This window comes from Megalops cyprinoides, chromosome 16 (assembly GCF_013368585.1).
Source record: "Megalops cyprinoides isolate fMegCyp1 chromosome 16, fMegCyp1.pri, whole genome shotgun sequence".
Taxonomy (NCBI): domain Eukaryota; kingdom Metazoa; phylum Chordata; class Actinopteri; order Elopiformes; family Megalopidae; genus Megalops; species Megalops cyprinoides.
In genome coordinates, this window is record NC_050598.1 from 26,695,007 (window position 1) to 26,919,051 (window position 224,045).

Below are 224,045 nucleotides of genomic sequence, written 5' to 3' on the forward strand. Positions count from 1 at the left end.
TTTTACTGGTGGGTTTGACTTACTGCCTGCATTCCATTTCAGGTTTGGTGACGGACCTGTACCCAAAGAAGCCCCAGTCGGTGGAGCAGAAGGTGCTGCCCCTGCTATGGACGGTCCTGGGCTCTTCCACCAACAGGCACTCCACCGCTGCCCTGTGCCGTGCCCTGTATGCCCAGATGGGTGACAGGCTGAGGGAGTGTGCGGGCTCCAAGTCCGCAGACGTGAACAGGGCTCTGAATGAGATGCTGAGGACTGCCTGATCCTCACGCTTCTCATTCACTCCTGTCACCAGTGGCGGCTGCTGATAAATATTTTTTGGGGGGGCGCAGTTTTCGTGGGGAAAAACAAATTGAAGACGCACGTCATAGCTCAGCGAAAAAAAAAAAAAAAAACTAATAACATAACACACTAATGTTGCCTTAACACTGGCCAGTAGCACTACTTGAACATAAATTTCGCCCTCCTTTCCTTCTGGCCTGCAAATTTCTCACCTAGTTGTTCAGCAGTGCCAAGCCTGCCAAAATAATTTGGCCTCGTACTATTGTCTAGATGGCTGCGGCTACTTTCGTGCTATTTGCATTTTATAGAAAAATGTTTTCGGTCTTCTACCCCCGTCGTCCACAACGCTTCGGTGCCGACACTTTGAAATAGCAAACAGGGAAAGCAATAAAAAGTATTACTTAGTAAGTAGCATTAGATAGAGATGGCTGGATGTGGTGTAAGTTACACCACATCCAGCCTGCCAACTCCGTTTGTCATAACAAGAGCGGGAGAAGCCCCGGGTGCGAGCTCGTCCTCGATCACTTGCCTGCTGCTGAATTTGTAAAGCGGTTCAGTCCGGTCCAAGCTACTTTATGCTTGTTTTTTCTTCCAGTGAACGCCTTGTGAAAGAGTGTTGTTATAAGGAAATGACCAAATTTTCTTCGATTTCCGCGGTTCCACTTGAAGTTGCCATCTCTTGAAAGTACCGGTCATCTAGCGAAGGAGCAGGAGTGACAGTCGCGCATGCGTAGTTATAGTAATGGCGGGTGTGAACATGAAAGACAGCGGCGAGAATTGTCCAATCACATCAGATGAAAAAACAAAAACAATACCAATTCGCTGCCAGTAAAAGTGGGAGTGTCTGGGGCGCAGAGAGCTGCGCCCTGTGGAAAATCTTGAAGCAACCAATTAGAGAGCAGCCTCAGGTCACCTGCTTGCCAAAAGCTGAAGGATTTACATACACTCATTTTGCCGGCGCTCTTCACCCAGGAAGTATATGTATTTACACAGAAATTAACCAAATACAATTTGGAACCAATTTTTAATGAATGCTGATAGGCGCTGACAGACTACCAGGCGCATTGTACGAGAAAATAATAATTATGAAATAAAAATAGTTAATTATTATTATTATTATTATTATATTTATAATTATTATATATTATTTAATTAATTAAATTATGTTTAACGTGTTTAAGTAGACTTTCTTCTTTAGATATTTGGAGGGGGGCAACACCCCAGCGCCCTGCATTAAGGAACCGCCACTGCCTATCACTCAGGGTTTCCTTATTGGCATCCAACGTGTCGTTGTCTGACAGCTGCTAACCAAGCATGTTAACTAGTGAAACGCTTTACAACTGCCTTTTCGGAACTTTTGGCTTTGAATAGAAAATAAATGAATAAAACAACTCCCTTGTTCTTGTGTTTTTTCATATTTCCTTGCAGCACTCTATACTTTTATATCCTGCTTAGGGATCATTTTGAATTAATGTTTGACCTAAGTGAATGTTTTGTAGTATTGCTCTGGTTTTTATTGTGATTCCAACAGGCTGTGGGTGTTCTTGCTGGTATCTACAGGTAGAGTGGGAGTTGCTAATGCACTGAGGGGAGAGACTGGAGGAGATTTTGAAGCAGCTTTGAATGAAAGTCCTACTCTTTTGTATGACACATGATCCTACCCAGAATGCAGGGCGCCTGCACCCCCCACTCCACACCCCTGTACCACCACCCCACCCCCACCCCCCAAAAAACCTACCTTGTTTTCTGGAGCACATTTTGGGGGCAATTCTCACTGTTGCTGCCAGCCAGCAGTGCTGCAGGGAATGAAAAAGGAATATTAGAGGAATGGAAATGGTGAGACCATCATGGTTGAAGCTCTGTTTGTAAGCCTAATTGCTCAATTTTGTTTTTTTTTGGTTTAGACACCCAATATCAATCCCAACTTCCCATTACCAGAACAGGATTACTTCCACTCAGCATTGAAGTAGTGCCAATGTGCCTGTGGCAATGAAGTACTTTTAAAAAACTTCATTTTCAACCTCATTCCCCCACTATCTTCTCCTAAAAATGAAACAATTATGTAAATAAATGCTAAAATAATAGACATTTACATGACGTGACTGGCACAATCTGTTCATTTATATGTAAGAAATTATTCAGGAGGTCAGTCACCCTGAGCAACCAAATCTGAATTTGGTATCAACATCTAGAGTGTTAGGCAATGGTAAACACCAAGATATGCACACCATACAGCTACATACCTGTGATACAGCTGTACATCTGAAACATTGCTCATAGTCTGTATGTGATGCAAAAGTGAATGTGATTCAATTAAGTTGTGCACTGATGCAGATTGAATTCAATAAAATACCTGGATATTGTCTTACTACACTGAATTAGCTTGTACTTTAACAAACATTTTTGTAAATTCACAAAAGGTCTCTGAACTGGTGTATGCATGCAATACAGTGTAGACCTCTAGCACTGCAAGACACAAGTGCTGTGAAACCAGCCTTTACCCAGAGCTACACCTGAAATATTCAAATACCCCACCCTTACTAAGAATGACACATTAAATATACATAAACAGAAAGAGAAAAGGAACACACAGGAGCTTCCGCATCTGTACTACAACAGGTCAGCTGCTTTTCTGCCCTCCATCATAAAGCTTAAATGCCAATGGAGGAAGAATATATAACTCAAAAGAGTTGGACTTGACCTTGGAGACATCATTGTGATAGAGCTGAAATGGATACAGAGAGACAGAAAGGATGTGAAATTACAAATTACAAAAACCCCAAACCGCAATGTTAAGCATGACGATAGCAGCCAAAGCACTACACAGAAGGCATAAAGATATGGGATCAAAATGCCACACACCCCTATTTAAAAAGCCTGTTGATTCGACAGGTGAGGCTTGTTAACCAATGGCTGGTGCTGACAGTTATCACATGCAACTGCAATCAGACAATGACAATTACAATTTACCTGTTGCCAATAAAAATGATGGAATATAGACGTTATTGGAAAATTGGTGAGTTAACACTTTTATGCAAACATTGAAGAGTTTTAAAATTCAATTAACTTTTAATGCCAGCAGTTATGAAGGGCAGGTGAAGGCTCTGCATACCTCCTTCCCAATCCCCTGAAGTGTGAGATGACTAAAGGTATAATCTTCATGACTAAAATGTTTATGTCAACAGAAAACAGGAAATGACAACTCCAATGACATCCCACTGAACACCAGGAAATAAGCCCTCCATTCACACAGCCAGTTCGCTGGTTCATCCTGGGGCAACCACAGTGTTCCCTGTTACTACAATGAACTTCCCCGGGTTTGAAAGCTACCCATCAGTCAGGGCTACAGGTTGGCTTCCTCACTTGACTCTGGGTTTCTCCTTTTCAGCCTGGTTAACTGCTCCCCCTCCGGCTGCATCTGTATCACTTGGCCTCATGGCCACGCCAGATATAGAGGGCCTCCTTCCTCCTCCCTCTCTCTCTCAGGCAACACAGGCCAGCCAAGACACCCTGAACAGCCTCATTCAGGTCCTCCTGTGATCCCCACTGCCCTGCCTTTGAATCTGAAACTCATTTGGTTCTCTTCCTTGATAATTCTGCTTTTGCGATAGCTTTCCCGTTTACAAAACAGGGGTCACTCCTTAGATGCCTGGAGTGTGAATCCCACTCACACCATGTGACAGCACTCGCCTTCAAATTCAGAAAATACAAATTAAAAACTGTGTTGCATCCTTGTTTGCAGATTACTTAAGGAAAAAACACAAGACGACACTCAGTTTCCACAATTTTTTTTATTCAACGCTGATAGTTCCTAAAAAAGAGGCTTCCTATCGTGTTCCGATGGTGACCTGCCACACTCTGATCAGGTTGTCAGTGTAGCCAGCAAACAGGGTCTGGAGAGGAAAAAGAATTCTCTGAATCAGGAGGGGGACTGTAGCATTTTGTAGCAGAACTTTCTTACATGTATGAACACTGCATATCACAAACCATTTGCAAATACATTCCTGGCAGGTTTCTACACGTGACCAAATCGGCAGTGCCATCTACATATTCAGACTCAATTCCCCTCATATTTGCAGGACTTGTCACCAGTGAGAATCAGGGCTTTATTGTGATTGGGCATAATCACAGGGGGGTCTGATGTCACAATGGCCAAAGCAAAATCAGTCATGTGACCCTAGAGAACAGAGGAGGTATGTTCTGTGCAGGAAATGGGCAGGCATACAGTACCTGTCCATCAGCAGACCAGGCCAGAGAGGTGCACTGAGGTGGCTCAGCCTTGCTGTTGGTGCTGATCACTTCCTGTCTCAGCTCATCAACAATGATCTTGCCCTCCAGATCCTAGGTATAGGAGTGGGGGGGGGGCAGCACAGGAGACACAGAGGGGGACATGGGTGAAAGTCAGATGGGTTGCACATGGTTCTCTTCAACAAGCACTCAAAGACAGACATCTCCACCTAAACTCAGCAGAAAGAGTGGTCATTACCCTGGCAATTGCTACAGTTCAAACAGAGCTCTACACCTAAATGATCGGTGAGTGATCTTGGCTCCAAGGGACTGCGCTCAGAAACAGCCTCTTTTGTCATCATAAGAACACAGATGGCATTTTAGGTTTCATCACCGCTTCCCCTCACTCAGAGACATTACATTTCATCTCATTCTGTGCAAATTTTACCGTGTAGGCAGTGTCTCAATTCTGCTTCTGTCCTTCCTATGACCAATCCATTATTCTGCATTGTAGACACTGACTAATCCCATCGCAGTGTCCATAGGGGTGACTTACCCAGATCTTGATGCTGGGGCCGGTGGCTGCACAAAGCCAGTAGCGGTTAGGGCTGAAGCAGAGAGCGTTGATGGTGTCACCACTGTCCAGGGTGTACAGGTGCTTCCCCTCATTCAGATCCCACAGCATGGCCTGCCCGTCCTAGAGAGAGGGGGCAAAGGTTACTCTCCTGTGGGAACACGCTGCCTATACCTGTCCATCCCAAAACTACAGGTGTGGCATTTTTTTTTTATTTATTTTTAAATGGAGATTACAGAAGGGTTCATCTACACCAACATTCACATGCACACCCAGATGACTCTGTGCTACTATATCATAAGCATTTACATTACTTTCACAGCACACTGCTCAGAAACAGCCTCTATCTCATCACAGTGACACAGATGGCATCAAGTTTCATCACTGCTGTCATCATCACTCCCAAAAAGTGATTGGGGGGGGCAAAAAACTAAAAATGCAGTACCGACAATGCTTACTTGTTACTTTCCAGACCCCAGTCACTTACAAAGGACTTTAACAGGACAAATAGGCAGTACTCCGCCTCAGATTTAGAGACACTAACAGAATCTGCAAGAGCCTCAACAGCCTAATTTGTTGACCTCTGACCTCTGCCTCTGCTTTTTGAGCCCCATCTATCCCAGCATACCTTGCCACCAGAGGCACACAGGGAGCCGTCAGGAGACACAGTGACGGTGTTCAGGTATCCGGTGTGGCCGATGTGATTGGTCTTCAGCTTGCAGTTGGCCAGGTTCCACACCTGAAAGCATCGAAGGACCACAAAAAGCACATGAAGATGTCACATACATTACAAGGCCCACTGGAATCAACATTGGCAGGTCCACTAACAATTTACACTGACAAATAAAACTCGGCTGAGACTAAGACCAAGACAACCTGAACTACATTTCATTTCAGCTGCTGATAACCCTGTACCCTCCATCCCATCATAATTGCAGGACTTGTCGTCAAGGCCCGGGGGCTCAGGCGATAGGACCGTGAATTCTGTAATCACAGGGACGGTATGTAAACACTTTCCCACAGGTTACGAAAGTACGCCTTTCGGCCTAGCAGGTTTGTGCTGTCGGGCTCATACCTTGACCATCTTGTCCCAGCCGCAGGAGACAATGATGGGGTTGCTGCTGTTGGGGGAGAAACGCACGCAGGACACCCACTCAGAGTGACTCTCATCCTGTCGGACGGGGAAGGGAGGGGTTAAAGGTCAGATAAATGACATCTTCCAGTAAGATTTCTACATTTCCCTTCAACAGGAACTCATTACAGTACATGCTCTTATACAGAGCGACTTCCAGCACCATAGAACATGAGTTTATCTATTCAAGTAAAATGAGCAAAAGTGTCAGACCAAAGCAAGAATGACGACACGGAAACAAAACAGGCTGTGACATAAAAAAAAATGCAGCTTAATGATGATTTATTTGGGCAAGAACTGTGCTATCATGATTATGTTTATCTGCTGTGATCAGACTATGAATAGTCCTAGTTTCAGCCAAATTTTGTAAACATAATGACAAGTATGCAACCTGGTTTTAGAGAATGGCTGCATACTGAACGTAATCTATATTCTATAATCTATAATCTATATTCAAACTGATTCTGATGTTCCTAAGGTGAAATGTCTGCCTAAGCAAAAAAAGGCAACTCCTGACAAAACCATGGCACAGTTTCACTTGTGTACTGATGACGTCACAGTTCCCCGAATTCCTGTCTTGCACTCCTGCACTCACCTGGATGGTGTACTTGCAGACTCCCAGGGTGTTCCACAGCTTGATGGTCTTGTCCCGGGACCCGGACACAATCTGCCTGTTATCAGCGGAGAAGGCAACGCTCAGGACGTCCTTGGTGTGGCCGACAAAGCGCCGGGTTGTGGTACCACTGTCGGGAAAAGCCAAGAAAAAGGCGAGAGACCGTGTTATTTTTATCCTTTCAGAAATAAGGCAGACTTAATAAACCATGAGATTAGCTAGTGTCACTTTATCCCATGCACATCCTATGGAAAACCACTGTCACAGACAACTTGGAGAACACTGATAAGGGAGCACACTCGTGTTCCAATGATATTTCAAGGCCAAATCAATGATTTAAAGATTATTCTTGCTGCAGCTGTGAAATTCCCAGGGACCTGAGCTTCTCTGAAGATGGAAACTGCAAAGGAGGAGGGCACACTCTGAGATGTCTTTCAAAGTCTTCTGCACTAACCACCGTGTCTTTAGACAAAGTTTTTCAACAACCTAACAATGACAATATTTAAAGACCGTGGAAAACCTGACATTAAATAACTGAAGAGCAGCACAAAGATGAACCTTTGGTTCTCTGGTGCAGCGGGCAGGTTCTGCTGAGTCTAACGTGTCTGAAGTTCGTTACAGGGCGCGTTACGGGACACTCTCCTGTCCCACCCCTTACTCACGTGGTCAGGTCCCACAGGCGCAGAGTCCCGTCCCAGGACCCGGACAGGGCGAACTGCCCGTCCGAGGAGATGACCACGTCACTCACGAAGTGCGAGTGACCCCGCAGCGCCCGCTGGGGGATTCCGTAGTTAGTCTCATCACGAGTCAGTTTCCACATGATGATAGTCTTGTCTGCAAAGGGAAGACACAGGCGTCAAACAACTCCACACACACACACACACTAACTCATGCAGTTTAAGGTGATTAAGCAATTCAAGAGGAAATATAGTCACACCAAATGCAACCAAGGAACTACACAGTTCAAGTGAACTGAGGTTACCAGAGACAAATTATGACGCGATTTTAGATTACCACCATTGGCGCTAGCCGTTTAGTCTGACAACCTCACTAATCGTTCCACCATGTATTAGTATCTCATGCAGTACATCTTGTCAGCAAGCTGCTGTCTATCGCACTAATATTCAGAACTTAACGGAAAAGCCTTTCAGAAAACTACTAGCCACCTAACGTTAGCTACATATATCACTGCAGCAACACTTGAACTAATTATGATCACCCACCCTACTGACCTGAAATTACACATACTACTACGAGCCACACGGCACTGGGAACGCTGCTTCATTTGGAACGAGATTTTGATATATATTAACTTTAGCACGTGTTTTTCAGCATGGTTTTGACTTGCAACACTGAACTATCCAGGATGTACGTGGCTGGGCAGCAGGCAAGCATATTGATTATTTCGACTGTCTACCCTAATGCCAGCACTATCCTTATGAGCTGCGTTAGATTTTTGAACTGTAGTCAAGCAAAGCACCGACTTCAGGGGCAGTTACAACTGCCTGCCGGAGTATCCGGCTCAATGATGGCGGCGGCCAAGATACCTCGGGACGCAGACAGAATCATATCGGGAAACTGCGGCGTAGTTGCTATCTGGGTCACCCAACCATTGTGGCCCTTCAGGGTCCCCCTCACGGTCATCTGCTCGGTCATTTTGGAGAAGGTATATGGTGCCCTCAAAGGAGGATGGAGTTGGATTTAGACGGAGGGCTGCGGGCGCCCTGTTCCTCTCGCATTCAGGCACAGGGAAAGAGGCCGATTTCACCCGGAAACAGAACTAAAAGAGCGACGGGTCGTGCGGCATTCTGGGAAATACGAACCAACCAAACCAGCACAGCTGAAGTGGCTGGGAAGGTTTCACCGAGTAACGCATTAATTTAGGATTAGGAGGTTATTTTTCTGTAAACCCCGTTCTGAAGCTGCGTAGTGTTTTACTATATACAGACACATGGCGACACCATTAATACCGACCAGTGAGTTGTCAACCCGCGGGGCGTCCAACAACCTGTAGCTAACTTGGCAGGGTGAAATTCGTGCTGTGTCCGTGGACACATAATACTTGTCTCACATATACGGAGGTGTAGTTACAACTAAATAGTGTAATGATTGTGGCCCAGTGACATTAAAGCAAAATTCAGACAGCATCTTGCAGAATAGTGATAAGATGACTAAGTTAGCGTTATGTGTAGAGTAAAAAAAAAAAAAGTTGTTCCCGCCCGGTTTCGAACCGGGGACCTTTCGCGTGTGAGGCGAACGTGATAACCACTACACTACGGAAACAGACATGTGTCACTGTCGGTCTGTAGCTATTAGAAAGTGACAATAGTGTGTAATGTGTTTTCAGAACTGACAGATTTAAGGGTAAGATCACAAAAATGTTTTGGTGTTCGTTTTCAATGACAATTTCAAGGCAATTTTTTCACAAAGCATACAACGAATATGTTGCGGAACTTTCATGGACAAATAGACAGGCAACGGACTACAATTCAGTCTAGAGTAAGTGTGTCATGGAGGTGTGTCGGAACTACACTCTTAATCATTCTATTACCTCGTAATTAACTCTTCCAACAACCAAAAGTGTACTGAAGCTAAAACAATGTTTCCGCCCGGTTTCGAACCGAGGACCTTTCGCGTGTTAGGCGAACGTGATAACCACTACACTACGGAAACTCCACATGTTCTAGTGACCTGTGTTAGACCCTTCCACATGCACCAAAACAGTTTAAATGAATTCCAGTATGGTTTTCAAGACGTATGGTCAACTTTGACGGGTTATTGGCAGTATTCCGTAACTCGTTTAGTTCCTTGTTAGCTGATATGAATGTATTATGCAGACACTAAAAGTTAACGAATAATTATTTTGCTTTTACTGATTGGCAGTATGGTTTCATTGTTACTGGTTTAACAAATATTTTCATCCTTTTGCCTTTTTTTCTGAAACTAGCTGCGCTGTAGATTGTTTTCGTCTGATGAGATTTAAGTAAGTACGTAATAATAATAATAATAATAAATAACTTATCCAATTAATATGGTAATGTAGCACAATATTAATTGGAATTCACTGGATCAGTAGGGGACATCCGAGTACAGTCGGCCTGATAATTATTTGCGTTTAGTGCAGGTTTTGGAATAAAGCTTACCAAAAAAGTATGACTTGACAAAAACGCCAACAATTGCATTTCTTTTCTAAAATTGTTTATTTCCGATTATATGTTTAATTTACCTGAACGCACTTCTTTCAAAAACAAAGAGAAAGTAACAAAAATAGCTGAAAACTCTTTTACAACCAAACACACAAAAATACAACAAGCAAATTCACAAAAACAATACTGTGATATTCAAATAATAATTATAATAATATAATAAAAACACTGCAAACAGACCGTATTCAGGAGAAAATATATGTAAAACCAGTAAAAAAAGGCCTGAAATGAGGAGGCAACTTCAGACACTGGTGAGTGTTTTCAAAGAATTTTCAAAAAATCCAAGAACATCCTTCAGTTCAGCCAAAGCGACCAACGACAGACAACTTCAAAATTTTCATTCACACAAAAGCTAAGTACTTGCTGTATTTTCAAAGGGGGGATAGAAAAAAGAAAAGTAAAGAAACCGCTGCCTTCTGAATGAATCCACACCATTGAACAGTAAAAAATACAAAAATACAAATATGAAACATGGCATAAGTGTAAAACACATCAAATTGATCCAAAGGTGCAACAGACCCTGTAAAGACTGCATTGCATAAAAACTGCAGTTATTAAAATGTGGTACAAGAACTGACCAGAAGTAGAGAGCTTATTGACACTGGTTAAGAGTTATGACTCCCCCCCCCCCCCCCCCCACTGTGCCACATGTATGCATATTGAATTGGGAGACAGCTGGACCAGCTATGAATAATTTGTTCATAGCACAGTTACAGCATAAATGAAACTCTATGCAGCAAAAGGTCATTTGCAGACAACAGCTGGTCTGGCACGACTGATTTTTGTTAATAAGTACACTCTCTGCAGAGAAAGCGAGGAGAGAGATACAAAGACGAGAACATCCTCAACACCAGAAGGGTTATGTTCAAACAGGAAACTGACTACACATTAAAACAAGAGAGATCTGCTGCCACCGCTGTGTGCGTCACCTGTACGTCAATCACTGTGTGTGTGTGACACGTGTGTGTGACTTATTTGTGCATGGTAGTGATGGGGGGGAGGGGGGGGGGTCACTGCAGTTTGGGTCACTCCGGAATTGACACCACTGATCAGTAAAAGAGGCAGCGAGGGCCAAGGCACCAGGAAAATAAAAGTACAGCACCCTCAAGAGAAGTATCCTTTTGAGCAGCACCTCAAACATTAAAACAAAGAAATATTAAACACTACGCAGTACAGTTTGCAAATGCATAGACCTGCGTCTCAAGATGTGTCAGTGAATACAAAAATCAATAACAATCAATACTGTTTAAACCAACAGAGGCAGAAAACGCCCTTTTTATGTACATCAATGTTGTACATTAGTGTGCAGGCCGTAGCTCCCATGTCACAGCATAACATAAACTGACAAATCTCCCACTGACAGAGAGACCCACTCTTCGGAATATTTATTATTCAGCAGCAAAAGCAAAGTTGCAGGTTTAGGGAAAAAAAAAATGCATGTGAAATCAAACAGAAAGATAAGTCTGACACACTGGTATCTCAACCTGACATCTGAGCAATAAACATGAGAGATATGTGTCACAAACAACAGTTTAAGTACACCTACTTAAGTTGAAAAATGAGTCTGAAATACTGCAAGTTGCTGTTTATATTTCTCTTCTGTCAAGATTCTAACCTTCAATCAATGACAAACAGACTTCATATTCAATTAAAAAAAAACAGCACAAGCTATTTTCATGATTACTTTGGAAAATTAGTTTTACTGAGTTTAAAATATACACAATTTACTGCATATACCTCCATGTACCATACAAAGACATCCATGCACAGGAATGCAAACGTAACTGAATAACTAGAGTACATCATAGTAATCACTACTACGTTTCAGTAGTATAAGATATAAGAAACTCTACTGCATCAGATTTAAAACATATGGTATGTCAGATGTTTACATGTAAGGACTTCTTTCTTTTAGAACTAGATAATTATGTCATCCTATCGTACAACATCAACAACACTCCAAAAGATTTGTTTGATATTCTGGCAAATTCAGTAAGGAGATTATTTCATCATGAAGTGAAATAAAATGGGTGAAGGTCCAAAATTTATCTGTATGTTTTTTTTTGTTGCAGTATTTATCTGATAGGCTACAACTATAAAAAATACCCATCTAACTCAAACAAAACAATCATAAACAATGCAGGAAATAATATTTTCCATATACCAGTGGGGGGGGGGGGGGTCCTTTACAGACTTCATTTCCGTCGGGAAAGTTGGCCAGAGGAAAACGATCTGGCAATGGATGTGCCTCCATTTCCAAAGCAATTTTGAAGTTCAGTTATTCCTGCAACGCCCCCTGCTGGTTAAACGCAGCACCGCTGAATCCGTGCAGGTCCTGGCTGTGTGTGTCGCCGGACCTGCTCCTCAATCCCTCACGGTGAGTGGCTCCACAGAGCTCCGCGTGTCCGCCGTCTCTCACACCTCCTCTCCTCTTAGGGCTGAGAGAGACGCTTACGTTTGGGCCTCTGCCACCCGGCCTCGTCCTTTCAGAGCAAACAGCGGAGAGAGGAACAGCGGCACTGATTCACAGTCCTCCGCACTGTCTGTGGGGTCAGTCATGCACTCCCATGCAGCAGTCCTCAGGGGAACACACCGGCCAGTCCGTTAGTGAAGTTAGATCTCATTCTCCCTAATGATCGTCACCGTAGCAGCAACTCGTCTTCCTCGTATCGGGGTTGGGTCCATCTGCTCTTCATTTACACCGTTTCCGTTCGACTCTTACACACCCCCAACTACGTTTTTACACGGCAACCATCCTTAACACCATCTAACAGCGTTGAAAGCTGTCCATTTTCACTCTTTATTAATTTTACAAAAATGTCCTTGTTAACAGAGATGTGATGATAGACAATTTATAATGTCCGATATAAAAGCTCAATATATTATATGAAAGTGTTCTTAAAAAGTAAAAAAAGAAAAGTACTCAGTTGCAAAATATACCATATCAATATGTACAGACGCCATGCTTGGGGTTAGTCATCACTGCAAGAGAGTAACAGCCAAGATTAGAAATCCAACACAGACAGATGAGCTGGACAACAATTTTAGATGTTTCCTTGTCACTAATTCACCTGAACCCCCAAAATTTGGGTAATCTCTCAGCTTCTCTCAGCACTTGTTATTATCTGTTACCTAACAAACAGTACCACCTAAAGCAATTTCTTATGTCTTAGACTTTGCTTTCCTTTTAAAAAAAAATCTGATCTAATGGGTTAATGCACTCGTATCTCTACCAGCTAGCTTGTACCTTGTCAGGTCAACTACTGAGACTTGGTCATGCAGTGCTTCTAATATTTTTGACTCTTTATATGGCTTTTTGCTTGTGTTGTACTCTGCCTCACTTGTAAGTCAGTTTGGATAAAAGTATCTGCCAAATGAATAAATGTAAATGTAATGTAAATCCAATGAAATTCAAGCTTTTCAGAAATTTCTGATGTGAACAGTACTGGGAGGTTTAGAGAAATATTCCTTGGTTTCAGGGGGCAATAAAGTTAGGACTCTCAAGCACTCTTCCAGAGAGACCTTCATCAGACAGGTCTCTCAGGTCATTCATCTATCAGTTCATTCAATCATTCATTTATGAACACATGATTAATTTGTATTCATGCTCATACTGACCTTGTGCCAACACCCTGGTATGGGTAGTCCATCTTGTCCCTGGTGATTAGGAAGGAAAAAAACAAATGGCAGTTAGAATCAGAACAAAGATCATGCGCTCAGAATTCCACTGATTTCACTCAGAGAAGAGGCGGGAACTCTGGGCATCACATGACTTACAAACCCATGCCATGATCACGTAACTGTCACATGTGAAGAAAAAAAACAAAAACATGCAATTACACCAGTAACTTCATGGAGAAGTTCAATGATCACAAGCATTGACCGGAGTTTATGCCGAACAAAAACACACACAGTAAATTCTTGACCGGCACTCAGGAGTTAATAGAGGTCTGTTGTGATTGCCATGGGCAAGAACCTCTGTAACTGCTAGAGGGATGCTGTAGGGCACACACCAAGGCATGGTCTTTCATGCAATACAGTACAAAACGCACAGAATAAAATAACAGGCATTCAGGAAACACTTACAGGAGTCTGGTTTTTACTCCCAAACACACACCACCAGTTTGAAAAGCATGCAGTGGCCATGAGTGAAAAGCTTCATCGCTGACTCGTAACAGAATATGTGACAAAAGTTTACTCTGGAAGCCTATTAACTTTATATGATGTTTAGTTATCAGTCGATTTTTTATTTTTGTGGATCTATGCTGTGCACATTCTGCTGAGATTCATAGATCCTCATGTCATCTGGATAGCTCATCCAATTTGCTGAGCCCATAATATCAGCTGGTCAACATACTATGAAGGTCAGTAAATCGGCAAAGAATATGTGTAGCATTGATAAAAATAAATGGATAGATAAACAAAAATTAAGACCCTGCTCTTCTCGTAGTTGGGGTAATGAAGTAAGGCTGGGTAAACTGCTAAACAAAAAAGGAAATCAGACTGTGACCACTTGGGGGCAGTGTACCAATAAGCATGAAACACCAGCATCAGACTGAGACGATGAAGACAACTGCTGATGTTCACAACAGACAAACCATGATAGTGGAGTTCCCGACAATCCAGTTAACCAGTATTTATGTATGTGTGGTAAGTTTTCAACATACTGAAAAACCACAATAGGAAAAAAAACAGCACAATGAAGGGAAAGCATTCAGACAGCAGGCTGGCAAAGCACACTCAAAACAGGGAAGGTTTTGGGGTGAAGGGGGGATATGGACAGACCTTTGTGGAACTTTATAAGGACAGAATGATTTAAGGCCTTGGTTTCCACAGAGCCTGTGAGAATGTTTTCTGGGTAAAGCAAGAGCAGCCCTTAAAACAAACATACTAGGTGGTCATTTTATACTTCTGGCATATTCATCTACATATTTGGACAAGATGTCAATCAATAATGGAGTTTCAAGCGAATGTGTTTATTTAGTTGTTTGCATACGTATATTAATAACATGATGTTATTCAATGGTGAATAGGAATTTAAAGATACTGTAGCATTTAGCAAATGGTGCTTGAAAATGATAAAAAGTCATTCTAAGCACAGATAAACAGGGTTATTTATGTACTAATTGGAAATAATTCACTATGATCCATATCATTTACATGATTTCAATTTGAATAGAGCGCTTCCATTTTATGCCGGAGAAATGCCATTCTGCTCGAGATGAGGTGTGTGGAGACCTGTCACATGTAGGCCTGCTCTTATTGGTTCAAAAAGAATGGTGTGGGATAAAGAGTTTGACCCAGAAAAATTGCCAATGGTCCACACATAGCTGATGCTGGTCTGGCCTCCAACCAGTAGGGGGTGCACACCACACAGATGATCAGGAACAGATAAACCAGAGGCAGTGATGGACAGAGCCCTCATGTTGACCCTTCTTAAAGTCCCAGTAAAGACTACGTGCTGAAAATGAACATTCCAAACTGCTATGAGAAATGTTTTATGTCTTATCTGTAGGTTTGTTGATAGCCATCACTGCCTCGGGCCTGGAGGGAAGTGGGGAGGAGAGGACAGAGACAGAGATACTGTACCAGGGGGCAGGGGGCGTCTTGGGCAGGCTGCCCTGCCTCCCCAGCAGGACCTTTACCCTCATCATTGCCCTGTCAGCGAGAGCCATCCACACCGTTACGCCACTGATGTGCCACCCCACACACACATACACATACTCACTCACACTCACACAACGCATATGAGCTCACATGGACCCACACACGATCATACAGATAGAAAGTTAACCCTGCTGGCCAAAGATGAAAACTACAATTTTATTTGCTTCAGAAACCAATGGATCTCTGCTGGAGGCTGGTGGTTGCTGGACGAAAGAGAAATGATTAGAAATGTAAACAAAAATGTAAAATAAGTCAGGGGATAAGGATGTCTGACTCAGGGGCCAACTGCTACACAACAGACTCATTTTTACCTTTTCTGGAAAAGTTTTTTATTAATTTATTGAGATCACACTTTTTTATTCCATGAACTTCTGTACCGTTGCTTTGTTAAGTTGCTCTGTTGCTCTAAAAATCCTCTGCCTAACCAGTGTGCAGTAGATCTGCAGTGCTCAACGAATGGAGCATGGAACAGGCAGAAGAAAATAGCAATCTTTGCCTGTGGAGAGGAGAATTATGAGGAGGGATCTGAGCAACTCCGGCTTGATGGTGTAAGCAATACACAACATGTTTGATTTCGGGCATATTTCTGTATGAGTGCCAGATTCTCCCCTCAGTGATTTACTTTTCCGTTGAATCTCTGGAAACTGGCCATCCCTTGAGGAAGCTGTAGTGAGTGGTGGTGTGGAGGGGGGGGCTACTCACCACAGGGCAGGGCTGATCCAACCCGGGAGGGCCCTGCTCACCCTTCTGACCCTTCAGTCCTTTCTTTCCCACTGTCCCCCGGTCACCCTGCACAGGGAGAGAGCGGGGCGAGGGTCATTTCACCGCACAACACAAGAAACCCCCCGACAGAAGAAGCCTAAATTATCAAAAGCAGGGTTTTAGGTGGGCCACGTGTGACAATTACATTACATTACTTTCATTCAGCAGACACTCTTATCCAGGGTGTCTTACGTAGGTTACACATTTATACAGCTGGATATTTACTGAGGCAATTGCGGGTTAAGTACCTTGCCCAAGGGTACAGCAGAAGTGCCCCAGCAGGGAACTGAACCTCAGCCTTTTGGTTAAAAGTCCTGCACCTTTCCACTATGCTACACTCCTGACAATGATACTACATTGACTCAATGACCAGTTTTGGAGACAAACAGTTGCGCTCCCCCCACCTTCTCTCCTTTATCTCCCCGGTCGCCCTTCTCTCCCGTCATCCCAGGTAAGCCCTGAAAGAGTCGGAGAGACAGAGGGGTGTCAGTGCAGGGCATTGTGGGAGTGTGGAATCCAGGATGAGCGTGGCATGACTGGCGCGCTCAGAGCAACGCATGTGTGCTGTACTCACATCATATCCAGGCTCCCCTGCCTTTCCCTGTGAAACATTACATGACATTACATTATTGTCATTTAGCAGATGCTATTATCTATAGCAATTTACATGCAGGTTTTTTTTTTTACATGCTCTCCATATATACAGCTGGATATTTACTGAGACAGTTCTGGCGCCTTACCCAAGGGTACAGCAGCAGTGCCCCAGTGGGGTATTGAACCAGCAACCTCCTCTTTACCACTATACTACACTGCCGCCCCAGCACAGTGCACAGATACACAGGTACAGTGCAAGTTCACCCAACAAACGCCTCTTTTTAAAGGAAACCCTGAACATGCAAACATGTGGTCACCTTTTCTCCCTTAGTGCCTGGGAGGCCAACTAGTCCTGTGGAACCGGGAGGGCCCTGAACTCCCTGCGGGTAAAGACAGAAACAGGAAGCTTTAATGACAAGAACAGGCCATTCATTCCATCTATGCATGTCGTTATGGCTACAGACTAGAGCGCATCTTGTGCTGTGTCAGTCCTGGTGTGAAACAATCCAAGGGTGTCGCACACCACAACACTCCTGAGAAGGTATTCCCTGCATTGATAACTGTCTGGAGTTATTAACATTTTCTACTGCCAATGTGAAATTTACCACATGATTTTCAAAACCTAATTTACACCTAAAAAGCAGACTCACCGGTAGCCCAGGAGAGCCAGCAGCCCCCTTCTCTCCCTTAATTCCCTCTCCTGGTTCCCCCTGCAGAGTACCACAGCGTCACCAACAGTGCACAACACACAGGCTAACAGCATCATCACCAACATTACACAACATGGGCTAACAGCATCATCACCAACATTACACAACATGGGCTAACAGCATCATCACCAACATTACACAACACATAGGCTAATAGCATCATCACCAACAGCACACAACACACGGTCTAACAGCATCATCACCAACAACACACAACACACAGGCTCACAACAACATCACCAACAGCACACATTAGCATACTGCAGACACACATCAACACAACATCATTACCATCACATATCACATTATATCAACAATGGCAGCATGAAAGATAAAAACAGCTGTCAAAACAGCAGGCATGATTCCTTCAAGACAATACTTGCAACAGAGAACTGCAAAAGACACTTGATTACGGCTGTAGTGTAGACTCGCCCACTCAGATACTGTGCATTTATGCTTAGACGGCTGTCCAAAGCTGACATTTCAAACCCAACAACCTCATCTTACTCCATAAAACAATAACTCGTGTTTTTCTTTCTCTCTGTTTCACTCTTTCTCTCTCTGTCTCTTGCTTTTCCTTTTTCTCCCTCTAATGCACAAAATTGCATACAGACATGTCATTGAATGTCTCCTTAAGCTCACCTTGGGACCAGGCATTCCATGATGTCCCTGAAACAGAGAAAATCAGGGTTCATTTTAATGCGATGGATTTAGGAGGGGGAAACCAACTATATAAGCATATATTATAAGCAGCTACTACAATGGTTTTGCTTAGCTTTATTTGCATTGTGGCCTTAACAGAATTGTTCTCTTGAAAACTAAACATTCCAGAATTAGACCTCACTCACCGTGAACCCAGGAGGACCAGGGGGTCCGGGGGGACCTGGGGGCCCAGGCTGAGAGATCATCTGTACCTAAAAGGGTGACAACAGTGAAATCAAACATATGTGCTATAGCATACACATTATCATACTGGACGCACTGACACAGTAATTGTTGTAATATATAAAAGGGGGTTGTTTTAATCTCATAACAACAACAATAACATTTGCTACCTAATAATGCGTTACAATACCTGGAAGAGGAAGACAGAAAACAGCTTAGCATTTGTGTTGTGCATTTATTGACTTTGATGTATCATCACCTAAATGCTCTATAACGGGGAAGAACTGTTAGAGACTGATGACAGACTGACCAGATTATCCTCCAAAGAGGAGGCTCCTTTCTCCCCCTTCTGTCCATCAACTCCCTGAGGCATAAACAGAATGCAGAACGCATGTCACTCACACAGAGAAAAATAACACACAGGAAGTGATGCGTCACTCCGTCTGCAGTAACATTCTGTGTGACACAAACAGAACTGCACCATCTCCCAACAGAACTGCAGCTCTTTTTTCTGCTCTCTTTCTTCATTAGGCACGCTGCATGTTAGGGCCTTTTCAGACGTCATCAGTGAAATTTATTCAGAACTTGGCCAAGACAAGCATGAAAGTTAACTGCCACTGTCGAACACTCGTGTTTTCCCAGTCCTCCCAGGAGAGGCCTGATCGGAGCTCATACTCACCGCTGGCCCTGACAGGCCCATCTCGCCCTTTTCTCCCTTCTCTCCTGCTATCCCAGGCTCCCCATTGTCACCCTTTACCCCCTTGGGACCCCAGAGAGAGAAGGGTCAAAGGTGAGAGGTCAAGATCACAGGGTGAACTTAAAACACATACTGATCCCGTTTTGACAATAAATGAATAAATGAGAAACTAAAAACATGAGGTTAGGTACTAAATATTTATTATACCTTTTGTCCATCAACTCCAGATGGCCCAGGCAAGCCCAGCTCCCCCTGTTAAAGAAAAAAAAGCAAAACAAAAACACAAAAATGACTGCATGTCACCAGTCCTCAGAGGCCTGATGTTTCTACGCCATATCCTCCTCTCGGAAGCTATGATTGTAAATTTCCTTTCTCACATTTAGACATGGACAGTTTCCTTCACACACTACAATAGCAGCTTGCGGAATGTGACAGAGGACACAGGAGCAGCTCTCCCAGGCGGGAATCATGCAATATACCTCTGAGAAATAACAGGACGACACGGGCACGGTTCAGTGACGGCGTGTGGCACAGGACCTACCTTTGGCCCTTGCTCTCCAGGGGGCCCTGGCGGACCAGGGGGACCAGGGGGTCCCTGTGAGAGAGAAGACAACAATGTTAAACCACATATTCAGAGGACACGTGAAGATCAAGGCACGCCATGCATTGCATCAATCACCTATGACCACGATGTTATTCTGTTATTCATTCCGCATCGGGCCGGTTACAGATGACCACACTGGCGAGCAGATACGGTAAACCTGTCTGCATTCAGACACAGCAGCACAAGTGGGCACTGCTTTGATCACGGAACTCTACGGAGTGTGGTTTGGAACACTGGGAGAACAATAGCGCGGCTGCGGCTTCCAAAAGGTTCCACAGAGAGTACAAACAGAGGAATTTCTGGCACGCGGCTGCATGTCTACATGTAATCCTTGATCTGAATAGACAGCAATTATTTTCTCTTTGTCTATCAACCGAGTCCAGCTTTGTTATGGATGTCAAAGCTGCAATGACCCTTTTAATCGCCACACTCAGGCCCTGATGTTATTTCCTCACCGGGCCAGACAGCACAAAAAGAGAGGAAGAAGTAAAGAGGCAGAGAGAGAAAGAGAGAGATACAACTGCAGGCTGTCAGTAAACATTCAGCTTGCATTCGATTAAGTTTTAAGTTAATTCCATTTTATTACTAGTGACTTACTGGTAGGAGATGAAATAAAAACCATCATTGTCAACAGAAACTGTACGCTGACAGACAGAATGCTTCAGCAGACCTTCTCAGGACCTTGAGATGCAAACACCCTGGAAGACACACTATACCAGCGTGCTCCAGGAGAAACACATGGCCTCTATACCATGTGCTCAACCACAATCACCGGACTGGCTGCCAATACAGAGCCCATACAGTCTGAAAATGCACCGTGCTCCAGACCTGGCCTTCGCGGAAAAGCCGCATTCTCCCACTCATTCTCAGAGCACAGTTACTAGAACGATGGCCTCAGGATGGAAGAATGTTGGACAAAGACAGAAACTGACCTATCCAACAACCACATAGAAATTACCACATTACATGATACATACTGTTCTAGCTGTCAAGTTATTGTTTGATTCACTCTTGACAGTTATTTTGTATTTTTTTAATGTTTCCCCTGCCAGTGCTATCCCAGTTTATCATGCCAGGATACACATATCGCCGCAATGCTAAATGATTTATTTAATATGTGTATTGCTGTGCCCTCCTGTAATGGTAGGGGATGAATGTTAAAGTGTTAGATCATGCCCCCCAATCCTCACAAAAAACAAAGCAGGCTTTTATTGCTCTTGAATGCTGTGATCTTGAAACGATTAAATATGGAAATCATATTCATCCCAGCGGTGTTTGTTGATTTTCTAATTTCCTTCCCCCTTGCTGTTGTTTCTTTCCCGTTCCTATGACAACAGAAACAGCTTCCAAACATCTGTTCGGCCACGTTTTGACATCCCAAATGATGCCACCCACAAGGATAATTGGAAGTCCATAAAATAAATCAGTAAATTATGTATGTGACACGTGCTTTTTATTGCCATGCCGATATTCCAGCGGGTCGAATAAATATCAAACAAATCCTGGTTTTGCTTGGAGGAGGTGTTCTTCTTATTTTGGCATTTAATATACATGAACTTATTTTTACAACAATTTAACGATGACAGTGGCACAACTGAGAATAGTTCATGGCCAGTTAAACTCGCGTTCATGTTTCATATTTCGTGCACCAGTCTATGTTGGTGCTTCCAGTAGGACCTTGTGCATAGCAATCTTTGCTAAAGCTCTCACTGGAGCTGACAGACCGCGATCTGGCCAGTATCGCGAGGGACAGGAGGCAGCTGGTTGGAATTAATGGGGGATAGTGTGTAAAACAAATGGTTTGCTTCGTGTGCGTGAAACAGGGGCGAGAGCTTCTCACATGCCTTTCTTTGTGTTTCGGCTTGATTGAAAAATATGCAAACAAAATGAAGGAGATTAAGCTCTTTCAAACCAAACATTGTGAGGTCCAAACATATTAAGATAAACATTTCTGTAACTTTTCCCTTCAGGAGGAAAAAGGCAAGGGTTCGGCCAGACAAAACAAAACGTCCACAAAATTGAAATGGTGCAGTAAAAAATGTTTCGATTTATTGATTAAAAGTGTCAGTTTTGGCTAAACAATTTAATAAGTTGTATTACAGCAGATGTAATAAATGTATTACTCCCGCCTCATGTATCTCATATACACATGAGTACAACTAATGGAAGATGTTTTTTTCTTGTGTTCTGGGAAGACTGTTTGATTGCGGGCAATGAAATGACATCCAATCCGTTGGATGCAGTGAGCTTAGCGTGTGATGTCCACACTACGGCACACACTCATGCAAACACACCCACCAAAAAACACAGGCAAACCAGTGCACGCACACACACACACACACACACACACACAAACACAAGCGTGCGTACCCAACCACAAAAACAAACAAATGCACACACATCTACCCACCTGTATACACACACAACCACACTCAAACAAACACACACATGCACGCACGCACATGCGCACGTGTGCACGCACACACACACACACACACACACACACACACACACACACACACACACACACACACACACACACTACCCAAACACACAAATGCACACATGGGGATAAGGGTAATCTATGTGTGTGGGGATGCAGGTTTAGGAGACATATATGAGGGTAGAAACACGACCATAAACACATGCTGATGCTGTAGTTACCGAGACACTGATGGTATGGATGGCCTGGGAGGAGAGAGCAAGGATACATTGATCATGGCTTACAAAGGATTTCAGCCTTGCTGCAGCAAAAAAAGTGCCTGGCACCGGCGGGACCTTCAGCAAGAAAAATCTCTGACAGGGGCAGATACACAGTCCAGAGCAAGAGGTCAGAGAAAGGGGTATGTTTAAACTAGTGCTGTATTTCAGCAGCCAAAAAGAACCTTTACCAAACATCCTGCTGAGCTCGACCTTGGTGTTAAAAGTTAAAAGGGAAGAGTCAGGCTCAGACTGAATTCAGCCTGTGACCTGGGCAGCAGCACTCACCCGAAAGGCCTCCTGGAGCTTGCCACTGAAGTCGATGACCTCACTCGAGCCTTGTGCACCTTTCTGTCCCTGCCAAGAGAAACACAGCCGCACACGGTGTAGTAGTTAGGGAACTGAAGGTTGCAGGTTTCAGTCCAGGGGAGGGAGGGCACTGTTGCGTACTGTTATGTTTCAGGTTCATTATTCTTTTACAAATACCAGCTGTACAAAATGACTAAAATAAACCATAAACCTTATCAGCTGTGCTGAATTGGGGTGTAAGGATTAAACAAATAATATTATGTGTAAACAGAAGACTAAATCTGTGAATGATGATCACAGTTATATTTTGTGTTAATATTTTCATGTATGCATCCATCCAGCTATCCATCGTCTCATCCGATACTCATCCGTTCCTGTATATTATATATTATATATATATATATTATAATATATTATAATATATTATATATATATATATTATATTATATAATATTATATATTATATATTACTTGCATGTCTCAAGAGCTGATCTAAAAGATCTGTGCTGAAAAAATGAGAGACACATAAAAATGACAGTGGTGGCTCATATTCTGTGAGTGTTCCATGGTACAGGACGGCAAACAGATTTCTACCATTTGACTCCCTCAGCCCACTCTAATTCCTGATGGTGACCTCAGCACCTCAGTGGCCAATGAGATTTTGCCAGTGTGATAACAAGATTCCAAAACCCTGGGCAGCACAGAAACCATGAGGTCATCCTCCCCAGCTAATGGATGGATGTGGCTGAGCAGTAACATTTTATGGCCATCTCACGGGGGAATAACTGCTGTCACGGTAACAGCAGTCGCTTGTTCTGTGCTGGTACGGTGCATGCTTGCTGGCACCGCCCACTGGACTTAATGCTTGGTATGAAGACCCTGCTGCAGTTAAGTAGGGCCGTCACTGTCACCTCCTCAGGCCTGTGCTTATGCTGATGAGCTGAAGTATTACATCAGTGCAGAGCCATGGTAACGGTGTCTCCTAGAGGCCAGCTCACCATTTCCCCCTGGGGTCCCCTCTCGCCGGCATCCCCCTTATCTCCCTGATGAAAACAGATACAAGGAGAGAGAGAGAGAGAGAGAGAGAGAGAAAGAGAGAGAGAAAAACGAGTTATCATCCATCCTTTTTCAAGCAATAACCATAACTACTTCTGCCTCAATGCACAGACTGGACATTCCTTTGGAAAGGTTACTGTGTGCTTGTCCGTGCACTGTGATATTCTACAGAAACCCAGGACCTGCAGGGCTACAGTGGCGATGTATTCCAGACATCTGGGAATGATGCACTGAGCTGGCACTTTCCTCACTACAGACGTTAGAATCGCCGTGCCCTCTGCCACCCCCGCCCTGCCCCCACACACATCCCCCGCACTGCACTAGGTCATGTGGTCACCATGTCAGGCCACCTCCTGCTCCACCACTCTTACCTTCAGTCCCGGGAAGCCATCCAGCCCTCTCTCGCCCTGGTCCCCAGGCCGGCCCTGCTCCCCCTGGAGATGACAGAGTAGAGGAGTGTGACAGCCTGTGGCATGATGGGAAGTCAACAGAAACATCTCTAAAGCCAATACAGGACTCTGTGCACAGCTACAGGACTCTGTCCTGACAGAGCAGAGTTATGTGCACTGTGTGTGTGTGTGTGTGTGTGTGTGTGTGTGTGGTTACATTGGCACAGATGCACACAACAAGACAACAATTTCTCCCTAGGAGTTTGGTGTCCCCACTTCTCCACCCCATAGGAACTGGTGCTGCAACCGGGGAGGTCACCACAACTTTTATATTGTTCAAATTCCTTGGTCGTGTTGGGGTTCCTATTGGTGGCCAATGAATATGGACAGGTCAGAGGGCAAATGGGGACCCAGGGGTTGGCCTTGGGGGTGCTATTGATAAGGGGGAGCAGCAGAGCAAGTTTTAACCGGTTGTTAAACAAAGGTCTGAGAGAGTTGGGGGTGGTGAACACAAACTGAGATGGACAAAGGGATATTGCCCTTTTTAACAGGACTACTGACGGACAGAGAGTGGCTACTGGTACTGAAGGAATGCGGCTATAGGGCTTGAAAGAAATCTGCAGACTTTGAGTTCCTCGTTGTGCTGTATTTACAGATTCATTTAGCTCCCTGATTGATTTCCCTTGATTTCTGAGGACCGCGCAATGCACCCTGCTCCAGTTTCACTCCTGCCAGCGACCGCAAACATCGACAGCTCTCACCGCCGGCAGCCAAGGTCCTGTCCGCCGCTGACTGAGATGTCAGATTAATGGCGCTGTTAGCCAGATAAAGTGCTGGCACGGGGCGAACGGCCGCTGTGTCTCAGCTGGAGCTTTCCGACCGTTTCGAACGCGCGGTTGCGTCACCGAGCCGCGGAGCGGCGGGCACCCCTGTCCCCCTGGCACTCCGCCCGTGGCCACCTCACAGCCACACAGAGGCCGTGTGTGTGTGAGCGCGTTTGTGTGAGTGTGTATACCACGTCACCCCTGCAGTGGGCCTGTGTGATAACTCTAACATGGAACACAGTGCCCGTGAAAGAGGGGGCGCCCTGAACAGGAGAGGCCTATGCTAATCTGTGTGAGAGTGCAACGATGAAAGGAGAAAGGGAGATGCTACGTGGAGGGCGGGGGGATCGAGAGGTCGACCGGTGCCGTCCATTCCCAGGGCTGATAGAGAACTGCTGTGCTTTGCTCAGGGTGTGGATGCCGCGCACGGTATAGTTAGCATTAGCATTATCTTCTGACCTTTGACCCTGGGGGTCCCTGTGGTCCTGGAAAACCCTGCTCACCATCTTCACCCTGTTAAAAATAAAAAGTGGGGTCAAGGAGGGGTCATCATCTGGCTCATGGGCACACGCACGCACACATGCACGTACACACACACACACACACACACACACACACACACACACACACACACACACACACACACACACACACACACACACACACACACAGATAGGCACATGGACGTGTGCTACCGAACGCATGCTTCATCTATTATACAGCAATAATCAGTGCCTGTTTCAGATTTATTACACCATTGGGTGGCTATAAGCCCAAAGATGTAGCTATTCCCGTGACAGATAATGGGATGAAATTAATGCCATGTGCACCGCATATGCTGATGTGGAAGGTGCCGAACAGCGCAGCTGTGATTGGTCTCTCAGATCCGCATCTCCTACTCTATACAGTACATGGTCTTCCCAGCAAATGTATGACCTTAAACCTAATTGAAAGCTGGGTTCTGCTGTAACGTGCTGTGTGCGAGGTCAGACGAAACACAGTTAACTTTGCCTTATTTCACTGGGATGAATTCTGAGCAGCACCGTGAAAGATTTACTGATGCCTATTTAGCCTGAATGTGCCGATAACAGACACAGATGATGAGATGAGCTGTCAAGATAATATACAGATCAGTTAATCAGGTCCTGCACTGTATTTATCTTAATGAACATGAGCAATGAGCCTTGAGATCTTTGCCAAAAGACTTATTCAGGGGCTGGAAGGGTAAGAGTGATTAATGGGTGACAGGATGTCAATGTGTGTGTGTGTGTGTGTGTGTGTGTGTGTGTGTGTGTGTGTGTGTGTGTTTGCTTCCAAAGTAAAAGACTGGCAGTCCCACAGCTGCAGTAAATCCAACAGTATTTCCATGTGTTTAAGTGAAAACATTATTTTTAATTTTCAGAAAGGGCAAATAATGCAAAGTTGTTTCAGCCACCTGGACTGTCTTCTGTGCTATTTTTCACAGGTAAATTTAAAGGTGACGTGTACATGCGTAATTCCTTTGCCGTTTCTGAAGCTCCATTATGGGCATATACAGTACACTCCAACAAGCATTAAATTAACCCCTAAGGTTCTGTGGATGCTCTGATTGGCATACATAGCAGGTACTTACATCTTTTCCAGGTGGGCCTCTTGGTCCCTATGTATAAAAACAAAGAAAGTTGTAAGAATGAAGAAACAACTGTGGATTATGATGCTAGTCTGTGCATAATAATAATATACAAGTATTAGCGTATCACACAACTAAGGTGTAACATGCATGTCAGTCACCTCCATGCCATCTCGCCCAGGAGCTCCCTGTGGAGGACAAAGGCATATCAGTACAGTGTAACACATGAACCTTTCAGGTGCATAAAACCTGCATTCTGCAAAGCCACCACTAGGTGTCAGTGTTCCATCAAATGGTAGTGAGAAAGCACCATCAATGCCTGGACAGGAGGTCCTGGCTGGGGTTGGTTATGGTTCATTAGATTAGCAGGAGTGCTTTACCTTCTAATGACATCTGCTCACAAATAAACAGCATGTAACAACAATACTGAGGGATGCTGCCCAGTCTCCCATACTCCCTCTTCCCTGTCTTTTGCAGTATTTTATCCCCCCAAAACCCACACCCATACATCCACACCCACACACACCCTGGACATTACAGCTCCATGGCTGGTCTCTGAATGTTGGTTTAAAGGACTCAGATAAACAGCACAGGGGCTGTGTGTGGTGGTGCCAGGTGGATATCGCTAGTGAGGTCACCAGTGCTGGAGGTGAGCTGCCGGTTTCCTTTGGGCCGGGGTCTGCACTGTCCAGCCTGATTATCCATGACAGATTCTGCTCTGGCATGCCAGTGATAAGGACACAACTGAGTCTCTGTGCCCTGTCCTTTCAAACGGGCACCGCTCTAAAACTCCTCCAAGTGACCCAACCCTGTAGAACCTGCTACCCTCTTCCCCCACATGCTCAGTAATGCCATTTCCCCAGTTTCCACCCCTTGCCCTACTCCTCTCTAACTGCAAATGAAGAAGATTTGGAAAGAAAAAGAAAACAGAATTAAAGAAAAAAAACAAGAGAAAGGGGACTTCTTTGATATTTTGACACTGCAACATCTGCTTACAAGATGGAGCGGGATCTGATGTACTTTTATTTTGTTATGTTTCAGATTTCGCAATACTTATAATCAATTTGAAATGGAACTTTAAAGAAAGAAACAGGAGAACAAACACGTTTGTCCGTTTCCATTGCTGCCCTTTCATGTAAATGCATTTCCTTCTTTTTTTTGGTTCCCATGTTGGGTTTTTATTTCATTTGTCTGTAGGATTTGAACACGTCAGCTGTTTCTCACCCTAAAGAGTCCCAGAATGTCACTCAACCCACCGGTTCATTGTAGTGGCCAACAGCAGTGTGGGAGGCATCAAATTCCTCCATTCGGGGGGGAAATAAATTACCTTACAGACATGCTTCTAACCACAATTTTTTTTTGATGGTGTCTGTGCAAATGCATTGACCTTTGAAGTGATAAACTTAATCTGGAAAAAACACGTTAGCTCGGAGTGAGGGCCATTGTTTCAAGGCGAAGCCAAACTGTTATTGAACCCAAGCTTGTGCCATATCTATTACAGGGAACATGCGACGAGGGGGGGGGGGGCATTGAAAAATCTCTGTGGCTGTCTTCTCTTACACAAACCAGATGAGATGGGGATTAGGCTGCTATTTCTGCACTCTACTCAGGAGCCACTGTGGCTTGGTGTAAGGAGCGGTCGCTGTCTGTGGGGGCTCAGCGTGCGGAGTATGCTTCCCTCTGATCAACAGCCTAACTCAGCAGCTCAACGGCGGACAGGGAGGCTCAAACGTAGAGTCTGACACGGGAGTGGAGCTCATCAGTGCAGCTCACCAGTGGAGACTAATGTGGGAGTTCAGTGGTGGAGTCTGATAAGGAAGATCAACAGAGGAGCCTGACATGGGACCTCAATAGTGGACACCAGGGCCCGATGCACTCCGCTCCCGGTATCACCCCGGTGTAGAAGATGACCGCAGTGACACTGGGATCTTACCGGTTCTCCAGGGGCCCCTCGGGGGCCATCCTTGCCTGTGTTTCCGGGGGGTCCTCTGGGGCCTGGGGACCCCGGTGGCCCCGGGGGACCGGGGGGGCCAGCCTGACCCTGATCACCCTGAGGACAAGAAAGACAAACAAAAAAAGGACAGGGACAAAGATAATTCATTTCATTAGTCTCACACACTCACACACTCACACTCACACACACTCACACACTCACACACTCACACACTCACACACTCACACACTCACACTCACACTCACACACACACGCACACATACACACATACATACACACACACACACACACAGACACACACACACACACACACACACATACACATATACACACAGACACACAGACACACACACACACACATATGCACAAACACTCTACTTGACCAATGGGTGAGAAATTCTTCATGAGAATATGTTACAAACCCAATTTCCTCAATTTATATGTGGGATTACACCATGGCTGTGTAGTCAGTTGGTTCTGATGGTATGTGCTACTTCTTCTCTAGCTTTGCTAGCTATGTATACCATGGACAAAGTGAGGAACAGTCTTATTTGGCCTGTCAGAGACATTTCAACTGAACCACTAAAGGCCTACAAAAATCTGGCTTCTCATGCGAGTCTCTAAGAGATCAGTGTTGGTAGAATTTTAGCCGTCACTCTCACAAATCCAAAGAATTTGGTTCAGACCACAGATTATGCCAGCATGCCAGCAATACCATGCTTCAAAACAGACATCTGGGTAGACTGATGTGTTCAAATGATAATAATAAAAAAACTCTTATTCCAAAGTGATTTCCAGCGATTTTACCACCAAAATACAGAAACTATTTTTGTTCGCTAATTAGCATAGCTTTGGCAGGCATATTCCTCAGCATAAAGCTCTACCAACAAAGCGAATGGATTGGGAGTATAATGAAAAACACGCACATTCCAAAAGAGGCTTGGCATGTTTGCCGCTCTGCTTTCTTTTAGTTTGAAACAGACGCATATTTCAAAACACACGATCCATTAGGCCAGATAAAGCAGAGACACAAAAGAAAGGCCACGGACCAGTCAGAGAGTGAGAGGCAGCGGGAGGAAATGAGAAAGGGGGGAGGAGAAAGACTGACAGGCAGGGAGAGGGAGCGGGTGAGACAGCGAGAGTGAATGACGAGAGAGAGAGAAAGAGCAAAGGAGAGCAAGAGAGAGAGAGAGACAGCAGAGGAGAAGGTAAGACAGCAAAATAGGGAGATGGAGAAACAGACCAAGATGGAAACGGGAGGGAAAAGACTGATAGAAAGAAAGGGGGAGGGAGGGAGAGAGACTGAAAGAGGGTGAGACAGTGAGAGGGAGGAGGAAAGGAGGGTGAGAGAGAGAGACAGTGGAAGAGAAACTGAGAGAAGGAACAGGGAGACAGAGAAAGGAGAAAAAGGGAGAGAGGGAAAGGGAGAGAGAGATGGAAGGAGGGGAGTGAGGTGGACAGAAATGGAGAAATGCAGGGGTGCACACGTGATCTACCTTCAGGATGCGCCTCTGAAAGTTGGGCTGATCGCCAGAGAGAAAGCCGTGGTCGAAGCGAGGAAAGACCATCTGGGTCAGGAGGCGGGAGGGGAGGGGAGAGCGAAAGGCACAGGAAGGACGAGAAAACAGAGAGAGGGAGATTAAAGAGGAGACCACATCTTGTGAGGTGAGGGAAGGAGAGAGCTAGAGTGGTCCAACGAAGGGTGGAGCATCGGGCCAATGGAGACAGAGGAGACAAGTCTGTGAAAGAGGCCACTGTGGAGGCGGGCGGTACGGAGAGAGAGAAGGGACAAACCTTCAGTGTGAGAATCTGATTACTGAGCAGACCTGCGGAGACGCTTTGGGCTGGCAGTCCCTGGTGGGGAGGAGGGGGGGTAGCAGAAACACAGGAAAGGGTGGGAGACTGTGAGTATATCGCATAAGGAAGCGACAGGCAAGAGAGACGCACCTCTACAGGTGAAACGTCCTGACAATGTCACAGGGCCACAGCACAGACAGATCAGCTCTGAATGTCTCACCCTGCCTCTGGTCTAACACATACCCCATTCATCATCCTGACCCGTCCGTCCCTAGATCGCCGTTTATGAAATCTAAGCAGTTATCGGTCTGTCCGTCTGTCTGTGTAACACCACAGGAGGCTGTTTGTGTAACGATAGCGTACGATGGTTTATATCATAACGAATTTCCTTCAGCCTCTTCAGCAGCTCTCCTGCCATGGGTAATTGCAGACGGTGCCCCTTTTATCCCTGATAGATTCCCCTCTTAGGGCACTGTGTGGAGGGAGGGGAGAGGTGCCAACTTGGCCATGTGGTTCCTGTTACAGAGTTGTGGTGAGGTCAGGATAGCTGAGGTTTCTGACACCGCAGCCTCCCTCTCTAGTGTCATATTCACTCTTTATTCAACCCCCCCATCCATTCCCCCCCTCCACCATCCTCTCCCCCCATCTCCCCAGAACCTTCCCCATGCACACATGGGCTTCACAGTAACTGTGGTGATCCCCTGTGTACAGGCAATTACGCTGCCATCTTCCCCACAGGCCTGTGATTGTCTGACTCAAAGACAAACAGCGATTCAGTCCCTAAAAATCCGCTTTCCCCGAGAGAGTCCGTAAAGCGCTTGGAGATCAGAAGAACTCTTATTTTTGGGAATACATTCTGCTTTTAACAGAAGTGCTTTGAAATGCCTCCGTTGCCTGTTTTAAAGGTCTGTTGCGTGCCTATGCGATGTGTGTTTGGTCCTGAACTCATGCTGGCACTGAAGGTGAAAGATGTCTCGGCAGGCATGTTGTGACAATGATACATGGCCACTTCCCTACACTAAGGGTCAGAGGTCAAGTGCAGTCCACAGTTCACTCCATGTGCTTTCAAAGCCCCCTGCCATCCTGAGCTAAGAGCCGCATTAATGGAGCTTAAAGAGCTTTAATTGGTTTGCGTGGGTGGGGGAGGGGTGGTGGTGGGAGGGGACGTAACTGTGGCCCCCACCCTGAGGGAAACTCCATTTCCTGCCATCAGCTGACCCCTGCTGAGGACAGCATAATTCAGAGGTTCACCTTACTCATCAAGGGCAACATGGGGTCAAACCACCAGGTCTAAACTTTCAGCAACTTTTTTCCCCATTTTTTTTTTTTGTCCGGTTGCATTTGTTAAAGAACATCCAGGATTACAGCGGATGTTAAGTGCTCATATCTTAGTGGTGAGCACAGCTTTCAAGAGCAACATTTATTTTTCCACTTAATGTTCTGTGCAGAGAGCTAAGTGGATGATACCCTGACATTTCTGAGAACACACATCATTCTACGCTCAAAATTGCCCTGAAATCTCTCAGGAAACTAACAGGTTATGGTAAGGTTAAAAAAAAAAAACACGTGAATTTTGAGAAATGTTTCTGACCGCACCATAAATTACATCCCATCATGCACCCTTGTGACTGTGACTTTTTTAATTCCCCACACAGGGCCAGAGAGAAGCCCTCAGACCCCACTGGGTGATAGACACAGACAGGCGCTGTCAGGAGCAGTGCACTTCAACTTGAGGGAAGACTCCGTTCACATCTTCAGAGAACAAGGGCACTTAAAAAGAGACCTCCCTGAGGCAGAGCCATCTGTGATCGTTCGGGACGGTGGTTGAGGCCGTTTTTTTGGGAGGTTTAAAGCCCTGCTCGGCACATGTCCCCCCCCTCCCACCCCACACGGGGGTCGAATCTAAATCGATGTCACACAGAGCGGTTCTGTTCCATTGGGTTTGGCTGACCCCGGATCTGTTGACTCTCACAGCAAATTACACAAGCGCCCTTTGATCAAAACAGTCATACCCCATGACCTTGACACTGCTGTTAAACCAGCTCCATTTATAGATTCCTATTAAGAACAGTTGAAGATCAAATTCATAAAAAAAATATTCCCCAGTCCGGAGCATGTGTTTCTAATAGTAACTCCATGACCGAGTCTTCATGTGTTTAAGGTACAGACATGTTTGATACGCATCAGCAGCAGGAGAGACACGCATTCTGTTACATAATCAAGCGTGTGACACCGCTGTTTAATGTATTTCAAATTTGTCTGATCTCAGCACAATGGCAGCTATAGAGACAGGCAGGATGGGAGAAACCCCTGCAAGTTGTCAGTGATGTTCACAGTGCTATTCGTGAAACCATTTGTCATCCAGCGCAGTCTGTCAGTTAGCTACACCTTTGCTGAAGAAATGACCTCAACAGTTCCCGAAAAAGAAAACAAAAACACAAACTGTCTTAACCACGGCTTCACCCTGAATTGCGAAAGGCATGGCTCGTTGGAAACCGGCCCTCCCTCAAAGGTAATTTTTCTGGTTTGGAGTCTAAATTCCTGGGTTTTAATGGAGAGTTTTATTATTACCATTACATTTTTTCTCTCATCATTTCTCTTTTTTACTGGAGAGGTTTTTAAGACCTTTTTCCACAAGGTTTTTGACCACAACAGGGGTGGAGGAGTTTACACTGGGGCCTGTTCTAATCCCAGCCACACTGTAAAAGACACATACCAAATGTCACAATGCCACGAGGGGGGTGCGCTGTACAAAGGACTGGTAATGAATATCAGCCTGTGGTGTAGCCGGAGTATGTGTGTGTGTGTGTGTGTGTGTGTGTGTGGAGGTGCATAAGTGCATAGGTGTGTGTGTGTGTATGTGTGTGTGTGCATGTGGATATGCATAAGTGCTTGGTACATAAGTGCGTGGGTGTGTGTGTGTGTGTGTGTGTGTGTGTGTGTGTGCGCATGTGGATATGCATAAGTGCTTGGTACATAAGTGCGTGGGTGTGTGTGTGTGTGTGTGTGTGTGTGTGTGTGTGTGTGCGCATGTGGATATGCATAAGTGCTTGGTACATAAATGCGTGGGTGTGTGTGTGTGTGTGTGTGCGTGCATGTGTGTATGGGTGTGTGTGTGTGCGTGTGTGTGTGTGTGTGTGTGTGTATGGGTGTGTGTGTGTGTGTGCGTGTGTGTGTGCGCCCATGCACGTGTGGGTTAAGCAGGACATGACTGATCATGGCTCTGGGATGTTTTTAGCTGCTAAAAATAGTACAAAGTGTGCCAATCTTCCCGTCTCTTCCCTTTGCTTCCTGATTTGTGACGGCCCATAATTCTCTCTGCTGTGAGCCATGGGAAGGAGGTGTCAGGTGAGGGGGGTGAGAGGGAGCTCAGGCATGTCTAAAAAAAAAGGGATGCTGCTGCTGATTAGGGCTAAAAATAATACTCTACTTTTAAACACATTTAATATTTTTCATATGCATTACATGGTGGCGGATTTTTCTTGTTTATTCTGTTATCCTGTTTGATATGTAACAGAAAGGATGATGCAGGCAATCATTCCTGATTCTTATGTGTGGAAATAGTTTTATACTCTCTGCTGTTTTAATATTCTGGATTTGTTTACCACTGCCTCCCTTTATTGGTCACTCTCATCCTGTTTGCATTTTGTCCTTTCTGTATCATTCTGATCACCTGACCCTGATGTACAATACCGAGTGCCCATTCTACATGTTATATCAATTTAATCATATTTGCATTTAGTTTAATTTATTTGATTTGATTTGATTTCTCTGTGGTGTTTTGCAGAATGCTCTGTCACAATAAACCCTATGAAAGGAACCGGACTAAATAAATGGTGATTGATTGTTTGACTCAGACCATAACATACCCTCGGTCCGATGTCTCCTTGGTCGCCCTGCAAAAAAAAAAAAACAAACACAAAGAGATTATTCACAAATGTAGGAAACAATGACATTGGATGACAACCAAAACCCAAGGGACTGTGCAGAGTATAAGTAACGTTGAGCAAGGACTTCCCTCTAACAGCCTCAACCATACTAAGACTAAATGGAGGCATGTTTCTATTGTAGGTCATGTAAACACAATGAAACTTGTGTGATTAGGGAACACAAGACTACATAAACACAGTTTGCTCAAGTTTTTTTTGTTTTTAATCAGTGGGGACACTGCAGTCTGGAAGACTGTGTTTACCGCCATTTTGAATTTTCTGCGCCTACGCTAGCCTAGAGAGGTGCAGCTTGCGCAATTTTGGGCTCGTGCCCGTTCTCCTTGCACCACTGCAAAACAACGCCACTACTGTGAAGAGGACAGAGGAGCTTGAGTCTTCTGAAAACATCTGGAAACTTTGAAGTGGGGCGTAGCTCAGAGTTCTCCAACATGGCATAACGTTTTTCACATTTTGACACAAGCGATGTCTACGATATACGGGCCCTCTGCAGGGATATCAAACATTACTTCTTTCACAGGGGGAGAGATGTGATGTCTGAAAGTACCTTATCTCCTTTAGGTCCAGGTGGTCCCTGGGAGACAAAGAAAAGGAGGGAATAATGTGACACAGTTTGTCAGAAGTAACAGACATGATCATAGAAGCAATACGTCCACTTTGCTGGTAAACACTGTTTGAATGGTAGGAAAAATCAACACTGACTGGGCTGTTCAGGAAGCAGGCTCACAGTCCCTTCCTCAACCACTGATGACTGACCACAGGTCAGCAAAACCTCATCATCCCTGTTAAAAGCCAGAGGAAATGTGCCGAGGATTCCAAAAGCATAAACATAACAAAAGGATGCATGTTTTTGTTCTTTTTCATTGCACGGATTTCATATTTAATGAGGTGTAAATCTGCTCTTTACAGATGGAGCTATTAGCCATAACCAAAAACAGTGAGCACTCTCTTGACCACAGGCTGACAGAAGGCAGGGGGAGGAGGGCCGCCTGTTTGATCTACTTCCTGAAGATGCTCGACCCCAGAATTCCCCCAGGCTCTCCCCGATCCCTTGATTACAGTCATCTATCTGATGACAAACGACGCAGGGCTGTTCTGACTGGCTGCACGCAGGGACATCTGCTAATAATGTCTTTCAGGCCGTCTGACCGTGCGCGTGCGTTGGAAATGAGAGGAGCTCCTCTGCTTGGTGAACTCACGAGGGTTCTGGCATTACTGTGACGTTACGCTGGCGTTATGACCACACCGAGCGGTGAACATTCACACGCGAGTGTCTTCTAATGTCCTCCAAAAATTTCAGAGCTTCCCATCATGAGGAAACGGCGGTCAGTCAAGCGAATAATCACGAGGTTAGGCTAATTTCACACCTGATAGAGATTTACGAAAACGAGCTCATGTTGCCATAAAATGTCTGCAGACTAAAAAATAGTTGGACATCTTCTTTTAGAGGAATCAAGTGGTTAGCCATGTTTGGAGAGCGTTACTTTTAAACAACGCCTACTCTGTTATAAATGGTTTATATCCACACCGGTAAATGGGGTTTCCCTTGGCTAAGGCGGTTAAACAGAGGGCTGAATATAATGGCTTTTTAAAGGCCCCCTTTTTTCAGACAAATAAATTCCCTCCTCTCTGCTGCAGAATCCATTATTTCCAGCTCCCCTGTGAGTTCCCAGCCCATCCCTCTTCCCAGCCTCGACAGCAACAGGACCCTCGCTCCGCATCACTGGCTGACGGATGGGACAGGGCTGGAACCGTGGACCGGGGTGGGTCAGAGCGTTGGAACAGTCAGGGTGACGAGGGGGATACCCATGTGTTTTTGGCTCGTGTTCCTCTCTGATAAATTCCTCCCCCGTCACCCTTCCCGGGCAACACACCAGAGATGCGTCCAATGGCTTCGTCTCAGTTTGATCATCATTTCAGTAAGACAGACGAGGTGCGTGAACATACCTGACTTCCTTTAGGACCAGGGGGACCCTGTGAACAGGCAAAGGAGGACATTTACAAAGACAGAAGTGGTTAGAGTGGGTGATTAGTGTCAGAAATGCTGCATGTGTGCGGCGATACTGAAGAAAAGCAGTGCCTTATTCGGGGAAACCGTGACAGAGGGCTTCATGCCTCACTCTCTGTCTGCCATGGTAAACAGCACTGATGAAGAACAGGTGAACAGCTCGTCCTGGTATCAAAGCCATCCTTCCCTCTCATAGCAACCATTGTGCGTGTTTGAGTGCGTTTCTGTATATGGTATGTAAGGGTGTGCCTTTGTGTCCAAGTGTGCCCGTGAATGTGAAAGAGCATGTGTGTGTGCGTGTGTGTGCGTATCAGACTCATGAATCACACTTACAAACTCACAAACCTGTCACTATATCTGTCACCGCTCCCTGATCATATAAATTGAATACTCACTGGTTTTCCATCCAAGCCAAGGGGGCCCTGAAAGATGCAAAGATCAGTAGAAGACATATATTAAAACCTATACTTACGGGTATGAATTACACTCCTGACTCTCATATAAAGGGGGTCATTACGGAGGAACTATAAAGGGATAACCAGGAGTTGTAAATCTCAAGGACTATGCCAATTGTGCAAGGCTGTGGATCTACACTCTAAACTAAGATGATGTCATTACGAGAGTTCTGCTTGATAGAATCTGAATTTACAGTGCTTCTTCTTCCACAAAAAAATCATCAGAACAACTTTAAGAGCTTTATTTATTTTTGTTTATTTATGAAATACATCTGTACAAAGCCTACAGGAAAGGCAAGCAAAGATGAAAAGACTGGAAAAAAGGAGAATGAAAATGTGAAAAATACACAAAGGAGAGAGAAATTGTGGAAAAAAGCAATCGTTTATCATGTGTAATGTTGAAACCGTTTTCCATTCTCTGGCCCATCTAGTGTCTGTTCAACTGATTGCATTGGAAAACCCCAGAAACCCCAGTTTATCATCTATTTCAGGAGAGTCTCCGCCCTGTCCATAGTCTTAGACTGTTTCTGGACAATAACCAGCTGTTGTCTGTTTAGACAGCACAGACCAGCTGCTTTGCAGTGTTAAAGGAAAAGCCTTCCTCCATGACATATATCCACCTCTGACACCACAGCTCACAGTGCACAATCCCAACATGCATCACTCTGCCACTGGGTCAGGACCCATCATGCACTGCTCATTAAAAATACCTCCCATACAAGTGTACTCCTAACCTATCATCTGTGCCGTGGGCCATGTAAGATTTAGGGCTTTCCAAGGGCCCGTTTAAACAGTGATGTCATGGAAGAAAGAATAATAATTACAAGTATAAACAATGAACAAAGAAACAAAAATATATTCTTCCAATATTTTCCATAGCATACAGAGGTCATTTTCTCAACAGCGGAAATGGTTGGTAGGGCCTAAATTGCACTCTGCTCTGTTACTGATCTAATACAGACGTTAGCACATCTGTAGCGCCTTAACCATTTCATTTGGCCTTTGTGTTGGAATACCTCTGTTGAATAGATAATCAACAGAGGTATGTGAAAGGGTGAGTGCATGTGTGTGTAAGAGGGAGTATTGGTGTTAGGAAATCATTTTAGTCATGATGTCTCAGGGCAGAGGAGAAAGTCGCTGTCCACTCTGTCACAGGTGCTGAAATGGCAGCTGCTATCGTCTCTGCAAAGAAAAGGCGAACTTGTGTCTGGCTCAAGGCAAAGTCCATGAAAATGGAACCACACCCCTGAAGAGTTCTGCATGCCATAACAGCATGACAAAATCACATAGCAATGTGCCAAACAAAAAGGACATTCTTATCACTGTGACTTACTAAAACACTAGTACTTTGGTCCCGATTTACAATCATAAAAAGATAAAAAGATCCTCATTTTTCTATTAACGGCAGCAGACACAACAGTAATCATACTGGCTAACTGCTCCTTAATCATACTGGCGAACTGCTCCTTAAACTTCAGGAGTTTAGAGGTAACCAGCTAACTGTCTACTAGAAGTAACAAGCTAACTAACCAGTTAGCAATGGAATATTCTGTTTGACATTTTGTTGTTTTCCCACAAATATTTCTCTTGACACCCAGCTCTATTGTTTCTCACTGTCACACTGAGACAGATGGAAGCTGGCAAACAGAAGCCTGGTGGGGTCTTACTCTCATTGGTGAATAGCTTCTCTCCTTGCAAGTGCCTGGGATTCTCAGTCCCAACATTCTCAACACCCGTGACCCACGATAGCTCAGCGCTTCCAACACGTAGAAGTGAGCTAATAGCTCTGCAATAAACAGCAATTAACTGGCCCTCTTTGATGAGGATACTGGAGAGGCTCTGACGGCTTCTCTTTTGTGAAGGTGACCTGTAAGATTTGCAGGCACACTTAACAGCTATGAAATAAAGTTTACTGGATCTCCCGGGTCAGGTGAAAGATCCAGAGGAGCAATTCCCAAACCGACGCAGGCTTCTGAAGTGTTATTATGCCTTTGAACTCCATGGCTTATAAAGGGATAAATGGGATAGTCCCCCCCAATCTTAGCTATTTACTAGCCCCCTGTGGTTCTCAGTGTTTCATACAGAGCATCTAAATAAAAAAAAAATTGAAAAAACGGCCATTTTTGTATGACTCCCATAATTCCCTCTTAAAACTCTGATGTCTGATGTTGTTTCGCACACTCAGGCAGTCATACATCACCATTCTGCTGAAATGTCAACTCTCAGTCCGTGCTTCTCTCAGCATAACGCATTTTATCACTGTTCTGCAAAATCCTGTACATTAAATTCTACATCTTACACAATACCTGGCTTCCTGCAGCTCGGCCTCCTATAGTGGGAAGAAAAAAAGACTTCAAGGATGGACAACGAGTTCTCTCTCTGGTAAAGCCATTACCAGCAGAATGATGGTTGGGTTGATTTGTGGGCATCTGGCAGAGTTTAAGCTACCTCAACAGCACCATGACTCTCTGGGATCAGTAGATGAAGGGTAGCGAGGTCAGGGGCAACGAGCTCGAACCAGAGCAAAGCAAGTACAGGAAGGGCGAAACACACACCAGCGCTAACCTGGCAGTGATTTATGGTCTCTGACAGGCTACAGCTCCAAAATGCTGTGTGTGTGTGTGTGTGTGTGTGGTGTGTGAATACAGTACATGTTTCACACAACCTCCCCTCTAGTCCTCATTCCTTCTGACCATCATCACTTGCCATGGGGTTGGGGGGGGACCCAAAAGGGGCAGGTGACACCACAAGCACCCAGTCTCATGAGGAGTTGAAATAACGAAGCGGTATTCACATGCTGTGCCCCACACAAAGGTCCTCTCCTCACACTGACCACAGAAGGACGAATAAAGTCCTGGAATTCAAATAAAACAGGCCGAAGAAAGCCGTTAGACTAATGCCAAGATCTCTTCATTCTACACCGCTGAGAAACAGAGAGAGGACGGAGAAAGCATTATACTGCCTGTAAAACCTTGACTGGGTGACCTTTAACCCTCTGTCCATCATCTGTGTGCCTGCTGTCCTCTCTCTGCCCCAAAACCCCAGGCTTCCATAGGTCCCCAAGTCACCATCCAACTCCACTCATTCACAGTAAAAATTTGGAATCTGCACCCAGAGGTCCAGCCCCCCCCCCCCCCCCCCCCCCCCCCACCCCCATTGCCCCAATTAGCAGACTTTTAAAGCATGTTTTTGTAGATTTACTTTACAGCTGGATGGGGAATCGCTTCCCTGTTTAAGTTTCCCTGGGAGAAAATGCAGCGTTTATGACTTTCTCTTTGCTCAGAGGCCTAATTAGCCGTACAGCTTGTTTTAAGCGCTGAACCCCATCTGTGAACGAGGAGGAGACCTTCCTGCCCGCGTGAAGCAGACAACAGCCAGGTGGGACTGCTGATGGTAATTGCCTCATCTAATTAGTTTAATTGACCTAATCTGACACGACGGCGTCCGAGACGAGCACTAATGAGGGCTGATGAGAATGACAGAGCTCGTTTGTTAAACTTTGCAAAGTATTAATTACAGACAGGGGGAGGGGCTGCGGAGTCTACAGAGTCAGAAGAAAACCACAGCGGACTCTATTTATTACTTCAAATAAAAACCCTGACAGCTCTGTGGCTGCACCTGAATATACATGGCTGTCCTTACTCATTCCCAGAGTTCAACACCCGACAGAAAGTGGTTTGGAGAGAGAGAATGGGAGGGACCAGCTGGGGGAGGGGTGGGGGGTCGTGTTTTTGGTGACACCTCTGGCCACGTTGCCTACAAAGTCAGTGGTAGGGGGATCCAGCTATCGACAGTCCTGTCACTGACACGGGAGATTAGAAAAACGCTTTGAATTGGATCATCTCCGTGGGGAGTACATTGTGATCTTTCTTGATGAGGCTGTGATCCTAGTCCCATCAGGGTATGGGGAGAGAGGCAGGATGAGGCACATCTGGATCCAATGCCAGTAGGACCCTCAGAGACTGGATTTTTTTTAAATCTGTTTTTCCATCTCAGAACAATTCTTTTACTGGATGTCTCTGAGCTAGAATACATGTCATGCTCCTCTCTCACAGGCATCCTTTTGATGGCTGACACATCCAGCACAAAGCAGGCAGTTTAAAGCATACCACAGCCATTCAGGCACATCCCAGCTCATTGCAGTGTCAACATCTCCTTTTGGTCTGATCAGTCATACGCAGAACCCCCTCATTTTTAATAACCCTGCATCGGAGAGTCTGAAGTCTAGAGGATTCCTGGTGGCACGAGTAATTCTTTCTTCTGGCCTGATTCTCTCTTGATCGGTTCTCCTCAAAATAAACCCCATCCCACAGCTCCTCCGGTCCTCATTCAGCTGTCTGTCACTGATCCCAGACCAGCCCCACAGGGACTGGTTCTGACGTCCGCCTGCTTTATATGTCAGACTAACCTGTGTGGTGACCCGTTCTTCACACCCGGTTTAGGTCACACGCCTGTAAGATGAAGACATTCCTCCTCACCAGCCAGCCGCACACCACGAGGCCTATAGCTCCAAACTCAGTGATCTTGCCAACCAGTGCAACGGGCTGCTGCCCGGTCAGGCAGACAGCCCTCTGTGGACAGCAGCCACAGATATCAAACAAGCACTGCCTTGCAGCTCCCGGGCACAGGCAACAGATAGGAAGTCCACTGGCAGAAGGCACAGACACACTACTGGCATGACAAATATTCAGTTCGGTTTTCAGTATCAACCTCCCTCTGTGTGTACAGGTTAGAGCAGCGTTTCCCAAACCTCTCCAGGAGGACCCCTTGTCCTGCATGTTTTAGATCTCTCCCTGCTCCAACACAGCTGATTTAAATGATCAGTTTGCTATTAAGCAGCTTCAGAAGTTTGCTATTAAGCAGCTTCAGGAGTTTGCTATTAAGCAGCTTCAGGAGTTTGCTATTAAGCAGCTTCAGGAGTTTGCTATTAAGCAGCTTCAGGAGTTTGCTATTAAGCAGCTTCAGGAGTTTGCTATTAATCAGCTTCAGAAGTTTGCTATTAAGCAGCTTCAGGAGTTTGCTATTAAGCAGCTTCAGGAGTTTGCTATTAAGCAGCTTCAGGAGTTCATAATGAGTTGATCTTTTGAATCAGCTGTGTTGGAGCAGGGAGAGATCTAAAACGTGCAGCACAAGGGGTCCTCCAGGAGAGGTTTGGGAAACGCTGGGGTAGAGGATTCCTTCAGTATTCCCTCTCCGAGCTGAGAATGAGGCCGTTGGAACCTGAGGACCAGGCTGTTGGAACCTGAGGACCAGGCTGTCAGAACCTGAGGACGAGGCTGTGGGAACCTGAGGACGAGGCCGTCAGAACCTGAGGACGAGGCTGTGGGAACCTGAGGACGAGGCTGTGGGAACCTGAGGACGAGGCTGTGGGAACCTGAGGACGAGGCCGTCAGAACCTGAGGACGAGGCCGTCAGAACCTGAGGACGAGGCTGTGGGAACCTGGGAAAGCATGGGAACGATGTGAGCATGTGCTGGCTGTGTTTACACAGCGTGAACGCTCTGTCAAACTCTGGGCTCGATTGTTTAGAGCTCAAAATCGCGCCAGACCGAAAGCCAAACCCACTGACGATGATTAATGGCAGAGGAGGGTGATAGGGATACGTGAGAAAGCATGAGTTGAGTTGGCCTTTATTCTGTGTCTGTCAAGCGGCTGAGGGTTTGGCGCTACGGGCGCAAACTAATGAGTTCATGCACAAACGCCATGCGAATCCCACCTGACCGTCCCACACACCCAACCTGACCCTGCTGGGATGTTAGGGTTAGAATCAGGGGTGGCCATAAGGTCACCTTGCTGGTTTTGTGATTCAGTTTATGCGCCCTCAATATGAGATGTTTTCAGGAACCCCCTATACCATAGTCCCCAAGCTAGAAAAACCGCTGCCTTTTTCACGACTAGTGTAAAAGTGCCACAAGCCCACGCTCTTTCACATCAGCTGTTTCCGAAATCCTCCCCGCCCCCTCCCGCCCCGCCCCCACCCTAACCTCTCCTGTCTACACCTCTCTGTTCTCACAGCCAGGTGCAATCCCTTACACAGTCCAAGCCAAATAAATGTTGCTCAATGCGGAATGTAATAGCCACCCCCTGAGGGTTTGCATTCATTAATAAATACCACAGGGGTCATTCCTTTGGAAATACATTTTTGTCTAGCAGAGGGAGGGACAGAGGGATCTGAGTGGATCTGAGTGCGGTCACATGAAGGAGCAGCGGGGTACAGAGTTTCAGGAAAGAGACGGATGCTGACCCAAACTCCCTTGCATCAGTGAGCGTAACAGCGCTACAGCTGCAACCCCGGCTAGCCACACGTGTATCCTGCTCTGGAGCGAGGCCTTTGCTAAGAGGTCTCAGGATTTGGACCCACTTCACAGGCTCCTGTGTTTGTTCTTATTTACAGTGCAGGTTGCCAGAGAATGGAGCCAGCTCATCTGGACCTGACTGAGACGGAGAGACCTGCTGATGCAACTTAAAAATTAACCATTTGACCACACTGCTGTCCCCATTACTTAGTTTAGATTGATGAATACTTAAGATCAGACATAAACAGTAGAATAAATAAATAGTAGAATAGAAGAGTCAGTTCCTGTAGTGTATCACATTCGCCTCGCACGTGAAAGGTCCCTGGTTTGAAACTGGGTGGGAACAATCACTTTCGGGGCGGCAGTGGAGTGTAGTAGGTAAGGAGCAGGATTTGTAACCGAAAGGTTGCCGGTTTGATTCCCCACTGGGGCAGTGCTACTGTACCCTTGGGCAATGTACTTAACCCACAATTGACTCAGTAAATGTTCAGCTGTACAAATGGATAATGTTGTTGTCCAGGAAAAAAAAACTGTATCCGATGTAAGTCGCTCTAAATAAGAGCGTCAGCTAAATGCCAATAATGTAATATAATGTAACAATGTAGAAACTCAGACTTGTATTGATTTCAATGTGAGGCACTGCTAGACTGTTTATACACAGGCATCTTACACTGCCCTACACAGAAGAACCAATCTGGAGTGGGGGGGGTGAGATGAAACCATCAAAGTATAGGGAAGTGAGGTGAACCAATGAGGAGTGGGGAGGTGGGAGGAACCAGTCAGAAGTGGGTTGGTGATAATGACCATTTAGGTGTAGGATGAGAGACTGCAGCAGTAGTGAAGGTAGATAAAAATGTTCTGGGCCTCACTGAGAGTGTAACAGTAGTAGTGGCAGTTTAGCCCGGCCTCCAGGGCAGCTCTTAGTGGTGCGCACGCCTGCCTGCTGCTCCCATTTCACACTCTAGCAGGGCCACAGCTCGGGACTCCTCGCCAGTCATCGGATTAAGAGCGCTATGATGCCGATCCTCATGGGTGGCTTTTGTTCCGCTACTAACCAGAAAGGGGAGTGTGCATTGTAAATAATAATGACCATGGACCCCCCTACCTACACACACACACACACACACACACACAAAGACACTCTCCACACACACGCACACATGCACACACACAGTCCCCCCCCCCCCCCCCCCCCCCAAACAAAACACACAGACGAATGCAAACACACAGCCCCTCCGCGGACGTATAATTAGGAGCAGGCATTTCCCGTCAGGAACGAGAGCCGGGCGGATCTGGGATCTGGGAATGGAATGGGGTGAAGGTTAGAGTGAGCCCCAACACCGGGAAAAAGACCAGCTCAGTCAGGGGGGGGTCAACACCCCAACAACGCCACAGTGCTCTGCGGCTCACACCAGAACACGTCATCACGAGGCTCCATAGACGATCCTGTGCTTCTGGACCCTGCCTTACGCAAGATCTCTGCATTATATCTGATTTTAATCAGAGTTTTATTTCGCTTTTGCAAGGGCATTATCTGCATGTCAAAAGAATGGGGTCTGAAAAGCCTGCGTGTTGACTTCTGAGTGAATTCTGTGAGCAGTGGGGCTCTCGAATAACTCTGAAGTAAACACCTTTTAACTAAACAATTACAGCACAGCATGGAAGTCACAGCTGCTTATTAGCTTCTGTAACACAATTCAACATTCCGTGGGGGGTATGTGTGTGCGTGTGTGTGTGTGTGTGTGTGTGTGGGGGGGGGGGGTGTTCCAGTTTACACAGATGTCATGTTCTTAATGAGGAACAAGGAAAACCTTGTTCAAACACTGCTTACAGGGACTAACTCTGAGGAATACATGGCAAAAGCTGTTATGACTAAAACACCAATCAGCAACAATAAGACCACAGACTACGCTAACTGAAAAAATATTTGTCAGTGTATGACAAGCAGTAGCTCCTCATTAATCACTGAATAAATCTAAAACTTATTCTCTACACATCCACCAGGGGTCACCATATAATAGATTAATAGAAGACCTCTGCCAAATTTTCACGTAGTATTATAAATTCAGTATGCTGGCATTGGACTGAGAGTAATTACTGGAAACAAACTTATTTATCATTAAGTAAACATTTTGTGATCATACCCCATTGATGTTATTATTAAATTACAGTTGTTGCATACCGTTTGAAATAGTTTCAGGTGAGCTGGACACAGTCCATGAATTTGTGTCAAGCTCTCAGGGTAAAAGAGAAAGCTCCAGTAAAGACAGTCAACAATAAATGAAACCCAGAAAAACATGTTGCGGATGTGAGCTTTGCACTGAGAGTACTGTAGTGACCAGGAGGACTGGCAACAGGGCAGTGAAATCATGACAGAACACTATCCCGACAGCTCTATGGTGGTGACAGAGCAGCGCAGTTGGGGCAGTTGTGCTGTAAAGTGGCAGAACCCTGATGACAACCCCTGGTGACAGCATCACAGGTTTGTGAGAGGAGTAGGTTAAAATATGGCAAGTGGCACTCAGCTCAGCAGAACTGAGTTGTGACAGGACATGTGGAGGCAGTGTGGTATAGTGGTAAGGAGCAGGACTCGTTACCAAAAGGTTGCTGGTTTGATTCTCTGCTGGGGCACTGCTGCTGTACCCTTGACCAAGGTATTTAACCCACAATTTCCTCGGTTAATATCCAGCTGTATAATTGGATAATGTGAAAAATTGTAACCTATGTAAGGCGCTCTGGATAAGAGGGTCTGATAAATGAAAATAATGTAATAATAATACTAATAATAATATTAAAGAGCATCACCGTTATGAACTTCGGAATAGTGTGAGCCCTGAATCGTGAAATGGGCTGGCAGTATCCTAACAGAGCTCAGCTGAGACAGGGTAGCAATAACATGACAGGAATAACAAGGGGCCTTAAAGATGACACAGCAGAACTGTGGCAGTGCTGAGTCATGACAGGAGACCAGTTCTGTGGCGGCGGAACTGCAGTGTTACAAGGCTGCCGGAGCATTCCGAGACGGAGCGCTACTCTGAGCTGCAGTAAGGCAGAGTGGCCCCAAGGGGGCAGTGGTGAGGCGGGTGAGTGGACGCACTTGTGCACTGGCACCACTCCCTGCAGCCGCATCCATCAGGGAGGAGTAAACAGGGAACGAGACTGGCGGCTCCCAGCATGCATTCTGTTTACAGAGACACAAATAGTGTGGAGGAGCTCCACCGCTGACAGAGCACTCCCATCTGTGTTCAACCACTCCCCTGCTGGTGACGACATGCGCACCGCCGTGGGAACAGGGCAGAGAGGGAAACCTGCGTTCAGCACTCACGCGGTTTACCTCATTAATGCCAATGTGTGTGTTTTTTCATGCTTTTTTTTCCCTTTTAAACAATGCTTTTTCCAAATGCCAAGTGCATTAGGCTCGTCTCACCACAACACCCTCTACAGTCATGCAGAAGAGCTGAATGGACACAAACGTAATCCTCTGCTGAACTCGCACGCAGCCAACAGCTATTTTTGTCCCCACTAAAAGTCCCACAATGCACCACATTTGCACCACAGACGCTGCTATTTTTTAAGCCAGGCTATAGAACTCAGCCTGCACTTGAGACAAACACCTTACTAACTGAGCCACTCAGGATCCCGATGCCAATATGTGTCTGATGGAGACAGAGATATGGGGTAAGTGAGGAGGGGTACTGAATAATATTTTAGTATGCACTGTGAGGTTCAGTATAGAACGAGGACAGGTAGAACTGACAGAGGACAGAGTCAGAACTCAGAACATCTTGGAGAAAAGCACAGTGTGGAGCTAAAAGAGACAGGTAAAAACACCTGAGACCTGCTGGACAAAGGGAATGCTCTGTGCTCTGTGCATTAAGGACACAGTTTCTCTGAATATGGGGCGGGTTAGAGGAAGCTGACAGGAAGAGATGGTCAAAAAAGCAAAGCATAGCCAAATAAATGGAAATTTACCGGGTACCCATCCCGTCCAGGAGTGCCCTGTTAGGTTTAGAGAGAGTACACAACAAGGCAACGTTAGGACAACATAGAGACAACATGACATTGAGCACATCCCAACACTATTAGTGTGTGTTAACGACCATAGCGTTATGGGGGCTACTGATGCTGTAACACAGTCATATTACAGGGAAGCACACACATTAATGTTTTCTCACACCCTAGGAACATGCTGGTGAGTCCTCTGTCAGACCTGTGTGTGATTTAAACATGGTTTCCACCAAAACCTCAAAAAACATGAGTGCTCTTTACTGGGATTGTAATAACTGAGCCATACTCTGAACACTGATGTTTTGAGTGTCTAAGGTATCTGTTGTACTGCTATGTACCCAGGGATTTGATACTGCAGTTCAATTGACATGTTGTAAGTTTATATATACATCCTTTCTCAGAGACTTATGCCTTCTTAAAATCTTATTTCACTTTTTATCTAATAACTATTCACTCCATTTAATTGTGTAACAAATAATCAATGGGATGTGGTCCAAACAAACACATTGTATTTATACAATCCATAAAAGCACAACTATGCATTATAAGACTCGTTTTGTTTTCCTCTACAGCCAGAAACTGACCCTGAGGGATCTGCACAGATATGTGACAGTGGTCCGTGAACAGCAAGACGCAGGTCTGAGTAATGACTGTTCTCATTGGACCGAGACTAAACAATCGGGGTCCAGAGTGAGTCAGAGCTCAGCGGAAATCGCAGGGACGAGCCGTTGATAAAAACTGAGTTATCCTTTCCACCACGAGCAGGACTGCATCGTTCTGAAGGATCTCCACGGTGCGCAGTATGACATAGGGGCTTTTATCCGCTGTGCGACAGCGTTAATATTAGCTATAGGAGGGTTTTACCAGAGTCTGTGCTCTTTTGATAAGTGATGCTTGAATATTATATATCATTGAATGAGTGGGCAGCTGTACAAGCTCTCAGTGCTGAGCTCCCTGCAAACAGACATCTGTAATGGCTTTCTGTAATTGTAATTATATCCCCACAGAGGAAAATAACTTGCAATTATTAGACTTCTAGGCTTCTCCCTCGTGCCTTCTTGGACTACTGAATAAACGGAAAGGTGGATATTGTGCTCATGGGGATGAAGTGGGGGGGTGGGGGGTGGGGGGGTGATGCGGTTGGTAAGGGGGATGGAGTTTGGGGCCGTGGGCGTTGCCAGGGGTGACTGAGTCCTCCTTTGTGTTCAGCTTTTTTGTTTTTATTGGTTTTCTGCCAGAGCGTTTAAATACAGTTACTGGGGGAAAAAGAACCTGTAAGGAATGGCGCTGTGAAGCAAAATCGATGAAAGGGTGATGCTCTTACCATCCACAAACATGAACAAGGTACATCGAGACTTACCCATTTTGGGAAGCTGCCTGGATGTGAACTTGAACTGAACCAAACTGGACCAGACCGGTTTGGACAGTTGGGTTTTATACTCACACACTGAACTGTAAACAACCATGATGATGAGATGATGAGAGGTACTTACTGGAGATCCTGGAAAAAAAGAAAAATCAATCAATTACTAGTGTGAAGCTGACACACGATGACCACCACATTCAGTGAAAATATCTATGAAAGAGAGAGACATGATATCTTTGATCTGAACTCTTTAAAAACATTTTACTGGATATTTTGTACCAGAAGGCCTCTTTCACTGTTTACACATTTGACTGGAATTAATGGGTTTCGTTATAACGGATAGTCTTGCTTTCACTGTAGAAAGTATGTATTTTGAATTTTGACACAAGTTGTTTTTAAAAACCTTTTCATAGAACATTGAACACCTTTACTGTCAGTGTAAGTTCAAAGAGCACTTACTGTCTTGAATTTCGAACCAATCATGTTCTGCACTGCCTTAAATTCAAGTAGCTTTCAAGTGATGTCCATACATCAAAAAGGAATGCTAAAAAATAATATTTAAATTCATGTGGTAGCCAATCAAGGTGCTGAAGTTGGAGACAATTAGCCAACTGTTAACATCTGTGCTCTGGGAATGTTTAGGACTTTGAGGCCTTCTGCTCTCAAGACCAGATCAGAAACTCATTCCCAGGATATTCTGTCTGATGTGCCATGCCACCACAATCAAGAGAAACGGGCTGAATTAAAGAAAGATGCAGTTCCTCTCTTCCTGTCTTTTTTCGTTGCCGTTATAATTTTTTAATTTGCTTCGCATAGAGAACCCAGAACATCATACAGAAACATTCCTAATTGACCTGTTTTATCCCCAAGAATGGTTCTGCAATTAAGACACAATTCATCTCTGAACTTCACCAGTGCAGTATGCGTGCTGACAACATGACACAGAGAGGCTTATTTTTCTCGTTGTAATAATTGGGAGTAGCTCAAGTCACAACGAGCCCCCTGAGACAATTCAGTCTGATAATCTGAAAGATTGCATCAGGGCAGGGCTTTGCAATATCGTCAACACAGTGTTGACGATAGAAGCAATAACAACCAACTGACGCATGGTGAGGCTGTGAATCTAATGTGCCCAGCCTCATTGGAAACAGACTGTTATAAAGTTCAATGGTTTTTCGTATCCAGGCTCGGAAAAGAAAGACCTGGCAGCAAAACCGTGACACTTGTTTACCAGCTGTGTAGTTATCTCCCCGAATCGAAACACAGGGATCGGGTTTAACAGACGTCTGGTTTGAAGGAGCTGTGCATCAAGGCTGGGGGGATGAGGGGGTGGGGGCTTGGAAGGGGGGTGCTGTGTTATGGTGGGGCACCAGCTGATCTGCAGTGACTCCATGATCTCCATAATGCAATGGCTCAGCTATGCTTTCATCTCCGTTTTCTCAAATCACACAGAGCTTAAAGTGTCTGATACAGAACCCTGTGCCAGCACAGAGTCAGCTTTTGGCTGTACGGAGCAGCGTTTCGGGTAGGCCCTGCTTTTAGCTCGGCCTCGTAAATGCAGTTCATCAAGTTGTCTGAAGGATCTCTCTCCATTCTTGACCCGCCATGCTCTCTGGGGATTACGCCTGGCCGTGGTGTCGGTTAGACTCCGTGCTCCAACATGCTCAGTAGAAAGAATGAAAGCGCAGCTTTGGGAACGCTGTCAGCCGACCCTGGATACGGCCATCTCTGAGGCTAACGAATCATAAATCTCCCAGACCAAAGGAGAGATGAGCCCGCCTTTTAATGCTGGAATACACGGGCCTGAGCGGAGCCAATCACAGGCAGGCCAGGCCACGGCCTGTCAGCGTTCGGTGAGAAACGTCCAGGGCTTGGACCAGACGCAGATTCTGTCGGGTCAGGAGGTCAGGCCACAGGGTGGACAGAACCCAGGCCCGTGTGTCCGACGACGCCGCTGTGGTCAGAGCGCTTAGCCTCACACAGCTCCAACGCAGCGGCCAAAGTCAGCACGGAAGAATGGACTCAGAGACGCCGGCTGTCCGCTGTCTGTATGAACCACTGAGGAATCCGAACACAGACTCCAGGAAATGACAGACTGGACAGAGACAGTCTGGAGTGAGCCAGAGAATGATAGTCCGTGTCCCACCCTTCAACAGCACCAGTGACGCTGTTGGTTGAAGAGCTTTGTCCAGTAGAACCAAAATGGGCAGGTATCCAGGTATCACCAATCAGAAGCAAGTAATTTGACACTGCTGCTGTCTGATCCAATTAACTGCCCTTGTTTTGGTGTGCATTTGGACCAATCAAGGGCACGACCCATTGTGGGTGTCCTAGGGATTTTCAGGAATATCTAATCTGAGGTCCTGGTCTGAAGAAAAGGACCAGTGTACACTCTCATTCAAATCCACTGATGTATATTGATTGGATTCAGTCCTCTTTCTTTAAAACCTCAACTTGCAGGCAGCCATGCAAACAGGCCAGACCTACATGGGAAGCTGCACAACTTCAATGCAAAATTTAACAGCTTCACAGTCACTGCTCTCACCTCTTGCCATTATGGCATCAACTTAGACAACACAGTGAAACACAGTAAAAGGAGTGAAGGAATTGGTGGTCAGTACTTGCAATGAAAAGTCCTGACAAGCTGCTGAGAGCGGCTGTCAGCACAGTTAGGAGGCCCTGTGGCCCGAGGCACAGACCAGTCCAGAGAGGGGAACAGCCCAAACGCCAAGCCACAGTGAGAGCCGCACCAGTGACTAGCCACACAGATAGCCAGGAAGCGGCTGGAGACTTCATCACATATAAGGGCCTGCCTCCCTGCCACAAACACTTTCCCAGAATGCACTGTGCTGCCGTGCCTGTTCATGTGGTGAACACACTCTTGTGTACCCTCTGTCCCTCTCTCTCCCAGCATGCTTTGCACTGCTGTCTCCGCTCTCATTGGGCACACACACTATTATGCAGCAGCCTCTTTCTCCCAGCATGCACTAGCAACCGTTTACACCAGGAATGGGTTACGCCTGCAGAGAGATGCTTGGGAGGTGACTGGAGAAGAAGGCCAAAGGAAAAGGGCAATGCTAAGAGTCCATTGGAGGCATCTCAGCATGAACCGCATCTTCATTTTTTTTGTTTTGTTTTTGTCTCTCTGAGGATGACAGGAAATCCTAGCAGGACACGGTGCACGGATGAGAGGGTGGTGTCTTCATACAAACCAGCTGAGGCTGCTTCATTACATGGAAAGAACAAAGGGATGGAGCTAAAGTGAAACCATGTCGACTCGACTTGGAGAAAACAGTCAGTGTCTCGGCTTAAAGGGAACATTTTGTCCGCTGTGAGCTTCTCTCCATCAGCTGCATCGACAGCATGCACATCAGTCCGCTAGCCGACACTAGACTTTTAATGCATCAGCCTGACACAACTCAAAGCACTCATACAAAAAAATGTCATCTAGCTGTCCGTCTGCGGGGATGAAGCTAACTGTTCTTCATTAGCTAAAAAGGCTCCTTCAGACCCAATCTGTCTGGACCAAGATCCGGTGGGGCGATTATGTCAGATATGCCTTCAATGTGAAACTGATGAAACCTGTTTTAGTTTTGCCACACGATGGAAGCTGGGGAGCATCAGGTCTGGCTGCCCAGCTGTCTGCTCTGGGTGCATCCGGATCAAAGAAATTCCCCAAAGTCCCCAATCAACCACTGTTCTCGTGGAGGAATATCCACTGAGCAGTGTGGCTGTGTGCTGCTTCAATGTAATTATTCCGATTCTGCCTGTAAATGATTTTTTTTTATCATTCTGAGATCAGGCAAATGGATTCTGAAAGCATCTACAGTGAGAGGTCTGAAAACAAGAAGGAGATAAGAATGCATAGTCTGGGAGCCAAAGAAGGGAGAGAGAGAGAGAGAGAGAGAGAGAGAGAGAGAGAGAGAGAGAGAGAGAGAGAGAGAGAGAGAGAGAGAGAGAGAGAGACGGCTTTCTGCGACTGATCTGGCTGACTGATCAGTGATGACCCATGTCTGAATCAGCATTGACGGACGGGATCTCGTCTGTGAACGGAACGAGAATGACTCTGAGCTGACTCATGACCACGGCGGAGATTTCCCCTTTAGAAGCCTCCTGCCAGGAATCAGTCATAAACTCTCTGTAATAGGGCTTTCTGGTACACCACTTTTTTATGAGACAGACACAACACAAACACAAAAAATACCAAATTTGGAATTAATGAGGCGCTCGCTAATAGTATAAATATGGGCACACAAATACTCCAGAGAACTAAATCAAATCAAAGTACTGTCTGGGCCTCAGCTTTCCCTGACAAATCAGAAAATGTCACAGGATAAATTGCATCATCCTTGCAGGAGCTGTAGCTCTGAAAGGGTTAAAGTGGAGATCTTACTTTAATTGGCAGTGGTTTTGTGTTATTAGCTCCTAAATAAGCATTTAGCCTAATAATTGTTACAAAGGAGGGTAGTCTTGCTGGCACAGTGAAATCCCATTAGAGCAGCACCATACAGCCACTCCCCCCTCCTGCTCCACCGCTACCACAGGGCTGAAGTTACACTAAAGCTAATACTGAGGGACAGGCTGCCTGCTGGATCATTTAAAGTCAGTCCCATGGTTCACTGACTCTCTTCCACATCCTGCCTTATGGGGAGAACACAGGAGGGGATAGAAAGGGAGAAAGGGAGAGAGACAGAAAGTGAGAGGGGGAAAGAGAGAAGGAGAGAGAGAGAGAGAGAGAGAGAGAGAGAGAGCAAAAGAGAAAGAGAACGGTAGAATAGGAGAAAGGGCGAAAGAGCATGAGAGAAAAAAAGAGGGAGAAAGAAAACAGGAGACAGAAGAGAAAGGGCGAAAGAGGGAGGAGAGAGACTCACCAGGATCGCCTCGTCGCCCCATCCTGCCTCGCTTCCCTGGAGGGCCTGTAAAGAGAGGAGAGTCTATTTTATGCCTTTGAATCTTATATGGACCGAACCGATTCTTTCATCTGAGGCTGTGGCCTTAGAAACGCTACGCACAGTGCGTGCATCTCCGAATGTTTCAACATGGTTCCGCAAGACCTGCTCCATGCACATCTGGACCCCGGCGTCCTTCAGAGCAGGAACGTCTGGGGTCCACATGAGGGGCCCTGACTCTCAGGCCTGCGTAGGGGCCGGCGGAGGGTGGCGCTGCGTGTACCCACCGCGTTACGCAGAGCAAAGGGGCGTCACACTCTTTTCCACAGGGGTCTTTAGAGCACTCACTCTGAGTCAGTACCTTTGATCCTCAGTTAGCTGTCTCTTCCCAAAAAACATCACCTTCTGGAACTGTTGCAGGAAAGCAGCCTGCATTCAATATGTCCACTTGAGGGTTCTTCTTTGAACGTAGTGTTTAATGCACATTTTATAGACAAAAACTTGACCACACAGCACAGTACTACCCATACCCTTCCCGTAACCTTAACCCCTCCCTTACCCTTGTTTAAAACATATAAGGCACTGCTGTCTGGAGCACACCTGTGCACATGCTAGCTACAGTGGAGTGCTGCTGAGAAGGTGGAGTGGAGAGAAGCAGTGGCAAGAAACCAGCACACCGATGATCCATGCCATTCACTGTCTCATCCAGCAAAACCTCTCCAGCAGACAGAACCGACACCACCCCTGAAGGCCAAAGCAAAGCAAAACATTCAGCCCTCTTCTCTGTGTCCTGTAAGTACCGTCGAGTAATGAGATCGCGTCAGACAAACACAGGATATACGTTTCACTGTTCTCACGTTGGAGAAAGAATATCTTTTATAGGGTTTTATATACTGTGAACATTCCAAAGCCCAGAATCATTTCTGAGATTTATGAGCTTGCGGTTTCTTGCAGGATCCACGAACCTCCAGGAGTTTCTGCTGCAGACGCTTCAGCGCGCGTCCAAACACCAGTCCCACCCACCTTCAGGGCCTGAAACAATCAGTAGCTGGCTCCTGTCTCTCTTAACAGACACTAATGTGAAACCCCCCCCCCCCCCTCCCCCCCAGCCCACCCCCGGGCCATGCCGCTTCAAACATTACACTGTGAAATGGGAACCATACCTGCGGTGGGCTTCTCGAGCTGAGACACTAACAGGCTCTGGTTTTGGACATGCTTTACTCGTTAGCATTATTGGGAGTTATTGTTTCAGCCTAATCAGCTCCCTGCTGCATGGGCCCCCATTAAAGACTGAGCTGAGGCGGGATTGGGGGTGGGGGGGGGCATCTAGGTTTCTCTCTCAGACGCTGGAAGCTCCCTCATGCTCCATGGAGACACTGAACTCTCACTGGAGGCTGAAGGCCCATAAGCAGCCTTCTCTTCTGGGCCCCGGCTGAAGCACGGGTATTAATAGGCTATGGAGCCCAGTACTTCCTGATCCCTGCCCATAAACACCGCTCTCGTGAGCTGGAAGTGGCACCTCAGAGCTGCGTTCTCGGGGAGGCAGAGGTGGCCGCCAAACGTTTATTTTTTGCCGTGAAATCCCTTTTCGTCTCTCGGTTAATGGCCCTGCCCCCCGAGCACGAAGGCCAGCAAGAGTATCAGAAAAGCCCGCCCAGCTGTGAAACCCGAATGCCTGGTTCATCGTACGCGTCAGTCTCAGGAGGTAAACAACATACAGGGGGCCATCGCCATCTGTGGATGAGGGTATGATTCATGATTTCAAATACTCGCACCAGACAGCACTTACCGCTCCAGGCTTCTCTCCTTGTTCCCGGGCTGCAAAAAGTGTAACAATAATCCTCATATTTGCTGAAATTCATTCCACATTACACTGCGGTGCTAGCATTATTACACCATTATCTTCTGCTCACTCTGTAAGTGATTGTGTCAGAAGCTCACTGTGTGCTGATGTGTCCATATCCCTTGAATAAGGTACACCATACTGTGTACATATTCTCAAGAATACTTAGAAATCACCCATGGGTTCTACATTATGTGAACGTGTGGTATTTGGGACTTGGGCACGTCGGGGTATAGACCCTCCAATCCAAGGCTGTGAAAACAAATGGGATCAATAGATGCGGTTGGGGGTGTTTTTGTGATTCTGTGATCAGTAATAAAAAGCAGGAGTTTCATAATCACGGTTATGATGTATGAGGCAACTCAGTCGCAGCTAATGTGTCCGTGTGTGAGCGATAGCTCCAGGGCACAGAATCTCTGGGCAACATTAAAGATCATGACTTAATGAGAAAAAGTTTCCCTTAGAGCAAGATCCAAGCCACAGAACCGAAAATGAGTGGATGGAACAATTATAGAGCAGGCAGTGGAACAAGACTTCCAACAGCACCTGCCCATACACCCTCAATCCAGCTACCTCACCTGCCCTGGTGCCCTCACTCTACCTGCCTTTCCCATGCCATAACCTGCCGCCAACTACTCCACCTGCCCCCTGGAACCCATCAACACCTGCCCCAATATCCTCAATCAACCTACCGCGCGTGTCCCGGTACCTTCAGTCCAGCTGCCCCATCCATTTCATTAACCTCACTTTAACTACCCCACAATCCCCAGTTACCTCTCCCTACTTACCCCACCTGCCCCAGTTCCCAAATACACCTGCCTCCTGCCTTGGCGCATTCTCTGTATATCAAAGGTTTGCGTCAGGGCTAAATCTCCATCAAAAACAACCTGTGGTTTTTTTCTCACAGTGTTCAGTGAGGTATAGCTGTTAAAATATGGACACAGTGTATTGACAACACTTCGCAAAAATGCACAATTACGCTGTCTCAAACCAAAACCATATCATCATTTAGCTGCCACAAACACATCCAGAAACGAATCCTTACTCTCAACAGGAGAAATGACCCTATTCTGCACTGTACTTTCAGAGGCTGCATTAGCCTCCTATTTTGTTTTAGTTTGCCTGTTTTGCCAATATTATTGACCAGGTCACAGCACACACTGGAGTCCTGTTCACTGTTGCTGAACTGGCATTCATATGCTTCCAATGTTCCCAAGGCCGTTCTGGAACATGCCGGGGTGTGTAATAAACAGGCTGAGCAGCTGTGTGTGTGTCTGTGTCTGTATGTGTGTGTGTGTGTGTGTGTGTGTGTGTGTGTGTGTGTGTGTGAGTGGGTTGAAAGATTCTATCGTTTAGAAGGCCTGGGGGTTCGGGCAGAATGTTCTGCTACACGTAATTGGCGCGTCGGTATTGTTTTTAGGGATTTGGAGATTAGACCGTTATGGGGATGTGACCTCGCCTCTGACAGGTTGTGTCCTCTCGTGACAGGCCAGTGATGGAGACAACAGAGCGGGGAAGCGTGAGGATGTGGCTGGTGGTGTGTGTGTGTGTGTGTGTGTGTGTGTGTGTGTGTGTGTGCGCGCGTGTGTGTGCGTGTGCATTGGAGGGGTGGAGGAGGAAGCAAACAGTCACACTTCCTTTGTTTCCTGTATGAAAGGTTTTACACTGTCGTTATCTATCCGCCATGCTCTGGGAACCTCCGTGGCTGTTTCAGCACTCTGGCAGGAGAGGCATTCTCTCACGCACGGAACCCCCATCAACACCACTCCAACTGGCCCCAGCGCGCGCGCGCACACACACACACACACGCACGCACGCACACATGTACACACACACGCACACAGAGACACACACACACACACACACACACACACGCACACAGAGACACACACACACACACACACACGAATGGCATCATCTCCAGGCAAGGCCCTGGACAGGGTCAGGGTCTATGGTACAGTTTGTTAGGTTTACAGGGACTCATAGAAGGGAAAACTTGGAACATGGACAGCAGTTTCTTCATAGATTCCAGATCCTTCAACTCTACTCCATGTATCTACTGTGGGACAAAAGTGATCTTCATGAAGTTCAAATGAAACAACAGTCCACATAAGCAAGCGGATAAATCCGCAATATGAACACCATGTGGTGTTCAGAAAGTACCTCGTTGGTACAAGTAATTTCAATTGGTCGATTAGGGGAGTGTAATTAATCTTGATGCTGATTGGACACAGTAACCCTGACACTAACAAAGTGCCGGTGGTCCGCACAGACTGTAGGCATGATCTATGCGCTCTGCCTCACTTCTGACAGGTTGATTACCCCCGTCAGCCTGTTAGAGAGCCCCAGGGGGGTGGGGCCTCGTCAGGGAGAGGAGCTGTCTGCGTGAGAAAGCCACTCTTCCCTTCTCCCAGTGAGGAATCCCATCTCCCAGATTAAACTGGGATTACACCTATCAACTCCCGTCACCCCCCCACCCACTCACCCCTTTAGCAGACCTTACTTGCTGATAAGGACCTGGGAAACGGCTGTTTCAGGGGCGCTCTGGAAACCGAAGGGCTCTTGTCTGTCCGGAGAAAGGCCTGCCAAGAACGACACTGCGGAGGCCCAGACAAACAGAGCTATCATCACCCCATGTGTGGGACTGTCATGCTAAAAGCTGAAGGGCTAAAAAAAGGCGGGATTAGCATTTAGCATTAGCAGCGGCACGTTGACCCTCATGTAAACACACACGTCTGCTGGCATAGAGAGGAGAGGATGGTGCACTGCGCCCCACAGTCTCCTGGCAACACCGTGCCCGCGGTCTGGATTCCAGCAAGGGCCGCGTTTTGCAGAGGAAGGCTCCCTTTGGAAGGGGCGGGGACAACCGAGACACTGTCTAAACACTGTCAGCGCCAAGCAGCTGCAACACAACAGCAGTGGATTCTGACATCTGGAAGAGAGGACGGCAATACAGCGAGTGAATAAATGCATAAATATTGCATGGTTACAAATAGCATGGCTGACCGTAGCGCGTCAGATACAATCCCATCAGATGTCGCTCTCATGCACAAATTCGGTACTGTGTGAAGTGGCGAGGCTCGGTAGTCTTACAGGGATATGAAATGTGCATAATACAGTATGGGACAAAAACTGATCTCACAGGAGAGATGGATTCTTTCATGAAGCAAAAGCTGTGACTGAGCGCTGTGCCTCTAAGCTGCAACCTCCAGACAGACACGCTCACCTCAGTCACAGACAGGAAAAGAAAACATTTAAACAAGACCCCAATGACTCCTCAGAGGGGAGTTTCTCCAGGTCTCTGCAAATGCCTCCCGGCAAATAATTAATTTGAATTATAATTATAAAGAGTAAATGAGTACATGAGCAGGGAGGTGAAGTCAACAGGATGTTATGTCTCATTTTAATGCGCTTTTTTTTCTCTGTCCCACAATCCTCTCCCTCAACTTTTACGTAAAGGAATGGGTCAGAATACCATTCCATTCCATATTACAAAGGTTTAAACATAACAGTTTGGTTGTAATGGTTTCGTACTAATGGCTTAACGCACTTGCTAGCTTTACCTGTTAGTTGGTACCTTGCCTTTGTCATGCAGTACTTCTAATATTGTTGACTCTGTACGGTTTTTCGCTTGTGTTGTATTGTACCTCACTTGTAAGTCGCTTTGGATAAAAGCGTCTGCCAAATGAATAAATTTAAATGCAAATATTAAATATTACATACAAGATGAAAGGTGCTGCTCTTTTTTTTACTGTGGGAGTGGATGATAAATGTGTTAAAATCACTGCTGTCTGAAACCCTTAGGGCACAGCACCGTGAGTTCATCTCTGTCACAGGAAACTGGTACGGGATACGACATGTATCTCACCCGCTGCCGGTGTTCGCACTGTAACGCTGAACAGCTCACCCATTTACTGTAATAGAGAGTGATGGATGAAAAGGATAAAACGGAGCTCCTCTCACCCCAGATTACCGTTTATCAGCAGGTCATCGCATCTCCCTGCCCTATCTGCTGGTTCACACACAGGCTTATCGTGTTGACGAGGATAGGATGATGAACAAACCTTGCGTTCCCAGGACAGTGGGATATCGGCAGGCCCCTACACGGCACCACAGGTTTCTAAAAGCTTTTGAACTTTGATAAAGGCTTGAGAGTGGTACATGTCGGCTTCACTGGACCATGTGGAAACACACACTCAAAGATCCACATGCACACGTACGCTATCAGACATGTACACGTGCACACTCGTGTGTGTACATTACATACTGTACATAAACACTGTTTGCTAAATGAATAATTTAATGTAGCAAGTTCCAGCACAAAAGAACAGAAGTGTACACACACACACACACACACACACACACACACACACACACACACACACATAAACTGTAGCTGAACTGTAATAAGTGTACAACATCACTGCCATCACCAGGAGCAGGGGCATTAGAGCTCTGTCACTGTTACCCCCAAAAGCGAGGAGAGCACTGTATGTGGTTGGGCATAAAAACATCTCGGAGTTGCCCGATTCCGACAAGGCACCAAACACCACTGCAAATGAGTGACGGGTCCTGAGATGGTTAATATCACCGGCTCTCTCAGGTAATGGGTGATGTCACAAAGCATAGAGGTGTGATCACTGGCAGGCATACCCCCCCACCCTACACCACGAGCCCCGCTAATCTCCAAACCTTCACTCTCAGTACCCCCCTTCTGTCACACACACACGGGCCCAGCTGACTGATGGATACGGGCCTCTGACAGGGAGCGGAGGTAATTTATCCATCGGGACGTCACTGTGAGAAACTCAAAGCACGGCTGGATGCGCTCCAGCCCAAATCCTCTAATGGGTACCAACGTTTCGGCTACCATCGGCCTTGACTCCGCATGCCGCCACAACCCCAGAGTCCCCTCTGTTTCCCATAGTCACAGTTCTGCTCGATTTAGCTACTGTGACAGTTTTCCTAAACAGAGCACTTTCCCGGGGAACAAAGACGTCCACATCGCTGTAACGAGCGGTAGGCTGAGGCGTCTCTTTGTTTTAGCCGACAACTGTTTGCAATAAGCGGCTCCATGAAAACAATATTACGTGATACTCTATATGCATGCCACGAAATGAATATCTTTCCCTTTCCCCTGCGCTCAAGCGCACATTACACTTAAAACACAGGGAAATTTAATATAGAAGGGGGGCTCTCCGACACTTGCTGTAGGCAGCGATCGAGCTGTGTCCCCTTTGCTTGCTTCTCTTGCATTCGTTAAAGCCCTTCGCCTCTCGGTCCGTTTACACAGAAACAGCTTTCAATCTTTGGCTCGGTTTGTTGGTTTTAAATGGGGAGGGGCGTTTCCCTGACGAGCAAAAATAAACACGAGAGCGTGTAATTCAGCAAATTAATGCGATCCTGTGCTGTGAACGAGCCGCTCGGCGTCTCGGCGGGGTTTCGGGGGAGTGTTTCGGCAATGACGGGTTCTGACAGTAGAGGGCTGCAGGACTGCACGGCCTGACCGTTCCCTCCGGACACGGACGCCTCGCGCTGGCTGGAGAGAGAGAGAGAGGCCATCGGCCTTCCATCGACCCGCGCGCGCTCAGAAAACTCTGACGGGGTTAAACGAGGGGAGAAGCGAAACGACGAGGGCAGCATCAGGCACTTGGTGGTGATGTAAACAGGATTAGGGGGGGAAATGAAAGTGGTTTACACGCTGAACTTGGGCTGGATGTGGGGCAGCATATGCTTTCTGTCCTCAGCCTATACATCATTAGCTGCTTGCACTCATGTGCAATATGTCACTCACCACTGGTGCTGCAATATTAGGGAGAGACGGAGAGGACCACACAATCAGACACACCAGGTAGTACGAGTATGGTAGTTGGGAAAGGGGTTTTGCTGTGCGTTACTTTTTTTGTGTTTTTTAAATTGTCTGTAAAGGAATGAGGGTTTAATATGGGTGAAAATTATGTCAGCTAAATGATAGTGGTGCTTGCACTGAGGGAAATTCGTGAGGTTTCATATGCCGTTGATGAGCCCAAAAATAATGAAAGAAAAAAAGGAAAACGGTTCATGGCTTAAATGGTTTTGCCATGTAATCACTGGTTTTCTTAACCACAAACCTTTAATGAAACGGTGCTAAGAAATCCCCAAGCCAACTTGAGTGATATTATGACTCAGCTATTTGCAAGACTAAGAAAATATACCACTTACTGTTGATTGACATTGGTGAAGCAAAGATTACATTAATCCGCAAAGTATTGTGAAAGCCAAGCCATTTTCATTATGGTTTCTCCACAATGTCTAGTACTACTTAAGCAAGCACTGCAATGCTGCGCATGTTGTGAACTGGAATTACAATGGAACAACCCAATCAATCTGAATGCGATGGATGGATGGATAGATATGGAAGGATGGATGTATGAGATCTAGCAGCCTGATTCTGTATGCATTCTTAAGTTTTTTCCTGATTCAGTGAAATTATTTCACTGCATTACAACTATTCTCCTGCATCTGAAATGAACACTACAGAAAACAGGAGCTAAGGCAATCAACATTAGTCATCACCTAGAAAATATCAAATAAACCAAGGAAAAAAACTAGTCAGGAAAGTCTTGGATTTTACATATGACAGCAGCAGCTTAGCAGGCCAGCTAGCTGGCCTACAGCAGGATAAAATATATGAAAAGTCACCTTCAGTTTTGTGGATATAACCCTTTATCAAATTGCCATATCCTGTCTGATAAGTAGACCCTGGAATTTCCCTGTCTTCTGCAGCCCACTGGCCAGTTAATTTGCCATTCAGAGGAGGGAATTTGACAGTAATGGAGCACGAATGAGTTGGACACATCAGTCGGTGTTTATTTAATTGCTTCTGATGTTTGATGTGCGGTTTGTGTTGACTGGCAGAACACTCCTGACGCAGGTCTCCCGAAATGAACTCCTGGATCGTCTTTTAATGCCGGGGAGGAAGAAAAGGGCACAACCCCTCATAATGAGGCAAACCCTCTGAAAAAATTACAAAAATAGCAAAATTGAGAAAAATAAAGGGGCCATCTGGTGTTGGGGATGGCTGCGCTCGTTAATTGTTTTGAGTTGTGTCTGTGAAGGCGTTTAAAGGAGGGACTTGCGTGATGGGGCCCTGAACGTTTCAGCCTGGGGTAAACAACCCCGCCTGCCAAGGAAACACTTCCAGCTGTTTGTTCATGCTGAAAGTGTTGATATTTACAGGGAGGGCTTGCTTTTGTACACTCCTCCATTAGCACTTGGGTGGCACTGCCATTAAGAGGCCTTTCTGAGGGACAGGGGGCGAGTAGCCAGAGGAGGCTGGACCACACCACACACTTTGTCCTGTGAGTAGCACAGCACAATTCTCCCTCCTTCCCGCTCAGGTCAATTCCACCTCCCTGGCTAACCCCCCCCCCCCCCCCCGAGACACTGTGCTAGTTAGACTGAATCATGAACATGGCTTAGTCTTATCTTGAAACAATAACATTTACGTATCAGGGAGGTAACTGCATTATGGCAAGTCACAGCATAATCAGAGACAGAGTTCCCTTCCAGAATGTGCCGCCACAACATTCTACGTTCAGACCTCGACTCTGACAAAGGCAAAGCCCGTCAGTGATGTAACTTGACATGAGATCAGGCCCCGCCCCCTCTCACTCGGCGGTAGTGGGAGTACATGGGAGTGCCTGGGAATAGAAGCCCTGTGTCGGGTTCATGGCAACGGCTCACACACGGCCGACACGATCGCTGTCTGAAGCACAGCCAAGCCAGGGGGGAAGCACGGGTCTCCCGTGCCCCCGGGCAGGCAAATCGGAAAAAGATGGGGCTGGGACCCGCAGGATAGGGCAGAGGGGAGGGCCGGTGCTGTCAGGCTGGGTGACGGTTATTTATCACCCGACGATGCTAATCGCTTCCACATGGGCCTGAGGAAGACCTTGTTAATGTGTGATTTCTCATGCCCACTTACCTTCTCCCGACAGGATCAGTCAGAGTAGACACACAGACACACACACACACACACTCACACACACTCACACACACGCACACACACGCACACACACGCACACACACGCACACACACTCACACACACTCACACACACTCACACACACTCGCACACACGCGCACACACGCGCACACACGCGCACACACACACACACACACACACACACACACACACACACACTGCCATCCAGATCCCTGGCCCTCTGTCATGAGAGTGAGATGGTGCAGGAATTGGTTGGGGGGGGGGGCTGATCCAGTTGGTCCTGGTTATCTAAAGAATGCTCAGTGGCTCCGTGACCAATCCATACGCACAGATCAGGGGAATGAGAGGAAAAAAATCTGACTACCGTAACTGTTAGTGCACTTCCTCCAGGGGCAATCGGCTTAGGCCTGAAACCAAAGTGGATGTTGAGGCTTTTCTTACTTAGCAGAGGAGCTGATTCACGCTCGGGGCAGTCATCAAAGCAAAAGCCATCCTGTGTGCACTCTGTGGACTGAATCATATGTGGAACTACTCCGCTCTGCAGCGAAAATATCTTTTGAGAATTAATCCTCTTTTCTGCACAGGCAGCCGGGAATACTTAATGCCAGGAAAGGTATGAAATTCACTCGCTAACTAAATTAAGGTGCAAAAATAAATGGTTTAAAGTTGGCGCCACTGCGTGTGAGAATGACTCTGAAGACAAGGTATGGCTGCAAAGACTGGGGCAAAGCAAAGACCCTCTGAACCCAAGCGCACACACAAATGTGGACCTGTTTCAGGAGTCTTGGACAAGCTGTAGAATCACTTAACATCATCGTTATGCAACATCAAATCCTGGGCAACGCGTCTGGACCAAAACTCATAAAACATGGGCAGCATCCCCCTCACAAACTGAAAAATCAATCAAGGCATGCTAATATGGGATAATATATGGCCATGACTCTCTTCCTAAAGCACAAGTTCACGTGCATCTCATGCATGACAAACAGGGGGTCAAAGGTCAGGGGATCAAAGGTCAGAGTTCAGGCTATTGCAGGTGTGAGGGCCACACACCTGGGTCAGAATTCCCCAAAGAATGGGAAGTGGATATTGATTCTGAACTTTCTAGACCATATTTCAGAGAGGTCATACAAGAAAAGAGGCTGTGTGTTTCATGCAAGAGGACTGGGGGTGAACAACGGCAGCGAAGAGCTACAAACCGAGCCGATATTTGTTGGCTCGGGATAAAATTCAGACCAGACGCAGATTAGGGCGATGTTTTTTGAAATTTGAAAAATGAAAACTGCGATGGCTTTAGGTTGGCGAAGACCGTAGCCAAAATAAATAAATGATAAAAAAAATTCCCAATGCAGGCAACTGTTTCTTTTCTTTTTTTTTGGGGGGGGGGGTGAGAATGTGTGGTTAACACCCTCTCCCTGGAAACAACAACAATCAGTAGCGCTTACGTTGCCAGTGTAAGTGTGGTTGGGGCGGATATGCTGTGAGGTTATTTTCTCCTTAAACACAACAAGATTACATGGGAATGTGCCCGGCCAAACTGGGGAGCGGAATTCTTTTCAGATTCCATCAACGGCACGCGAATAGTAAGAATGTTTTTATTTTGTGACTTTTACTGGCTAACAGTCTTGCAAAAAGCAAAAAAAAAAACGCAACTACAAAGTGCTCCCAAGTTACACATGAAAATTGCTCAATGGTCCTTAATATGCTGTGAGTAACGTTGCCTGGTCAATCCCCAGTGAAAGCTTCTGACCGCTTCCTTTCGGCTGGGGCACCGCAGGGCGACCCCACGCCACGCGTAGAAACCCTTCCTAATGCCTCCCAGGCCTCCGCACCGCCTAAGGGAAATGCACATTAATCAGAAGGACGCAGTAAATCTCACTTAAAGGAAGGTTTTGATTTTGTTTCGTCGTCATGCTCACGGTGGCCACATTCGCGCCTTGAGTTTGGCGCGTCTGTTGGCCCTGAGTGATGTGCAGCCATACTCTGCACTTAAACCAATCACCTTTGTCATTGGGGGGGGGTCTCCATATTAGTGGTGTATAACACCAACTGATACACAGACCTTTGTCCTAGAATAGGCTGATCACACCTGAATGTCATCAGAGTTGTGCAGGGTAATAACCACTTCTGATGCCAGTCGCATGACAGCAGAAACAAAATGTCTTATAAGGGACCTCTGTATGAAGTGAGGAAAAGCCCATTTTAAACTGCTGTCCAGTAAGGGAACAGAGCCTCCAAGCTGCCAGGTGAGACCGTTATCCGGCATTCTGGAACATGGCCCAATCCTCCTGCCAGAGAAAACCATGTCAGAGCAATGAGACCTCTCTACATAAGTACCAGATCAGAAAAAAAGAAAAAAAAAAAAAAGCCGAGCTCAGACCCTGAGCTCAGCTCAACTGAAGTGCAGAGAGAGAGAGAGAGAAAGAAAGGGAGAGATTATTTCAGTAAAACCACACTGGCTTTAAGACGCTGGAGCCCGACGCATCTCCTAAAAAACAAAGCATCCTAAGTCTGGCCTTTTTTTCCATGTCTTGTATTTCTTTCTTTTTGTTTTTTTTCTTTCATAAAAATGTGGTTCTTGTTCAGCATTCCAGGAACACATGTTAGACCAGAGGCAGGGGAGCGGATTTAAGTGAGGGGAGAAATAAAGAGGGGAAAAGCTCCAATAATCACCCTGACTCCAAACAGAAACCGATGAAAAAGGGGCGCAAAATTACAGGAGCGTGCCCGTCACAGTAACGACATTACCCCTCCGCTGCGGGACGGGGTCCATCACCCAGATGCCATGTGGTGCCACGCCCGGGGGGCGGGGAGCAGCGGCAGGCCCTTCCAGCGTGGGATGGCAACCCCAGACACCCTAACCAGGTGGGGGCCTGAGAAAACCAAACCACCATGGGGAGTACAAGACCGGCGCAACACACAGGCCCGTGTAACCGGGAGAGACAAGCACGGCGGGCAAAGGGAGAACAGCTCACTTCTTCCCACGTTCCCCCCAGCGCTCCACGCTTTAATGTTCTGAATGAAGATGAAACGTCGAGCCCTAAGCCTCTCGTACCCCTGCCAGCCCTGCCTGAAGCGCTAAAGGCCAGAAACAAATGGTCTGGATTATTCTCATAACCCCCTGCGATCGTCGCTCCCTTTCCCTTTTTTTCAGGCGTTCGCAGAGGATCGCATATGGTACGAGACAAAGCTTTAGAGGAAGCGGCAGTTTGTTCGCTGCCGAGACAGTGCGGGGCCGTGATTGTTCCATTATGGGGAGTTTAACCCTCTTCACAAGGCTCGGAAGGAGGCGTTCAGTTTCCCTCTCCCTGACAGCGCTGATTTGACCTGTCAGTGCGGGAAGAGAGGGGCTGAGGTGGTGGTGGTTAGGGAGGAGGCATCCTTCACAATGTCTGGCCTAGCGCTAACAATCGGGAGGGTGTGTCAGGAAGTGGGACTGATACCAGAGTTTGCTGGTTGACATATTGGTGTTGAGCTGGGGGAGTGAACCATATGCGCGTCGGCTAAGCTCGGCGCTGGTATAGAGGGCTCCTTGTTATGCTAACTAGGGGAAATCTTCAGTTCAGCATTTATTGTCCTGCTTTGGCAATCTGTTCTGCCTCCCATCCCAGTGGTTCCCAGTTGTGGCTGCCTGCTTGCAGAGCTGCAGACACACTCGTGTGCATGCACAATCTTATTCAGTTGCAGGGAACCGTGTGTCTCTATGACGCGGCTCCCTCAGAGCACCTGATCTTTGACCAGATCTTTTCTGCATTTCCACTGACGGACTCAGCTGAAAATGCTCAGGGGTTGTATATTATCTTTACTTCATCCCTGTTAATCTCTGCGCTGTGCGCGGCGAGCTCAGCCCAAAGCCGGGGGTGAGTTTACACACTGTGCCGGGGGCGGACAGCTTGGCCATCTCCCAGGCTGGACGGACTCACGGACGCGCAGCCCGTCTGCGAACGCCGGACATGGATAAGCTGTGCGTGTTGTCCTTGGCAACCCCTCACGGTCCCTTCGGCTCAGATCGGCGAGAAAGTTTTCCATCTCTCTCTGAGAGCCGGGACCGACTCTGGCTCCTTCCCGCACTCCCATCTCTCCCTCATTCTCTCATCCTCTCCGCCTCACAGACTCGGGATCACAGTTTACCGCGCCCGGAGGAATCGAGGGAGCTCCCAGAAGCTCGCTCTCCGAGGGCAGCGGCCCGAGGAATCGCCCGAGCGGAGGGGATTGTGGGTAAGCGGGCCTCCCCCCGTGCGCAGGTGGTCTCGATTCCCTGATTACACAGTCGTGCCCTGCCGCTGTGTGGAGAGAGGCCTCGGCCGTAAAGCATGTCAGGTGCGGCTGGCGCTACCGGGCGGCAGCAGCCGCTGCACGGGTGAACGCGGAGGGGAGCGAGCAGCTCTCCTGCCTTTGGCCTCGGCTAACTCTGAGTTATTGTCGTCAGGAGACCCCCCAACTCTAACCCCCGCTGCCGCTCTCTAACCATCAATTACACTTTGAGTTCAGGTGGAAACATGGCCTTACATCAAAGACACATGGGGGCATTCTGATTCTTTTTTTTTTTTAAACACACCTGATGGTAATGGATCGATTTTTGATGGATTTCTTTTTTTATTTTGTAGTTTTTTTGCTTTTTGACTTTCTGTGTAACTGTCTAAAGTGAAAGATGGTACCAATTATTTTTCTTAATAAAAACAAGCGCCGGCCCAATCAGAGGGCTGATTAATATGAAATTCAGCATACCTGCATTGAAAACCACCCACCCATGGATTCCTTCATTCTTTCCAATTATGTGCATTATGTTTCTGGGCATATTCAATTTAAAATGAATTACATTCATAACCCGAGGCCGAGACTGTTTGGGTAGAATAGCGTGACACTGAAATCGGCAGTAAATTTGACTTTAATGACCACACAATAGACGGCTTGTGAGGATGAAAAGGCCCTTTGCAGAACTTGAAACACTTCCACTCTGACCGCAATCACTGCAACCCAGAACATTTCCGGAGCCAAATGTGAATACTGCAGAACCTGAATATGGCCACTGGAATGACGCTGGTGAACACTGCGAATGCAAAGCCTTAACACTGCCAATGAAAGAAATTAACTCTGCCAGGGCAAGTCCTGAATGTGGCCCAAGCGAGAGCTGAACGCTGCCAGTGCAGGACCCACCCCCTGTACCGCTACCGTACACCCGGGATTACAGGCCCCGAGACACGCAGTCACGGCGGTGAAAATAAACAGCACCCCTCATACCCGTGTCTGAGCGATGCGCAAAACAGCAGAGCGGCACGCCGGTTCCTGTCCGGCGCACACGCATTAACACCTTCCCCCCGTCGTGGTCGCACGGGGGCGAATCTGGGCCAGCGTAACAGAACCCGCTTCCACCCCCGACCGCAGGCACCGCCGCCCGCAGCCAAACGGGAACAACTGCTGGCCATTTACACCTTCCTCCCCCTAATCCCTGTGTGACTGGAGCCACTAAGTCACTCCAGCTGTTCCCCCTCTCGCTGGTCTCTCTCTGTTGGAGCCTTGGACCGGCGCGGCGCTCCGGGTTCCAGCAACACCCCCATTCGTTTCCCGGGCACCCTTCCGGCTGGGACCGATGACAGGTCTGGGTTGGGGGGGCAGAGCAGGGATGGCATGAGGGGATGGGGTAGTATTCTGAGGAAAGGGCCTCATGCGTGGGGGTGTTGGTGCAACTCTGATGCAGCTGTCAGCCCCGCCCTCTGTTCCAGAAATTTCTGACACCCATTATAATATACAACATTAGGGCTCCTCTCCTGAAAGCCTCCATTTCTTCAACAACGAAAAGGAAGCTGAAAGTCATCCCTTTCTCCTCTCATGGTCAGATAGACAATAAAGGCTCTGTTCCTCTGTCTCAGTGTAACACGGCTAATAAGCCTCTGTCTTATCTTTCAGAAGGACAATGACACTGAAACACAAGAGCGGCCCAGCCCCGCGCTGTCCCGACCTGCGGCGTCCCGCCGCGGTGGTGACGTCCCCCTGGCCGTGATCTGAGGGGCGCAGGGGTGGCAAAATGACCTGGGATCCTCTTTCTCAGGCGCTGCCAGGAGCAGGTGCAGACTCGTCCCCCCCGAACTCTAAAGACGGAGGTCACAGGGTCGCGTTACTGTCACCGCCCGGCCGTTCCAGCGCGGGATTATCTGGGGTTTGGGTTTCGGAGGCCTGGCGAAGGCCGAATGGCCGCGAGGTCTAACACCCCTGCTGCCATCCTTGGAGCCGGTGAGCGGGTGCGAGCGGAGGGCAGATTCATGTGTCACGAGCCCATATTTCATCTCTTATATATTCCTGTTAGTCATCATGGATGAGGGCGTTGCCCCAGGAAGTGAGACGTGAAAAAAAAAAAAACAACAACAGATGATCTATCTGACCTTTAGAGGGGAGAGAAAACAGGATTGGGTTATATACAGAGGAGGCTTTCTGAGAATCCTCTCGGATCACACGCAGGCAAAAACACTTCCTCCATGAGTGGGGCTGCTATAAATGTTTGTAAATGAAATACATTCATGGATTATTTTTAACTGACTTCATATGTCTTCCAATGAACCAGTATAAACCACTGCGTGCATGTGTAGGTGGTTGTGTGTGTGCGTGTGTGTGTGCGTGTGTGTGTGTGTGTGTGTGTGTGTGTGTGTGTGTGTGTGTGTGTGTATGGACGTGTGCAAGTCCCTCCTTGTGTGTATGTGTGTGTGAGTATGTGTGAAGGTGTGTGATATGTTTGTATGTGTAGGTGTGTGTTAGCGCAAGTCTGTGCATGTGCATTTTATATATATGTTTGTGTGTGTGTGTGCGTGTGCGTGTGCGTGTGCGTGTGTGTGTGTGTGTGTGTGTGTGCGCGCGCGTGTGTGAGTGTGTGTGTGTGTGTGTATGGACATGTGCAAGTCCCTCCTTGTGTGTATGTGTGTGTGAGTATGTGTGAAGGTGTGTGATATGTTTGTATGTGTAGGTGTGTGTTAGTGCAAGTCTGTGCATGTGCATTTTATATATATGTGTGTGCGTGTGCGTGTGCATGTGCGTGTGTGTGTGTGTGTGTGTGTGAGTGTGTGCGTGTGTGCGTGTGTGTGTGCGTGTGGGAATGGGGGGGGGGGGGGGGGGGGGGTGGGGCAGGCAGCTGGTGAGCATCAGTGTTAGATGGCTGTAGTGTAATGGAATCTGAGCAGAGCAGTACCCATCACAGCAGGAAGCATCCCTGACCCGCTGAATGACCGAGCTCATCTCTGCCGACATCACCGCTGCTCAGCCCGCTTTGATCCTGTCCAAGTGTCCGTGAGGACCTCTCACAGCTTGTGAGAGGTCCTCCCCCCCCCCCCCCCCCAACAGACACACACCCTCCTCATGCTCCTCTCCCCCCTCCCCAGTCACACCCCCGTCCTGGACTCCTCGTTTCCTCCGACTGCAAACATCACTTGACTGTTTCGGGCTGCTCCAGCTGTGCCCGGCTCCTGCCAGCTCCCATAATTAACCAGGTCTGCATTATGACTGTAATCCACCCCAACCCCACCCCTTCCCTGCGCTGCCACCCCAGCCGAATCCAACCCCCCCACACCCCCCCAGCCTCCCGCTGCCTGCTCCAGTTCTCCGGGTCTTATGGAAGCGTGTCCTTAATGATGCAGACAAGCCGGCTGCCAAGTGCCAGAAGAATTTGTAGGTAATTTGAACACTTAATTGGCTTTCACTCTATTGTTCGGAGGCCAGGATCACTCTATTCAAGTCTTTCACTTCCACTGCAGACTGTGAGAAGAGGAAAGCACGAGGTACGATGAGGCAGCTGAATATTATTCTGTTTCTTTTTGGCCGTGAGAGGAAAATATGCCAAAACATTTCATGAAACGCCCTCCACTGTATGTATATGAATGCGTCTAAGTAGCAAGTTTATGAATTATTCATGCCATTAATGCTACTAAGCGCGTAATTTGTTAAGCGTTTGAGCTCGGCTCAGACGTGTAAATGACTGAGGAGAGGGGATGCAGTGGCTCTGTCCTGTACCTGGGGCCGTGCAAACAATCTGTCAGGTAAAAGCAAAGAAGATTAGTGTGTGCAGCTTTTCTGTCCCAATTTGCTTCCACTCTCTGATTTGGCAAACACGGCCAGGTGGTGTGGATTTGGGATGGAGAGTGCATGGAGGGTTTTGGGAGGGGGTGGGGTGGGGTAGGCGTTGAATTGTATCACATCTTGCCTAGGAGAGGGGAGTCGAATTTCACAAGCGTGCTGCCAACTCTTTCAGGCGTACCACATGTGGTCCGAGCACCCCAGACTGACAGATCCTTGGCAACTCACAGTGGTGCCTCAGTGTTGAGGGAGAGAGGGGGAAAAAACATCTACATGTGAAAGAATGAATTCAAACATGAAATAACTTCACTGTTGTCTTTGATATACTATTTGGATGCATCCAGCGTCTGCCTCTTCTTGATTTAGACTTATTCAAGTGCAGATGCAGCGTTTTTTTTCTGAACTGATTTAGCTTTTCCTCCTGCTTCTTCTTTGAAACAAGGCCAGCTCATAAATCTATCAATGGAGGAACACGGTTTGAAGCAAGATAAGCGGCCAAGCTGATAGCAGGGTTTCCTCTTCTGTACGGATGCAACCCTGACTGGCGTGCCTTGGCATTGTGCTTGCTTTCAGCTCAGTCACTGCATTCTTGAAAAGCACGATCTCACGCAAAATCCCACAGTGCAGTTTGGGTCTCCAACTTTGTGACCCGTGGAGCGAAGAGTCTGGGACTACTCAAACAAGATCCAGAATCGGGCAATTCCTCTGATTAAGTTGTACACCCGTGATGACATTTTAGAGGTAGATATTGCATATAAAGATTTCACCAAAGAAGGCCACATGCCAATATTTAAAAAATATTTTAGCCTCATCATTATGAAAATGGTTGAGTGTATATCTTTACAGAAATGTTTTTTTTTTTCAGCAATGCAAAACTACAGCTGGTCCACAGAGACTGATCGTCAACTGTCTGTGTACAGTGAGCCACTCCTTCCCTGGGACGTCACAAGATTCTTGTCATGTCACGAGCGCACGTCTACCAGCTCCATGTGTAACTCCTGAGTCAGTTGTCATAGCTAATACTCAGTCTCTTTCTTCCCCTCCCTGGACTGTCAGCTTTGAACATCGGGGGTCTTTCCAAGGGGAGGTCTGAAGACGTGCTGCCGTGGGGGGGCCGGCGAGGGTTGGGGAGGGAAATGAAAGACATCCAAACTCACCGGGACTTCCAAGAATAAAGCTGCAGGCCGTGCATTTACAGACACGGTTAATCTGTGCCCCCTTGGTGCAGGAAGGAAACAATGCGGTAGTATATCTTACCCTCCACAGCAAAAGTAAACTAACTTCAGTTGTGCAAACATTTGCGTTCATTACGCTGGCGCTGGGCCTGATATCAAGGGGTTCTGCCCCCCGGCCGAATGCATGACCTCACCGCCCCCACATGCAGGGTGCTTTCACTTATCCCTGTCCCGCCATGGATGGCCACCGACTGCTTTATTCCTACGATCTGACGTGTGTGCAACCAAAACCCAACCACAGGGCTACAAATTCTGGAGCTCTTGGCCAACAGGCTCCACGATCAAAACCATGGCTGGTGCAATTTGATACAACTCATGAGCTGGGCATGTGAAACACTCAGGGCCTGCCACTGTAAGTTAAACAGTGATGCGTTTGCTTGTGCAGATAAGAAAGAGTGGTTTGTACTGGAGGTGAAAAAAGAGGAAAAGGTTAAACTGGTATAGTATGCAGGGGACCAACGTCCAGTGACAAGTGGAATACCCAAGAATAACTTCTTAGTGAAAGCTAGTGAATCCTAAAAATCTTTAAAAATGCAGCATATCAGTTATTGTCACTTTCATATAAGTACTGTATTTTTATACGTATACTGTACATTAGAAAAAAAAAAAAACTCCAACGAACAATGTTCTATTTCAAATACGCATGATAGGTGTAAGAGGTGATATATTATGCAGTATCCCACTTATTTTATGTTTTACAAATATATTCTGCTTATTCTGTATTTCATGATCTACATACACTGAATGCATATTGAGGACGGATGATTTGCAGTGTCTGAACAGAGCATGGTCTACTGACCCACATACATTCTCCATACTGTGCAGTGTTGGCCCGCCCTGCCCTGACCACTGAGGTAGAGGAGGCGTGAACTCCAGACGAGTCCAGATGTGGGCACTCTTTGTGAGGAGAGAGTCGTATGTTTTTTTTTTTTTCCTGCAGGATGTCCCGGGCCTGGGTGTAAACACACCACGGGAGGGCACCAGCAGGAAGAGAGAGAGAGAGAGAGAGAGAGAGAGAGAGAGAGAGAGAGAGACGGGCTATGTGCAGAGGGATTATCTCGCCCTTAATGTCAGGGTCGACAGCATGTATCGACAGCCAGGAGATCAGGTGCTCTCCCCAGAGGGGGCCATCTGAGATACTGGGAGGATGGACTGATATTAAACATAAACCTCACCAAAATCCAGAGGAACATCCGCCCAGGGCTTGTACCAGAGCCTCCATAAGCTCAGTTCTAAAAACTGTCCATGGGTGCAATGCAAGCAGCACTTTTAACGGCCTTTTTTTTAGGACGTTCTTCAAACATGTATATGCTGTGTTGTCTTTGATAGGAGCCAGTTAACTAAATATTGTGTTGAATCACTGAGCTGCATAGCTAGCTTGTTCAAATACACAAAGAAGTAGTGAATCAGTTCAACATGATCTTAACAAATGCCACCTCGCTGGGAAATGAGTTTAACCCTGAAATCACTGAGTTTCTCAGCGAGGTGGCATTTAAGATTGTATTGAGCTATGCAGCCAAGTGGTTCAGCTCAGTATATAACCAGCTTGCTTGTATCTAGCTTACACAAATGTACAGAAGAGAGGTGAATTAAATCAATGGAATCTCAATAAATGCTGCTTCACTTGCAAATGTGCTTAAAAAGTAGAGTGTTTCATTGGCTTCATGTGTTCTGAGAAAAGAAGGAATGAATAGGCCATATGACACTCAATCAAATGAGTTCCTTTTCCTCTTTTATATATAACTCATCTAATTATTGCAATAAACAGGAATTTGAAACATCTGAAGTGGCTGCTGGATAAAATCACATTAACTACAGGGATAATTTTCCTGTTTTTTTTTCTCTTTTTTCTATTTTTTCCTATTTATCCAGACAGGCGTCATAACAGTGCAGCACAGAGCCTTCCTGAGTGATGTCTCCTACAATTCAGCTCTCTGCAGCTGCCCTAATCAGCATCGTCTAGGGCTCCCATGTGCTGTCTGCTCTCTGTGGCTCCCCCTCCATCTTAATCACGTCCCAACAGGACTCCGTCGCTCTCCGAGAGGTTCTGCGGCCTGCTGCACGGGCAGCAAACTTAAAACCTGACCTTCAAGGTCAGCCCCATTTACCCCCCTGCTGAGGAACCGGACCGTTCTGTGCACAGATCTGCCCCCCCACCCACCGAAATTATGTCCCCCTAAATAAATCTGCCCAGGGCCCCTGGGGGCAACACTAAAAGATCAGGGGTTTGTCTGCCCTGGTGGTGAGAGAAATGCGAGTTTCTCTTCGTAACCGAGGGCTGCGGATGCTACCTGCAGACCCAGTAACTGTCACTCCAATTTGGGAGTGATTTATCCTTCTCAGGTGGGGGCGGGCGGATCAAAGGAGCCATAAAGTGCATCTCGTCTTTCTGTCGGGCCGCTTGGCGCGGAGCGAGGTGACCTCACCGAGCGCGGGGCGCGCAAAGTCACCACGGGGGGTTAATCTCTGGCACTGGTGCAAAAAGGGATACTTGTGTCAGTGTCACGTACCCCCACCCTCCCCCTCCGCCTCCTCGGTTCTCTCTGTCTCTCTCTCTCTCTCTCTCCAGTTGTCGTGCGGTCTCATCCCTGTAACCTGCCTGCCCTGTGCATAAACAGCACTTGGTGTGGGTGTAACTTTTCAGCTGGATCATAAATACCTTTCACGGTCAGTCACGAAAGCGAGGTCCCACGAGACCTGCGAGGAAGGCCTTTTCATGTCTGTTCTGGAGAGGACACAAGCATGGCGTTGGCTCTCTCTGGAAGATGGAGATTTAAATAGCTCACCCTCGTTTAAAAACGGTTAGGACCTGACCTTAACACAGCTGCCTGTACTTCCTTCTTCCTTTCCGACACACCACACTGCAACATTTTATACTTGAAACAATGTAACATTTCTCTTTTCATCACATTAAGACCAAAAAATATCCACCTCAGAGAGAGAAAGAGAGAGAGGGATATAGAGCTATGAGTTTATGGGAGCAGCACTATGACAGACATGCAAATACCTATACATAGCTCTGGCCTGCTCTGACTGGCTGATCGACTGATCAGCCCCCCTAATCTAATTCAAGACTAACGTCTCACTGTCACCACTCCACACGTGTCTTCCACAGGTGCACTGGTCTGCTCGACAAAATGTCTTTTTATCTGGAAGCGTGTCTCCCAACAGAGGGACATGTATGTCATCAGCACACCCTGTGCTGGTCTGATGGTGTGGACAGAAACTGCCTACAATGGTGTGCTCTCTCTGAAACACAGATGACACATATGCTCTTCTAAAACAATCATCTGAAAACGGCTTTTTCATGGAGTCACGGGCTGCACAAGATGATTAAGCATTTTGACAGCTGTTTTCAAGAGGTGTGCGTGTGTGCATGTAGGGGGGGAGTGTTGGGAAGTTTGGGGTACTGGATACTCTAAACACATGCTGACAGCGGGAACAGGTGTGAGACCTCCAGCTGGACAGATAAGGTCCCTGAACCCTTCCTCAGGCCACAAAGGGAGGGCTTGCCCTCAGGAAACACTGCAGGCATTGGGCCTTATGGTCTGGACACCACAGGAAGCGGGAGGAAACAGGACCGCAGTGAAATATACTGTCTTCACAAGTACTGTGCTGTGTGCAAACAAACACAGGAAAACTGTACTGTACCCATCACTTACAGTATAATGTCTCTTTACTATGTGGCTATACCTAAACCACACTGCATGCATGTTAACAACTTACTTTACATCAGACTTGAGAGTGATGGCTGTAACAGGCATCTGACCTGTACTGTGGAGAGATCTGAAGTTTGGGTTTCAAACACCAGTGACACATGAAGGATTCTGTCTCAAGGTCCACTTCCAACATGCGAGGCAGAACACGCAAATGGCCACCTCACCTCAGCCCTGCTGCATATCCCTGACTGCTACCCTCAGCCTCTAGCTCAGCCAATCAGGGCAGCCCCATGGGATTGTAGAACTCAAGACACACCGATATGATTGGACAGGCCAATGGATAACTGCTGCTGGAAGAAATGAATAACAACATCCATGAATCATAACATTATACTACAATGTTATAGCTTGTTTGTATCAAAATCAGAATTAATATACTAAACCACCTGAACAGTTTTACTGAAAGCAAGCCCACCAGTCTAAAGGTGATTAAGACGGATGCATGCGGAAGGTTTAGCATCTGCACCTCTGCATGCTAACATCTCGTTCCCTCCAAATTCCAAGCTGTGTGCCCATGTGTGCATCAGCAGGCTGTATCTGAGCATCTGCTCTGCTTTTGTTTTCCCTTATCGTGAATTCCCGGGGCGTAATGAGCTTTCTGACAAAACCCTGAAACACGCCCAGACCACTGCGCTCAGTTTCCAGTAAATGAGCCCCAAAACGTGGATCTCCATCTGTTGAGAGAGGAGGCTGATTCCTAACCGGGATATTACACGGAGCTTTGCAGCTCGCACTGAAGTTATTAACAATAACACCCCAGTGGGCATACCAGTCAATATTTGTGTTTAGTGACATATGAAATTGGCATAAACAAGAAAATTAAAATCACAGGCAAATATGCACTGCGCACAGATAGAAGCATTCTGGCCCTCGGCTTTTCTGGTTTTTAAAAGAGAAAAATAAGAAGCTGGAACCAAATATTATTCTGACTTTGATTGCTTTTTAACAGTGTTTGGGCTCTGAGCTTGCGGTCTGAAAGGAGATGCTTTGGGCGTGCTTTGAACAGTTGGCTTCGCTAAAGCCCATGGCTTTGGCGCCTTTCTCCAGCTTTCTTGTGGAGAGCACTGCGGTGCAGTGGTGTGGAATGCTTACAGAACAAAAATTTTTAAAAAGTGTTAAAACGCATAACATTGTGTCAGAACGCATTAGATTGTACTTCTCTTTCACAATCCACGGAGTTCTTCATAAGCCTCCTAGCAAACCAGGCACCTGCTGGTTTCAGCTAGCGGTTGCCTTGACAGCACACTACTGCTTCCAATAACCTGCTGGGCCAGGACTCTCCAGGAGAGGGCCCCGAGTCATCCTGCTCTTTTTGAAACCCCTCACCACCAGAGGAGCTCTGACAGGACAGAAAAGGGGTGTAATGCTAGCCCTCTTCGGAGTTCAGGGGTGATTGGGTCCGGCCACTGTGCCAAACGGATGTCTGCCCCCATTTCTCTCCCCACCCCCGGGGCCCTGCGTGACTCCTTCCCTCTCCCCTGCTGTTTGGTACAGGCTGACCCATGATGGAGGAGAGGAGTGAGCTAACCCAGCAGCTGCCCATCACAGGCGCCCCTGAGCCAGCGCAGCCCGTTTCAACCCCCTCAGGGGGCCCCGTGGAGCGCTCTCACATACACGCTTACAAAAAAAAGATCAAACTCACCAGTCACGCTAAAACACTCTGACAAACACAGCCCTGTCCTACCGGTCACAGAAAGATAGGTCTCCATCCGAGCGCTCGGGCTCTGGAGTGTTTTACAAGCTGGCCAAAAGACTCAGGAGGAGGGCAGGAAGCCTGAGCTTCACAGGAGGAGTACAGTTACAGGCCAGTGACGTCACAGGATATGAGGAGTTCCAGGACAACGACATCATAAGATATGAGCAGTTGTAGGACAGTGACATCATGGGATAAGGGCAGTTAAAGGCAGTGACATCAGTTCCACTCCAGTGGGTCAGCTTAATTCTAAAATAAACCTAAAATATCCCACTGAAATTGAAAATGGTGATCAGCTGTCAGTGGGCCAAGTGGTACCATCAAAAACACTCTCAGTGATGAGGGCCCTGCTCCACAATGCAAATGATAAACTAGAGATGGATAAATACCTGTGTCGATACAACGGAGCATATACATAAATAACAAAATACATGTACGGAAATGCAGTTTCGTCTGGCATCGTAAGGAAATTACTTTAATCGTTAAAGAACTACAGATGGGTATTCACACTGCTTATCATTCAACCTTTTCAGACAGTAAAAAGACTCAAGGAAAGATGAACAGGTAACTTACACCTACACCATGCTCTGCAGGAGAAAATGAAGTGAAAGAGAGCGGTCATTTGAGATCAGCCCTACCTCATAACTTTGGTATTCCCATTTAAAAGCACATCTCAGCGATAGCGGGAGACAGTGAAGGAGAGCACCTAAGTCATCTTTACCACATGTTCAAAATAATTTATTTCTTTGCCAAATGCGCCTTATCAAGTCAGATTAACAAAAGCCACACAGCAGAACCCAGCCTTAGGCCTTCACCTCCCTAGATGCTTCGCCTTACAAAAATCCAGCCAACATGTCATTGTTCCACTTATATCTTGAAAAATCATCTTTATGTATGAATATATGCGTATTTATAACCCTCACGAAAAAAACCCTAAAACAAAATGGAAAACAAAAGGAAAAATGTTGTTTAATTTTCCCAGAAACCCAAAGGACGACTAGAGAGAGGACTGGGAGGAAGTGTGTAACCGCAGGTTTCCATGGTGTCGCAAGCGGGCGGCGGTTCAGGCTTTGGGCTCCTCAGGCACTTCCTGGGCCCGGTTCTCTGGATGGGGGTTTTGGCAGCCGGCCCGGTGGACCCACGCCACTGTAACTGGACTCCAAAAGCTGTGGGTTTGAGACTCTTAAAACCTAGAATGTGTGGGGCGGGGCCTCACAGCTTTGTTGTCGTCATCAGCATAAACATGATAACCTCAGCATCATCTATGGAAGTAAGCTACCACACAGTGCCACCCAAAAGTGCCCTAGGGGACCCCTTACCCCCCGTTTCTCCTACTCAGCTGAGCAGAGAGTAAACAGCGGTGTCCCAACACTCCTGGATCGTGTCCAGGAAAACCAACCAGACGTCGCTTGAGACTGGATACCGCAAAACCCGCCAACGAGCGCTGCGCCTACCGGACCTGTTTGGGGGTAATTCTCTATATGGAGTGGTCCCGTGGAGGAAAATAGTTTCCAGGTGTTTTTTTTTTTCTGTCAAGCTGAGAGGGATGCATAAGGCCCCCCCGTTCATATCAGCTGACTCTCGAACCCCCCCCCCCCCCGCCCCCCCCCAAAAAAACCCGCCGTCCCGCTTGGCGCCCACTGCTTGCCACACGTTTCACACCACTCTGGTTTCCATTGACCTGCTATAACGGTCTTCATTAGACCCCACTCCTCGTCCTGCTCAAAGGTAAATGTAACCTGAGGTGGTGCGGCACTCAGATCGGTGGATTTAAAGTGGGGGGGTGGGGGGTAGGAGGGCGGCACCAAGGTCTGCTTACAGTCAAAGGAGGAACGGAGCTCAGAACTTAAGCAATACCTCAAAGGCAGAGCAGCTACACGCCTGATACCAATCATGACTGATCGATGGTAATGGGACGAGGGAGGGTGTTTATTTGTTTAAGTGGGGGCAGAGCGGTGATGGTTGCTTGACGGCACGTCTGTGTTTGTGATTGGGAGGGCAGTGTATATGAGGGTGGAGGATGGGGGAGATGGAAAGGGGGGTGCGGGGTGTGGAATGGAGCTTTAAAGGGGTGGGAGAGAGAGAGGGAAGGGGAAGCGGGGGGGAGAGAGATGATGATGTGGAGGGCGGGGGACGTGGGGGGGTAGAGCGATAGGCGCCTTAGATCTGATGATATCAGGTGTGACAGGGCGGAGACCACACTCGAGGGGCCACAGAGGAAAAGAGGGAGAGGGGGGCAGAGAACTGGAGCCGAGTTGAAACAGAGTCACCGTTTCACCGAGGCCGGCCGATGACAGAGAGGAACGAGGGCAGCACATGCAATTTAACGCAGGCTGTTTAACGCGCTGTCCGCAGCGGGGGGAGTGTGCGCCGAAGCCCTTCCACAGCCCAAAAGCGGGGCCGAGTGATGTCACACCTGCGGACCCCCTGGGGCTGACCCTCACCACCAGCACCCGCTCAGAGCCCCCCGTCCCACTGAGAGCCAGAGTTGTTTTCACTGTTTTTCCTTGTTCCCTGTGGTCGGAAATGTCTCGTTTCCTTAATGATTTCCAGTAAAATTCCCTGTGTTCTCACGGCGTACAGAACATTTAATCTGGAGAGGCCGCTTTGTATTCTCAATTAGTTTGAGAAGTCACATTTGTGTAATCGCCCCGCTGAAGCCCGGTTGTCTGCTTTAAGCCCCTGATGAATTTCTTTCAGTGTGCTGCAGAGAGACATATTTCACATTAAAGGACTGCAGCCTAACATTCTGAAGGCCTTGGAGTGGAGCCAGTGTATTATGTGGAGATCCACTGTGTGTGTGTGTGCGAGTGTGTGTGTGAGTGTGTGTGTGTGTGTGTGTGTGTGTGTGTGTGTGTGTGTGTGTGTGTATGTGAGAGTGTGCGTGTATGTGTGTGTGTATGCGAGTGTGTGTGTGTGTACGTGTATGCGAGTGTGAGTGTGTGAGTACGTGTACGTGTATGCGAGTGTGAGTGTGTGCGTGTGTATGTGTATGTGTGTATGTGAGAGTGTGCGTGTATGTGTACGTGTATGCGAGTGTGAGTGAGTGTGTGTGTGTGTGTGTGTATATGTGTGTGTGTGTATGTGTATGCGAGTGTGCGTGTGTGCGTGTGTGCGTGTGTGCGCTGCACGCCCTGTCCACAGCAGGCTCTGACACCGCAGACTCTCGGCATCCCTCTGAGAGGAGGAAGCGGAGCGGAGCTAAAACGATGGTTCCACGTGCTGCGGGGCAGGGGTGAGGGGGGCAGCAGCTCATTCAGCACACGCCTGTCTGTTAGCGCTGGGACTCCACTGTCTGTGCTTCACTGGGGTGAACTGGACCAAGGGTTACCAGAACTTAATTGGAAGAGGTGAAGTGGGAAGAGTTACCGAGAGGTAATTGCTAACCGCCGCCTTCGGACCACGGTTCGTACTCCACTCTGGTAATTGTAAGGAAGCTTGCAAACGTACAGTATGTAAGCGTTTAATAAAAGACAGACCGCCCATGTAGGTGACATTAAGTTATGCTGTTATTATCGGGAGCCCATGCTGTCCTTTAACGGTCCAGCTAAACTCTCCCAGCTGTCGGGAAACGACCAGCGTTTTCACAAAAGGCAGCGAAATCGGGGCCCTCTGGGGGGAAGTGCAACAAACACCATTCTGTTCAGTTTCCCTTAAATATAAATCCAAGTCCCCTCTAACACGCTCAGCCGAAGCACTTACTCAGATCTGTTTAATGACCAATATTTACCGGGGGAAACCTTCAGAGACCATAAATCCTGGATTTAAGTACTGCAGATGAGATTTCTCCAAACTATTTTCCTGAAGCAGGGCTTTCTTTTTTCCTCCTTGATGGAGATGCAGTTACATTTGTATTGTTTTAAACACAGGGGAGAAAAGAGCATAAATCAGAGCACTGGATTATGGTGTGGTCTGGCCAGCAGGCTCCATCCATGTTGGTGTTACTTGCTAATTGATTGACGTCTCTGTTTGGGTTCATCCCTACCCCGCCCCTGGTCATCCAGGGAAGCCCGGGTCATCCGTCTCTCCGGGTTCATGCTCTGTCAAACTGAGTGTGCTTCCCATGCACAACACACAGCGCAGTAAGATGGTGCAGGTGCTCAGTCATCTGTTTACGAAATGGGGACCCTCCTCATTTACAACACAAACACACTCACGCACGCACACACCCGTGCACACACGCGCACAGATGTGCGTGCAAAAACACATACACAAACGCATCTGCAAATGTGACAGTGTGGAAGGATTACCTACAACACACGGGCTCAAGCAATCAATCCCAGAGTGCAACTTGATTGATTGTCTCAGATTGCATTTTGGACATGACTGACTACTGCTCACAACTGTCTGGTTGTGATATCTAGTCCCTCCTTCTACACTATCGTGTTGTGTTAGGTTTCCTTCTCCTCTGCCGTAAACAGAGAGGAAACTTCAACAGACTGGATATGTCCATATGACCAACAACAACAAAAAGATTTATTAATGTTTAAATTCTTCAAAGTGTTGCACATCTAAGTGTGTTTAAATGTTCAGCTGTTGGACGTACCACTATGGTTTGTATATCAAGCTTTCAACATCAACAGGGCTTAATGGGAAAAAGAAACGTTTATTTGACAACAAGCTTGACTGCTCTTCATATATTCAGAGAACATCTGCAAACCTTTGCTTCCAGAGAAACAGAGTAAGGGGTCAACCTAATGAGGAAAATGTCTGTTAATAGACCGAATGGTTCATATGGTGCTCAGATACACCACTAGGGCAGAACAGTCTTGTATTCATATTACAACTAGCGTAGAGAACACATCTTTAAGCCTTTAATAAACCCACAGAGAGACAGATCTTATGTCTATCTCATATCAATAATTTGATTATGATGCATTTAATTTATCTTAATTTGCCTCTATTCTGCTTTTCAGATCAGGCTTTGCCAACCCCCTTGAGGAGGATATGGAACAAAATAAAACTGACAGACTGAATAATGACATAGTTTGGGTGTTACTCATTACATTATTGGCATTTAGCAGACGCTCTTATCCAGAGCGACATACATTGGTTACAGTTTTTTGCAATGTTACCCATTTATACAGCTGGATATTTACTGAGACAATTGTGGGTTAAGTACCTTGCCAAAGGGTACAGCAGCAGTGTCCCAACAGGGAACCAAACTGGCAACCTTTTGGTTACGAATCCTGCTCCTTAACCGCTATGCAACACTGCAATCAATGTTAAAGCACTTATAATAATACTGCACTTAATTATGAGAGCAACAGCTTTTTTTTCCATCCTCTGCTGTTTAACTGAAAGGTTGTTGGTTCAATTCTCCGCTGCTGTACCCCTGGGCAACCCACAGTTGCCTCAATAAATATCCAACTGTATATTATTTAGTATTATATCTATTAGTTATATCAATTAAGGTATAATGTTGTAACTTAATAAATAATACTAATAATAATATAAAGTTAAAGTATAAAGTTTCAGAGCACTGATTCACCCATGGAGTAGCAGGACATGTCATGTTTATGAGGTACAGTAAACCATATAAGCGATCAAAGATGCTGTGGCTTTACAGTGGTGAAGGAGCATCCCTCTCCCTACACAGGGACAAGAGACATCCATCACGACAGATCAGAGTAAAACTTAAGATTTATAAATCTAATAAAGAAGAAGCAAATGCAACCCCTTTAGTAAAAGCCGTACCTTACAGTCTGTTTGACTGGAAGAGTGCATGCGTGTTGAGTCATCCAGCCCATGCTTCTTCCAACAGCCACAAACCCAACCCAAACACAATATTTCAGGGTGCCGCTGGAACGAGCCTGCAATATATTCTTGCTTTTCTGTGACTAATTCTCACACCAGCCCCCTCTGGGACCGAAAATTTTCCTCGACGTCTGTTCAATAAATTTAACACAGGGGTTGCTGATGGGTGGCGCAGGTTGCAGGACTTGGCCAGACAGAAAGGTAAATAAGAGACATTTAGCTCTGCACGAGAGGGCCCTGTAGTTAACGCAGAAGCGCAGATAAGGGAAGGATGGTTTAATGCTGTGTACCATAAAACTGACAGCGAGGGCGTACCGGGCCTCAAAGCAGGCCTCTGCCGTGTGCAGAGCCCCTTTGCTTTGCATGCATGTTTACCGAACGGAGGAGAGTCTCCAGGCACCGCACGGAGGGGCCACACGACCGAGCACAAGGCCGCACCCTCAAACGGCCAGGCGCGGAGGTCCCTTACAACACGGTAACATGCACGGAGGTATAAAATCTACATTAGGAACGCACACCTAAATTCAGGGTGTCTGGAAGGCTATCATTTATGTCCACTTTCTCATGGTATCTACACCTTTGATTGACATATTTCTATGCATACTTTGTCGATACCTAAAACAAATTATCTACAATATACGAATAAAATCACATGTAGAAAAGTAAACATAATTGATAGACACTGTCACATATTGCCCATATATTTTGAAAATGCATATCAAAAGATGCCTTTATTTTCACTTGATTTAACAGTCAAACATTCACAGCCAAGCAAAAATTCAGAAATACGATTTTTTTCACAAGTGAGACAGTAGGATCCAGCTGTGGTCAGGAAGAGAGCGTACCTTTCTAAAGTGGGCCTACAACAGGCAGACAGCAGTCACACAAGCCTTGCAGCCTCTTAGATTCCGCCCACTCCTCTCTGCCCCATAACGATTCAGGGGCCCCTCTATTTGCACGCTCAACCAAATAAATACTGAATATCCTTACTGAATACGCAGGCCCAGGGGGGGCCATGTTCAGACAGTTTGTTGCTTCTGACAGTAAACATGCTTCACTTCTGCCTGAGGGGAGGACGTCAGCAGTGACGTCGAGACAGCACTAGGTGATCAGGGTGTCATGTCAGACCTGAGGGCACAAGGACCTGTGAGGAGGGAAGGTTCACGTCGTACTCCACACACGGGCGAGGTCGGGGCCCTGCTGTAGGAGCACCCGCTGTGTCGGGAGAGGACAGGCTCCCTTGCTGAGCAGCTTACCGCCTGTGTTTGTGGTCTTTATTTGGTCTGTGACAGACTACTGTGTTTATGGGAGGTGGTCAACCTGAAGCTCAAGTCAACAACGTACCAGCGACAGACACTAGCAAACATCACACACACAAGACACTTGAGACCAACAAACAACAGCTACTTATCCTGGGGAATTTCAAAAGCCCTTCAGAGAGTGGGCTTTGTTGACATGCCTTTGGCTATAAATGTACTCAATCTTGGTCTTAGACATGAAAATTTGTAAGAGAAGAGGAGTAAAAAATTGTGCTCAACTACATTTATAGAGGCCCGGGGGAATGTGTTACGAAGGTGACAGTGTAAAAAATGTTCACTAATGTTTTAATAGTGAATCATGTTCACACAGTAGGGTGCAGCCAAACTACAGCGCCACGATTAAGACTTCTGCTTGTTTGATGTATCCCCACTGATGCAGCATCTGCTTGCCTCCCTGGTGATTCCTGCAATTTTTCCATCTTTCCAGATTGCACTGAAATTCTGTGCATGCTTGCTGTCGCACATGGTGCAGTGTGGACAGACGTGGGGATAAGGCACAGAGTACATTAGATAGGATGCGCTGATGTTTGTTGATGTTGCGGGAGGCGGTGTGGGACTCACGCAGGACTCTGGGCACGGGTTCAAAGCTGACCCCGTTTCCCCTGTTAACCTAAAGGGTGGAGGAACCCCACGCCGCCCCTCTGCATCGGACCAGCTGGGCTGTCCTCTTCTCACCGGCCGGGGCGTGAAGAATGTTTGCCGGGCGGCTCCCCGGCTGGACGGGCGCGGAGTTAAAAAGGGGGGGATCGCTGTGTTTGATTTGAGTTATTTGCTTTGTATAGGACAAGCAGGATGCTAGCACTGGAGGAAGCCCCCCTGCAGTTCACAAGGTCAGCAGAAAGGGTTTATAGAGCTGGCCTGGTCTGAAGGTCTCACATACCAGGCAGAGTCATTAGAGAATCACCGAGGGGGTGCGGGGGGTGCGGGGGGGGTGGGGGGGGGATCTGGGGGGTACTGGGGGGGGGGGGGTGTGGCAGAGGGGTCCATACCAAAGAGGAGTGAATGAGTAGGGGTGGTTACTGGCCATAGAAACAGATCCATCATTTCTATACACCCTTTTTTTTGGGGGCGGGGGGGGGGGGGGGGGGGGGGTCACGGTCACTGTAAATGGAGATGTAATGGTGTAGCAAGGCCGTGGGTCCAGAGGAAGGGAGAGGTGAATTGTGGGACACGTCTCCATCACTCCTGACTCTGGAAGCGTTTTCAGTAAAGGAGAAACACAATCACTACCAGCTTTAGTGAGAGAGTGTTGGGGGTGGAGGGGTTGGGGCGAGGAGGGAGGCGGGAGGGGGGAATTCTGGGATTATAGAAAATGAAAATGAAAAGTTTCTGATTAACTTCAAAAGACGATCTCTGAATCTGAGATGACAATGGGCCGCAGAGGGAGGCTGGAACGGAAAAGCGTTAACATTCCGGGGCTTGGAGTGTAACCTTGCTCTCACAACGCTAACGTCAGGGACAAAAGGCCTGGTTTCACTGGGATCTACAGGAGATTAGACGAGCCACAGCCATCCTAATTGAACTCATATTGCCCATACCAATGGAATTTACAGTAATACAGAGGGACCAGAGGGTTGTAATGTAGCGCAGTTAAAAGTGCTGCAGTTTTTTTTATGGTTAAGGTCTGTTGCATGTGCTTTCTGTACTGGTTATGAAGTATGGAGAGGGAGCGCTGGTTATTGCTCAGCCATAAATTCCTTGGTAAATTTAATAAAATCAGTGTACTTTTCATTAAACACAAATGAAGAAAGATGACAGGCGACCCGCTCTGCCACTGTAGTAAGTTATGAAAAAGCCTCTCCAGTCTGGCTCCTTCTGTAGACAGGGGCTAGGTCTTTGGACCCCCAGAGATCCCCTCGATGGAACGAACAGGAATTCTAGATCCAGTCCGTTCTGTAAATTCTGTGAATTGCCCGAGGACTCAGTAGTCCAGCCCCTGGTGTACAGTTTCACCTTATTTGTCACAGGTCATCGCACTGGCCCAAGTTAACTATGACCTGCAGGTAACTTCTGAGCTGAAATCTAATCAGATAATAAACAATGCAATCTGTGAGCGGTTAAATAACTGTCATCCAGTAATAATAGTAGAGTTGTTTTTTTCCACGTGTCTGGTATGTTTAGAAGCTCAGAGGGACACAGACGGGTCTGGCTGGGTGAACCCTGGATGGGAAGGTTTGTGGTTAGAGAAGACCCAGTAGGAGTGCTGTGACTGTGGTGTAACTTGTACTGTCATCTGCTCTGAGAACAATGCACTGAAACCCCTTACTGTTCAAACTCCCCAAATAAGTGGACAACGCACAGGCCAAGGTGAGAAGGGTTTGGCAGAAAAACTCAGGCTTTTGATGGGGAAATCTAAAGAGCGGGACTACAGGCTTTTGTTATGTGGCCCTTGCGTGAAAGAGGGCGTTGAATACTGAAGGAGAACTGGCTGGTGGACAGCTGGATGGGGAGCTGATTGAGGCCATTTCATCTCTGGCTGGTATCACTCACTAAGACTGGCACAGCAACGGCAAAGTCCCAAGCCACGAGTGATGTAAGGTTTGGAACCATATGGCATCCTGGTTCTAATAACCCTCTGTCAGCGGCCATAAAGCGACTTTACGCTCCAACACGAGCCACTCAAGGCGAGCGGCGTTTAACAGCTGAAGCGGTTAGGTTCTTCAGCCAGAACCGCGTCATGCTCAATGGAGCGCTGATGCCCGTGATCTTGGGTTGACAACCGCCGCATGCTGCGTGAGGGCGCAGAACTTAACGGATTCTTCCAGAACCCTGTGTTTTTTTCCCCCCCAGCCTAGAATCCTTTCCAAGCACCTTTCACAGGACAGGATGCGAAATGTCTCTGAGAACAAAAACCCAAAAGAAAAATAAATGCAGTCAACAGTGTGCTGTCCAGGTTTATCAACAAATTGGCTCCTAATTGGAAACATCCCTCTGGAGTACTGTCTCCTGGCTCTCTCCCTCCACTCCACCCCAGAGAATCCTTGTTGCTTCTGGACTTTTCCTTCTGCTGTGCTGAAAGGGTTTATTTTGCTTGCGTTGTGGTCCCAGGAGAGAGCGTTTCCAAATGGGAAAGGTTCTAGGTCAGTCTCCAGCATCGTGCAGCGGGAAGCCCTTTTCCCTTCATGGGAGACAGACTGATTGGTTTACATATGTTTATTTGATTTCTCAGTGATGCAGCGAGTCTCTGAAGCCTCTTGTCATGCAACCTAAAGTATCCAGTCTCACTGTGTCTGAATGGGCCATTTCACTGATGCCACAGTGGCCCATGTCCTAAAGGAGTAGCCTATTTTACCTCTTACAGAACGGTTTATCATACACCTAGGGTTCGGCCCCATACAACTGCATTACGTCCTGCTCTAAAATGTGCGTTGGATTACTCGTGAGATTTATCCCCTGACATATTTCCTTTCTCTTTTGATCCACTCCACTTATACATCTAATTTCTTCCAACAGCTCCCTCAGTCAGGAAGCCCTCTGGTTTGACCCTCCCAGGTTCAGATCTCCACGCTTGCTCCTAATTCCTCTGTGACCGATCACTCACCCATCCACTCAAAACGCTTCCAACACACTTCCATCAAAGCTCACACATCTGACACCGGGGAGCAAATTTTTCCTCCCTGCAACTACCCAGGTTAGGAGCTACAATCGAAACGTTGTGGATTCAAAGTCTCGGACAGGACACTGCTGCTGTGCACTCGACCGAGAGGCATAACATGGTATACTTCACTAAATGTCCAGCTTGTAAAATAAAATAAAAAAAAAAAAACATAACATAAGGAATGCTAGTCACCCTCAGCAAGCACGTGCATTAAACCAATGAATAATAACGGATGGGGATGGCAGTGTAGCATAGTGGTTAAGGTGCAGGACTTCTAACAGAAAAGTTGCTGGTTTTCCCCGCTGTGGCACTACTGCTGTACGCTTGGGCAAGGTACTTAACCCACAACTGCCCCGGTAAATATCCAGCTGTATAAATGGATAACACGATGTCCATCACTCTGTATATGAGCATCTGCTAAATGCCAATAATGTAATGTAATGAATAACTGAAAGCAATAAAAATGCTTGTGTGAGACAGGATGAGGAGGTATGAAGACCAGATCCACCGTTTGCTGTGGATTGACCTGTAAAGCGGCCTTCACTGCAGTCTGCGACAGCAGGGGTAGGATGATGCTGGAGAACAGCGCTGCACTATGAGGGACCCATCCCAGCTTCTGCTCCAGGGCCTTCACGGGACAATGCACATGTGATTATTTGCACAGGTCTTGGTCTACAGCCCCCGACGCTGAGCGGGCCAACACAGAACACAAATAAGCAGTCTGCTCTGTGTGTTTGGACTTGCATCGGTCACTGGCCAGGCTATGTGTGTGTGTGTGTGTGTGTGTGTGTGTGTGTGTGTGTGTGTGTGTGTGTGTGTGTGTGTGTGTGTGTGTGTGTATGTGTGTGTGTGTGGTGTGTGTACTAGTTAGTAGCCAGTTTCTGTGTGCAACTGCGTCTGTCAGCAGCACTCCGGTGCCCTGCTGAGCGGTAACTGGATTTGCACACTGGTGTACTGACACTCATGGAAAAAGAGCCATGTTCATGAAGAGGCCCCGTCTGAAGATTAAAGCCAACTGGACCAACGACAAATAAAAGGAACCAGTCTGCGACACATGGTTTCATGTAGGACAGGACAACCAGTACTCCTTACAGTCACATAACAGGGCTGATGACAAGTCAAAGAGCAGAAGCAGTAACCGCAGCAAATTAAATCACAGAGGCTCCAAGGTTATGTACAGGAGTAGCCCAGACCAGCGCAGAGGGGTCCAGATCTTACATGGGAAGAGAGCAAAGCTTCTGAATTCCTAAAAGCACCATACTCAAGGTTTTTTTAAAAAAAAAAAAACCATGAAGATAAGATTCAGAAGCCTCAGAAGGAGAGAGAGGGGACTCCAGCCGAGGATGTCAATAATTGCTACAAGCATAACCTCATCATTTCTCATCACATTTCCTTCACGAGGCCATTAATATCAGGGCAGAGCAGCTGGGGGCTATGGCATACATGGCATCTCCAGCCAAAGAATCAAAGGTACAACATAAAAGCAAACAGGCCAAATTAGTTCCACGTTCAGACAGCTGAAAGCTTATTTGTGCAGACACACAAATACCTTGCAATGACTTCATTACTGTCTGGTTCCAGGAAAGGCCAAGGACCTTAATGGAACCTTGTCCTCTCTCTGTAAACAGATGAGCCTCTTCCCTGCTTCCTCTTCTCGTCTCTCTCAGATTAGAGAGGCTCGTGGATGGAGCGCGGGCCGTGTGTGAATGAGCACAGGGAGCATGACTGATCTGAAACGTCGCTGGGCCTCAAAGATGTTTCTTTGCTTTTGTTGGCCTGAGGGAATGCCCTTTGATCGCAAATATCCCGTCTAATTCGGTCCACAAGAAGAGGCCTACAGCGATGGCAGGGATCTGCCTTCTACGGCTCGTCTCTCGCTCTCGTTCTTCACATCTTACTGTCATTAGAGTATCTTTACAGCCAGTCCGGCTTTGAGCTGCCTCTCCAATGACCTGCGCTTCCTGAGATGGGCCCGATTACGACCGCAGGTTGTTCTCCTGCATTTGAGGACAAAGGCGAGCAGCTGCTTGGGGAAAAACATCTGCATTCAGAAAACATTCAAATCAAACAAAGATAAAAAAGCACAGCATATCTGCATCCCCCTTCCCTGGCTTCTGAGGGAAGCGTGCGCTAAAGGCCAAGATAATCGTCAATGTCACTTTTTTTCCAAAAAGCCATTTGTTCACCCAGCAGCTGTCTCGGAGTTTTGTTGAGCTGGGCCGACTTTGCCGAAGACCACCGTGGCTGAAACCTTGTTTGACATCACCATTCAATAAAACACGAGAGCGGAAGTGTGGCTCAGCGGAAAGGAACAGGACTCCTAACCAAAAGGTTGTTGGTTTGACTCCCCTGCTGGGGCACTGCTGTTGTATCTTTGAACAAGTAGCTTAACCCAGAATTGCCACAGTAAAGACCCAGCTGTATAAATGGATAATATATAAAACGTGTAAGCTCTGGATAAGAGCATCAGCTCAATGACAATAACAGAATGTAATCTAATGCAGTTTTTACTGAGGAGCATTACAACAGCATGCAGGTACATTCATTTTTATAACAGTATTAGGTAGCTGCCTACATATTGAGAAAATGGTTGTAAAGGGTGAAAAAAACGTTTTAATGTCAGCCATACTTGCAGTGCGCAGAATGTGAACATGAGCCAGTCAGATAACTGCACCAAAGGAATGAAGGCTTTCATCTTCACAACCTGTATAAAGCAGGCTGCCCTTCAAGTTAAAACCTTATTCCAGTAATTGCATATGTTTTTTTTACTCTAAGAAGAAAACAAATTACTTAAGTAAAAAAAAAAAAAAAAAAAAAGACTGCCATTTTTTTTTGTTTCTACTGAAGGTGATTACAGAGAGACAGAGCTCTGGAGCCCTGGGTGCCACAGTGCCATCGTGCAGGATTGCTATGGAAACAGAATGAACTGAGAGTGCTATGGGACTCGCTTCGATCTGTATCTGTCAGTAATGCCACCACAGGGCTGTCAGTCATAAACGGGTAAGATCTGAACTCTCAATTTCACAGCAGATTGATGCTCACTGTACACTAGAGCACAATCAACTGTGAGCACAGCGTGTAAGAGAGCAAAACCATGGCTGTATCAGACCTTCCTCTCTCTCTGCTCTGTCTCTTACATCTCCTCACTCTCTACTATGAGGAAGGACAGCTGTCGTCCCCCCTCAGGAAGGAGGAGAATAGTTACGATAATTATAAAGTTAAAATTAAACGCCCTACAATGCATTATAATATTATAATAGGACATTCTATAAGAATATAGGATAGCTCAATTGCATTACAGTTATGGTTGTTTTTTTGTTACATTGTTATGAATATTACCTTTTCACTTCAATACATCAGATTATTTTCTAATCTTACATAAACTGTATCTGTGCAGTTTACGTAAATGTTTGTGTTTATATTGCACTGCAGTTGTAGCAATTCTGTAGCCTGTACCGTATGTGACTGCTTTGGCATTTGTTTTGTCCTGCTAATAAAGTAAAATTCAATTGAACTGAATTGAATTGAGTTAAGGGAGAGAAAGGAGTGAACTGTGCATACCTCTGAGGGACAGAGGATATGCCTCAGGCAGTTAACGGGATAGCTGTTACAGCTTAACCCTCAGAGAGCTCCGTGGACACACCTGCTGTAAGGGACTGTGCTTAGATCAAAGCCGGGGGCCAACAGACGGGCGCATGCTTTCGGTTACCCCTTTCAAAGGAGGAGGAGAGGGCCCGGGTGTCTGTCCCTCAGCGTCCCGCTCACCACGCAGGGGCTCACTGATGTAAAACCACATGCATGATTCCTGAGACAGGGGTCACTCACACTCGCAGAGTGCTGACATTTACCTCAGTGTCTACACCGTTCCCAGAGGCCTGCCCGGACCTGTCAGCCGCACATGGTGCAGAGCAGACTGGAAGTTATGTCATTGTTTATGATTTGGCAGTTCGCGTTTCCAGCACCCTGTCGGGATTATACTTATGTGACATATTAGCACCGCACACAGATGCACACGAATGCACACACACGCACACACAGACACAAACACGCACGCACGCACACACACGCATGCACACACGCACACACACATTAACTCATGCACCACCGCACACACAGTTATGCTCTCACAGGTGTATATTCAGATACGATATTCGGAACATAAATAAACATTTCAAATTTAAGAGGACTGAAAAGCCATAAAAAGAACAATATGAGGTATCCACACATGAGTGTGCATGTACTGAAGACAGCAGAGTTTGTGAATAAATACCACAAATAAAAAAATAGCATGGACCACCCAAAGACAGATATTCATGCTGATAAATATAGATGCATGGCAGCTGGACAGGTAGAGATGCACAAACAGAAAAAGGCAAGAATGTGAGAACAGGAAGTTGGTCTGGACAAATTCAAATACACACAAATAAATTGAATAAAGGAGTTAGACGGAACAGCAAAGGAGTCTTTGTTTAACAAAGGGGAGGAAAAAAAAGAGAAAAGAGCCAAAGCATAATAAAATTAAACACAAATTACTTCTTCCAAAGGATCATTGTGTTTACCACCTGCTTTGATCTGGGAATGCTTTATAAGGTCAGATGCTTTCTCTGCAAACTGGCGCTGTCCTTTGTGGTGCCTTTCAAGAGTGGCGGTGGTCATGTGCTAAGTACAGCAGAGTGCATTTATTTCACAGGGCGAGAATCCTCAGATGTGGGGGTGCAGTGGAGAGGGGGGGGTGGTGTGTGGAGGGCTGCTGGGTATCTGTTTCTCTGTCTCCTTCCCTCCCTCTTCCCTCCCTCTGATGTGTGACAGAGAGCAGGCCGATCCTGCGCGAGACCCTGGTGACCTGCACAATGGGAGCTCCTGCTGCCACAACGGCCTTGACAGCGAAGGAAGGCAAAGGGCGGGGGGGGGTGGGGGGGGGGCGGGGCTGGTTTGATCTCAGCCTCAGAGCCGTTTTCATCCTACGTACCAACAACACACGGTAAACCATATTAACTGGCCGGTGTCAGAGAAAAGGAGTTTGCGTTCCCTTGCGAATCTGGGACGTCTTAGTAAGAGAGACAGTGACAGCAGGGGGGTGAAGATTAGCATCTGGATCTACCGCTTGGAGAGGACTCCCTTTGTAATCCACAACCACTCCGGTCATTTGAACATATCCGCCGAACATGAAGATTACATATTTGTTACATAAAGCCGGTCAGCAGAACTCAGAACCAATCAGAAAGGCCACCCGGCACTTAATGGAAACCACTGGTAAGTGTTTGATCAGTTTAGGCAAATTCCTTTCTGCATCTTCCCAGTAGAGCTACGGGCCATGTATTAAAACAGTATTCATTTCATCTTCCAAAATGGGCATTTGGGCAATCACGCATCCCTGATGGATGTTTCTGTAAACACATTAGAAATGGTCTGATGTGTTCCAGAGTTGGGAGGTGGGAGTGGGGGGGTGCGTGTGTGTCTGGGGGGGGGGGGGCGGTAGATAACAGTCGACTGGGTAAAAAGAAGACGGGGGGGGCGTCTCTTCAGAGTGGTATAGACATGTCGCAATCTGATGCCTGGGCCCACAGAAGCATGCATGAGAGGAGAGTTATAGGCCTGTCACCCAAAAATCTCCTTTCTGCTGCCGGAGTTATCATTCAAGCAAAAGCATTAAAACACACACAAAAGGGACACTCGGGAACCACTTTTCTGCATATATAGTCTTTTTTTTCCCTCCTCTATAATTAAAAAAGTAATATAAATAATAACAATAGCAAGCCATTCGCATTCCTTCCATTGTGTGAGATGTCTGCGTGTCAGGGAGTCTGCGTCTCTGTGCTTTGGTTGTCACGCACATTACCACCCCACTCTCGCCTACTGATTAAAACTCTCTCCCTCGGTCCTGAAGACACAGACTGATGCTAGACAGACGACAGGGCCAGCACTACGTCTGTGTTTAAAGGCTGTGAACACACCACAGCTGACATCATCACTGTCAAACTGACATTAATTAACATCGAGTCCTCTCCGTGCAAAAATGCCACAGTCTCATTACAGCTGACAATAGAGACAAGCCAGAAGAAATCATTCACAGATTGTAAAGATTCAGACTGCAGGAGAGAGGGGTCTACAGAATCAGAAATAATCTGGGTAATAATCTAATAATAATAATCTAATAAGAGTTTTGCCTCTGTCTGTCAGTCATGTTTGCCTGTAATGATACTGATACAGACCAAATTTATCAACTGCAACTGCTGGAATACCAATATTGAACAGAGATTAATCTAAAATGATATCATTTTGATATTTTCGGGCTTGCAACCTTTGTTGAATCGGTTTAATATTTGAAATAGGTGTAATTGGCTGAAATATACAATATACATAATGGGAAAGAGAAATGGAAAGAAGGGAAAATTGGGAGAGAAACAGAGAGGATGAGATACAGAGGTGACAGAGGTAGGAAATTGAGAGGGGGGGGGTTAAAAAAAAGAGGAGTGAGGGGAGTAGTTTGTATCTGAACCAGAGCAAACAGGGAGCACAGGTCAGTACATGCCAGCTCCGGGTTGGGTTTAGATACAGATAGACAAAGCAAACAAGCCCCCAGCCCTGTTCAAACGCACCTTCCTATGAAACACAGAGGAAAACTGACCCAGAGGCGATGAGCACAAAACCAGGTTTAACATGCAAGTGCACAGGTCATGTGACCTCACCTGACCTCTGTTCAGCTCTAGCGACCGGAGCATACCTTTCCCAGCGTCTGTGGCCAAGCGGACGGGAGCGGGGTCAGGGATCAGAGGAAGAGGAGCTGTCAAAGCAAGAGTGTTCCGACCAGAACAAACCACCATTCTGGAACATCGCGTGTCTGTCGCCAGTGTCAGCACTGAGCATTCTAAAGGAAACAGCCTCACTTATTACCCTAAACAGAGCTCACAGAGCATCCCAAATGCATTATTCTGACACTCTAAAGGTGCCTACAGTTGTAAAACCCAGGGAAAGTTTTCGTTTGGACAAACCAGGCACTTCTGCTTTGCACTGTGATACTTATTCAGATTGTCCCTCTAAGCACTTTCCCTGGGGTTCCCTTTCAAATACGTAAAGACTTTCTCTGGAAACTTGTAACGAACCACAGACTCAAATTAGATCCAGCTCCATGACATACATGTACTGGGGGTAATCTACTGATGATATTTTGGAAAAGAGGCTCAGATGCTCTTTAAAGTCCCCCCCCCCCTTTCTCACCTGCATGCAGAACACAGGACAGCGTGCCTGCTTGTGAAGCTGGGTCTCAGAGCGAGAGACACCCTCGTCCCCGTCTGTGATGCGAGGGGCTCTCTTCGGGCTCGAACCCGTGTGCGCTCCAGATGTTCTCCCTCACGGGGCCTGGCTCACATCTGACAGAGGCGCGCACATGACGACACCCCCCCCCCCCCCACGTCCCCCCGTCCCCTGCTCATCCTCAGCTGCACCGCTGAAAGCACACATGCTTTTCATGTGGAAGCGGAGGATAAGTACCATAACAAACAGACGCTCCGGTTACCCAGCCTAAAAAGAGGAGCAGCAGTGGCACAATCAATCTCTTTATTGTTTTTCTGCCTGTTGTTAAAAAACAGAACACTGGCAGAGACACGTAGTCCCGGACTGCCTGGCTCCTCATTGCTGCTCTGGGGTTTACTGACTGTAAACTGCCCATGTGTGTGTTTGTGCACATACACTTCAACAAGCAAATGTGTCTGTATTTGCATGTGTGCGTGTCTTTTGATGTCCCACTGGCATTAACACTTTGACATTTCAGACATCTCGAATCAGCGCCCTCGGGAAATGCCACCTGGTATTCTCTGGTAATTCGGCATCCTGTGCGCAGGCTGAGTGAGTAACCAACACCAGCTACACGGCGTCACCGGGGACCAGGAGAGGAGCTTTCGGGGGAGGTAGCTGAAGTGACGCTGCAGTGAGCCAGCAGACAAGGCAGCTCCCTCCCCTGGGACCACCGGCCCGCTCTCAGACAGAGAGGCACGACGATCTACGGGAAACCATCGAGACTGCGGCCGCTTCGTCATCCCCCACGTCCCCTTCGCCCCCGCGGCGCAGGCTCCCTCCACTCACAGACCGGGAAGCCCCGGGCCGTGTCCCCCGGTTACGGCGAGGTCAGCCGAGAATGGCTGTCTCGGAGTCATCGTAAGATGGAACCGTCTCGTCCCTGGACACACGTGCCTTCATATCAGACACACTACGAGGACGCCTTTTGAACAAGTTTACTTTTGGGAAAATGGGAAATTGCCTTTTTAAACTTTGTGCTACAGTTTTCCCATATTTCATTTACGCTCTTTCTGTCAGTTGGTAAATAAAGAGCTCTTAACAGGAAAAAAAAAGAGAAAAAGAGGGAGAGGTGAAGACCTGAAGGCTTTTTTCATTCTTTGATATATGGGGTGTGAGCATATTTTCCTTACATTTTTGAATCCATTAAGGGACTATTGAAAGCTTGATTTTAAAACAATCTGCATGGAACACATAAATAAATTAAATGAAAACTGCTTAATTCCAGCAAATTTGAAGTATGAAAAGTATAATCGTGTGCTTCAGGACCTGGGTTTGAGTGTTACTTCTGTAATCTTCATTAAAATTCTAACTCTCGTTCACATCCAAGAGTATTTCACTTCTCATCAACACATTCTTCAGAATTCTCTCTTTATACATCATTTCACATAATTTATCTTGTAACTATCAAAGGAGCATTTGATCATTTAAATCACGGTTTTACAGTTTCAGCCTAAATGGTTCCTGCAGGATACCTTGAAGCATTCACCTGCCAAGACACCATCGCTGCCATACACAAATGAATAATTCCTGCATGAAGGCGTGTGCTGAGATGCCAAGAAAGGAAGAAAAACCTCCCTGCTTTTGAACTGCAAAACAGACAATGATCACATCTCCCGCAAGCCTTTCCAATTTTGAGATTTCTCAAAAGATCGTTAATTTTTCGCCATACGGGGAGCAATGTAAAAGGTGCGTAACTGGAACACGTAATCATATCGACTAGAAGCAGTCTGGCCCAGCTGCTGGGAAAGCAGAAAAATAACCAGCATAATTCAGGGTTGAATCTGGGGTGATGTGCAGATGGACTAAGGTACTCCAGCTGTCGAAGTGTGAAATATGCTAAATTTCAGAATGTCCAACATAAAAAAAACATATGCTTGGCAAATACATCAGTCACAAATTACAATAATAACTAGACAACAATTAATCAAAATTATTCTCAAGATTATTTACCTAGGAAATATCCTACTGCTGACATTACAATCACTCTGTGCACTGAGGCAGCTGTTCCTTTTTGCTGAAGCAGATAAACACATGTTATACACATCACTGCTATAAGTGCTGTAGTTCTACAGGAACGCATTATGTCTATGTCTAAGTCTGTGTTTAAGGACCTTTAAATAAAGTTCAACGGTGACTAGAGGGGACAGGAAATCTGTTAAAGGAAGTAACTCAGAGCTGGCAGAGGACATGAGAGGGGGCTTAGCCAGGAAGAGGATGGACTCTCCCCGCAGGGCAATTGAAAGATCGATACAAACTCAAAAGCTTGTATCCAAACTGCTGCCAAACGCCAGCTCATATCCAAACTGCTGCCGATCTGCCAACATCCAGCCTGACTCCTGGAGGGTGCTCCGCATGGACATTAGCACTAGATGATAAACCAGCCCATTGCATCATGGGAAAACAGTCGTTGTTTACTCGCTTTTCATTATGAGTCAGCCATTAGCTGTGTTTTTTCCTCGCATTTCTCTCCAATGACGACTTCTAACTTTGTGAGTGATGAGACAGTGTAGATTTTTTAGGAGACAGGTAACTCTTCCCCCCCCTACAACCCGTGACCCTCCACGCTGCCAACAGTAATTTCACAATTTGTTACAGCCATTCGACCGTTCGTTGGGATCCGGGGGGACAGTTACGCAATTAATCAGGATTCATTGGTGCTCATTAATCTTGTGGTGATCGGGCAAGACAAGAGGAGAAGACGGGAAAATATTTGGCTTTCCCGCTCCTGTTATGAGGTAATTCCCATAGCCAAAGGCTATAAGGAAACAGAGTGTAAAGAAAAAAAAACACATACAGGTAAGTGCATTAAAGGCAGTTTCTCTTAAATTACCCTGCAGCGCACCAAGACAAATGAGTCCCCGGAAATGTTACAGGATCACATTCGTTTTCATGCTTGCATGTCCTTTACAGCAGAGCGTGAGGTAGGTAATTAAACATCTCTGATGGACCCTGCTGTTCTACTTGATTTCACCGCAGTCGTGGCAGAGGGAGAGGGTCCAGCAAGCGCCCTTACAGAGCAGAGATCCGGGGCAGGATGCTGACAGTACCCTCACACCTAAGATCAAGTTGCTGCCCCCCCCAACCCCCCCCCCCCCCCCCTCCATGGATAGCAGGACATGATAAGCAGCCCTGTCATCTGCCGGAGGGTGGGGTCCATGCACCTCACCTGTCTGACAGAGATCTAAAGAAAACACAACTGTAAAACCTAAAAGATGGACTTGAGTCCTCCGCGCAGAGGTCACTGAATTTCAGTTATAGTGTTCACTCTCTCTGATAGGGTAAATGTTTTTGTGTTTGAGGAGTCATTCCTAAGAGAAGAAGGTCAATTGGTCCGGTACAGATCCACACCGTATCACTCAGTATACAGCACAGTGAGTACCAACCCCATATGATGATATGACTGATACGACTGATATGATGATGATATGATATATGATATGACATCATCATGAATTTTCTTTTCAGATAAATTGTGAAATGTGGTTGAATTTCTATTAATTCTCTGAGGAGGAGCTGCCTACGTTATCTCAGCCCACTTTGGCAGCCACCGGATACCTCGCCAAACCCGAAATGCGCCGAGCTGGTCATTTTTGAAGAAATCTCCGTCCGACGTTGGCCCTGCTACGTTGCGTTTGTTTTCAAGTTGCTCATTTCGCAAATCGACAGCTCACTGAGCACTGAGCTCAACTGCAGTGTTGCCCAGTTGACGGGGCTTGTTATGTGGGTTTGGCCTCATTACAAGAGAAAGTGTTTCTGACTCTCCTCACTCCTGACTGCCAGTGGCTAGCGGTGGGTGCCGCTGTTTGCTGGAGAAATGGCTCATTCCTGTGCGCCCTCGCGGCCAGAGAAGTGTCTCCCCTCATTAAAGACCCTCATCAACTAAAACCTGCAGTCATCTCCAGGAACAATAAAAGAAATAAATAGTAACACTAAAACTTAGTGTTTGTAGAAGAACTTGCTGGCAGAGAGAGGCCGGCTCCTGGCTGCAACCAGCTTTTTTTTGCGTTCTCCTTGATCAGTTCCAGCACCTCTCTAAAATCGAACTGCTGTTGTACACGTCAAACCCCACTAAACCAACTTTAATGTAAGGAGTTTCAGTATGGGTCCAAAGAAAACCTACAGGTTCTTTGTATGAAATCATAGGTGTCCACAGATGTCCAATCAGAAAAAGATACCAAAAAAGCAGATGACTTAAAATTTAAGTCATTAATGTACAACTAGCTAGTAAGTATTGGTACCAGTTCAAGCTCCAGAGTATGGACAAAATTTCAAATGAAATTTACAGTTTCTTTCTTGTTTTCTCTTATTTCTCTTTGTTGATGTATCCTATTTTATCCACTGCCTTTATGTCTTTTTTTCCAGTAATTGTTTATTTTGCTGTAGAAACTTCAGTGTATGTAATTGAATTGTACTCATGGGACCCCCTGGAAGACATGATGATATATCTCCAGGGATCATCCCAGCTTTCAATCTCTAAATAAACGTCTAAATAAAGCAACATCTAACACACCACAACAGCAGGGACCCTCACACAGGCAAAACAAATGCTCTCTGTTATTTACATAGAGGCAAAGGCTTACAGAAACATTACGAGCCACGAGTTAGAGAATAAATTGATTAAATGTTTGATTGAATAAATCTACATGTTACTAGCTGCCGGGAAACAGGTCTTCTGGCTCATGGTGCATCCTGCTGCTTTTGTAAAGAGTAGGAGTGAGTGAATCAGCAATCAGTGACATCACCACCCAGAGCACATCTGGAGTCAGCTTGCTAGAGTAATAGACAATTAATGCCGTTTTTCCAGATGTGAGGCTGTTTGTTCGACCTGACAGACAGAAGGACAGACAGACAGAGATAGGTAATTCCCTCATGTGATACAATCCTACCATCAGAGTAACGTATGTCACATGCCAAACAGAAGACTTCCTGCCCTTCAAGTGAGGTAGCTGGTTATTGTATGAAAGGGATCAGTGGTGGTTTTCTTAGGAACTATTTTTCAGAACCAGACACAGCCCATAATGAGACATAATGTCCCGTTTAGCCTTGGTTACATCGGGCTTATGTGTCAGCTCTCCTTTCGCCCCGGTCCTCTAACCGCTGTGGAAATGGCTCAGCATTGACTGAATCAGCTGTGAAATGACCCTCCGGTGGGATTCAGCCGGCTCTTTCACGCCGGCTGGAGTCACACAGCTCCCCTGGGAGGAAGTGTCAGTGCCAGAGAACAGGATGCTCAGCGCTGTCTATTCTGGGTTAGCTGGGCGGTGAGCTCCCCTGGCGCTCGGTGTTAACTGTAACACAGTTGGGCTGGGTGCGCTTGCCATTTAGAGGGCTGTGCCAAGTAGCTCCTGTAAGTGGCAACTCCTGCAATTTTTAAGGGGATCAATACAGGACCCATGCCCCAATTCTTGTGGACAAATTGCGTGATTTTCCTACCTGATGCAGCAAAAGAAAAATCGCTTGACCCCCTTCCCTTTTTTCCTTTTTTTTTGCTGATTAATGGGGTACAGCAGAGACATCACGATGACCCAGAAAGAGGGATTATGATACCCCTGCCATCGGTGTCTTTATGGCAGGTCACGTCCCGTCCCTGAACTGGCGTTCACACGGTTCAGCGCCGGCGCACAATCTCCGCCTAACCCCAACACAAACTTACACGCCGCTGACACGTTTCGATCCGTGTCTAAACCAAACACACAAACGCACACTGCACACACACACAGCCCTGCACGCAACTCCTGATGCGATTCTACACAGGCAGCTGGTCTGTGTTGTATTTAGATATTTATCTGTGAGGTTCCCATGCCTGGATGACCCACAGCACATGTTAATGTGGCGGTGTGTCACATGTAGGGGGCGACGCTGAGGCGCTCCCTCTCAGTCTCCCTCAGGTTCCCCATGGAGTCAGCCACATGCTGGTACCAAATTCCGGCAGTCCCAAAGAAATGTCTCTTTTTTTTTTCCAGCCATAACCATAAATTCTCACATGTCTGCGTCCAGCACAGGTTCAAGATAATAAGCAATAAAATATATTATATCGAACCAGTAAAATATTATATATATAATTTACACGACAATGAGGAAGATGAGGATAAAATATGTGGGGAAAGGTGAGCCGAGTGGCACTTTTGTTCAGGGTTTTTGTGCTGGAATTCCAGACTTTCTGCCACAACAGAAAACACGGTCTTCAGTTGTTCAGGAAACCAATTTGCATTTAAATAATAAAATAAAAGATACAATGGCAGCCCCTCTGCTGGACCCCTGACAAGCACGCTCCTAAACACACTTGCACATGCTTACACACGCTCACATACGCTTACACACACACTTGGCCAGTATCCGGTTTCATGTGAATTAATACGATTTTTGCTCATTTCCATTTTTCTGTGAGCAGAGTGTTCTTGCTGTACCAGACCTGCTGTCTTTCCCCCTGCCCTCTATTTCCTCCCCATAACTGTCCCCCAGAATCTGAAAGCGCTGTTCTTGTGAGCGGTTGCACAGAAAGTTTCAACAAATCTTTTCCTTTCCTTCCTCCCTTTGTATCATATTCAATGTGTGATTTATTGGTTTTAGCTGAGTTATAGCTTGGCCTTCGGCTTTCTGAAACAATCAACACATATACAGTTGATGTACTGTACCGAAGCATTCTCTGAAGTTTTGGTAGCCTGAAACAGAACAATAAATGCGTTTTTATGTACTGCGCAGAACAGCTCTGTGAAGTCTCAAGGATGGCCTGGCTTTGCAGTTCATCCAGGATTTTCTTTTATTTTGTGCTAAACCTTTTCAGGAACGCTTCCACTTTCCTTGCCAGTACAACATCCTGGCTGCCAAGGCTTTCAAAATGCTCTTCACTCAAACGCCTCTGGTTCTGATGAGGCCTTAAACATGTCTGCAGAGCAATTACTCACTGTCTGCTGCCGCTGCTTGTGTTTAGGAGCACCTGAGAAATGGAGAGGTTGAAACTAGGCTGTGCCAGCTGGACCACGGACACCAAGGCCTGTGGGCGGGGCGGGACTGGGCTGATAAAATGGGGTGCCATTTCTCCATAAGCGGCTTACGGTGTCTGCTGGAAAAGTGGCTCATTTTACCCTCCGTAGGGATGGACGGTGCTAACGAGCCGAATCTCCAAGCAAAACACAGTAAGAGCAATAATGAAATAAAGTGTTTTTACTGTAAATGCGGTCAGGGGCAGAAAGTGATACCATAATCCCCTTCCTTGGCTGGAATGGGGAGAGGATCGACAGACTGAAATGAGAAACAGATAAAGAGGGAGGGAGAAAAGAAGCGAGGGTCTTCCGACCTAATGCTGTAACTGCGAGGGAGCTGGCCCGGTCTGTATTACACAGGTTTTCGATCAGAGTTTGGTCCGCACTGAGAATCTACCCACCTCACTGAGTGTCTGGGTGAGGGGGTGCAACATGGCCCTGTTGTTGACTGTGCACGGGAACGGCCACATGGGACTTGGGACATGCAACGTTTAATGGGTTCGAGGTGGGGGGGGGGGGGGGGGGGGGTTGGTCAAAGAGAGAATGAGAGAGAAAATGAGGGGAAGGGGGGTGGGGGTGGCTGTTACTTAAGATTAATTACTGACTGATTAAGTTCAGAAATAAGTCCCTAAGCCTGCTGTTGGATAATCACATCCAGGGCTGGAGACTCAGAGGAAAACAATTAGCAATTCCTGTAACAGAGCTGAACAGCTCACTCACAGAGCTCAAGCCGGCTGTACGCAGTGATATAGGGTCCCTGAAACAGCCACGATGTATGCCTCTATGCTTCCAGGACATCTCCCATCAAAAGGAAAAAGGGACCAGGTGTCTCACATTAACGTCATAAAGCCCTGCACTGGAGGGATTATTAACATCATAAAGAGTGGTAACATCAGCCAGAGCAGTTTTATTGGCTGCAAGAACAATGAGTAAATTACGAACATTAGATTCTCCAATAGCCCCCCCCCCCCACCCCCACCCCCACCCCCGTCTCTGAATTACTCCGTAAACACACAAACATGTCACATGTTACAAATATAAGCACGTTTATGCGAGACAGATCTCTGACAGGGGCCAGGATATCTCTTTCATCCCTTGATTTTTACAGCATAATCTTTAAAGCCTCTTGAAGAGAATGTGATTTCACAGTTCTGACGGTCAGTCATTTTACTGCCTGGCGTAACGAGGGCCGAGCTGAGGGCCATATTAATGTTCATTAAAAAAAAATACATCAAGATGTTTCAGATCAAGCTGGAATGATTGATCATCCTTTCATATCTCTCCTGGATTTCAAACTCAATTTATGAACTCCCCAGAAGAGTCCTTTCTGTTTGCAGAGCCTATAATCGCAAATTCTTTGCATGTGACATTGGAATGAACACAGGTTTGATGCTGGAATACTGCAAAGACATCCAAATGTGTGGGTAAAAAAACACCTGTTCACACTTACAGGGAAGACTTCACTCGTTGATAAAATTAACAGTTTGTCACTGACAGCTCAGATGAAAGAAATGACATAGCACATCCAGACATAAAACAATGTTGTGGAACTGAGAATCATCTTATTTTCCATTCATTTTTTTTTCCAAAAAACTGGGGTCCCTCCTCTTTTGTTGCCTGAGGAACATGAGAAAGTGCAGTGTTGCAATACCCTGTTTTCTTTTCTTAAGAAGCTTTCATAAACACATGCCTTACTGTTTACCCAGAATGGTTCCATTCAACTCAAGTTGAAAGCCAAATAACTACAAAAGCAAAAATAACAATTAAAAAGTGCATATCGGTGGGCTGTGTGGAAACATTCAGACAATCGAGATGGATTTGCAAAAGGTTCAAGGGTCCACACAATCCAACCAATGGAGCTTGCTGAATACCTCATGGGAAAGGATTTTACCCAACCAATGACCAGCACCTCCACTCCACCCACACAGACAAGGCTCTCTCAATACCAGCATTTTGTACAGAAAGCCAGTCAGCACCCCCAGCCTTTAACATGACACACATTAATCCAGCTGCTTTCGGTGACACAACCAAATCGCTAAATGCTCGAATCAATAAATGTGGCTAAAGCAGTGCTCATACCCCTTATATCCATCTCTAACCGATCATAAACATAGCTGGGTTTTCCTCACGGTCAAACACACATTCCCTTCAATTCATGATTGACTTTCTACATGCTGTTTGCCTGACAGGAAAAGTAGAACACAGTTGCTGAATCAGCTCTGACCTGTAAGTGAAAGTGGAGGGAAATGCAAAGCATATTACACCTTACATTCAGCTGGCATTAAACTAATAACTACAACCCAGTGCAGTAACAGGAAAATGCTTACGAAGTGTGTTTTTTTGTTGCCAAAATCTTTCAGAATGATCAGAGCTTCATCATGCTCCCTCTTGCTGTAAAAAATCGTACACTCTGTCTCCCTCATTCGTTTTCCCAGCGAGTGCTCACAACCCCTCGGCCCGTCGGAGGCCCCGTTTGAAGTCCTTTCGGAACCAGGGCTCTGCTCGTTTTCGCTGCCCTGCCCCGCAACCCGTGCGCTCTGCTGCCCCCGCTCAGAACAGGCACCTCCACGCCACCCGGCCCACCCTCCTGTACATCACAGGCCCTCCGCTGTTCGCCGAGAACATTCCGACACCTCGCCGGGCCGCCAGATGAAAGGACCCCTCCGCTCCGGGGCAGGCTGTGTCCCTGTCTGCAGGGTGCTAAAGCATCAGGGCCCCGAGTTATTGCTTTGTTTTAACCTCGAGAAGGTAGCAAATGTGAACCCTGACTTCCAGACCTGAGCTAAAAGCCTGTTATTGTACAGTATAAATCTCCTCTGATTGTGCGTGTTGGATGGGTGCTCTCACTGTAAGGAGCCATCAGTCTTCTGACTTCTGACCGGGCAATGCAATGCAAAGAATGTACTGACCACTTATGTTCGCATGAAACGTGTTTGCTTTATGTAAAGGTGAGAGCTTATGTTTTCTCACATCCAGGTTTAGTGGCTATGCATATTTTGCTCTCAGGACTCAAATAACATACAGCAGTTAAAAAGGGGAAAGTATTTCTTTCACGTCACAATGAATAGATTGAAATAAAAAAATGAAAGGATAATTCAGGTCATAAAATGGACTCTTAAAGCTACACTCTTGTTATGCAGTGACATTTGATTCATCAGCACAAATGGATCAGAATCTACTGAGATGGGACATTCTCTGCATATTTGTCATTCTTGAACCCGTGAACCCTGGGCAGATCACCCCATGGAGTTCTTCCAGGAGGGGGGGGGGGGGGGGGGGCAGGGCCCCCATCCTCTGTTAGCCATTTGGGAAAAAAAAAAACCAGACACACGTACATGAGGAAGTGTTCAACAACGTGTGACTCTCGTGCTGTCAGAATACTACAATATTCCCTCCATTCACTACTGAGGAGCTAGGAGACATAGCGACATGGCCTGTCAAACAGAAAAGCTGCCTTTCAGACTCTGCACGGCTCCGGCTACGTCTTATCTCTCCCCCATGCTGAAGATGGGCTGTAATGATGGCAGCAACTCCTATTGTCCCCCTGTGCTGTTTTTGTTCTTCCAGAGGTTGCCGTTTCCCCCTCACTTTTCAAAAATGCTCTGCTATCTACGCAGTATAGCTGACTTCCTCCACACAATTGTGGGCATGCCAGACTGTGGTTCCTCTGAGGTAATTAACTCTCTGAAATACTGGGATCCCTGTCTCGGGGTGTCTAGTGGGTGGGTTGGTGGTGGTGGTGGTGGGGGGGGGGGGGGGGGGTGGTGGTGCCTGGGGTCCCTGTCTGAGACATTGAATTCTTGACTCCAGCTCAGATAGACAGATTGTCGCTTCATGGAACTGTCACCATCGGTCACTCGGGACCACCAATAAACAGGAGGCCAAAGGCTTCCATGGGACATGCCTCACGCATATTGTGGGCCGTGTCAAGAACAGGGAGACTTGTGTCGGTGGCCCCCACTCTGTCCCTCCGTAAAACTACTCTACCCATCTCTGTGTAGCTGCATATATATGTCCTCGTGCTTGTAACTTCGCATAGCTTTCGCTTTGAGCAATAAAAGACGTTCCGTTATAATAAGAGGCTCATTTCCTGTGAGCGGTGGCGAGATGGTATTTTTAGACGGGGTGAATAACTTGGGAGTCACAAAAAAGCGGGTCTGATGACTGAAAACAGAACGAGACAAAAAGTCAATAAAACTGCTCAGTTGCTGTGGGTTGTTTAGCTACAGAAATTACAAACACATGAGAGATTCTCTGACAATAAGGGACTGAACACAAGGCCTCCTTTAAGGCCAGCTGCTGTCAGAGCTTTTGTTTACAGTTTGTTGTTTACATGGGTTGTCTCATTGTCATAAAGAACAGAATATAGATTCTCTGCTTGATGTAGGATTGAATCTCTTATTTCTGCAGCATGAGGACAAAAGGAAAAGCGAAAAAAAAAAAAAAAATGTGCATACAGTGACCTCGGAGCTTTGAATGTAGGATTCAAAGCTTTATTTTGGGGTCAGTGTGGGCCAGCACGGCTCCATAAGTGACGATAATGTATAACACTATTATATAATTTATATTATTGTTATAACATACGAATAGCACATAACAGAGAGCAGAAACAGGTGAATGAAGGTGACTTACCTGTTTGTGCACAGCAGGTGAGACAGGATTGCACGGGGGGTGACGGCGAGAGGAAGACATGTGGAGAGACAACAGAAGAAAAAAAAAAACAGATTAGTGATGGGAACCCTTATAAATATGCTCAAGACTCGAGCCCAGTCGAAAGGTTTATGCTGCAACAGATTCAGTTCATGTCATAAAGAATACAGAGCGATGCGAGTCTTTGCTTCGACAGATATGACAACGGAACAGCAAAGATGGATTAGCATGTATAGTCATACATGTTCATATCTGTATGCATATGTTCATATGTGTGTGCATTGGTATGCTCATATCTGTATGTATATGAGCATAAGTGAGTGTATGCGTATGCATATGGGCCAATGCTCGTTTCTATATGTGTGTGTTTGTATGTGAGTGTTTTTGTATGCTTATGTACACATAGCTGTATGTGTGTGTTCATATCTGAGTGCATGTGTATATACACACATCTGTGTGTGTATTTTCATATGTGCCTGTATGTGTATATGCGCATATCTGTGTGTGTATGTTCATATAGGTAACTGAGAGGCTCTCTCTGCTACCTTCGCCCTCTTGGACTTTATTAACCCAGCTGTCTGTCAATGTCTCAGCTCTACAGTGCAAACACTCTCACCCCGGCAGAGAGGACTAGGTCACACTCACTCACACTGCCCTCCCACCTGTTCCCAGGGCCTTCATTTTGTCCTGCGAGGGAGGGGCTGCCATTCCAAGCCCGCACCCTTGCCCTTGCCCCCCCCCACCCCCCATGCTGGTTTTTGGGATATTTGGTTTCACCGGCTGCCCGCATACTTGGCCATCAATCACAGGCATTTGCCACTGTTCTCTCCAGCTGGCGAGGTGAGCACTGGGGGCACAGCTGTGGACTGCCGTGTAAAACAATAACCCTCCATTGGCCTGGGGGGGGGTTTGTCAAGTGTGAACACACGTGCCCCACACACTCTGTGACACCCAACATCACAACATACATTCCCCCATTCCCACAGTGGCAATCCTCTCTTCCTCTTGTGCTTTCTCCTTCTCCCTTTGGCTATCTCTCTCTCTCTCTCGCTCTCTTTGGCCTCATTACTCTCTTGCTCTTTCCCCCATCACTCCTTACATCACACCCCATCTCACCACAGCACCGTGACACCAGAGGAGACTGAGTGGGTAAAACAGACCCCCGTCCTCACAGAGGGTCTCACTCAATCTCTCTTGCAGGCTGTCCACCTGTCTCCTCTGTGTCTCTGCACACCTCTCCCCCATCCTTGGGCCACACGCGCAGCTCTGAGCGGTTCTGTGTGTGCGGGCAGGTCCAGGGCCCGACCCCCATCAGCGTTATCAGGAGCGGTGTGCCCTGCTGTGATCATAATGTCATGGAGAGGGTTATCTTCACCTCTTCACTGCCTCCAAAACCTACTCACTCAACCAGAGCCAAAGTGTCAGAATGCAATTAGAGGATGCTGATAAGTGAAGCCTTGGGACTGAGTGGCTGTTCCCACTCAGCAAAGCTTTGCTCAGTCTCAAGACTCACCAGGTCTGCACCCATCTCCTACCCCTGCCTAATTCTAAAAGTGGGGGGGGTCTGGCATTAATGACTGCCAACCCCTGCATCCAAATGTTCCCAATATTGTACCCCCAGGAGAGTAGAACCCTTGCCCAGATTGCTTCAGCAGACAGGCTTGGTTAGTTCCACACATTGGTGATGGATGAGGTGAACTGTACTGAGACGCTAAGATGAAGGGCATAAGGCAAATTGCAAGTGAGCGCTCAGAGAGAGAGGCTGTGGTACAGACAGAGAGACGGACAGACGGACAGAGCGTGCTCTGCGAGTACCTGCACCGAGGCCTGGCCCCCTGAGTGACGGGAGGCTCGGTGTAATAAGCTCACACCTGGTCTCAGGTGAGAGGGGACAGCGACAGATAAAGGTGCCTCTCTCTGCGCTCAGGGCCCCAGGTGACAGGCCGTAATTACCTCCTGATGGGGAGAACCTCCCGATTCCAGCCGGCCTGCTCTGTTATGGAGGGCTCCCTGTCACTCAAACACACAATGGGCTACAGAGTCACAGAGATATGTGCGCATTAACTGCTGAGCTAAAGGTAATTTGCTGCATGCGAATACCATTTTGTTCTCAAGCAATTTTCAGAAACATAGCATGTTTTCTTTTCAGTGCGCATGTTAGACATGCCAATCATTCAGGAAACGACTGTTTTTTCTGTTCTATGTTCCACGGTGTCTGGGAACCATCTTTAAGGGCTCTGAACACAAGAGGGAGCCTTTATGCAGTCACACAGGTAAAGGCACCTACACATTCCCCTGCACACACTTTGTGGTCAATACTCGAAAAGATTACCTCTGTATCATTTCAGGTAAGTCACTGGTCCCTCCTTATAACCTATGCTTTCAAATATACACTGAAGGCCTCAGTCCTACCACCATATGATTTCGGACAATAGATCTCTTTCACTACAAAAAAAAAAAACCTTTCACACATTCCAGGTCTCCTCCATTGCAACACATCTTTGTCAAACAGGAAAAGGCGTGGGTCGAGGTTGCACAATACTATACAGAGGCACTTTAATACCATTAAATATTGCTGTCAGAGTGGTTAATGGGCACAGATGGCTTGCAGTAATTTTGGGAATAGATTATCCACAAAATAATACACAGAGAATAAAGTAAAACATACAAAGCATTACTTTCTCATATCATCTACGGGAAAGAAAAATAGAGCTCTCTGCTCTCGTGGTAGCGGAATATGTCATTATATTTGCCATCCTGCTGCACTTATGGTGATAGATGGCTGTACACTGCCGCAGTCCGCCTCTTCACTGTCCGCATCAAATAACCTGCGGTCAATGGCAGGGAATAGTTTTACCATTTTTAATACAGTTTTACTCCAACAGTAAGTGCTGTCACTGCTATTTTATGAGTGAATCCTAACTAGCAGTGAGGATAATTTATTATTTTTTTTTTTTTACTGTTTTGTTTCTTCTTTGTGTGTTTCAGAGAGAGAGAGAAAAAAGGGACCAGACATGTACACTAAAACTGCATGTTTTAACTGTACATTCCATTGCACACCACCAGAACATTTTAACTGACCATCGGCTATGTTGCATGTTAAAAGTTTTACCTCACATCATACAAGAGATGAATGAGTCAAAGCTGTATATGCTGCTACATTTGTACACACGCACACATACATTCTCACGGACACAGACACACACAAACACACACACACACACTTCAGCTCTCTTCCAGCGCTGGCAGAAATCCACAACACTGGAATTAATCACTCTCTCCAGCCCGAGTGCTCGGGGAATGGCTGTCTCCGAGCGCGGTGCGTTGAGAGTGCCTCACATCTGCGAGCGAGCGCTTTGGTCCGAGGCGTCCTCGCCGCACTTCGCAGAGGGGAAAAAGCCGGCTAATGTGATTAAGGGCCTCTCCACCTGCAAATAATAACTGCCAGCGATAAAAATCAAGTGTGCTTCGTGTGCGCAGTGAGGCTGAAAAGGCTCTCTCACGCTGTCTCTCTTCGGCCTGTTCTGGGACGTTTCCTCCAATCTTCCTTCTTTCCCCACCAGACACCAAAAAAATAAAGATTTCAAGGAGACACGTGCTGTATACGCGAAATATCATATTTTGTCTCTATTTTGGCTATAATTCTAATGAAATCCTCCAGCTTTCCCTCATGTCTGGGTAATTGTCTGTTCTGGGAACGGTTAGTGTTGCCCAGCAGTCTTCTGACACAGGCTTGGGCAACACACAGCTGCAGCAGTTACGACTGTAACAGAACGTCTGCCCGGGACTCCCCGTGCGACGCTGGAAATGGTGGCGTATGTCTTCATCTCTTGCTGCGGCATGAAAGGCCACCTGCTGCTGTTCGCTGAAATAATTAAATCCAGGGGAAAAAAAAAAAAAAAAAAAAAAAAAAAACGCTTTCCCTTGGATGATGCCAAACGTTTATCAATCAGCATTGTGACAGTCACATAATTGTTATGTGCCTTGCGTGTCCAGCCAAACAATGTTCCTGGATTAGAACACCATGTTTTTGAAATCCGAACAGAACAAACGTGGAGCAGAAGATCAAAGCTCAAAAGCTGCATCGATTGTTTCTCCCTCTATGACATAGTGGAGTTTAATATCCCGTACTGTTCCATGGGGTTGTTAATGCATCTCCTTATGGAAGCAAAGACAGTCGATGCGTGTGCCTTTGAGCTATAGCTATGTAAAAAAAAACATCAGTACAGTATCTCCCTCTGCACCCCTCTCCCTTCATCTCATAATCTCACTGGACCCACTGAAGTACAGCAGAGGCCTGAACCAGAGAGATGCTCTGTCATATGAGTGTTGGACTACAGAGATCCACCTGATGAGTGGGGAGATGCACTCTGTCCTCGGACCAGTTTAATCAAACACTAACCCAAATGTTCAGAGCGCTGGTCTGTCTTCCCCCTGTCGACAGATTTAAACACGCTGTGGGACCACACTCTGTGCTCACGCTAGGTGGATCACTCCCCTCCTTTTTGCCCTGTTCACATCAATCATATGCTTCCTTCTCACTTTCCATCACTCTTGCCATCTCTGAGGATATATGTCTTCCACATGGCAAAATATTCTCTGTTAAACTCAGGAGCTCTAAAAATCAACATCCCATCCAATATGTACCTCAATCCTTCAAGGTTCTGCCTGACATCTTTTTTTATGCATAGGAGGACTAAGGAGCACTTACCTCCACTCAGGAGGTCCTTGACTCCACTGAACTCTGGGTCACTTGAGGTCATCTGTGTTATAACACCTTTGCCTGACCTTTGATCATTTTTGGGGTGCTCCATCAGCGTGTCAGGAGACACTGTCATCCTCACCTCATTGACTTGTTCCGGATGCCTGGTTGAGTCTTCCATCACTGTCTGCCAGCAATGGAATCTTTCTGAATTGTTGCCACAAACAATAATAAAATGGCAGACGTCTGAGCAAGTTAAGTTCACACCTTCCTTTCCTTTCTCCCTTGATAAAGACCTAATTACGCCGCTCTGTCTGGTCAAATCTGCCAAAAAATACGCTACAGAATCCAACAACTTAGATTCCTGATGGACCTACAGCCCAGCCTCTCCGAAATATCTGGGGGTGAGATAACCTAGTGATGAATAGCTCATTCAAGCTGTTGTACTGAAACACCTGTAAGTGTGTGGCCCATCAGTCAGCAAAGAGGAGAGGATATAATACAAACATCTCTATGAGAGCAGCAGTGTAGACCCGAGCCCCTCCTCAGAGGACAGCTGTTCTTGCTCTGTCAGGGGGGAAAGATGGCCCTTAATGACCAATCCCAGCACAGGAACCTGCCAAGAGGGACCAATCCCAGCATAGGAACTTGTCAAGAGGGACCAATCCCAACACAGGCACGTGTCAGGAGGGGGTTCCAGATTGCAGAAGGGAAACAGAGGAAGAGGACCCAGCAATAGAAGCGTAGTATGTAACACTGAAGCACTGCGTTATCTCAATCCTTACATGCTTTGCTTTAAGAGAAGGCTTGGTCACTCATGCCAGTTTTATATGCATCTGGAGGTGAATATGGAGTGAAAATCCCTGCCTCAGTGTCTGTCCTAATTCAACAGGTATTTAACCAGGTACTTTGTCTCCAGAAGATCCCTGAAACCTATAAGTAATACGGGTTTTTTAAACCTACCGCACCATGTACCAGATAAAGCAGCTGATCTCCCCAGTAAGTCACTCTTGCATTGTGGGAAACATCAGTGCGTTTTAGTATGTCAGAATAATTACTCATTGCCCAGCTGGGGAACGTTATGGGCCTGCATGACGTCAGTGTCTTGCATTGCACAGGTCAAGTATCAGTGACTTCGGGGCTCGTAGAGGGCAAAGGACTGTCACTGACGCTACACTGACACTGGGACAGTATCATGCAGACCCATAACATTCCCCAGCTGGGCACTGAGTAATATTCTTATGTGAGTTTTAATGCATCAATTTCCCACAGTGCAACAGTGACTTATGGGAAGATCCAGTCCACGGTATGGTAGGTGTCTAAAAAAAACCTAATCACTCATATTGTCGACGGTTTATCAGTTTAGGGGTTGGGTATCTTCTTGAGACAAAGTGCCCAGTTAAATACCTGTTGAGTTGGGACAGACACTGACGCAAGGATTTCAGAGACAAGGATTTCCCCTCCAGATCTCTTGAGCCGTGCAGAAGTGGTATGAACAACCGAGCAGCTCCTCTGTGCTCTTAAAGCACAGCATGTAAGGGTTGAGATAACACAGTGCTTTACCGTTATATATTACCTTTCCAGCAGAGGCTCCTCTATCTCAGTTTCCCATGAAATATCAGCGATATTACGGAAACTATGCCCCCTTCCTTTGATCCCTTCCCTTTCTCTGGTCTCTTCGTTTCACCCACCATTTTTCATTCTCTTTCACGTGCTTAGTTGTAACGATTCCCCTCTTTCCGCTCTTTCGAGGAGCCTGATGTTCCTCAGGCAGCAGTAAAAACCTCGCTCATGTCTTCTGCAGCGCTGTCCTGTATGTCACCAGCAACAAGGATGACAGGGCTACACCTCCCCGGTCCCTGTAAATGTACAGGACGGGCAAAAAACCTGAAACCAGCCCACAAATCTGCCAATAAATCTCCGCGCGTCTCGGGAGTGAAAGCCATAAAACGCGGGGAATAGGCGACGTCGAGTTTTACTGGCTGCTTCGTTTTCGCTTTCATGCGGCCGTCTTCTGTGGTGAACGTGCGTCGGCGCTTCGACAAGGGACCGGGAAGCTTCGCATCACATGACCCAACACATGCGAAGGCAGACAGGCAGAGCCACTCTCACAGGAAGGACTTTCTGGCCATCCACACACGCGTGTGTGCGTGATCTTTGGGCCCATCCTGAAAGGGAGGCGCCACACAGTCGTCTTCGTTTGTGAGCTGTAATTGCTGGGACAGCAGTCAGAAGATCTGGGGAAAGCATTATGCGCCTCCGTCTCACTTGAGACTGTGTTACTGTGCGAGATGGAGTCAGGACAAGGAATAAATCACCAAAGGCTTTGCCGCTATCCATAATAAATTCTGATTACTGTAAACACACAGTGCTCATTTAGAGTGAGGCATTCCTGTGAGTTATTTTTATTTAACCAGGAATGTCAAGTGAGAACTCAATTCTCTTTAACAGCGACAAGCCAGGCCGATAAGGAATGTACTGAAGTGTATAGCCAATCATCTGTAGGGAGATGATAGAGATTAGATATAGAGTTGGTTTGGGAATTAGAGCAGGCCAGTAGGGTTAACAACCCCACTCTTTCAACGAGCACAATAGCATCTTTAATGACCACAGTGCGTCAGAACCTCCTTTTAAAGTCTTATCCAAAGGATGGCACCTTCTCCAGCTTAGTGCTGACATCAGTCTGGGATGTTTGATTTTCTTGATTCAAGGAGAAGAGCATCCCCAGTGGTCCACCAAAAACTACTTCCGGTTGCAACCTGGTCATCCCTGAAGGTCCCCATGCGAGTATTAACTAAGCCCAGCTCCATTTGGGTTGAGCTGTTTGGGTTGGGAAGGCTACACTGTGTGATATGTTCCCACGGTGCATGCAGTACTCATCTGAATGTTGATAAAGGCACTCATATTTCAGCTGGATTCTGTTTATACATATTGCTTAATTTCTCACGAGCAATGCAAATATCTATATATAATGCAGAAGTCTTGCATCGTAGAAATGAGTTATGTATTTGCCCTGAGCAAGCAATCCTGAAATTTCATATTGCTTTTAATGGGGCATTTATCAAATGTATAATTGCGCATTTCCTTGGGTTATTCCTCTGTGCTGGTGACTCTGCAGCCAAACGTGTTAAGAACCTGAATAAACTTCACCTGGGAAAGGTGGGTTCGGCTGCCACCGTACAGGTGTTTGCAGATCAGCCGGGGGGGGCAGTAAGGAGTTGTGTTTGATCTCTGCGTTCTCGGGCAGGGAGCCACTTCCCCTCTGTGGTTGGGGGCCGGCGCGGGCGTTTGCCTCGACCCGTTCGCCGCTCCCGGCGCGGCTCTTGCGTGTCCTGCAGCGAGGGGCGACGGCGGCAAACAACAAGCAATCGACATTCCCACGGGATGGATCAAAACAACCAAACGACCGTTCCTTGAAGATCCTTATCACATCCTGCTCTGCTCCCCAGAGGGCTAAAAACACTTTATGACATATCTGTCCTTGTTTTGCTTCAGTCTTTTGATGATAGTTCTAATGCAATGTGATGTGGTATTGGTGGGGGAGGGGGGGGGGGGCAGTGTAATATTTAGTCTATTGTGTAACAGTAGTTACATGGCTGGGCTCCTGGGTTTATGATGTGTCTTGTTCAGAATGGTGTTTCTTGGCATCTCCGGTATGTCCAGCCCTCATTTTCCCATGACTCATCAGTTTATTTTGAAATAACTACACACAAACACACACACACACACACACACACACACACACACAAACACACACACACACACACTAAATTGGAAAGGTCCACCTCCACCTGTTAGTTTACTGAGAGGACAATTTGAAACAAAACAGTTCTCTGACCCTCAATTGCTGGCTGCCCTTTGAGAAGCTTTGCCCCCGGCCGAAGATAAGCGCAGAATTAGCACAACAAACAAGAGGACAAACTGCCTCAGAGGTTCCTCTCCAACTTTATCTGATCAAATGGTTTTGTTAACTGTGGATGCTCGCAGTGACGCTGCCTCTGATTGGGTATGGGTCAGCGGGGGGGGGCATTTGTCATCTGCGCTGAGGCCAAAGATACTGAAGCAAATTAAAAAAAAACCGGCCTCCAAGGTTCCTGTTTCCTTATCAGACCTCAAGGAGAGATGGCTCTGACAACCAGGGTAAGCAGTAAAACAAATGGTTCACTCGATCACTCAAAAAAATACAGTGGAAAAAAAAAAAGCATTGCACCTGCATTCAATTAAATTCAAATTTGGGGAATAAATTGCTATCGCTTTTTTCTTACTCGCTCTGAGGCTTTTGAAGTTGGTTAATGAGCACGACCTGACCAGGAATTAAACTCTGTCAGAGGACAGTAAATAACTGAAAAGAAAAATGAGATGTCAGTTCCTGGGGAATGCGGGCATGCCCTCTTATGTCATGTGACAAATATGGGGCTGCAGTGGGGTGCTCTGCAGTCCTGCGGGGTTCACACTGCGGTGGAGATGAACGTGGAGGGCTTCACAGGGGAACCCCAACTTCTGGACACCGTTTCTGTGTAGGTTTAGTGTCAGTGTGCTTTAGAGGGACAGGGCGACTGTCGCAGCCTGTCCAGGTGCACAATGGTGTTTGTTTGGAACCAAGTGGACAGGATGATGCACTTTCTCCTATCAAAGGCCCTGTCCAAGCACACAGCTGCAAACCCAGGCAGACATCCCACTTTTTTACTGGTTGCATTGGAAGGAGATCTTTTATTTTCATTTTATGTCTGAGAAATGAAATCGATACACAATCAAAGACATGGGCAGAGGTCCACTTTCATCTCTCCCTAGGCTAATGAAATCCACCTTGGTCCTGTTACACCACCAGTGATAAGGTAATCCCAGAATGGAACCTTCTTGTAATGAGAACTGATGGACACGCACACACGCACGCACGCACACATGCACACACACATATGCACATGCACATACATTTTCCAAGGCTTAAACGATTTCCCTTTCTAAGTTTAATAAGTGAAGGGCTGTACCACAAGACTTTGAAGGATTTTGAAACTGGTGTTGATCACAACAGAGAATGCAGTGGTGTCCCCCTTTCAGGTTGGCATATGGTGCTCAGCTCCATCCAGTAGAAAGTGTGTTTCAGTGTTTGTGACTTCTGAAAGTACTGAAGTGGACTCAAATATTAAAACAGAAAGACATGTTATTTTAATGGGAAATGTTTATACTGGTTGTACCACAAAATTTAAAAAAATGTTTCATGTGGATAATGCTGCAACTTTGATTGTATTTTGGCCCAAAATTTCTTCTAATGAACTCAAATGTTGTGTTTTTTTTTTTGTTTTTTGTTTTTTTTGCTTCTGACTTTCCCCTAATTGCTCCCCTGTAGATATCTGGCAGCAGACATGATCCTGCAGAGGAAGGTTAACTCAAAACCTGCCCATTCAAGCCCATCTTACCTCTGACTTCTCAGTAAGTGGAAAATGCCTGTCTCTCGCTCTCTCACCCTCACCCTCCATATCCCTCTCTGTACACCACGTTTCTCTGACTGGGCTGAGCCGTTCTGACAGCATTGAGACATAAAGCAAACTGCACCTGACAAGAGAAGCTGTTTAATCCACATGAGTTCCTCCCCTCTGTACAAACAGCCTCATTTGTGTGTGTGTGTGTGTGTGTGTGTGTGTGTGTGTGTGTGCTGGGGAGGGAGGTGGTGTCCATTTGCTCGGGACATGGGAGTCAAGGTAGATAACCAGAAACGGGACAAGAGCATTAAAGAGAATAAAAGATAATTGTTCTGGGTTCAGGAGGCGAATGGGGATACCCTTATTCAAGAGATGGCGCGGAAAGCAGACACAGCGAGGTTGTGCGGTCAGCCCGCTCTTTGGATCTTATCCTCCAACATGCAGTACTAGCTAGCTCATGGACGGAAAACGGACAAACAGCCAGGCATTCTGGTCTCAATTTGAGTCCACATACATGCATTAATAATAAAACTAATAAGCATTTGTTAGGAGCAGAAAGATCAGCATTGCCAATTGGATCTACAAGCCTGCCTCTCTTTCATTCACACATGCAAACACACACACGCACATGCGCACGCACACGCGCACACACACGCGCACACACACAAAGGCAAAAATTCAAGAGGAATGCAGTCTTCTTAGAATAGCAAATCTTGTCTTGATTTCTCTAAAATGAAAGCATCCTCACAGCATAAATAAAAACTTTTTTTTTTCCCCCACTGCTTCTTACTCTGCATTACACAAAGGAGAAAAAGAGCAGCCAAAGAGCTGAGAGAGCCCAATAAAGAACACAAATAAGAAACAAATAAATCTTGTGGGAGATCAGTAATAAGAAGCATTCAGTCTCCCCAAGCTCATGCCAGGGGCTAAATAAATAGCGACTGTAGTTTATATGGAGCTCTGTTGCATTTGGGAGTCCGTAATGTGGCAAGACCACAATGCGTGGAGTTTGCCGGCAGATTTTTGGGTCTGTGGGAGAAATACCGAGAGACCTCACTTGGTCCTGAGAGGCCAGCGAATGTCCAGTCGAACGTTTCTGCAGTCTGACCTGTTGCAACACAGACCCTTGTTGTATTTATCTTGGAGAGTCTCTTAAAGTGGGATAAACACAAGCACGCAGAGCTAGGGTAGCAAATAAATATTTTTGTGTTCCTGTAGTAGTGTAACAGTGTAATGTGTTGTTAGCAATTCTTCTTTTATGGGTGTTCGGCATGAAAGGTCAAAAATCTGGACTACGATATTTCGTGAGAGACAAGAGACATCTTGTGCACCCGCTGACCTCTAGGAAAAGGCTGACGCATCGTTGGCTACGAGACAGTGTGACAGCACACACTCGGGGAAAAGGCGTTACCGGGCACGGTGTACAGTAGGAGAAGCGTGTTGAAGCGCGCATCAGAAGAAGAGTGTTACAGTGTATGTGAGGAGAGAGGTGTTACACCAAGAAAATGGCGTTAAAGTGAGTGCTAGGAACATGTTGCTGCAGTATACACTAGAGGAGCAGTGTTGCGTTGTGTGTGTGTGTGTGTGTGTGTGTGTGTGTGTGTGTGTGTGTGTATACAGGGGGAGGCCAATCACAGTGCCACAATGTACACTGGGAGAAACGTGTTACAGCTGTGATGCTGTGCTACGAGCAGCAAGTGTGTCTGGAAGCCTGCAGATAAGATTGGCTACATTCTCCCCCTCCCGGCTGCCTGGGGGGTGGGGGTGGGGGTGGAATCCCAGACTCCAGCTGCACACATGCAGACCCTCTGGATGTGGGTCCCTTTCCAAACCGCCACGGTTTCATTTCCCTTTCCCTGGTCCATACACAGAGGGAGCCCGCTCCCCATTCCAGCGGTGTGAATTAAAGCGCGCTACCCAGCAAAAAAAAGAGCTGGAATACAAAAAAATAAATAATTAAAAATATCATTGGCCTGATTAATGTTCATTTATATCTCATCCCGGGGAATTTTCATTAAGTGGAACACGATGACAAAGTGACCGCCCAAAAGGGCTGAATCAGTCGGGGCCGGTTCCCTCGCCCCATCACTCATCCCCTGACAGGCTGAGCCAGGCGCAGTGTTGGATATCAGTGTTTCCCATCAGAGCGAGTGAGAGTGACCCACAGTGGAGTGTGGTCCCAACACCACAGACACTCTGGAGGAAATTGCAGCGGATTCCTGGGAGTTCAGTGGCTTTTTGCGACTGAGAGCCTGAGGGGAGGGGGGGGGGGGGGGGTTGGAGGAGGAGGGAGGGTGATGTCGGGGGTGCAGAGGTGCCAGCAGAGGGCCCCACAAAGCCGAAAGTGGCCTCCACGCCAGCCCCAGTGTTCCGTACCTGGAACGACGACTTGTACGGTTGTGCGTGCGGGGCAAGACTAAACACCAAACAAACAACATCACAGACGAGAGGAAAGAAAACCGCGCACCAAAATAGCTCTGTTTCCCATAAAGCTGAATGTCAACGGGCCGCGCTTACTCAGGGCACGGTGCCCTCCGAGGAAACACACACTGCACTGGCATCCGCGTAATGCCCTCGTCTCAACACGCCACACTCACGCACACCGGACAGGACTTCAAAGCCACAGACAAACAAACAGGAGTCAAACGCATAGGCAAGGTGTGCTGCAGGTATGCCATGATGAGTCACAGATAAAAACAGACTCCAAACCTTAACGGGCATGTCTGATTGTCCTCTGAAACATCAGCACCAGGTTTCCATACAATAATCAGGCTCCATGTACATTGCAGTCGACCTTTTTATAATTAGTTTTCTAAAAAAAAAAGTATATAATCATTTTAAGATGAGCTCTGGCAAAACATTTAGTTGGGCGTACCACGCAAATGATAAATAACCAGGCCTTACAGGGCTGATATATAAATGCCTGGTCCAAACCACACTTTCCCCTGTCTATTTTTTTCTTCACAGAGCAGCCTACAGTGCCTCCTAAAAGCCATGATGCCTGCTGGCTTTGGCAGATCTCTCTGTGGCAACGCATGCACACCAGCCTTTCTGATACACTCTGAAGCAAACTCCTATGAAAGACTTACAGTTCATATCAGAGCAGCCGTGCAGTTAATAAAGGTAGAATATGTCACAATTGTAACTGTGACATATTCTACCTTTATTAACTGCACGGCTGCTCATGATTTTCGCTGTAGGACTTTTGGTAGAATATTGTAAATCCTGCTCCCAACCCTACACTCGTCCCGGTTATCCCGTCTGACTCCATTTGCAACTTTGGTCTAACCAATGGGAAACATACACAGAGCTCTATAAAGACCAATAAAATCTGTTATGGAGCAGCAGTGAGTTTGTCCCAGAGGTCCTCAGAGAAGTGAACGACCGGGATGGAGAGGCCCACAGCTCCTAGTCAGCAGGAATGGAACAAGGGGCCGGCTGGCTGGGTTCCCCCCAGCTGGACAGCGCTAATCCCGGGCTTTAACCAGCAGCCTGTCCCACACGCAGCCCTGAGCAAGCCATGAAGATCTCGTTAGGAGATAAGGGGCTCCCCACCTCTGTTGCCGCATTCCTGAGGGGAACGCCCCGGCCACGGAGGGGCGCCCCCAGGTGTCCGAACAATCAGATTACAAGATAAAATCCCCCCACCCTCCCCATGAGGGGGGGGGGGGGGGGGTGGTTTCCCCGACCCGTCTTTGCTCACCCCATATGAAACCTTTCATCAGAGCTGTTTAGATATCAAAGCACACGTCTAAATATTTATCCCCTCCCCCCGCAAAAAAAAGATCCCAAAGAGAAACCCGATCCTGTTTATTTGTCTGTCCCTGTAGCCTGTGTATTCATCATCACGGACTGTATTGATTACTAAACTCTGCGGTTCGCAAATAACAAATAATTGTGGACCGACTCACAGGGTCGCCTCACGACGCTTTGATGCCGGACTGGTTTATATTATTCTGTGTAGTAAAAATCCTGATGGGGCCAGTTTGGGTGGCTGGAGATTCTTTTGTTGTGATTAATCTGCCTCCCCCTGTTGCTTTGAGTTCTGCTCTCGTCGCTTACTGAAGCGAGGGTGTTTATTCCTCAATGTGTGAACGCTCCCCTGCCTAATCCCACACATGTCCTTGTAAATCTTTTTATGGGAACTTTGTGGTGGAAAGTGGATTTTTTTAAGAGGGGGATATAATTTTTTGTTTTGATAGTATTGACAGAGGTAATGTGATTTGCATTTGGTAAAATAAGATGCAGGGTGAGGTTTTTGATGTTTGGAGCGCGGTTCGGTTTACTTCGGTTGTGGTTGGGGGTGACTCCTAGCTAGGCTGGGGTATGATTCATTCCTGGTAACAGCACAGAGACTTTTTTGGACAAAATCCCCTCCACCTGTAGGACTGGAACATTCTGTCTGAATGTTCACAACGGCTGAGTCAGTCACCATTGAGCCTGAAGGAGAAATCACAACTGAAAACTAAAGGAAAACGCACAGAATGACCGAACGTTGTGTGGCAATCTGACCCACCTAACATGCCCGCCCACTGTGGCAGGGTGTGTACGCTTGCGTGCGTGTGAATTCACGGACACCACTGTGTGAACTTGGTTGTCGGGGGGGGCTTTGTCAAGCTGTGCTGTGTTGGCCCACATGCTGTCACAGCTCCAGTAAGCCAAATCAAAACCAAACGCCACCCCTGACCTCTAGGAACCTGCCTCTAATCCTATTAATTGAGTCCTCATCTCATGCAAACACCCTCCTGCTCAATGCCTATCCCATCCATCATTGCACAGGGATGCAGTGACCTCTGACCCCACTGGCCTGCGGTTTAAGCCCCCTCTGTGCACCAGCCTATGCCATATAGAGGCAGTTACGCAGGGGCCCCAACTCGCCATGTATGGGGGCCGGGGAGGGTGGGGTGGGGGAGCAGCAGTGAGGTGTGAGAGGCAGGAAATGAGCAGCAACCAGGACAATGAGCTGGATTCCAATCAGACCGGCATGCAGAGCCAGAACAGAGGGGCGTCGGGGACTCCACACGCTCCCCCGAATCACAGCTCAGCACCCCCACCGGGCCCTCACACGTTCCGAGGGGCCCCCGGTCTCGGTGCCTCCCCCCTGCCTGCCCCAGGTGTGCCTGCATCAGGCGGGGGGGGGGGGGGGGGGGGGGGGCACATGGCAGCACGCTGGCACACAGAGAGGGGCTGGGGGAGAACAGCACAAGCTGCGATGGCGTAAATATTTGTGGGAAACGCAACAGAGAAAAATCTGACGCGGCCGCTGCGCCTTGGCGTCCCTGTTTATTATGCATTTTATTGGCATGTGTCCATTTATGTTGCCTCTTCCAATTTTTTGACTGCAAAAAAAAAGAAGTGAAAACAAAAAAAAGAGAGAAAATGATCATACGTTTCCAGAATGAAAATGTTGACCCAAGTTTCCCGCTGACACGTTTTAAAACCCGTTACTTACAGCTCCTCACAAAAACAATAACACGATTAATGAAAATAACCAAACGTATGTAAAACTGCACAAAAAATGCTGAGCGAGAATAGCACATCCCTCCAACTAAAACAAAAACATTCTTTGGCCAGCGAGTACTTTAAGCTGGAAATGCAAACTATTCTTAATTTACATCCCATCCAGAGTTGGTAATGAGACGCAGAGCTGGTCATATCCTTTCTCAGGGGTTCATAAGAAACGTTATCCAGAGACTGTTTGCCCAAGATCATATACCGTCTCCCTAGGGTCCATGTATCAAAAGCAGTAATACAATCATGTGAGGAGAAATGAGCTGGAACGGGACCTCCACAAACAAGCCCCTTGTTTTGTGGCTATTTATGGAAGCACAGTTCTGGGCTGCAGATCTAGCTCTCACCAATTCCATCCAATAATAAGTATCTAGACCAACATGAGAATGCCACAGATTATTGAAATGAATAATTCTTGAGAAATAGATACAAGTCCTGTTCTGTCACCTCTTTTTTTGATCTACCTCTCAAAGTGCATGAAAGCAGAAAGGTATAAGTTCTAAGATGTAGCCAGTTTTTCTTTAGAAGTGATGGTCCACCACAATATAAATCTTTCTATAATGGAAAGTGCCCACTAAAGAGAATGTTGGCTATAAAGAAATCTGTGACAGCAAATGTCACTCACAGTATAATGACTTATGTGGTCTCCTGCAAAGGATCATGGGAGGAGCTAAAGGGCTGCCTCACCTAACCTTTCCTCCTGCCCCTCCCCTCAAACCATTTCCCACGGGGACCACAGAAACAGCCACAGAACTCAATTTGGAGTGCAGCTCATTGAAGAGGGTACATATTACCAAATTTCCATACTCCATTCTCTAAGGAAAAAAGAACAAACAGCCTGACCCAAACAAGAAGCGTATGTTGAAACACAAACTCTCTCTCTCAAAAAAAAAAAAGTATAAAAATAGTAGTGAGAAAAGTGAGGAAGAGGTGGATTTCCCTAGCTGCATATCCAACCCACTGCACTGTCATGATAAATTCTCTTGATTCAGGGCATTGATTACAAAGGTGTTGGCATTTTCTCTTTGTAGCACTTTTGGTGTTGGTTCCCACAACCTCAGCTCCACTAGTTACTTCATTAGCGTTGGCTAACGCCTTCCCTTAGTTTAGGGAGAAGGGAAAAAGGCATGGCACTGGGACAGGGAAACACAGGGTGTCTGTGCCTCTTCTGTATGAATTTAATTGCAGCTCATTTTCCAGTGCTCTCTAGTTTCCATTTGTGGCCTCAATTTGTGGCCTCACATCATTAGTTCTTTTCAGTGGTTATTCTGAATATGAATGCGGATATCAGTCTATAATTAGATGCACTTGATTCCATATGAGATATAATAGTATATGTGAGCAATTTAATACTACAATAGAAAGTCAGCTATATGGGTGTCAGTGCCAATACCTCAGCTGCTTTTCTTTGAAAATAATCCCTGGTCTCTTAGTAGAGCTCTCTTTGCAGGTTCCTAGTTCATGTAGTGTTGAGAGCGAAGGCTAAACCGAGGCAAAGTGTTTAGCTGAACATGTTAGGACTGTCTAATCCCTGGGATCAGAGGAGAATTCAGAGCATCTAAAATTTCAATAAAGATAGCAAATAAAAGGACAGAAATAACAGCTTCCATTTTGTGTCTCCAGCTGAGGTCGTCTCACACACATTCCCTGCTGCTTGGGCCGAATTAGAGATGTGCAACAGGTTTCCCGGTCCATAAGTGGGAGCAGTGAGAGAAAAAAGGGGAGGGATGCTCGTTTATCTCATTATTTATAGATCAGACACGAGGCAGCAGCGGATCCATACGACCTCCCATCTTGTGCATACATCACATTCTTCCCGTGTAAACGACGGGGGACAGACACCTGGGGACAGCGGCGCACTGAGTTTGGAAACGATCCAGAACGGAGTTCCTGTTCTCGGGGGTTACGGCTGACACTCATGCCACATCCTCCGTGTCTGTTTCCGTAAACTGTGACAGGTGTGTCTGGATCAAGCACGCCGGAGGCTCAGGTGGGGTTCAGCATCGGGAGATAAGCTATTTACAAAACAATTACAGAGCCTGTAAAAGTTACACACAGTAAGAGATTGTGCTGTGATTTCAGAGAATGATGGTGTGTTACAAGGACAGTTATGGACTTTTTAAGAGACCACTGGAGGAACTGGCCCTGCACGGAGATGCTCTGCCCTCTCAGGCTACTCTATTCTACTTCTTGAAACTGGGTAATAGAAAACTGTAAATGAGGCCTCAATAAAAACAAATAAATGCAAAAAAACATTGGTTCTTAAAACTTTAAAGATTCTTAATATCTTGACAGAAAAATATATTAATGAAAGCCACACTTATTGGATGAAACAGCTGGCCGTTAAAGATACTGTTGACAGACCATTACAACCTGGCAGTTATTAAAACCTGACGTGCTGTGGACTCAAACACACTGCAATCTCTGAACCCCCAGATGAATGAGCAAGCCACAACTGCTGTATGCACTCTCACATACACTCTAACACACTCCACTACAGATATCCCAGCATGCAAAAGCATATGACCACTATTCTCCAACATCACAGTGTTTCCACACACTAAAATGCACTTGTGCCATATTCCTGTTAATACTCTGACTTTGCTCCACTCACTTCCAATCCACAAATACCTCTGCAAGCCATAACAACCCAGTCCCATGTGCCCATGTGTGAAGTTCAGAATGCTGTAAAAAAAAAAAAAAAAAAAAAAAAAAAATCAAAGCTAGCATTAGAGTTTCCTCTCATACTTGTGGTATTACTTTTTTCTCTGTGGGAACACAACACACAGGTGTGGTATTATAGAGGAAAACAGGAATTCTATTTTTGAAATGCCCACGCTTAGAGCGGCACACCAAAACATGAACGGTGCCAGAATTCCTGACTATAACAAGTTACCTCAAATTACTGAAACATTTTGCTCGATAAGAAACATTATCAATCTCATTTAGATCAAGGCCTTGCTACAGCACTCCTGCCAAAACCCACTTGAATCAGTCCACAGAGTAAACGATTGGAAGCCATGTTTGGGTGGGAATAACATTTTATGGCACAGGCATATTCAGATCACAATGAGGCTGCGTATTCTTGTACAACAATGAAATGAAGAGCAGATTGAGTATAATCATCATGATGCTGGAATAATGAGCTTTGAAAACCCAGGAGTCTTACTGAGAGCTTGGTTATTTCACTGTTGCTGTAATAAAAAATTAATTGGACACATATTTTATATGTTTTCTTTCACTTTTGACCATCATAATTCTTTTTAGTAAACAATGTTTGTATAACGTAATTCAGAGGCTATCAGCACTTTCCAGCCCGAGGGTAGTGTATGCAAGACTGTAGTTCTCACTACTAAATGATCTAAAGCAGACTAAATGCTGCTGTAACAGTAAAGTAAGGACTACAATCATATCATTCTTCAGTTTGAAATATTCTGCTGCATGACATGGAATATCCTGGATCTCACCATGATACCTCCCCAGCTCTAGAAACAAAGCACATCAAATCTTTATCTGACCATACTCATCCGTATCATACAGATGAGATTTAGGCAAGCACGGCATCCTCTTGTCCTGAGATGACCTGTGAATTTATCTTCCAGAATGTGCCACAGCAGAAGGGGTGAAACGGTTACCAGGGTCTAAACTGGGTTTATTAGAATTCTCCAAACACTGGAGTGAATACGTTAGCCAACGACAAATTGTAGTTTGCAAATTCCTCCACTCTCACCTGGACAAAACGTGTTTTTACTTTCTTACTTCAGTAATGCCACAGGGAAAGAAAGCATCTCTTTGTGCCTTTCTCTGGATGAAGAAACGCGACCGGATAGCTCCAGCACTCAGAGGTGCGTGCAGCGTTTGGGGTTTCACAGAGACAAAACCCAGGGAAAGAATTAAGATGCTCAACCTGACACATCAGGTCCCAATAAAAGCATATGAGCCTAAGTGACATACAAGCCCCTCTTCATTAGAGTCTTGCAAATGGGTACCAAATGTCTGTGCTCGCCGTAAGTCTAATCTCCGGAGGATAACGGCGGCCGCTTACCGCCGTATCACAGATAGAGATCTCTAAGGTAACCAAAACAGGACTCCCTTGTAATAAGACCATCGACTCCTTTTCTGTGAAGAGGCCAAATCTCCCTTTGATAATTGCAAATCTTGAAAGATGACCTTTTTCGTAATAACGTCTCTGTGGCCGGTAGCATGTGGTTCTCCATTGCTGTGGTGTGTGTAATATGCAGGTTTTGTAGCACACTGGCGGCCCAGAGGTAGATACAGATAAGAGTCTCTCAAAGGATTGCAGCCATTTCCAATAATGCTGTGAAGGACTCTGGTGGTGCACTGTTCATATTACGCTAATTCCCTAGTTTCATTTGTTCTCAAACAGACCCTCCTATATTACATATGTATCAAAAAATACAGCTGGCAGGAGGATTTTTCACACTCAGGATGTGAATTTATAAATGTCAGATGAAAAATGTAATGAAATTATTTGGCATGGGTACGAGTCATATCATAGTCATGATCATATTGCCACAGGAGATCTTCTCAGATATGTTTATGGTAGTATAATGACATGTCCCTCAGAGAAGCCAATTGAGCAGATATCCTGTCATTTTCTAGTTGTTGTTCAGTCCTTGTTCTTACTTTGGATTGCAGACATGTAACTCTGTCTTTAATTACACTCCCTCCCCGAAGACAGACAGAGACAGACACACACACACACACACACACACACACACACACACACACACACACACACACACCATTTTGCTCAGACATCTTTATGCAAATCGCTCTTATCTCTACAGCAATCGAGCTCTTCCTGGTGCAGAGGAAATGCTTGTCTGGAAAAGAGCCGAGCTGATTTGATTTTTACTACACAAAGAGGGACTGGAGCAGGAAGAGAATCAGGCAATTAAATTATCAGACACACATAAAACAACTGTTTGCATGCAATCTTAGACCTCCAAAAGGTCAGTCTCTAGCCGTAAACGCAAAGTTCCACAGGAGCGCCCCGCTTCTCCGGTGTACTTCTGGCTTCCGATTTCATTTATTTGCGTTAATCTCTTTTACTCCCTTTGTTTCCATAGAGATGAGGGGAGCAGTCAAACGGTAGGCTGTTAACCAGATCCCCTGCTGTGAAATGAGGGACAAATTTCACTGGCTGCCCTGTAGGCCAGAGGGCCAAGGCACCTTCGCTCAAGGTCAGTCCAATCACCCCTCTCTCCAATAACTCCAACCACCCCAAAACACACAGGCACACAGGTAGGTATATACACACACACACACACACACACACACACACACACTCACACATGCGCGGCCTAGGTTAATGAATGTCATCAGTCACGTCACTGGATGGAGCAGCCAACGATAATTAAGACACAAATGGAAATCAGTGATGCTTTTTTTCCCCCCTCTTGGTATTTTTTCTACTCTATATGATATACTTGCATTAGTCAGGTATATTTTCACAGTCCCAATGCTGTAGTCTGAAAGGGGAATTATTAATCAACAAGTTGTCAAACACTTCAAACAGGAGTTCAGTACATAAAGGGCAAGTTCATTAACTTGTTTAATTTAAAACAGTTGCAAAGTACTAGCTCCAGGCTGGATTATTATTAGCAATTCTCGATTTTTCAGCGGCAGTATTTATTTAAAGAGCGTGAGTATCCTTTCTCAGTATACCAACTGCAGGGCATTTTTCTCTCAGACAAAGTGCAGCCCTCACTGTGTGACAATGTGGTGTAATGGGCTCTGAGCTCTCTTCATCTTACTCACTCTTGAACTCTGACATGACCTTTGACCCCTTCGGTACCCACAGCCAGCCCGTGTCGACATAGTAACTCCCTCCCCTCTCTGTGCCCCATTTTTGTTGAGGCCTGACTGTCATGCAGGTCAAAGGATGACCGAACAGCACTGTGCAGGGGGGAAGATATAAATGTGGAGGTGTATGTCTGCTCTGTGCATCTCTCTCCAGACTCCCACTCCCCCCAGAGCTGGACATCTGAAATAGCCTTACAAGATCAGGGGAGGCCCAGGGTCAAAAACATCCAAACGTAATCTGAAGCAGACCTGTCATTTCACCAAAACAGAGATCAATGACTCCTGTCTCCAGGTATGCAGGTATGCAACCAAAGGGAATGAGGTGATGGCGAACAGATTGCAAGCCAAAGCTCAGACACAGAGCTTTGACCGAAAAAGATGAAGCCGTTCCCTGAGGGGTGGACTGGAGCAGCCCAAACAGCAATCCGAAAGCACAGCAGCCTGTCTCTAGCAGAGGGGGTCACTCAAACCAGGGTGTGAGGAGAACCACAGGGCTTCACAGAGGGTCCCCTGGATGTGGGGGGGGGGGGGGGGGATCGGGACGAATTTGTGGGGTCACGTTCGTCCATCACTACTGCGTTTGGGGGGGGGGGAGGTTTCAGTTGAAGGACATGCAAACAAATATCCCCTCAGTTCTGGGAGGGAACACACAAGGAGGCAATTTGTCAGGATCAGTGTGTGGGCTGTCGTGCCTGTCAGGCTTCGGCCTGTGTGATCAGGCAGGACTCTCGCTCGTGCGTTGGGTCCAGTCCCGCGTCCCAGATCCCAGGTCGGGTCTCAGAGATATTTCTGTGGTGGCTATTTTCCCCCATTCCTGGAGCCGGAACACAGAGCCCACTGTCAAAGGTCGCCCGGACCACATTAGCACAGAGTTGTGGCCTGGGAGTAATTTCCCTCGATCAGGGTAATTTTATCACAATAAAATATAAGTGGGCAAACATTCTTTTGGTTGTGGGAGACCAAAGAAGGCGGGGACTGTGTCAGTGCAAATTATTAAATGGAGAGGTGGAGGCCAAAGACACCACAGCGTGTTGCCATCTCTCATGCGCTTCGCAAGGTTAGAGGCGACGGGTTCATTTTCGTTATTCTAATGACGAGAGCTCTTTTAACTTTAGGGCTGGAATTCGCCTGGGCCGTCTGCCCTGACTCCACTGTCCCCCCCACCCCTGTGATCTGCCCCCCCCCCCCCACCTTCTGCCCCCACCCTGGGCCAGATGTGGGGTCAGTCGTTATTACCGTGATGAGAAATGGCAGCCATCTGTCCTCGCGATGCAATAATCCCGTTTCCTCCTCTCCCGAAAAAAAAAAAAAAAAAAAAACGACCAAGTGTCCACCACGCGCTGGACCTTCTGGTGGCGATGGCCAATGGGGTGCGAGAGAGCGAAGGAATTCCTCTGCCCTCCCGAAGTCTGCGAGACTGGGGGGTCAGCGCGGAGCGTGGAGCAGAGGCTGCAGCCCTCCACTGCTGTCAGTCATGGAGGAGGCAGGGCTTTGATCAAGCAGCCTGCCAATCAGAGCTCTGCTGGGGTCGCACCCTTTGGGCCATGCTGAGAGCTGACAGTGTGGGGCAAAGACAGGCAGCGTAGCAAAACATGCCCCAACTTACATGCTTAACCCTGAACATCGGGGGGGGGGGGGATCAGGTCACTGCTAATCTTCTAAGAAAATATGAAACCTTCACCAAAATGCAATAAAACCACAGTGCTGATTTCAAACACTAGCAGCCTCAACAAATAACTAAATAAGACAGTAAAAATGACACATCCCACTCTGTTCCCCAAAAATATGTTGTTAATGTCTTAACTGTTGAGTTTGTACACTTACATAACGACACTGGACAGCGAATAAAGCTTTCTGCAACTTTACTGTGTCTCTGCCCATCCAACACATCAGGGCATCTCCAAGAATCACTGTATCAGTGTGCAGCCTAATGACTGATCAATGCAATAGTGCTCCGCAACATAAAATAGTCCCAACGTACTATAAAAGAAAAGTAGTTCCTATAAACATAACATTTACAGAGAAGCTTAGTTCCCTTCCAGCCCCTATGGGAGGTGGTTGGGTGATCTCCCTTTGGCTCCACCAGGAACTCCTCTAAGTTCCCATAGGGACCCACTCCTGCTCCGCCCAATTTTACCGCCTAAATGCTGTGTCAGATCTTAGAACTGAACAAGGCAGAGGTAATGGACGGCACCTCACTGGAACCGCAATCCGCCAGGAAATTACCCCATTCTTACAACATAACATCATGCCGCTGGTTACTGCAGCACCGTGTGACTGACTGATATGTGTTCGGATGTGGTCTGGCGTCTTCTGTGTGTGCCGTTGTTGTTCATGTGGCCTCATTATATGCTCTTTCGTACCTTTGTTGAGTGACTGTGCGGCTCAAGGCGACTGCTGAATGAAGTGCAAATGCAAATAACACAGTTGGGTATCTGTGTCAACATAAGGGCTGCCCCACCTCTTCCTCCCCATTCACCACATAGCCTCCTTACAGCGTCATTAGCCTTCTAGTATTGTTTTTTAAATATCCAAAACACATGGATACTGTAATGTCATTGGGGAACCATTACTTGCTGTGATTATGTGAGAGGCAAAAAGCTCAGACAATGGTGGTTTATTTCGTCATTCCAGGAACTGGATAAGGGGAATGACAATGCTGACAATGTTCACATTTGTCGAATGTTCTTCATCGCAAGCGCAGTCCTCTTGTTACTCTGGTGGGTGAAGACAGCAAGTATTAAGGGGAACAAGTATCCTCAAAGTGTGTGTGTGAGTGAGAGAGACTTTCTGACCGCGAACTCCCTTTAAATGATACAAGTTGTGGAAAAAATGAAATGCCTACAATGAGAGGCAAAGTAGACAAGACATGCAAACACTGGAAAAACGGTGTAAACATCTCTGGGGCTGGGGGTACGGGGGGTTCTCAAAACAAGCTGTGGTGAAACCAGCAACCCCACTACTAAAACTGAGGAACACTCTGAGCCCTGGGCCCTACATTTCAGATAATATAAATCATCACAAAAGGTTACTTCAGCACGATAAAACGCAAGCAGGCTAAATAAAGGGGTACATGTGTAGGGCGGCGCTCCCCTCGTAATAATTTCACATCCAGCGTTTACTGGAACGGGGCCGTTACTGTACCCAGGCGATGGAACACTTTGAAGCACTGCCACACTGCTAAAGCAGAGTAATGCTCATTTGGCTCCGAAGCAGGGGAGGGTGAGACATCAAATGCGTTTTCACGCGGCATTTGCAGATCGATAAATCAAGCGTGAAAGTGCAAAAGTACATATTTCTCGTCCATTTGGGAGGACTATTCCCTTTGATCCACATCTGGGCTGAAGGAGAGTTTACGCTGGCCCTTTCTGGCCTAGGCAGACACGGTAAACAAAAACACATTTAGATCAATTAATTCACATAAATGTGATTTCCCCTTGCTTCAACGAAGTGATTCAAAATGCCCTTACAACCGCAATTGTCCTGAAGCTTTCTCCTCCTTCAAAACAAATTACGTCCAGGTGGGAATAGCTAGGGTAAGGTACACTTACACACAGACACAGACACACACACACGAAACAGTGGCGTGGGTGGATGGAAACAGCACAACAGACTTCAGGTTATGTTACAGCTGGAACAAGTATAACGAATGATGCCTTAAGCACCTGGTGGTTTGTATACTACACAAACAGAGGAAATATGCTTTTTGCAGACAGCCTTTCTCCGGGAAGCTTACATAGCTTATATGACCTCTGATTCATTTATGCATTGGGATTTTTCCAGAAGCAACTCAACGCAGGCGTCTTACTCATGGGCAGCAGCGCAGTGTAGTGGTAAGAAGCAGGGCTCATAACCGAAAGGTTGCTGGTTTGATTCCCCACCGGGACGCTGCTACTGTGCCCTTGGGTAAGGTACTTAACCCACAATTGCCTCAGTAAATTTCCAGCTGTATAAATGGATAAAACTGTAATCCAGTCTGGGTAAAACCGTCTGGTAAATGGCAATAATGCAACGCAATGTAAGGATACAAAAGGCATCACCCTCTGCACGCCAGTCCAGCTCCACAGCCACTGTGCCATGATGTCATAAAGGAGGATGCCACAGAGCACAGGAATGAAATGAAATGGAAAACATCATGTAATGGCTGGTATTGATGCTCTCGCAACAGTTCTACACCGAAGCAGTGCAATGCGATTAATGCATATCTTTGAATTGTGGTGCTTCCTCCGAAACGCATGTTGGTGGTGGTGAATGTGTGGATTCTACTCAATATCTTTACCTGCGGTCTGTAGCCATGAGGCCTGACTTAGACAATGAGACAATTCATGTCACAAATGTATGGGATGCGCTTGAATCATGTGACCTCTCGTGTCCTTCCTTCCTCCAGAAGTTAGTTGTGTGGACCTCATACCTGTGCAGCTCCTGCAGGTTGTTCCACAGTGCCTCCTAGAGGCCATGTGCTGCAGTGTAAAAAAAAAGTTGACCTATTTTTGGCTAGCCCCACCTTCTTATATTGATGGAGAGAAGTCCAGTCTGGTTTATTAGCCTGTACTGCCATGAGGACCCAGAACCCATTTCTTTTAAGGACTCGCAGTTGGGAGGAGGATTTATGGGTGGGCACATCCTGTTTGGCTGGTGTTAGGGGCAAGGTCTCCCCTGTGGAGCTTCCTGAACCACCACCTCCACCCCCACTGTACAGGCAAATCTACACAGCCAACAACATCTGCATTGACACCCCCCAGCCAAAAAAAAAGTTTACTCCCTTTAACTGTGGTAGCACAGTCAATTAGCACACCGCAAACAGCACACAAAGCTTCACAGACTGAGTATAATGTATTCTTGAAAAAAAAAAAACAAAAATGTATCTATATCTATGCATCTATAAAGTCCACAGGTAAGAAATTTTAAACTCAGAGCAAAAGGCTTTGTCAGCATATCAGAATCAGTGGGAAAAAGCAATTATGCTGCTGTAGGATTTCAGTAACATATGAAAGAGAGGGGATAAATCGCAGGCAGCGTTTGGCTGCTTAAACTTTGACAGGCTGTTTCTAACAGGAACTTCAGTGAGGTGACCTCTCCCCAGCTCAAACTCAATCACTCGTACTCAGAAATGTGCTTCTCCGTCTCGCGCCTCCAGCCCACTTAGCATCACGCTCGCTAAGGCCGCGTTTATGCTTGAGAACACTCAGACAGATGTGCAAACAGCACCACCAGTCACGTCGCGTGCTTTGGCCCCAGATGAAAGGAGCCATACTGCTTTGGTTCATTTCTTCCTGCAGCTGACCAGACCCTCATTCTCCCTGCTTTTTTTGAGCTTATACTTCCTTTTCTTGAAGCAAACCCATCCAAGGATAAAAACAGAGGAACGATTTGCTGAATGAACCGCCAGCTTGGCACGTCACCTTGGGACTGCCGCGAAGAATCTGATGTGTGCTCTGGGTGTGCTTAATTCAGCCTCTTAGGCAAAGTATCTGGTATCAGTTTGTAAGCTTGGTTACTCAATGGGCATAATTAGCATGTGGGTGTACTCTGGTTATGAGAGGCCAATGTATGGTACTGAACAGGCTATTGGTGGGGCCGCTGTGGTTGTGGTAGTGGATGCTGTGTGGATATAGTTAGCCTACGGGATATGGGAAGGTTACAGATTCAGTCAGTGTGTGGTTGTGGTCTTGTTATGGTCATGTGTGGATCTGCTTGCTATGCAGGACGAGCAGGGAGTGAATGTGGTCAGTGTTTGGGTGCAGTGAGAGTACAGTTGTGGTGAGAGTATGGTAACTGTCAATGTGAGACTCAGGTTAGTCTGTGGGTGTCAACAGGGGGCTCATGTTGGCCAGTCTGTGTGCCCTTTGGGCTGAGTCAGGCCAGTTGACTACTTCTGTCTAAGGGAATAGAGGGAGGATGTGAGGGGGGGTGTCATATGAGGACACCCAATCCTTTGCCTTGTCGCAGAAGAAGCATACTGATGATAACCCATTCTGTCTGTCTGTCCGTCTCTGTCTGTCGACAGCCTATTCCTGACCGCTGTAACACGACACCCCTTTTCCCCCCTGGCACAGGCTCCGCCCACTCACCCCCTCATGTCCGGGCACAGGCCACAGGAATGCCGCTCTGCCCAGGCCTCTCCGTGGCATTCGCTGCCCCGTGATCCTCACTGTAAATAGCCCTGTTGTCAGCTGTCCGTCTCCACCCCCCTGTCACTCCCAGTCTTCGTTCTGATCACCCAGCTCCGGCTACTGCAGTCCGTGTCACTATGGAGCAGTCTGAGACTGCGGTTCGCTGCTGTTGCAGAGGATGCAGAAATTTCACCCAAGGAGAGGGCAGGGATGAGACAGGCTATTCTATCGAGTGTCACAGAGACAGTCAGGGAGACTAAATCCTCTGCATCCCTCTAACCCTCAACCACAATTCCTTTCCCCAGTTTCAAAACACTATGATGATTGGAGCGATTTCTCTAAAAACAATAATGGCCTTCAATTGGATCATGCATTGGAAGGGACGGTGGGTTTTCATAGTGGGATTCAAACACCACTGTTGACAAAGTGAATCAAAGGCACAATAGTTTGGAAGGACAAGGCTATAATTGCTGAATATTCAATACTTTGTGGAGAGAAATTGATCTATATACTGTTGACACCACAGCTAAATACACAGTCATGAAAATCTACAAACAGCAGTAAGAACAGTGTGTGTGAATATAACCAAGTATGAGTGTTGATGGTTTCATGCATTCTGTATTGCTGATGCACACGATATGGTGTCGTAAACACTACATTGCTTTTTTTACACAGTGGCGAATCAGAGCACTGAAATCAGAGCACTGAAACACGACACAGACAAAGTGCACAAGTACACGAATAGTGAAAAATAACAGCTTTTTTCATTGGCATCGAGACATTTTAAAAAGTTTGCCGGTTGTATGGAATTAGTCCTGTCGCAAGTTCACCTCAGTGTAATTAAGGCCTAATTTATTGTAAAGCACCACAACTATTCCCAAGGAGAAATGAAAGAAAGTGAGAAAGAGAGGAAGGATGGATGCCTGAGAAAGCAGCCAGACCCCAGAATTCCCTCTGCACCGGGAGACGTGTGGCCTGTACGGGGCCTTTGGGCCAGATGAGAGCTCCCCCGAATCTGGCGGTTAGCACAGACAGGCCGGGGGCTGGGGGCTGGGGGCTGGGGGCTGGGGGCCGGGGGCCAGTGCAACACGGCGCCCTTGGCCTGTCTGACCCTCCTGCACACTGAGAGGGTATCCCATTGCCTTCAAAAACAGCCAAAATTTCTTAGTCTTTTCTTTTTTTAAATACACACTTGCGCTCCTTTATGTTGAACGCCCTTCTCCTGTGACGTAGAAATGCATAAGAAGAACGGATGAAGAGAGAAACCAGTTCCCTAAAACTCTCACTCTCTCACTCACCTTTTCACCCCTTCTTTCCCTCTCTTTTGTTCTCTCTCTCTCTCTAACACCATTTCACTTGTACTCTCTCCTCTCTGCTCATTTCTGTCTGGCACTTGCAGTACCAGAGCACTGCTGGCTGGGTCTGGCATTCCCCTGAGCTCCTCCCTCTGCACAGAGGATAGTGTTGAAGAGGGAAAACGCTTGAAAGGGAGCAGGCCTCTTGGACCACCGCTCCTGTGCTCCTGCCAGATCAGAGTCCAGTGCACAGTAAGGGGTCTTGACTTTCTCCCCCTTCACAAAAAAAAAAAAAGAACAAATCTAAAAACCAGAGTGAAGCAATGATCTGAAACCCAGAGTGGATCTGACCGTTGAGCGGGACCGTTTTTCTTCCTTGTGTTCCTTTCTCAGCGGATGGCATAAATACAGTGCCCTACATATTTTATTCAAACCCTTGTTTGAACATTTACCAAAAACATGATGTAAGAGAAAATAATTCCTGCTTAAAAATGTGAAATGTTAAATGGTACTGTATGTGAAGTAATAAACATTTATAAAAAAAAAAAAAAAAAGGGGGGGGGGGGTTTGAAATGAACCGCAAACAATGCTGGCTTGCGCTCTGTGGTGACTGGGACAATTAAAACCCCATTAAAACCCAGGGCACATTTACAACTGTCCAGCGGCTGCGCGGTTTTGGGGCTGCGGCGGTGGTGCCAACCGAAAGCACCCTGCAAAAACAGCGAGTAAGGAACAGCGTCAAAAAACAATGACAGCAACAACAGCGGCACTGCTTCAGAGCCCCCTGGGGGGCAGGAGGAGCAAGCACACGCAGGCGCTGGCGAGAGTGACCTCACGCTAAAAAACTACTAAAAACACAATCCACATCCATTTATGTCCACTGGGGAGCCCCATTATACCTCTGCGTAGGAAATGATTCAAATTATTTCACTTTCCTGTGCCCTAGCGCCAATGGGCAGTTCCTCTGTAATTAGTGACGCTGAATAACCAGTAATTAGTTTAAGTAACACAACTCCGCAGCTGGTGATGTAGGAAAATCGCGTTGAGCTTATATATAGAAACATACTAATTTGTTTCGATTTAATTAATGCAGCTATTCTTTTATGGAGCTAATATGTATAAATATCGCGTGCAAAGCCTTATAAATGGACTATAAATAAGTCCTCGTGTACTAGAAATAGTGCTGGGTGTTGAGAGCTACTCATACATCGCTCTCACCTTCGCCCTTTAGTAATTTCCCCCGGTAAAAAGCCCCCAGTCTTGGTGCACCTCTGCTCCCTCTTCCCTATGCATGTTTTGGGCCAGTGTTCAAACACAATGGCTGAAGGTGACCTCGACGCCGCTGTCCTCCCCCACCGGTGGCCCGCGTGACAGCGAGGCTGCTCCACAATGCCCAGCTGCTGCGTGCCATCTCGGCCACAGCCGGGCTAATGTTTCACACCGGGGTCCAAGGATGCTGGGAATGCTAACAGGATAGAGGGCCTGGACGCAGGCAGCATGGATACCGTCAGAAGGGACAACAGAGGGCCCCCTACACTCCATTGAGCCTGGACTGTTCCACAGGGAACCCTTATCACTTCCATATAACCTCCTATCGTCCTATAGAACGCTTAACTGTGCTTCAGGAGAAAGGAAAAAAAAAAACAAACTGATCTGTTCTGCAGAACCTCTTCTCCTGTTCTTAAGATCGCTCAACAGAGTAACTCATCCCTTCCAAGAAAACTTTATTATCCTACATAATCCTCGACCGGTCTACAGAGAACCTTCTCAAAGTCTGTGCCCGTCACTCCTCCTTCAGCTTGGGAGCCGCTGGTTGCTAAACTATCAGCTTGGGATTTCCGATGATGGAACTTTCATATCCGAGTGCAGAGAATCAACAAAACTACACTACATCTACAGCGCAAATGTCTCCTGTGCTGTGGTGATAAGTTACGAGTTACAGGGACAGAGGTATGCATATTCATCTGATAGAGTTTGGGCTGGGTGCACATGTTTGAAAGAAATGTAATATTTACAGCCGAAATATAACTTTTACTGCTCGGACACTTCCATATTTACTGCCAAGATATTTCCATGTAACATTTCTGTGATGTTCCCGTGAATGTGTGCAAGTGAAAAGGTTAACGGTATATGAACAGGACAAAAACGGTTCTTTTCCTCAGGTAGAAAGGCATTCCAATTCACCCTGTCTCTTCGAGTGGAAGATGAAGCCTCCTATTGCACTCAACACTCAGCCCGGGGATTCTTTGGAGAGTCCTGGTGTCATACTCCGCTGGGAGAGGGGTGTCAGCGGGCCCGTCAGCAGGTCTCGGAAGAGAAACACGACCCTTTGTTTTGACACTGCTGCTCTAAAGGTGAGAGGGTGATTACGCCTGGCTTTGTTCTGCTGAGAGAGCAGGGCGTGACACCAACGCAGGCCAGATGACTGAACGCTGCAGATGTACTGGTAGTGAGGCCTGACAGGTCAGCGCTCAACGCTTTATTTATTTATCGCTCGAGCCGGGAATAAATTTGTCTCTCTTTTGTTTCCAGTTGTAGCCGCGAGTCGAAAACTGCAAGTCGAGAAAATTACATCTAAATGGACAACAGGTTTCCTGCATCTAAAAACATGTGCAGTTCGGGGAAAAAAAAAAAAAAAACAGCTACGTTTATTTGCAGGAAATGAGAAACAAATAGCTTTGAAAATCACCCTAATAGTGTGCACAACTCTGAAGGAATTTATGAGATTTCGGGCTACAGCAATTCCAGATCTTTACTACCTTGGTTTTGAGTGCGTAATTAAAGCTATTAGCCTTTCCTCTGACTATTCAGAAGAATTCTGGAACACCGGCAGCCTTCTGTCAAAGATGTCAGCGTTCATAAAGAACACGCCGCAGTTGCCATGCTTGACTGTAGCTTGCGGATGGCTTCATTTGGCCTCCTTGACGCCATCCTCAGCCCCTCCGTGCTATCCTGTCTGCGAGGCGTTTTTTTTTTTTTTTCCCCCTCCTTTGTACGCCAGGCAGCGCGAGCCTGACTCCCCTGGCACCCAACATTCCAGGCATTCCCCAGAAGGCGGGTTATCCTGGCATTCGTCAGCAGCGGGAGGCTGAGAGCCCACACATCCATCTTCTTTAGGGCCACAATCAAAGCATCGCCCAGGCGCCCCTCTCATCTCGATAACCTGCCTTCCCATCCCATCCCTCTCCGAACAATCCCCTCCTCGCCTCTCTCACGAACCTGCAGGCTCCATGTGGGTGTTCCTCTCATCACGTTAGAGGGCGTGTGCGTTTGCCTGCCATGCTTTCCCCGTCCTCAGCGGTGCCGTGTTTGCCATTTAAATACAGGTGACGTGTTTATCGTTTTCACATGCCCGAAGCCTTTTACAGCCTGTACCGCCCGACAGGATAAACGCTAACGGTACAAATGGGAAAATCTGTGGAAAGTATTTCGCAACTATCAGGCAACGTTCTGACGAGATTTTGTATGTTATACCATTAACCAAAGGACAAGGGAAATGTGCAACAGAGGGGGAGTTTGGGGTGGCAGAAATGCGAGCGAGCATGGAGGAAAAATGTTGTCTGAAACAGCAAGTCTTTCTCACGACTGGTTATAAAGTTCCAAATTACAACTGTTGCAGGTTTTTACCTTACTGGTCATGTCTTCAAATGTATTGTTTCAATACAATGCAGTTCTGTTAAATGTTCAAATGAGAAAATTGTACATGAAATACTGAAAGTATAATAATCGAGTTTTAGTTTTTTCACCTCAAATGTTTTTTTTTTTTTACTGTGACATAAATTTAGGGGTGACACTGAATCGATTAAATGCAGTGGGTATCACCTACCGCATTGCTGTTCCCTTTTGCTCCCCCCCACCCCTCCCCAAACCCCCCACCCCAAGTCTCTGGATGCAGCAGCTGTGGCTGGCATCCTGTGGCATTTCCATAGAAACGCTGCCCAAGCCACAAAGCTGGAAACAGCCACCGATGTGAGCCGAGGGCCCTGAAATGGTGCCCCATCAACCATCCGCTCTGCAGATCCACTTATACGCTTATTCCTCCATTGAGCTTTTCCAAGGTTTTACTGCTACATCTGCTTGCCAGGACAGACTGCAATGATTCAAGTAAAACACAAGTGAGCCCTGGCCTCCGTTTCGGGCCTCCGCTGTTTTGAGTGACACTGTGATTGACAGCTCCATGCAACTGGACACTGGAGTTATTGTCTGCTCACTGTATTTGCTATAAACACTATCCAGTCCTGCGCCTGATTTGTCGTCATGACACCAGAAGACTGCTGGTTCGATCCCTTTGCCAAGGCATATCAGCTTTTAAACTTAATAACTTTTAACCATTAAATAAATACCCATTCTGTTTTGCGATCAGGATTGAGTAGATGTACATGGGATATGCGTCTGCAATGGCATCCTGTCCAGGGATTCTAATTGTGCATCATGTTTCTCCACACTGCAGTTATGGGCTTAGACCGCATGACCCACCCAGACGAGAATATGCGATACAATGGTGAGTCTAGCACTGTAAGCTCATTCATGAAACTTGGAGAGGCCATACAATCGACATTCAATAGAGAAAAATTAGACTATTAACAAAATCAGATAACATTAACCATAAATAATCAATGATCCTTCTTGTAGATTACTGGAGACTTGTCGATTCAGATACCATTGGTTGAGGGTCCCCACACTGTTTTACCACCTATTCAGAATGACCTTCGCGCCTCCTCATCCGTTCCTAGGGGCCTCCACGTCCGTCATTCTCGCCAGAAACCGACACCTGCCAATCATACGGATGGCCTCCTTACAGCACAGATGGGACCGCTGGTGATTACGTAACCATCTGCTCATCCGCCCGTCTGTCCTCTCAGACAGGTGACAATCCCTCTCGTCTCTCGACCTAATCTTGCTCTCGACTACTTTTACACTATGTGTGAATCCTCGGGCCCTGTCTGAGCACGCTCAGTCTGGAGGGTGGCGGTGACACCATTTGACAACGGAAAGGCGAGAGAGAGATGACAGAGGCTGGATGCAAGGGAGGCTTGACTTAATGAGAGACTAAATTTAAACCATAACTTAAACCTGACTGAGTGGGACTTAATTAAACAATAAAGGGAACACGAGGGGCTGGTTCCAAACCCGCTAATACAATAATGCCCCTCTTCCAGACGACAGGGTAGGAATGCAGTTGGCTGGGTGATGAGAGGGGGTTTGAGGAGACAGTGATCCCGGACGAATTAGACGCACTTGCTTTGTCGGGATTTAGGGATGGGGGCTGGCCATACATTCAGCCTGCAAGCCCTGGGGTAGAAAGAAAACTTGGGTGGAAGGGGGGGAAAAAAAAAAAAGAAACACCCAAAAGAATTACTGGGGTCAGTGAGTAGGGCTCACGGCTAACGGTGCAGAAAGGATCGAGTTCTGCAGAGGCCTGTGCTGTTCCCTCCTCTGACTCGCCCCACATTATCCCACTTAGCCACTTATCCGTCGCCGTGGTGATGGCTTAAACATCTGGGCACCGGTGCCTGAGTCCTACTGTAAGCGCAGGGAGGCTGATACCGGGGACGGGGCTGTGGAGATTTGGGCCTGATGAGAAATGCAGAACGGGCTTTGGGGGTGGGGGGCATGTGGGGAAGGGGGGGGGGGGTGGGTGTAGGGGCTGGAGATCTGCCCGTACGCCCACCTGCTGTCACCAGCGCTCTGCGCGCTCGGCTGTGTAACACACCGCAGACGAGTGTAAGAGGTGCACCAAACACGTCGTCTTCATGCGCAGGCCTGCCTGACTGGACTGGACTGGCCGTACTGACGAAAGTAAAAGTGGGTCACAGAACGCGCTCATCAGTATGTGCGGCGCGAGACCGGAACAAATGGAAGCGTTTAGGCCCTTTCACAAAGAACAGAGTATAATCAAAGGCAGGGTTTTTAACTATATGTATCAGAGTACATTCATGACACAGCACCCCCCCCCCCCTCCACCCCCAGCCCTAACTCCACCTCCATCATCTCTCTTTCCCACCGCTCTGAAAGATACAGACTACATAGCAGATCACCCCAAAACAAACCACAAGTGGCTTTGTGAGCACAGAAAAAAAAAAACACACACTTTTATAACAATGTTGACTTTTCAAATCGACAAACGATTGCTGGGGATTAAAAGGGGAGTTTTCAGAAGGAGGAGTGACAGAGGACAGACAACAATGGCCCCTTTCTCTCGTTCCGCAACGGCTCTGAGATTGGTCCAGACCCCCATCTGTTTCCCATTGGCTTTATTTTTCACTCTATTTCGCTTTTTATTTATTTCCAGTGCGATCTACTGTATGTATAATGTTGTTTTCCTGGGAAGCGAGGTTTATTGCGCACGACAGCACAGCACAGCGTTTGATCTGGGCTCCGAGTCCCTGTCAACGGGGGTCCGCCAGGGCTCTGCTGTTTGTTTTCCTCTCGTCCCCGAAACTATTACACCGCAGGCACAAAGCGGAGACCGCTCTCTCTCGCTCTCTGAATCGCTCCTTTGAGTCTCCGCCGCTGTCCCCGATGCCAGTCTGCAAGTCCCCCCCCCCCTCGGTTTTCGTGTTTGCTTTCACTCGTTCTCCTTGTTTATGCCTTGTGCGTTTCATATTGCCGTTTCCCACATTCTCGCCCCATTTGATTTCTGTGTGCGTTTCCCTGATTTCGCATGTTTGTTTCCATTCGGTACGCGACCGCAGTTCTCCCTGCCGAGTGAAGCAAGGTGACGCCGCAGGTTGTTGTGACTCAGGTCAGACAGAGGCCCGGTGTCAAAGGTCAGACCGGGTGGCTGTGGATAGGGGATGGGAGGGTAATGACTGAGAGGAAGGCTGTGGTGCTGAGGTTTTGATACTGCAGGTAAAAAAAAAAAAAAAATCACACAGGAACACCTTTTCAGAGGCAGCTGTTTCGCAATATCACAGGCCTCTGTGTTCTGTGAAACTTCTGCTACTCCAGAGAGAGAGAGAGAGAGAGAGAGAGAGAGAGAGAGAGAGAGAGAGAGAGAGAGAGAGAGAGAGAGAGAGAGAGAGAGAGAGAGAGCGAGAGAGAGAGAGAGAAAGAAAAGAGAGAGAGAGAGAGAGCAAGAGAGAGAAAGGAGAGAGAGAGAGAGAGAGAGAGAGAGAGAGAGCGCGAGAGTGCGAGCGAGAAAAAAGAGAGAAAGAGAGCGAGAGAGAGAAAGAAGAGAGAGACTGGATCTAATTAAATCTAACTCAAACTCCAAACAGCACCAGTGGGGGGTTTACAATGTGTTAGAACTGAGAACTCTAACAAACCAAACAAAATACCGACACCAACATCTAACTTGCCACTGGTGATTAGTGTGTGGGTTTAACTGATGAAGCTATTCGAGACCAGACTGTAAGCGAGATCCAATTATCCGGTGGAGTTACATTTTCAAAACTCAGCAAAAAGCCTCACGGTTTTGGTTGGGGAAAAAAGAAAAAAATAAAGCCCAACAAAACAGCTCTGGTTCACCATAGTGAATCGTGCCTTCTAAACATGGAACAAAGGCGTGAGTTGCAGCTTGTGGCTAAAGGGTGGTGAAAAAGTGGACAGCTCTCCACATCTCACTGGGCAGTCTGGCAGAATGCTGAACGGCAGCAGCTTCTGGTGCCGTCTTCAGCTACCAGCGCTGTGTACCGCCCCCACAAAGACATTACTCCCTCCGCACCATCCCAGAATGCACTGGTTTACTTCTGCAATAACCTTTCACTCCGTGTTATTTCTGAGAGGAATGGACAATTTGACCCAGCTACGATTCCTTCAGTGTTTGTACCCAAAAGGTGACAAAGAAGATATGCGGGAAGAACGGAACCAACCTCTCTTCCCTACAATCAACTGAGCATCTGAAGACAGACCAGCCCTGCTCTCATGTCTTTTCCTCTGGCCTGACCTGCCAAGGAGGGTCTTTAGAGGCTGTTTTTTTAAATCCTGTGCCAGGATGGCCCAGACCAGCCAGGATGGCAGACCGTTGAATGACAGTTGCCAGGGCTGCCATTAGCCATTAGTGGCGCATAATGAGGTTATTTGATAGGCCACAGCCTTGTGGGTTTCCTCCCTGACAATGACAGCGTGCTGATGGAAGCCTGTGCTCAGATGGGAGGGGCTGGCAGTGATGGGGGGGAGGGGGGGGACATTTGGGTGGGGGGTTAGTGGGGAATGTGTGGACAGGGGTGTTATGGTCACATGTGTTGATCTGGAACAAATACGAGGAATAAGTTGGGAGGTTTTTCGACGCAGGTTGAAGTTGTAAGAGAAACACAGAGGAGACAGACAGAGAGACAGGGGTGTGTCTTCTCCTGACATCATGCAGCTGCTGTGTGTCTCCGGTTACCTGGGGTCTGGAAAAACCTCTGCCACAATACAACCGGCACGGTGGCAAATGTTGCCGTGTTTATTTGCTTTGCGTAATACCAGATGCTCGCCTGAGAGTCAGGCCGTCATCTGAATGACCTTGCGCAGCCCAGCAAGAAATCAGGAATGGTATGGGTGTTAAGGAGGCCACATGTTACCAATACAGCTCCAATCAAGACAGATTTTTAGGGGCATGGTCTAATTATTGTGTCAGGCACGATATTCCATTTTTAGGTAACCGTGTGATTAAATGACGGGATGATTTGAAACAACGCTGACACTTCAACCGCAGATATGGCCGTGTTCCTTACTATACGAACCGTGCCAAATGTGCAGTCACTTCCACTTACAGTTATTGCGTGTGTGCAACTGTTGCTTGGGCTTTAAACATAGCTGTACTTGCCAGTCTGAGATTGTACAAAATTTACAGACCATGCCAGCCTACAACAACAGGTGCCTCGCTCTTGCTGTCTCTCTCTCTCACCGCCAAACACACACTCACATGCACACTCGCCCCTGTCCACCACCTGTGGGCTACAATAATCACCCCATTAACTGCAGATCATCTTCCCTGCTTGCCTTTCCTCTCTCTCGACTCCAGCTGGAATTCGGCGCAGATCTCTCTGGAGATGAAAGGACGCGAACCGCACCACCCGTGCTTGGAGACAGACTGAATCACTCACATTCTCGTGCGGAAATCTCGTGGAGCGCTTCAGCGTGAACACTGTCCTCAGGCAACTCAATCACGCGTGGTGTTGGCTTCAGAGTGGCGGAGGACATGTCATGACGTGGAGGTGCGGTCATAACTGCATGGAGGCTTAGGATCTTAAGATCTGCAGATTGCTGGATCACTGCATCACTGCTGCTACATTTAAGGGATCCTACAAATTCTGTTGTGTTTTTGGTGAATCTGTATTTTTGTTTTATCCAAGTTTATGGCCTCCATTCATAATTCCATAAAGTACAATGGCTTTTCAAGCATTATACTACATATAAAACATTATACTACTGATATATTGTTAAGTATTGTTATGAATGTATTTATTAATTCATTTCTTTTCAACCCCATAACTCCTTAGCTCCTAAACATTAATGAACTCATTAACTCATTATTTAACTAGGACTTCACTAACATGTCATGAAAGCTGGCACATAATGGCCATAAATGGTCATTGTCAACCAACAATGGGTGTGATTGGTGCAATAACTGGTTCAAGACATTAGGGCAGGCACACAGCAGAATACATTCCAAACTGTCTGGGGCAAATAAAGACACAGCTGCCACATATATTTTAGGATGAAAATTCCAAGTATGTATTGAAAACATGATTAAATTAGGGTGGCTTTATCTTCCCGATTAACCCATTGTGAGGCAATCACATCTGAAATTTAAATGAAGTGTTTTTGGAGTCGGCCTGCTGTATTTTTAGCCTGTGTAAATTTCGCTGCTTTCCAGCGCATGCTGGTGCAGACTGTGCATGTCAATAGAGACAGCCTTGGAGAAAGAGCATGTAACAGGATAGCATGTGTGGACTTACAGCATAAATGAAAGTGGGCAAAGAGCAGAGAATGAACATGAGGAAAAATTGTAATTACATGTTCGGGTCAGACACCACTTTACCGGGGTCCTGAGGGAGGAGTGGGGGAAGGGGGTGAGGAATGTTTGGGGGTGGGGGTGGGGAGGCAGTGTGGGGGTCCATTCAGGTGTCTCAGGAAGGCTTCCAGCTGGTTTGCTCTGGTCTGATCTTATCTGATGCGTTTGACTGGGCTGCAGAGGGCTTGAGGCCCAGGGTCACTCCTCTTCCCTACTCCATGCCCCTCGGGGCAGAATCCCAACTCTCACCCAAAAGAGCCCACAGAGTCCAGAGCTTTGTGGCAGCTCTGAGCCCTTGAGCTGTGCCACACTCTTCCCTCTTATCCCACTTAGCTCTCCAGACCTCAGAGAGACTCCCCGAACTCCCCTCGGGACTCACAGGGTTGGAGGAGGGACAAGACGTTGGGAGCTTCTGGAGAAATGGTCCAGAAAGAGAGAGGTTGAGAGGGACCAGGCCGGGTGGTACCCAGGTGAAGTTGCTGTTTTGGGAGCAGTGAGTATCCACTGCGTCTTCGTACTGTATCCTCTTTTGATTTTCATCTACCTGCGCTTCTCTCTCCTTCTGTATCCTCACCTCCTCTACCTCACATACATCTCCCTCCGTCTCACCTCTTCTTCTCTTCCCTGTTTATGCTCTGTTCAAGGCCCAGGTGGTTTATTTCTCCATATATCTTCTAGATAAAGACGGGGAGACAAAGATCAGGAGTATAATTCTCCGTTTACTGCTTTTCCTGCCCAGGCCTGGGGTATAAGGACTGGCTTCTGTGACCCTGGATGACCTGGACCAGTCAGCCAGATGTCCACAAAAATAAGGGAGAGGGAGGGGGGTAGGGGAAGTGAGGGTAAAAGGGGTGAGGTGGGGTTGGGGAGGGGAAAGAGGTGGGATGTGAGATGCCAATAAATAATACTTTTTTAGGTTGGCACTTTTTGGCCTGTTCTGAGAAAAGCAGCCATTGCTGTGTTATGGAAGTGAAGACTCCACTATGTGAATGAAATCAAGGATCGCTGTCATGACCTCACTCATGATCACTCCTATCCTTCGGTCACCGAGGGTGACCAGATGTCCCTGTGAACTGCATCACTCCAGAGCAGCTCGGACTAAGGGTTGCCATATCACAAGCTTAACATAACCAGCATCAATTACAACGTCATAAACAACTGAATATTACACAAACGGCGCATAAACACAACACCATCCTTCATCACCAGAAACCATCCATGAACACACAGCGATATCCTTATCGACACAAGCAGCCCATATCCTTATCTACACACACAGAGACTGCTGCATTTCATTCCCCTTGTTGCTCAGGAATGTCTGAGGCCCGTTTTCCTGTTATTATTGACCTGTCTTTTTTACAAACCCCCCCCAAAATAGCGTGAATCAGTAGATGTGCATCACATGCCTTTGGCTGTACAAGGTAGGCCCCCTTCTTCCAGGAAAACAGTTGCGATCTCCCAGTCAAAACAGGAAAGAATGTGAGAGTGACCTGTGTATCTGCATCTCTCCTCTGCATGGTTTCTTTAAAAAGCACCTTCAGTGGTACTATGAGGAGGGGAAGATAGCACCTAGCATTTACAGCTTTAGCTTGTAGGTCCCATTTACTTGCTGTTTGCTTGGCTTGCCCAGCTAAGCGCACTCCTTAAGTTTCATTATCAAACACCATCTCATTCAACCGCAAGGTCAATCCACACAATGCTGGGAAATTCTGTTGTACCCATGAGAAAAGACCCTGAATGGTTTTAGTCAATGTCCAGATATATATAACAAATAAAACTATATATATAAAATCTTGGATGATCCGCCCTGATTCAGCAAATAATAAGCCATTTTTAATGAACTAATGAACTAGAGACTGTCATCCTCTGCTCCACAGTCTATATCAGTGAAGAGCTCAATGGTATGCATCTTCAGAGGACACAGAGTGGTAGTGAATGAGCCTTGAGCACGCATGGGAGAAAGACAACACCGCTGAGAAGTGCATCTATTAATAAAACTATCAGCAGCCATTCAGGCAGAGGAGGCTAAACCTTAGCACAGATCCTGCTTTAGACTCCATGAGACCGTTTTCCAGGGGTGGAAACTGACACCCATCGTCCAATCAAGAGTTTGCTCATTAGTGGAGGTGTGACCTGTCAAAATGAGGAAGGGCGAGGGCGTGGGGAGACAAAAGACAGCAGGACAGCTGCGGTGCTGACAGTGACAGTGAAGGACGGGGGGCTGTCCCAGTCTGCTACACACACGCACACATACACACACACGCACACAGACACGCAGACACATGAGCACGCACACACGCGCGCACACGCAGACACATGAGCATGCGCACACACACACACACACACGCGCACAGACACACAGACACACGCGCACACACACACAGACACGCAGACACACGCGCACGCACATACACACACACGCGCGCACGCGCACACACACACACACACACACACACACATCCCAAAAAAGAACAAGGACACCATGTTGGGGGTGGGCGTCCCTTCCCTGACCAGCAGCTGTGGCTCCACACTGCTGGGTCATGCTGGCGGGAGTCACACATTTTGGGAACAGCACCAGAGAAAGAGGCCTGAATGAGGAGATGTGGCAGGCTGCCATGAGCCGGGAGAGAGAGAAAAAAAGAACTTTCCAGCTTGATGAAAGTATTTGAGTGATTTGCGATTAAGATTGGAGCGAGCAGTGCTAAACGGAGAGGCTACTTTTACACACGGTACGCTCACGCAAGCCGACACCAGGCCCTCTTCTGTTTACAAAAACACAAATTTATTAGAGTGATAAGACACTTCACCTTAACACCTTGACAGCTAGAAGTCCAGGACAAGGCCGAGCTATGCTTTTAAGTGAAGGGCATATATCAGATGGAGCCAGATCTATTGACCATGCTCAGATTCCGGATCCTTTTTAGGGGAGTTTACAAGGTACCTAAAGCGATCCTTTGAAAGAACAAAACACATTCCAGGGAAACTGTCTGGTTGGATGGACCAAACATTTATAAATGTTTAACACGGTGCGAGCAACAGACTACCTGTGCTGAGATTCATTTTTAAAATTTTATCGCCTTTTTCCAGAAAAGTTAAAAATTTAATTTCAAGCTTTCAACAGCCCAAGGTTGTTCACATCATGGCACCTGCACGCAGTTCCTGAGAAGCAATGACTGTGTAAGTGCAGAGAGTGTCTGCTCTCTCTCTTGTCTCCTGGTATTTCTTTAAATCCAATCTCATGTGAAATAACAAATACGACGGACCAAAACCGCAGGCCTATGGTTCCGTGTAATTTTGCTTTTGAGTCCACCCTCTTTATTTGTGGAGAGGGAGAAGAGTCTTTAAGAGAGAAGAGCGTTCAAGTCTTCTGAGAAGGAAAAAATAGAATACTTAAAAAGATATAACAAAGCAAGTACAGAGACCAACAGAGTCGCTCTGGATAAGAGCACCTGCTAAATGCTAATGATGTAATGTAAACAAAGAAACACCTAACCTGGAATGAGAGGCAATTTATCTGAGAGGGCAGGAGTGTTTGTATGCATGTGTGCGCTGAAATCACAAGCACATTGCTTTTTATAAATTTTTTTTTTTTTTTTTTTTTTACCAGAGACTGAAAACACAAAGTTCTTTAGAAAGAGAGACAGAACGAGAGAGAGAGAGGACCTGAGTTACTGATAGTTTTGCTGTCATAAACTATTGGGCCCCATTTGCATGCACTCCATCAGGTGTTGGCTCTTAGGTGGTAGGCAGTAAACCTGGTGACTTTGTAAGAGTATTGGATCTACAGTACCCTGTGGTATGCCTACACTTTCTGAGCAGCCCAGATAGGTCTGTACCCTCAACAGCACGCCCTCCTGACCCCCACTGAATAGGGAGGGAGGGGCTGCTGGCCAAAGAGAGGGAGACAGCCGATCCTCTACATAAGCTCAAACTTCCCTGCAGAAATCAAACACCTGAGAACAGCTGTCACGTATGTTATGTACACTGCTGTGTGTCATTACCTGCTTCCTATGGGCTTTCATTGAAAGTAAACACGTGAGGATACTAGCTCCATGCAAGACAGATGTCAGTGCTGGAACTGAGCACCACCCGTGCACACACACACACACACACACACACACACACACACACACACATACATATCCAGCCTGGTCTGGAACAGAACAGTTTAATTTACCAGCAGTAACTCACACTACACCACGCTGCCCATTTGGTAAGCCACAGCACTGTCACCAACGCACATGAGCACTAATCCAGCTGGGAAAAATCTGTGATAGTTCTGCCAGCTCATCAGAGTGTACATGCCAAAACCCACCACAGCAGGAACGACTGTTGCATGGATCTGCAAAGTGGGACACCTCTTCCCAATTAAATCACTTGAGGTAAGGCAACATGTCAAACCCATTACGGAGGAGAGGAGTAGCTGGAGACGCATCTTGTGAAGACTGAGGGATTAAGCAGGAGTTAGAATTGGATTGAGCTGTGGTGTAGTGTACCTGCAAGAGAGACATGGCAGGCCTGGCCAATGAGAGTGAAGCCCCACCTCTGTTACCCGGCAACCCCTCATTGCGCTACGCAGTGTTTACATGTAGCATGGCCGACTCGTGCCCCTCACTCCTGGCTGAACTTCGGGGTAAGGTATACATAACGCTGACAGATTACTCTAAATCCGCTAGTCTAAATCCAGGGGCCACAGTCTCTTGCGCCTCATCGCTTCACCGCCCCGCCCCCATCAGACACACTCCCCTGTGCCCCGCTCCACTGCATGCTGAGACCCCTTTATATGGTCTCTTCCACAGCCCCAAGCTCTCTCCATCAGGAGTGCCCAGGGAGGAGGGGAAAGTTACAGGAGAAATGTGGTGGGTGCAGCCCAAATTATTACGGTTTGCGCTACTCCGCAAACGGTGGAAATTAAGGGCTTTTTCAGTCAGAGCTGAGTGTGACAGAAGGGGACCAGACTCACATTGACAAAGAGCTGCCTACAGGCTAGGAGATGCAGCGAAAACAAAACAGAGTCCACACCACAAAACTAGTGTCCATTGAAAGCAGGACATGGAGGACAGTCAGGAAGACACAGACAGGCCGAGAGCTGGAGAGGTCGCCAGCCGAAGTTCTGCCATGCTGAGCCGCTGGTCCGAGCTAGGTCACATGACTCCCTCTCCTCACCAATCAGGAGAAGAGAAGCCCCCTCATTTCAGAATGCACAGTAATGCTTATTGGTCTTCTGTGAGTTAAAACTGACGCCATTCAGGCAGTGAACCCCTGGCAGTTTGCTTCACCCCTCCTGGCCGCCACACGCACACAGCACACCCCAGACCGCTAAACCCCGGGTCTGCTCGTCACTGCCGCCGCCGCTGCTAACCCGCAGTGTTTTCCAGCAGGATAGAGCTACTTGAGGGCCCAAAGGCCTCGTTTCGCCTCACAGCGCCGAGGAGGCCGTGTTTGCGCGCTTTATCGTGCGTTACTTCCACGTTCCGTTTCCAGCCAACGACGGCGGGAGCTCTGAAAAGAGTCAGTCAGTGACGCCGTGCCGCGCCGCCCCGGGCCCTGAACACACGCGGGATTGTGGAAAGCCGCTGGCTTTTCAGGCAGGTGCTGAACGATGTGTGCCCCTGGACACAGCCCGACAGGCTGCTCCTGCTGTCCAAACAGGGAGCAGGGCGGCAGGGTGAAAGCCACCATTGATGCTGGGTGGGATTTCAAAGGCTGGGCTCGAAATTTATTCAAAAAACGACCCCTTCTTGAAAGGGGCTGCGAAGTGCCTGGCCTGATAAGAGGAGAGCTAATGCCTTGTGGAAACAGCGATAAAACTCTGCGTAGAGATTTAGTGTGTCTGGGGCCACCCTCCACCCTGTGGAGTTAACCCTCGCCATTAGCGCAAACCGGGGCCGTCCTAGACGTCATACAATCTCAGCGCGTCTCTGGGAATGACGGGTACGTCCGTGGAAAAAAAGGGGGGGGGGGGGAGGGGGACATGCTGGCCACAGACTGCCTCAGCCACCGGCTCCATGTTCCCCCCAGCCCCTGATTTATTCCCAAACATGCTATCGCATTCGAAATCTTTGGGTGCGCTGCTACGTTCCCACAAGCGGAATCCAGTCTGTGGCATGACATCACATTCCAGCTTTATTAAACACACAATAAATAGCAGAGACGGAGATGACACAGTGCGCTGAGGTCAGTGAGTGGCACAGCGGATAACGCACTGGTGTGCTGGCTTGTGTCACTGTTCACGATCCCAGATTAGTGGCACCGGTTACGTGTCAGTCCCGTAAATAAATTACTGAACACATACCATGTAAAATGGGCATCAAACCCATAATAACCTGTGCGGTAACTTTGGGTCCATTCTCTGTGCCAAAACAATGGTTTCACATTTAAACAAAATTGTTGTTATTTGAAACATTGTTCTCATTTTGCTCAGCTACATTTATTCATTTTGACGCAATGTGTCCTAAATATTTTCATTAAACCTAAATCACTACTGAAGACTCCACTTGCATCCAAAGATGATGAAATGTTTCAAGGTAATACGTAATGACAAATGTGTGGGTGTAAATCAGTGTTTAAATTTAACATTACCTTTAATTTAACTAAATGGACAAATCAAGCCATGGAAATTGGCTCAAACCAAAAACAGCTCATTGCAGCCTGCCAGGACTGAGACTGACACCTTGATGTAACGCACTGATATTCCAAAGCACAGCAGTATGGCGCTGGGGGTTCTGCCATGACTCACTTAAAGGCAGGTGCTATTACGCACAGTGACACAAATGGCACCAGAAATAGACCAAACGCAGTGTATGAAAGATGGCGTTGTGCAGGAGATATGCGATTCAGTGCACCTGTGCCGCCCGCCCTGCAAAGGGCCGAGCTTCTCCAACCTCCCCTGAAACATTAAAGCAACTCAGTTCGTCACCTGCGATCTGTGATAATTAGACTGAGCACGGTGTAATTGCTTCCATATTCCCTCCTTCTTCAGAATTCAGTTTTGCAAGCGCGCAGTGAAATCGTGTCCAATTGCGCAATGAAAAAAAGAAAATTTTCGAAAGGGAAAGTAGAGGCAATGCCGAAAGAAAGCCAAGCGATGGTGGACACATGCTTCCAATAAGTGAACGTTATAATATTATCCCTGTTTTATTATAGTCTTTTTCTGCTCTTCGCGAGGAGTGCAAGATATGCCTATGGTTTTTTGGGTAATTGCTCCCGCTCAAATTTCCATTTCCTCTTTGAAACAGGCCTATATGAGGAGTTCTACAGTGCATATGAACATGTTTTTGTCACTGTTGTTCAGTAAATGAGCCTTTCTTGTGAAACTTTTTTCCATTTTTGGGATTCTGTACTCATTTTTGGAAACAAAAAAGTCGGAATAAACATCTGTTTCAACACAGATTAAACCCAGCCTGCCCTCACATGTAGATACAAATGAAAATTTTTAATTTCCCTGATATTAATATCCCAGCTAACCTTAATACAATTTTATAGCGCCTATCAAAGGGTTTTGTGTTGTAAGTGCACCGCAGACTTCCAAGTAGCTCTGCAAAGCATTAGCATTGTTAATGGTGTTCGTCTGGAGTTGGGCTAACTCCCACTGCCCGGACCTAAACTGCTAAAACCTGGCACCCCGTTTGAGCACTGCGGCCCCACAGCCTTCCTAGAGGGCGTGATAAGCACGGCTTGCCCCTCTCGCCCCCTCTCGCCCCCTCTCGCCCCTCCCACCCCTCGCGGCCCTGCATCCAGGCTGCCCAGAACTGTTTATTTTTCAAAGGGAAGAATGTGTGAGTCGGGCCTGGCGCTAAACAGCGCGGTTTCACAAAGCTAACTTTAATAAGATGCCCGATGAGAGACGAGAGGGGAGGGGAGCGGGGGGCCGTGTGCCACCCAGGGGCCAGACAATGCGATGTCCCCCAACCACCCCGCCAAAGCCACAACCCCCCCTCCCCATCTCCCCCGTGATACTCCCCCCATTCTGGAAGGGGACAGAGTCCCACCCTGCCCCAGCCTCAGCAAAGAGATGTCATGCAGACCAACACAGAGAGACGAGGACAGTTGCCCTAAAGTGGAACACCCAAAGAAAACACTGAGGGAGGCGGCACACTGTACCCAGAGAGTCCTCCCTGGCGTAGAAGGGAGGTTTTAAGGTGGAGGGGGCAGTAGAGAGAAAGCAAAAAGCCGACAGGGGGTTATAAAGAATGGAGGAATACAGGTAACATGGGACTGAGACACAGAGAGAAGAACAGCTTTAGTAATGAGAGCAAGGCTGCATCCTAAATCATTCCCTTGCTCCCTACTGATCCCAGATCAGTGACCAGAAGGTGGCTGCTGATGAGAGTGGGCAGACTAGACACAGATGCCCCACTGACCCAGGGACAAACCAGAAGAACCTCTGGCACTTTGTCTTTGCACTGGACAAAGGTTAAAAAAAAAAAAAAAGAGTAAGTGTGTATGAAAATGAATATGTTTCATGGATTTGTGTTTTTAATCAAACATCTCAAAACTGCAAAACAAAAAGGTGCCTCACAACTTTAAAATCAAGTACTTGGCAAGGCAAGTATTTGAGGCGGGAAAGAGATTAACGAGAATAATAAAATTCTGGATTATTCCCCCAGACTCCGTCTAACCCTCACATAAAGCCTACATGTCAACATGTGAAAATATACAACCTCTCTTTATTGTCTTTGTAACCAGAGGCTTATGGGGGGGGACTTACACTTTAAAATACAGATTAAAAGAAAAGATTTCTCTCTCTGACAGAGAAGGGTAACAGGGCCTTAACACTGGGGCAGTGACACTGGCCAGCTCTCCCACAGTCAGTGGATGGCACAGACCAGACAAACTGCAGAGAGACCCCCACCACCACCACCCTGCTACACTAATCCACAGCACTGTCCCCTTCCCACACACATTAATGCCAGAAGATAAAGTGATGCTGTGAAATATCAAATAAATTCTCTGAGCGCAGAAGCATTAAAAAAAAAATCTCTCCTCCTAGTCTGATGCAATAAAGCATACACAATTACTCTTTTCATGGCATTTGTGAAGGGGAGCCTTTTTCCACATTGAAATAAAGAGGATGGATTTTCAGCAGAAACTCCTTACCCCCAGTATCACTATGATTACCAAATATTAGCAGGGTATTTACGAGAGACCACAGGGGGTAAAGATCTGACTAAACACTGCAGTCAATCACGCATGCCCCCCGCCCCCCCCCCGCTTCTTGTAAACCAATCTTAAAGGCAGAGATAAGAGATAAGCACCACACTTCTCACCCACACAGCAATTTAATCTGGATAAAGTGAATAAACAGACAGCTCCCTGCAAGGATCCGCTTCAGCCCTGCAGTCCAGTTCTGCCCACTCCAAGATATTAAAAATGTGTCAGATTACAAAAATGTGGCATATTTCTCTTCAGAAGCAGATGTTGATGTTATGTTGATATTGAGTATATACAGTGTATGTGTGTGTTTGTGTGTATGCGTCCATGTGAGTTTTTTTATGAACACCTGCATGTCGATCATTATGAATGCACGCATGTGGATTTTTTTTATGATCATTATGAATTCTCTGTGAGCTCCTGTATGCTTCAGGTGGAAATATTAAACTTTACTTCCTCCTTATAGAACTCCTGCTTGTTTTTTTTTTTTTACGTGCTTTTAAATGGAACTGTGCCCTGAGGCTGAGCGATTTCCCCGCTTTGCGAGCTGCTCCAGCTTTGCGGATGTGTTGGGGTCCAGGGTTCGTCCCCGCATGTCCCGCGGCCTGGGTCACAGCCCCCGGAATGCAAGACACGAGGGACCTCTGCCCCCCCCCCCTCTCCCGGGCTCCGTGGGGACGCGTTAACAACAGCAGGGGTCTGCTAAGCCATACGTAATATTTAATATTTCCACCACAAGCTTACTCATTTAATGGATGCTGATGTGGCCTCAGGCACGCTACAGCTAAACCACATGTCGGTGAGCTGGAACAACGGTGCCTTTGCAGTGCATCCTGGGAAATGGGACACACACAAACAAGGGACACTGTCAGACACAAATCCTCACCACGTGCACGCTTTGCGCTTGAGAGCAGAATTTTTTCTGATGGAATTAAAACTGAACCAATGTAACTAGTACGGCCATTCTTAAGCAAAAACGGTCGATGTGCAAAGGCAGTGAGGACTTGCAGGAGACCAAATCTTCCCTACATACAACACGGCACTCTTAGGGACAAGAAGTAAGGGTGTCCCTGTACTGCTCTGGACGATAAACCAAGCACGATGCAGGAACAGAGTGGCACGGTCTACCACTCCCTCTGGGCATCACAAACATTCGGTCGTGCACCCCGCTTAAGGAAAACACACTTTCACATGGGCTGGAATAACATGATAACAAACATGCCAACAAAGACATGCAAGAGCGAATTTCCCCCAGAGAGGAATGAGGGAGAGAGAGGGAGAGAAAAAGAAAGAGAGGCAGAGGGGAGGGAGAAAAGTGCACACCACACACTCCAGGGGGTTTATTTTTACAACAAAAGAAAAATATTGTTGTCTCTGACTTTTTGTCATGGACGTTCAGATGGCCCACACACAAACACTCACGCACCCGCGCGCGCACGCGCAGCAGTAAAAACAAGAAAATAAAGTCGTTAGTTCGCATTGCTGAGGAGATCGCAGCACTTCAGCACAAGCGATGTTTGCAGCGAGGAAACGAGACGGTGAAAGAAAGAGCGGAACACAGCAGACAAAAGCCTCACTTCAGACGAGCCATCGAAACGCCGTTTCTCCCCCGAGAAACAGAAACGTCTGAACAAAAAGCTGGCTTGCTCTGTTCCGGGTGCCCGGCGGAAAGTGAAGAGGCCAGAGCGCCAGGGACCACCTGCGCGGCTTTGTGCAGTTTAGCGGCTTTGTGGCGCTTTAATTACGCTGCGGGCGACATGCGGTCAAAAGCGTGGGGCCGCGGGGACTGCAGGCCATCTAAACCGCTGTATTAAAAACAGCTGCCCCTGAGACATGGGCCCGTGCCGTCGATGAGTGCCAGGCAGGGCTCCACCCAGCGAGATTACACACGGTGCTGGCGAGTTTCAAACTCTAATGACACCGGTAAAAACCTGTTGTGAATGATGGGGAGCCTGAACTGCAGCTGGAACTAGCGCAGACTTGGAGCTAGATCTGCCCTTACAAAGCTGACAAATTAAATGGTAGAAGAGGGCGCATGAAGCTTCTAAGACAACCCTGGACCTAGAGATACTCACAAGATGTTTCTGGTTTTTGGTTCATTGAAACTCCTAATTACATAGTTGAAGCAATTGTTGTGTTAAATTAAAAAATGCGATTCCAAGTCTGATTGGAGAGATGCAGAGAAACTCAAACATATGGTCATATGCTTTAATTTACTGTGATAATTGATTGAATTAAGAGCTAGGACAGAGCAAAACAGAATGTAGAAATACCTCCTGCACTCCAGGACCAGTGCAGATGTAGTGTGAGCGCGCGTGAATGTGCACACTTGTGTGTGTGTGTGTGTGTGTCTTCCAACTAACATCACATGTGTGAGTGTATGGAGGTCTGTGCTCTTGGCCCATTAGATTCAATGTAACATCCTGATTGGCTCATCAGCTAACATTCCTGCGCTCTCTCTTCACATTGTATCACAGATGTAGTGTTCTTATGTCCGTGGTGAAAGGAACCCAATTCACAAAGCAGGGGGGCCGAGCGTAGCCACACCAGAGGGGCCCCCTTTCTGACAACAGCGTCTTAATAAGAACCTCTCCATAATCTCTGCACTGGACCAGACTCTGTTCTTCTCCTGTCTCTGGTTTGTCCCTTAATTAGTAGGGCCGGGGTGCACTGGGGGCAGCAGCAGTGTGTGTGTGTGTGTGTGTGCGCGCGTGTGTGTGTGTGTGTGTGTGTGTGTGTGCGGGGGGGGGGTTATCAAAAGGGGGCCCCTTGAACACCCCCATCACCCCCTGCGTGCCTCTATCAGGGGCCTCCTCCAGCCTGCCACAGGACCACACCAAAAAAAAGTCTCAAAGCCACACTCCTCTTCAGCTTATGAGCTGAGCAGACCTCCCTCATGCTGGCCTACTGGTGCTGTGGCCGTTGACTCCCCCCTTCCCAGCCGCCACCCTTTGGCTCCACCCCTCTTCCCCCCACTTCAGAATTTACCTACTCTGGCTACAAGGGTAGCCCTTCCAGGTCAGGTCTCTGGGAGCAAAAAGCCACCTGGGCTGGGTACCAAACAGGTTTATTAATATGTATCGAAAGGCCCATCCACAGGCTAACCTCCAGGGCAGGATGCTTCAGCACAGCTGTGATGCATTTTCCCCTAAGGCCCCGGGGCGTCAGATCCCGGGGCTGATATGAGACGGTTATCTGATAAAGGCAGAGCTTTGAGCGCAGAGGGGTGTGGCCCCTGGCCACCCACGGCGTGGAGGGGCTGGACGGGGTCGTTGCAGTGTTTCTGCGCGGCCTGGCGGACTAACCGTGGGCATGTGGGCATGCAAGGCATGATGGGAGGTGGGGGTGACCACAGCCACAGCTCCCCACTGACAGGTCTGGAGAAACGTTTCTCCAGGAAACTGTGCGTGTGTGTGTGTGTGAGAGAGGAAGAGTGTTGTGTGGGGGGCAATCCCGAACAGAGGTGCCGAAACAAAAAAAAAAAAACAAAAAAAACAGTAGCGGTAATGCTTTACAGGAGAAGGAACTTGACTAGACTGGCGAGGTCAACGGTTAATGGCGTGTAGCACTTGAGATGTCTTTACTGAAATAAGTGACCCCTGATGCCCATGTGTTCAATCCCAGCAGGGATGCTGGGTTTGCAGAGCGGTTGCATGCGGAAAACCTGGCTGGGGACTGATTAATGGGGGAAGCTTGAGGGAGGTGCTTGTTGTGGTAAGATTTTGGTGGGGTGAGATTGGTGCTCCATGCTCAGGGTTCACCCCTTTAGGTGCCCAGGTGGATGGCTGATTTCCGCGGTGGCCCAAAAGCAGCCTTCCTGACACAGTGGATCCCGCAACATGTGCGGAAAGTGTTGAAGCGGGCTCTCATAACCCCAGAAAGTGACAAAGTTCACAGTTTCCTCTCCTTGCTGTGAGCTGCACCCCCCCCCAGCTGGCTTCAATCACAGGGGGGGTGTTAATTGCTAACACCTGAAGCATTCGCCCTGTAAGCGTGAAGCCTGGAGTCAGCTTGAGCCAATCCACCTCCAAAACAGTAAGCCCTGCACTAGCTAGGATCTCCCACATACACAGACACCATGGTAGGTCCCATCGCTCCTTGGGATGGCAACGATCACCATGGTGACAGTAGGTACTTACATAGAGACATACACGGGAGACAGCGTAACACAACTACAATTGTAATTACATTACAAAGGGAGTCCTTAAATAATCTTTACTATGTATGTACATATGTAAAAGCCAATTTAATGCAGCTGATACATAAATGTAAAAGGGGAATTTGCAATAAATTGCCCTCCGTTATATTCATCTCACCATTAGTAATATTACTTTTAATGTCCAATATAACGCACAGACTTTCTCGCAGCATTCTGCCAATATTTCCCCTCCTCTCTGGAGGAGGAAGTGGTGAGAGGACAGTTTATGACCCGACCCTGACTGGGGTTGCCTGAGGATACAGGCCAGTGTTCCAGAGGCCCCTCAGCACCTCTCTTCACCGAGAGCTGTGCTGTGAAAACTGCGGATGTTTCCCATTGCTGAGCCCAGGAGAGGGGCGCTGAAACGTTAAAATATGCTCTGTCAGTTTACTGCTTGTGGTTTCCAGAGGAAATGAGGGATGGTGTTGTTTTGTTTGGGGGATTGGTTGATGCAGTAAAGAGACAGAAACTTCGAATTTGTGTGTGTGTCTGTTTGTGTGTGTGTATGTATGTGTGTGTATGTGAGGGCCTGGCCCTGTAACAGGAAGTCACAGCTCTGTCTCCTTTCCCTGGAATTGGTCTGCAGCATTAATAAGCAGGTGACCTGTTGGACCGAGCTGAGGCACAACACCAGCGCCCTCCACATCATCAATTAAGACTCAAAAACCAACTGAGGTTTGTTTTAATTGGTGCATTTCTGCAGCTGTGACCATGGCCAGGAGTGACATCTGAGTCACATTTACTGCAAAGCAAAGAGAAGATCTGACAAACGACAAGTTTCTCAAGCATGGACATTTACAGTGGTAGCCACAATGACTCCTCAGCAGCTCCCAAAGGGACGTGTTATGCTTGGACTATTAAACACACAGATGCTGTAACTGCAGAACCTGGGATGAACTCAGCTCCTGGTTCCTTTTATCTAATTTCACTGATCGTAGGGACAATCTCTGCATGTCTTTGCCTGGCCTGCGAATTGAAGGTCCCTCAGACAACAACGCAACTGCCTAAATGGGGATAAAACAGCAGTACGGTCATCCATCAGTGACCTGGTATCTGGTTCAGGAAACCGGATCGCTGCCCGATGACCCCCCGTTAGCAGTGCCGACACTTCAATAACGACCCGCCAACACGTACATCTGTCTAAATCGTTCCCTCAGCCTACAGCAGTTAATAACACTGAGTCCAACCTGTAGCCTGACACTCTAGATTTAAATCCCTTGCTCTAAAGGAATAACTTAAATACTCCACTCTCTACACACACACACACACACACACACACACACACACACACACACACACACACACACACACACAGGTTTTCTGCCCTGTGTGCATGCATGCACAGCATTATGAGACCATTGCAAGGAGTTGGCCACTGTTGGCCATATGATGCAGAGGAAGGGTTGGTAAATATGATAAGGGACTTATGATGATGCTGTTTGTGTGTGGGTCGGTGCCCTAATTCAATCCCTGCACGCATTACCACTCACCTCGAAAAAGCAGGGTAAGATAAGTACAGCCCTGGGGGGCCAAACACAGCTTCAGAATTTCCCAGCAGGCTGCGAGTCCTGACGACCCCGCCCCCCTGCCCCCCGCACACACACTGTCCCCCCTGTCACATGTCAGTCACCAGTGTGTCTCAATCCAAGCATGACTTCCAGTAATATTTCTGAGTTATGCACGTCTGGACCTCAATCCTCACTGTGTTATAAATAGGCCCCACACAGGGGCAAGGCGGCTGGTGTGTTGTGGCTGTGATTTTTAGCACACAGACCACTGATCTTTGTATCCCGGGCACTGCCTGGGAACCACCCCTGCTACCCTCAGCGTTTCAAATGTATATGTCATATCCTGAAGACCCAACCTGCCGTAAACCCATATTAGTCTGGGTAATTTCATAACTGGGGGGGGGGGGGGGGGGGGGGGGGGGATTGACTCTTTCACCTTAAACTTCTGCTTGACAAAATGGCGCTCTCTTACACCACCAGCATTCATGGGAGAAGACCCAGGGGCCAATCCCCTGACAGGAGGGGAGGGGTCTCTGCCACTTCTGCCTGGCCCCTGCAGGAGGCGCCGTTGAGACCTGCTCTGTTGTTGCGACCACTATACCATCTGTTTTGAAAGCAAAAATACCTTCCCCTCTGATCCTGCCTCTGGGTGCCACCGCGAGCCTCAGGTTACAGGTGGCAGCCATGGCAGCTAAATGGAAAAAGTCTCCCCTTACATCCAAGTGCGGAGAGGTGCCTCGTTCGGCACCTCAAAGGGCCGCACTCTCAATAAATATCCTGTCCCTCTTTTTCTCTCTCTTTCACCCCCCCCCCCCCCCCCCCCCCCCCCCCCCACACACACACACACACACACACACACACACACACATATATATATATATTAATGGAGCCCCAAATGGTCCCACGCTAAGATACAGTAAAACTGATCCCATAAAGCCTGTTACACAGAAACTGACAGAGTTCCTGAGTAATAACCCAGCAGGTGTCCCTGATTAAGTACATCTGAGGTAGAGCCCTCACATTGGCCCAATGCAGGAAACATTTTCCAGAAGATCTTGATAATGCAGGGATGGCTAAGTCATGCGAAGCCATGTGAAGGCAAAGTACTTCCTGTGCTCGCCAAGTAAATTCCTTTCACAGCGGCAGCATAGTTATTAAAATAAAGTGCTTAAATATTGATATTAACAATATGAAAAAGCAACTGCTGTTACAGACCTTTGGTAGTGCAGAAATCCTCATCTTAATGAGGATGAAAATGAGTAATAGCATTCTCTGCTGATGCCTGTGACCATTTCTGCCTCCACTGAATATTTCTGGATACCGAGACCACCAAACGACAACACAATATATATTCTGTGGGAAGAAAACATAGCTCACACAAGCAAGGAGACATAATGTGTCCTTCTATGTAGCCAGTGGTATTGTTTCTGTCACAAATGCACAACAGAGACGACTCAAGCCTTCTTAGAGCACATCCGCCTCTCCAAAGCGTCCAACGGTGCTCAAACAGGCAACAGAAGTGACGCGAAGACCAATCAGAGAGGGAGCAGGGCGTGGTCACGCAAGTGGCACAAGCAAAAAAGCAAAAGTCTGCAAAGCGTTAGGAAGAGCAGAGTAGCACTGTCCTAAGCATGGGGCAGACCGTAAGGGGCCTAAAAACTCCTCCACCCAGAATATGAGCACTTTATGGAACACAAAGAGGAGCATAAAGAGGCAGCGATGTTGAGTTAGGATGGGGTGGCGTGCGTGTGTGAGTGTGTGTGTGCACGTGTGCACGTGTGTGTGTGTGTGTGTGTGTGTGTGTGTGTGTGTGTGTGCATGTGTGTATGTGTGTGTGTGTATGTGTGTGTGTGTATGTGTGTGTGTGTATGTGTGTGTGTGTATGTGTGTGTGTGTGTGTGTGTGTGTGTGTGTGTGTGCACACGTGTGTGTGTGTGTGTGTGTGTGTGTGTGTGTGTAGGGGGGTGCTCAGAGGGTGTCCTTTCCTCTGCAGCATAAAAAATGAGTCCAATGTGAAAGGGAACAGAGGGTCTGTTATGAAACAAGGCGGCAGCACCTGCCACGCAGAGTCACGGCCATTGAAATCGATGAATGAGGTCTGAAAAACCAAAGCCTTCTCAACTCAGCCATTCTGGAGCACAGCACCGGAATGAAGGTGAAGTGCTCAGTCGCCAAATCTCTGACTCCGCCCTCCCCTAGCCCTGACCCCCTCCCCCCCCCCCCTTCCCTGCCCCCTATCTGCTGCAGTGGCCCTATCACCTCCCTTTACAGCTGCTGCAATGCAGGGGAGAGGCGACGCGGGGGGGGGGGGGGGGCTGAGGGCACAGCGTCAGCTCCAAAATTGCCAGATTGTATGTGTGTGCGTGTGCGCGTGTGCTCGGGGGTCCACCCCCCACCGCATACCACACATTCACCCTCGCAGCGACAAGCCGCGGGCTGTCGTCCGTCACGGCACATTTGGGAGCGCGCTCGCCGATCGCAGGGTTCAGAGCGAGCGAAAACACCATTACCGCTGCTGAAATGAGTAATAATATCAAGTGAACTGGATCAGGGTCAGGCGGTGTTATGTTCACACTTTGGGGTGAAGCGGCGCATACTGCTGCTTGTGGGCCCTCAGGCCGAAAGCACCAAGGATTCAGCTCCGCAGATGTGGCTCAGGAACGGCTTGCACACACAAGTGAGGGAGAAACGTTCAAACAGACTCTGAAATCCAGAAACACTCCTATATTGCCTCTTTGCTGAACGGCTTAAAGAAACGCACACCGAAGCCAGAAATAGTTAACGAGATCTAAAAAGGGTGTGATGTGCCGGGAATGGCCGTGGAAAATCTCACAGCAGGCAGAAACAAACAAACAGTTAAGGCTGAGGGAACAAAAAAAGTTGGGACGTGGCTCATCTCACATCCAGTCACCTAACAAAACATAAGACAGTCGGACAAAAGACTGAAATGCAATTTTCACAAACACAATCCACAAATTACTTTTAAACAGATGTACAGAGGGAGACCTCTGCAGAGGAACGTATGAGCGTGTTACCACCTCAGCGCTGGATCTCCCCCTCCCCTCCCCCCCCCCAGAGGAAAAGATTAACACGTGCTTTTGCCCTGAACAAACAGGACCTGTTGTCTCCTTTGAAAAAACACAGCAGCAAACGCATTCACTAGCAGAAAGCAACGGAAGTCAGTGTTTCACCACTTTAAGTCCGGTTCAACTGACCATGAACCCGCCGGAGCAAAAAAAAGGGTGCATCTTCACCCAGATCATCGTTACTCACACCGTGTTCAGTGCTATTCTCAGCAACATCATAGTCAACACAGAGCAGGAATATCTGAAGCTCATATTAACATTCCTCTTATTCCAACTCCAGTTTCTCTAGTAATATCAAGATGAGAGGGCAGATAAAAGATGGAGCCTGCTTTACCAGACGGCTGAAATTATGTTATCCACAGTCCAGGAAAAGGTTAGGCATATTGCTTCATGGTGTAATGACAGAATCACAATAGACTTAACTAGACTTGTTATTCTCCACTGGACCTTTAACAATTATATTATGGATCTATAGATAATCTATTAGTGTTAACAATTCCAGTTCACTATAGAAAGAAATTTAACCGCCCATCACTCTGTATGCTATGGCGACATGGCGGTTAGTACAACAGCAAAGCCTTGTTGGATACGTGACACACCTGGTGGACAGGAACATTCTGGGCCCACGTCCCTCGCCGTGCGCAGTTTGGGAATAGCTTCATTGAGTCTCTGTGAGGTGCAAAACAGAACAAAACTGTCAAGAGTAACCTTGCTCTGTTGTCAAACTGGGATCAGAGCTTCTGCATCGCACGTCTCCGTAATTTCCACATCTCCACGGTGCATGCGTGCATGCACACATGCACACACGCATGCATGCACACACACAAATTTAATTACACACTTCACACACGCTATACAAATAGACAGAAAGGAATACAAACACACAGAAACAAAGATACAGACAAACACATGTGCATAAATGCGCACACACACACATCCACACGCACAAACAGCCATCCCTGTACAAGATCTAGCTGTCTAGAGCATTGTGATAATACTGTACAACCCCTTACTGAATTAACAGAATCTCTGTTAAACGTTTTTGTACTTGGCATAATCCTCATCAATGCAAAACATACATTCCTATTATATACAGCATGGAAATTGGGTATAAAAAATCTTCATTGTGTCTGAGGGATTTTCGAATTGAAAATGCACATTTTTAAGGCGAATTACTCCTTTTGATTCTTTTTTCTTCCACGATGCTCTTCTGTTGTAATAAGATAAACTAGTACGAAAATAGTGTCTGAGAAAACAATAAAGATTGAGATGAACATCACGTCGCACCCTCAGAAAGTTGAAGTGAAAAATAATTTAATTACCAATCAGAGATAAAGTTCTTTATTTTCAGTATGACTATTGTAATGAGGCCACTGATTGGCTGCAATTTTGTTTAGCATTGCGCACCTGATGTTTAATTACGCATCCCCAAGTGAAAATAAATATATTAATTAGATAAATGAACAAACACATGAACACCTGAAAGAAATCTCATCTCGGGACTAAAAGATTCGTGTTAAAACAGACTTTGTTTGAGTGGCAAAGTATTCGCCCCTGCAAATTTTCTGCGCTTTAATACGCACTCAGACGGGGCAATGAGAAAATTGATCCGACAGGTTGCACTATCTTGACTATAAGGCACTTCGTTTCAAGGCAACATTTAACTACCCGAATAGTTTATGTGACAGCTGATGATGATCAATCAGTAAACGCATGCATCGGGCACAAAAAAACAAGTGGGCAATTTTTATAGGACCATAGCGTAGGTCTGTAAAACATATACGCTTTGGTACTTAATTGATCTTCGGTTTTACAATTTTGACCATAACGAGATATATATTTATATAATAAAATAAAATAACTAAAATATTTTGTGTGGGTGGTTGTTTATTCCGTTCCAGTATCAAAGGAAACGTCCCAAGAGAGACAAACTTATCCAAATATTAATGTTCCATTCGAGGCGCCCGGACAGCAGCGCACACAGTGCTGCGACGTTCACAGTGATTTCAGCGCAGTTCATTATGCTAAAACAAGCTTTGAACCAGCGTCCGTGCATGATTAGAATGCAGCCTCGACCGAGGCTATATAAAAACCATGTGCCGACCTCCAAGTAAATATTATCTTCCTCTCCTTCACTGGAAATAAACTTTTCGTTCAAACGTTAAAACAAATGTGGCACAAGGTTGAGAATGCGTTGAAATTATGCAATAAAAATAAACGTGCTCGATATGTTGAAAAAGTCGAAATAGTTTTTACAAGTTGTATAACACTGCAAACACCTGTGCTACTTGGCAAAACCTTTAAGATTTTTCAGGAATAATTGTTCATCCTTCTTATGCCAGGGGAACAGACACCCAATATTTTAGGTTTCACAGATAAAAAAAAGCATTATGTTACAGTTAAACCAATGCCCAAGGCTTTCAGCGGCTGAACATCATCACCGACAGAATGCCTTTATTGAATAGGTACAGGTAACGACGTTTCCCTAAAAGAGTGCTTATTCTTTCCATGTTCAGTGAACCTGCTGACAGTTTCTCATCTTAAGTGCAGTTAAGTCTGTTTGAGAGTTTGCAGACAGATGCAGGTTATCCGTCAACAAAGTAGATGGGGGCTTACCTCCTGCAGGAGTTTCTCTATCGTATCCCGAAACACAGGTAGTACAGTCCCGTCTTCACCCAGAAAAGAGGCTTCCGGGGGATGGAACACAGACTTTTTCTCCATCTCCAGCGCGTGTACTCTGTGCTCCAACTGGGATGTTTTAAAACTGACCAAAAAACAAATTGCGATGGAACTCACCGACAGCATGAAACATGCGACTGTCGGCAAAGCCACCAAACAGCGGAAAATCAGAGACCTGGGGGCACTTCGACAAACCAATGCCTTGCCATCTCCCTTCGAGTCTCCAGCAGAATCCATCCTAGACGTTCAAGCGAGAAACAGCTCGTGGTGTGAGTTGTTCAAAATATTGGTAGATAATAATAGCTTGATACGTTTCTTTTTCGCTATTTAAACGCGCTCCTTCACAACTTCAAACGCTGACACGGACCGCCGCAAAGTTTCAGCAAAGAATCCGACTGTCACAAAAAAAGAGTTCTAACCTGCAGAGCTTGCTGCAAACTCAGAAGTTGTGAAAGAAGACGCGACGCGCGTGGCGCACTCCTCGCGCCAGCTGCAGGAAGCCTTAATGCCTGCGAGTGGGGCTGCGTCCGCGCGCTCAGGTTGGGCTATTCCACGAACAGGCAAGTGAATCGCGAGCCAGGACTCAGTCAATTTACCTCTCGTGAATTTTCAAGTTCGACAAGCGCAGATGCGCCCGCCCTGGTGACCACGTGGGAAGCGAAAGAAGGGGGAATATACCTCGAAAATCAGATGCACCACGTAAGGATGCAAATTTGAATATTATATCAGATATTTGTTCAAGACTCGCATTTAACGCAAACGTGCGCACACGGTGAATTTGATCTGAAGTGAGCACTAAAGTACTAATTCGTCCAAAGTGTTAAACCGCAGTGCGTCATTTAACATGTTAAAATGTAGCCTACAACAAACACACGCTTTCTCTTTTTTGACGAAATTGTGTTTCACTATAATTGATCCAATAGAATCTCCCGTAATTAGAAGACTGGGGGCAATCAAACGCAGGGACGTTCTAAAACCTGTCAAATGTTTGTTAAAACGATAGGGGGTTGTACGATTGTCGACCAGCCGTTTCCTCTAAGAGTAAAACCATTCTATTTAAACCTCTGACGCAAAACCATAAATGTTTTTCTTTCGTTCTTTATTTTCGTCGTAGAGCTCCTGCGCTTGAAACTTTAATGGGGAATTACTTTAATTCTTAGTTGTTATGCAATGCTTGATGGTAAAATGTAACATTTTGTAACAATATAGCATTCCCAGTTTTCTGTCTGTTTTTAATTTACTTGATTTTCACTTTTATTATTCCGTTATTGTCCATTCACATGGATTGAAAACCCAACGACCCGTAATTTCCTTGGAAACTACACCCATTATTATTATTACAATGAAATTTCAGTAATATATATAAATTAAAACACTAGAACACATAGTTACAGTAACAATTACTGTCATATTTGATAATATAATGTTTGACTATGGGTAGAACTGATGGCAAAAAGTCCAATCGAATCGAATTTCAAATCCAAGGAAAATGCAATTTCTTCTGGTTGACGGTGTAAGATTTGTCTTCAGTCTTAAGTTATCTGTCCTTGGTGCTGAATCGAAGTGACTATTTTAATTCATTTATTTTTAACAAACGACATTGTTAAAATAGTTTCTCTGTAAAAAATATTACTGGAGGGATTAACAATACAACCACTGAATGGATTTGTCATATCTGGAAACGCCAACAGAGGAATCAAAGAACCAAATTTAGTAAACGAGAGCGCAAATTTAACCACACAAATCTAATTGTTGAAAGCGATTAAGTAGAAATAATATTCCCTGCCTATTAGTAAACCTGGCGTTGTGCCAGGATCGGCTGTTCCGCACTGCGCTTCTCACTGGACTCTACTCAAAGAACGGATGCTTTTGCATTGCATCCTTCAACTATTTTTTTAAACGTGTAGCATTCTGTCCAGAAGAAATTCATTGTCGACAAGGTTTACACCTTTAACGAGGAGTGGGATTTAGTTTTCAGTGAAAGCCACCGGAATGAAAGAGCTCCAGGCAGAGGTTTACGTGGATGCCATTTGTCCGCGGAGGGAACTATAAATGTGTGTACACCCTCATTTTCACTGTGGCCAACTATATACTGGCTGTAATAAACTGTGGACGTTGAGCGGTGACCCAAGAAAACATGCGCAGAGAAACTAATTTATAAAATGTAATCCCCAACTCATCAAATCTGAGTAATTTTACATTCAGTCCAAGCAACTTTGACGCAACTATAAGATTACATTGGACTCAAGGGTTTGACTCTTTATGGTTTTAATAACATAGCAATGCTAGTACCGTATACACATGAATGAATGGCCTGACAGTCAAGTCACACTTTCAATTCCGATCCCCTAGTGTTGTTTTCATTACAACTACATATTCTTAAATACCTTTCAATTTCTGGACATATTTTCCATTCATGCCTTACAAAGATTAAACAGCGGTCCTTGGAATGTACCAAAAACTTGAGCCTGCACATACAGAATTCCATTTCGTCTTCATATGACGACTTTGCAAAGCGCTCTACTGCCATCTGCTGTTTCACTTTGGGAGCTACAGAAGAACACAAGAGGTGTTCAGAGGAACTTGGGCTCTATCAAATCTAGACCATAAAAAGAAAACTATTTAACAAAACATATATCTTACAAAATTTGTTTCTATACTACATCGGTTTTATTGAACAACTCTCATATACATTTTTCAAAAGGTATAAATGGCGGCATATAGTAAAAGACAACAAAACAATTTACAAAGCATAACACTTGGATCTTGTGGAGGCTACATAATAAATTAACATCTGAACACAACAGTAATCGTGGCAGGTTGGACTGATGCAGTCTGTAGGAATCTCCCCTGGAGAGTCAGCTGAGGGCAGTGACAAGAGTTAATAGCTGTTTACTTCTTCCCCTTCCTCAGGGGGTCAAAGAAGGGGTGCTTGATGGCCTCTTCCAGGGTGATTCGTTTGGATGAATCATATTCCAGCATCTTCTGGATCAGGTCAAACAGCTGCTCGTGCTCAGAGCTCTTGGAGGACATGTATTGCTGGGAAGGGAAAAAAAACCAGCATTAAACCTTCTCGTCATGTTACAGACAAAACTGGTCAAGCACTCATACAAATGCATGACGTTAATTAAATGTCTTTCCATTCTCAGCATGGTTTACACTCGTACACAGTACCGGTTTTATCTCTTATATATTAAGAGACAAGGCCATTACTCTGACTATAGAGTTCCCTCAGGAACATGAAAGGCCCTTTGGGTATGTACTATGACAAGGCCCCAGTAAATACCTCTGTCTGGTATGTCCGATTTTACCCATTCTTCAAATTCTGTCTTTCTACGTGACGTTTCAGCTCATTTGCATATATAAAGACCTGACAACACGGTAGAGCTTAGAGGCAACCAAGGAGCTCCTCCACATACGCCCTACCCCGCTATGCTTACCTTGAGCGGTCTGCAGTGCTTCCTCACGTATCTGCCAGAAGAGCCGTGCTCGTCCCAGTCCAGCTTGTCGTGATGGACATACCGGTGCTTCCTGCGAGTCAAAGGAAGCAGTCAGGGGTCAGACAGGCCCACCCTCATTTGGAGGCTTGGAACATGCATTCACCTGATGTTTTTAGCCCTCTGAAGATGGGGTGTCAAAGCAGAGGTGTAGCTAATGTGCTGTGTTTGGGTGTGAACTGTGAACTCACCTGGTTTTCTGCAGCATGTGTGTAGGAATAGGACCCAGCACCCTCTCCATCATGGCCAGGTGTTCCTTACTGTCGTGAGTCTGCAGCAAGACAAGAAAGAGGAGGGTCAACTCACCCAACATCATGGGAAGAAGCTGTATGACGGCACTGTACACAGGAAACTGAACTCGTCCAACATCCGCCAACACGATCAACTCTGAACTCATTTTTTTCCAGGAATGGCCAGCCGCTCCATAAATCCCGCACCCATCCCTCCCTGCCACCACTCACCTGAAAGAGTGTTAATCCGAGGTAGTACTCAATCAGAATGCAGCCCAGACTCCAAACGTCACAGGCGTGGCTCCACCCCAACTCTGCAAACAGACAAGAGACTCACTGTGAGAAACAGCTAATGGCCCATTCAAGGACAAACAGACAGCCATTGAAGAAGTACAAAAGACAGTCACACATCAGCAGTGATGCCGTGCGACAAAAACTCACCCAGGATGACCTCTGGTGCACGGTAGTGCCGGGTGGACACCACAGAGGTATGGTGCTCATGGTCATAGGTGGCATTCCCGAAATCCACCACCTTCACGTCTGGGTTCTTCAAGGTCCTCTCATCCCGTTTCTGAATATGCCAAGAGACAACAGCAATCAGTGCATCTTTTCCAGTTGATGCAAAAGCAAGGCTTTTCTCAGTGCCAATGGGTGTAGACACAGCTTCGGCAATACAGCAGTGGTAATACATGCAGGCTAGTACTCTGACAGTGACAATGGAAACAGACATGCCCTCACCATTTTTGGATTGTACTCCATAGTGTAATCTGAATTTATAAAGAGAATGTTCTCAGGCTTCAAGTCTGTGTGCGTCAACTTATTCCGATGTAGAACTGGAACAAACAAAAACAAGCAATGTGTTAGTTAACAAAATCATAAGGAAAAGCACAATCACCATGAGAACCGAGTCTGGTCAAAAGACTGGTTCATTCTGAAATTATTTGCAGGAAACTTAAATCACACTCAGTACTATAGCAAAGAGAGTTCATAATTGTATGGCAATCCCCTATCACTTTTTTCCCCAAAATAGAATTATTGGTGTCATCTACTGCTGATGTGAATCTAAATATAACCGCAATGATTGGCAGTGGACTATAAAGAACTTCAATGGGCTACATAAGAGTCACTCATAGTTTGTATGAGTGCATTCAAAAAGGTTTCTTGGCTTGGCGTACTCACAGCGCACTGCTCTGAAGATCTGATATGCCATGTGTCTGATCTGGTCCATAGGAAATGGCTGGAAGCTGTTCTCTTTCAGGAAATCATAGGTGCTCAGACCCAGCAACTCAAACACAATGCAAATGTGACCGTGGTGATCGAACCAGTCCAACATCCGCACGCAGGCACTACAGGGGAGACAAACAAATGCCAAACATGGTCAGGCTGCGATCAAGCGGCATCACAGACATCCTTTCAGGGGTGAGAATCTGGATCACTTACTATCGCCTGTCACAGTCGAGCGAATTCATCTGTTCCAACACCTCAACCTCAGACAACGCTGCTTCCCGATAACGGTCAATATTTTTAATGATCTTCAGTGCCACTCGAGCACCACCTCTGCAACAAAGAACATAAGAGTCAGACATGCAGGAAGGCCCCTGTGGCCTAAACCCACCAACAGTTACACAAACATGACAACCAGGCCACCCAATCCAGGCCCTACAAAACTGCTGTGTCTGGTCTACTTTCCCACCCACACATTTGCACATTTAACTGAACTCATAATTTCCTGTCTGAACCCACGCAGCACTGTACCCCAGAAAGAGATACTGTACTTACTTTGAATGATCAATGCATTCCACCACCTTCCCAAAGGCACCCTCGCCTAAAGTGCACACAATCTCATCTACAGGAATAAAGAACACCAGTTAGCACAACAGCAGTGATACACAGCCAACAGTCACACAATTAAAAAGACAAACTGTCGTCTAGTACTGAAATAACATTTAACCCAAAAATGAATTTATCATTACAATACTTTTATGAGTTCCAAAGAAAGAGACAGACTTACAAAAAACAAGTGTCATAATCCAAAAGGCTAGACCTTACTACTATCAATTGACAATACATTACTTTATAGTAAACATTCTGCAATACAAACCACTAACAAGCCCCCTCCCCCCAAACTAGGCTAATGCACTAGTTTTGTGTTTTCGCCAAAAACAAAATTTAAAAAAACACAACAAAAAGAGGTACAGAAAAGGTATATATTCTATACATCTTGCTCTCAGCATGTGTCCACTGTGATAGATCAGGTGACCCTCCTCATCATCCTCAAAACTCCTGGATCTTTTCCTGCGATGATTCCTCTGGGATTGGTCACCAGCATCACCATCATAAACCCGCGCCAATCAGGCCAGAACGCGCCATTCATTCATTCAGCGGGGGGGATATTCGGTGCATTCAGATACCGCGCCAGGCCGCAGCAGCAATTTCAAATTCATCCCCGAGAAATGCACAGGGCCCCACATAGTTTGTGTTACAGAAGAAAAACATGGCAACAAATTTTCAGTTGAGGCTTTCTCAAAGTAAAAAAGTAAATGCAATGTAACAATATGCATCAACATTTTCTTCCCCTTTTTTTCCCTTCTACAGCAAAGTCAGGCTTCTTCTAAGGTGGGTTTCTTCATTTTAAGGCATTAGAAATAATCCCACGCCCAACAGTCCTCCTTCTGTGGTAGCAAAATCCCACATAACCCACTATATCGAGTCTTATTCCATTGTTATGTTTTCTACAAGTATTCATTCCTAAATTACGCATCTTCAAAACATTCCTGCTGTCTTTACGGAGGTTTTCACTACTTTCAGGCGGTATTCTAGTTCTACACTACAGTACATGCACTTCCATTCCTGAATGCCTTCTATTTAGCTGTCATTAGGGGGAGCACTAGGGGTTGGGGGGTTCAGTTCAAAACAGAAGAGAGAGACAGACAAAAAAAAGAGAAAGACAAACAGAAAGAGGGATGGGGCATTTTGTAAACTCCAGTAACGACCGTGCGCGCAGACACACAGGGCTAGCCGGACCGGTTCATACCGAGTGGGAGCGGGGACGGGAGGGGCTCTGTCTGCGCCCGCGGCGGTGCCCGCGACTGCTCCGGCGGCTCCGTCCGCTGTTCCCCGAGGACTTGCTGTAGTGGTGCCAGTCTCTGTCCCTCTCGCGCTCCCGGGAGACCACGCCCCGGTCACCATCTTGGTACCCCTTCTCCAAGCTGGGCTCACGGGCTCTCCGGTCCTTGCACTCCAGCCTCTCATTCAGAGTCCTCGGCTCCAGGCAATGCCTGTGTCGCACAAAGGTCACAACCATGCTGCATTCATCTACACAAGCGGTACTACACTTATACCAGACACCAGCATTAGTTTTCAACATTTCAATAACAATGTAAGATTTTACCAGTGAAAGCTAGCTCTGCTTTCCACAGCCAGCACCACGTAACAGCTAATTTATGGTTAAAACCCATAAATGTTCATCCTAGGACACCATGTGTAACACTTTTTAGGCACAGTTGCCATACTATCTGATGTGTAAACCCTACAGACATGTAAATTTCATGAAATTTCTTCAAGGCTTCACAGGCTTGATAATGCTAGAATTCTATAGTGATAGAACACTGCTCATGAGTTGGACAGGAATGTGCTTTACAAACCTGTTAACAGGCATCCCAGGGGGTTCTATACTGGCAGAATACACTGACCAGGACCCCTTGGGCCATAAACACACCGTCCTTAGAAAGGACACTCATGGCTTTGGGTGTTATTTATAAGCCTTTTCAACAGGCTCATAAGGAATGTCTTGTCTGGACCTGTAAGGCACTGGCGAGGTTTAAGTTGCCTTCCGGGAAAGCCCAGCTCTCTAAGACGATTATAATTAGCCAAGGTCATGGAAACTTCCACTGCTCCCAAGAAGCTACTACGATTCCCCACTTGCAATACAGTACTTCAGTTGGAGGACACAGGTGACTATATGGTAATAACTGCGTCTGTTTATCCCACCACTTGTACTGTCCATGTCTATTTAACTCTGCTTAAGAGGCAATATTTACCCTTCGTAGGTTTTATAGTGGTGGCGTTTCCGAGACTTGTTCTCCCTCTCACTGCTGTGTGAGTCTCGCTTCCGTCGCTTGCGGCTCTCAAATCTCTCCTCCCAGCTGTACTCACTGATCCAGCTGCCCGGAGAACGCATTCGCTTCGAGTGCCGCATCTGCCAAGCAAACATCTTCAGCTGTAACCAACACTCAAACTAGTAATGACAGCCGAACACAGGTGCAACGTCTTGAGACGTTACGTTGCGCAACCAAGTTCCGGCTGACGACATGAAACGACTCCGGAGATACAGACACGTCGAAATTATTACTTAACCCAAAAAATAAAAATAAAAAAGCGCACAACTCTCACTTTATGGGTAACATATTAGGCTGCTCTCTTATTCCTGAAATTTAAATCGTTTTACAGTTCACGCCCACCCCTCGAAACAATAGCTAGCTAATTAGCATATTTCGCGAAATAATGCTAGCTAGCTATTGCTAACGACGCCAGTAAAATGGCGAAACGTTCAGCTGACGTTCTCTCGCTTAACTGCAATTTAGTTTGAAGTAAAATGTCCTAACTGGCTATGTTAAACTCCAGAATTATCGAACTACAACACAGAACGAGAGTATACAATTGGACTGGCCACTTTACTATCCTTTCAACAGAGAAATATTTACCCAGCTGAGTGCTAACGTAACATACATTTCCACACGTTAGCGGCTAGCTAGCCATCCAGTTTGGACTGGTTTTAGCTGCGTCACTCAGCAGAAGTTAGCTCGCTAGCTAATATACGAACAAACTTATATTGTACAAGTAAACACCGAACATGAACATTTTGGTAGAATCGTTCATATCTATTACAAGGTGACTCATACCGAGCACGACCTCGGTTGGCTATCTATCTACATGCAGGTATGCTGATTTCGAGGACACAGTAGCGTCAGTCATCTTTTGTTCTCGGGAAGCGTCTACGGCTGCCACGTAACTTCTGCCTGTTAAAATAAACGCTGTTTCCCCGTTATTCCCGCGGATTGTGTTTTAGAACGGCTAATGTGGTTACCTAGCTACGCTTTCCAACATCGTTACCCAGCCATTCTGACCTACTAACCGACCATTACCGTCAGAATTTAAAGACAGTGCCGAGTTACCGTCGTTGTATAACGGCGACCCACTTCTCAGTAATGTCGGCTTGTGCAGCTGACCAGCATTGGCACTTTTAAAATTAAACGTATATGGACAAACCAGGTCTACATATGACTATTCAACAGACTTTCATCCTCACCTCTCCTAACGAATTAAGCCTTTGGAAATACGACACAGATTTCTCCGAACAATGTGAAAATTAATAGAGACGATCGTCACTCCGTCCGCAGCCAAAACTGGCTCAAGATGTCTACCGTCTTCTCGAACTTTCTGTGGAAAACATTATCAGCGTGTCTACGTCATCGCCCACTTGAACTACGTGTCGACAATTGAGTACAATGGTAGATGGGAAATGTAGTTCAAATTAATGTTGCCTGATAGTGACGTACGTTATCCAGTATATGAGCTTTACATTTTGCACTTTTATTTATATGAAATGATTGAACGTCTCCATATGATAAAAATATTTAGATATAAGTATCCAATAGTACATATCCACTTTGTTAATCAACTTTACAGTCGGTCTTGCGCTAGTCGTATGGTAGTATATAATACAAGTTAATATCACCTTATAAATTACTAGTACGCAATTAGCCGTTGTGTTGTTACTTTTAGTTTATAAACTTATGACTAATTGCATTATTGCTTTTATAAATCAAATCGCTGTTTTGCTCCTGAGACTGAATGCTAATATATTAAAATAAATGATGAACAACGTCTATATATGTATACATATGTACATGTAAATCTATATGTATAGTTATTTCTATATTTATATGCATATATTTACGTTGTCCCTAAATAATAAAACTCATGCTCAGACAATTAAACTGCTTTACAGTCCACACAAATCATGGCTCAATTAAAATTTTATTCCAAGGACAATTTCAATATCATAAGCACTGACTTTACAAAAGGAAGAAGAATAAGAAGAAATTAATATTTAGAAACCAGTGACCTTTCAGGCAAACTGTTAAAACACAGTGTTAAAATTACACATTTTAAAATAAAAAATGAATACACATACAGTACTGTACTGATCTGGAAGCAATGGTGGAGGAGAAGAGACTGGTGTGGTATCACAGGTTAAAGAAGAGCTTGGACCCACAGAGTCCCAGTTACACAGAAGTTAAATACAGCGTCAAGCACAAAGCTGCAAGGACCCTTTCCAACACAACATATTCCCTCAAAAAAAAAGAGAAATGACAACAATAGTGACAGTATGTAATATTTTTTGTCAAAGTCTGTCAGACCAGGGAGTATTGGGAGTATCTTGGCAGGGTTTAGTAAGCTTGTACTCACGAGGCTTTTTACCCTCAGTGTTCTGCAGAATCAAAATCCACATGCAAAATAAATATATATGCATCAATGTATGGCAAATATAAAATCCAAAACACGAGGAACATATTTCAATTCATGCCAGATATATGCCATATCTTACAGCATATATAAATCACTGCCACTTTCATATACACAATTTTATTCACATATTGTAGAATATATTTACAGTGTATTTTACGCTATATGTTTAACATTACATATATAAAAGTGACTGATATATATTTCCATTGCATACAGTGCACTTTGGCCTGTATCAAAAACATTCCTTCAATTTTGGATTTTATGAGTTAACATGTTGAGTGTGGTAAGGTGTTCAATGAATCAATGTTTTATGTCTTTTTTTATTTATTTATTCTCACTAAAAGGCAGACCACATACACACACACACACACACACATACACACACACACAGAACAACACAACAAAACAAAAAGACTAAATGAGGGTATTATGTAAGAAAAAAGTCATTTGTGGCGGGAGGGAGGGAGAGAAGAAGGCCCGACAGATCACTGAGACTAAAACAGCCTACAATGTACAACAATACAGCCTACTCCTTCAGACAGGCATAGGTACTGTACACCACAACCACACAGCAGGAAAGAGAATATAAATACATGTTTTGTGCAAAACAGTTTTCTTCACAGCTGGCTGATTAACAGGAAATGTAGTATCATCCAGCTTGTCGTCAGCATGTTTGTTGGATAAATATGCACAGCAAGCCTCTGTGTGCATATGTGAATACTGAGTGTATTTGGTAAACATGTTTTGGATATGCATATCCACAGTTCCCCTTTTGATTTCTGAGGCAGGCGTCAAATTAAACAGACATTGTTAATAATATACAGTGCATACTATACTTACAGTACCACAATGAGAGAGGCCCTAGTTCTTCACAACGCAAACCATTTTAGTTTGTTTTAGTCAGCAAAGCCAGTATCTGACGCCTGAGAAAGGTTAACCATTAAACAAACATCGCCAATGACTTTCCACCTTGTGGTGTCGCAGTCACATGACTGAAAAATACTGCACTGAATGATTTCATTGGCTGTTTCGACCTCTCTGCTTCAGAGACCATGACCGGTGAAGGAGGAAGTGCCTTGCTGTTAGCCAGGCTAGAGACTCGGGTGTTCAAACAGACAGCAGCAGGGCTGTGTGCGCCAGTATGGTGTCAGAGAAATGCAATATCCAGCAACAGAGAGAAAGAAACAGAACTGTCTCAGGGTTAAGTTCACACATGAAGAAAGGTGCCACACAAGCACACCACTCGCAACATCAACCATTTTAAGCAAGGTACAATTAAAAAAAGTCTTAAATAAATATAGAGCGCCCCCATCACATTACACCCCCCTTCCCTCCCTTTCCCTACCCCCTCCCTCCCATAGCTATAAAACAGCAAAGCAAAGCTCCCCACACAACAACATTATCAGTATCAACAACAATATTTTCAAAGTTAGAAGGACCCTGTTGGCCATAACCAACGTCAACTATTACTCATAATTACGTTGTTCCCAGCACAAAGTAACGGATGGTGTGCGTGAAAAGCTGTTGGCCTCTGGGGAAAAAAAACATCTGATCTTCTCATGATGGTTAGAGCAAAGCTTTCCCCTAGCTTCCATCGCAAGCTCTGATAAAAAAGTCTCATTTCACAGGCCACTGTTCACATGAACCTATTTGTCAAGAAATACACTGCAATGGTACAAATCAGATTCAGATGCCTAAAACCCTAATGGCTTCAGTGTTGTGATATGAAAAGCACAATGCCCATTTTAAAACACTGTCTAAGCATGCCATAATAAGAATAAAACCTTTTGAACAAGAACAAAAAAACCCCATACATCTGTCATTACAGAATTCTCAAAGAAATATCTGACAACTGAATATCAGTCAATGATGAACTTCCTGTGCAACAGGAAGTACTCCAAAGTCCAGGGAGAGGTCTCTCTCTCTCTCTCTCTCTCTGTCTCTCTCTCTCTCTTCCTCTGCACAGGCCATTCTCCCTTCATTAATTGATTGTTCGTTGCTTTGTTTAAATTCATTACCACAGAGAAAAAAAAAACTGAAAATTACTGGCATGTCCTTAGAAGTATGAAAAACACAGATGAGAACGGAAGAATGGAGCTGTAGCAGAGTGCAAAAGGTTTTTTTTTCTCTCTCTGTTGTGAATGAGAGATGCTGGATGTTATTTTTCAGAGAGGGGACAGCATTTGCCCACACTTCGCTTGTGTCCACGTTGTCGTCTGCGTAGTCATTGTAAAACCAGTAGCTTTTGTAAGACCACTACCTGACAAGGCCTCCCCAATGAGTGTTCAATACCGACAGCCTTTTTGGAGCCCAGAGTCAGCATGTCTCACAAACAAATATAGAGATGGCAATGGAGAGGCAGAAAGCCAGGTGTACGAGCAGGAAGTTGACCGTGAAGGACACTGTAAATAGGACACAGAGGAGCTGTTTTGGAGGACCCTGCTCCAGTGGGGCCGGTGCCTCTCTCTGGAGCCTCTGTCCTCAGTTTCCATTAGCTCTGCGCCTAGCTCTCTGGGCTGGTTTCAGTCGGGACCAAATCAGCCTTATGGCTTAGGGGACTTTCCAGCACCCTTCACAACAGAGTCACTACAGCATTCACAAGGTTATGTTACAATATTGACAAACCTACACAAGGCTACAGGGCTTAAAAAAAAAAAAACAAAAAAAAAATGAATCATTTAGTCAGTGAAAAAGAAAAGCACTGGTTTGTCTCCCATGTACTGTAAATCTTCAATCTGTAATGGTGGTTAACACAAACCACACCTAAAATACAATAGGCAGAACACACCTCTCACTCACATACACCACTGTCCACATCCATTCAATCTCACTCCCGCTCTTTATCTACAAATATACAGACACTGCTGCGCCTGGTCTGAGTGCCGTAACAAGAAACAGATTTGTATATTTTTCCAGGGCAGTTTGCTTGAGTCCTCAGTATCGTCAATGTATCTGTACAGCTTTAATGTTCTTCTTGTTATTGATGAATCCTGTTCATCATTCTTTTCTTTTTTTTTTTTTTTTTCTTTTTCTTCAATTGTAGTAAAAACACCTAAGTACCAGCTAGGTTCCTTCAGAGTCTCTTTTAGTGCAAAGAACGTGTTCTGCTGAACTGAGGGCTAGCTGCCGAGGCATCCTCATGTCTTCCCAAGGATGGTTGTTCTGGAATTAAAAAAGGGGGGAGGGGTTAAGTAATGCTCTTTCAATCCTGCTATGCGCCAGCATGACTGCACAATGGTATAGTATGCTGTTTAAATTTTTCCATCAATCTTCATTTTGTGTGAAAGATGAACACCCGTATACTGTACCGTGACTGTGCAAGATGAAGATTGATGGAGACTTTTTATTTACAATAAATATAAATGTAATATAATATATAGAAAGTCTCCATCCATCTTCATCTTCCAGTACAGTATTTGAGTGTTCATCTATCTTTAGCAATTGTTATTATAGTTATTGTTATCGCATCTTAGATTCTGAATATTTAATAAATGGCATAATCTACCTGAGAGATTTCCACCTGTCCTTTTCCACCTGGTTCTCTGGGCTTTCGCTCTCATATGAGGCCAGGTACAGTCCTGTTAAAAGAGAAAGGAAGAAAGACAGAGCGTATCAGTGAGGGAGAGGGGGTGCTCCAGGTATTCTACTCAATCAAATTTCATTTAGCATAACATCCTTGGCAATACAAATTGTTGCAGAACACTTGTTTAAAGTGAAAAAGAGGGTCAGGGCAGAGGGGCGTGGCCTCAGACTCACCGTCCTCAGTGAAGATGGGAGCAGTGTGCAGGTAGTGCAGAATGTTGCGCTCCTGCTCGAACGGGCACTCCACCTGCTTCCAGGTCATGAACTCCCCCACCTGCCGCGCCAGCTCCACGAATTTCTGAAAGCAAAGGGAAACGAGCAGCCCCTCAGTGACTCATCCTGACCGCAGTGATCAGGGTCCCACGCCTGGCAACAGAGGACAGGACAAGGCCGGAGGGGGGAGGATCACCCAGCCGCTCCTCGCCCCTCCTGTCCGGACTGATTCAGACTGCACGTGTCTCTGTGTGGGAGTGGAAGATGTCGATACATCTTGACACATTGTGGGATACTTTGTGACATTGTGAGAAATCAGCAGCCCCTGCTTCACTCATCTTTGGTCCCTCTTTGATCAGGGCACCTCCTCATGCATTGCTTAAAGATAAAAGGCCGCAGCTGGGTCTCACGCAGCGCCAGCGCCGGCTCACCTCAAAGTTCACGTGTCCGTTGGGAAGGCGATTGGCGCAGCCCTCGTTCAGGAAGTAGATGTCTTTGATGAGCAGGCTGAAGAAGGGAATCACGATCTGAAGCAGGAAAAAGGAGAGAGAGAGAGTGAGAGCGAGAGGGAGACAGTGAGTGAGAGAGGGAGGGAGAAAGAGAGGAGAGAGTGAGTGAGAGAGGGAGAGAGAGAGAGGGAAAAAGTGAGTGAGTGAGTGGGTGAGTGATTGAGTAAAAGAGAGAGAGTGAGAGAGAGAGGGAGGAAAAGAGAGAGTGAGTGAGTGAGGGAGAGAGAGAGGGGGAAAGAGTAAGTGAGTGAGTGAGTGAGTGGGTGAGTGATTGAGTAAAAGAGAGTGAGTGAGAGAGAGAGGGAGGCAAAGAGAGAAAGAGAGAGAGAGAGAGAGAGAAAGGGGGGCAAAGTACTAAAGTATAAACTGAGTGAGCACAACTTGGCCATCTAGAGAGACACACACCAGCAGACCTGGCTGTTCAAGACAGGACAGGCTGTGCTCAATCTGTCAGTTTCGAGAGGTGAAGACGAATAAGCATTTCTTGACTTCAATGCGAAAGATGACTGCACTGAGAGAATCTGAGATTAGTTCTGAGGTGTCTGGCACGCACCCAGGGAGGGGAAGTATCTGAGTGGTTGCCAGGAAGGCGGATGGAGAATGCCCTGAGTCAGACTTGCTGTTCAGAGGAGGGATGATTAAGCCTACCTTCTCCCTGTTGCTGTGGGCTGTCTGAGACCGATGGGCTGCCCCTTTCAGGGCCGTCCTGTAGTTGTAGAAGTTTCCGGTCGGGTCCATCTGATGCTGTGTGTGGGTTACAGAGAGTTGATGGTTACACAAAAAGCCTTTTTGCTTTGTCTGTGGTACTACTCTGAGCTCCTGCCCTATATAAAGTCATCCTCTGGCTGACTGGGGCTGAACTGAAAGCAGACTCTGTAACACACACACACACACACTCAGCTCCTGCTGTCACAATTGATTCCTTCTAGTTCAAAAGCCTGAACATGAGATATATGACTTGCACCACAAACTCAGCAGGGAGACATTAAAGTTAATGATCGTGTTTGTGACCAGTGAATACTATTGATCGATGTATTTGTTGATTTCCATAGCATGAATAATGGAGTGAAACATTCCAGGACGCTGCTGTACCTCCAGAATGAAAAACTTCGCTGTCTTCACTTTCCCCCAGGTCTTCTTCAGACGGGACACTGGGCTCATGTTCATGCCAGCTGGAGAGGGGCATTATGGGAAAAAGACAGAGTTCAGAGACTTGTCGGTCCACAGAAACGCAGACTGTGTAAGACTAATGGGAAAAATCTTGATGCACCTCCATGTTTCAGAAGTGACTCATTTAATTGTGTCTCACTATCAGTGGTGATGCACATAGCTCTGACTGATACAGTTCCTCTACTTCATTAAAGCAAGTGGGACATGGATGTTGTACTTGTAAGAACAGTGCTATATCTTTCACGTACAGATACATACGTGTATGTGTGTAAAGTGTAAAACTGCAAGTGTTGTAAGTAAGAAAATAATGACTAAATAAAGACATGGCATACAGATACATTCTGGCCTACCCTGAAACTGTAAAATTTATCATTATTCATGCTGCATAAGCTGACAGAGAGAATTACAGTGTGTGCATTGTTACTTCTACTGAATGTACGATATGCTTATGAAGCCTGGGACTCACAGATTATGGCCATGAGGGAGTTGAAGTTGCCTATGTTGAAGCACTCGCGCGCAACGTCAATGAAGAACTCAATCACCAGGGCACGCTGCTTCTTCTTCGCCGGCTGAGGGAGAAATAAATAACGCATCGGTTTTTCAGATCAAAAACACTCATGCTTTATTTGTTCAGTCACTTCAGAACTTTCCACTGATTGGGGAGAAAAGTGGAAAATTCTTTTTTGGCTGCTTTATTTCTTAATTTCCCTGTACAACTCACCCCCTTTCATTCTTATATCCTCCATGAAGACATTTTAAACTTTTGATTATTACTCAAGAGTGTCCCAGTACTGACACAAAGTGCAGTAACGCCCAGAACCACAAATCACAATTGTGTGATGTTATTCAGGTGAAGGGAGCATGTCAGTTTCCTGTTGAATAAAAAAACAACAACACGCCACTCTATTCGGTCATTTAACATGACATCTGGCAGCGAGACCGATGACGTGGTGGATGGTGGTTATAAAAGAAAATATTTTTTTTCATTTCATTAAAGACTCCAGTAAAGCCTGAATAAACACACTAGCATGGCTATGCTGTGATTGTGAGGTATTCTTTCACAGACACACCCACAGATCTCAGCAGAGAATGTCACATCTATTTCATCAAGAAAGAATGAGTGCTGAGCCAAGACGGAGAAGCTGAGGAATCAGAATTCCACCAGGTGGCGCTAACAGACCATTGCAGTTGATGTTATTATTTTTCATTCCAGAACTGAACCACGACTTCACACACATACTCAGCACTGATAGAGAAACCATTATCAGATGCGACTTGAATCATATTTCTGAAACTCGTTTTCAGATGATTCATGTCTGACGTTTCAGAGATGATGATGTAGCTGAAGGACACATTTTCTGATAGAAATCAAATTTTTGTAAAGGTTATGGAGAATAATGTCTGAAGGAATATAAATGATTCTGGTGTTATGCGCTTTTTGTCAAGGTTATTGAAATGACAGGTGTACTTCGGAAAGGCTACCCTCTCCTTCTGAAAATGAATCACTCACTTTTGCTATCATTTTCCTGGTCATTGAGCATGACTAAAATATGATTCACATATGACTAAAGCTGGAATTAAATCAGAACTTTAAGTAAAACAATTATTATGAACAAAATGGGGTTTTTTTAAAATTCTTCTTAAAAACGGACAAACTACTGTTGGCCCCTTCCACAAGACAACCTACCATGCAAATCTCCGTGGCAACCAAGTAGCACAGTCTGTTGAACCACTTGACGTAGGCTTCTAGGTTACTCGTTTTCTTCTTCTGGTCACTGAAACAGGGCTGCAAAAACACACATAAAAACACATGACAAAAAGATGTCTCAACTATTACTAGAGAGCTAATCCTAGCGCTTAACCACCAGCCATATACAAAAGGCTGTGGTAACAGAGCGGGTGAGCGCAGCGGAGTTTGAGAGGCGTAGCTCACTGGGGCTGTGTCAGGCCAGAGGCGTCACCGACCGCTTCGCTTGAGACAGCGCGGAGGCACTTCCAGACAGGCCCGTGAGTTACTGACAGCCACGGCTGGCTCAGACAGGAGCCATAATTACAGTGCGGTGAGCGCGTTTGAGTCTGGCGGCTTTCCTCCCGTCGGAGGCCCCAGACCCCCCCCCCCCTCCTCCTGACCTCAGCGTGGGCCAGACGAGCTCTGCAGCGCCCTGTCACACTGTTCACCTGCGTCAGCCCGCTGCAGTCCAGACGGACTCGTCCCACACAGAGGACTCCCGAAAATAGACTGAATTCAATGTACGAGTTACCAATTTTTCCCATTTTTCTGCTGTCCCTTTAAGAGCTCAGATGAGACTGTTAACCTGTCTCTGCACTGGGGAGAACTGATGTGCAGCCTGTGTCTTTTTTGTTCTCATTCTGAATAAATGGCAGGGCCAAAAAAAAATCTAAAAATATTTGGTATTGATGAAATTCAGAACCAAGCAAGTAATAATCTCGCTGCTAGTGAATATTCACAAGTGGCTGCCTTCAGCGGACCTTCAGGTTCAACGGCGCGCCTCATTGGCTGGAGCCAGACCTTGTGAAGTGCAGCCAGCGCTGAGAGCAAACAGAATGCCTTCAGTTTCCAGCTCTCAGCCGGTTCCCAGAGCCCACCCTGACCCGGTGATGTCACAGTGTCAATATGCCGGCTGTATGAAGCCGTCTAAAATATCCCCATCATTCCCTGCCAGCATGTCTCTGTTCGAAGCCAGGGACGTTTTTGTTACAACGAAAGTGCTCAGATAGTTTTCTCTGATAATCACAGAGATTAACTGTGTTTATGCATTTTTTCGGTATTAGAATGCAATATTCTGCCTGTGTCACTGGTATATGACACTGGTATAGATTATAAGTATTCTCATCTCTGCGGTTTACCATCAGTATATACGGTAAATTTTTTAATTTGTATTGTCTAGACTATATTGTTATCTGTGTGGTAAACTATCATTACAGACAAAAAGTATTATCTGTGTGGGATACCATCAGTACAGACTACATGTATTCTTATCCGTGTCATATACAATGGACTATATACAATAGACTATATGCTTTCTCATCTGTATGGTATACCTGTGAGCTGTCCAGTGGGTCTTTCTGAGCAAAGGCTTGAACAAACTCCTCAGGACCAATGTGACTCAAGCGCTCCTACAAATACAAAGAGACAGAAAAGTGCTGATTAGTACTGCTGTCAGCAACACAACGGCTAAAAATCAAATTCACAGCCTCCGAGCTATGTACGTATAACAAATCCTGGCAGTTGTACAGATACACCAACACCAATCTTTGTATAAAGCAATGTCTGAAGAGAAGGATATCACAAAATCTGTGTACTGTAACACCCCCAGACACATCCACACACATACCCAGACCCCCCACACACATCCATACCCACACACACACACACACACATAGAAACACACACACACACAGACACACTCTCACACACACACACTGCCCACACACACACACACACTCACACACACACATAGAAACACACACACACACACACACACACACACACACACACACACACACACACACACTCACACACACACATAGAAACACACACACACACAGACACACACACACACACACAGACACACTCTCACACACATACTGCCCACACACACTGCCCACACACACTGCCCACACACACACACACACACACACACACACACTCACACACACACATAGAAACACACACACACACACAGACACACACACAGACACACTCTCACACACACACTGCCCACACACACTGCCCACACACACACACACACACACACACACTCACACACACACACACACACTCACACACACACCAGCGGAACAGCGGCCTCCCTGTCTACGCTGAAGGCATGAAACAGCGCAGCCTGTCTCTGCGGAGCTGTGCAGCGGCGTCGGGTCACATGCATTCAGAGGGGGTTTGCTTTATGTGTTTGCAGCCCCGGGCAGCAGTGACTGCAGGGTCGATGCGGCTCACAGAAGAGTACACGCTTACTCGGGGTCTGCAGAGAGCAAAATATCAATCTACCGAGGAGAGAGAGAGACCTTTCTTCATGGTCTGCTGAAACACCCCACTGCTAATATCTGCCTGCGTTTGCTGCATCCGAGTGCTCTCAGAAAAAACCCACTGCCCTGCTGCGGGCTAAAGCTAAGTGGGTAACAGTGGAACTGCTAATAACAGTCTGTAATAAAGCTAATGAGACAGAACAAAGGTACTAATAACCCCTGGCTTGTTTTCTGAACATTTTCTGAACCCCCCTCCTTTCCCCAGTGAAATTGTGACCAAGGAATTCCACAGTGGTTGGATTCGTATTAACAGCATGGTTCGGCAGTCTCCTTTCTCCCTCCAGTTCTCTCTCTCTCTTGCTTTCTTTCTCTCTTCCTTACTCTCACACCATCTAAGCACGTCTCCACCCCCCCCCCCCACCCCCCACCCCCCTCACCAGTTCGATGTGGGTGAGCTGCTGGGCGAGGGTGTAGGGGTCGCTGCAGATGCTCAGAATGTCCTTCTGAATGGGCGGCGGTTTGGTCTTGAAGGCCACCATCTTGTCAGAGGCGGAGGCGTTGACCTTGACCATGCTCTCCTCTCCCTGGTTCAGAGCCGCCAGCTTTTGGTTCAGATTCTGGAGGATCTGGTTCATAGTCTTCCAGTAGGCCTGGGAAATCAATATGTCGCCGTCATTATGTCCATAATGCCATCGTCATCACCATCAACGTTACCATCATGGTTGTCACCGTCATATCGTATCACAGGGCAGCAGTGTGGTGCAGTGGTAAGGAGCAGGGCTTGTAACTGAAGGGTTGCTGGTTCGATTCCCCCCTGAGGCACTGCTGCCATCCCCTTGGGCAAGGTACTTCACCCACAATTGCCCAATTGTTTGACACAATTGCGCCATAATACCCACAAAGTAATTCAGCGGTACAAATGTAAGAATTGTGACCGATGCAAGTCACTCTGGATAAGAGCATCTGAGCATCATCTAAATGACAATAATAACCATCATCATCATTATCATCATCATCATCATTATCATTATGAACACCAACACCGCTGTCGTTACAATGCGGTCTCTGATACAGTGAGACCCTTTCACTCGGAATTTGAGGGGACTCGTTATCCAGTCCTTGGAGAGGCGCTGAAAGAGGTACCCCAGAGGCCTGACCCCGGCCTCTCCCCTGCGGTCCCCGGAGCTCCCATGGTGAGAATGTTATGGCCTGGTGGGAGGGGGGGGCAGGGGGGGGTGTGGAGGGGTGACAGGCCTCTCAGTAAATCACCCAGCGCGTGTCATAAATTATCGAGGGCTCTTCCGGAGAGGGCGGCCACGCAGCTGCAAGCAGCAGCGCGCTCACCACGGCGGCCGGGCCCACGCTCTCTCTGCGTGCGGTGAGCTCATGTCCCCGCCCACTCCTTTACTCATTCCCACAGGCCACTCTCTCACTGCGCTGGCGTCCTGCACCTATCTCTCACACATTTACCTTGCCTGCAGTCTGATCGCTGTATATCCCCCGCCTCCACTCGAATTTAACCTCACTGCCAAAACCTGAAAATAGTCCCTATCTATCTATCTATGTATCTATCTTTATATCTATCTATCTATCGGTGTTCCTTGTCTCTATCTGTCTATCCATTTGCTAGCTAGATAGCTATCTATGTATCTATCAATAGGTGCTCTTTGTCTTTATTTCTCTGTTATTTGTATGATCTTCCCCCTGACTTTCTCTTCTCTTTATCTTCTCCTCCCTCCCTCTCTTTCTCCTTTCTCTGACCCAACACAACACTCACTCTCAGAATGCTGTATTCTTAGACTGACACGTGCTCCGCTTCCACCCAGCATGCCTGGCACAAGCATTAGAGAACACGCCCGTGTGCGACCCCTGACCTCGTCACATGGTGCTATCCTGTGGATGATGTCCTTCAGGTGTCCCACCATCTGCTCCTCCCGAAAGTCGGAGGGGAACGTCTCCGTCCACTCTGTCAGCAGCTGGAGGATCTTGGGCCCAAACTTCCGCACCTTTACCTGGGAGCAGCAGGACAGACACTTGTAAAGGTGCAGAACAGAAAAGCAAACACCTCTGAAATCCATGGAAACAGGGTGTACATGAATATACAGCTAGATGGTGAGATACTGATACACTGAATTGACTGACACTGTCAGTTAGAACAACAAATACAGTAACAGACAGCCAGACAAACAGACAGGCTAGAAGAAAAACAATGAAACAGACAGGACTGCCAGACTGACAGCGATCACACAATGACATAGTCACACAAGTACAGGCAAGGAGAGATTAGCACACACCATGTCCAAGGGGATCTGGTCCAGCTGCTGTTGCTTTATGCAGAGCTGACAGACCCGAGACAGCAGCTCATGGGGGGGGATGAAGAGGCGTGAACTCAGCAGGAAGGTGAAGACGTAGGCTTTCTGTGGAGGGGAGGAGAGAGTCAGCCGCTGACACTGCAGCAAACACATCACATCCTCTACTAACAATACTGTAGCACAGTGGTTAAGGAGCAGGACTCGTAACCAAAAGGTTGCCAGTTCGATTCCCCACAGGGGTACCGCTGCTTCTTGGGCAAAGAACTTAACCCATAACTGCCTCAGTAAATATCCAGCTGTATAAATGGATAACATTGTAAAAAAAACTGTAACCAAAGTAAGTCACTCTGGATAAGCGTGCCTGCTAAGTGCCAATAACAATATTACCAGTGCTGCTGCTGCTGCTAGTACAACTACTACTAGATGCTTCTAATATTGTTGACTCCTTATGTGGCTTTTTGCTTGTTGTGTACATGCCTCACTTGTAAATTGCTTTGGATGAAAGCCTCTGTCAAATGAAAAAATGTAATGCAAATGTACTACTAGATTATTACATTACATTATTGTCATTCAGCAGATGGGCTTTCCCAGAACGAGTTGCATAAGTTACAATTTTTACATACTATCACTTATACAGCTGGATATTTACTGACGCAATTCTGGGTTAAGTACCTTTCCCAAGAGTACAGCAGCAGTGCCCCAGTGGGGAATCGAACCAGCAACCTTTCGTCTACTAGCCCTAATCCTTATACTATGCCACACTACTGCTACCAGTACTACAACTGTTGCTACTACCATTGCTGCCTCAAGGACTGAAACTGATCTACTCCTGACACTACTGCCTTGTCTCTGCTGGGCTGTACATGGCCTGCCCTAGCCAGACTGGACTGACACGTTTGGCCTGACAGGTTAGGCAACTGTCGCCATTGTAATTTGGAGTTTATCTGAAATGGGCAGGGTACGCTTTATATAGCGCTGAAGAGCTGGTTCCTCACTTGAATTTTCACTTACAAGTTTCTGTGACTATTTATACATACACTAACGTTAGTGTCATTATAAATTATGGTTTAACAGTAATCGTTCATTTAAAAAAAGACATATATAGGTAGCTTTATTCTGGTTATACCTACTTGCAATAGGAATAATTCAACATTGTTGCTGTTAACTTGTATTTTTGCCATTATTTTCGGTTATCAATAGAATGTTCAATTGAAACTGAATGTTGAACCAGCTTGTATAGTAATACGGAAGAAGCCTTTATGGCCACTTTAACTTGAATCTTAACAGTATTTAAACAAGTGTGTCATAATCCATAATATATCACCATAGTGTACTTTCATTTACAACATACTAACTTGTGAGACGTTTAGTAAGCTAAGTGTAGACGTTCAGTAGCCATGTCATCACTGACTCAGCTCCCTGGACAGATTTGTTTGAGGAAGTAAAAGTAGTCTGGGTGTGTGACGTAACAGACAGGTTCTGACAGGTTTGAGTGACATTGGAGACGCTCACAATTTGCCAGAGAGTCCAGAGCCAGTCTGTATCCAAGCCAGTGGAGACAAGGCATACTTCACTATCAAAAACAGATAAAGAAATAAGTAAAAAAACCTTTAATAACCCCTGCCTGTGGGGGGCGCTCACCTCAGGGTAGTAGTCGGCGGTAGGCACCAGGTGCTGGATGAGGGTGTCCAGGGAGGCGGAGGTGAGTGGGGGCCCCTCAGCAAGTTCGGGGCCCGGGCCTGGACCGTCCTGGGGGGGCTCCTCACTGGAGACCAGGTGGGGGCTGAAGCCACTGGGAGTGAACATAGTGCTGGAGCACAGCGTCTGGGGCATTCCTCCCTGAGAGACAGGCAGCACACAGTCAACACAGGGTACAATGTGAGGGAGACATGCTACACAGTCAGCACAGGGTACAGAGTGAGGGAAACATGTTACACAGTCAGCACAGGGTACAGTGTAAGGGAAACATGTTACACAGCCAGCACAGGGTACAGTGTGAGGGAAACATGTTACACAGCCAGCACAAGGTACAGTGTGAGGGAAACATGTTACACAGCCAGCGCAGGGTACAGTGTGTGGGAGACGAGTTGTACAGTGAGCATAGAGTATAGTATGAGAGAGACATGTAACACAGTCAGCAGAAGGTACACTCCTCACACTGCACAGGTAAAAACACATTCATAACGAAACAGGGGGCTAAGCTTACACACACACACACACACACACACACACACACACACACACACACACACGCACACACACACACACACACACCTCAGAAATAAATGCCAGCAATTGTGGCACGCGATGAAGTGAGGTCACAATACAAACGCATCAGCGTGTACTCAGCGTGTCATTAACTATAGAAAACAAGATGCTCGGAACCCTGGGAAAGCTGGGAATCCAGGGAAGGTGATCTGTGATCAATTACTTTGGGCTTTTGTGAAACAGCACACTGCTGTCTGGTCATCTGCCAAAGGAAGATATATGGTCTGCCTCCTGCATAAGCCCCATCACGTTCAAGCGCTTCTTCCTGATCGTGGCCCGTCGTCCTGATGGCAAGCTCAAGAATAATCTCTTGGCTTGAAATGATTTTTCAATCAGACGGCCATTAACTTTTTATTGTGATGGAATGTGCACCTACTGAACCGCTTTAAGTCTGTGCTTCATCTGCTATATGAGGAAACCTGTCAGTGTGCATTTGGATTTTGACTATTAATTCAAAGGAACCTCTTAGATTGCAGTAGGCGTTCGAGATCCATTTTAATTTCAGATGTGCACTCCAAACACCCATGGTCCTTTATCTCCCCTCATAAGCCTTACTGAATATCACCCATTGAAAAGCCCCACTGAACGCACCGCTGAATACGGCTTAGCTGCAAAAATGACAGGGACCTGCAAATGTATATCTCTCCAGAATTTAGCTGCAAAATACAAGGTATGTGTGGCAAGGACACTGAATAATATCACCATGATTAGAAAGCAATCCTATCTTCATTCGAAGTTCCGGTGACAGCAAAAAAAAAAAGTGGTTAATTTTGCACATAATCATCGACTGAATGCAAAGCTCAGATCATTCTGATGTGAGAGAAAATTTTAGTCTGGCCTCCAGTAGATATTTTTCATTGGCTTATTGTAGACAGCAAGTTCCATAGTAATTGTATATTTATCTGTTCAAACATAATTTTCAGTACATCAAGAGCATGTGACAAAACATACAGCTACATCTTGTCTTGTTGTATTTATTGCACCTTTTACACAACCGGGATGAATGAATCTATTAAACAAACAAAGATTCCCTAATCTCCTCTGTGCACACAGAGAGGTCGACACTCCTTTGGTACAGTATGGGTGCAGTGATGACCTAGTGACAAGTCTGTTCTGGAACATTCCAGGCCCAAAGGCTCTCAGCTCTCTCTAACTCTCCCATCAAACCGTTCTGTCAACTCAAAAACTTTTTTTTCTCTAAATGCTCACAACATATCCAGCCATATTGGTATGCAACGCATTTCGCTTATTGTGAGGAACACAAAACGAGTTATTTATGGCACTGCGGGGTAGAAAATATACAGTAATAGGCATTTTGCACTGCACCCGAAGGCCAAAAATCTACTATGCCGCAGCTGGCAAAGTCTCAAACACAAGTCTGAACTGGATCCTAAGAAATGGAAAGCTAAGCTTTAATTCTCTTTGACATCCCCCATTCACCTACTCTAAAAGCATTCCTCCAAGCGAACAGTGCTTCACTGTGAGCAAAAATAACTTCCAATGTCACCAGAAAATACAGCTGCATGACTCCAAGGCTACTACAATTCAGTATGGAATATTACAGAGGAACAGGCCTTGACATCACTGCATCTTGCACCCACATCATTAAGAGCACTTTGAAATTGCACAAAAGAAAACAGGTGGTTACATTGCTTGAGTAACGGAACTACCACCGAATTAATAAGACTGTTGCACACTGACGGTCTTAGTAAACAATGTGGTTCTGTTCTCCCAACAGCTGTTGCCACATTGTTGCCTTCTGGTCACATGATCAGAGAAACCAGGAAGTTGTGCTTAAACAGGAGCTTGTCATGGAGATACACTTCTGAAGGCGAAATCCACACCAGGAACTGGTAGAATAGAGATCTGAAACGTCCCCTATAATTATAGCCTTATCTGCACCACATTATCAAATCTGCTCTTTCCAGGAACACACCTGGACCGTCAATGTCTCCCTGTCTCCCTTCCTTGCAGGAGGGGGAAAAACGGAGTCCTTTCACACCCCATGAAGGGTGACAAACACGACCGTCCTCAGTGCAGATAACCGCCAGGTTAATGATGACACGGCTCTGATAGAGCCAATATTTACCCTCTGGCTGGTCTCTCCGGTTCCCAGCCACAGACGCCGCTGTGCGCTCAGTCAAGGCCGGCCTCCCTCCTGCCCCGTAAATTCCTTTCCATGGACAGCAAACACGGGGCGTCCGGGGAGGGAACCCGATCCCTCTCAAACAGCTGCCGCATCGCAGAGGAGAAGGAGAGTATGGGTCACGCCGTCGCCTTGGAGATTACAGGCACGTCTCCCTGCTCTCACCCTTCACCGCTCCCCCTCTGGGTAATTCCTCCATATTCCTGATTAAAAGTCTTTCGCGGGACCTCCAAAGAGATCGTCTGAGGCCCGCGCACCAGAGGGAGCTGACATGGCGCACCGGGGGTGGACCCCCAGACACCGAGACACTGCAGTGCTCAGACTGGGAAGAGGCCGGACTCTTTCGAGGCTTAGTGACCATGTTCTGTCTACTGTCTACCCGCAGTTTGTTTGCTTTTTTGTTTCTGATAGTCGGCTGTTTTTCAGTTTACATAGATGATGGACCAAACCGGGAGACAAAATAAATTTAAAAAAACCACTCACATACACTGAGTCCGCTTTCAGTCAACTCAACCTTGAAGCAGAAAATTTCATAACACTCCGCTGTTTACATGAGGGATCTAAAACAGCCTGTATCAAAGCAGGGCCGCTAAACGACCGTGACAGTAGAAAGACCTTGAGCAACAAAGAGGAAGCCATTTTGAAAGCAAACATCGCAAGTTCTTTACACAATCGCCGGCCATGTGTACATATGACACTTGGGGTAACGAAGCTGAAACTCAAGCAGGAAGGTAGCAAACGTGACTAATGACTCCCAGCTCATTTAGCTTCTATCCCTCTTATTTCCCCTCTGACAATTCATCAACATATACCCTTACTTTGGTCAAACATCCTTAACAAACATCCTTAAATACTATATCTAAAAGGTGCCTGTCTGTACATATTAAACAAATTGGCTGTACCAAGCACCCATCCAGGGAAGGTCTTCGGCTGCCTCACATGTGCATATCCAATCAAACCTCCCCTTTCCTCCTCACCTGTCTGGGCCTACAGGGCTAGGGAGAGGTGAAAGGTCACGCCAATGCTGCTCAGTTTGACACGAGTCTCATGTTTCCCGCCAGAGCCTTTGCCCGCCCTTTGTTCTCCTCCTCGCATTTCACAACCAGTTGTTACACCCTGGTTGGGGGGGGGGGGGGGGGGGAGCAGGCCTGCTCTGTTTGCACTGCGTCCTGCTCTCCAAACTGACACACCGCCGGCCCAGTGAGCGCGTCCAAGTACAGCCCCGCACAGCCCCGCCTGGTTAATGAACAAGCCGAGCAGAGAGGGACTCTTATCTGCTTCAGACGTGAACTCCAAGCCCACCCTGGTCAACAGTGAATCATCGGTGCTCCTCCTCTTCGCTGTACTGTTAGCACTCGGCACGAATCTAACACGCCGCCAGGGGAATGCCCCTGTCCTGAGAAGCTGAGGTGACATTTAGCCCAAAATGTCACCTTCGTGCTGTGAATTAAGCCGTCACTGTCCACGCACTCCTGTCTGACGGGCCAGCGGGCCTGAAACGAATATCCCACGAAAGGGTGTGTCCCACTTTCTCATGTTGGCGTCCTCTGTTTCACCTCACCACTCTGAAAAAGCTGCAGGCTAATTTTAAAGGGTTAGTTATGTGTGAAAACTATATGTATGAATAAGAGTCATCCCATGCTGTTGCACCTGGGGCGAAACACGCAGGAAGCGATTCTTGCCAGTATTGGCGATGACAAGGTTTCCCAGGCTGCTGTTCGCACAGTCCCAAGCATGATTTCAGCTTTGCCAGAGAGCATTTAGCACACACTGGCGTATCTGCTACTACTAACACTATCTCTGCTGCTCTAACAATAATTCCGTCCATTAACAGTAAAAATTTTTTTTTCTGCAGAGGGTTGCAGGGACCTGAGGCCGTGTCTAGGTGGCATTGGGAGGACACACAGGAAAAATCTAGAGACATTCTGCAAGGACGTACCAATTCCACTGACCAAGTGGACAACGCTTGAACCGTGTGTTCTTTCTACTGTCAACTCTGTCTACTCTCTCTGATAGCTTACCCAACATGAATACCCACGTCAAACATTATAAATGCCAAAAACTGAAGCTGGTCTGGGTCCGGCATGTGACACCAGGATCTGTAAACTGCTCGTCTTTGCGACGCTGGCTGAGAAACGTTTGGCAGTCCAACCAAGCAGTTACCCTGGGTTTAATTACTTCAGGGAAACGCAGGGCGCCATCAGATCACTCTGCTGCCCAGCACCAATACCCCCTACACTGTCTGTGTGCAGAGACATGGGGAGCATGGCACCAGAAGCTCCCCTAATTTGAGGGGTTAAACACCTGACCCCTACTGACAGGAGAGGCCATGTGTTCACCTCCCAGCGTCTGGTCACACTCTGTTTTGCCACTCGCAGAAGGGCGACACGCCTGTGTCTCACCTTGCGTCAGCTCTCATCCTCCCTCCCTCCCTCTCACCTGTACACGCACCTTATGTTACATTATTTGCATTTAGCAGATGTTCTTATCCAGAGCAACATACATCAGTTACAGTTTTGTACAATGTTATTCACCTATACAGGATATTTCAATGTTACCCATTTATACTGGATATTTACTGAGGCAACTGTGGGTTAAGTACCTTGCCCAAAGGTACAGCAGCAGTGTCCCAGCAGGGACTCGAACCGTCAACCTTTTGGCTACGAGTCCTCCCCCTTAACCACTATGCTACACTGCCACCACACCTATACGGCCTTCCAACTTACTGACCCTGCCCGAAAGCATGTCAAAGGTAGCCTTCACACAACCAGTGCTTCTACTTGTGGTGCTTATCAGGACACAATGTGTAAACTTCGTGTATGTGTAAATGTTTACTTCTTATACATCTTCTTATCAACAACTTCTTATCTTTTTTCACTTGGTGTAGTGCATTTAGCTGACCTGACTCCTAGATAACATGAATGCTTCCATTTCTGTCATTCTCAAAGTTGCTTGCCTGATTGTGGGATTTTTTTTCTTCCTAATTCCATAATTTAATACATCAACACACAAAAACAGACAAACACATACACTCTCCTCCTTATCTACTTCCTATTCTCAGTATAATTACCATGTTAACAGTATAGGGCCCACAGTCATCTCGGAGGGAGGTACATCTTGTCAAAATGCCAGCCGACCATTGAGATCTCCCCAGTGTACTGTCTGGAATGATGTCAGATTGGTGCGGTCTAAGGCGTGAACCCTGTACATGCAAGACTAATTTAGTGAAGTAACAAGCTGCACCAAGCCCTGCTGAGCCATGACACTTGCACCAGAGGAATGCATTTCAGGGTGACGGAGTGCTTTCCAATGAGTGTGATGAACACCAATGAGCCGCAAGCTGGGTTATCAGTAGGGGACTGGCCTTGTAGCCAGAACGCTGCAGATCTGAATCAATCAATCAGATCTGAGCAAATTCCGTGAGTCACCACACTGAATCTCTACAGACAGATGATCATGTTAAATGTATGCCGTGTAAAAAAGAATGAAAATTGTACCTGTGAAGCACATGAATGATGTAGGGGGATGATGAGCAATCTACCTGCCGATCCTGAGTCAGCCTCTTAGGCAGGAGCCTTGTCAGCAAGGTGGCAGTGTAGTATACTGGTAAGAAGCAGGAATCCGAACCTAAAAGTTACTGGTTTGATTCCCTGCTGGGGCACCGCTGCTACAGACTTGGGCAAGGTACTTAACCTGGAATTTCCTCAGTAAATATCCAGCTGTATAGACGGATAACATGTAAAACGGTAACCTGTGTAAGTCTCTCCAACTAAGAGCATGCGCTAAAAGACTGGAATGTAATGTAATGTAATGTCTCAGGTGCGCACACACAGGCAGGAATCTCACATCAACCCGCTTTGTGGACCTTCTGGAGTTTACTTCCAGCTGGGAAAAAAAAATAACGATGAAGAGCACCTTTGTGTCTAGACGTTAGCCGTCCTCATTCCCGTTCTTATCATGTCCATCAGGGACCATCTGCTTTGAACTGTCGGGGCTGAAAATGTGCTCTTTTTTCGATGAGTCAGAATGTGATGCGTCTGCGTGCGGATAGGTGCACCACATCAGAGCAGCGGACATAAAGGAATTTTTGACATTGCTGACATGGTAGAGCCGACAGGCTGCAAGCCACCCACTGGATCCCCGGGGGCTCTGAGCTCAAGGGTATGACACCGCCCACTGGCTGGAACTTCTCTGAGACCGACGCGGCAAGATTCGGCTGCAAAGAGATGGTTACAATAGCTCTTAATGCATGTCCATATAAGGGGTTGCAACACGAAGGTAGGTCCATGTGTTAGCCCATGAAGCACATTGGTGATGTCATTTCATTTGTTTATAGACCACCAACCACCAGTTACAGACAACCACAAACATAGTTATACTAACAATGAGGTTCAGCTCTGCACAGAGACTCATGAGTGATTACATGAATTCTGAATACATTTTTATTGCCCGTTTTTCTCCTTGAAGAGAGAGGAAGCTGAATAAGTAAAGAGGAAGTTGGATACAGCTAAGTTACGACAGGGGCATGAAAGGGCCAACGTCTTCAAGCAACAAAAACAAAAAAGGACACACATGTGCGCACACACACACACACACGCACACACGCACGCACGCACGCACACACACATTCAAGTGTAAGTAAAAAGAAATAGTCGCTATACTGCCAGATAAAAAGCTTCCCTGATATCCCATCCCAAGAGGCTGGGCAGTAGTAACTATGAAGTGACAGCAACCTCCTTAAAAGACCAGCTCTTCACAGCAGGTCCTCACTGGCATCTTCTCTCAAGCAGACAGCTTCCAAAATTACCCAGAAAGAGTGTTTTTTTCTCTCTTTTTTTTTTTTTTTCAAACATTATTCAGGCCATTATTCTGAGACACAAAGCATCCAGCCCCTTCACAACAATCTAAAAATAAGATTTCTTTTGTCAGCTCTAAGTGAGCCGATAGACGCAACATGACACCCAAAAATGTGCCGAGCCAAAAGCAGCGCTCGGTTAATTACTGCATCGCAAAGCGCACCGGGACCTCACGGTTCCTGCCACTCTCATCTCTGTGGAGCTGCACCCCTGTCCGACAACATCCTGCCTCCGGGTCACGTTTGGGAATCCGGCGGCTATTATTATTCCGCGGCGCGCTCACAGAAGACATGCATGCAGATTAGCGGTACGCTGACACCGGGTCTCGGCGGGATCCAGCCAGACATAGCTCTGGCTCTGGGATGCTGGGAACTGGGAGCTAAATATCAAACCACGACATCTGACGGCCTTACGAGTGCTAATGATGTATCTTGCGATAAATTCAACTTCTGTTGGGTTGTTGTTGAATTTTTGTTGTAATTAACTGAAATGTTGTGCCAAGAATGGCGGTATGTCTTCAAACGCTACTTCCGCTATCCTCAAATCCAAACCACGTCTTTGTTCTATTCTTAACACATGCAAGCTTGCATTTTTTTAATGAACATGAAAGGTTGCAATATGACCCTGACCCCACGATCTACAATGCATATCCATATCACAGTATGGATTTAACATCACCGCAAACCCTTAACAGCTGGTGAATGTCATCAGAGGAGCAGCCCACAGGCCAGGGTTGTGCATGCAGTACTTACAGCAAAAGCCTGTCATCTTTCAGCCATTTCATCTCCTTGTGTGTTTTAAAGACGCGCCGGGATTCTAGAACACGCATTACAGAGCGAGGACAAGGCACTCCGGGGGAGGCCGGCTAAAGGCAGAGTACTCCGGCAGCGGGGATAGACAATAAACATGCGGCTCACACGAGAGCACTTCTTTACGGTTGAGCGTCTTTGAAGAGTGCCCCCCCCCCCTTCCCCCCTTTCCCCCCCACTCCTCCTGCCCTTCTTTCATGATCAGTCTGAAGGCATTCCGGTAAAGACGTGGCTCAGGGGACAGTGACCTAGTAGCGGTGGAGGGGGAGGGGGGGCTGTTTAGTGGCTCTTGGGGGGAGTATTCCGGCTCGGTCCTTAAGGGACCTACCCCTCCCCCCCGAACTGTGCAGGACTGTCAGCATTAATAGACCTATCTATGGACAGGGCAGACTCTCTTACACACACACAAAAACACACACACACACACGCACTGAACCGGAGACAGCAGCGCTCTCCCTTTTAGCGAAGCTAAATCCGGCCGGTTAAAAAAAAAAAAGAACGCAAATGAAAAGCAAACAAACAAACCAGCTCTGTGTGATTTGGGGAATGTCAGTAATCCGGAGCGGCGCAGCCCGGAGAAGGAGTGTCTTTGTTCACAAAGTGGCTCCCTCTCGGTTTCCACAGCGCCTCGATTTTAAAGGGCACTCAGGGCTGCTTCCTGCAGAAATTACAGTCATTTAACATGCACATCTATTTAGAACAATAATTTCAGGGAGAAATGCACATACTGAAAATGCATTATGGTTGGTTACATGCGCCACGGACACACTTAGCCAATGGGCCTACGAAAGACTGTCTTGTAAATGCTTGGTATATCCAACGAAACACTTTTCCCAAGTTTCATTTTCTCACAGATCAACAGTGTGCTTTTTAAATATTCACGTTTGAAATTCCCACAAGTTATTACCACTTTTCCAAAAGGAAAGACAACTCACTGCCTGTATCAATAAGCTATCCTTATAAAGAAGAATGCCTTGCCATACCGTCATTAAACTCCTAACAAACTCACAGGCTGGTCATGTTTGCTGTGGAGTGAGTGCATTGTGAGAGCAAGTCTGAGTGTGTCAGCAAGATCAAATCTAAACAGAACTGACTGAGTGAGAGTGAGTGTGAAAGTGTGAGTGCGAAAGTGTGACCGCAAGTATAAGTGTGTGTGTAAGAGTGTGTGAGAGTGTGAGTGTAAGCAAGTGCAAGCAAGACTGCATGAGCAAATGTGTGCATGTGAGTGAGAGAGTATGAGTGAGGGGAAAGTATGCGTTTGTGAGTGTGAGTGAGTGCAAAACCTCTATACAGCACCTTGTAGCAACCTCTGTTTTGGAAAGCACTACATTTAATTTGATGTTGTTTTTGTTGTTGAGTGTGTGAGCAAGTGTGTGTGTGTGTGCGTGTGTGTGTGTGTATGTCACTAAGTGCAATTGTGCCAGTGTGAGTGTAAGCGCAAGTGTGAGTGCAAGTGTGAGCGTGTGAGTGAGCGTGATTGTGCCGGCGTGAGAGTAAGGGTGAGTGTGTGACTGTGTGAGTGAGCGTGAGTGTTAGTGCGAGCTGGAGTGTGAAATCTGGTGCGAGTGGGCCGGCTGCTCGCGTCCTCTGGGCACCGGCGGAGGATTAATTCCTTCCAGCTCGTAGGCGCGCTCCTCTCAGCCTCGTGCCGGTGCCTCCTTCTCCCTCCTCCATGCCCGCTCCGCTCAGCAAGTCAGCCTCCAATCCCAGGATTACATAACCGGATATCCGTGCGGTCAAAGCCACCGCGCTGCTTCTGTTAAGACTCACGGAGTCCATTTGTGAGTAAGCCAGCTAATCAATTAGCCACAGCACGGGTGGAATCTTTAGTGACAGATTTGTTGTGTTTATTCCAGCTCCAGTAGTCCCCCCCCACCTCCACTGGTATTAATTAAATCCCCCAGAGAGCCTTGTCTTCAAACAGGGAGTGCAAAAGTAGAAAAGTGTCCAGGTGTACTATTCCTCTTAATGATGGAGCGCGCTGGCTCTGGGCAGGGGAGGAGCTATGGAGTGCTGGCAGGGTCTTCCATGGAAACAGAATTCCCTCACAGACTGAATTCGTTTATAATTCAGATTACAGCTATTCTATTTAGTGAACAGATCGCTGTGATTAACACTGAAAATTCAGTCTCTGCCACTGCTCAGTCTAACTAGACTGCCTCATTTTGAATATTTGTTAAATATTTATGGCAGGATGCGGGCAATGACAGAAAATCCATGGCCAGCGCACCAGCTCAGAAAAAAACGGAACCTATTAGGACCGGATCCTAGAAACAGAAGTATGGAGGATGGAAGGACCACAGTGTTCCTGTTATACGATCTCATAACAGCGGCAGAGTCAGAAACACAAGAACACGCCCTCTCCATAAATCTTTTTCACACTTGAGGGGTTCTAACCGAACAACTGCATAAAAACGCCTCTGGGAGAGAGTGGATTTTCGCTTTGTCCCACTGGTGTCGCCTCCGCTGAGCTTAGCAGACACAGCGCTGGCTTTGTCCTCAGGCATTCTGCGGGACGCCCACAGACTCGGGGTCCTGCAGAGGCCAGTGAGATGCAGAGAGGAACAGGGAGTGCTGCAGCTCCTGTGAGCTGGTCTACGGCACGACAAACGCATGCTGTGCAGGGGAGGGGGGGGCCTTCAACAAATGCGATGCTGCTCCAGACATCTGAGGGTGTGCTTAAATTGCGTACCCTTCTCAGGGTCATCTGGGCCTCCCTCGGGGGAGATAAGGGCGGAGTTTGAGGAGCATTCCTGAGTTGGGGAGCCAGACTGACAGATGCCTGATGAAGACCACTGCTGTCTCTGTTTGCCCCAGTTGACTGGCGGTATGTCAATCCATGCATTAATCACACAGATGTCTCACGGTGGCCTTTGACTGGAGGAGGTTGTCGCCTCTTGCACCAATCTCTCTGGCCCAGCAGGCCCCAGGAAAGCATGACCTCTGACCCTGCGGTTGCCAAGGGGACCTTTGATCCGGCCATAAAAACAAAAAGCCACAAAAAAAACAATGGCCTTCTGCAGACTGGGGCACAATACAGACCGGATGTTTTTTCTCTGCAACAGCGCAAGTCCCTCACATAATGCCACTCAGATGACCAAGTTTTCATGGTTTTGTCACTTCATGGTGATGATATCTCATTCTTGCTTTTATCGACACTAATTCCAGCAACACCAAGCACCAGGCTTAAACAGTACGCTTCACAATGAATGGGCTCCTTCGTTTACAACACTGCTACCTGTTGAAAGGGCAGGATTTGAACGGAAGCAATTCGGGGGGAGGCGCCAAGCGTGTGTATAATAGCAACAGCACGCTATTGAGGGTTCGATCCGATAAGGTTGAGTAACTCCACCAGTCGCTCTGCACAGCACACGACAGCCCAGCTCGTGCAGTGAGGGCAGAGGTCCCTGCAGCAGAGAGCGCTGATGGCCAGACCAGACCAACCAGATCAGCACCCCCCCCCCCCCCCCCCCAGGCATCAAAGTATGTCTGTGTTGCACATTCCTGTGGGTGATTATTGTGCTTTCCTTTGTCTGCCTCTGTGCTCCCCCCCCGCCGGTGTGCAGCCTATCTGTAGCACATGAGAGCATTGTGTCACCCGCCCACGTGTGCCAGCTCAGGTTACACAGACGGCATTCCAACGCTGATGCCTGCTGCACCTCTCTCTGCCTCTGACACTGGCCGGGTGCAAAAATCACACAGCACCCCGCGTCGGTAAGCCTCTGCATGCGCCTGCAGTGTGGAGCCACGGGTTCCGCTACGATGGTCCGGCTTCAGTCCCGAAAGCCTGGCACCCGCTGGCACCGGCCCTAGGCACCCCCCCACCCCCCCTGGAGCCCAAAGCCTCACCCCCTGGAATTAAACCGCTCTCCACGCCGGAGAGCCGAACGCGTGCCAGGATTAGGCTTGATCTGAGCCTGAGCATGTTTCAACACCGGATGTGTTAAAGGCTGGTGCGTTTCATGATGAAATTACAGCCCGGGCAGGAAACAAACGGGCGATTGTTTCCTCAGCGCGCCGTCGCCTTGCCCGGACACCCGATCCGCCACCCGGTGAAGCCACGGGATCGCGACGGGAGGGGTGGGACCACCCAGAGTTTGGGTCCTCTCTTCCACAGCCCACCTTTAGCGGAAAAACCCCTAATTATACCTCAGGAAACTCCCAATCCTCACAGGCACCCTATCAATAGCGCTGAGGCTGCAGAACGTTTGTTGGCATCGCAGTCAGTGAGGGAACGCGAGAGAGGAGCGAGCAAGGTCCCGGAAGGTGGCCACGGCGGTGCCCGTGTTGTCCTGTTTACCTCTCGCTGCGACGTGCCGCCAATTCATTCCCAGATCAGAGTGAGAGAGATGCCGAGGCGGGCCGAGTGACAGGCATGCCTGACCTTTCTGCCCTCCTGAGCGCGGGAAACACAGAGGGCAATGTACTAATGCACTCACCCCCCCCCCCCCCCCCCCCTTTCAACAGGCTCACACACTGACCCGGTTTGACGGGGAGGGAAATAAACCTGTCAGTGGAAAATGTGAGTGCGTGTGGGGGGGTTAAGTCCCAGGGGGGGTCTTTCTACTCCCCAGGAGGGGGAGATGTTTTAAGCACCAGCTACAATGGGCTTTATTTATGAACTTCCACACTACTCTCTGAATGCTCTCCTCCTTTTTTCTCCCTAGAATAGCCAGTCTCAGATATATCCCTTCCATTCTTCATTACAAAAAGACAACATTTTGTCTAGTAAAGCCCCAGAATAAAGAGATCAGAGAGGAGGCTTGTGAGAGGCTAGACTGGAGGGAAAAAAAAAGCCACCATTCAGAAACGGGATGAAGTGGGTTAAGTGGCTGGGGTCAGCTGCAAGTGTGCTCCTTACGATAGGAGCCATCTGAAACAAGCAAGAAGTGCAGAACTGCTCACCATCTTCCACCACCAAGTCAACACCCACCTGTTCACCCCTTTCCTGGAGACAAATCTGACCTAAGCTTTAAATCAGTGATTTAAGCACTTTGTATATCCTAGCCTGATGCGAGATGTGGCTCGTACGGCTGCTATTGTTCTTTTTTTTTTGGGAACTTTCCATAGCACAATGTTTGCATTTGATTGGCTGTATGCTCCTCTTTTTTCTACTGAGATGGCGTCCCTGAAGTGTTATTTGCTATTGTGTCTGGATGCCCTTGTTCTTTCTGTTCTTATGATATGTGCTGCAAGTATCTTCCCATGGTGTTCTTCTTAGTCCCCCTGCATAAGAGTATCTAAAATTTTATAAATAATAACTATATTTTTAACATAACGAGTGCCTGCAACAACAGATTTTGCCAGCAAAGTGCATATGTGTTAGTCTCTCTGGGATCTACCTTCATTGTTGTGCATCTGTTTGTTTGGGCTGTTGGCACCTGTATTCATTGGCTTAACTGAATGGTACCCTTGGATACTTACTAACTACTTACTTACTACTCCTACAGAGTGGAATATGAGCCTTTACAGTTCTGTTTAGCCATGACTCTATGAACTGCTTTTGAATGCCAGGGCACCTCGGCCTGAACTGGCCAGCATGTCAGTCCCTCGGGGGACTTCTCCTTTCCCCACTGTGCTTTCTTCACCTTCCCTTCTTACTGTACTGCTCTTTCTGTGACAGCCGTCCCCTTTCTGTGTCTGAGCGCAGTGGTGAGCATAGAGAGACGGGGGACAGTTAAAACCGCCAGGGCTCTGCAACCCTGGGAACTGGGATTCCAGTGTGCTGTGGTTGGAGAGTGGGGGTGGAGGTGGGGGGGGGGGGGGGGGGGGGGTTCGGCAGGGGGACAGAGAGTGATAAAGCCCCGGGCGGTGTGGGGGAGCCTGGTGAGAAAGGAGCTGAGGGAAGAGGAATCACAGAGAAATACCGCGGTGTGGCTGGGCGTAGCGTCAAAACTTCACTGTGCTCCGAGAAACCTAAACCACAGCAACACTCCCTCCTGCCCTTGGAAGTAACTGGGAGTGTTGGTAGGGTTCAAAAATTAATCGCGTGGGCGCATAGCTGTTAGTTTCTGACAATTTTGTTCCAGATGAAGGGTCTTCGGCAAACATCTCCCTTCCAAGTTGGTACCGCAAAGTAGTTGTTCATCATACAAACTCAAAGAGTGATTTATGGAAACCTTTGTTATATTACTCACATCATGCAAAGGAACATATCAAAAGACAACATTCGGCTATTCGATACTCTTGTGCTGTTTGTGGTGAGTAATGTTACCCTAGTATGGTCACGTGCATGCCATGCCAGATGACCATCCAAAGTTAAAGAGATCCTGAAATTTCTCTGCCTCGAAGACTGGAGAGCGTCGGTGGACACTTGGTGAGCCAGCAATTTGTCTTAGCATCCCCACGTTCCTTCCTGAATGCACCTACACTTGCACCAGCAACCACCAACCCAAACTCCATAAACTTATTCTCACCCAAATAAATTACCTAGGCAGGTCAGACCATTTTAAATCACCATTTTGAAGAGGCATTTCCTGCCTGGCCCGGTAGGCACGAGCTGGAAAAGGGAGCAAGTGCAAACTATTTGGTATTTCTGTCTCTTTAGCAAGAGTTTAGCTTTAAGTAGTTGTATCATCTGTCTCAGTGCCATATACATGCGCAGGCCAACAGCAGATCAATCTGCAATCAGAACCGTTTATATATTCATACTACGGCGCCAGAAACCAAAGGGATTGCAAAAAAAGAGAAGAACGCAACATGCACAGTCAAGCATAAATACAACATGATAACATAATAGGCAATATCTACTAAGTTAAAACAAACAAAATTATGCCAACTACACAGTATTTGAGCAAGCCTGGCAACCGGAGTTTTTCGGCGCCCCGTTTCAGTATCTTACTTATTAATCATTAACCCTTACAAAGAGTCGTACCGAGCACGTGCGCCTGGGTACACGTAGGCTGCATGGATACAAATTGCCAATGACTTCCTGTTCGATGATTAGCTTGCGACACTTATTCATAGGAATTATTATTTTATGTAAAGCGTAAAGTGACCGACACTCCCTCTGTCGCGGGCATTATCCAAGGAGTATCGGTCCACATTAGCATGAGAACGTACGATCTCAGTGAAACAGGACCACCAAATCACCGCAGAGAGATCGCCTGCCTCTCCCGCCCCTCCCCCGGATTATTTCTGCCCGAAGCTGTCAGCACACATCGCTGACTCACACCGAGAGCTGTTTTTGTATTTGGGAAGTAATAAAAACTCAGGTCTTTCAAGTGAGAGCATAAACTACATACCTTCAGCAAGGTAAATACTGCACAACTGAACAAGGATACGATGCCAGCAATGATCGTTGGCTTTTCACTTAACTTTTACACCAAGCATTACTGCACTGAAAAATTTCTACAAGAGTGCACTGCAAATAAGAACACAATGTTACACCTACTTGCGTCTCCACTTAATATTAACTCACAATGTAGCTCGCTAAATGGCCGTTTATTTTGCCAAATATCAGTTAAAGCGGAGCAAGTTCATATGGTTCACACAGCGATTCAGTCCTTATTCAGATCTACTACTATGGTGACTATTACTAATAGGCTACTAATTCACAGCAACGTATTTGACGTAGTAGTAATTATATGCTGGAATATTTTTTTTAATTAATTTTGACAGAATTTCTGAAATCGGTCTCGAGTGAAGCAATTTCTTGGAAGGTTACGCTAAATGCGAACACAAATCATTTTTTTCTGATCGCTGGCATAATGATGATATTAATTCGCATTCTCATCATATATATCAAATGCACCATATATCATATATCATATCAGATCAGAGCTTTCAACATTCGCAATATCTCAATTCAAACATTAGGAACTGCGTAAACATACACAGAATAAACATTCGCACACACACATAATACAGATAAATTAAAGAAGCTGAAACTGTAGATGATGCTGGAGCAGGGGGCTGCAGGACTGCTGGGTTACACACTCCGGCGTTACCATAATAATTTTTTCAGGATTAGCGACAATTGGTCATACCACGATACGAGAATACTACAGAAGCGCAGCTTCTCACTTACCAATTCTACATACACATAGTTCTCGTCTATCCTCCTGCCGATTTCCCCGTTTTTTCTTTGCTGCGAACAGTGTCAAGAATCCAGAAATACGGGAGCCAACCCAGACCAAAAACAATGTATATTAAAATGTATTTCCAAGAGGTCCGCGCTGTATCAAGCCACAATCGTCAAAGCAGCAAAACGGATATGTGTTGCCACAGCCACAGTTTGTAAAACAGAGTATCCAATTGAACGTCAGTCTATAGAAACGTCCTTAAGGCGCAAATGCTCGCTCCATACGCTGAACTTCCCTCTTCAGAGTAAGCATTGGTGGTATTTATTCCCAAACAGATCATCCAGGACGCCTCCTTAGGTCCGCCAATAGTCCCACTGTCAATTAAAATATATAAGTAATATCAAACAGTTAAGGAGTGGGGCAAAAAACCGGCCACTGATGATCGCCGATTCCAAGGTGTTTACGAGGAGACTGGCACACGGAGGCGCGCAGTCACACACTCCGCGATAGAGGGAGAGAGGGGCAGAGTAGTAGCGGCGAGTCTAAGGGGAGATTTCGTAGATCCCGGTCACTCAAGCAAGCAGCATCGCACGTCCTTCAGTCGCGAGAGTAAACCGTCGTATCATGAAAACAAAACCCACATCACTCCGTCGAGTGGTTGGGAGGATTAAAAAAACGCCCTCGCGTAGGACAGCGGAGCTCTCTCCCCCTCCCTCTCCTTGTACATTGCGCGTCTGTAGGCAGGTGCAGTTTTCCCCTCTCCCACACGTGCACTCCCTCTCTCCCCAAGCTTTGTATCCCCCCACCCAATACACGCGTGCACACACACACACAGATGCAACTTTTCTTTCTTTCTAAATGTGGGGTTGTTTCATGGGTACGAGTAATATATACATAAATGGAACACAAAGTAGGCTGTTAAAAGGTACAGATTACGGGGGCATGCTTCAATAGACTTGCTTTGTCTTTTCGTTCCGACATGGTATGAACACAACCCAAACTCATGTTACGTAGGAGAGGTGAGGTTAATGAATAAATTCAGTTTCTTTTTCTGTAAGGACATGTAAACATGTCACCCTACCTTTGGTGTCCAAACCAGCAATTCTCTGCTCATTCAACTTCACTTGCTGACCGTATAGGAGGGCAGGGAACGAAGTGAGTTATTAGAGAGCCAGTGGGGGGCGCTATTTCCTCTAAAGATAGCACTGCGTATACATATGATGCGTCTTCTATTTTTTACTCTTAAAATTATTCGAAGACATTCCGTGCCCATGGAATGCGACTTCGGACAGTGCTGCCAGGTACTCGTCAGTGTTCTTTTTAAGGGGCACTGGGTGGCAGAGTGCTTTCCTTGGCATAACTCCTTACGGCCTCAGAGGAGAGCCTGTCTCATCCACCCTAGAGCAGCAATTAACCACATGTTCCTCTTTCACTGGGAGCCTTTCCTGCCGTGAGGAAGGAACACAGCTCTACCATGCCCGGCAGAATAAAGGGGAAAGGGCTATAGATGCTGAGTGTTGACACCTGCGATGAAGAACAAAGAGAATGATTCTGTTTTTGTTCTTGCTGTCACATTTCTTAGAATTATCTACAAATTCACCTTCAGCCGCCACATTAAAATGACATTTATAATAAAGGCGAACCAGAAGACGAGTTTTCAAATGACGTGCTTTCGAAAAGGACTTGTTTTTTGTAGCCATGGTGTGCGTTGGAAAAGCAATCCACAGTGTGGCCCGCACAGAGAAAACTAAAGCACCTTTTCTTGTAAACAAGTGTTGGGAGACACACAGAAAGCCCTGGGATGCTGAAGTGAGCTTTTGTTGGAGGTGAATGATGCACAAAGTCAATAACTCTGAGCCGCACTCAGGACTGGACCACATAAGGCCTTAAAAGTGATCAATAAAATGTTCTCTAAAGCCAGTAACCAGTGAAGGGAGAAATTTTTACACTAAGCGTCATTATTATCTTATTTTGTTCTGGTCCGAAGCGGGTGGCACTGGGTGCAGCAACATTATGTTATCCTGCCCAGCACAGACCTGCATACAGTAGTAGAGGATACTTTAGCCTCAGCCTGGAAAGTGTTGCCATATTTCATCTTGCTCCAGTATATATAACATATTTATGGTTCAGCCCTGGGACCCTATGTACCTATGTACCATGGTCTAATCTCTAGGACTGCACCTTTCCCCACCCCTGCCCTGAGGCACATTTGATTGGCCATTAACCAATTAGTTACCTGATATAAAACAGGAGCACAGCGTGCGTAAGGTCAGATGGTAACATCCTGACCCTTTAAAAGATGGAGGTGTCTTGACACGTGATTTCAGCTGGGCAGAGTAGCATTTAGTAAGTTGCAACCACTTTTTTTTTTTTTTTTTACACACGTGTGTCTTGAAAATAGCCCACACAAACCAGAGTAAGCAATGTTTTTTTTAAGAGCCATTACAGAGGGAATTTCATTAAAACACTGCTATTCCCGTATGAGTTATGAGGCAGTGCAGTTTCATGTTTTAAGGACGAGAGCGGTGTGCTTTCTTCATGACCCCTCTGTCTCAGAGCGCTTCAATATGCTAATGTGACTCTGACGTGCAAGCGAAGCAACACAAAGGCAAAGCTGCCCATTAAAAGTTAATTAATGAATTAACCCAATTAAGAATGACAATGGGAATCCGGATTTATTTCGCAGGGCCTGGGGGAGTTGGGGGCTGGAGTTAGTCCTAGTGTAATTTTACAGCACTCCCAGATACTGCGGTAATGTGTGTGTATCTGTGATGTGTGTGTGTGTGCGTGTGTGTGCAGGAGGGGTGTTACAGATTAAGGCCTACTTGATGGGGAGGTTGAAGGGAGAACGAGGCTGTGTGGGATGAGGGGAATCCCCACAAAGGTATGTTTGCTCTTGGTTGTGGCCACAAAGACAAGCAGCAAAGACAAAACCCCTGGTCTTTACTCATCTGTGCACCAGGAACTGCAGCCAAACCCAGATTCCAGTCGGATTTGTAAGCATATGGCCCCTTTGAACAGTTAGACAAAATATTTAATATGATCAAAGCGCTAAGTATGACGGAAAGAGACAATAAGATTTGCATTTGAGTCGTTGGTGTAACACTTTGGAAAGAAAGCACTTTCACTTTAATGGATATTATATTATTTACGACTTGACATTAATTCAAAATAACAAATCTAAACATGCCAGGAGTACATATTCAAAACAAATGGATTTCTAAATAATTTCACACTCTTAAATTGTAAATGTATTACTTATTTGCTACCGGCTTTGTCTTTGTTTACTTCCAAGTATTTACCTTCTATAAATAACAAGTCATGCTTAATAAGTAGTGATGTATTCGTCAGCATCTTTTTAAAAGTATAAATAGGCCCCTAAAAAGAAGTGACCCATTTTCCTCACCAGCTCACCATTTTTAACTGCCTGCATGGCCCCATGTGACCTCATGCATTGTTGAGAGAAAAAAACAGAATAGGGCATGATGTGGTCAGTAAAATCCAACATACGGACACCGAGGTAAAAACAAAATGTTTTGACGAATTAAAAATTAATTGTTTCAGTGTTGGGAACCAGGCAACAGCATACCGACAACAGGAAAAAGCTCATATTAGCTTTAGCGGGTCATCTTCTCCTTGTTAATGCTTAATACTCTTAAGTCTATCAAATGTGACACCGTGTGATAGACACGCTCAGAGATCATGTGATGGACAACCGATCACACCTGGCATGCCCTCTGCCGTTATCTCAAGCACACCTGGGTGGAGACCAGGCTACGTGACAGCACTGATGCCTCTTATCTCCCCGCGGCCACAGAAAGCTTAGCAGGGTCAAACAAAGACGCAAACACCCCACGGAGCAGAAACCCGCACCCTGCAATTAGCGTTCAACAGATGGGGCTACCTTTCTGACATATGGCGAGTCTGTGCGTAGGATAAAACATGCACAACAGCCAGTGGCATTCAACCAGGAGCCAGAAAATGTGATCCTATGCTGAACCCCCACCCTCTAGTCAAGTTGCTTCTACCGTGCAAAACAGTTGTGGTAAGGCAGAGCTTGCTGGAGTGCAAAACCTAATTTGAAAAAAAAAAATGAAGAATAACCAGAGAAGAACACAGTGGAGCAACCTCCCTTTATTTCATTTAAGTAAAGGCATGTAAACTGAGAAGTCAGTTGGGAACAGGCTCTCGTTTCAATTGTAGCATTCATACATTATTATGCATCCTTTTCCTCATTAGACTTCCTTATCCACCATACATGACCCACATTACTGACATTTGATGCACTGCCCATTAATACCAGCGCTGTCCTCCTCAGCCTGATCAGGTTAGGCGCTTTATTCAAGAGTTAGGCGACAGCAGTGCCACTGTGGATTGGAACCCGCATCCCAACGCTCACTAGCGTACCACTCCATGTTATTGCCACCGATGAATGCGTTTTCCAAACACATAATCAGGTTATTCTTCATGGTCTCTTAGCTCCTTGGTAAGGTGAGACTCAGTGAATTATGGGAAAGCTTTGGCGGCTGTGGCCGATTAGGGCTTGAGAAAAGAGTATTGATCCACCTCCTTGTCTGTTATGCTGGAGGACACCGGCCCTGTTTTCATTTATTGGATTTTTGATATACATATAATCCAGTTGATGTCTCCTTTTGGGAATGTATTGCTTTTAATAATGTTAGGATTACTAACTGGAAGGTGAGGCTTCAGCCAAGTAAACCGGAGCTTCTGTATTCCTTAGTTTCACTTTTGTACAGACATCAGCTGTAATTTGTTTAATTTGAAGGAAGTAATGTTCAAGCATTTTTCAAGATGGTGTATTGAAAAGAGTGTAAGCAATCCATCTCAGTCCAAGGGATGTGTGAGCTTGGCTTATCCTTGAGCTGGCCTCTTGGTCCCCTGCATCCTCCATCTGTAGGCAGGTTTAACCCTTTCAAGTGCACGGTCATACCGGTGTGATTAGCGCTTTTGAACACTATACTGGAAAAATTCTAGTTAAAGTTAGCTCTGAGGAAACAGTGATTTGACATTACAAAGTATAGCAAATGCGGCAGTGAAAACTATGAGAAGCTTAATAACGCTAATGAAAACATAACGATTCAAGTAAGGTAACATGCGCACTACATAGCATAAAATAAGTCACGTGAGAAAGGGTTAATGGATCTGCATCTGCAGTAACTCCAGGTGGGCAGAGGTCCTCTGTCTCTGAACTGCTGGTGTGCTCTTGCAAAGACGATAAAAAGGCCAGACAGGATGGCGGGGCGTGTGGGAAGGTAACGCGAAGAGGCCTGCTGTTAGTTTAATCAAAACACCACAGCAGCTCCCGCTGAAATGCAATTAAAAATAACGTAAGATGTAATCAGACCGAGGAACAATAAGGTTCAGGAGGGTTGGAGGAGGCAGCAGCAAAAGATACCCACATCCACCCAAATCTACCCCCCCTCACATCAATAACACGGGCAAAATACCAACAATGAAATTAGAGGGTTAGTCAAGGACCTGCTGACCATTTCCAACAGAATATCACTTATTCGCACTCTTTCACACTCCCCAGACAAATACTGTATATGACTGGAAATTATGTGTTGCTCTCCGGTTTTGTTGGGGATGTTGATGTCTTGTATTGTTGTTGTTGTTGTTGTTGTACTGGGCAAATTATGAATGACACCTGAACAATGTTAATGCTCACCTTTTAAATTCTTTTTCCTTTCACGTGAAGCAATGTTACACCAACAACATTTCTGCAATTGTTTAGTGTCCACAAATGTTTCTAAGGTGGAGTAAGGCACAGTCTCAAGTTGCAAGATGTCAGTACAGCACATAAACAATAGCGCTAGATGAGTAATGCTTTACTTTGTTTGGAACTTCATTTACACGCTTGAATTAGTTCAAGGGAAGGAAAATTGATTGAATACAGGAGGAGATCTCAAAATCTAAAATTCCTACAGGTGAAATATTGGTACTCTTAGGAGACAGTTCCGTGGAACGGCACAGCGTTTGATCCGGAGACAGCGATGTGTATTAGAATACAAACGCTGGAGACAAGTGATGTGTATTTGAATACAAAGCGATGCCGCTACATTCGACCGGGTCCCCCATGACCATATATGGGCTTCACTTCCGAAGTTTGAACCCGATGGAGCCAATTAGGCAACGGGATTCAGGAGAGGCCCAATTAGAGAGAGAGCTGTTTATCAATTCACAGCTCCCCAAAACCAATCAAAAACAGCACCCCCTCTGGTCATTGTAACTCATATAAATATACTGTAACTATATAAAAAAGAACTAAAACTTATACTTGTTGAACTTCTGCTCAATGCTGATGTTCCCACGGCCGGCTGTGCAAATAAACCTTCCTGTCCTACCTGTCTTTTTCTACGAACATTGAATCTGCTTCTTTGTCAGAACGAAACACGTTTTGGTATTCGGGACATTTACTAACAGTACTCACACCTTTTACTTCTGATGCCCCTGACGAATTTACCCATGAGTCGTACCTCGTTTGCCTCTAACCCTGAACCAGAGTGACGAATGTTTGAGGGAAAAACTAGCTTTTCCATGGACAGGTCCGACAGCTGTGTTTGGAGGAATGGAAAAAGCCAGTAACCCGCCTGCAAAGCTCAGAGGGGCAGGCACATCTTCACACCTGCACCTGGAGAGAGCAATACGGGCCCCTATGTGTGACACCCTCTGTGACACAATGGGAGAAGCTAAGCTTACGCCCGCAGGATTATGCTAAGCAGTTGCTTGCAGTCGCATGCTTGCTGTGCTGTTCAGAACTGTTAGTTATTTATTTGACATCACTGTGCTGGTACACTGCGTTTGCTGGGTTCCATGGAAGCAGGAGGGGAACCTGTGCTGTGCTGAACATCGGGAATGATGCTCATCAACATGGCTGCTTGAGGTAAGCTGTGTATGGCTCCGCCCAGGTTTTCTGATTGGCCCAAAACACAGCTTAATCAGGTAAACTTGTATTGTTTACTCCAAGGGGTTTGGTTCTGACTACGATCACTTTGCATAAATTAAGAATCTTTGTGGCAGTCAAGTGCTTTGAACGCATATATATTTAGGACCTACCTAATCATAAATATTCATTGCCCTTCATTCATTTCCTGGACTCTGTACGAGTTGCTTGAACTCTTCTAAAGGGCCCGGAGGTGACTCAGTCTGTGATTACCGTAAGCAGTAGTCTTAGTAATATTAAGCATTCGTGATAAATTTCTAGTTTCACACTACAGTATGGTATAATGTGGTAAATGACTGCGAAAAGAGCTCCCTGGAAGACTGAGGAAAGCGTAACCTTTGACCTTAGCTGTACCATCAATCTGACTCACCTCTAGTGCGGTGAGCACAGAACAGAACTTCATACTGCACTTACACACAGAAAAAAAAAGCCAACAGAGAACGTATTTGTCATCACCAACTGACTGGAGGCTCCCAATGAGTTTGTCCCATGTCACAGGATCGCGTGACGAGAAACGGTCCTTTTGATTTCAGCGGCACGGCGGCTCTGAAGATTTACATGGGCACGTGTTCAGAAGAGTGTTATTCGCGGGCAATGGCAGGGCTCGCTGTGGGTCTGCATCAGCATTCTGGGCATTCTGCTCAGTCCCTTCCTCCCTGCCCTGAAGTAGACCTCGGTGTACTCGGTAGCTTTTGTTCCCTGATTATGCAACAGAACTGCCGCAGTGAAAGGCAACAAAAAAACTGTCAACATTCTCCTCTGCGCAGTTTTTAAAAATAGCGCCGGCCGAGGAAGGAGGTTAAAGAAGACACGGGCGTGTTATATTAATTAATTACTGCCTTCTGAAAATGAATCACAGGTCTGTCAGGACGCGCGTGAAACGTCTCCTTTCTCCGCCGCCTCGTGTCAAGGAGCTGCCATGTTTTACACCCCAGCTGCGAAGCATGCTGGGTTCGTCAACCCCTCCATCTCTCCTTGTGCTCAGAAATGTCTCCTCTGTCAGCGCATCGACTGACCTGGAAATTGTGACGGTTCTGGAGCCATGCTGTTAGTACGAGAAAACTGAAATGTTCTGAGAGGAAATGGAAGGAATAAATCTCACAAACACGTGGCACCAGCCTCGAACAGAAGGATGATTAGCCTGCTGGTTAACCCTTTCGCATGTTACTTATTTTATGCTATGTAGCATGCATGACACGTTATATGGTTCATTATGTTTTCATTAGCGTTATTCAGCTTCTCATAGTTTTCACCGCCACATTTGCTACAGTATACTTTTTAATGTTAAATCACCGTTTCCTCAAAGCTAACATTAGCTAGAATTTTTCCAATATAGTGTTTGACCGTACACGCTAAATGGCTAATCACCCCGCTGTGACCGTACGCACAATAGGGTTAATGTTGCACAAAGGTAATAAAACTTATCCTGACACCAAGGGGTGCGATATCACTGTCGTTACCGTACTCATGAACCAGGTGAGGCCAGCACTGTAGCTTGACCCAACAGGAGCCATCTTGTTAACCGCAAGACTTTGGAATGGATATGAGAGACAGAAGTTGTGCTCAACTCCGTGGATGTTAAGAAATGTTAGCCAAATGGTTCACTGTTTAGCTGTGTGTTCCCTGCAGGCTTGCGCCAACTGAGGTGGACAACATGAAAAGCCGGCAAATGCTAATGGGAACAGGTTGTGAGAGGATCTCTGTCCTTCTTAAAAGTGACGCAGTATGCTTGGACTGTTCACTGGTGCGTTGAACGCACCTCAAACTAAAAGCGCTGCTCGGCACTCCGTGTCCCAGCTGCCAGCTGGCCCCATCTTCCATGGCTGATTCTGCACTGAATGAAATGGCTGGAACAGGGTGCATGGGTGATTTTAGCACTGGCGGGGGTATTTTCCTCACCACTCTGTCCTTCTTCAGACAAAGGTCTTTTGACAGCACTAAAGGGGGGTCGGCCAGTTCCCGTAATCCTACGGCACAGAGGCGCCACTCTGGTTCATTTACTGTAAAGAGGGGGGTTCTGTTTTTTAAGGCTGTTTGTTTTCTGCTTTTATTCCAATTCTGGGACTCCCTCCGGTCTTCTTGCATAGGGGTGACCTTTGACCTCTGATGCTGAGAAGGCTTGTAGTCACACAGCCGTGGTCACAGTGTGGGGTCAACAGAGTTGGAGGAATTCTCAATCCCACAATCCCGCGCTGTGTGAGGAGACAGATACAACCACTGTGTCAAGAGAGAGCGTCACCGAGAGGAGCTCTTGACCTCCTCACACAGCAGAACTGTGAAAACAGGGACGGTAGCAGACAATGTTGTCTTTCTTTCAGGAACAGATGGATAGTGAAAAACAGGAAACAATTTAAGCCTTCCCCAAACAGAGATGCATCCATCTCATTGATTAATTCAACCATTCATTTGACTTAATTGTTCTCATCCATGTACTGAATCCCACAGAGACCCAGCATGAGCTACTGTATGGATATATTGTGAAAAACATTGCTGTTATATTATTGTTATTATAACTTACATAGATGGGCGAGAGTGGCATAGTCGTAAGGAGCAGTGCTCATAACCGAAAGGTTGCTGGTTTGAATCTTGCACTGCTGCTGTACCCTTGGGCAAGGTACTTAATTCACAATTGCCTCAGTAAATATCTAGCTGTATGAATAGATAAAAATTGTAGGTTGCTCTGGACAAGCGCGTCTGCTAAATGACAATATTGTATTGTAATTACATGAATGCTGCATCCATAAATAATTCACTAAACCTGTTGGTTGATGCTAACAACAGTGACTAACAGACAATGGTATATGTACTTGATTGACAGTAAAATCAGCAACTGTGTCTTTCCCGTAAAACATTTACTGTTTGGGAACAGAGCAGGTGGAAACGCATGTACGCGTGACACTCAGCATGTATCCAACGGAGACTTTGGGATGTCTCGATGCACTGCAGGCCTGGGCATTCCTCAGACAGAAGGGGAGAAGAGGGAGGGAGAGATGGATGGAAAACAACGTGGAGAGTGCTCGACCTAATCCCACATCGCCAGCCGGGACAGTGAAAAAAAGGTGTTAGAATTTAATGAGCGGCATGCTCCACTGGGATCCCAGATAGCAAAACCAGCAGCTGGTGTCATACAGAGAATGAAACATCGAAGGACCACTATTTTCTTTTGTTTTTTTGTTTTTTTTTTTTTCTCAGTGCCTTTTTGTTTTGATCAATATTTTGCTCCTCCAAGGCATCAAAAAATGCCAACTTTTCACATTTTAAACCACTGATTTCTCGGAGATATCATAAATATCAATGATCTCAATCATTTCCCACCAAAATGAGGTTGGATGGCGGAGTAAATCAAAGTCAGATTGGAGCAACACAAGAACAAAATCAATCTGTACAATATGAGGTTAGGGCAGTTGACCGTGGATGAAAAAAAATCAAAAATACCTTCAGCCGTGAAAAACCTCATCATAGGAAGTTGGTGCTTAAAACCATTTTAAACACCACACTCACAAATCTTTATTATTCCATGTCATCTCAGTCACACATAAAGATTTCCAAGGTGACCTTGCGGGCAGGCCCTGTCATTGGCTTATGCATTTCCTTGTGTTCTGGAATCATGGCAGGGACCCATTACTTTACATAGACAGCAGATGCTCTTATGCAGAGTGGCTTAACATAGCTTACAATTTTCTTCCACGTTATTCATTTAAACAGCAATTCGGGTTAGGTACCTTGCCCAAGGGAACAGCAGCAGTGCCCCCCCTGGAAATCAAACCAACAAACCTCGGGTTACAGGGCCTGCTCTTTCACCATTACGCCATGCCGCTGCACACTGCCTGGACACGCCCAGATGAACAGCGGATCACCTCCTTTGATCTGAATATTCTCATTCTGCCTCATATTCCCCGCGTTCCGTCCCCAAGCTCTCGCTAATACGATCCGAGTCAACGACCCTTGTAAACGAAGCAGCCTGGTAATTTCATGTGCAGGGAGAGGAGTGCAATTGGCTGCGTGCGTGGAGCCTCCATCGTTATTCCAGGCACATCCACGTTTACAGAAAGGTCCCATTTTTTTTTTTTCCCCTTGACTCAGCGGAAGACGCACGGATTAATTCTGGATTCCTCTGCTGCTCTTTGCAGTTAATGCCAGCAGCCAAGTCAGTTTCTCTCACTCCCTATTTTCTTCACCTCACCTTGTGAGTATTACATTACACTACATTATTGTCATTTAGCAGAGGCTCTCATCCAGAGTGACTTACATATGTTACATTTTTTACATGTTATGCATTTATACAGCTGGATATTTACTGAGGCAACTGTGGCTTAAGTACCTTGTCCAAGGGTACAGCAGCAGTACCCCAGTGGGGAATGTAACCCGTGACCTTTTGGTTACGAGCTCTGCACCTTACCACTATGCTACACTGCTGGCCCATATTAGGACACGTCAGTGCTCTCCTCAGAGCTGAAGGTTTGATGCCACTCCATGTTCTCCGACATCCTGTCCCTAACTCTGTCCTCTTCTCCACAGTCAGGCTCCAGAGCACGCTTCCATTAGCCCACACACACACACACACACACACATACACACACACACACACACACACACACACACACACACAAACACACATCGATCCTCAGTGGGGAGTATGTATTATGAATAAGAACAGGATCATGTTGTATTTGATTACTTAAATTTGATCTCTTAACCTCTGACCTGGTTGACATATTTAATAATTGAAGGTGTGGAAGCGATATAACTAATCAGATACTATGAGTGAATCCAGGGGGGTTGTTTAAGCCAAGGACAGTGGTTGGAGACTCCAAGGCATTGCGCAGAGATAGGGCTAGACTTCTCAGACGACACATAATGAAGATCTGACAGTTTCGAGAAACTGGGGCTTCCAAGGCCCTCTGTTTCAGAGGACAGTAGTTGTGAAGTGTGCTGGAGGGAACTGCGTTTGGGGATGAGCTGGGACTGAGCCAGGGCCGGTGCTGTGGGGGTGCTTAGGGGGCACCCCCCAGATGGACCTCAATGCACTCCCAGTTGTCTTCTTATATCCCAGTGTCTACGTAGTATTTATTACGCTTTTTTACGATATGATGTGGATAGTGGACTGCAAGTGCACCCCTCTGTAGTAGGAGGCACTCCTCTGCAACTGCACCCCTCCGTATATTCTCCGGGTGCTGAGCCTTGACTGAGCGCAGGTCTGAGCGATGTCAGCTTCCGGGGGGGGTGCGTGCGAGACTTTCCCAAAGTGTTGCGTGCCCGTCTCCCCCGAGCTCACCGCTATCGCTGAGTCTGCGCCAACGCGAAAGGAAAAAGGAACAAACTAGTCTGCAAACAAGCGACTTCTTTGTGGCTTTGGAGGATGTGTCTGAAGCGTACAAGCAGTTCCCAATTTGGCAGCCGTCTTTTTCAGAGCCGCGAGAGGCTGCGCGGCTGCTGAACTGCACCTCTGTTTGCTTATGACTGGGGTGTCTGTGCCGCGCAGGCAGGGGGATTTCGGGGGAGGAAGAAGGGAGCTGAAAGCAGCATGTCGTGATCTTTTATTTTTAGTAACGCACTGTAAACCACCTCTCGCCTGTGACACGGTCCCTGCCAGCAACAGTTTCGAAGAGCGACAAGCCAAACTTTGTCTGCTTTGTGACTGCAAAGTTATTTGTTCCTTTTTTATTAATGGGAGGAGAGGAGGAGGGAGGTTGATGCAAACCCACTGAAGGCGTGGCGAAAATCAAGGCTGAAAACTGTGTTTTTAGACCTCCTCCAGAGAGACACACAGAAAGAGTCTTTTGAAACCTTATCATTTTGGCTTTTGGAGTATCGCACTCATACAATACTGAGTGCTTCATGCTTCAGGTCTTCCCCATCAGTTGATTTTTCTGATAGTACATTTCTAAGTACGGAAGCTCTGAGACAGTTTTTATGCCCCAGCTCAGCTCTCATACTTATCCACATTTACCCTCTTCCATATTACATTATTGTCATCTAACAGATTCATCTAACTCTTATTCAGAGTGACTTACATAGATTACAGTGTTAATAGGTGGATGTCAACTGAGGCAATTGTGGTTTAAGTACCTTGCACAAGGGTACAACAGCCCTAGCCGGGAATCAAGCCAGCAACCTTCCGGTTATGAGCCCTGCTCCTCACCACTATACCGCAAGGTTATATTCATGAGGCAGCATTTCAAATTTCAAATTCAACTGTAATGTCTTTACATCTTTAGCAAGTGTGGTTTATTCTGCAGAAACCCCACAGGAAGTATGAACACCACAATATTCTGGATGGATTGGTTCACTGGTCAGCGGATGTCTGAATGCTGAAGACAAGTCATTTGACAGGACCTATGTGTTATCAGATGCGGGTGAGATGGGGTGGATGTGGGAGCATTACTCCTTTGGCTGTGAAATTTGAAATCATTATATGACTATTCCTGGAATTGTGCTGCTTGTGTCCCACAGTACATCTGCTAGAGAAATATTTCTGCTTTGATAGCTCTGTCACTCAAATTCACTTCCTTCCCCTGCGCAGTTGCCAAGTTCTGAAATTTAGATGACGTGTTTGAAAAGCTTTTTTTTTTTCCTGTCAGATTTTTTTTTTTTTCAGGTTTCGTGTGAACGCAGCAGGAAGCAAGAAAATCGAGAGACAGTTCCTTACTCGGCTCATACTAGCCTCAGAACCCACATCTCAAAACTTTTTTTTTTTTTTTTTCTGAGAACAGCGCTATTGGTAACAACAACTGCTTACTTATTAACTCGAAAATAACTCATTGCCTCCTGGTGCACAGCTCGGCTACCTCGTTTAAATATAACACTCAGACTGCTCAAGTGAAACCACTACTTTGCAGATCGTTTCAGAATGAGCTCCTTCTCCTTCCTGTCAGCCAGCTGGAGAGAGCTGTTTGGCAATGATGAAGTACCATGAGCGCCTGTCCGATTCTGACCACCCCAGAGCCAACATGTCTGCACACCAACAGACTGGCAGTGGCACGGTGCAGAAGGGCACCAGAGATTGGGGCCTGGCTAGGCTGCTGGCAAGCGCAAGCTGTTTGCCTCTTGTCTGAGCACCAGGGTTGTCAATCGATGGGAGAGCGCGTGTTGAACATGCCTATCGACTGTGCTCTGCAATTACAATACAGTTAGAGTGGCTGCACCGCCTCATGATATATCGCACGGTTGTTGGACGTAACAGAACAAAATGATACCCTCAAGGAGACAGCTGTGTACCAGATGAGGGGTGTGCATTCAGACAGTTCAGAGTGAGTGTGGTATGCTCTTAAAGGTGTAGCCGAAACCTGCCACCACCATCAGCGGTTTTAGGACCTCAGTACTTTTCAGTGGGGATGCTCACTCACCGGGTGCTGGCTGGTCAGCACAGTGGTAATGATCGTCACTTTCTAGGGTGATATTTCACTGCAGCCCCACAGCACATACCACAGAGGAACAGGTCCTGAGGTCCAGTCCTGGAATCAGGTCCAATATTCCAGTTGTTTGCCCTAGATCAACATCTGCCAGGTTATTCACACCTCTGCCAGTTGCAGGTGAATGGGCCACCAACTCACAGACTGTGGGTGTGCTCTCTGTTTCAGGACAGTGCCTGTTCTTTTGGGATTTTATTTCTATCAGCTCTAGAAAGGCATGAGATGGGCCAATCCCAGCAGAGCTGACACCTAGACTGTGCGATATTGCAGAGAGGATCATTAATCTCAGGTGCATTCACAGTTTGTCAAGACTCACTTGTCTCCTCTCACCTGCCCCCCACCAGTAAGACTGTTATAATGCTGTTAATTATGACTATTATTATCCTAACTCAAGTTATCCTAAAAATGAAATAAATGCCAAAATGACATCAAGTCCCAGGGTTGTGGTAAATTAACCCTTAAGTAAACCTAATCCTAGTACAACCAGTAGTTTTGCCTGCAACTGATACAGACTTGTGTACCAATGAGTACAGTATAGCGTTGCACGCCTGATTTCTGATAGGCCGGTGGGATGAATGGTTTAGTGGACTTCCTGCGACCCCAACGCCGTGTCTCTGAGCCGAGCCTACAGGTGTTCGGGGACTCCGCCATGAACAGAAACACTGTCTAACTGAATAAAACATGTCCTCACTTCGTCTTTCTCCGGTTTCTGGGCTACACCTCAGCTGTTTTTTTCCACCGAGTGGATTCATTTCGGGGACACGCGTGCCAGGTTAAATATTTAACAGAGCTGAGAGATGCACCTCCGCCTCGGAAACCGATACAGCCAAGGAGACTGTTTAGCGGGCGAAGCACACTCCCGGTTCAGCCCCTGAAACCCAGTCACCCTTTGATTCCCCAGGCCAGGGAGTGTATTGTTACCACCTTCATACGCGTGCAATGCATTATTAAAAAACCGGCTCCCTCTGCGCTGTCTGGGCCTTGGATATTATTGGCAAGTGAATAAACTGATCTAGTTACAGTTCACAGACAGGAGTGGCATGCAGTCGTTATGAAAGGAGCTCCGGACACGCGTGCGGTCAGCTGGACTTCCTGTCACATGGCAGAAAACCCTAGTGGTCAGTATATGTTTTCCCCCCGTGGAGACCCCAATATCTGATAATCTGCACATGTGCACTCATGCTAGCACGATTAGCTACTGAGCTATTGCTTTGGCAAGATCCATCATTTAGCCTGTAAATCCACGTGGTCCGCCATGCTGTTAGCTTTGGATCTTGCGCTCCTGATTCAGTGCAACCCAAGGGACAGGGTCAAGTTTAGGTAGGAGAGCTTTCGAAGCATAAAATATATTAATAACTAATTAAGTAATCTTTGAGGGGTGGTGTTGGTAACAGATATGAGTGCTATGGTGCTTGCATTGATGTAGCCAATGAAAAATGCGTATCAGAAACCAGCAACAGAAGTATATCTTTCTCATAATCTCTTCCTCTTTCTCAGAAAGCCCTCTCACGGTCAATCATGTGCAGACAGCCCCGCTGTGGTCGCAAAATTGCTCACCCTGAGCAAAGCGATTTTTAGCACTGTAGCAATGTGTTTTTGCAGTGAAACCTGTTAGCAGAGCCAAATACACCGAATGCAAATAATGCAGCTAAATCTGCTCATATGAAGATGCTCTGGCAGACAGTTCCTCTGGGAGCGCGAGTGAGTTGGATGAACAGAAAATGTACATATTCATGCCACTGCTGTCACTCAAATATTCTCAAAAGTGGAGAGGCTGGTACTTACAATAAAAGGATTTTCCATCAGTTTGGATTGGGGTGATTTTGTCTGCGTGAGGTCTCAGTCCTTAAAAGCAATTGATTCTATCATCAGTAATTCTGAGAAGTGGACTGCATTGTGCAAGAGATGGTAAAGTGATTAGTTTATCAGATGCGGTCCGCCGTGGAGATAGAGTCTAATTATATGTGAAAGCTCTCACTCATGTTTGGACCCCAGAGAACAGCACTATGAGCTACGAGCCTTACCCCCACCTGCCCAAAACTCAACAATCTGAGTGGTGGAGTAAGGGTCTCTCTTAATGTCAGTCTCTCTCCATCTCTATTTCACTCTCTCTCCCTTCCTGTCCCAGTGTCTCTCTATCTCAGATAGTGAGGGGATCCCATGGGGATTCTCATTCATCAGTTCAGAGGTCAGCCATGTGCTCCAGCAGTATCTTTTCCTTCTGCCAAACCAGTCTTCCTTTCCCTCCCCCTGTTTCTGCATATTTCTGTTCGCGGTTCTTCCTGTTCAGGGTCTTTTAGGCTAAAACCTGAGTGAGGACTGAAGAGGTGGGAAAAGTGAACAGAATTCAAGGGCAAACATACATAAGTAGGGTATGTTTGAATCTGTGT

The 224,045-nt window shown here is 46.6% G+C and overlaps 4 protein-coding genes and 2 non-coding genes across 7 annotated transcripts; all 6 read right to left on the reverse strand.

Annotated features, from left to right (window-relative positions):
* Window positions 1-4,051: 4,051 nt before the first annotated feature.
* LOC118790846 (guanine nucleotide-binding protein subunit beta-2-like 1) lies at window positions 4,052-8,592 on the reverse strand. The gene is made up of 8 exons (XM_036547939.1): window positions 8,373-8,592; window positions 7,488-7,659; window positions 6,808-6,955; window positions 6,156-6,251; window positions 5,709-5,819; window positions 5,063-5,203; window positions 4,510-4,620; window positions 4,052-4,172 (listed from the first exon to the last, which is right to left on the reverse strand). The coding sequence occupies exons 1-8, from the start codon at window positions 8,479-8,481 to the stop codon at window positions 4,107-4,109; spliced, it is 954 nt and encodes a 317-aa protein (XP_036403832.1). The 5' UTR covers window positions 8,482-8,592; the 3' UTR covers window positions 4,052-4,106.
* A 443-nt stretch (window positions 8,593-9,035) lies between these two features.
* Window positions 9,036-9,108, reverse strand: trnav-cac. Its single transcript has one exon. It is a non-coding gene; the product is annotated as a tRNA-Val (tRNA).
* A 317-nt stretch (window positions 9,109-9,425) lies between these two features.
* Window positions 9,426-9,498, reverse strand: trnav-aac. Its single transcript has one exon. It is a non-coding gene; the product is annotated as a tRNA-Val (tRNA).
* A 2,650-nt stretch (window positions 9,499-12,148) lies between these two features.
* si:dkeyp-44a8.4 (collagen alpha-1(XXIII) chain) lies at window positions 12,149-167,740 on the reverse strand. Its single transcript, XM_036547747.1, has 31 exons — window positions 167,065-167,740; window positions 165,048-165,117; window positions 53,539-53,583; window positions 48,795-48,802; window positions 47,266-47,292; window positions 36,939-36,965; window positions 36,483-36,509; window positions 35,083-35,109; window positions 34,458-34,484; window positions 30,288-30,359; window positions 28,771-28,887; window positions 26,999-27,025; window positions 26,841-26,867; window positions 25,688-25,741; window positions 24,387-24,449; window positions 23,958-24,002; window positions 22,939-23,007; window positions 22,615-22,638; window positions 19,888-19,941; window positions 19,554-19,598; window positions 19,329-19,409; window positions 18,960-19,013; window positions 18,613-18,678; window positions 18,407-18,433; window positions 17,705-17,764; window positions 17,372-17,434; window positions 17,035-17,061; window positions 16,865-16,918; window positions 16,401-16,487; window positions 13,650-13,688; window positions 12,149-12,514 (listed from the first exon to the last, which is right to left on the reverse strand). Exons 1-31 carry the CDS (start codon window positions 167,362-167,364, stop codon window positions 12,464-12,466), a joined length of 1,764 nt encoding a protein of 587 aa, XP_036403640.1. The 5' UTR covers window positions 167,365-167,740; the 3' UTR covers window positions 12,149-12,463.
* A 2,038-nt stretch (window positions 167,741-169,778) lies between these two features.
* Window positions 169,779-176,283, reverse strand: LOC118790748 (dual specificity protein kinase CLK4-like). The gene is made up of 13 exons (XM_036547748.1): window positions 176,163-176,283; window positions 174,895-175,052; window positions 173,889-174,132; window positions 173,073-173,163; window positions 172,634-172,700; window positions 172,295-172,411; window positions 172,034-172,200; window positions 171,593-171,687; window positions 171,296-171,425; window positions 171,086-171,168; window positions 170,816-170,895; window positions 170,568-170,658; window positions 169,779-170,166 (listed from the first exon to the last, which is right to left on the reverse strand). The coding sequence occupies exons 2-13, from the start codon at window positions 175,050-175,052 to the stop codon at window positions 170,020-170,022; spliced, it is 1,470 nt and encodes a 489-aa protein (XP_036403641.1). The 5' UTR covers window positions 176,163-176,283; the 3' UTR covers window positions 169,779-170,019.
* A 751-nt stretch (window positions 176,284-177,034) lies between these two features.
* On the reverse strand, window positions 177,035-208,023 carry LOC118791143 (ras-GEF domain-containing family member 1C-like). 2 transcript variants are annotated; one of them, XM_036548419.1, is made up of 14 exons: window positions 207,285-208,023; window positions 190,818-191,015; window positions 189,159-189,281; window positions 188,739-188,876; window positions 187,302-187,514; window positions 185,923-185,997; window positions 184,547-184,645; window positions 183,326-183,428; window positions 182,782-182,861; window positions 182,338-182,433; window positions 181,612-181,707; window positions 181,142-181,265; window positions 180,891-180,963; window positions 177,035-180,547 (listed from the first exon to the last, which is right to left on the reverse strand). In XM_036548419.1, exons 2-14 carry the CDS (start codon window positions 191,007-191,009, stop codon window positions 180,523-180,525), a joined length of 1,437 nt encoding a protein of 478 aa, XP_036404312.1. In that variant the 5' UTR covers window positions 191,010-191,015; window positions 207,285-208,023; the 3' UTR covers window positions 177,035-180,522. The 2 variants fall into 2 exon arrangements, with proteins under 2 accessions (XP_036404312.1, XP_036404313.1); XM_036548420.1 differs by lacking the exon at window positions 207,285-208,023 and adding an exon at window positions 199,781-199,893.
* Window positions 208,024-224,045: the final 16,022 nt, after the last annotated feature.

Bases quoted from the DNA above. Each gene is read 5' to 3' on its own strand.
- LOC118791143 (XM_036548419.1), bottom strand. From the start codon at position 191,009: ATGCCCCAGACGCTGTGCTCCAGCACTATGTTCACTCCCAGTGGCTTC. The intron at 188,877-189,158 runs GTGTGTGCTAAT...TGCTGCTCCCAG, and splicing joins ACCAGATCCCCTTGGACATG to GTAAAGGTGCGGAAGTTTGG. The intron at 184,646-185,922 runs GTATACCATACA...GTGTTTTTGCAG, and splicing joins ACCCACTGGACAGCTCACAG to CCCTGTTTCAGTGACCAGAA.
- LOC118790748 (XM_036547748.1), bottom strand. From the start codon at position 175,052: ATGCGGCACTCGAAGCGAATGCGTTCTCCGGGCAGCTGGATCAGTGAG. The intron at 173,164-173,888 runs GTATGAACCGGT...GACCAATCCCAG, and splicing joins CCCGTCCCCGCTCCCACTCG to AGGAATCATCGCAGGAAAAG. The intron at 170,896-171,085 runs GTGAGTGGTGGC...GTCTTGCTGCAG, and splicing joins TCGGATTAACACTCTTTCAG to ACTCACGACAGTAAGGAACA.
- si:dkeyp-44a8.4 (XM_036547747.1), bottom strand. From the start codon at position 167,364: ATGGATTCTGCTGGAGACTCGAAGGGAGATGGCAAGGCATTGGTTTGT. The intron at 24,450-25,687 runs GTCAGAAGATAA...TGTCATCTCCAG, and splicing joins AGGGACCCCCAGGGTCAAAG to GGGGAGCAGGGCCGGCCTGG. The intron at 17,765-18,406 runs GTGAGCTTAAGG...GGTACTCTGCAG, and splicing joins ATGGAATGCCTGGTCCCAAG to GGGGAACCAGGAGAGGGAAT.
- LOC118790846 (XM_036547939.1), bottom strand. From the start codon at position 8,481: ATGACCGAGCAGATGACCGTGAGGGGGACCCTGAAGGGCCACAATGGT. The intron at 5,820-6,155 runs GTATGAGCCCGA...CGATGCTTTCAG, and splicing joins GCTGGGACAAGATGGTCAAG to GTGTGGAACCTGGCCAACTG. The intron at 5,204-5,708 runs GTATGCTGGGAT...CCCTCTCTCTAG, and splicing joins TGTGTGCCTCTGGTGGCAAG to GACGGGCAGGCCATGCTGTG.